Here is a 288,358-nt window from a genome sequence, read left to right on the forward strand (position 1 = left end):
CCTCCGTGTGCACTACAGATCTAACAGATGTTTTATCACAGTATATGTGTCACACTATGCAATTCCTTTCCAAATGAGGTGGCGATGTCCTATTCCTTATATAGATGCACTTCCAGTATATCCAGTTATAATTGGCATATATTGAGGTGTTTGACCCAGGGCATTATTGTGCTAGTTATGGGGGCAAGAACTTCTTGCCCAGAAGGAATTGCTTTTTCCCCACAATAATGATAAATTGGCAACTGTCTTACTGGGGTTAGGCTACTTCTTATGGATCAACACAGATTAATATAAGAATACCTTGCTAATTATGTAGCCCTATCTTTGTCAGGAGAAGATGAAGTGTGAGACGGGTTTCATGACAAGAGCCTGGGAGCCACCTAGGTATGCTTTACACCCACCTTGTGCTCTTATATGTAACATGTAGTGGAAACACTGAGTCACACTGCGCCATTGTATAACATGAGCGTGATCCATATCTCCTCCAGGAATCACTGTATGCCAATGTCTTTATTTAGAAGGCCCAGTATTGGTAGAGAGAAATGCATATGATGCAGGGGAGTGAGTATTAGGTAGACCATTGGTATGATTACAGCAAAAAAGACATTAATCTCAATTTGAATTGTTGTTTCTAGGAAAAGGAAGCTACGTGTAAGGGAACATTAAATGTACATATACAATGTATCTCCTGTTGTGGGATCTCTCAGCCATGTGCTCATAAAAACACACTATTTTGTTAATTAACAGGTGAATAAAATGAAGACCACATTGTACATGCTCTCAAAGCAAATTACAACACTTCTACATATTATGTCACCTTGAAGCCTGTAAAACATGCTGCGACGTGAGGCTTAGTTGGATGTGTGAATTGCCCAAGGTCACTCGCAATTTTGTCCCGACCTTCTTGGCCGCAGCATATGGCAGCAACATATTGGGCTTTATTTTATTTTTTGTTTTACAGCTGTTAAAGGTGTTTTTCTTTTTTAGGTTCATGTTGCCCTGTTCCAGAGGGTGGAAATGGACTCACCTGTAGACGTAATGGTTCTTTATAGTCTGGGGTAAATGGCTGCCACTCCCCTTTCGGGTGGACAAGACAGCTTCTGACGCCCATAGCAGCACTAACCCACGCAGCAGGTAGCAGCTCCCAGCAGCTTGTTCCTGGGACTGGAGAAGGTGGGAGAACTCTTTTGTAGGAGACCCCACTCTAGCTATTTGTGGCAATTCTTCCTGGGACTGTGACTAGCACTTTCTGGGCCTAGGGCATTTGCGGATCCGTCTCACCTGGTCCCGGGCAGGTTTCAGTGCATATGCTGTAGCCCAGAAGCAGACACAGCAACTCGTGCTCTTTTCTCTCCTGTATACTCTCATCTGCAGATAAATATTTTTTTTTAGCTGGTGTGTGATTGCTTAAGGGTTTGTCTGCAGTTTCATACACTCTGCTAGCTGACCTGGCCTGTTTGCCATACACTGTTCACTTTCTCTATACTATGTACTTCCGCCTGTTTTTCCACTTTATTCAAAATCTATCATATCATCTTCCGTCATCTTTTATATTTGCCTAAAATGTCTGGCAAATCCCCAAGTGGGTGATTGTAGCCATACTTACTGCTTTTTAGCTGAACTCACAGCATCTTATCCCATTCATCTAAATGTGCTTAAGCAAAGTTTATTAGGTAAAGCAACAATGGCCCCAGAAGCTCCAGTCTGGACACAGTGCCTTGCTAAGCCGTTGCGGGGCATGATTTCCAGCAAGCATCATAGTTCGATCTTTGTTCCATTCTGGGAATGATCTGATTCCAAGAGCTCTGCAAGAGGAAGTGGAGGTAGCGGAGGATTTATCATGTGTTAATGATGATTCGGTTAGGTCAGGGAACTTTTTTACCTTTTACCCCAAAATACATTTAGATACGCCGACGTTACCCACTTGATTTAAAAGGAAGGAAATCCCATAGTAGTGCCCCCATATAATGCCCCTGTAGCAGTGCCCCCATAGTTATGCCCCTGTAGTGCCGCTTGTACAAAAAAATAAAAATACTTACCTTAATCCCCGCTCCTGCATCTGCCGCCTTCCTAACCGCCCGGCTGCTCTTCAGAACTATGGGAGAGACGTCATGACGTCTCTCTCATAGTGCGCATGAAGAGAGCCGGAAGCTGGAGTTCAGAAGAGAACTCCGGCTAACGCGGCGCTGCAGGGAAGGAGCCGGGCGCCCGCTAGTAATAACATCTCAGTGGGCGTCCGGCTTAGAGCCTCCCTGCGGCACCGGGCTGGAGGTCACTGACGCCGAGTGCGCCGCTGCACCCGGCGTCAGTGACCTCCATTCCTGGGGGTAATGAACGGACAGCCGGGCATGCAATGATTCATATGCATGCCCAGCTATCCGTCCATTACCCCCAGGAATTAGGTCATCCAGGACAACGAGGAGGCAATGAAGTATTCGCTAAGAGGAAATACAAGTTATACTTTAATTTCTTTCTTCTCTCTTGTTGGCCTGTACTGCGGGTCCTGGATAAAACCAGGAGGATGTTTCCGGTGTCTTGCAGGTTACAGATTTTTAAAGGGGGACATTGAAAAATGGCAGAATCTGCCTTAGGTGAATGCCCTGATTTCTCAGTTCTCTAAGCCACCACCATTCTAGTCCCTAAAGCAGAAGCCCTTATGGATTATATGTACAGGAATATAGAAACCATCCAAAATAAATGTATGTAGTGACTGGTGCATCTCTGAGACCCAACATTATCCAGGAGGAGTCTAAGGCGCATATGTATCAAAGCTTGATGTGAGATAAAATTGGGAAATATATATCACCAACCAATCAGCTCCAAACTATCATTTCTTACAGATTGCAAAATGTAAGTTAGAAGCTGATTGGTTGGTGATATATCTCACAATTTTATCTCACATCAAGCTTTGATACATCTCCCCCTTAATACTTAGATGCTGTGCTAATGGGAGCCAGAACTTTGGCTTCAGTGGTCTTAGCTCACCATATCCTCTGGTCTGAATGGAGGAAGTAAATCCTAAGAGGACTTTAGAGTCCTTGCCTTTTTTTGTGTGATGTAGTATTCGGCCTGGAACTGGACAAAATCATAAGCCAACTTATGGGTCAGAAGAGTTCTTTCTTGCAGTTGTTGTTGCTTTTATGGATCATGAAAAGGTAAAACTTAGGTCCCAGGATGCAAATTCTCAGCTCGTCATGAAGGGCACGCCAGCAGAAAGCAGACTTTGGTCTGCAAGAAACTTGTGGACTAACAGTCTGCATGATGGCCAATCTACCCACCAGGACTCCCCTGTGGTAGGAGCCCATCTGCTTGGTTCATTTCTACTTTGTACTCCTTGGTCTCATTGTTGATTGAGATATTTAATCGACTACCTCAAATCTCCACCCAGAAATTTCTTTCACAACCAGTTTTCCTGTAGGTCTAAAAAAGCGCCAGGCATTGAAAGACACCAGCTACAAATTGCTGCACACTATCAATGGGGATGTGGTGTATTATGACTACTTTAAGAACATAGACAGTCATTATATAGACAGGTACAGTACTTTATGTAAACAACCAAAATGTCAACAGGGACATAATGCAGACATCTAGACAGGTGTTGTGTGTATATATACAAGGTTATGGATTAAATTATGAAAGATAACAATAGCATTTTAGATATGGTATAAGTCCCATACTATTTACTGATTATATTTTAGTCATGGAACACTAACTTTTTTGGAACCCAAACAAAAAAAACACCATATAGTGATTTCATTATTATCGAAAATGTGTGTAAATCAGAGGTTCCCAAACTTGGTCCTCAAGGCACCCTAACAGGTTTTAAGGATATCCATGCTTGACCACAGGTGACGTAATTAGTACGTCAGTCAATTTGATTTAACCACCTGTGCTCAACCATGGATATCTCTAAAACCTGAACAGTTGGGGTGCCTTGAGGACTGCATTTGGGAACCTCTGGTGTAAACACAAAGAATGCAATTGATAGACATAGAATAGCCATATCGACAAACAGTCTCTGGTGGCCCACTGGTCACTTACCAGGTCCCATGCGATCATGTTATGAGCAATTCTGCTCCAGCGTTCCGGGAAGTAGGGTTCTCCTAACCCTCACCCTAGTGACTAAGTCTAAGGTTTGGTACACACTAGTCCAGTGGTCGCCAACCTTAATTGAGGTGTGAGCTACTTTAGTAAAATGAAACCTCCTGAAGAGCTACTAAAATTGTAAAAAAATAATCTGGCTAATTTCCGAACAATTGAAGGTCATTTAGTGAAAATTATAAAAAAAATGTTTCATAGAAAACAACAATGCATTTAATTATTACAGTGATATTGTTGTAGTTTGTAAATAAAATTTAAGCACAGGCACATTTCACTGTTAATTACCGGCTCCAAGGAGGTACATGCAGTAGAGGAGCAAAAGATACTGTATAGGCAGGGCTGGGCAGGAGTCACACGCTCCGCCGTAGCGTAGACACCGTGGGTGGAACCACAGGGAAGCACATCAAGTGAGGAGGTCACTTCCCCCTAGTTTACTTGGCAGTACTGCAGCTAGGTGAGCTACCAAAATTAAGCCCGCGAGCTACATGTTAGAGACCACTGCACTAGTCGATGTGCACCCAGCCCGACCTTGGTAGTGACAGAACTCGGGGCAGCGACTGTGGCAGCCATGCTGCATTCGGCAGCATGGCCCACGCTAACGATATCCCCCATCAGCCCTGCATGTAGGACCGACGCCACTGACTATGCACAGGAGATCTAGTGGGTACACACTAGATGATGTGCCCGATATGCGCCATCCGATCCGGTGGATTGGAGCGACATATCATCTACTGCAGAGGATATCCATGCTTGACCACAGGTAACTTAATTAGTACCTCAGTCAATTTGATATAACCAACTCTGCTCAACTATGGATATCTCTAAAACCTGAACTGTTGGGGTGCCTTGAGGACTGTGTTTGGGAACCTTTGGTCTAGAGTGTACCCAGCATAACAGCCCCCACGTAGCCTAACCTTCACATCCTGCAGTTCCGAGGTTGACATTGTTCACATGTCGACATTCTGAGGATAGATTGAACATAGATTGTAAGATCACTGTGGGAGGGATTAATGCGAATGGCCAAATATTCCCTGTAAAGCGCTACAAAATATGTGTGCGTTACTGTATATAAATAAGTGGTAATAATAATAAAATAAATAAATAAGCATTCTATGTAATAAAGGTTACAGGAGTGCAATCTCCACACAACTGAGTCAAAAATGAAAGCCGATAAATACAAAAAATGAACCATCACATCCTAATTAGAAATAAACTGGTGGGTTAATGGAAATGTCACAGCTGTCATGTTGTAATAATTGTACAGAATTTACATTACAGATAATTCCATCATGTAGTAACGGACATCTACTTCTAATGCCAACTGTTCTCTCTTTTCTTCAAAACAAGAAGACGATGGATTACACATCAATTGCCGTGGGCCAGACATTTATTCAATGTTTACAGTTAGAACCACTCATTTTGAATTGCATGGTCACATACAATACTACATGTAAATAATGTTATTAAATGTACAGATCTGTGCCGCAATACTGATCACAGAGAACATGTAACGTGAGCGACAATTATTCAGCGCTAAAGTGGGTAGTCACAGTGTGGGAAATAGATTTGCTCCTGTGTACATCGTGGTAGTTTTATTACCACAGAATGAGCAGAGGGCTCAAATGAATTAATTCTTCAAAAAGACACAAACTGGACCAGTCCATGGAGTTTATTTATTAAGTCACTTTTGTTTGTGTTCATGCCCGATAATTAAAAGGGCCGTGTCTTGCTAGTATAAGCACTGGCCTTTCAAATATTAGGTTTTACAACCCCCATTACATCTCCAGAAACGCAGATTAAATGCAGGTATCTTCCTATATGTTTGTGTTCCGTCATTATCTGCGCTGTTGCAGCTCTGACCCCAATCCTAAGACTTAACCTATGAGCTGGGAGTGTAGACTAAGGGGTATATTTACCAAAGGTTGATTTTAATCGATCTTGTTGATAATTTTTCATTGATTTTAAATCAAACATAGACGTTGTGTTTCTGAGGATACATTTACTAATACTTAAAAATCAAATATTGTCTATTCGTAAATATGTGATTTAGCCCCCAGAAACACAACAACTATGTTGATTGATTTTCATCCAATTAAAATTGACCTTTAGTAAATATACCTTGACTAGAGAGAGAGTGGCTGGATGTATGTATACACGTGTGTGTGTAGTTATCATGACTGTTTACTTTATCCACCTTTAAATAACCTGTAGTCATTAAAAATCTGATTGGTTTTAACACTAAAGGGGCATATACACTAGACCAGAGGTTCCCAAACGCGGTCCTCAAGGCTCCCCAACAGTTCAGTGTTTAGAGATAGCCATGGTTGCGCACAGGTGGTTAAATCAAATTGACTGTTGTACTAATTACATCACCTTTGGTCAAGCATGAATATCCTTAAGACTTGGACTGTTAGGGTGCCTTGATGACCGCGTTTGGGAACCTCTGCACTAGACGATAAAACTGAACAATAACGATATAATGTTCATATCGTCTAGTGTGTGTGTGTGTGTGTGTGGTTCGAACGACCAACGATGTGCGCCCCCGCTGGTCATTACCACTATCCCCAGTCGGCTGTACATTGCAGCCTAATTTAGGGATATCGTGAGCGATGCCATGCTGCTGAATGCAACATGACTCCGCAACTTAGTCGCTGGTCGGCATCGGCAAGTGTGCATACACTCGCCGGGCCCGCCGCTGATGATGTTGCTGCATACACACCGTCTAGTGCAGTGGTCAGGGAACAGGGGTAAATTACCCCACGTGGGGTAAAAATTTAATTCCTGGGAGTAATGGACGGACAGCCAGGCATGCATATGAATCCTTCTATAATCTACAATGATTCATATGCATGCCCGGCTGTGCCGCAGGGAGGCTCTAAGCCGGACGCCCACTGAGATGTCATTACCAGCGGGCGCCCGGCTCCTTCCCTGCAGCGCCGCGTTAGCCGGAGCCTGGAGTTCTCTTCTGAACTCCAGCTTCCGGCTCTCTCCATGCGCACTATGGGAGAGACATCATGATGTCTCTCCCATAGTTCCGAGGAGTAGCCGGGCGGACAGTACGGCGGCGGATGCAGGAGCGGGGATTAAGGTGGTTTTTTTTGTACAAGCGGCACTACAGGGGCATTATATGGGGGCACTACTATATGATTTCCTTCCTTTCAAATCAAGGGGGTAACGTCAGCGTATCTAAATATATTTTGGGGCAAAAGGTAAAAAAGTTCCCTGACCCCTGGCCTAGTGTGAAATGCGGCTTTAGCCTGTGGAGCAGTGTGGTTCCCAAACTCTGTTCTCAAGGCACCCTAACAGTCCAGGTTTTCATACTTAAGCACAGGTGACTTAATTGGTACCACAAGCATAGATATCCCTAAAACCTGGACTGTTAGGGTGCTTTGAGGATTGAGATTGCGAATCCCTGTTGTAGAGGAGCCATCCTATTATCATACATAACTGATTAATTAATGCAGTGTTTCCCCAATCCAGTCCTTACACCACCCCAACAGTTTATGGTTTCATGATTAGTTTAGTCAAGGTGATTAAGTCTGCTTGGTTGGGTCAGTAATTATCCTACTTGTTTTCAGGTAGGTGGTGTGAAGGCTATTTAGCAAACCCTGAACTAGAACCAACATCTGTAAAGGAACTGAACCTTTTTGGTCTTCTAATAAGGATGAATATCCTGGGTAGTTCCAGTCTTGTCTGGTCGCTGACTGTTGCGGTTTTGTGATAGTTGTTTTTTTGTGTTTGCAATAAGGGCTGAAACTCTGGCGTGTGCAAATACAGCCTCATCTGCTCTCAGCCTCCTGGAGGCTATATAATCTGTGTAACATTGCCTGAAAATGTAATATATATATATATATATATATTTTATTTATTTTTTTTACTAAAATATGATGCATTCGAATACTGACTAATAGACATCCTGGGAACTGGAGGACAATGTGTATTACTACTAACTTTGAGAGTGTAAAACAGAGCCAGATGAGCTATAAATTACATTACAACACATTTCCAGTGGGGAATTTATTTGTACTACTACACATTAGGCAGGGATGAGACACTGCAAGTTGCTATGAGGCCTGGCAACGCCATCCATCCTCCTGTAGCCTCCACTCTGGTCTTGTGAATAACAGGCAGGGGCCTACGTTCTGGCTTCACTGGGTTAAGACTAGCACCATTGCATGATGTGCGGCATGCTCAGATCCCATAGCCACTGCACCATCTGCAATGGTGGTAGTACCCCCAATCACTTTAGGTAGCATCTCTTCAGGGTCAGCCTATGTGACTATTATGTGCCTATAAATGAACACAGATGGACTATATTTATGAGTCCTAAAAAGCAGGGCAAACACTCTTAACAAGCCACATTCCTCGCCAAATATGGTTGCATTAGACTGAGCTCTTAGCTATTTTCCTACACATGATTGTGGGGACGTCGTGCCAGTGTCCATATCCTGAAAGCAGCACTTGAGAACATTAGAAGAAGGATGTGTCGGAGGAGAAAGCTCCTGCAAGCCTGAAATCATCCTTTGTGAGCACGCTGTACATCCGATGAGGCAGTGCCTTGGAATATGGAGCCGGTCTGGGAACAGTGGTGCGCAGGATAACTTCACGGCCTGCCGGGGGAGGGAAATCTGTTCCCGATGTCAGCTTCCGGTCATCCAAAGAACTAGACCTCTTGGATTCCTCCTCCATGGGAGCCAATGCTGCAATCTAAACATAACACCACGCTCAGAACCATTTAACTAAAAGAAGGATCTGCAACACAATGTTTAGCTTCACACATTAATTACAAACCATAAAATGTATCAATATTATGATTAGTGGGAAAACAATTATTTGTATAATAGATACATCAGGAGCAGTCAGCGCTCACTGCAAAGGTAGACACAGGGTTTAGGGTATTACTGACTAACTTACAGAAACAAACCAGTGACCATTTGCTAAGATAAAGTATAATGCCTTCAAACATGTATTTATCGCACATTACGGCAACGGAGAGAAGCTATAATAAAACTAAGTGAAACAGATTACAGATAGTATTAAACGAATCCTTTTCCTAATTGACTTTATAAAGATTCTCAGGAGGTTAGAAGAAATACCCATTTCTCTTCATAATCCGCCCCCACCCAGTCTCTTACATCTGATCTCCTCAGGCTGTTTGTTTTTAGAAATTGCAGTCATCACAAATATGCTGCACGGAGGATTTTCTGTTATAGAGACAGGCTAGAAATGCTGCTTTATCGTCTCTTCAATCCACCATCTATAATGTTATACTGACACTTTCCCTCTGCATTTTACGTTAACGAGTAAAACATGGGTGTTGGTTAAAGTCACATTAAATTGTCACGTGTGGACCATACATGAAGTGGGCTTGACATGTTTTTTTCCCAACTGTACATTAAAAAGTCATAATTCTGTCTGAAAATAAGTAAGATCAGATTTTCTTAAACAGCTGAGGGCCCACTGCTATACTGGAGCTGGAGTCAGTGTACACAATGGGGAGACCAATGTACCAAACCAGTGTCCCCAAAGTAAAATCATTTCAAATGCAAAATAAAATGTTCTACAAAAAAAATCCTTTATTTATCGCTGTCACGCATTGAAATGTAAAATCCTCACATAGTTAGTGTTGTAGTACTTGGCTGGCTCATGTTACAAAGGGATGTAGGCAGCATGCCGACTGTCATGATGCCAACGGTCACATTACTGACAGCGGCATCCCGACTCTCAGATTCCCGACACATTGTGAAGGTAAGTATTAAGGTTAGGGGGAGGCTTGGGGTTATGCTGCGGGATAGGTGGGTTAAGGGTTATATTACTTACAAAAATCTAGAAATCACACACACTGTATGTATGTATGTATGTATATATATATATTTATTTATTTATTTTTTTTTCAAATATGATGTCAAAAGAAAACTTTGGTAGGCTACAAAAATAATCCGGACTCTCCCAGAAAATCAGCTTGGTTATTTATGAAAGAGGAACCAGGGACATCATTAAGTGGCAGAGACATCATGGGAACAAATACTGGCAAGCAAAGTAAATGACATTTTTGCATCCAGAATAAAAGAATAGAATGTGGTATAAAATTGTAGACCTCTTCCAGCAATGAAATGACTAAGAACACATCCAGGATCCTTCATTTTATAGAACTGCTCCCATTGTATGACACATCGCTAGACACCAAGTGCAGCCTGATGCTTGGGGACTTCATGAAGAAGCTAAAGTTTAGGGAAGGGAGCACTAGAGCACAAATGTTCATTTCTTTTAAGCCCCTCTGAATGTTTAACATATAAACAAAAAGTACAGAAAAAGGTGAGGCTAATGGTGCACACAACATTTTGCATTTTACATTATACAAAGCTTCCCTGTAGTAATAGTCTTTTTCCCTAACAATGTGTTGGGCCCCTGTAACAGATCAGTATCTGCAACCGCTAGGAAACATGTTAGTAAGTGTTAGTGACAGCAAGAGGTGCTATTTCAGTGTTCATATGTGTCCTCCGCCTCTCCTACACACAAGTCATTGGGTGAGCAAATGAGGTAGGAATTCTAGATGTTACCTCATCAGAAGATTCAGTCAGCTTGAGAAAGGAAACGGTGGTAAAAGACAGAGACAGTCAAGCCTAGGTGGCTACGAGAGGTTAGACAAACAGTTTAGTACATGCAAAATGACATTACATACACACATGGACATGGACACATGTAAGGCTGAGACAAAGAGAATGCCACAGGGACCCTGAGCATTGCATTAAAGTCACTTTGTAATAAAGCTACTGCAGTTACTAGAGCAGGGAGTCTCATATACCCATATTGGGCCTCGTTTACAGTGAGCAGCAAATCCAACTGAAGGGTGGAACTTTACGCCTGGGTATGTTTGTATGCAGGGAAAATACTGCCGATATTAAGCGTGTTACTTTAAGCCAGAAGTGGGCAAAATGTGACTCACCAGGACCTGTGGGGCTCCAAGAAACAGACAGCCCTGCCAACCTAACAGCTGGAGAGTCACATATTTCCTGACACTGATCTATGGATAATCAGAGGTACAGGTTTCCTGACACTGATCTATGGATAATCAGAGGTACAGGTTTCCTGACACTGATCTATGGATAATCAGAGGTACAGGTTTCCTGACACTGATCTATGGATAATCAGAGGTACAGGTTTCCTGACACTGAATGATGTGAGCTCTGCTCTCCTCTGGGTGTTGGTGACACTAGCTGAATGCCAGATAGCAGTACAAAAGAAACAATTTAATAAGTAATACATTGGTGCTAAAATTGTATGTATGTACTGTCACTTTTTAATCTGTTCTCATTAAATATATTAATTGTATGGAATGGAAGGGTGGCACTACAAATATGGCTTCCACAGTTCACCCATCCCAACGTCTGACTATTCTGGGAAGGCATTAACCCCCACCCCCAACATTATAGTCAAACGTTTGGCTCCCTGTCCTAGGTTATCAAAACAGTATGTTCAACAGATTATACAATAGCAGTAACATAGTGGGTCCTATCCCCAGACTAGCAGATTGGCGACAGGCACAGGACATACAATCCTCCAACATGTAGAGAAGCCGGCACGTCCTCCTCAGCAAGGAAGTCACACCGCATGCAGACAGTAGGTTTCTAAAATGTGTTGTATGGAGAAGATGAAGTAATGTAACCATGCCTGCAAAGGGCGACTCCCAGCTATGGAGATTGACTCAGAACTTTGTGGATTATCTCGGGTTGTTTGGTGTCCAAGTCTGTTTCTGCTAATCAGGACTTCCCCATAATTCATCTCCCACTAAATAATACGACCTTTAATGCACAGATAATATTAAATGAAAGCCATATTTGTAGAGGTGCTGTCTGGAAACGATCCTGTGTGTGCGTGGGAGTAACACAAATGACGCTGCATATTTATTGTGTCTCAACAATTACAACAAGAGCCAGTGTGTCTGTGGATGGCCCCACAGTGCAAGATAATGAGAGAACATTAATCACGCACAGAATAGGTGTCCGTATCTGCCTTCATGTTTGAGGGAAGTACAATTTAAGACGGGGAGACATTTAATTTCTGCAAGGAATGTAACTGGCTTCTCACACATGTTCTTCATTATTAACAATGCTGCAGATCAACTATCAACAATAAGGCAGAGCATGAACTTACCCGCTGAGTGTTAACAAACATCTTGTGGATGATCATCCCAGCAGCCCCCCTGCCCGCACCGATGATTGGCACTTCAGGTTGTTCAAGAAGACAACTCACAAACCTGTCAGTGCAAAGAGATCATCGGTTATGGGTGATGACAGGAGGGATCGATCCAGGGAGAATACAATGTATGGAAATTGATAATCTAACTGAACGCCTCGGCTTGGAAATAGAACCTGACAGGACAGAACATTTATGCTATAAATATATACGCTGCATTTTAATGATCAGCCACTTAGGAAATGCTGGTTAAAGAATGGATACATCATGCCATTGTGGTTGTATGTCAGCCTAAATCCTCCATAGGCAGCATGATATTTATTATACCGGTAAAACGCTTAGAGAGGGGAAATGAAGTATAGAAATGGATGTCTGTATTAGGCTGTCCAAACATGACCAGATCCTATAGTTTGGCCTGAACCATTTTGTGCGCCAGCCTAACAACCTGCATATACGGACGTATCAGTGCAGTTGGATGATGGACTGACACACAGACAATTTACAAACATCGGCCGGCGAGTATTACAGCATGCCCAGAGAAGTACGGACAAACTACCTTCTGAAAGAATTTCATGTACTTTGGGGGCCAAATGCAGTAATTTCAGTAATTTGATCTATATGAGACAATTTTTATCATGCGTTTGGATAACTTTATCTGATGTACTCTTGTCATAATAAACATGAGTGTTTAACGTTTATTTGCAAGGTATACACCAGAGTGTATCTAATAAAGTGAGGATGTACCACTTAGATGCATTTCTCCACGCTCATGGTACACTAATGAATGCATCTAACACCGGAAGTCAGAACAAATTGTGCTCTATGACATAATACATAGAGGTGTGACATATTTTGCATTTTCTTGTGGTCATCACCAGTTTTCTGACTGTACTTCTTAATTTCCCTTTCACTGTAAGCGGTGTTCAGTCATTGGCTGAAAGCTAACTTGTCGTGGATGGGGAGATATGTCGCGTGCATGCAGCCTTACGTTTCTGGCTGCTGGCTGGATACTTTTTTCAGATGTTTGAGTATTTGTTCTCTGACCCAAACATTGAAGGTTTATAAGCTAAAGATAATCTTACAAATTTTATCTTAAATGCAATGTCCCGATCTTCTAAAAAATAAATGTATATTTTGGACAAAACCCTTTCATTGACCATTAGCTTTCCTAACATACAATTACCATTACCGAGAGTTAATAAGAAGCAGCATACAAGTGGAAGGGTCGTGGGGTATTTAAGTACACGGTTCCGTCAATCAGAATGTTCAAATAGTAAAATTAGAGAATCCACTGCAATGTGCAGCCTAAACCACTCTCCCTGGCATTACAATGTCTCCTATACATTATGTGCACAAATCACCAGCATTTAATAGTATCATCATTTTGGATCTATGAAAGTTATAAAAGTACAACTTCGAAGCGGCTTCCTGTTGTTTTTCCTTCCTACCCTGCACTAACTCCACCACACAGGCCACAGCTGGAACCACATTGTGCAACCTTTCCCAATCTACCTATATTTTCCGCTCTTTAAAATATCCAAACACTTTTTGTTAACATATATCTGCCCTTCATCTACTAAATGATCTCTCTACTTCTATTTCTGCTGCAAATAGTGTATAAACAGGCAGTAGTCCAATGGACAGAGACGAATTGGAGACAAACTAGGAAATCTTTTTAGCAATACAACTAAGGAGACATCAGACATAAGCCACATTGGGTACATAAAATGAAGACTGACAGAGGTAAGATATAAGACAGGTATGGTATACAATATGTATATCATATCATTTAGAAGTCACACTGTAACACAGAGCGGGGCGGGTCACAATACTCAAGCATTACACACAAACAAAAGTGGGCAATGAGCCTCGTACAGGAAAGACAATGGCCCCCAATGAAGCAATGCACCAGTGGTTATTTTGGATGAGGGTATGAATAATTGGCAAGGTGGCAGCCTATAGTGTTTGGAAGTGTTACAGTAAAGCAAAATATTCTAATATTCCATCTGCCAAAAGTAGGTTTGAATACTACTCACTGAAACACCTTCAATACATGTGGACCGTAACATGATACTCGTGTTTGAGCCAAAACACTAGCAGACTGACTTGTGCCATAACTTTCAATGGACCTATCCGTTGAAGAAGATACTTTGATTTGTACACCATAAACAGTAAAGTCCTAGCGCTTCCTTCTTGATTTGTACATTTCCTAGTAGAAAGTCACACTTTATTTCATATGGTCTCAGCATTTCCAGCTATGGGGCATCCAATTAGGTGCCTGTTTTACAGCGCGGGAAAATTCTAAATGAGAAGTCAGTTTCCTACTCTGTGTGTCCATTCCTAGTTGGACAATCAGATCCATAGTACTGGAAAAAGTTCAACTTTAAAAACGGTGAAATCCTAAAAATCTTCACATCTCTGACAGTCTTTGTTCTTGGCCAACCCATTGGTTGTTACAGGCAACTTCTTCACTTGTCCTCTTTAGAAGGTTTGATGCATCTGTCCTATAATTACCAAAAAACATACATATATTTTTTTTCTTCTGGGAGTATAACCTTTTGGACAATGGGCGGTATATTTACTAAAGTGCGGGTTTTTAGAAGTGGTTGCCCATAGCAACCAATAAGATTCTACTTATTTATCTAGCACCTTCTAGAAGATAATAGCTAGAATCTGATTGGTTGCTATGGGCAACAACTCCACTTCTAAAAACCCACACTTTAGTATATATATCCCTGGGTCTCTGGATAAGAGGTACTGAACAAAGTTGGACCTTTTTAGCATTAAAATTAGTTTAATTTTACATTGTTGACAGCTCCTACAGGTCTTCACATGCCATTCATGTCAGCATGGGCACTGGTATTCCTACTGTTCTGATCTGTATGGCCCTACACAAGACACTACACGAGTGGCCAGCCCCTGACCCTCACGGTAAGTATATTATGTACAATCATTCCCATCAGCAGAGTCTGGCTAATCACACTATGAATACAAATTTAAGTACAACTGTAAAATAAATACTTTTCTAGATCCTCCTTCTCGTCTGGGTTCTCACATCGCTCTGTACCAAACTTTGCCTTCAGCGACCGAGCTCTTGCAATGGTGGCCTCCACATTTATAGTCTGATTAATGATGTCCTGAGGAAAGAGGAGGAGAACAGTAAACAATACTAAATATTCCTATGAAATGTTTCCCTCAGACCAATCGATTGCTTACCTCCAACTTCTTGTCCTCGGGATTTGGAAATCGGAGAACTTTGCTGGCATGGGAGATGATTTGTTTTATTGACTTCTTCACAGATGGAATATCTTCCAATATTTCTGCAAGAAACCCAGATAACATGAGTAATACAATAACAGTTTTATTGTTACTATTGTTCTATGAGACACAGGTATACGGTTATTTACCTTCTTCTTTCACCTTGAGGAGAGCGGCATGGATGACACAAGGCAGGAGATGGCGGGTCAGGTCTGATGGCTTCTGGATTGCCAAGTAACGAAGGACCTACAGCATAAAAGAAACATATCTGAGTAACTAGCAACTGTGTCATTCTCAATACTAGCTATTTATACATACTGTACAATTTACACTGGACCTTGTCCTATGAGCAGCGTTACTGCTTTAATCCTCATCACATCTACTGGGAAAATCTTCTGTGAAAATGACTTTGGTAGACATTGTGATACATTATTCTATGGGCCTGACTCGAGAGTCGCATGCAGATGAGGCCGCAGCCGAGTCTTTATGCTAATGCCGCATCTTCAAAACTGAGACGCCCACTTGCAGCATGCCGCAGTGGTGCAAATCTGTATTGGTGGTGCACACCATCAAAACTTGAACCAGCATTATGGCAGATGCAATTTCTCCAACCACATATGGCTTCCTGTGTAAGCGCTTCTGCGTATTTAGACGCAGACGCTGTGAGCATGCGCAGTGCGTCTCTAATGCATATGCAGTACTTTTACGAGCGCAGGCCAACTGCGCTCGTAACGGCATTGCCTGCAGTTAGCATGCTACTCAGAACCAGGCCCTGTGTGTCTGTGGCCCACATCCCAAGCCGTATAACAGTATTCAGAACAGAGAAAACCAAGCGACTGATTGTACAAACACGGCATGAATGCTGGAGAAGAGGTGCAGCTTCTGTAAGATAAAACACGCTCATGTCCTAAACAATGAGACTTTATTCCCTTTAAATCGCTGTCATGGAAACGAAGAGACCGGCTGCAATTTCTGTAGCACTTTTTTATTTATTGCTGAAGAAAAACAATCTATAAATAGAGGTAATTGAGAGGGGCATTACAAGCACATGCGGAGGAATGTTATCGCATTGATACACGTAGTATTTCTGACTTGTAAAATGTCACTTTTGGGAGGCAATCTTCCCGTTCTTTGTCTGTCTGTGACCATGGGTGAATTTTGTGTTGATTTTATTTTAGATTTAGGTGCATTTAGTTAATAATGGACTAGACAGTGAATTATCCCAGCTGCCAGCAGTGACTTAGAACTGATAAGTCACCAGGTTACCTTGGGTCTGCCATTACTGATAGCAGCAGAATCAAGGGTAATGACTTTAGTGTGTAAGTGGGATTCATCAAGATAATTATTTTTCTTACCAATGGGAATGTAGGGAGAACAGATAGGGATAAAAGAATACATGTAGCAGGAGAAAATAATGGCGGTAAATAAAATTAATAGCGCCTATACATGGTCACTCTGGCTGCAGGGCTCAAATGTCCAGTGGTCGGATTGCCAACCGACTTGACCATACACCTACATATACAGGCCAGACGGGCTACATGGCCGGGTCACAGACAGAACAGTTAGGGGTATATTTACTGAAGTACAGATTTTTAGAAGAGGAGATGTTGCCCATAGCAACCAATCAGATGCTAGCTATTATCTTCTAGAAAGTGCTAGATAAATGATAAGTAGAATCTGATTGGGTGCTATGGGCAACATCTCCACTTCTTAAAAACCCACACTTTAGTAAATATACCCCTTATAGAGGCTGGTCACGGACAACATACATGGCCATCAGCCAACCAGAGCTACCATTTGTTCTGATGAGAAATCTGAATGAGCTGCTTCAGGTGTACGTCGGGTTTGGGCTCATACAAGCTGCAGTTTTTGGCATCACAGAGGATTAGGACACTTCATTTTAAATGTCACTTCAGTCATGGTTCTTGTAAGCAATGTCAGAGCATGAAAGTAAACTTGGAATTTATATTTAATTAGCATTTTGTAGACAATTAAAAGACCCAACTGATTTTATTGATTCATACTTGATATTTAAATTAATTCCAGTAACAAATTTAACTGCAAACCATAATTATTCATGTATATTCTTACACATTACTGCAGATTCTATATATTTTCTTTTCACCATTAATTGTTCTTTTAGTTAATAGTTTTCTATTACTTTGATGGTTTGTCAGCCACTGATTGGTAGGTCAGTCTTTCTTATAGTGCCCTCTATTTCTATGCTACAGTGCTTGGCAGGCACACACCAGGGACAGGCCATGGATGCAACAGAATAGAACATGGGGTAGTTTCAAAAATGTCAGATAACTTTTTGATACATGTAACTTTCAAAGATATACCAGACTTCGTTTATTTAACAAGAAGCATTATAAAATTAATTATTATTTTTTTCTGATACATAATGTTCCTAGACAGACAGGAGAGAGACATACCAACATGTGTCCAGACCAACATTCATCTTCCTACCTTTTCTGCCTCTTTAGTATCGTCAAACAGCCTCCTCTGCCTACGAGCAGGTGTCGGCTTAGCCGTTTCCCAGGCTTCTACCCACATGTTGTTGGGGATTTTCATTCTTGCACTCAGTTCCCCTTTAATGACTTTGTTGCCGCTTTCATCCATCACTTCTTCCTCGACGTAATCCCTTGGAGAGTACCACCTGACAAAGTCCTCTAGACAGCAGCCAGGGTTTGCAGCCTAAAAGACAAGAGCGCTGGCAGCAATCAGGGGAGGGGCCACCAGAGACTGGGGTTCACTATCTACAGGAATGCTGGAAAGGTAACGTCTGCAGGGGGCTTTTAGCAGATATCAACAGTCACTGAGCGTTTATTTCATGAAAATGCCACACAGAAAAATAAAGATGTCTCTTTCCAGAAATAAGAAAATGCCTGTTGTCGTTGTTACAAGTTTATATTTTTCTCTATTGCTTTGATTTGTAATCACTGGTTGCAGACACACTATAATGTTTGGGGACTCATACACGTCGGCAAACGTTGAGATGTCCATTTTGGGTTCCCCTGGAAGGGCCATGCTGCTGTCATTACTCACATCAAACAGTGCAAACCTTGAACACGACACATACAGATGCGCCCAGCTACATTGTGGCTGATCACGTCACAAACGTGTGCACGTATCGTGCAATGCGATTCTCCGCGCCTGCATATGCTACGCTATGGTGCGAACTCCGATTGCACCATGTATTCCTATGGAGGCGCATCTGCGTATATTCGCCGTGCCAGCGGTAACAACATAGCTGGGCACATCTGTAACATTTTTAGCCCGCGTTATGTTAACGATTTTAAGGATCACTCACCACACGTCTCATCCTAGGTAACACAGGACATGAGCTTCTACAGCGACCTACATGACCAGTGAGGCCTCATTTATCTAAACAGGCTGCCTATACTATAAACACCACTTCAGAATAATAAGAGGTAATAACAAGTACTTACCGGTATTTGTATAAAGCACAGTAAAAGTAACATGAGGGAGACATAGCAGCAAAGGTATAAAACAGCTTAAGCTTCAGCAATAATGGACAAATTGTCTCACACTTTAGATGTGCACATGAGATGACAGACAGTGCAATGATACCAGGACAGGAACAGTCACAGGCTCAATGCCCTCTGTCCACATCAGAGATTACAGGGGACGGGCTCACATGGTGCTTTGCCAGGTTTATGATAGAGCACTGTCTTTCTAGTGATGGGTAAATGGGCTACAGAGAACATTGCATCTGTTTACAGGCAGAAGTCATTCATTTGCATTTATTAAAATGAGTGGCAGCTGCAATGCTGTTCTCCCATCGGGGTTAATAGCAAACAACGCCCACTTGCCTTGTTGGAATGTCAGAAGATTTGACTTAGTAGAATAAAAAGTTAAATCCACATTTTACTTCAATCCAGCACTTTCATACATTACAGGTCCATAGTCTGCCTGGCAGAAGGGGTTAGAGGATTGTGTTCCTATGGATAAAACGTATATGTTTCCCTCATCACCTATACCGTGCAGTTAAAGAGAGTAATCACGTCTCCAATACCTTAAAAGATTCCATGTCAGACAGCAAACAAGCGCTCTGCATCCGAGCCCGCAGGTGAGCCCCTTCTGCGGAGGTGCCCAATTTAGCCAAAACCTCAGATTGTTCCTCCAGCAGATCTTCTGTCATAGGCGCCGGCTCCTGAAATAGCCGAAATAAGCAGAATGTTAACATTGCTGAGGCAGCAGCTTCCAACCTATATTCCCTGAAGATTGTACGCCTGGTTCCTGAAGCATCTCATGCCTCAAATTAGGCAGCTCAGAAGCCCGGGCCATTGTCTGCTGTTAACAAAGGTTTGCTATAGTGACTAATGGATGTATGCTAGCAGCTACTTTTCAGCCTGGGCTACATACAAAATCTAAGACTGGAGCATGGTGTCATCAGAAACAATTGGTAATGTAGCAAAGGTCATCCCACTGCTAACAGTGTCTGTGGGAAGTGGAGATGAAACCCTAAGGCCTCATTCCCACTGATGTCTTATTACTGTTTTAGGGCTCCCTGTGTGCCACCAGATGTAGCTACATTCAATAAAAAACAAATATAACATTACCACAGCAAAGCATAAATAAACCCTAATGGATGACAACACTAGAAACAATGATTTTTGAGCCAAACCCCTTTAAAATGGGTTAAGAAGGCATTTTAAAATGGCAGTGGCTATGAGGCCTAACCATCCACAGGTCGTGGTCACTGTTACAAAGATCCGACGAGAACGACTTGTCATGGGACCTCCCTGTCCTCTCTTATGGTTGTGGATCTGATCCTGCTCATATACCTCCTATTTAAAGTGAACCCATCAGACATAAGAAAGCTGCTTATTTCAAAAGGAACCAGTGACATCACTTAGAATGGAAATAGTAACCAGTGACATGACGGAGACATAATATGTTGTTAACCTGTTGCTAGTGAATAAATAGGATGTATTCGTCTCCACTTTGTGTATGAGACGGGTGCATTGTAAATGGTTTCTTTAGGCCTTCACACAGAATAAGCCTATTTAGTGTGTTTTAATTGACCTCTGTTACGTGTTTTGCCACATTACCAGGGGAGACCACCAGGCGCTCACATTGCGGAGCAAAGTGAATACACAGAAGAGTTGGGGAAAACTAGAGCATGTCCTAAATTCCCTGTCCATGTTCCGTCAGCAGCTTTGGCTGCGTGCTTCTGTGCACTGCACCAGTGACTCTCCGCATAGATCAGTTACTGCTATGGGGGCATCTGTCTGTCCTACATTCACCTGCTAGGAAAACCAGAGGAGAGATTGATTAAACAACACTTGTGTTCTCAAGCACTAGGCTACAAAGTAATATGCATCCTCCCCAAAGCACATAATCCAAAGTGTTTTTTATTTATACGGAATTCCTGAAACGTATTCATATGTTCCCAGCAGCCATTATATGTAATGTAACTTGTATATTAGGTTTATATGTTCATTAAGTAGATTACACAGGCAGAAAATACCAGTAAATAAGTGACCTGGCACAGCAGCTAACGAACGATGAAGGACAGATAATCTAGTTACTCTGGATGGAGGTTGCGGAGAACTATGCACTATATTAAGCACAGTTAAAAAAAAAAAAAACTAAGAGAACACTAATGAGTACATGTCTCCAGGAAATCTGAGTTTACCATAGAAACGGATAATTTCTTGTGCCTTAGCAGCAGGAGACGGTTTGGGAAAAGAGATGCAAATCAGCATCGTACAGTATAAAGCACCAACATACACAGCAACGATGTCTGAGCACTGCTGATAGAATATAGTGGCTCTATTTATATACTAATTTGCTGCATAAATAAGACAACTGTGTATACAATTCTGTCATTTTATAATAAAATCAGTACCAGAGTCATTTCCTATTTTCTGCTCATCCTATAAGCCGACACTTCATAATGGTGAAGGACTCTCTTAGGTTATTATAGGCTTTTTTATGAAAACCTAAACTTTGTCGCAGTCTCAGCAGGCGGAGAGCCTGCTGAGGATGTACTGGTCTGTCTTACATCTGCATGTTATATTAGAGAGAAAGGTAAATACAGTATGCGCACTACTTCCCTATATGCACAATGAGCTGGTGCTCTGTAGGGAAAGAAAAAGGAGAGTTATGGAAAAACTTACCTTGGTTAAATCTCTTTTTTCGAAGTCCATAGGGTTCACAGGGAACATTGGGGTGTAGGTGGGACCTGGAGAACTGGACACCAACAGCAAAGCTTTTAAATCCCAGGATGCTCCGGTCCTTCCCCCTATACCCTGCCCACAGCCTGAGGGCACTTCAGTTTTGTTAACAAGCCCAAGGCAGGAGCAGGATAGGAGAGAAGGAGGACTGGTACACTGAGGAATCACACAGAGAAGGAAACAAGTGACCAGGAGAAGAAACCCATAGGAGCGTCAGGGCGAGGGCCCTGTGGACCCTATGGACTTCGAAGAAAGAGAGTAAACCAAGGTAAGTTTTACCATAACTCTCCTTTTTTTCTTCAGGGTTCATAGGGCTCACAGGGAGACAATTGGGATGTCCCAAAGCAGTTGTTCAAGGGCGGGAACACCCCTGAGCTGATAGGAGAACCCTACGCCCGAAGGAAGCATCCCGAGAGGCATATGTATCAAAGGCATAAAACCTAAGAAAGGTTTGGACAGAAGACCTGGTGGCCACCTTGTATAGCTGTTAAGCTGAGGTGCCACACCGGGCTGCCCACGAGGGACTCACAGAGCGAGTAGAATGGGCAGATACTGAAGTCGGCACAGAAAGGCCAGTCTGCGTGTAAGCCTGTGAGATAGTCATGCAAATCCATCTGGCCAGAGTCTGTTTGTTAGCTGGCCATCCCTTCTTGTGGAATCCACATAGGACAAAGTGGGAGTCCGATTTCCTGATGGAAGTCGTGCGGTCCACGTAGATCTTCAGAGCATGGACCACATCCAATGAGGCCTCACCTGCCGAGAGGTTTGGTGAATGAAATGTCGGAATCACAATTTCCTCATTCAGGTAGACGAGAGAAACCACCTTGGGAAGGTAACCTGGGTGTATACGTAGAACAGCCCTGTCCTGATGAAATATTAAAAAGGAGGGAGTGACATAAAAGTGCCCCTAAACTCAATACCTGACAGGCGGATGCTATAGCCAGAAGAAACAGAGTCTTTGCAGTGAGCCACTTGACATCCACAAATTCCAGGGGTTCGAATAGGAGGTTCCTGAAGTGCTTGGAGCACCACTGACAAATCCCATGGAGCCATAGGAGGGATAAAGGGAGGTTGTATACGTAGAACACCTTGCATGAAGATGGTGAACATCCGGTATAGTAACAATTCTGCGCTGAAACCAGATAGACAAAGCAGAGATCTGCACTTTCAGAGATGCTAGGGGGATCCAGTCCAGCCTGAAGAAAGGCAAGAATTCAAGAAACCTTAAAGACTTACGGGTCATAGTTTCTTAAAAGATATGATTGGAAATATGTATGCCATATTCTGTGGTAAATCCTGGCTGAGGCCAGTTTACGTGCTCTGAGCATGGTTTGGACCACAGAGCTGGAGAAACTCTTAGCCATTAGGAGGGATGTCTCAAGAGCCAAGCCATTAAAGACAGACGATGTAGACATGGACCCTTAGACAACAGGTCTACTCGTAGAGGAAGTTGAAGAGGAGCATCTATGGAGAGCCTTTGAAGGACGGAGTACCAAAGACGTTTGGGCCAAGCCAGAGCTATGAACAGGAATGTGCCCCCCTCCTGTCTGAACTCTCGAAGCACTCAAGGAAGAAGGGATATTGGAGGGAACAGATATGCCAAATGGAAGTTCCATTTCACCGACAATGCGTCTATGAGGCCATGAGATCCACTTCGGGAAGACCCCATTTGTCCACTAGAAGCTGCAAGTCTTCTGGATGTAGGGACCATTCTCCTGCATGCACAGCGCGGCGGCTGAGGAAATCCGCTTCCCAATTGAGAATCCCCGGAATGAATAATGCGGAGATGGCTGGGACATTGCGTTTGGCCCATGTGAGAATGCGGGACACTTCTATCATTGATGACTGACTTCGAGTGCCCCCTTGGTGATTGAGGTAGGCCACAGCCGTTGCGTTGTCGGACTGTACTTGTACTGGCCTGTTTTTCAAAATATTCTGAGCCAGAGTGAGAGCTCTGTAGATGGCTCGAAGTTCTAGGACAGTGGTTCTCAAACTTGGTCCTCAGGACCCCACACAGTTCACGTTTTGCAGGTCATCCAGCAGGTGCACAGGTGTATTCATTACTCACCGACACATTTTAAAAGATCCACAGGAGCTAATTATTTCACTTGTGATTCTGTGAGAACTGGAAAACATGCACTGTTTGGGGTCCTGAGGACCGAGTTTGAGAACCTGTGTTCTAGGACGTTGATTGGCAACACTGCCTCGACTGCGGATCATCAGCCCTGGAAGGAGTGCTGGCTGGTTACTTCGCCCAACCCTCGGAGGTTTGCGTTCATGGTGAGGAGAGCCCAGTCCAGAATCCAAAAGGGAAGACCCTTGTTCAAATGGGAAGTCTGTAGCCACCAGGCTAAAGACAGGCGAACCTCTGGGGGGAGGCTCATCATATGGGATTTGAGCAGATGGGGTAGCCCGTTCCACCTGGAGTGGATCAGCTGTTGTAGGGGCCTGGAGTGAAACTGGGCAAACTCCACCATGTCGAAGGTGGACACCATTGATCCCAAGGCCTGCATTGCAGAGTGAATTGACACTCGGCGATTGTGGAGCAGTCTGCGTAGTCTGTGCTGGATTGCTGAAATTTTGTCCGCCGTTAGGAAGATGCTCTGAATTCAAGAGTCCAGGATGTTTCCTAAGTGTACCATTCTTTGAGAGGGTGTTAGGGAAAATTTTGTCTAGTTGATCAGCCAACCGTGCATTTGAAGAAAAGCAATGGTTACCTGTAGATGGCAGTGAAGAGTCTCTGGGGAGCTGGCCAACAGCAAGATATCGTGAAAGTATGGGAGCAGTCTGATCCCTTGACGACGAATAGAGGCGGCCATAACTGCCATGATCTTGGTAAAGACCCGGGGGGGGGGCGTTGAAAGAGTGAACGGCAGAATGTGAAATTGGTAATATTGCTATAGTATAGCAAACCAGATATATTGTTGATGAGAAGGCGCTATAGGTACATGTAGGTAAACGTCCTGAATGTCTAGTGATACCATAAAATCCCCAGGCTCTGTAGTTAGGATAATGGAACGGAGGGTTTCCATATGAAACCTGGGCACCATGATAAACTTGTTCAGAGATTTGAGGTTCATGATAGGCCAATGAGACCTATTGGGCCTCTGAACTAAGAAAAGGGTAGAATAATAGCCCTTGCTCCGTTGTGAGGAGGAGACACGAATTATTACTCCTGAATGTAGTAAAGAATGAATGGCTTTTTTGGAGCAGCAGGGCCTTGGTTGGGTCCGTTGGAGGTCCTGTGCAAAAGAACTGCTGGGAGGGGGGGTCGCCTCAGGAATGAGAGGGCGTATCTGTGGGAGACCACTTCCGTCACCCACGCATCTGATGTGGTTTGATGCCAAACCTGGGCAAATTGAAGAAGTCAGCCTCCCACCCTTGTCCTCAGACTTGGCAGGTGGTCGTCTAGCAGCCCAGGCCTGTTTGGCCTTAGGCTAGGAGGCCTTGGCTGATGTCTGCTGCCATGCAAAAGACTGACCCGGCTTTTCTTTGAGGGCGAAAGGATGAAGCCCGAGGCTTTGTATTATATGCAGAGGGTAGGAACGCTGTCTTGTTAACCGCCAAGGTAGTCACAATTTTATACAATTCTGGACCAAATAGGATGTCTCCTGCTTCTGGCAGAGACTCTAGAGCCCGTTTTGATTCTTAATCTGCTTTCCAGGAATGTAGCCAAAGAATACGGCGGGCAGATATCCTGGTGGCCAGGAGAGCCGTATCCATAGCTACTTCACCTAACGTGAGATATGTAGGACAGCTGTTCCCTCGAAGCATCAGGGGGAAAAGTCTCTTTTAGGGCCTCTGCCCAACTCTCAAAGGCTATTGCCACCCAGGCCATAGCCCTAGCAAGGTGAGTAATAGCTCCTGTAAGAGAGTATATAGATTTATGACAAGGTTCTATATGTCTACCTGTAGTTTCCGTCAAGGAGGTTGCAGTATGAATGGGTAAGGTGGCATTTTTAATCAGACGTGTTACATGAGAATCCACTGCTGCGGGAACTTCCCATTTAGTACAATCAGTAGCTAGAAGAGGGGTAAAAGGAACTGAACCATTTTGGAATTTGAAACCTTTTACCGGGCAAGTTCCAAGCTTCAATCATGTGATCAGATAGCTGGTCAGAGTGAAGAAACTCTGGTAAAATAACATTTTGTCGCTTAAAAAGTGTGTTTTCTTTCTTAGGAGCGGTTTCATCCACTCTATTTGTAGAATAGTTTTAACAGCTCTCACAAGAGCAGGTATATTTAGTTTGGAGGGTGGCTCCTCTTCTGAGATGGAGTTAGAGTGAGAGAGATCTACATCTTCTGCCTCCCCAGATGATATTATTAATGGGAACGCGGGAATGGGGAAAAAAACAATAGCACAGGAGAAACCCAACAAAGGTCTGGGTATAGGATTAATAGCAAATCAGAGGTGCTCCCTCAGAGTATGAGAAGTAGATCAAAACAAGAAAAAGAAAAAAGGGACTCCTTTTATGGGGCACTCACTGATTATTTATGAAAATCTGATGAAATTAAAATATAAATCTTTATTCAATATATTTAAAATCAAGTTGCCAAAGAAACATACAAATAATGAACTTCGAATGCCAGACAGACAAACAAACAAAAAAAAAGTGATCGTAAGTGATCCTGTATGTGTTATATGCACCCTTAAATTCAGTTAAATCTCAGAATACATATATTCTCCACATGAGTTAGAAATATTTGAGAAGAAATAATGATAGAACAATAATGATCCAGTTAGTAGTTCTAAATATAGACTCTAAGGTATCACATTTAGGGGTATCAGTATAAATTGCACATATAGGTGTGGCGAAATATTGGTGAAAGAAACATATACAAAACATATAAAGCAGAAACAGATTACATATATTGTTAAAAGGCTGAAAACCACGAGATAAGTAATACAGTACACAATGGTTTATATATTGGAGGCGTCCCTCCCTTCTAACTGGGAGAATCTAGAAAGGATTTAACCTAAATAGATTAGGAATAATAAGAGATAAGTGCTCTTATAAACCAGATGCTGCTTTCCCGTGTCATATAAATATCAGACACGGGATGAGTGTCACTGATATATGGCACAAAAGAAACAGTGCAGCTTGCCTCTGCTGTTAGCGTCCACAATGACCAGACCCCCTGTTGCCTAAGCAGCGCAGGGAATCACAGTAACGGTTAGCTAATGAGAGAGCAAGGAGGGAGAGTAAAGATAAAGTACCTGTCCCTGAAATCTCCCAGGTAGGATCGTGGTGTGGAGGTTCCAAGTGCGCACTAGGTCCCCCCCAGCTGTGAGGCCGACGCGCGTTTCGCCGGAGGCTTTCTCAAGGAAGCTGTCATGGCTGTATGTGCAAGCCGGATTTACATAGTGCTGGCTGTTCATTGATTGGTTGGCAGTGTACGTTAGTAGCGCCAGCATCAGGGGATGACGTCACCTTCAGGAGATGCACATAGTCACAGCTGTAACTAAAGCAAAGGTCAGCTGATTGAGGGATGGCTAGCCCTCTTCATCTCTGCGCATTCAAGAATTCAGAGGGATCAATGTACAGACAAAATTATCTGATTATACTAAAACAATACACAATCGGCATATCATAGAAAGGCCCTAGATATCAGTCTGATATAAGTGCATAATATCATATACTAGTAATTATAAGCTATTTAGCCAGATTAATAAAAATAATAATAATAATTAATTTAATTTGTAAACTGACAGTTAACTCTGTCAATACATAACGAGAGAAAAAAGGATATAAAAATATAAATAAATATTATAAAAATATATCTGTGACAAATATGCACAATTCACCACTATGATTTTGTGGTGTAACCACAACCCTCAAAGATAAATAACCAAGGAATAAAATAATTTATAATTTGTATAAATACTCAATATAAAGTACACACGTGCATTAAAAATAATATATAATTTAATAATATAAATGGTGTAAGATATTCCGAAATTTAATTCACCCATAAATATGCTAATAAGATGCTGAATAATCACACTCATGATAAAGATAAAAAACTTGATAAGGATAAGGATAAAAAACATATATATGTGTATAAATGATGCAAATAGTGTTATAAAAGTGAAAAATAAATTAAATAAGGTGAGTATATATCATGAAAATTGAATAAGAAAAAAAAATATATGTATGAATATAAAAAGTGACCCCGAAGGGTTAAAAGAGGTGAGACAAAAAATATAAAAAACATTTATAAACCTATGGTCATATAACATTAGTATACAAAGAAACAGATGTGTAGTGAAAAGAATAAAATAGTATGAAAGAATATAAAGGAAAAAATAATAAATGAAAAAAGTCAATATAGATGTAAATATCAAAAATTAATATTGACAGAATAAATTGATCATCTGATTACTATATTGAAAACGACAAATACCAGAAATCAAAGTGAGTATACCACTAGATTGTACATCAGGTATCAAGGAAAGGACTATAATTAATCATCTCATTCATCCCATTTGGACTGACTGTACCTAATTTAAAAGTCCATTCACACTCCTTTTTAAGGAGTTCCTTGGTTACATCGCCTTTTCTGAGGTCCAGAGATATCTTATCAAGACCAAAAGCCTTCAGGTCTTTCGAAGATCCTTGATGATATATTAGGAAGTGTTTGGCGACCGATGTTATTTTCTTCATTCTCTGAATGTCCGTCGCTGCATGTCTGATACTCCCAATGTGTTCCAGTATTCGTTGTTTGAGGGGTCTGGTAGTCATACCTATATATCTCTTTACACATGTGCACTCAAGGCAGTAAATCACTGCCGAGGTGTCACAGTTTATAAAATGCCGAACAGTGTATTTTTTACCAAAACGGTCTGTTACCTCCTTCTTTCGGACCATATTCGGACATGCTTTACATCGTCCACACGGAAAGGAACCCTGTACACTGAGTTTTTTCTTTTTTTCCATCACAAAGTGACTGTGGACACACATATCTTTAATGTTTTGTGCTCTGCGCCAGCTGATCTGCACTCTAGGGTCCAGATGTTGCTCAAGATCTGAGTCTAACCTCAGTATCCCCCAGTGTTTTTGTAGGATGTCACGAATGGTTTGCCACTCATGGCAAAAATTACCTATGAACCTCAATTTATCCTTCTGTTTTTTACTTCTTTCATTTGATGGAAAAATAAGCGTATCCCTATTGATTTTGGATACAGTGTGATATGCTCTTTTTATACATTTGTTACTGTATCCTCTATTCTTGAGTCTAAGAGACAGATCTGCACATTGTGTCCGGAAGATATCATCATCTGAACAATTTCTTCTTAGCCTCAGAAATTCCCCTTTAGGGATATTTTTTATCGTGGAGGGAAAGTGACAGCTCTCATGATGCAACAAACTATTGGTTGCAGTAGGTTTTCTATACAGCTCAGTTTTCAAGAGGCCCTGTTCATCCACAGTTATTCTTAGGTCCAAGAAGGTAATTGATTTCATACTGGTCTCATAAGTCAGTTTAAGGTTGAGGTTATTTTCATTAAGCTTCATCATGAAGTCATGGAATCTTTCCACTGGTCCATTCCATATTATCAAAATATCGTCGATATATCGAACCCAAAGGGATATCAATGTATTAAAATCCTCGTTCTCCTCATTAAAGACATGCGTGCGCTCCCACCACCCCAAGAAGAGGTTAGCATATGTGGGAGCGCACGCCGATCCCATCGCCGTCCCCCTGGTTTGGAGATAGAATTTATTGTTGAATACAAAGTAGTTCCTATGTAGTATAAATTCAAGCAGTTCCAACAGTAGATCTTGAAATTCAGATGCGTCATCTGTGCTGAGAAATGACTTAACTGCTTCCATTCCCTGATGGTGGCGAATGCTAGTATAGAGGGATTCGACGTCAATACTAGCGAGTATTTGTCCCTCGTCTAAGCTGATATTGTTAATCTTCCTTAAGACATCAAGGGTATCCTGTGCATAGGAGGGCAGCGTTGTTACAAACTGTCTTAGATGTATATCTATAAATTTGCTTGCCTGTTCAGACAATCCTCCTATGCCGGAGACAATAGGTCTACCTGGTGGTTCTGTCCGTCCCTTATGAACTTTGGGTAGTAAATAAAAAGTTGGTGTTTTAGGATGTACCACTTTTAGAAAGTCAAATTCCGATTTAGTAATGATTCCCCCTGTTTTGGCCTTATCAATTATCCTGTTATACAGGATGCTGAAATTATCAGTGGGGTTAAATAGAAGTTGTTCATAGCAACTCCTATCATTCAGCTGGCGATATGCCTCCTTCAAGTACATCTCAATGGGCCATATTACCACATTACCCCCCTTGTCAGATGGCTTGATAACAACATTGCACCATGTTCTAATTTCCCTTAGTGCTCGTGTCTCTTCATTAGTCAGATTATGAATTTTAGATGAATGTAGATCTAGTTGTCTTTGGAATAATGTATCAAGATCTTTTGATACAAGGTCCTGAAAAACTTTAATTTCAGGACAGTTGTTATTCATGGGGTAAAATAAGGACTTTCTCTTACATATAGGTCTGCTAGTTCCTTCTGGTATCCCTATATCCTGATTGTCATTAGAGTCCAGTAGATCTACCAAATTTTCAAGGGCTTCTATTTCTTCAGGAGAGGTAAGAGGGAATGGCTCATCCTCAGATCTAGAAATGATCCATTTTTCCAGAGTAGATTTATCCATAGATGGAGTTGGGTCATCCCCCATATCTCGATCATCCATTATTGTGGTATGTTCATCCTTTCTTTTGCCGGCGAAAAATTTAGTTAACAGAAGTTTTCTACAGAAGAGATTGAGATCCTTTTCCCACTTGAATCGATCAAAAACACCAGTGGGTGAGAAAGAAAGACCCTTTTGGAAAACAGCTATATGTTCTTCCCCCAAAATTATATCAGACAAATTGATAACTTCCAAATTGTCGGCTTTTATCATCGTCTTTTGTTGATTCGTTGTGATTGCCGTTGGGGTAGTGGGGTATCCCATTGTCTTTCCTCCCTTTCTCTTCTGCCCCCTCCTTGTCTGCTTCCTCTTGTAGTTCGGAACCTCAGTCTGGATCCCAGGGTGTTCTCTAAAAAATTAATAGAAGAAGTGGAAGGAGATCTAATCATACCCACATTCAATCCTGTGGTTTCTTCAGTACCAGAAGATTCCGCTTCTGAGGATGTATATTGCGGATTATATGGTTTAATATATTCCTTGCCGGTTTTCAGATTCCATCTGAAAATCATTCCTTTCTGGAAGTCATTTCTATCCCTTGCAAATTTATGTTTTTTCCTCTCAATTATCCCTTGTTCATATTCCTCTAAGTCCTTTTTTACTTTTTCAAAGGATTTTTGGAATTGTTGATCCTCCCATGTTTCCAATTTTTTACCCAAAGATTCAATTTCTTTATCACACTCCTCCAAAATTAAGATGATATCTCAGAATCAAATAACTGTGTGGATTGGGAAGATATTATAGTACGTTTAGTAGGCTTAGATAGTAAAGTGTTTTCCTTTGCAGCATTTGCTTAAAAACGGTAGAGGTGTTAGCCAAACTCTGTACTGAGGTAGAGAGTACATCTATCCATGGGGGAGGCAAAGGATTTGCAGGGAGTACCTGCTATGGCCATCCCATAGGGGGAGCTACCACGGGGACTGCTACTTGGTCCACAAGTTTTGCCAGCATTTGTGAAAAGGCAGCCCAGGGTGAGTCCAGAGAGAGAGAGACCGGGGCTGATGGGCCTGGGGCTGTGTAACAATTAATACAGAGCCCATCCTGAATTAGTTCCTCTGTGGCTAAGCCCACAGAGCAGGACTTACAAGACACCAGAGTAGGATGAGCAGCATCAGGCTGCTGGTTATTCTTTCCTCTGCCAGCCATAGCCACAAGAATACAAAATGCACAGTATGATACAGTGCAGTGAACACCCTGGATAATATGGCACAGTGTAGCGTGCAGCCGCGTTATAAAGTATGTTATAACCCTCACAAGTATCTGCGAAATGTGAGGTACCATGAACCCCCTACACCTTAGTATGTCAGGGTATAGTAGAATAAAAGGGAAAGGTATAAGCTGTACAGTATAGAAAATAGAGATTAGCGCTAGCACAAGTCACATGCAAACGCAGAAAAACATATGTTTACAATGGGCACTAAAATCAATTACACAGACCACAGTGACTGGTATGGTATAGCGCTGTATGACCTGGCCCGTGGGAGAGATATACAGGGAGACTGGACCCAGCGTTCCCGGAGACCTGCTTGCAGAAAATGGCTGCTGCGCGTCTCTGGGGGGGGATCGGAGGGTGAGGGAGGAGCAGCTCAGGGAACACAAGACCAGACCGCAGTGGAATGGAGCCCTGGACTGGGGGAGGGGCTGCAGGGAGAGAGCGCCTTTCCCCCCTAGCCGACATTAACCACCGGGTCCCCTGACCTCCTTACATATGCCTTGCGCCAGTATGTTATATGCCCTGGTGGTATAGTAGAGTCGTGGGCGCACCAGTGTCCACATCAGCGCCTCCGATCTGTCTCCTGAGACCAGACGCAAGACTGCGAACGGGATTTCGCCTTACCTGTCCACTGAATTCCGGGCTGCAGTCTGGGGTCAGATGATCCTGCTAGCTAGTCCTCCTCGGAGCTCCGCCAGGAGTATCTAGCACAGGCTTGGAGTCACGGCGCCTCAGAAGGGTGATGGGGCAGCAGCACAGACGTCTGGAGGACAGTCTGGTGCTGCTCGTCCGTTATAGTAAAATAAATAGAAATAAATGAAGTCATAAAATAAAAGCTTGGGCTGCTTAATGCAGCCCTCTGTTATAGTGGTGATCCAGCTCCTGCCGGACACCACCGAAACTGAAGTGCCCTCAGGCTATGGGCGGGCTATAGGGAGAAGGACGGGAGCCTCCTGGTATTGAAAAGCTTTGCTGTTGGTGTCCGGTTCTCCAGCTCCCACCTACACCCCACTGTCTGCCTGTGGAGCTCTATGGACCCTAAAGAAGAAAGCCTATTTACTAACTCACAATATGCGTGCATTCCTAGGTGCAGCACACACTGCGCATCAGGGAATTGCCTCATTGTAAATCCGCTGCAGGACCATTTGTGGAATACGAGATCAGGCGGAAATGCACAAGAAGTAGAAGTATCACTTAGTCTGATCTGTTATCATCTTAGGAATACCTACGTTATGATCTACTGCAGTTACATGTTTCTCCTAAAATATGGCATCATTCATGTCTTCAATAAGTCAGTGCAACAGGAATCCCAATGTAAGTACAGGGCAATGCCCGAAAAGCCTACACCTCGTAGGACATTAAAAAAATGATCATACATTGCTAAGAAGGGAATCAGGCCACAAGGTAAACTAGGAATGTCCCCAGTAACCGCACTAACCCCCTGATACAGAGCCACACACTATGCCGATATTCACGCAGTTGGCTGCATGCTCCCCGATTGTTACCGAACCAAGACACAGAACGAATTTAGTGCAGAGAGTTTGGTTTTTAATGGGCATCCATGGGAGGTAATGGGTGTGGCTAGGAAGACGTGGGCATGTCGCTGGCACACAGGAGACGCAAAGCTGCTCACACAGGAGGCCGTGTACAGACGGAGATATTGCATCTGCCACAGGGCAAGTTTCAATGGTGCGTCTAAAGACGTATCGATGCGGTCATAAACAGTCGCAAGACTCTGCCAGTGGGCATCTCAGTATTTGGACAATCGGCCACAGAATTAGCATAAGATGCGGCTGCTGCAAAAGAAGCAGCCGCCTCTGCGTCCCTAAATCAGGCCCCTAAAGCTCATTTCAAATTCTTCACTCTAATCAATATCTAGTTTCCACGCGGCATTTCTGTGTCTAGCCTGCACTCAGCAAGGAATGACACCACCAAGGAGCATGTCACTCTCCCATATAAAAGGCCATCTTGGCATGATAACCTATGTGCATGCCTATATAAATGTGCGCTATTCCGCAAAATAGTAGCATGATATCAAGAAACAGAGCTCAATAAAAGCCCAGCAGGACTAAGCACAACTTTGATGAATAAAGCAGGAGAATTTCAGCTCATAGACATTGTGGGTATATAGCTAACAGGAAAGCAACCTTTATTGTGGTGATGGGCTTAATAAGAAATGGGCATTTTATATACCTAATGCTTACTATCCAGACAGTAATTACTTCTGCTGCTCAATAATAATGGCACACACAAACAGGAGCACTGGCACTGTGAGGAGCAGTGCTAGACAATGTAATGAGGAGAACAGCAGCAGTCATATCTAAAGTGTATTAAAAGTTTTTAGGCATGGCACCGAAATTAATGAAAACCTCCATGCCCAGAAAACCTTTCAGGTAACAGGTCCTACACGTAAAATCCTACTTTGAGCTGTCTGCTAATATTTTTACAGATTGCTTTTAGATTCTTTTGGTCATATTAGCTGTACTTTGTGTATTAAGGATGTTCCCGTCTGTCTTAAAGTGCAATCTTAATACAATAGGACCAATCCTTCATTCAACTGAACATACAATTCACTGAGATAAAATCAGTAACAAGAGATGGAGCGACGAATGAATCAATATTAGAAGTGACAGAGAACTGCCAAGTATGCAACATCGAGAGAAGAATTCCCACTGGAATTGCGGAAAAAGGCAATAAAAATATAATCTAGCACAACAGGAAAAATCCAGTTATTGATCCATAATTGTACATCTAACCTCTTAGAACAAGGGTCACAATAAACGCTGGAGTTGAGGGAGCAGGTAAAGAGGAACTGCAGAAAGACTAAAGTGGGAGGTGAGGTGCAGAGGAAGCTTCTCTGATTAAATGAGCGCCACGGCTAAATGTATGGGAAAAAATCCATAGGCTGTGAATAGCCACACAGAGAACACCTGGAGAAGAGGGAGGCCCAGCTGCTTCATTAATTCCAGATCATTCCACGATAAAAGGACAGTTCTCGGGGGTTGGGGGACGTTATTGACAAGAATCTGGAGGTGAAAGGGCATCATATAAGTCTTGTGATACCAATACCAAGAAATCCTCAGCCATAATTAAATTCTCATATAGATAGCAGAGTCCAAATGTACAGTAATCAGAACCATTACCAGGGGAAGTATCTTCGTAACCTGGTTCTTTACAAAATGTTGTTGAAGGTAAACAATGTATTTTTCTAGTACAATAAATCGTACTGTTAAATTATTCATCGATTAAATCTAAGTTTCATCCAATGTCCTCTGGTTTTAGCAAGTGCCATATGTAGGGTGACACCTGCGGTCACAGTAACATCAGTAGCTAATATAAAACAAACCAAAATAATATAGACATTAAATAGTACAACAAAACACTGTGCTAAAAGACAATGGGCGATTTCTAAAATCTCATAGCAACCAATAGGATATTTGCTTTGCTTTTCAAAACGCTCCTAGAAAGAGGACGGTTATGATGTGATTGGTTACTATGGATTATGTTAGGTTTTTTCTGTACCGGGAACTGTGCAACAACTTTTAGATGTCTCCTAATATTATAATGCAGCTTATTGGATATTTTTATAGTTGCACAACATGTTACGTTATGGTTTTAAATAGATACTGATAACGGTCTTTGAAGTTGTACCTACAATTTATCTTCTCTTGGAAGTTGCAATGCGCCAATGACCAGTTTGCACCCCCATCATATGCTGTCCAGTAGCTGCCATGACTCTGTCTCACTTAGGGCAAGGTGAGAGAAGAAGCTTCTATCATTAGTAACATGACTAATGACTCCAGAAACAATACGGCAACTATGCTTTTGTGATGCATCCACACTGATGTTAATGTCAGTCTGACCACCAGAAGAGCATTCATTCTCTCTATTGCATTCCAGGCTTTCCTATCATTATTTTGCTTCTACAGCTGATTCATTCTAGTTTCCTAACTTGGTAGTCATCCTGTGACTAGGTTTCCTGCACACACATAATTTGCGTGTTTTACGTTGCTGACTACGGCTCTTGTGTTATAATGCAGATCCTATTCTGGGCATATTGTCACTGCCTGAGCTCTCTGTTTTTAATCTACATTCATCTACAATGTTTCCTCTGACACATTTTAATGTGAGCTTCTCTTCTGGTATAGCAGCAAGTGTGGTCACAAGCTTCTACTGCAAGTAACATTGCCATTACATGGACGTCTCACCTCTTCTCCAACACTGCATTGATGCTCTGCTATTCCTAACTGTATTCCATATGCAGTCCTGGCCCCTAATCAGCTGAGATTTGCTTTCATGCATCGCCTGTAGCTCCCCCCCACATTTCTTTTTCAGCTTCTCATTTGAATATATGCACAATGATCGTCAGCAATGTAAAAGAAAGGGTAGTTTGGGCAATCTGTTAGTTATTAATCTCATTAACGATCTGTGTGTGGGACAGACCTGTATATGGAAGTTTAGTTTGGCCACTGTGAACTTCATTGAATTGCTATTAACAATCATTTTCATTAAGCTTCTCACTTCCACTGCTGATCTGGGCCAGTAAGCTGTTAGTAGTAGATCATTCAGAATATTGGCCAGGTGTGTTGAAGTTAAAGAAGATGCTATGAAGAAAGTAAACTTATTGTGCTATGCACAATAAGACTTTCCGCTAGTCTCCAAACATTCAAGCGTTCCCTGAAAACTCACCTCTTCAGACAAGCTTATCAGATTCCAGAATCTCCCACATAACCTTCATAGCTTCCATATCTAATTACATCACCTCTCACAGTCCACACATAACCTCACACATAGTCTTTTGTTCACATCCTCCTGAACCTAGGCCAACTTTTCAGTGTGACTGGATCATACAGCTCACCAAGAACCTCTGCAATCTGGATGGACCAAAATGCAATATATAGCACCTATCCTTGTGTATTAACACGTATTTCCCTATAGATTGTTAGCTTGTGAGCAGGGCCCTCTTACCTTTAGGTCTGTCTCTTACAACCCAGTCTTGTTCTATTAATGCTGTTTCAAATTGTAAAGCGCAACGGAATATGCTGCGCTATATAAGAAACGGTTAATAAATAAATAAATACTTACACTGCAGCAACAAACATCACTGCCAGCAAAACATAACAATCAAAGCAAAAAACATTATTGTAACAAAGATGCTCTAACCCAAAACAGCCAATAAGATAATAGGTTTTGGTAACCAGTTGGTCTCTATGGGTTGCAGCACATTATTTGGTCTTTGCGTCACATTTTTTAACATCGCTGTATTTTGTATTTCACAAAAGAAAGTATGATTATCTAAAAGGATCAGGATAATATTACATTCCAAGTACAGTATATGAGGGGAAAAAAACATCCCACTGCAACCCAGTAGTAGACATCAGGACGGATAGCAGTCAGATTTAGTTTGTTGATGAAGGTGATTTTAACCCCTGAGATGCAAGTGTACTGTATTGTAAGGCGCTCCAGCTGTGACAGCGATGTATGGAATACAAAAGGGTCAGGCCTTTGAATGGAACTATTGATCGGCCCTAAGAAGGAAAACAGACATGGGCCAACTATTACTGCAGATTAATAGGATGAAAGACAAACACAATGCACGTGGATTTCAAGGGAGATCTCCAGCAGGAATTATTAGTGTCTGGAAACACATTGACATTTACAGCGTTTGAGGAGCTGGAGGGACGAAGCGAGGGGGGTTCACTAGGCATTAACACTATGTCCCACTCTGGGACATAGAGAGGGAAACGGTATTGACTCCTGCTATTACCTGAAGCTTATTACTCTCACCATAGTAAAATCCTGATGGGCTGTAACAATAATTTCTCTGTGACTTCGGCAAGGACCTTGAAGCATTTTCCATGATTTGAGGTTTCACAAATTGGAAGTATTTAGGCATAAGGCTTTTGAAAAGCACCACAAGGGTACAAAGCATTTGATAATAATAACTACATGTGATACAGCTTCAATTTAATTTTCTGTACTAGGTACTGAGAATTCACAACATAGCAAAGTCTCTGACCCAAAAGAAGCTATGATGTAGAAAAGACATATAGAAACAAGTGCCATGGGGTTAGACAATGGAGCAGGTGGATAACGTTTATTGCGAGATATACCATAAAGCTTCCTGGACAGTGCAGACAGAAGGAGAGTGTAAAATCATTGATGGGAGATAAATGGGCCACCCCAGTGCCAGAGCTGGTATTGCTAGTCCTAGCGCTATAGATATATTGGATGGCTCAAGCACTACGGACTATAATAAGGGGAAAAACAATACATTCACTCATATAGGAAAAGGACAGTGTTTTCCAACAAATTGAAGGTTTTCTCCATCCAGACTTTAATTTGCCCACTGTATTAATATCAAATGGTTTCAATTATTTACTCTTTGTCTGAAGGCGCAATCCAGCCACCTAAGAGATGCTCGGACAGTAGATGTCTGGTCCCTCCCTAAAACTACAAGTCCCATCATGCTTTAATGCTACGGCTGATGAGAAGTGTGCTGTGAACTGGCACAAGTTTAGTGTTCAGCGCTCTCTGCCCATCACACCTATGACATGGAGAGCTTCATATCTCTGTCACAAAGAAAGAACAGGGTTTATAGCAGGAACTATAAGGATGTGACACGACCATCACAAAAAGGATCATCCTGGAAAGAGCTCCCCTCTGGTAATGGCATATTAAACATTATTACATATATTTATTTTTTACTGGAATACCAATAAGGTTTCTGACGCCACTGATAAGATACTGCTCAGTTACCAATACAGAACATCAGTTCTTACATTCGTAGAGAGAATCTACAAAGAACATGCTAATGTGCACTAAACCATAGCAAGCAATTAGCCATGAGATTTCCTCATGAAATCACCCGTAAAGAGATTAAGAATACTAGGATTTTTGGCAACATGTAATTTCATAATATAATGAGATGAAATCAGATTATGACCCAATTCTTCTCTCCTCCTCAACAGAGAAATCTAACACAGAGTTCTTATAGACTGGAACAAAATGATTTGTATTAAGGGTAATAAGTGGAGATAAAGTGACCTCAGCCTTCTGTGTAGCATGAACGTTGAGTATTCTGTTGTTGAGATGCCTGTGGCTAATTTACTAACATGCATTAATTCATTAAAGGAAATATACCCATCCCATCTCCACTCGTGCTGTCAATCACCACGCTTCTAACATAGTGATCACAGAAGGGAGAGCAAGTTATGGGTCTATCCTCACTCCTGCAATCAATTTCTGCAGACTGCAGTGCCAGAGTTATTGTAGGGGCTGGATGCAGGCTGGGAGCTAGAAGACAAGGGGGAAGGGTGGGGGGGGGAGGGAGTATAAGAATTGGTGAGAGATAATGTGAAGACGTTGCCCAAAGAAACCAATCAGCCTCTAATGCTGGGTACACACCACATGTGATGCGCTGTAACGATTCATTGCACACACCGTACACACTGCACAATGCAGTGTACAATGGCACGATGTGTCATTACATGCTGCATGTAACAGCAACGCGTCGTTCATTGCATTCTTAGAATGTAAGCTCTCACGAGCAGGGCTATCTACCCTCTTCTGCTTCTCCTTACTTTAGTGTCATCTACTTCTTACTCACCAGAAGGGCACCTAACACTTGGTTGCTTATGCTCTGTTGCTTATCTGGGTGATAAGGTCGCTAATGTAGCAATATATATTATCCATGTCCTGTATTGTATTGTTCTGTAAGTCGCTTGTCTACAATTTGTTTATGTACTATGTAAGGCGCTGCGGAACACTTGTGGCGCCATATAAATAAATGATAATAATAATTGTCCCATCCGCTGTGCAGAACAGCAGATTGGACAATGCTATGAACGACAGATCGGCCATGCACATTATACGATGTGTACAATAGATCAGTCCGATGCGTATCGTACAGTGTGTATCCAACTTGACCGCCATTTATCTTTCAAAGTGACAAAAGCTGATTGGTTGCTTTGGGCAACTTTTTCACATTATCATACTCCAAGGCTTGAGAAATCTCCCCCAAGGCGAAAACCTTGTCCTTCTACCCCTAGGGTGATGCACTGGGAGACAAGGTTATAGTCACTCCTGATAGGAGCAACATTTCTGCCAACTGATAATAAAATGATATACAAACATTTTGCTGTTGCCTTACTTGCAGGTTTTAACTGTATCAGTAATGCATGTTCTTAAAATCTATACAACGTGCTTTAATATTGACAGTACAACAAAAAAAATCTGGCTATGTGCATAACAATGTAAAATACATAGGAACGCACATTAAAGATCAAGTAGAGAAACTATTTGACTTAAATATATATCAGAACTAAACATCTGGACGATTTATATAGAACCAAGTGTGTCCATCAAGCTTTGTTTCCTGCTCTGCAATAGGCTGAATGTCAGGTGAGAGGGCCTTTAAGTAAACAAACAGACAGTGACTGACAGCTAGGTACAGTGTGGACTGGTCAGGGGTGCGGCCAATGACGTCACAGCAACTCAGGCTTTCTGACCTCTATCAGATCATAACAATTTTATTTAATCATCTGAATAAGGTAACTACATTACTGTCTACATATGAGAATGGGCACTATGAGAGGTAAGTCCTGGATAAATTTACATAATATGTTGGTATTAGGGATGTTAGGGACCTATCTTATGGGGTTCATCTTAACGCTGTCGATGGACCAACAATTTTGGCCAAACTTGTACTAACAACCTCACTTATACTCCATTTTAATTGTAGGGCTTATCAGGATTAGTTTGACTATCATTGTTCTTTGATTCTCAGAACACAGAGTGTGCACCTATGTTCTTTGTCCCCTGCATTGTACTACAAGTCTCAGCATGGTGGCATATCTGGGGGATACCTACATGTAGCTACATCAGCAGTGATGGGGGCACTGTGGCAAATGTGAACTGGGGTTTCTGTGTGGGAAAATGTGAACTGGGGCCACTACAGTGTGTTTAACACATTTGTGGTGCTGGAAGTATTTACACATGATACCTTTTGATAAAATAGCAAGCATATCTTATTGACAATCATATTGATAGGGGTCTGATGAGAGAACCATTGATGGCCATCCCTGCTGTGGGGGCAGCCAATCAGGTCAGGGGGCGGGGCTAAGATTTGTTTCTCTGCCACAGAAATAAAAAGAATGAATGTATAATGGGACCATCAGATGCCCATCATCGGTGGCAAACTATTGATGGTCGATGGGCATCTCTAATATAAAAGCACTTTCCTATAGATGTAGTTGGAGGTTCAGCTGTCTGTCATAGGGGCATATTCAACCCCACGGCTAATTGGTGGGGATTCCTCGCACGCGAGTCCCCGCAGTCGGACTTTACCTCGCACCTCATGGAGGTGCGAGGTAAAATCCACGTAAAAACCACCAAATCGGGCTCGCGCGGGGAAAAAAAAAACATCGATTCTGCAGTTTACGCGGAAACAGTGTGTTTCAGCGAGCGAGGCCTGATTTTTCGGCGCGGGAAAAGGCTATTTTATTGAATAGCATTTCCCCGCACCGCGGGGATTTTGGTCGGCGATTAGTCGCGGGGTGAACCCCGCGGCTAATTGAATACATACCATGGAGGGGAATACACATTTCAAAGAAATCAGAATGAACATTTTGTTAGCTTCAGAGTCCAAAAATGAACAAGCCATTTAAATATTTGTCAGCACATAACAACATTGTTTCAACAAAGTAAAAGAACGAAGAGCTTGTCCTGGCAGGTAAAGCGGGCCATACATGGTGCAATGGCACAGTGTGAGGAAACAGGGGATCCGACGTCCAACAAATCGGCCTGTCCCCACCAGGGCCGGATTAAGGCTTGTGGGGGCCCCCTTCAAGCCACACAGAGCCGAGCCTAAACTATCCCCCCCTCCCACCTCCTGAAGGCCCCACACGAAGCCACCCCCCGCCCAGGCTACTAGAAGACGGGCAAACACTCACACATACACACACTAACACATATATACACATTAACACATACATACACAGTATGCACACTAACACATACATACATAGTATGCACACTAACATATACATACACAAACACTAAAACAGTACACATACATACTTACACTTGATGCAGCAGTAGCTGCTGCTGGCATGGTACAGGTTGCAAAAGGATCCGGGGCCTGGGCACCTCCTCAATTCCATAGGCTCCACCCCCCGTGATGTAATGACGCAATTCGTGGGGATATGGTGCGGGCCGTATTGGCTCCGCCCCCAATGCGGCCAGTGGAGGGGAGCCATTGGTGGGGGAGGGAGGGTTAGGCACTAGTGTAAAGCTGGCCCCTCTCCCCCTTGACAGCACTCACTGTGCTGCTGCATGCAGTCTGTCGAACAGCCGCGGCTCCAGAGCCTCTACCCAGGAACAGGTGTCGCTCGCTGGACACCTGTTCTTGGGAGGATCATATCGACCCTGTGTGGGGGCCCCTCTGTGTGTGGGGGCGCCGGGACGACTGCTCCTGTCGCGCCCCCCCTTTAATCCAGCCCTGGTCCCTACACACGGTGGCCAACCGCCCGATATGCCGGCTCCCCCCTCCTCCTCTCGCATAGCGCTGCATGGGATCGCACATCGCATGTCCTGATCACTGATGCAGCAGTAAGATCAGGGGCTGCAATGTACGACCCCACGGGAGAACACTTTGGGCTCAATTCAGAACCGCACGCTAAATGCGTATGCAAATTCCGGCAAGGCAGGTGATCGCACGGTAAGGCATTAGCACGCCCACTATGTCTTGGCGTGCGATCACTTTGTGTATGCAGACGCCCACCCGCCAGTCTAAAGACGCCCACTTGCGCACGTCATCTCCAGGAAGTGTATGCAACCGTAAGATGCATAAGTAGCGCTTGTGGTTGACCATACCCTACTGCAAGCACTTCAGTGTAAAATACAACCAAGTGACGTGTACTATGAAGCTGCCTCTTAATTATGTACGCCTCTGAAATGACGTTAAGACGCACAGGCACGACTGCGTTCGCACCTCCACTCCCCCGTTTCTAGCGGCCAGCCTGTCACCTCCCACAAACGGCTCCTCCTGTCACTCATTCAGCTGGGCAGTCTATGCGCAGCGAGCATACACTTCCCGATCTCTCGCACTGGTTCGCGCACACGCGCTGCGATGCGTACGCATGCACAGAATGGAAAAATCGTCTGGCTGCGTGCGAACGCTTCCTAGCGAGCGGGTCTGAATCGGGCCCTTTGTCCGAAATCATGGCTATACACGGTGTGATATAGCAGCCGAATTGTACCAATCCATCATATCGGCTGCTTTATCGCACCGTGTGTGGCCCGCATAAGGCTGTTAAAGTTACTTTGTACTCTACTAGTATTATATTTATAAATATATTTATAAAACCTTGTTAGCACTTAAGAAAAACAAATCTTTGGAAGTGGATATAGAGGACACATTATTATTTTAATTATTTAATAATAATAAACTCACTTGTTAAATTGAAGTCTATAGCTCCCAAATAAAGTGAGGAGCAGCTTCAAAACACATTATGCTTATTTTTCCAGAAGAAGCAATAAACAATTGGAAATAATCTCATTAACTACTGAGGAAAATTAATAAAAAATGGTACAAAATACATTGTAAGACAACACCTGAGCATCAGATCCCATGTAATAACCAGTTATTACTTGGTGCAGGGCTTTCTTTAAAATTGTACAGAACATTGCAGGATAAAAACATAGTTGTATTATCCAGTGATTCTCAAACTGAGGGCCTGATTCAGAGCCGCTCGTTCGCTCCGAGCGATGTTCGCACATCTGCGCATGCATATGGGTCGTAATGCGCATGTGCCAACCAGTCAGTGCGGTCGGAAATCGTGTGTTCGCAAAATAGCGAGTGCCTGCTAATTTGAGTAACAGGATGAGGCGTTTGTGGGTGGTAACAGGGGAAGGTGCTTGAAAACGGGGAGTGGAGATCCGAACGCAGGCGTGCCAAACGGTCAAAACGGGCGTTTTAAGGGTGTGCATAATTAACAAAGCAGCGTAATCGGCCACGTCACTTGGTTGTCTCTTAGCCTGAACTGTTCGCATGATTGCGGTAGGAAAATCCAACCACAAGCACTGCGAGCAGTTCAGACGCCTTTCGATGTACTCGATTAATCTAATAAATAGCGGAGATGACGTATGATGCGAACGGCCAGGGGGCGTCTTTACAAAATAGTGAGCGCATGTTTCGTTCGCTCGCTCGCTCAGACATAGAGGCGTCAACAGACCGCAAAGAGCGAGCGCTCAATTTAAATAGCCGGCCCCTTTTTCTGAACGACCGTTCGCAAATAGCGTCCGGCTCTGAATCAGGCCCTGAGTCCACCAGGACCCCACACAGGTCACATTTTCCAGGTCACCCAGCAGGTGCACAGGTGTATTCATTACTCACTGACACAGGTGGAGCTAATTATTTCACTTGTGAGTCTGTGAGGAGACCTGGAAAACATCTACTGTTTGGGGTCCCGAGGGCTGAGTTTGAGAACCTGTTGTATAATCCTTCTAGCATCCCCACAACAACCATAGAAGTCAGTAAACCGGTAAAATAGAGGTGCAAGACCTGCAATCCATGTCATTCTGGAACTTGTAGTTCCACAAGAGCTGGAGAGATGCAGGCTGACAACCACTTATGGAGACGTTATCGGCAGACAATGCACTCATTAGTACATTCTTACCCACAATTCCTTGTTGCAGTGATTTCCAGGTTTGGAGGGGAGAAAAATGTACTTGGGAAATTTATCCTCCTGTGGAAATGTGAATGTTCTTTTTCTTTCTAAATAACATTATTACTGTAGACTAATCACTGCATGATGAGGCCTTTCGGTTCTTTTTGCCAAATTAGAACAAGGTCGGATTTATCACATTGGCTATCCAAATAATGTGAGAGCCGGATAGCCAATAAGATTCGGTTTTCAGATCCAAACTTAAGCGAGCCAAAACTGAATAGCTCATCCCTAGTTTTCCATAGTGTCCAAAATGTAGGTTGTGTTTTCCTGAGTGTTGTGTCAGTTTCCAATATAGCTACACATTTTATATCTACATATCTGTACACGTAGCCTATCCACTTTCTATATTATATTACATATATAAATATATATACACACACATATACACACGCACGTTATAAGACTTACACCACAAACATTAAATCCATGATTTTCTAAAACTTGACAGAGTAAGATGATTGCTCCTATACACTACGCTCATATACAAGGATTGGCTGTAGAGTTCTGTAATTTTCTGCAAGACTAAAAGACTTCAATGTACACATCATGAACTGCAGCTCAGTGGCAGAAGACGCATGGTACCTTTAATTACAGAGCTGGATATAATCTAGAGGGGCGATTGATCGGTGTGCTCACATTGCAGTCACACAAAGCATCAACCAGGGTGACTGTGAGCGGCTGGCTGAGGGCTGTCACCTAAAATAAAAATCACCAAGATTATTCACTCCTGTGAGTCTCATGGAAGAGAAACTTGTGTGACGAGCTATAATTGCTGTAGTCTGAGTGAGAAATTAGCCGTGGAAGTGACAATGAGGGGGTTCCTCTTTCTAAAAAACAGCATGGATGTTAACGCCGCCAAGCGTAGGAAACATCCATATATTGCTACAACCACAGAGCCCACTGCAAACATCCACAGCAGATTAATATTCATTGCTGGGGTTGTGCGAATACATTAATGCTCCAGCAACACATTTTTATTCTAAGAAAAGCAAAATCTATGAGGCAAGAACAGAAAGAAAAGAAAGCCAGCTTGTAATAAACATATTTCTGTTCTAAAAGTGCCGTCATGCTCACACAAAGCACCAGCCGTCTTTTAAAAGCCCATTTACTGTATGCATGCTCCAGGCCAGCGTTTCTCAACTGGGTGGGGGAGGGGATTTAAAATATTTCCAAAAATTATTTTAATAAAATATTTCCTGAATTAATTCCCTTTCTTAAATTATGCTGGGTGGGTACACACTGATAGATATATTGACCGATCAATTGATCGGCCAATATATCTGGTGTATCGGCCTATGTGTACCAGCGATATGTCTGTGAACTATATCGTCCACAGACCTATCACGTCAGCTGTGCTGCACAGCCGATGCCCAATAAATCTGCAGATATATTGGGTTATCGTGCTGTGTGTACACTTGGGGCAAGGGCCGCAGGGAGGGGAGCGTGACATGCCCCCTGGCCAGCGGGACCCGCGGCCAGATGATTGTTGTTCAGTGTGTATGTGCAGTTATATCGGTTAGGTGTGTACCCAGCTTTAGAGTTTGTCGCGTAGGGCAGACAAAAGTTCAAATAATGTCTTAGGGGATATATTTCCTAAATTGAGGTTTTTAGAAGTGGAGATGTTGACCATAGCAACCACTCAGATTCTACTTAACATTTATTTAGCACCTACTAGAAGATAATAGCTAGAATCTATGGCCCTCATTCAGAGGCGGTCGCTAGAAGCGATCGCTCTCTCTGAATGTGGGCGACAGCTTCTTTTTATTAGTGCGGCCTCCTGGTCACTAGCTAAGCTGTGGGTTACCACCCACAGCTTAGCGACTGACCAGGCTGATGGTCGCGATGGTCAAGACCATAGCGACCATCGGGGCTTGCGACAAGACCCTAAGGTTGGGTCTCGGCAACCGCAAGCCCCAGAGAGCTTCCTGCTCTGATCGAGCAGGAAACTCCCCACTGACATCACTGCTGATGTCAGTGTGGCCGCCCACAAAATGGCAAGCGTTCCGCCAGGAACGCCTCTGTTAGTGTAGCCACCCCCTCGCCCCGCCTACAAAACGGGCCGAGCTGTCGAACAACATCAACAGCTGGCCCTTTTGTAGTGAGCTCCGGAGCGAGAGAGTTTCTCTCTTGCTCAGGGGCTTGCGCACGCGCAGTGCGGCCGCAGGACCAAAACATCGACCTGGTTGCGAACGCACAGCGCTTGCGACCAGGTCTGAATGAGGTCCAATATCTCCATTGATGGCTTAGTATATAGACCCCTCAGTTACTATAGATTTGTCACCTACACATTCATGCTGCAGATTTCCTGTTCCACCACATCCCAAAGTACTGTACTAGACTGAGATCTGGTGACTGTGGAGGCCATTGGAACACACTGAACGTATTGCCATGATCATAAGCAGCTTTCTGCTGCTAATCACACTGACACTGTGTAATGTCTACTTACAACGCTGTAGCCAGATTAGACTAATTTATGAAGCTAATCTGTAGTGTAGGGAGAGTTTCTGGGCAACAAGAAATCCACCATAACCCCCTCATCCTGCATTCGTAGGTATTTATGTATGATTGGGCTGTGGTCAATATCCCGACCGCGGGGATTCCGGCGCTCAGAATGCTGGTGCCGGAATACCGATACTTGTCAGCATCCCGACCGCCGGAATCCCAAAGGTAAGTAGCAGGGTTGAAGGGGGAGTTAGCGTTAGAGGTCAACGTTAGGCAATAGGGGGAGTGTTAGGCACTAAGAGGGGAGGGTACGTTTAGGGTGTGGAGAGGGGGCTGTTAGGTTTAGGAACTAGGGTGGAGGAGGGAGAGGGGGAGGGTACATTTAGTGTGTGGAAAGGGGACTGTTAGGTTTAGGCACTAGGGGGAGGTTATGGTCAGACATCTGGGAAGGAGGGATAGGGAAAGGGGGAGGGTTAGAATACTGACCGACAAGTGTCGGTATTCTAAACCTGTCGGGATGCCGGTGTCGAGATTCTGACCGCTAGGATGCCGAGCGCCAGCATCCCGTATGATTAAGGCCCAAGTACCTATTGTATTAATTCTTTCAAATAAGGGTCACAAGAATGTAGATGTTGATAACATGGGAAGTGCTACAACAATTTCAGCCCATCTAACCAATGTCCATATATAAGCAGGTTTGAGGGCTTGGCCAACCTGTAGCCAATTCGGGCATCTAAACGTCAGAGACAAGAACAGATTAGGCATATGATGATGGGTGAATGGGGTGTTAAATTCACCTATATACAGTAAGTAACCATGTTCATATATCCAATTTGTTTTTATGGTATCTCAGTTGAGTCTGGCTTCAGCCTTCAATGACCAAAGAGTTATTTTATGTCACTGGTAAGAGGAATGTATATTTGTAGGCGCCGTTGGACGTTATCCTGCCCTTGCAGTGTGAGATAGGAGAGAACTACAATCATTGTACTATTACGTAATGCCCACTTTAAGGATAAAAGGTCTAACATGTATGGATTTGTATCATTTATTATTTTTAAAAGTCTAGAAAGTTTTCTCTTGTGTTTTCATTGCCATTGTTTAGTTCTACCAATTTTTTAGGACACTTAATGATCACTTAACTTCTGTCCCAATAATCAGACCAGGGCTCTAACCTGATGCAAAGAAGTCTGAGGGGCACTGCTGGCACAGAAGCTGAGATAATCAGATGAGAATTGTTTGCAGACTATCAGGGCAGAGCAGCATGCAGGTAAGGGAAAAAATGTAATGCCGAGAATGTGCTGCGGTGACCACAAATCAAGAATTACACTCAGCGGGGCCTCAGCAATGGCAAGAGAAAAGTTTTTGGTTCTGAGCGAGTTGTAAATAGGGACTGATTACACCTTGCTGTGGTGCTCTGTGGGGTCTAGGAATCCCATGCTCTACAAGGCAGAGGAAAACATTTTCGGCCCTGCTCGACAACACAACCGCATACAGCGGAGCGCAGTCTGTGTGAAGCTGTTTCAAGGGTTGCTTCAAATACATGTTTTCTGAGCTTCACAAACTCCTGAATGTGCCAAGCAAGGCTCAAACCATGCACAAAACACCACAGAATTAAATTAAAGACAAAGGGACTTATATATAGAGTTGGTCGCAAAGAGACATAAATTACATTAAAAAAATAGCACAAATCTGGAGATGCATCCAGCGTGGTGTAGTAGGTGCAAAAGATGTGTGTTTCTGTAGGTCTGTCGGAGCCGCATTTGCATGAAAATGTCCTTACAGTACTCGGTTGCGATTCCCTCCATCGTTGTGAGGAGGAGCATGTCATGTGCCATATACTTGCAAGTCCGCAGTGGCACATATGCGCTTCTTTATCTGTGAGCATGTGCAGTGCACGTTTGTGTTATGTATGCTAGATAAACAGGCGTAGCTTCAGCTGAGAACCAGTCTCACAGTTCTGTAACCCACAGACAGGAGTAATCGATTGGCTTAACTCCACACTATTGGATGAAATAATATAGCGATGGCCAGACATAACAATCCTCTAGCAGAACATACAGCAAACCTAATATGGGTAGACAATGTTCAGTCCAGTCTGTGTACTTTTAATCTTCTGCTATCTTTATCTATGGACAAGGAACCATGACTAACATAAACAGGCGGTTGGGGTGGCAGAGAGCTAAGGGCCTGAGTCAGGTTGGATCGCAATGCTGCGTTCGCACGCAGCTGGCCGATGTTTGCAATCTGCGCATGCGCATAAGTGCGCGTGCGCAAACCAGGCGCTGCAATCGGGAATGCAATCGCATGCAGTATGCAGACCCACCACTCAGTGATTGACAGGAAGTGGCGTTTGTGGGTGGTGAAGGAGGGGGTGGATGTGCGAATGCAGGCGTATCAGTGCGATCGAATGCCGGTGCAGAGGCGTGCATAAATTATTCACAGCTAACCCATACGCAGCCTGAGTACTCACTGCGTGCAGGAAGTTTAGCAACTTCTGCGGCAGGGTCATGTCCACCACAAGTATGTGTGCAGCGCCGATGTTACTTGATGTTACCGATGATTTTGCATACTTGCGCAATTAGTACGGATGTGAGAAGAGGTAAGGGGGCGGCATTATGTAGTGCTGGACGTCTGCATCTTGTGCTGCGACGGCAGTGCCAATGCATTCATTAACATATTTTTGCAGTGGCCGGTTGCGTGCGAACGTAGCATTGTGATCCAACCTAAATCAGGGGCTTCATTCTGCTGGTTGTAGGCCTGGGGGGAGGATTTATTCTCTATAGACATAAATAGCACCACCAGGCTATGCGAGCTCTATAAAGGTATGTATATTACATATAAGTCCTGATTCCCACAGATCTGCAAATGAAATAGGACTAAGTATGCATGTTGTACATTCGTAGGCTCCCTTCTATAGGAGAAAGATGTATAATACAGCTATAATTTTCTCCTAAATCACTGTTTTCTAATGCATTTCAGCGATCTCTAAAAGCTGTAATTTTTATTTTACTTGTTTGTGAATCTTTACATTAAACAATTCCGAGACAGCGTAATAATAAATTGAAATGATCACCCTTTAATTCTACCACTTAAACGAGATTCTGCTGTCAAATTAGAACGCAGCGATCAAGTAAATTATTTTGGACAATGGCTGAAACCAATTACACGCAGCAGACTTAAAATGTTTGAGATTATTGAACGACTTTGTACAAACACAAATCAACAAGTTTGACATCAAGTGCTCACAGATACTCATTTGTTCCCCCGCTGCTAATTTCAGCAGCATTATATATAAAAGCAGATACGGAACGTAATACTTTGGTGACAGTTAAATGTTCACAAAAATGTTTTTATTTTTTTTTTAAACAGGAAACAGGGTTTTCTATACATTTTCAGGGGCTGATGAAAACTTCAAGAAAGTTGTCAGAATTAGAGAGGACATTTCAGTTCTAGACATGGAAAAGAATCACCAAATGTTTATATTTATTAGTTTAAATGCCCCTGCCACGTAGACTGGATATTGGTTCGGACACTCCAGGGTATGTGTAATAGTCTGCGAGTTGCAGTCAACTGAGAGATTTCGGAGCTTTAACATCTACATTTAAAGCTGCAATTCTATAAGTGTAAAAAATAGGTTGTTTTTGCCTATTTAAAAAAGAGTGGCATTTTAAATCTAGAGGCTAGATCGCCGACATCTTGTGACTGTCTCCAACTCGCTGGCTGGCCCCTTTACATCCTGACACTTGAGGATATGTCGGAGGAACAACTTTATGTTTAAAGAATCGCGTTTCCTAGCAACCTGAGTAGCGTGAGATTATGCAGAAATCTTGCACATGTGCAGTAGGATGCAGAAGACACCGCACATGTTAATTAAATATATCTTATATAAATGAGAATTTATGGCTACTCACACTTGATACCCTGAGGAAATCCAAAGCAGATAAAGGGGACTCATACTTCCCAATTACCTCTCATTCAGAAAAGCATTTTACTTTCTGAATGTACAGAGATATTGTGTTGTTTTTATGTGTAATAGAAAGTTATTTTTGAACATAATACACTATTGGAAACCCCTACTTTTTACGTTGAGATTATTAGTGGTGGATCCAGGAATATAGAAGTACCCGGCTGCCTTTTAATGTGAATGACTTTCTAAAGTACATCTGGTAGGCAGATTACATGACGCACATTAAACTTATAATATACTGTATATCTATATTTTTTTTGCACATCTTACTATATAAAAACAAATGTTCTGACTCAACGCCCAGCCCAAACCCCTGGACCTAGAAACATGAAATACGGGGAGTATATTCCTTCCATGACCTAAGCACCCAGTAAAGAGGGATTTTATTTAAATTCGACTCCTACTTCTTTTATTATGGAAAATAAAATTATATCCATGAATGAAGTTTCCTGCTACTAAGGATTAAAGATACCCTTATAGGATTATCTACACGTTTACCCACGTGAGTACTGGTACACACTTCACTGGCAATTATAAAAGAAACCTCTACATGTGTTTTATGTGACCTTTTGATGGTACAGTAAGTGGGGTACGCTATTACCTCCTTAAAAATACCATCACCTGTTACTATATCACCCTGGTGTGATACCAATGCCGCTGGAATAGATAAAACTGCACTAAAAAGATACATTTATAGGAGTTTTCCCCCCCACTCTGAAAAGTGAGTAGGGGTACACTCCATTATCTTCTTTATGGCATTTGTTTAAATGTTATAATATAATAATAATTTATATTTTAAATTGTTAATATCCTTCTTTTATATATTTAGTGTTCCCGCTAGGCTGTTTTAGCATGGAGCGGCGCCCTGCCCTCCTTCTGGAGGGCAAAAAGCGCCCTGCCCTCACAGCCTGCAGGTGCCGTCTTCACCCGCGGGATGCAGTGTCCCGCGGGTGGAGAAATGGGCGGTGACCTGATCACCGCTGGAGAATAGACGCCGGGCGCATGCGCCCGGCATCTATTCTCCCTGTCTGCAGCGCTTGGGGCTGCCCGGCGTGTCCGTAAGTGCCGGGCACGCCCCAAGTATGATGAAACGGGGACGCGTCTTACAGACATGCCCCCTTTTTATGGCCACGCCCCCTTTTCGGAAGCGCGTGCACAAAGTTGCCCTCTCTAGCTCCGGCGCCCTGCCTGCCGCCGGAGCTAGAGTGAATACTATGGGCCAAATGTAATAGGGTGTCTGTTTTGGTAAATTGCGAGTTTGGTGCTAAACTCGCAATTTTTTACACAACTCTCCAATGTAATAGGGTGTCTGTTCACTAAAACTCGCATTTTTCAGAGTTACTAAAACTCCCCATTCTCAAACTCGCATCCAGATGTTTTCACATTGAAAACAATCAACTCGCCCAATGTAATAGGGTGTCTGTTTCAGACTCGCAAAAAAAAAGATTACCAAAAGTCCCCAAATAATAGACCTGCTTCAGGCTAGCGAGTACATCCTGAGCAGGTCAGATTAACACAGAAACATGCACATATCCATGAGATATGTACATGTTTCTGTGTGTACTTATGTAAAATGTTTTTAAAAAAAAAAAAAAATTACGTGCACCCCATCCCCGAAAGCATAACCAGCCATGGGCTTTATAAAGCCTGTTCTGGTTCTAAAAATACAGGGGCCAAAATGCGTAGGGGGCCCCTGTATATTAAGAACCAGCACAGGGCTTTGTTGAGCTGGTCCTGGTTCTGGAAAATCAGGGGACAAAATGAGTAGGGGGTCCCCTGAAAATTCCAGAACCAGCACCGAACTCTTTCTAGCGGGGGGATAATGCCACAGCCAGGGAAAACCTTTCACCGGTTTCCCCGGCCAAAGCATTATCCCTGACCGCTAGTCAGTCCAGGCTGGGGATCCCTGGGGAGTTGGGTACCCCCCCAATAAAGGGGTACCCCTCTCCAGAGCACCCCAGGCCTAGACTGATAGCCCGAGGCTATCCCCGGCACCCTATGGCCGTGGATGCCGGGTTGATAGTGTTAGTGTAAAAATTAAATTTCCATATTGTCTTTAGTTGAAGAACCACAAGTACCAGCAAGCCTCCCCTGCATGCTGGTATTTGGAGAACCACAAATAACACCAGCATGCGGGGCATTACGGGCCCGCTGGCACTTGTAGTTCCACAACTAAAGAAATACGTAAATAAACAAACATACACAGTGAAAGTAAAATTTTAATTAAACATACATGCACACTCACACATACTCACCTAGTATCCGAAGTAATCCATAGGGGTGTACCTGAAAAAAAAAAATCCATACTCACCTCTCCTATGCGTCGATCACGTCCACTTGTCCAAGTAGGCAATCCAGGGGTTAAAATAAAAAAACGCAAAAAAACGATCCATGCGGACTGAGCAAAGGTATGTGTGTACACATACCTTTGCTCCGCGTAAATGACTGGGGCACATGTGTGCCCAGTCAGTGAAGGGGCCGCCAGCCAATCAGGGAGCATCTCCGTCGGAGCAGCTCCCTGATTAGCTGAATGCGGCCAGCCTGTGTCTCCCATAGACTTCTATGGTGTGAAATCCCCATTGACGTCTATGGTGGGAACCGCTACATCGTAGCCGCAAGGTTACCTCAGGTTAATCTTGTGGTTACATCACTGATACAATGTCGCGACATTGTATCATTGATGTAACCACAAGATTAACCTCTATTAATCTTGCGGCTACGATGTAGCGGTTTCCACCATAGACTTCAATGCGGATTTCACACGTGTGCCCCGGTCATTTACGCGGAGCAAAGGTATGTGTACACACATACCTTTGCTCAGTCCGCATGGATCGGGTTTTTTTTGCAGTTTTTTTATTTTAACCCCTGGATTGCCTACTTGGACAAGTGGACATGATCGAAGCATTAGGAGAGGTGAGTATGGATTTTTTTTTTCAGGTACCCCTATGGATTACTTCGGATACTAGGTGATTATGTGTGAGTGTGCATGTATGTTTCATTAAAATTTTACTTTCACTGTGTATGTTTGTTTATTTACGTATTTCTTTAGTTGTGGAACTACAAGTGCCAGCGGGCCCGTAATGCCCCGCATGCTGGTATTTGTGGTTCTCCAAATACCAGCATGCAGGGGAGGCTTGCTGGTACTTGTGGTTCTACAACTAAAGACAATATGGAAATTTCATTTTTACACTTTACACTATCAACCCGGCACCCACGGCCATAGGGTGCCGGGGATAGCCCCGGGCTATCAGTCTAGGCCTGGGGTGCCCTGGAGAGGGGTACCCCTTTATTGGGGGGGTATCCAACTCCCCAGGGATCCCCGGCCTGGACTGACTAGCGGTCAGGGATAATGCTTTGGCCGGGGAAACCGGTGAAAGGTTTTCCCTGGCTGTGGCATTATCCCCCCGCTAGAAAGAGTTCGGTGCTGGTTCTGGAATTTTCAGGGGACCCCTACTCGTTTTGTCCCCTGATTTTCCAGAACCAGCTCAACAAAGCCCTGTGCTGGTTCTTAATATACAGGGGCCCCCTACGCATTTTGGCCCCTGTATTTTTAGACCCAGTTTTATAAAGCCCGGGGCTGGTTATGCTTTTGGGGAGGGGGTGCACATTTTTTTCTTTTTAAAACAGACACAGAAGCCATCACGGATCTCACTGATCTGTGATGGCTTCTCTAAAACTCGCACCTTTTAATGCTACTCGCATTAAAAGGTGTCAGTTTACATAGTCCTAAACTCGCCTAAACTCGCAAATGCAGTAGCCTCGAGCTGAAAGGTTCGCAGGCCATTGAATTTTCGAGTTTCAGTACAAACTCGCACTTTTTAAAAGTGCGAGAAAGTGCGAGTTTGTACTGTTACTAAAACTGACACCCTATTACATTTGGCCCTATATATTTATTCGTATATTCCATACATCCAATTTCATCATCTCTGAGAACATCAACCATACCTAAGAAACGTGAAAATTCACTGACCACTTTTAAGTTAAGTATTCAGGTCCCCTTTTATGCATTTATCTTATACCTCTAGCACACTTATGGTAATAGCACAACCTTTTTTGACACTACACTTTTTTCTTTTTTTACAATATTTTTTTAAAAAGAACAAAGCTTATAAGTTAAGTTAAAATGGGATAAAGGAAATGGAAATAGTAAATATCTAAGGTCTACCCAGGTGAAAGTGGGCACATCAGCTAGTAGTGTATATACTAATGCACTAAAGGTTACTTTCTACCATGTATTATTTTTTTGTTGTTGTTGAGCGCGTTTATATTTTTGAAGTGAGACGTGGGCACTTTCTTACATTTGTGGCACTATTGTACTTTATTGGATTGTTATGCAATATTACGCTATGCACTTTACCTCTTTTGGTGAGACCTGCTGACATTGAAATACAGGAGGACGAGACCAAAAGATAATGCATATAAGCCCATATAAATGATATTCTGATACACACATGGGTCATCCCATGTCAAGTGGACCCTTTTGAAGATCGTCCCCACCTGCTGATCATGCACTGCAGACTCGGTGACAGTTGCACACCTCCTCACTTGGAGGGCCATAGTGTTGCTACTATTGCATATTCTGAACAAAAATGTTCCCAAAGTTAGTCTGACATATATGTAAAATGTTATCAAAATTGGACATAGTAAGGTGGGGACCACCATCCACTTGACATGGAATGACACATATTAATTTGTATTGAGGATTAGTCAACACTAAGGCTGGGTACACACGTAAAGATTTTCTGTCCAATCATCCAACTAGTTGATTGGTTGGAATGAAAATCTGGTAACGTATGGGAGTAACTGATGATCAGCAATTTGCTCCTAAATGCCAGAAAACAGATGAAAATGGTTGTTAGATAAGTTTGTTAAATGTTTGATCTAAACAATTTGTTCAAACAAGTTTTTGTCCATTTTCCAGCGTTTGGGAGCAAATTGCTGATTGTCATTTGCTTTCATACGTTACCAGATTTTCATTCCAACCAATCAACTAGTTGGATTGTTGGACAGAAAATCTTTACGTGTGTACCCAGCTTAAAGGTACTTTTTCTTTCATACTTTACCAAATGTTACGTATACCACTCTATATTGCTTCCAGGGGATAATACTCTGGCAGGTTGAGATATGTCATAATGAGGGCATGAAACCCAGAATTGCAGAATCCATTTACCCATGTGGTAGTACCAATGCTGTGATCGCGAGCAATTAGTGTAACATTATTCTTTGTACCTTGCTTCAAGGACACTCAAACGCGACCTCCCGCTGATGCGTCTTTAAATAGATACAGTATTGAAAAAAGAAAATCAGAGGAATTCAGAAGTTCAAAGAAAATATCTACCACTCTCATAACACATACATAGTTAGGTGTCTAACAATTTCTCGGTGAACGTCAATTCCCAAAAACAACAAATGAGCAAGCAACCCTTCCAAATAGCATCTTTCAGTAATGTAACAAATGCAAATTTACAAAGAAGATAAATTAAGATCAAATCACCATCAGCAGCATCAATGCAGAAAACATGCTGTAAAAAATGGTTGCTGACAAAACTAATGTCACAATAGATGAAGATGAGAAAGTTATATTCACAGCATAGTATGTTATTTAAAAGGTTTCTCCGACGCCTATTTGCTCCAGTCACAGCTACAATGGTGGGCTGCGATGTGCACAGAATCCTGGAACCCCCTGGAGTGTGAACGGCATTTGATAGAATGCTCTCTGTATAAAAGTTCAGGGGTGGAAAACACAGAGGATGTTCTGTCAAAAGCCACCTAAGAGTTACTAAGTAAGACTGTGAACACACAATTGTTCAGTAAGAGTAGGTAGTCATGACTAGGGCTGGGCAATCTAGTAATACAGCCGTTTTAAAAAAAAGGAATATATTTAGTACCACTATGAAATCCTTTATGGTTTAGTTCCATGATATTCCTGTGATGCAGTGACCATGCTTTATATAGGAGATTGTGGTATTTAGGAAAGAGAACCCACTGGGGAGAGAAAAAAGATGGGGGGGAATGTAGCACAGAGGAGACGGAGGACAGACTGGGCAAGGCTATGGGGGGGGGGAGCTACAAGCAACAGAAAAGCAGGGGTCTCAGAGTCTTGTATATGTGTATAATATAAAATGGTAATGAGGATGGGAGTAAACTCTACTGAATGCTTTATGTTGCACTGATATTTACTGTATATGCATATGAAGTGTTATCGTGGGGGTATATTTGACATCATCCAAGACTGGCTGGGACTTGCTGAGATAAGGTCGTGAGACCATCAGGGGCAGAGGATTAGTCATTTATATTCTAAGCCAGCTGCTCACACAATTGAATAAATATAATCAGTTTAAACCTTGTTGTTGTTTCAAGAAAAATCTAAATAAAGTATCCCTAGTGAGTGTCGCCAATACAAGCTGGATTCAAACTTATGGTGACACATTACAGGCATGCAGTATTTATATGCATTCAGACACAGTAACCACTCATTCTGAAATTACAAAAACCACAAAAAAATATGAATAATGAAAAATGCACCATCCTATAAGAAAATCCACAAAACCAAGTAGTTTTATATAACAAAAGTATGTAATGAGAAGAAAAATAAAAAATCACTAATCTACATATATAGTAGTGAATTTGCTCCTGAACTGACCAGTGAATGTTCATTCTTTAAAAACATCCCCAATGTATGTTCCTTTAATTTTGGCTAATGTATTAGAGACTAGAGATTTGCGCGGATCCCTGTGATTTGGTTCTAATTCATCGTAGTGTTTTGGTTTTGCCAAAATCACCCACAAGTGTTTTGGATCAGGATTTAAAAAAAAAAAATTGATAGAAACAGGTAAAATCATGAAATTTGGCCCTGTTTTTGTTCCTACAGTACTATTAACTTCCAGTAATTTCCAGTCAATTTTGAGCACCTCACAGCTTACAATATTGTTTTCACCCATATTGGCCAAAGGCTGCAGCGAGCCGAATGGCTAAACTAAGCGACAAAGCACAACAATATTTTAGAAAGAAATAAACCCTTCTAATGAGATAGCGCTGCTTAGTCCATATTTAATCACATAAAAAAGGGGCACATAATTAATTGTAATGTCGCAATAACATATAGAAATTAGCACATATAATAAAAATAAAAACCTTGTAATATTAATGTGGATCCACAATATTAAAACATTCAATGAAAATAATTAGATGAAAAAAAAAGGAAAGTCGTCTGTCCAATTCCTTGATGATAGTCAGAAAAAAATATATATTCAATGGCTTAATTCCTGAGATATATTTATATTAAAAAGTATAGCCCATATATCCAACATATATTGTATTCAGATTAGAAATGTCCAGTGATGGTTAGTAGTGATGATATTAGTAGTCTGTGTTAAGATCTAAAAAACCTTTTCAATCCGGAACAAATATAGGGCCTGATTCAGACCCGGTTGCAAGTGCTGTGCGCTCGCAACCGGGTCGATTGTGGCCCAGAGCGCATGCGCACGATGGAGCCGGCTCCGTCATGCGCATGTGCGAGACCCGGATAGCGACGGACAATCTGTCGCTCCGGGTCTCACACCAAAGGGGGCGTGCTGACGATGTTGAGTGACAGCACGCCCCCTTTGGTGGGCGGGCCGGGGGGTGGCTGCCCAGACGGAGGCGTTCCCATGAGAACGCCTACCGTCTGGGGGCGGCCCCACTGACATCACAAGTGATGTCAGTGGGAGAGCTTTCGGCTCTGTTTGAGCCGAAAGCTCTCTGGGGCTTGCGGCTACGAGACCTTACCACAAGGGTCTCGTCGCAAGCCCGATGGTCGCGATGGTCTTGACCATCATCATGGCCGCTCACTATAGCTGTGGGTGGTCACCCACAGCTATGCGAGCGGCCAGGAAGCCGTTCTTTAAAAAAGAAAGACCGGCCCTGATTCAGAGCAAGCGCTCCGTCAGAGCGACCGGCTCTGAATTAGGCCCATAGTCAGTATTTAGATCCATTTAGTATTGTTAGTAATAAAAAACTTCATCCTATGCGCTTGGTTAGTACATGCTTATATCACATGCAAGGCTCGTTTAAAGGGTCACCCTTCACATTCGCTTAGTATTTATAATAAGCAGCTATGTATTTAAATTCAATTGCTGCATATAAGGCACATAGTCCTATCCGTGGCAGACTTGCATTTGCAGGTACCGGTACCTTATTATAAATTTCTCCTTATGCAGTCAGTTCCCCACGGTGGTCAGCGTGTCAGCGTATGTAGCGTTTAAATCCTGAAGCGGGGATCACAAGTAGATTGATAACGCGTTTCTCCGCCTTCAATAGTACTCAGCGGCTTCTGAATGGACCTAAATACTAACTATATTTGTTCCGGATTGAAGAGGTTTTTAGATCTTAACACAGACTATTAATATCATCACTACTAACCATCAATGGACATTTCTAATCTGAATACAATATATGTTGGATATATGGGCTATACTTTTTAATATAAATATATATCAGGAATTAAGCCATTGAACATATATTTTTTTCTGACTATCATCAAGGAATTGGACAGACGACTTTCCTTTTTTTTCATCTAATAATTATTTTCATTGAATGTTTTAATATTGTGGATCCACATTAATATTACAAGATTTTTATTTTTATTATATGTGCTAATTTCTATAGGTTATTGCGACATTACAATTAATTATGTGCCCCTTTTTTATGTTATTAAATATGGACTAAGCAGCGCTATCTCATTGGAAGGGTTTATTTCTTTCTAAAATATTGTTGTGATTTTCTATTGGAGGTTGGCAACCCTCCCAGAGAGAGCAGCAGCTTGATCCAGTAAGATCTGTGCTAAGCAGACCAGCTCTCATATTTCTTTGTGTGTTTCTTAAGCGACAAAGCAGCGGCACAAACACATTGCAGTTTAATAAAGAATATAGCACATCTGGGAAACAAAGTAGCACTGCAGTGGCAGACAGGACATGAGTTTAATATAAACTATACAATGCTATAGAATGTTTTCATTAATCAAGAATGAGAGCAGAAGCCCGAAGCCAGCACAGGTAAATTCCATAACCAGCCTTGTTAGCCAGGTTTGGTCATGGAAAATCGATGGAAAAACCGGTGTGGGGTTCCCCCTATTTTCAATTTACTAGCACATGGCTGAACCAGCCGGGTGGTAATGCCACAGCAGGAGGACACAGAGTGGGGTCCTCCTGCTAAAGCATTAAACCGGCCCAGGGCTGGCAATCTTCAGAAAGTAGGGACCCCCCACAAACCAAAAACAAAAAGGGGTCATCCCTTCCTGTATCCCTGGCCAATAGATGCAGGGGTAATGGGTTAATTTAAGTAATGATATTGTTCTTCACAGCGGAACTGCAAGTAACAGCCAGTCTGCCCTTTGGTACTTGTAGAACTACAAGTGTCAGTAGGCCAGTGGCACCTGTATCCCCCCACTGTGAAAATATATTAAACAAAATATAGTACACACTCACTCGCACTACAAAGAGTATGTACCTACTCCCTGAAGGAGGTTGGTCCTCTCAGGAGGAGGGAAACCCCAAAAGTGATTTTGAAATGGGACTCTATTACGACTCTGAACCACCAAGTTCGGTGGGAAAACCGAACACCACACCTCTATTGGAGACCTTCTCTAGAAATCAGAATAATAGCAAAAACCTATATCCATGTATTTTTCCTATGTGGGCCAATCAACTGCCATAGTCTAAAAGTATTGTTTCTTTTTTGAAAAACCCAGGACACTGAACCCCAAGCCAATTTTTATATATAGGGATGTCCATGAGCACGTCACATGCGAGTAGGGATCTCCACCTAACTGTGTGGACAGCGCTTTAGTCGGCAAACCAGCAATGCAACTGGATCAGGCGTCAAATGCATTAAAGGGAAGTGGCTTAATTTATTATGCTTGCAAAAAAGTGGACGACTACTTTAGAACAGCATCTAAAGTTAATAAACATGTTTCTCCTTCATCCACTAGGGGACACTTAAGCCTAGATAATTGGGTATAGACGGTGGTAGAGTAGAGCCTGGCACTTTAAATAATTTTGAAGTGTGACTGGCTCCTCCCCCTCTATGCCCCATCAGCCCCAGTTTTAGAAATGTGCACGAGGGAGCCGGTAGAACATCAGACTGTCTCCAGCCTTTGCATATATTTTTTATCTTTAAATTTATTTTTTATTAAACAAGCATTGAGGACAGGCAGACTGCTTGCTGTGGCAGTCTGCCTGCTATGGAGGAGCCACAGGGGAAGGGCACCGCCACGGCCTGTGTCCGGTGAACCTGAGGAGGGGGCTCACAGATGGAGTCATCAGACCAAGCGAGAACCTGCCACAGCTGACACCGGCTCGTGTCCTGGTCCTTTGCCGCCTCCTCAGCCCAACCACAGCAGCCTGTAAGCATAACCACTGCACCTAATTAGCAGGAGCAGTGGATGCTATAGCTGTGCTCAGTGATATGTCACGGCTGTCATGTTAGGAGAGGCCCGACCGCATCCCCCTACCCCCCATCCCCCGCACCACCTTTCCCCGAGTCCCTCCTCGTTGTTTCAATGAACACAGTAAGCGGTGCTAATGGGGGCAGACACCTAGCAGGGGTGGTGCTAATTAAGTGGTGCATCCTGCACACCAGCGGCGACATTAGTATTCGGGCTCTCCCTCACATCTGCAAGCACTCTCAGTAGTTGCACTGCCGTGCCGAGTGCATACAGCCACTAGCAAGCGCGGCTGTCAGTATTTACACCTTCTTCTCAGGTCCCTATTAAATGAGCATTGATCATCCTTGGAAGACAAGTTCTCTATCAGGGATTGTATTATAATTCGACTTCTCTGCTAGAGGGTAGAGCGGTAGCTCTCTCTTCTGAGCACAAGGCAAGCTCGATGTGCGTTCAGGATGCTGATGTTCAATAGAAGGAAGGTTCAAAAATATATAAATATACGCTGGGGTTCTGCGGTAATCTGGGCCGCCATGCAAGAGGTCTTGCTTAGTTCTCTGTGCTGTATCTGTCGATACTCTTCATAACTCTAAGTGGGTTCTCAATCCACTCTTTATCTTCCCGTGGGAAATAAGGCAGTTTTCCCCAGCTTGTATCCACTGTTCCAGGCTGGTATAGTCCAGTCTTGGCTTAGATTACAGTAAACTGTTTTTATTACTAATCTATATCTGTCAAATGTACTTAAGTATTTTGTTATATGTTACAGTTATACAATATGTATGTCACTATAGAACCGTTGTGTTACTATATAAATAAAAGAGAATTATAATCAATTGTTTTTATGACAAACAGATGCGGGTAGGGGGGCACAAACCAATTATGTTGCCTTGGCCCCATGGGGTATTAATCAGTCTCTGCTATGGACTCTAAAATGGTTGATGACAGACAACTGTACAATCCATGTATATAGTGATATACCTTACTTTCTGACATGGAATCATATATTTATGAATGTGGAAAAGGGCACAATCATAACTGATGAAATTGTAGCTGTGATTAGAGGTTAATCATTTAAAATTGGAAGTAATGTTCTGAATCAGAGGACTTGTAATATTTTTTTCTGATTTATATAGAAAAGATCAGTTCCAGAGTGGCAGCCTATAGAAAATGTGACAGACAACAGAAACATATAAAGCAGATTACTCAATGACCATTTATTGAATTATCTCTTAGTCAACGACAGTCTCTTCAAGAGAGTCCTTCATTGTCTGGTAACTGTTAGATGATTGTATTTAATACACAATACAACAGTCACAAAAGATTCTGTAAAGTCACATCGGTAAAAAAAAAAAATATATATATATATATATACGTATATATTCATCATTTCTGTCTTTCCAAAGACATAATGGAATGTCTGTAACAGAATAGATGTTTTATGTTGTGATCAAATACTGTCTGTGTAGATGTTCACCTTCCATAAGTACATTAATCAAAAAGCCACTTAATTAATACTCAGAAACAAGGTCTTTGTCACTTAGAAGAATCATGGATTTTTATATTACTAATTTCACCTGGAGGAAAGAATGAGCTACATGTGTAAAGAGATTGGGAACTGTCATAGAAATTCATTCTTTGTTAACTAATAAAATTGAAATTTAAAAAAAATGAGGGTGATTCAATAAATAAGGTAACAAGACCTCTCATTGCGTAAATTTATTAAACTCGTACATTATACGTATAATCAATAGTATGGCCTTGGTACAGATTATTTTCCATGTAGTCCCCATATTTATCTAAGCATTTTTTCCAAGGATATACCAAGGCATCTATTCTGGCATAGAATAAATCAGTGTCAAGCACCTGAAGCCAGGACATAACGACTTGCTGACTTTCACCACCGGTTGCGAATCGCCTTTCACCCAGGTGCTTCTTCTAAGACATAGAAATCACTCGGTGAAAGGTCATGGCTTAGGGGGGATAGTCCAGTACCTCCCAATGGTAGTGCCGTAACAACTCACGTGTGCGGTTGGCTGAGTGTGGCCTGGAGTTATCTTGCAGCAATACAACGCCTGTTCGCAGCAACACAGGTCATTTTCGACTAATTGCCTTCCACAACCGCTCAATGTGTCACAATAGCAGACAGCAGTCACAGTATCTTCTTTGGTGAGGAAATCAACAAGAAGCATGTCCTTGTGGTCCCAAAACACGGTCGCCATGACCTTCTTTGAGAGTTGTTTTGAAGGTGAGGACAATGTGTATTTCCATGTCATGGGTGCTTGCTTCTTCCTCGGTGTCACATGATGCACAGTTTCAGCGCCTGTAACAATACACTGCAGGAACTGCACTCCCTCCTCATGGTACTGTGTCAAGTGCACGAGAGATAATTCCATCCTACTGGTTTTGTGAACTTCTGCGAGTCGCTTTGGTACCCGGCGTGAACACTTTTTCCTCTACCCCAGTAGCCCATGAACGATGATGTGCACAGTACCCACTGAGATGTTCAGCTCGTCAGATTATCACTAACTGGAATTCATCTGTCTACTGAATCAGACCTTAAATGCGGCACAAATTGTCATCTATGGTTGACGTGCTTGGCCAGCCGGATCGCTGCTCATCTTGAACGTCTGTCCTGCCATTATCAAAGGCAGTACACCAAACCCAAACCTTTCCGTGACATTACATTATCACCGTACACCTCGAGAAGTTGGCGGTGAATTTTAGTTAGTGATGTGCTTTTTAGATGCAGAAATTTGATCACACAGCGCACCGCAATGTTTGACCATGTTTCTGCCAGCCCCGCCATCTTACAACTGGTGTTGGGACAGTATGACTGATATGAGGCGCAGTCTAATGGCCTAATCCTCACGCCTGGTAGGAAATAAGAGTGAAATAGAGAACGTTACACACATGAGAAGTCATTACTTATTGAAACACCTTTGTGTAACAATTTACATCTATTACATCAATTTACAGCTAGTTAAGATTAGGTAAACTGTGGGTATCTTGCTGTTATGGAACTACAAACTGGCAAGGCATGTTAGGACTTGTAGTTCCACAAGTCTTTATCCATGCAAAATGTATGTCCAAAGCTGTATCTATGCGTTAAGGAGGAACAGTCTCGTCCTGGAGACTGAGCTGGAGATTCGGCTTTAGAGTGGTTCCGCACATTGCTTAATCCTCATTCCCCGGTAACTTCCTTCATTTGGTCTTCATGCTGCAGTAGGCAGCAGCCCTACTCTGAAGCAGAGTCAGGAACATGCAAACAACCCAAGCTCCCTCCCTAGGCAGAAGAAACATTGAAAACCTGTTTTGTACATTTTACACTTAAATAGCTGCCTATGCACTATGTAAATAACTATTTTTGCAAACCCGACAGGTTCTCTCTAAATACTGTGTAATCATAAAAATAACGGTCACTACCCACAATTCCTAGGAGCAAGATTTAATCAGTGTTTTTTGCTATGGAATAAGAACACTTTGTGCTCTATTGTGCTGGCGAGACCATTATGTTTCTTAAAGAATAGTTCCACACAAAACAGAAAAATCACTTTTGGGTGGAATTTATACAATACTAGCGACCCGGCTTCACACTGAAGCAATTTTGATGTTACGATGATAGTCTTTTTTTTTAACTTAGGTCCTATAAGATTGCTTTGTAGATCACATTTATCGTTTCTCCTCCTGACGTCAACGTGAAAATATTTAGTTTTGATGTGACACGCAAAAGGGCCACGTAATATTGTCCATGAGCAAATCAGTCTCCACTTAGGTAAACTCCAGCCACGTTAAGTGTAAAGCTGGCCACACACTAGACCAACTTACATCCACCCGGCCAACTAGTTGATTGGTTGGAATGTAAATCTGGTAAGGGATGAAAGCAAATGAAAATCTGGTAAGGGATGAAAGCAAATGAAAATCTGGTAAGGGATGAAAGCAAATGAAAATCTGGTAAGGGATGAAAGCAAATGAAAATCTGGTAAGGGATGAAAGCAAATGACAATCAGCAATTTGCTCCAAAACGCCGGAAAATGGATTAAAAACTGTTGTTTGAACAAATTGTTTTGATTAAACATTTAACAAACTTGTCTGAACGACCATTTTCATCTGTTTTCTGGCATTTAGGAGCAAATTGCTGATCATCATTTACTCCCATATGTTACCAGATTTTCATTCCAACCAATTAACTAGTTGGCTGGTTGGATGAAAGTTGGTCTAGTGTGTGGCCAGCTTAAGTCCCTGAGCTTTATTTATTGTCATGCCAGAGCAGACTCTTACCGGGAATTGGACTTGTTGGAAAGTAAAGAATCGTTTTTCACATAAATTATTAGGAATGGTATAAAAAAGGGAAAAACTTAAATTTGTATCAGTAAACAGGTCTTACATCAACTTTTCTGTAAAAGCCAAATAATACTTATCAATCTCTACATGGCATAAAATAAAATCCATTGTTGTGATATATCTTTAACGGTTTAGGCAGCGTAAGCTAAGAAAGGGCTCGGACAAACCTTTTATCATTGTCTTGCTTCGTCACTGCTCGGCTCAATCTTGTCATACATTAAAAGTTTCATACACCTAAACCTTCCTCGACAAATGCTCTATAGCAGGGGCGTATTTATATTGGGTGCAGGGTGTGCGGTGCACACGGAGCTCTGGGTCCAAGGGGGCCCGCACTGCACACCCTGCACCCATAAAACTTACCTCTCCGGTGTCTGCTCCTGTAAATAACAGCTGGAAAATGGCGCCTGCCACCATATTCCCGTCGTTTACGCATTCCCGGTGACCTGTGCATGCGCTATAGACTCTGGGCACACTCTAGTGTCCAGAGTCTATAAGTGTGGCGCTGGCCGCGCACCGCTCAGTGTGCGCAGCCGGACGGAGAGGAGGGGGCCAGTGACTGAGACTGCACACGGGCCCCCTCCTCTCTAGAAACACCCCTGCTCTGTAGAATAGTGAAAACTGCATCAAATTCCGTCTAGTGGTTCTCGAGATTAGCCCGAAGAAACAGACAGATAGATATATTTGTTTTTAGCACACAGCTGTGACAGCGTATATAACAGTAAGGAGGACAAAAAGATTTGGGGAAAGGGTTTTTTTTATATATCTGCATACACACAAATTATTCCTAGATATAATTAAAGGAAAATTGAATAATAAGATTTGCCAGAATGTGCACACCAGTCAGCTTCTTTTGACATACTACCTACAGACACAATCACACTCAGCATTATCCAGGCACTGTGTTATAATGCACATGATGGCTTCATTACAGTTCAAATTGATGCTAATATCAAACAAATGTTTCAAGCAATGTGAACTTCCCCGAATGGTTAAATATGGTCGGAACCCAATAACATGATCCAACATGTCCAGGACTATATATGACTGTATGTGAGACAAGCCATTCAAACCAGCATTGATATTGGGCAATTGTCCTAATACGCAGAATTACATTGCATTTGTTCCAAAGGGTGCCGGATAATCATCTGATTAAAATCAACCTATTATCAGGCAGGTTGGTAAATGCTCCTGGCCTGTGCCCCCCCCAAAACCCCCACAAACAATGGTCTCATCAAATCAAGGACCACACTACAAAACCTCTCTTATCTTGACCTTAGAAATAAAACACAACACACAAGTCCACTATAACAATATGTGGGGCAATATACACAATTAAATGCAATATACAGCATTCTACATGGAGGATAAAATGAGACCTACTGGCACGTTAGGAGAAAATTCACAAACATATTTACTGCAGAATAATACTAGTAGCTATTCATACAGCATAAAACAGTCTTATACATTTAGTAGAATTTTTAATAATATGATTAAATTATGTGTTAAATAGGTTGAATGTTTCATTTATTTTAGTTTATATTTATTACTGATATATGGGATTCAGTAAATGATTTACTAAGTATCAAAACGCAAAGCCATAATCTCTGCCTATGTCTGTCACTATTTCTGGAGGAAAGTATAATAATATAAAGGTTGCAGTGTGACACGGATATGCAGAATAGTAAAAGGAGGCTGCATAGCACTGACATCAGGAGCTTCTAGCTTGAATCCCAGAGTAATCAATGTCTCCCTGTACCCCAGGGCACTAGAGCAGGGGTGGGGAACCTTTTTTCTGCCGAGGTCCATTTTCATATTTATAATATTATTTGTGGACGTAGCGCCCCTCAGTGTGATATCACATGGGGGCGGGGCCACAATCACCAGTGATTACAGCAATGCCCATAGCATCCTGAGGATGCTCTGGGGAGCTGTAAGGACAGCGGTGTGACTGTCTGAAGCGTCCTAAGGACGCTCCAGGCGGCACTACTGCATAGATTCTGGCTGCAGGGTACCGTTTTAGGTACCCTGCTAGCCAGATGAGGCTAGCATAAAAAAGCTCAGAGGGCCAGACCAAATAATTCCGGGGGCCGTATAAGGCCCCTGGGCCTGAGGTTCCCCATCCCTGCACTAGAGTATAGGATAGAATATGGAGGTATATGAAGATCAATAAGTAAAAATAACGGCTTTACCTGTGTGACTGGAATGTACAGAGGTTCTCCGGTGTTTAACAAGGTCAGGTTTCCAGACTGGTGTAAGCGACCATCGGGCTTTAACACAGGGGTCTCTTTTGCATCCTCTTTGGAAGACAATTTCCTTGTAACTTCCTGTCCGTTGTCTTTCAGTTCCTCTGTGTCACTGTGACACTCAAAGAACTCCTCTTCACTATCACTCCAAGAGTCCCAGGACTTCCCCACATCGTACTTGTTCTTCTCCGATTCTACAGACTCATTCGCTGCACTGTTTAGGGGTGAAAATGAGGCACAGTTGGGAATATTCCCCTTCTTGCTACCATCTCTCGCCTTCTTCCTCTCAATACAGCAGTTCAACATCTGAGGGGCAGAAAGACGCACTTACATTTGCGGTAGCATGATAGGTCACAAACAGAATACAGCAAATATAAGACACATACCTGGAGCTTCTGGTGAAGTAAGCAGCACTTTAGATCTGGTGGTCCATTACTTAATCTAGAAAGCAAGAAATAGGCAATAAAGACCCACTAAATATGCAAAAGAACATTGAGACCTGATTAAAGCTCTGCACAGACAGAAGAGATGAAGTGTGTAAGTTCTCCCACCAATCCAGTAGTTACAATAGATGTTATATGAGGATTAACATTACACAAATATCTACTTTCAAGCATTTTTATGCACCCCAAATTTATCTAGAGCATTTAGTTTGCAGTAAAACTCTTGCTTACTATTATTTTGTCACTGTTTTTGAAAAATAACAGCCATTTCACACATTTTAAGAACCCCATATAATTAGCTTTTTTCCACCACCAGATCTCTATACAGTTATCCAACATTAATTTTTTGGGTGTACAGGCTAATTTCCCCATTTTTACCCACACTTAACACTGGTACTACCAGCAAGAATTGCAGAGCAAACCCCAGTAAAATTATAAAAATTGAATTGCGCGTTAAGCGGGAGTGTGCATACAGGGTCGGCTGGAGGAGGAGCTTCACCCTGTGCAGAGAGGTACTCAGACGCCCCCTTACGTGTCCGAAAAGGGGTATGGTCTAATTACCATAGGCCACATCCCCTAAATTATGCTAATTGGGGGCGTGCCCATATGGCATGCCTCCCATTTAACATCAGGCTGGGGGCGAGCCCTGCACTCCTTCAGTAGCTGGGCTGCCCCCAGCCCTCGCTCTGCACTGAATGGATGCCGCGTGCGTGCCCATCCCCATGACCACAGGAGGGACACTTCGGCCCGCAGGTGGAACAGCGGGCCAGTGCCCGAAAAATGGTTGGGAGGGGTGCACCCTCTATGGGGTGGTGCTCCTGTTCGTCTGAACGTTCCTCGAGCCGGCCCTGTGTGTATGCATGCGTTAGGTGAAATTACTGGGCGATATGCGCGTTAACTTAATACGCAGTAACAAAATTTTTTATCAGGGCTAATTAAATTCTGCCCTAAGGCTATTTTACTTTACAGCTATGGATACAAAATATCAGCTACTCCCATAGAGTGAGATGGTAGCATTCATTAAAATCAGAGGATTGCACTAATGGTTTCCATGATTTCAGAGGTTGTTAAAATTGGCATCAACAGTGTGTTTCTGCATTTTAAGCAGGCAATTTCAGGCAGAATTCTTCTTTCAAGTATATGGAACTAGTAGATTGCCATACCCAGTATAATTATTTTAATAAGGTACCAGCATTTTTACTGGAGTTAGCCTTCAAGTACTGTAACTTGAGGGAAAGAAGTCAGAGCTCTAACTATCAGCCCAGGCCGGGGATCCCTAGGAAAGTGGGGATTCCCCCAATAAAGGTGGGAATGCACATTACTAATCTCGTAGTACCAACCATTGAAGTCAATGGGGGGAACCACTCATTGGCTGGGAGGCGGAGGCTATTCTATCTCCGCCAATGAATGTTCAGCCAAAGAATTTCTATGTGAAATGCAGTGGCTGGAGCAGCATTTGGGAAGTACTGTCCACAGAGGACAGTACTCTGTTCGGTGGGTCTGTGCTCCTCGTTTATTTATTTTAAGAAGAACATGGATGCCTACAGGGAACAAAGAAGCCAGGAACCAAGGAGCGGGCGAGTATGTTTTTGTTTTGTTTTTTACAGGTACCAATCGTGGATTCTACTGGACAAGGTAAGTATGTAGTGTGAGTACAGGAGAGTGTGAGTGAGTGTATGTATGTGTAATAAAAAATATGAGATATGGTAAGAACTTACCCTTGTTATCTCTATTTCTACGAAGTCCATAGGGTTCCACAGGATACCTTGGGGTATAGGTGTGACGTCAGTCGCAGGGCACCAAAGAGTTAAGCTTTCAGCCTCCCAGGATGCACTAGGTCCCCCTCCTATACCCCGCCCCCGGGCCAAGGCACCTCAGTTAGTTACCAAGCCATAGGCCGGAGGAGGAGAAGGAAGAGAGAGAACAAAGATCTGGACACATACAAGAATCACATTCTCACCAGAGGGAGACGGAAAACCGGTGACCAGAGCAAAGCCCATCTGCAGCACAGGTGCGACAGGGCGGGAGTCCTGTGGAACCCTATGGACTTCGTAGAAATAGAGATAACAAGGGTAAGTTCTTACCATATCTCATATTTTCTACTTCCATAGGGTATCCACAGGATACCTTGGGGATGTCCCAAAGCAGTATCCTTTAAGGGTGGGGACGCTCCTGTGCAGAAAGGAGAATCCGCCGCCCGAAGGAAGCATCCAGAGAGGCGAAGGTGTCAAACCTGTAATACCTCACGAAGGTATGGACAGAAGACCACGTAGCAGCCTTGCAGATCTGAACTGCCGAGGCACCACGTCGAGCTGCCCACGAAGGACCCACAGACCTAGTGGAATGAGCCTTCAGAGAAGGAGGGACCGGTAGGCCTTCATGAAGATAAGCTTCAGAAATAGCCATACGGATCCAGGCTGCCAAAGTTTGCTTTGAAGCAGGCCAACCCTTTTTACGGAAGCCATAGAGGACAAACAAAGCGTCCGACTTCCTAAACGAAGAAGTGCGGTCAACATAAGTCCTTAAGGCCCGCACAACATCCAAAGAGGCCTCACCCACGGAAAGACCCGGTGAGTTAAAGGCCGGAACAACTATTTCCTCGTTAACATGAAACTGGGAAACAACTTTGGGAAGAAACTCGGGCCGAGTGCGGAGCACTGCCCTGTTCCCATGAAAAACCAAGAAAGGGGGTCTACAAGAAAGAGCCCCTAACTCAGAAACACGTCTGGCCGAAGCAATGGCCAGAAGGAAAACAGTCTTAGCTGTTAGCCATTTAATATCCACTGAGCCCAGTGTTTCAAACGGCGGTCCTTGGAGAGCCCTCAGGACCACAGCCAAATCCCAAGGCGCCACAGGTGGAACAAAGGGCGGCTGAATACGGAGAACACCTTGCATAAAGGTGCGCACATCCGGGATTGTAGCAATCCTACGGTGAAACCAGACAGATAGGGCCGAAACCTGTACCTTGAAAGAAGCAAGGCGAAGCCCATGATCTAGTCCCGCTTGCAGGAAGGCGAGAATCCGAGACAGACGAAACTCCCGCGGTGCATAACCTCTCGGTCGACACCACTGGAAGAACGTATGCCACACGCGATGGTATATCCTCACGGAAGACGGTTTCCGAGCTCGAACATGGTACGCACCACAGAGCTGGAAAACCCCCGGGACCTCAGCATGGCCGTCTCAACAGCCACGCTGTCAAAGACAGCCGAGTCAGGTCCGGGAGAAGACAAGGACCCTGAGACAGAAGGTCCGGTCGTAGCGGCAACCGCAGAGGACTGTCCACGGACAGACCCTGAAGGTCTGAGAACCAGTGCCGTCTGGGCCACGCGGGAGCTATCAACAGGAGCGTCCCTCCTTCCTGTTTGAATTTCCGGATTACCCGTGGAAGAAGGGAGACCGGAGGGAACAGGTATGCGAACCTGAACGTCCACCGGACGGACAGAGCATCCACCAGAGACGCCCCTTCGTCTCTTGTGCGAGACCCGTACACCGGCAACTTGTTGTTGTGCCGGGACGCCATGAGGTCGATTTCTGGAAGACCCCACCTGTCCACCAGTAGTTGAAAAACGTCCGGGTGCAGGGACCATTCCCCTGGATGAACGTCCTGGCGACTTAGAAAGTCCGCCTCCCAATTTAGCACTCCCGGGATGAAGACCGCTGATATGGGCGGAAGATTGCGCTCCGCCCAAACCAGGATCCGAGAGACCTCTACGAGAGCCGCCCGACTGCGAGTTCCTCCTTGCCTGTTTATGTAGGCCACGGTGGTAGCGTTGTCCGACTGGACCTGCACCGGGTGACCCTGGAGAAACCGCTGTGCCTGCAGGAGAGCATTGAAGACCGCACGGAGTCCCAAGATATTTATTGGAAGCTCCGCTTCTGTCGGCGTCCACCTGCCCTGGAACAAGTGTGGACCCGAAACTGCTCCCCAGCCCCAAAGACTGGCGTCCGTTGTCAACAGGACCCAATTTGGAACCCAGAACGGACGTCCCTTGTTGAGGTGGGTCATCTTTAACCACCACGCAAGGGACAGGCGAACCTCCGGGGTGAGCACTATCGTCTGGAACTTCAGAGACTGAGGCAGCCCGTTCCACTTGGACAGGTGCTGCAGAGGTCTGGAGTGAAACTGGGCGTATTCCACCATGTCGAACACCGACACCATGGAGCCCAGTAACCTCATCGCCGAGTGTAAGGACACCCGGCGGCTGTGCAGACAACTGCGCACCCTTGACTGTAAAGCAGAGATCTTGTCCTCCGTCACGAAGATCCTTTGCTGTCCCGAGTCCAATAAGGCTCCAAGATGCAGAATCCTCCGAGACGGGATTAGAGTGGACTTCTGCCAGTTGATTAGCCAGCCGTGCCGTTGCAGCAGTGCAATGGTCAGGTCCAAGTGGTGTAACAGGAGCTCTGGAGATCCTGCCACCAATAACAGGTCGTCCAAGTACGGCAACATGCGGACTCCCTGCAGCCGCAGAGAAGCCGCCGTGACCGCCATCACCTTGGTGAAAACACGTGGTGCTGTCGCCAGGCCAAAAGGTAACGCCCGAAACTGGAAGTGGTCGCTGCGGATTGCAAACCGAAGGAACTCTTGATGGCGCAAAAGAATAGGGACATGCAGGTAAGCGTCCTGTATGTCCAATGACACCATGTAGTCCCCAGGTTCCAGCGCCAGAATGATGGACCGTAGGGTCTCCATCCGAAACTTCGGGACCCGCAAAGACTTGTTGAGTGCTTTGAGGTTGAGAATCGGACGATATGACCCATTGGGTTTCTGTACCAAAAATAGATTTGAATAGAAACCCTGGCCCCTCTGGGAGAATGGAACAGACACTATAACTCCAGCCTGGAGCATAGTGTCCAATACCTTCCGCAGCTCCGTAGCCTTGTTCCGGTCTGATGGTAGACCCGTGGTGAAGAATCGAGCCGGGGGTCTGTGCCGGAAGGAGAGGGCGTACCCGTGGGAGACCACCTCCAGAACCCAAGTGTCTGTCGTAGTGAACGACCAACACCGGGAGAACTGCAGCAGGCGGCCTCCCACCCTGGGATCCCCCAAGGGGAGACTCGGACCGTCAGGCCGCAGGCTTGTCATCTGGCTTGGGGGCCGGACGTCTGGTACTCCATGCCTGTTTCCGGGGCTTGACCGATTTCTTAGGGCCAGCCTGTCGAGGAAACGACTGTGGTTTGGGCCTGCCCTGGGCCCTAGATGACCGAAAGGACGATGGTCCAGAACCAGAAGGAGCAGCGGCCGACGGAAGACAAGCAGATTTGGCTGCCGCCAGCGTGGCCACAATCTTATCCAGATCCGGACCGAAGAGAACTTCTCCGGTAAACGGCAACGCTTCCAGACCTTTCTTGGAATCTGCGTCCGCCTTCCAGGATCGCAGCCACAAGGTGCGACGAGCAGCTACCGCTGCTGAAGAAATTCTAGACACCAGAGTACTAATGTCTAGAGCCGCCTCGTTGATGTAGGTGGCCGAATCACGGAGATTGCCAATCAACTCCGCCTGTTCGGCCGGACAGTCGGACTCAAAAGAAGCCTCTAATGAATCCGCCCAGCGCTCCATCGCTCTGGCAACCCAGCAAATGGCCATAGCCGGCCGTGCTGCCCCCCCTGCAAGGGAATAAGCGGACTTCAGGCAGATTTCTACCTTGCGGTCCGTAGCATCCTTAAGGGAGGACATGGATGGCATCGGCAATGTGGCACTACGGACAAGACGGGTCACGTGAGAATCCACCTGTGGAGGGGATTCCCACTTTGCTAAATAATTATCCGCGAACGGATAAGCCACCGCCAGGCGTCTCTGCGGCTGGTATCTTTTGCCAGGTTGTTTCCACGCCTCCTCTAAATGGTCCACCAACTGACCCGAAAGAGGAAAGACTGTGGCATCGCCCTTCACATCTTTGAAAAAGGCATACTTAGATTTAGCCGCTGGGGGAACTTCGTCCTCAATCACCAAGGCTGTGCGGACCGCCCGAATAAGTCCAGGAATATATACTTTGGACTTAGCATCAGCGTCCTTAGTATGGAGAGGTTCCTGATCGTAAGGATCCAGAATCTCCCCATCATCAGACGTCCCTTCGTCATCCTCATAAGGAGCGGACAGAGACGCCACCGGCCTTTTATGAGGCCGCATCACAGACTCCCCTTGCAACACATCCGATAAGTGCTGTACAGAACTCGTCAGGGAGTTAACCCACGCTGGCTCCTGAGAACCCGGGAGCGGGGAAATAGGGAGACTGTGGGGTACCACCAATTGTCGTGGGAACCCCTGCATGGGTGACGACACCACAGACTGCTGGGACAAACCCATCGGAGTAAACGCGGGCTGCGGAGCCAACTGGCCCACTAAAGCTGTTAACGCCTGAGCGAAACAAGCCCAGGGCGGCTCCTGTACCGGTGCTGTAACAGTAATAGGCCGCGCCATGGACAAACACTGCCGGCAAAGGCCCTCCGCGCTACCCTCCCCCTCCGCTAACGGTACTTTGCACGTGGTACACTGTAGCCGGAGGGGAAAATCACTTTCAGACATGATGGCACCACGTATGTGACCTCTCTCACCAATTAAGTATTAAATAGGCGAGAGACCACCCTGCAGCACCGCACCGCAAGGGCTTTAGCAGAAAGAACAGGGACAGTAATAAAGCTGACAGTTTAGAGAAGAAAAGTTACAGGCAGCGCTAGCACAGTCACATACAATGCAGAGAAATAACAATTCCTGCACTAACAGCGCTGATCACTCAACTACACAGACACAGGGCCTGGTAGGACACAGCGCTGCATACACAGACCTGAGCCACAGCGGAGGAGAGGTATGCGGGGGGACCCAGACCACGATGCTTCCTTCCAGACTTCCAGCAGCGTTCACCATGCGTTGCAGAGAAGATGGCCGCCGAGGAGCAGAGAGAAGCTGGCCTGGGGGAGGAGCGCTGACACAGGGCCAGTCAGCACAGTGCAGAGAGGGCTGTGTGCAGCGGGGGAGGCGCCGGCTGTGAGACAGGGAAGGCGCGCTCCCCTGGCATGCATTTAACCCCTGGGACGCTGCAGCGCTACCGCTCTGCTGCGGTCCGCTGTCCCAGGGGGTAGTGGAAAGCGCAGGTTCAGTACCTGGCTCCACGCTGCAGCCAGTCCCCAGGGAGCCCCCTGCCTGGGGACTTAGGACCATGTGACCAGCGGGGACCCACCGCGGGACCCCGCTGCTTACCTTTGTCCCCCTTGGATCCGGCCATGGTCCGGAACATCTGGGGTCACCGCTAGCTGTGACCCCAGATGCTCACCAGCATCCCCGGATCGGTACCGGCGTTCTGGTACCGGCGGGGGTGTAGGGAAGACAGCATGGACGTCAGGACTGACTGTCCATGCTGTACATCCAGATGTGCAGCCACAGCTGCACTGAAGAAAGCTTCAGGGGCTCTTCTAGCCCCCACTCCGACAGGTGCACCCGACGCCGGCCGGGCACCAAACTAAACTGAGGTGCCTTGGCCCGGGGGCGGGGTATAGGAGGGGGACCTAGTGCATCCTGGGAGGCTGAAAGCTTAACTCTTTGGTGCCCTGCGACTGACGTCACACCTATACCCCAAGGTATCCTGTGGATACCCTATGGACCCTGAAGTAGAAATATACAACATTGTGTGCGTCTTTCCTTTTTTTATATTTATTTTGCAGGTACTTGTGGTTCTCCAAGTACCAGCATGCAGGGAAGGCTTGCTGGAGCCTCTAGTTCTCCTCTAAAGGACTATATTATCTTTACTATTTTTTACACAATGAACCCAGCACCCACAGCCCAGAAGTGCCTGTGATAGCCCTGGGCTTCAGCCCAGACTAGTTACGGGAGATGAATGTTACAGCCGGGGGAACCCAGTCAAGCGTGTCCCATGGCTGTAGAATTATCTGCTAGTGGAGCCCGGTGCTGGTTCTAAAAATATGGGGGACCACTACTCGTTTTGTATCCCGGATTTTTAGAACCAGGACCAGTCCTAGAGCCCGGTGCTGGTTCATTAAATACAGGGAACCCTACACATTTTTCCCCTGTATTTCTTTTTTTAACCAAAAGGACCCCACACCGATTTTTTTCTGATTTTATTTTTTTTTACTTTTACACACAGAAGCATTCATGGTTCTCACTGATCTATGCAGGCTTCTGTCAAACTCGCACCTTGTAATGAAACTCACATTACAAGGTGCGAGTTTACCTGCAGTTTAACTCGCATAAGCTGGCATGCCAGTCAAACTAAGCACCCGCAAACTGGCACCCTATTACATTTGCGAGTTTCAGGACAAACTCACACCTACAAACTGTGCAAGTAACTGTGAATGTGATCTTGCAAAAGAACTTGCACCCTATTACATCTAGCCCCATATGACTTTGCTGACATGAAGGTTGGAAGCTTATTAAGTTTCTTGGTTCTGAATATTACACTGAATATTTATAGAGAAATAGAGTGAAAATAAACTCTATATAAGTGGGATTTCAGATACATTTTTTAATGTAAAGTAGAAGAAAAAGACATTATGTTTTATGGTACTGAAAATACCCACCCTGGTATAAGATAATTGTTCTCCCACCGAAAGCGCATCTCCAGCACGAACTCCTGCCACAAGTGGGCAAGCCCTCGCACCCCTCCATGGTAGAAGTTGACCATACATAGGCACAGCGCCAGCTTATAGGTCAGGCTGTCCGATGGTGCTGACTTGAGCTGGCTGTACAGGTTCTGCGCAGAGGGAAACAATTATATCCAGCATACATAATTCAAGCACTTTACAATAATTTGAGCATTGTTGCATTACAAATGAGTTAGTCTAATAGCCAGGGACAGATGGCTTAGAATATGCATAATTTCTGAATCAGGCTCCTGCAAAATAAAATCACTCACATTTAAAGCAACAGTAGTTCCCTATATGACTTTACCTTACAAATAAGTGGTAGTAATGTCTGAAAATCATCTACTTCAGATGATCATTGGATTTCATAAAAATCCTTCAGTTGTCACAGTGAAGGAATGTTAGTATATTACATATATATTTTATACACACATACACACACACACACTATATGGACAAAAGTATTTGGCCACGCCTGTTAATTATTGAATTGAGGTGTTTTAATCAGACCCGTTGCCACAGGTGTATAAAATCAAGCCCCTATCCATGCAGTCTCCATTTGCAAACATTTGTAATACTCAGTGACTTCAAGCGTGGAACACAATAGGATGCCACCTTTGCAATAAGACGGGTTGTGAAACTTCATCCCTGCTGGGAATTCCAATGTCAGCCGTAAGTGATATTATTATAAAGCAGAAGACCACGTAAAATCACAGAGCGGGGTCAACGACTGCTAATGCGCATGGTGCGTTAAAGTCACCAACGTTCTTAGCAGAAGAGTTCCAAAGTTCCACTGGCATTAATGTAAGCACGAAAACTGTGCGGCGGGAGCTTAATGGAATGGGTTTCCATGGCCCAGCAGCTGCAAGCAAGCCTCACATCACCAAGTCCAATGCCAAGCCTCAGATGTAGTGGTGTAAAGCACACCGACACTGGACTGTGGAGAAGTTGAAATGTGTTCTGTGGAGTGATGAATCATGCTTCTCTGTTTGGCAGTCAGATGGGCGAGTCTGGGTTTGGCGGATGGCGGGAGAACGTTACCTGCCTGACTGCATTGTGCCAACTGTGAAGTTTGGTGGTGGAGGAATAATGGTATGGGGCTGTTTTTCAAGGTTTGGGTTAGGTCCCTTATCTCCAGTGAAGGCAAGCTTAATGCTTCAGCATAGCAAGACATTTTGGACAATGCTATGCGTCCAACTTTGTGGCAACATTATTGGGAAGCCCCGTTTCTATTCCAACATGACTGTGTCCCAGTGCACAAAGCAAGGACTATAAAGACATGGGGCCTGATTCAGACCCGCTCGCTCCGGGTCTCGCTACAAAGGGGGCGTGCTGCCGATGGTGAGTGACAGCACGCCCCCTTTGGTGGGCGTGCCAGGGGCGTGGCTGCCCAGACGGAGGCGTTCCCATGGAGCGCCTACCGTCTGGAGCTGGCCCCACTGACATCACAAGTGATGTCAGTGGGAGTGCTCTCGGCTCTGACAGAGCCGAAAGCACTCCAGGGCTTGCGGCAACGAGACCCTACCACAAGGGTCTCGTCGCAAGCCCTATGGTCGCGATGGTGGAAGAACTTGACTGGTCTGCACAGAGCCCTGACCTCAACCACATCGAGCACCTTTGGGATGAACTTGAACGGAGATTGCGAGCCAGGCCTTCTTGTCCAGCATCAGTGCCTGACCTCATAAATGCTCTACAGAATGAATGGGCACAAATTCCCACAGAAACAGTCCAAAATCTTATGGAAAGCCTTCCAAGAAGAATGGAAGCTGTTATAACTGCAAAAGGGGGATCAACTCTATATTAAAGTATATGCATTTGAAAACAATTTCATTACAGACCCTGTTGTTGGTCAGGCACCCGGATACTTTTGTCCATATAGTATACATACATATATATATACACATACATACACACACACATTATATACAAATATATATAGATGTGCTCCAAGTTCTAGGCACTGAAATGGCCTTCAGAGTTTGGAAACTGCACATTTTGGTTGGTGTTCCCCAGCAAATTGAAGTATTGCTTTCCCCAAAGATAACCTGATTTTATCTAGCACACCTAACAGGGGAGGGCACGGGAGAACACATTTATAGGTGCAATTCAACAATGTAAATAAATACATTAAAAAGCACTAATGGAATCAGACATCGCCATGTTTCAATTACTACAGCGTAATGGAAACATTGTCAGTAATTGTGTCAAACTGCATCAGCAAGGTCCTCCCTCAACTATGGTCTAGTAAACAGAAGCAGACAGGGAGAGCTCCACACTATACTGCTAAACTACACACATCAAGGCCCTACCACTTACATGAGAGTATGGGAAGCTAATATGGAAGACTCCGTCAAGATCAGACTAATGCAGGGTGCACACTGGGCGATATATCGCTAGCGCTTCGGCGGGTGTGTACCCTTGGGTATGTCTGTAAAACGACATCGTTCACAGACATATCACGTCAGCTATGCAGCACAGCCAAAGGCCAATATATCTGCAGAAATATCAGAGTATCTGGCTGTGTGTACGGACAGTCCACCCAGCACTCGTATTTCTGCAGGGACTGACGTCACAGCTGGACAGGCAATTGAAATGCCCACCCAGCTGTGATGTCAGGATGACATGTCGAGCAGCCGATCGGTAAGTGTGTATACTTACCTGAATCGTCCGCTCGGTCAGCGCATCGCCCTCAAGTCAACCTAGGATGTACCCAGCTATCTAACGTATGGCAAGTGCATACATATTTACCAATCATTCTGCCGATGAGTCTGCGCTGTCATCTCAACTGGGCGGGCATTTCATTTTGCCCGCCCAGTTGAGAGGTCAATCACCACAGGGTCCCTGCAGCAAGTCTACAGGGGGTCGGCGGCTCGCCCGTACACACAGCCAGACATGTCGATACATTATATCAACGTTGTTTGTGGATATCGTCTGTACACACCCGCCGATGCACTACAGATATATTGCCCGTTCAATTAAGCTTGCGAGCAGGGCCTTCCTACCAATATATCTGTCCGTTATTACCCAGTTTTGTTTTATTAATGCTTACAATTGTAAAGCGCAACAGAATATGCTGCGCTATATAAGAAACTGTTAATAAATAAAATAAATAAATAATTGAACGGGTGATATATCTGTCAGAGTGTACCCAGCTTAAGGTATTTCAGATCAATATAAAAAAGGTATCCAGGTATGTATATGAACTTCATATAAGATCTTAACGCGTTGGTACCTTACCCTGTCAGAAGTGCACAAGCTCCACTAGACCTCTTCATCACTATGTTTATGGGAAGATTAAAGATAAAAATAGATCTGGCAAGGTTGGCTTGTGCGCAGGAATATACGAAACTGGGCATTTTCTCCCTGGTATATGTGAGTATATCAAACGAATCTGCCATATTCTGTCAGCAGCAAAATGGACAACTGCAGTGACTTGGACGCCAGTAAAATTACCTACTGCACAGACGGTAGCGAAAATGATTGACATTATATTTAATAAGAAAATATTAAGCGTAGCTGAACACAACCTGCTGCAGTTCCAATCACTTGCAGACTCATGGAGGTCTAATTTTTCTACTGCGAAACATGAAGCCAAACAAGAACTTTCAGAAACAAATGATTAGGGTGAAGTTACCCGAGGGAGGAGACTAGGATGAATTGACGCAGAATGCCCTTATCCTTTCTTACAGTCATATTCTTATTTTTTTAGCAATTGGTTTTGTATAGTTACTTTTTGGGCGTTAATAACACCCAATTGTCTTGTATATGTAAGAAGAAATGTGACGCATGCAATAAGGACAGTCCCGATTGCCCCCTTAGGTCAGGTACACATCAAACCATGTGGTTCCTGGCCAACGGGACGACAGATGTAAAGATATGGCGGTCGTCCTTACAGAATGAACAATATACCGCGCAACCGCACGTTATATCATTCACGTCCACATTTAGAATGCATGCCGGGTCCTCACATCTGATGTGCAGAACAACAGATATGGCCGGCAGAAACGCGTAATTGCAGGTACACATTAGATGATGTGCCCTATACATAGTGTTCTGATCTGCGTCATGTGTACCCAGTCTAACGCTCATCATATATTTAACCACCGGACTAGCGTGGTTGCATCAGATGCCACCACACGAGGCTGGGCTTTCCCCGACATGGTCGCATCTGATGCGACCAGTCAGAAACACTAGTGGGCGGCTGCCGGAAGATAGTCCTCAGAGTCCACGCTTAACGCGTCAGGCGAAGGACTTAAGGTTTGAAACGCGTTAAGCATGGGCTGAGGACTACATTTGTCTGTAGGTGGTGGAGCACCCACTGTATTTAGCTATTCTTGTGGTTGATCACAGCATCCGGAGCTAGCTGACTGCCATCCCCGCACCATCGAGGTTAAACAAGGATAAAGCCTTTACAAGTGCTGCTGCTGTGCCACTTTTGGATGACTTTTTATGCTTGATTTTATTCTACACTTTGTAAGTGCAACTTATTATTAAAACCTTTTGTTTCAAGTTTGATCTACACTGTTTTTTCTCCCTGTATTTTCCCACATCTATGTTGCTTTGATTAGCACATGAAATAGGGAAGATACATAATCTCATTGTAGATCACAAAGGTTCACTGAATGGATGTATTCGTATGACATATTATTCAATAATTCCTATAGGTGATTACAAATTTATATTTACCTCACACCTATGTGTATGTGTTAATTGGGAGAGCGCTAGAAGGTGACTTACATTTAATCCATTTGCATGCTATTTTGAGTATTGGGTGTTTTGTAATATCACCACTTGCTGCACTTCTGATTGTAGTGCGCACCATTTGTCAAACTTTTTTCACTCTATTTTGTTAAAAAAAAATATATATTTTTTTTTTTCATAAAATCGTGTTAGATAAGCATTAAATAGGTGTTCTTGACCTAATTCAATCATTAAAAAAAACAAACAAACAAACAATTTCTGAGCGGTTTTTGGAACAAATATTAGCCAGTTAAGTGGCTAAGACATGGATGAGGCTTAAAGCGTATGTATGGGGAAAAGGTGTAATTAATAAAGGGGAATGATCCTATAGAGATGCTATACACTGAACTGCTGAAGTGGAAACCAAAACCAAAAACCATTTCGATAGCAATCAGAGAATGTGCATAAAAACATTTTGTTGAAAAACATTTGTTTCAGAGGTGTTTTATTCGTGAGCAGATGTTTGATATTACATAAAAAAGAAACCTGGTGGCCCTCTACTGGTCAGCGGTGGTATGGTAACATAAATACTGTACTTAGTCTGCAAAAAAGACGACTTCACGCACTGGGCCTGATTCAGATTTGTACGTAATGCTACTGTTTGCACAGTTTATCAAAAAAATTTTATATTGCGCATTTGCGAAACAAGGTCCTGATCAGACCACTGATGCGGAGTCAGGGAGTTGGTCGAAAGTGTTCACAAAAAGAGCCAAGTCAGTAAGCATGTTCCCATTAGCAGAACCAAAGTCTCAGAAGCCAGTTTCAGAGAAACAGTTGACCCAGAATCTGCACAGCTCAGGAATTACTGTAGGAGTTGATATGCGTCCGATGTTGCATCGATGGTGGTGTGTTCTCAACCCCCAGAGGATCTGCACACAGCACAGATAGGGGAAGTAGGGGTAGCAACATTTGCTCAGTCCGTCACACACTATTTCAGGTGGGGAATTAGCATATTTTCACAAATACATTGCGACGCAGTTCAGAATGCAATAGCGTAATCAGGCCCATAGTTCTGGTGGCTAACGTTAGAGAGAAGATCTACTTAGGTGCACAGCCATCATATATCAGACATGGTTATAGGTTATGTAAATTTCCTAAGCAGGAAGGGAAAAAAAATTAAAGCCAAACATGAGTAATCTCATATGGACCCCACACTGTCTGGCGGATTCTAAATGATTAATGTTAAAAGTCCACTAACCCTAAAATATAAGCTGAGTTTTGTGCTAAGAGAAGATGGAACCCTAATCAAAGAATTACAAATGCATGCTTGGGGACACCAGACCAGTGGGGTATAGCATGTGGTGTGAGGATTATGGGCACAATTAAAATTGATGGTTGCAAAACAGATGTGTGATAGGTCAGTCCAGGGTACCCTTTGTGCAGAGTGAGTGGCCTAGAACAGACTATGTCTCACAGTTGGTGCCTCACAGATACAGCAAAGCTAGCCTGGCTAGATCCATCTCCCAGGTAATGATGAAGCTCTAAAAGCAACTAATTTCATGCAAGGAACAGAGCAGTGATTCACCCTCCTCTGTCCATCTCTCTGGAGTCATGAGTAGAGACCCTGCCCCTGCTAGGTCAGGAGCAGAGACCCCTACTCTACTGCTACTCTTAAAGATATCATTGATAGGAAGATTAAAGCCAGTTGACTTGGTGACGGCAGGATCTTTGCTCAGGCCAATTCTAGCTTCAGCCCAAGTCAACAAGGAAGTAGAGAGGTGGTCAAATCACCTGACTGATGACCTCAAGTCCAGCAGTACCAGATTGGAATTGTTTACATTGGTTGAGCACATCTGTGAGCCTTGAAAGTACATTGGAAAAGCTGCCATTGACACGCATATGGGTAGGGCAAGAAGCTCTGCCTCAGCTGTTGCAGAACGAAGTGTTCTCTTGTTGAGGTGAACAGAGAATCCATAAAGTCTATAGAGTCAATTACCTTTGCAGGGGATACTGCCGCAGGTCCTGGACAAAAATATCTCTATGGCTAAGAGTTAATTTATTCCCAACATCTGCCCATAGAACCTAGTTCTTGGATTCCCACGAAAGGTAAGCAGACAAGCAGTCGGCATGACAGGCAGGACGCTGAGGTGGGAATCCATCTGCTTTGCTTCAGGGACAGGTGGTTCAACTCCATTTGAGATGCTTGAGTGAAAGGAATCGTGACAAGGGGATTGGTGATAGAGATCTCCATTAAAACGGTTTTCAACCAACAGTTTATCCACAGAACAAAAAGTGTTAGGCTCTAAAAGGGACTAGTCATTCTTTTCACTCCTAATGAGTCATAATCCCTGTCCCAGAAGACCAGCGACGGTTGGGGTTTTATTCCAACCTCTCTTTGGTAAAGAAGCAAAATGGGTCCTTCAAACCCATACTCAACTTAAAATTCCACCTAAGGGTGGACAAGATCAAATTGGAAGAGTTGAGGTCTGTAATCAATCAAGGGGAGTTAATGGAATCCATTAAAGACACCTACCCTCACGACCCCATCTGGTTGGGACACTAATACTGTCAGGTTTGCTGAGGTAGAATCTACTGAGGGGTTGTGGTCTTGATTTCGGAAGAACTCGAAGTGAGAGGCCTGGATACCAGGACTCCTCGTCCACAGATCATGGACGTTGGTGAGACCTGATCAATGGTGCGGAATCTAACCTGCAGGGAGGTGTTCGCCAGTGACCCCTCCAAGCGGGATATGGGCTTAGCTGCACCCTGCAGGCAGGTCGCGGTCCTTTGACCAGGTATCCAAGATCCGTGGGAATAGAGACTCTGGGTATCAATGGCCCAGGGGAAGTGCCTAACCAAGGCACTGTCACACAAGGAGCTATACTTAGAAGATGGTACTTAGAACTAGCAAATGCACAGGAGATAGCGCGCTGATGCACCTTTGCGCCATGGAGCGGCACTCAAGGAAAACACTGGTAATGGTGTGTGGACGAACTTCCGCACCACAGGGTGGCACTAGAGAGAGACACTGGTATTGGCGTGTGGATGCACTTCTGCACCACGGGGTGCGACTCGAGAGAGACACTGGTATAAGATGTGCAGACGCACTTTTGCACCATGGGGTGCACTCGAGGGAGACACTGGTATTAATGTGCAGACGCACTTTTGCACACGGGGTGCGACGCGAGAGAGACACTGGTATACGATGTGCAGGCAGGGATGTTGGACGCACTGCAGCTCACAGGAAAACACAGGAGACTTGGAACACTGACAGAGATGGAGGTCGCACTGCGGCTCACAGGAATAACTATGGAGACTTAGGCACACAGGCAGAGATGGAGGTCGCACTGCTGCTCACAGGAATAATACTGGGAACTAGACGTGGAAGCCAAGGGAACCTGAAACAGACTCAACTAGCATACTAGGAGTGACAACTGTTGATCTGGCAACTTTCTGGAATTCTGGAGGCGGATTTATACCCAGGAGTAGCAGACAATTGGAGCACAGCGTCAGCTGACTGAGATCATGCTACCATTGGTTAAGAGGACTGTCACATGAGAAGAATTGTCATGGTGGCGCCCATGATGAGAACTCAAGACAAACAGCCGACCATGGAAGTCTGCAGAAAGCACCTAAGGCTGAATACTCAGCAACTCGCCCCTCACTGCACCAGACGTCTGACCACAAGGAAGTCAGGGGAAGCTGGCACGGAGGTAAGAGATAGCCGATGCTAGGCTGAACCCTGACAAATACCTACTCAGATTTGCTGAATAGTCTTAACAATTTCAGTTAAGGCCCATCCCTTCAGCCTGATTACAGTGCCAACAGTTTTCACAAAAGTTATTGTATTCATGGACGCCGCACTCAGAACTCCACTTCTAAAAACCCGCATTTTAGTAAATATACCCCTTAACTTGTAATTGGAACTAAACTGATTTTCTAAAGAACTGAATCGAGAAGGGGCTGGTGGGGATGACTAATACACCACCAAAATTCCAGGTCTGACCTTAGTTGGAACAGGGTTCCTATCCGAATCAGACCCGGAATTTAGCCGGCGCCGACTCAGGATATTCCCGAGTCGGCGCCGCTCACGCCGTAGTCTGGTCTGCATAGACCCGGCTTTTCTGGCATGAAAATGGACGCTTGGAGATGACGTCATCTCCAAGCGCCACTGAAGCCGGACCAATCGGCCGACTTGCAGCGTACTGCAGGTCATCAAGACCCGGAGTGCGCCGTACACACAGCAGGGTTTCACAGGCTACGCCCGTGCTAAACCCTGCTATTTACCTGGGTTGGATTGCCGGGTCACTCAACCCGGCGATCCAACCCTCTCCCCTTTTACACGAAGGAGCTGCCCGGGTTAACCCTGCAAAAACCCGGGTTTTAGCTCCGGTGTAAAAGGGGTATTATTTTAATGTGCAAAGTAATTTCTAAATCGTGTTTTCATTAATGAAAATAGGGAGAAAATAGAAATGTGAAAAACACAAAATGGCGTGAAACCCTTTTATAACCACTATAAATAAACTGCTGCTTTACAACATTTGCTGTAAACTTAACTGACTTAATGTTAACTAATCCCCTGAAGAAACTGTTGTACCGTCGAATCTAAGAAAGTTATCAAATTCCATCACATTCCTAAAATAAACTGAAACTTAATGACTTCAGACCACAATTATTGTAACTTGTAGTACTTTTAATAAATGCTGTACAACCAGAAACTGAAGTTACTGCTAAAAGGATAACATCAACCACAATTAAATATATGACATGGGGAGGAGATCAATTAATTTTAAGTATAATTTAACCCTTAAATTGTATACTGCTGCCTTGACACCATTTTCTAATTTATACAACATTTGACAATATCATCATCACTAAGCCCAGCGCTGCTGAGGGTTCTCTCAGCTCCTGTGCAGAGCCCATTTTTCCACATTTGCTCTAATCACCTTTCAATAACAACATCACTAATATTATGCAATACCCACACAAAGACACTATCAGATAATGGGGCAGATGTATGAAGGTCTGTGAAGTGATAAAGTGGAGAGCGATAAACGACCAGCCAATCAGCTCCCGACTGACATTTTTCAAACACAGCCTTTAACATGACAGTAGGGAGCGGAGTGGCTGGACGGTTATCACTCTGCACTTTATCACTTTCCAGAGCTTCATACATCTGCACCAATGTAACTAAAATGCAAGAAAGTGATTTGTGGAAAAGCAAATGTGGAATTTATATACATACAATCCACAAGCAGATACCTTATTTATTGAACCACCCTTGTATAAAGTAACAGGACCTCTCATTACGTAAATTTATTCAACTCATATATATGTATAATCAATAGCAGGGTTTGCAAAATACGCGCTATAGCGCGTTTTTATGCGCTACAGGAAACTTGGGGCCCAGTTTTTAAAACTGATCGGGTCCCGGAGGACGCGCTGGCGCTGTGTGTACCTCAATAGCCAATGAGTGTGCAGCAGTGTCCTCTCAGCCATTCACCACAGGGAGCCATGCCCCCCAGCCATTCTCCACACGGCGCTGTCCTCCCAGCCAATTACAGTGCAGCAGCTCCCCCCAGCCAATCACCAAGCGGCGCCTTCCCCCCAGCAAATCGCCATGCATTGGCGTCCCCTCAACCATTCACGAGGCACCGCCGCCCCAGCCAATCGCTGTACAGGGGCTCCCACCAGCCAATCATCATGCGGCACTGTCCCCCCAGCCAATCACCATTCAGCGGCATCCCCCAGCCAATCACGAGGTGCCGCCCTCCCAGCCAATCGCTGTGCAGCTGCTCCTCCCAGCCAATTACTACGCGGCACTGTCTCCCCAGCCAATAGCGGTGCAGCAGCGTCCCCCAGCCATTCACCACGTGGCGCTGTCACCCCCAGCCAATCACTGTGCAGCGGGTCCCCCGCCAGAAGTCCGTGGGCGATTTGGCTGCAGCAGCGATGTCGTCGGTGCCGGGACACTCTAGCAGCCGTCACTCCTTCAGCCAGCTGCGGTCTCTGTACGCAGGAGGTGGACAACGCTTGGGGCAGAAGGGACCTGCAGGCGGACAACAGTAACCTGGCCAAGGGTTTCCACAGAAGCAAAAGAGGTAACCACTGCCCCAAGTTTTAGCTACCCTAACCCTCTCTCTATCCCCAGCACTGCCCCAAGTATTGACTGCCCCTAACCCCCTCTTTGCCCCCTCAGTACTTCCCTAGCTGCTATCTACCCTACCCCTTCCCCACCCCAAGTACTGCCTACCCCTAACCTCTTTCTTGGCCCCCGTGCTGCCCCCGCTGCCATCTACACTTGCCCCCTCCCTACTACCAGTGCTACCCCTGCTCCTACACTGACCCCCACCTACCCCCAGCACTGCCCCTAACACCCTCCTTGCCCCCCAGTACTGCCCTAGTTATCTACCCTTACCACTCTCTACACGCAGTATTGCTTACCCCTAACCTCTTCCTTGCCCCCAGTATTGCCCTAGCTGCTAACAACTCCTTTTCCCCTATATGCCTCCCATACTGCCCCTGCTGCTATCTACACTTGCCCCCTCTCTACCCCCAGTGCTGCCCCAGCTGCTATCCTGACCCAGCTCTGCCCCTAACCCCCTCCTTGCCCCCCCAGTACTGCCTTAGCTGTTATCTACCCTGGCCCCCTCCCTACACCCAGCACTGCCTGTCCCTAACCTCCTCCTTGCCCGCAGTACTGCCCCAGCTGCTATCTACCCTCGCCCCCTCCTTACCCCAAGTACTGCTTGCTGCTAACCCCCACCGTACCCCCCCCAAGTACTGCGCCAGCTGCTATCTACCATTGCCCCTCACACAACCTGCCCCTAGTACACTCCATGCCCCCCAGCACTGTCACATCAACTGTCTGCACTTACCCCTCGCTACCCCCAGCCGTGCCTGCCCTTACTCCCCTATAGCTGCAGCTCTACACCAATATCTCCCTGCCTTTACCCTCAGCTCTACCCCAACTGCTATATATCCCCAAACACAGTCCCAACTGGTGCCTGCCCTCAACTCCCATAATATGTAACGGGACTCAGAAAAAGTGGTGTAGGACCCCAAATTTTTAAAGTGAGGGGTCCCTGGGACCCACAATTTTTTCCGCTCACCGCGATCACTGAATAGTATGGCCTTGGTACAGATTATTTTTCCACATAGTCCTCATACTTGTAAGCATTTGTTTCAATGTTACACCAAGACATCTATCCTGGCATAGAAGAAATCAGTGTCAAACGCCTGAAGCTCAGGACATGACGGCTTGCTTAACTTCCTTGTCAGTTTTCCATGAACTGCCCTCCGCAACCGGCTCAATGTGTCACAATAGCGGACAGCGTTCACAAAGTTTCCTTTGGTGAGGAAATCAACATGAAGCACGTCCTTGTGATCCTAAAACATGGTCGCCAACACCTTCTTTGCAGATGGAGTTGTTTTGAATTTCTTTGAAGGTGGGGACATGCGTGTTTCCATGTCATGGATGCTTGCTTTGTCTAAAGTGTCACATGATGCACCCACATTTCATTGCCTGTAACAATACGCTGAGGAACTGCACTCCCTCCTTATGGTACTGCATCAAGTGCACGAGAGACAATCCCATCCTATTGATTTGTGAACTTCTGTGAGTAGTTTCGGTACCCAGCGTGAACCCCAATTGCTCATGAACGATGTTGTGCACAGTACCCACTGAGATGTTCAGTTCATCAGCAACTTCACTAAATCGAATGCGTCTTTCCTCCTGAATCAGACCTTAAATGCGGCAAATTGTCATCTATGGTGGACATGCTTGGCCAGCAGGATCGCTGCTCATCTTGAAGGTCTGTTCTGCCATTATCAAGGGCAGTGCACCAAACCCAAACCGGTTTCTATGACATGACGTTATCACCATACACCTTGACAAGTTAGCAATGAATTTCAGCTGCTGACGTGCCCTTTAGACGCAGAAATCTGATCACACAACGCACCTCAAAGTTTGACCATATTTCTGACCAGCCCCGCCATTTTACAACTGATGTTGGGACAGCATGACTGATATGAGGCGCAGTCCCATGGCCGTGAGGTGAAGCAGTGGTCTACCTGCTTTGGCCTGGTGGGAAATTAGAATGAAATAGAGAATTTTTTATTTAAATTGAGTTTTTTTTTTTTTAAATCAATAAAAAATTAAAGTATAAACATACAAAACAATACAACACAAACAAAAAAAATTATGGTAGACAGGGAATAAAATAAGTGTGGCATTGACAATGTCATGTAACATAACAGTATGTTGAAGGTCAGAAATAAGCAAACAGGATAAGGTTAAGATCCCAAACAAACAAATGGATAGGACAAAGTACCCGAAGGCGCCATTTGGATACCCGTATCATAAACCCATAAATAAAGAAAAAAAAAAAGGAGGGACATTGAGAGTAACCGCATACCATAAATTTAAAAAAAATATACTATAAATAAATATATCCCCCAAAATAAAACCAAAAACCCCACGACAAACCTTCCAAATATCCCCCACCCTGGCACTCTTGGATCCTCAAAACATTCCTCCCCCCTATTTACACTAGTCTAATGCTAACGAACAACCCCGCCCGGTACACAGGATAATAGAATATATAAATGGCAAGGGGCAGCTATATACGTGGCCATAAACTAAATAGAGTAGGTTACTCATGTAAAAATTGTAAATGTCATTCAAAATTAGATAAAATTAGTTTACAAAAATAAAGAATTAAGTACAAATATGTAGATGAAACGAGCTTGAAAGCTGACATAACGTAATTATGGATAACAGGAGCAATAAATAAATGGTCATAAACTAAATTGAGCATAGTTCTTTTCTCCCGTAAAACAATAATATATCTACAAAAATTTAGACAAATTGAGCTTGAGAATAAATAGAATAACAAAACCATAGTAAAAAAAGTGGATATACAAACAGTATGAAATCACACAGAAGCTAAAAAAAAACAGGATTTATAGAAAAACATTTAAAGGTGTCAGCGACCAGTGGAGCGGTACCCAGTCCCAGAGCGAGCAGAATCAGTCCGGAGGATGAGGTCACCCTGCAACAGAATAATCCAGCCAGACGACCCTCTCCAGAGAGGTGGCATCTTTTTTTTTTTTTTTTGATAAAACATGAAAGTGTAGGGGCAATTGAAGGAAGCCGGGCCATGGACAAGGACCTCCACCCACAGATCACAGAAAAACACTGTTCCAAGGAATGTTTAGATAAGATGGAGGCCGTTGTTGGGACCACAAGCACCATCACCAGCCTCACTAAAGGGTTCGATGGGACGAATTAGGATGAAAGAACATATGAGCAAATCTATCCAGCTCATCAGCTACCGAGGTGTGGTAATATTCTTCCATCATGGCAGAGCAGGAGCTGCAGACAGAGTAAATGCCAGAGGAGTAGGCAAAACTGCAGAGCCTCAGGCCACCAGAGCTGCGATCCCAAATTGGCCATCACACCCAGGGAGCCAAGCAGGAGAAAATTAGCAGCAGGCAGAGGGACCAGCATACAGAGACCACATCAAAAGGAAAACTTTAGTCATAAAGCTGGCAGCCGCAGCAGCAGAGCACCAACGTTTCTTGGGAACAGTTGCCGAGGAAAGAGAGGACAAGACAAGATGATGGCGGTCAGCAACGCAGCTGCGGGTCACCAGCATCAGCCTCCAAGGCAAGCAGGAAACAATACGTCGCCAGCAGCAACACCGGGGAGACCGCCAGGAGTGGAGGAGAGCCCCAGGGACCCAGCAGGAACCACCACCAAAACCGGGATCTGAAGCTCAGACAACAGCAAGCCCAGGCAGCAAGAGGACACCGCCCCAGGAAACTCAAGCAGGAAAGCAACGGGCACCAAGTGGAGAAACACACAACGGCCACCAAGGGTTCAGCAAAGGACACACCACCCCTGTAGCAAATAGCAGGGAATATCCTCTGCTAACAGGATAAAACACAGGATATATGTAGGAGCTCAGGCAAAGTGCTGCCTACTCCATGCTTTTGCAAGCCACGACCCGAAATAGAAAACATTACACATGTGAGAGGTCTTGTTACCTTACTTCGTGAACCAACCTTGTAAAGCAACATTTTCAAATATGAAAAACCAATGTTTATCACATATAGATGGACACAACATGCTCTGTCACCCCCATAAAGACACCTGCGTATATGAGGGCATCCACATTTCAAAGAGGGAAGCTACCTGGATCACCAGACAATATCACCCTGCCCTATGAAATTTACATTTTCCATAGGTAGGGCACATTCAGATCTCTCCCATTCTCCCCCATAATGTCTAATGCAGATATATCCTCTATCTGGGATCAAATAAAACCAGGGTCCCTTCATTTAATATTGGTATGCCTTGTTGGGATAACATTATTCCTACACATTATAATTTCATTGTTTAATATAAGACTGCAAAAACTATATAAAAAAAAGTGCAGATTTTTTAATGAAAACTTCTCTTAAAATCTTGCTTTTTCTGTAGTGCATAGTATTGTTGTTTGATCACAGGGGATCGCCATGCAATAACTTCCTTTACACCTACCTTTGAAGAGATGATGCCACTCTTTCAAGCAAGAATGACCCCATCTTTTCGAGGTGCCATGATAAGGGAGACATGTGAACTGGATAATAGGTGGAGGGACTTTAGTTTGTTTTTGTTTCTAAAAGTGCAGTTGTCACTTCCTGATCCTCCTCCCCAGCTGCCCGCATTCCTCACCTCGTCAGGACTAGTGGAGCAAAGGTCATTTTCTTTTCTATGTCCCCAGTCACTACAGATGAGTGTGAATCAACGTCCGCAGTCTTAAGGTATTTGCAGATAATTTGTCCCACTCATCATAAGACACTAAAGGTGAATATAACAAAAGAATAAGCTCCTGGAAAGTAATTCCAGAACAATCACTTTCAGGATCTTTAATGTTTCTTATCATCTTTCTTTTTACATAATAGTTGGTCTCCTTGAGTGGAGCATGTAGAACAGCGATAGGCAACCTGTTACGGGGACCTCATTGCCTGGCCCTCTAACCTTTAAAAGGGCCGTACATTACTCTTACTCTCAGTGATAAGTTAAATCAATATCTTTAAATAATGATAGAGACACCTATCTGTAAAAACATATCATCGAGCATTGTAAACAAGCAGAACCAGCTATAACAAACATATATGGCAACAAAGCAGGAAGGAGCCTATGGCTGTAAGTGACGGCTCAGAGGCCGCCTGATGACAATCGCTTATGTAGATGCATCTCACTGTACAAACCCCAACGCCCTACTGCAAGACTTACATAATCCTCGCTCTCTGCCTGTGCTGCAATATCTCCGCTAGAGCCACTGGTCCTCGTCTCTGCTCCGTTCAGGGACTTGGCATCTGGAAATAGGAACTGCAAGCAAATCCAAAATAAGGAATATCAATATACTGTGGATGAATGTATAGATGAGATTGCTCTATTTTTACATCACATGCAGTTATAGCGCAAGTCAAATTATGGCCTTTTACTGCTTTTAAAGTTGCCTAGCTAAAGTGATTTGCAAGTTCTGTATTACATACAATGTATGTATGCAGCAGCCCTGCAGCTCAGGCTAGGTGGAGGGGAATCTTAGTGAAATTCATTATCTAGATTATAGGGTAGCTCTAGTAGTTACACCATCATCGGTCCAATGGATGATAAACTCACTGTTACCTTGCTATGGCTGTGGACTGGAGCCTCCAAATTCTGGAGCTTTCCTGACTGTAGAGGATTAAGAGTGAATGCCACAAGTCATCTATACTTCCCACTTTATGATCCCTCCTGGGTAAAAAATTGTGGCAGATACAGGCTTTTTAAAAAAAATAAGAATTATGGTAGACTTACCTTTGTTAACTCTTTTTCTTCGAAGTCCATAGGGATCCACAGGGATACCATGGGGGAAAATGTGGTTGGAGTGATCCAGGCACAAAACCGTTAAGCTTTCAGCTCCCAGGATGCTTCTGGTCCTCCTCCGCATATACCCCTGGCCACAGGCATTCAGTTTTGTAAATAAGCCCAAGGCAGGAGAAGGAAAGAGGATAAGGAAGAACAATGTACTCCAGAAACACTCTCACACAAGATGAGGGAATCCGTGACCGAAAGAAAAATGACCCAATGCAGCCAGGTGCGTCAGGATGGGTGCCCTGTGGACCCTATGGACTTCGAAGAAAAGAGTTAACAAAGGTAAGTCTACCATAGCTCTTATTTTTTTCTTCAGGGTCTATAGGAATCCACAGGGATACCATGAGGATGTCCTAAAGCAGTTCCCCTAAGGGTGGGGACGCTCCTGAGCAGAAAGGAGAACCTGCCGCCCAAAGGAAGCATCCTAAGAGGCAAAAGTGTCAAAGACGTAGAATCTAAGAAAAGTGTGGACAGAAGACCACGTGGCAGCCTTGCACAATTGTTCAGCAGAGGTACCACAATTAAATGCCCATGATGGTCCTACAGACTGGGCAGAATGTGCTGTAGCCGTGTTTGGAACAGGGAGATCAGCCTGCGTGAAAACCTGATAGATAGTCATACGCAACCATCGAGCCAGAGTTTGTTTATTAGCTGGCCAGCCTCGTTTGTGAAAACCACATAACAAAAAGAGCATCTGATTTTCTAAAAGAGTTTGTACGATCCACAAAGATACGAAAAGCAAGAACCACATCCAGGGAGGCTTCACCTACAGAAAGGTCTGAAGACTGAAAAGTTGGAACCACAATCTCTTCATTGACATGAAAACGGGACATTACCTTAGGAAGGTAACCCGTCCCGTGTACGGAGAACAACTCTATCAAGGTGAAAAATCGAAAAGGGGGAGCGACAAGAGAGCGCTGAGAAATCAGAGACTGTGTAGAGAAGAGATAGCGAGGAGAAAAAGTGTCTTCGCTGTCAACCACTTCAAATCCACTGAGTCCAGAGGTTCAAATGGGAGAGCTTGTAACCCCTTGAGAACTAAGACAAAACCCACGGTGCTACCGGTGGGACAAAGGGTGGCTGCACTCGGAGAACACCCTGAAAAATTCTAACATCCGGCAGAGAAGCAATCTTTCGCTGGAACCAACCTGACAGTGCAGAAACCTGTACTCTCAGAGTGGCCAGGCGGAGACCGAGGTCTAACCTAGCCTGGAGAAAAGCAAGTACCCGGGAAACCTTAAAAACCTTAGGGTTATACTTTCTATGGGAACACCATTAACCAAAAGAACGCCAAACTCTAATAGATGCGGGCATAGGAAGGCTTTCGTGCCCCAAGCATTATTTGAATCACAGAGCTGGAGAAACCTTTGGCTCGTAAGATGGAAGATTCAAGAGCCACGCCGTCAAAGACAGACGAGGTAGGTACGGATGCAGCAAGGTACCCTGCGCTAACAGATCCGGCAATAGAGGAAGAGGAAACGGAGTGTCTATGGATATATTCCGTATGTCGGTGAACCAATGGCACTTGGGCCAAGCAGGAGCTACCAGTGTTACGGTGCAGCCTTCCTGCTTGAATTTCCTGAGGACCCTTGGGTGGAGGGAAATCGGAGGAGAGAGATACGGGAACTTGAAGTCCCACTTCACTGCCAGCGCATCCATGAAGGCTGCTGAATATTGCAGAGATAGCTGGAAGATGACGTTCTGCCCAGATCTGAATGTTTGTCACTTCTTTCATAGCTGCATGACTTTGCGTGCCTTCTTGATGATGGAGTTAGGCTACTGGGGTCACATTGCCGGACTGGATCTGGACCGGCGTGCCTTGAAGTAGGTCTTTGCCAGGTTGAGCGCTTTGTATACTGCACGCAGCTCTAGGATGTTTATGGGCAGGTGACTTTCCTGATTTGTCTATCTTCCCTGAAAGATATGATGACCTGTCACCGCCCCCCATTCGGGAAGACTGGCGTCCGTGGTGAGGAGCACCCAATTTGGAATCCAAAATGGGCGACCCTTGTCCAGATGAGTCTTTTATAGCCACAAGAGAGACAGACAAACCTCTGGAGTGAGAAGGTTCCTTTCGGACCGTATTAGAGGATACTGCCCGTTCCACTGGGAGATAATCAATTGTTGCAGAGGCCTGGAATAGAATAGAGCATATTCCACCATATCGAAGGTGGACACCAGTGACCCCAGGACCTGCATTGCTGATAGAATGGATACCCTTCGCTTGCGTACTCATAATATTAGGGCCGAAATCTTGTCCTCTGGCAGAAATACCCTTTGTGCCTGAGAATCCAGAAGTGCCCCCAGATGTACCATCTGCTGTATTGTATTTCTTACTATGGTGGTGCCCTGGGGCGGCTTGGCTGGGCCAGTTTTGGGGGGTCCTGCGCTCTGGATTTGAACCCTAGTATGTTAGGGACCTACCCAAAAGAGGTTACCTGGATATGGTGGGTAGGCCCATAACCTTGGCCATGATTATGCTAAAAACCTCTATTGATTGCAAAATTTTATTGCATTTATATATATTATTAATAATTGTGCACCTGAGATTTGTCTGTTTCTGTGCCTGCAATTAGTCTCATCAGGTAGCACCTCCCATCATATATATAGTCAGGTTGTGCAGTCCAGAAATCTTTCCCATATGCTCCATTTAATGTGCTTTATTGCACTTCTGAGGGAAAAGAGACGCCCTCATTCTGGACTAGCACCCTTCCTTATTGGTTTAAAAGCATGGAGTATGGTAATGTATATGCACACTGTATTAGGCACAATTCTAGATAAGTCCTACAAGTTATATACTGTAGTGCAACTTTGGCTCATTTTTGGGGTGTGGGTCCCCCTGGATTGCGCTGGTTAATCTGTCTCAGGGCACCGCATTATAACACATTTTCCTTTATAACATATTTTAACCTTTCACTGTGTGTGTTTAATATATATGTACTACACTTTTTTATTTTCATTCTTTATATGCAGCTGGTCCTAACTATCTCTTTACACTGCACTTTTCTTACTATGGTGGTGCCCTGGGGCGGCTTGGCTGGGCCAGTTTTGGGGGGTCCTGTGCTCTGGATTTGAATCCTAGTATGTTAGGGACCTACCCAAAAAAGGTTACCTGGATATGGTGGGTAGGCCCATAACCTTGGCCATGATTATGCTAAAAACCTCTATTGATTGCAAAATTTTATTGCATTTATATATATTATTAATAATTTGGAGTTGTGCACCAGAGACTTGTCTGTTTCCATACCCGACAGACCACTTCTCGGACACAGGCATCTGTTGTTATTTGATGCCAGTGGTCCGCAAATTGAAGAAATCGGCCTCCCACCCTGGGATCTCCCAGGAGGAGGCCCGTCCCATCAGGCCGAGGGTTTGTCGTCCAGCTTAGAGGCTGGACGTCTGAACGGCCAGGACCTCTTAGCTTGCTGCTTGGTGGTCTTGCGAGAATTAGACGGTCTGGAGGAACTGTCCTTTTGCTCTTCCCTGAGGGCGAAAGGACCGAAAAGAAGACTGCCTAGACTTTGATGTAGCTGTTATTGGCAGACCTGCAGATTTTGAAGCTGCCAGAGTAGCCACTATCTTATCTAATTCTGCTCCAAAAAGTATGTTTCCATAAAAAGGTAAGGGCTCCAGAGTCTTCTTGGGTACCGTATCTGCTTTCTAGGACCTTAACCAAAGGGCCCTACGAGCCACAACCGAAGCTGCCGATGCTTTGGAAGCCAGGAGCCCAGCATCTATTGCAGCTTCTCCCAAATAGGAGGCTGCTTCCCGTATTTGGGAGATATAGGACAGCTGTTCTCTGGTAGCATTTGGTAGAGTATCCTCCAATGCCCCCGTCCATTCTTCAACAGCTTTGGATACCCAAGCCGCAGCCATAGATGGCCGAGTAACAGCTCCAGACAATGAAAACACTGATTTAAGACATGTTTCAAGTTTTCTATCTGTAGGATCTTTAAGAGAGGATGCTGACGGTATAGGCAACGTAGCACTGTTGACTAAATGTGTCACAAGAGCATCCACAGTAGGAGGAACTTCCCACTTAGTACATCCAATAGGTGGAAAAGGACACAAATATGCTAATCTTGTTGTAACATGGAACCATTTACCATGCTTCTTCCATATATTCAGTGAGCTGCTCAGACTTCGTAAATTCAGCTTTTACCACCTTTTGGTGTTTAAACACTGGAGCCCTAGGTCTAGGAGCTGGCTCATCATCATGTATATTTAGGACTGATTTGTCCTCCCTAACCAAAGAATGGACATCCACTGTAGAAGAATGGTCCTCCCCTCCTGAGATAGACCCTGAAGAAGAACCTGGCACATCATCGGATTCCTCCAATGATGCATCTACATGCTGAGCAGACTGATAAAATTATATTGTTCGCTTAAGTGCTTTAGTGACTACATGTCTGTTCGCTTGCAACATTTGTTGAAATGCTGCAGCTGACTGAGCCGTACTGTGACTTGAGTGGGCATAAACATCTATCCAAGAAGGATGTACAGAGGGAACAAACATAGCAGGCTGGAACTGCTGTGGGTATCCCATTAAGGGAGGCAGCGTGGGAGTATCCAAACAGTCCACTAGCTGCGTCATAACCTGAGACAAGGAGGACACCCAAGATGGCTCCTGTACAGGGGCTGGTAGATTGGACAAGTGAGGTGGCTCTTTATAACACACAGCACACAAACCATCCTGTATAAAGTCCTGAGGGGAGAAGCCCGCCAAACAACTTTTACATGAAACTAGCCCGGGGCTTTAGTTTCCTTTTCTTAGACATAATAAAGTAACTGCAAATGTGACTACCTTCACAAATAAAAAACACACACAAAAAAAAAATATTCTCCACACACCTGTTGCAAAGGGTTGAGGAGAAATAGTAGTTGTAGTTATATCTGACAGTACAGAAAATAAAGGCAGTAACAACACAGCACAGCTAGCAAAAGTCACATACAATGCATATACAAATATACTTGCAATGGGCCCTGAATCAACTACTCAAAAACACAAGGCTTGGTAGGATTTTGAGCACTGTATAACCTGGCCTCTGGGGTGAGGTATACAGGGAGACTAGACCCAAACCTCCTGAGACCAGCAGCTTCTGCACAACAATGATAGTGGTCGCTGTGCGTCTCAAATACGGAGGAGCAACCCAGACATGGGAAAACCTCAGCTGGATCGGTGTCTGGGCTGGGAGAGGGGCTGCCGGGGAGAGCCTACCTCTCCTATGCTTTAACAACCCCCGGGAGCGCTGGCCTTATACATGGCTGCCACCACTGGCCCTGGTGGTCTAAGTGGGGGAGCGGACGCAGCGGTCGCCCCACTACAGCGACCTCCGGCAGGTCTCCAATCGCCTGAGGTACGGACTACCACGTGGTTCCCCGCGTAGTGGGGAACCACCTTACCTGCGTCCTTGTGCTTCCGGCTGCAGTCCCGAGTCCCAACATCGCCGCTAGCCAAGCTCCGCTGGTGCCCACCGAAATCACCAGTCCGGTTACAGGTGTTGCAGCGCCGGCAGGTGGAGCAGCAACACAGGCGTCCTTTAGGATGCCTAGAGCTGCTTGCTCTAAAGTAAAATAAAACAGAACATATAAAGCTTAGGACTGCCTGAGCAGTAACCCTGTTATAAAAGGTTCGTCTGAATCCTGCCGCACCAAACTCAAAACTGAATGCCTGTGGCCCAGAGGCATCCTGGGAGCTGAACGCTTAACTGTTTGGTGCCTGGATCACTCCAACCACATTTTCCCCCATGGTTTCCCTGTGGATCCCTATGGACCCTGAATAAGAAATTTTTCTTTCATATTTGGCCTTAATAAAGCTCTCTTTAATCAGACATGTGTTCTCACTCCATGGGTCCGATAACACTTACTGGTGCTCAGGGCAAACATACACACTATAAACTGTCCATCATTCTTTAACAGAAATCTGCAAACTGTGGTCTCCTTGAGGGCCACAAAGATACCACAGTACCCAATATAGAATTAAAAGGTGGTATTATGTAATAGGGATACGTTCAGAATCCCAACAGCGGAGATTCCGTAGTTCAGAATGCAGATACCGTAATCCCAACATCAGAATACCGGCGCCGGCATCCCGACCACCGGGAACCCGAAGATAACTAACAGGGTTAGGGGGAGGGTAAGGGCTAGGCACTAAGGGGGGGGGGGTTTGGTTTAGGGTGCGGGGAGGTTAGGTTTAGGCACTAGGGGGAGGTTAGGTTTAGGCACCGGGGAGGGAGGGTTAAGGTTAGGGGTTACGTTAGGGCTACTTACCTAGATCCATTGGGATTGTAACCTGGGCGACATCCCTTATCCATCCCATGTAATAAGGAGGTTTTAATAAGGAGTATGTAGTCTAAAATAGACCCTTTTATGGGTTGGAGGCAAAGGGGTGGAGACTTATATACTTTTGACTGAAGTGCACTTTTATGTGAGGACATAAAATAATAATTCTGGTTTCTTGAAAGCAAAACAGAGATAGCCTCTAATTCAAAGTACATGACTGATATGTCTTGTTGAGTCATGTGATCGAAACTACCTTAAGGTTTACATATGGGAAATTAGATGGATATCTGAAGTCACTATGGCGTTTTGTGATCTTATAAAAACAGAAGGTTGCAAGCAGAAAGCTTTTACACAGGTCACAGAAATGCAATCCAAAATCTGTACAAAATTACAATATAAAGTGCATTATCACACACTGAAGTGACTTCTTATATTCACAATAATTAACAGTATAGAGTACATTATACAATACACAGATTTTCTCAATGAACTCGGAACTGACGATACCAGAACTTAATCAGCTATAAGTGATCACTGTCTTGTAAGCTTATATATTCATACCACTAGTGTATATATACTTGTGTATATGTATGTGTATATATATATATATATATATATACATACATATACCATATTAGATTGAATGCTACTTGCTTCGGTCAAAAGATATGGGTACATTTTGTTGCAGGAATGCAGACTGTGAGCACTGGCAAACATATTACTTATTATGTTACATACTGCAATGAACTTGTGGTCTGTTATTGGCAAACAAGACCTGCATTTGCTAAGCTCTAGAAAAAATGCTGCCAAGGTGAACGGGCGGGCAACTGCCCCCGGAGGACATGCTTGTTTATGGGTCAGAAGTGCTATGGGAAAAGCTGTAGGATAGTAAATTCCACAACGATCCCTTCCAGGTTTTATTGTTTTTATAGTCTATTGATACTCATCTTTCTGTTTACATAAAAGCAATGTCCAGCTGATCACCATGAGTTAGCCGTGAGAAGCAATTGGTGTTAGGCTTTGGGATAAGACCAATGGCTGCAATATATAGGCACATATCTATATGCTCCTTTATTTTCTGTAATTAGCTCAGTAAGTTATAAATGAATATGCTAGCATATATGGAAAGGTAAAAATATCCCTATTACGCACTTATCAGATTTCAGGAGCAGAGAGAAATGTTTCTAACGCTGTAACACACACGATATATTCAGAAGGTTGAACCGTTAACAAGGTAAACAACAGATATGATTAATTCACACTCAAGCAACACTACAGCACCTCCTAATTAACACATGTATTAGCTGCTAGGATGAATTTGTTAAATTAAGGTCATGTTGAGAATATACTAGAAATAAATAAATAAAGATGAAAAAAAAAGTTCAGTTTGGAACCTACAAAGAGAATAGCGTTTAGGACGTCATTGTTTAACGGGGACTCGTCTGCCCCTCTGTGTTTGCGGATCTTCTTCCTGGCGCTACTGACCATGCCAGTGACGGACAATTTGTGTATGGGGACCGGCGTGGGCTCAGTCAGCTTCGATAGAGCCTGGCTGATATCAGCTGCGTCTATAAAAAGGCAATACAAAGGACATTGAATGCGGAGCCTGACTGCATAGAAGTATTAATTTAGAGAGATCTGCGAGATGCTGCTTAGCAACCAGTTCATTCTGCCTCACTGCAAATCCTTACATCTTATAATAAAAAAAAAAAAACATAGAGATTCTTTTATTATCATATTAGAGAGAACTGCACTATGGGTACAAATATGCAAATTAACTAATTAACTGTGCTTATATACCATGCCCTTTGACATGGGTTCTTTGCATTATTCTGTGAGAGAATAGGTCACCCCAGAAAACATCTTTTGTTCTCCCCGAGTTTTTAAGTGAACCCGTCACCCCACAGAAAAACCAAAGCAGTATCTTTAAAACATCAAATAAGAATTTGCCTACTTGACTTTTTCAATTACCCTTCATTCCTGTTCAAAAATCTGCAACAGCGAGAACCATTTTCCTTTTCAAATTTCTATAATGCCCGATAAACCTGTCTTATTTGCATACAATCCCACTGATGTTAAACAAAAAGCACTAACAGGAAATGGAGGAGGCCATTTTAAAGCAGGAATAAAAAAGTATACATTTGTGCAATACAAAGAAAAAAAAAGACAAAGGCTTATTTTGGGTAGTTTTTTTAGATCTGTAATGCAAAAATACGACATAAAACCCACAAACCCCTCACCCTTTTGGCTAAGATTAGGTGTAATATTGTCCTAGAAGGGAACTGCGACCCATAAAATCATAGGTAGTCTATCTTGGGCCTCTGTGTGAGGAGACGATGGGGAAGCATAAACAACAATGATCAGCACAGTACCATACATCACAACATGTATATATCTTCTAACACTTGTGTGTACCCCTATTATTTATAACTGATATAGGGGTACAATTCCCTGCCACTATTAGAGACTCCCCTTTTAAAGGGTACTGAAAATGTAGTCCCCTTGGTGAAGTTCCATCAGACTGCAGTGAAAAGGGACCGTCCTAATACAGCGGCAAATGGGGATCTAAAAATCCTACCCCTGCAGAGACTTTCTGGCCCTGGGGTTTAGGGATAAAAGGCCCATCCTCGCTTTTTGAGAGCACGACCTTTGTGTATTTTTGTTTTGTTTTTGCCGCTCATTTATTGTACCTGTGTTGAGAAAGCACATGGTCCAGGCTTTCTATAAAAAAAAAAATGTGTCTAATTTCAAATAGTCCGATTTGATGAGTTGGTGTACACATGAGTTTGATCTGCTGGGCTGTCAGTGGTGCTATAGAAGCCTGTATGGAGTCTAGTATTAGAGGCAGGAACCACGGCATTGTGCCCCTTCCCCTGAGCTGTTTAATTGGACATCACTGGTATAAATATCCTTATAGCTGGCAATATCACCAGACTGAGCAGCTCTGGACAGGAGAGGATATCAACAGCGTTGGAGATCTGAAGCAGTGGGGCCACCGAGGAACACCCTGGTTGGCCAACCTGACTTTGGCCTAGCCCTCTGAGGCCAGGGCCCAATAGGGGTTCCGCCTATTTCAGTTACAGCTTTTCTATTAGAAGAAGTGTGCTGCTACAGGGCAGCTCATCCGCTGTTACGGGCCCGGCCTGTTCTGCCTCGGTCTCTTCTCACTAGGAGGAGGCTTGGCTATGTGTGGTTACAAGTTTTTTACCCATTCACCCATGTCTCATGTCTGCAAGGAGACTACCTGACTGATTTATTAGTGAATTATAGCCTTCTTAAATATCACTTGATATAATACAAAATTAGGATTAGGGAGTCTGTATTTTTTTATATATATTTTTTCTTTCATATTTCTTACAATATGCTAATCAATATTAATTTGATCCTGTATATTAACTAAGCAAGCAGAAAATGCAAACATTATATCATTTAGAATCATAATGGACAAACTGCTAAATCATTTGTATATATGCAAATTTATTTTGCAGCTTATCCATTATGATTTTACATGATCTAATGTTTGCACATGGGCCTCAGGAAAGTGAGCACTCACCCTGCTCTGAGCAGTGGTTGGGGGGTGCCTGTGCATTTTTTTTTGCTGTGGGTTTCATATATGTCTTGCTACATCCCTGCCAGGGCCCTTAGAGGCTGCCTATACCTTGAGCCACCTCTCTCTAGAACCATACAGAATTCATGTCACTGTAATAAAAAAAAACACAAATGATTACCTTTTCCATTCTCCTCAAATGCAGATTTTCCCAGGAGTTCATCGGTGGACTCTTTACGGCGACAAAGTCTAAAAAATTCAGTAACAAAATCCCCTAGAAAATATAATAAAAAATACAGATATTTCAGTCTCACTGTGAACCAGAACAGCTGTAATTATAGGCAATTATTTAAGAGCAAAATAAATTGGCATGTTAAATAGGTCTATTTCTTAAGGACAAGCAGAGTTTATAGATATGTAATGTACTATACTTACCCAACATACACTGAGGATTATCTGCTTTCCTGACTCGGACAGACCACTGGGGAGCTTGTAGAGGGTCCAGATCACTTTGAATAAAAGGAAACACAAACTATGTCAGCAAAAAAGGGAAACTAGCATTTGGACAGACTGTACAATTATGACAATAAACTTAATTAATAAAACATCATGAGATACTGATTTATACATATCACAATACCTTGTAAAATAAAAATATTCCCATGTATGAGAGATGATGCATTTCAAAATTAACGCTTAGTTCTGAAAAAGAATTCGAGATTTTTCTATAATTTGGCTCAATCCGTTTGACTGCTATATTTAAATCTGTTACTGATACTGTACTTTGTTCAATGTGTCAGCAGTAATTCTTTACACCAGAGGTTCCCAAACTCCGCCATTACAGTCCAGGTTTTAAGGATATACATGCTTGAGCACAGGTGCCTTAATTAGTACCTCAGTCAATTTGATTTAACAATCTGGACTCAAGCATGGATATCTTTAAAACCTGGACTGTAATGGCAGAGTTTGGGAACCTCTGACTTACACAATGTACCTGACAATCACAGCTAGTGCCTCAGTGATGTCACTAGTTGCATATGAAAGGAAACACGTCTTGAATAGTGGTTAAGCTCATAAAACCTGATTCCACTGTGCGTGTCTGCGATGTCACCAGTTCCTAGTGAATTAAGAGGCTGTATTATGAGGAATATTAGTCAAGCTTCCAAGATAACTGTCTCCATTTTATGCATCAGTGATGTCACTACTTCCTAGCAAATGGATATGATGTACAATAATAAATGCAACTACATACAGAAAGATAAGGACCCCTTTGTAGAATTATAGCCATACAAGATGCTATTGAACATTTACAAAATAAAAATTAACCCGCCTTACAAATAGTATATACAGTTCTTTATATAAGAATTACATTTACTTACGAATACACATCATTGTCCACTATAATGCCTTCAGTCAAAGAGGGCCAGGTTGTTGCTAAGTGAAGTTCACTACAAGACAAAGCCAGATAAAAAGTGTTAGAATACGCAGACAATGAATCCTAGACGTTTACATAATCCAGTCCCTAACAAGTGTAATAAAGGATTTACATCAGATTGGAGACAATATAACCATCTACAGCCATGGCCAAAAGTTTTGAGAATGACACAAGTACTGGTTTTCACAAAGTTTGCCGCTTCAGTGTTTTTAGACCTTTTTGTCAGATGTTACTATGGTATACTGAAGTAAAATTACAAGCATTTCATAAGTGTCAAAGGCTATTATTGACAATGACATTAAGTTTATGCAAAAAATCAATATTTGCAGTGTTGACCCTTTTTTTTCAAGGCATCTGCAATTGGGTCTGGCATGCTGTCAATCAAATTCTGGGCCACATACTGACTGATGGCCGCCCATTCTTGCCTAATCAATGCTTGCAGTTAGAATTTGTGGGGTTTTTCTGTTCACCCGCCTCCCCACCACAAGTTCTCAATGGGATTAAGGTCTGGGGAGTTTCCTGGCCATGGACCCAAAATTTTGATGTTTTGTTCCCCGAGCTACTTAGTTATCACTTTTGCCTTATGGCAAGGTGCTCCATCATGCTGGAAAAGGCATTGTTCATCAACAAACTGTACTTGGATGGTTGGGAGAAGTTGCTCTTGGAGGATCTTTTGGTACCATTCTTTATTCATGGCTGTGTTCTTAGGCAAAATTGTGAGTGATCCCACTCCATTGGCTGAGAATGAATGGTCTCGGGATGCATTACTGTTGGCATGACACAGGACTGATGGTAGCGCTCACCTTTCCTTCTCTGGATAAGCGTTTTTCCAGATGCCCCAAACAATTTGAAAGGGGATACATCAGAAAATAACTTTACCCCAGTCCTCAGTAGTCCAATCCCTTACCTTTTGCAGAATATCAGTCTGTCTCTGATGTTTTTCCTGGAGAGTAGTGGCTTCTTTGCTGCCCTTCTTGACACCAGGCCATCCTCCAAAAGTCTTCGATTTACTGTGCGTGCAGAAGCACTCACACCTGCCTGCTGCCATTCCTGAGCAAGCTCTGCACTGGTGGTGCCCCGATCCCGCAGCTGAATCAACTTTAGGAGATGGTCCTGGCACTTGCTGGACATTCTTGGGAACCCTGAAGCCTTCCTCACAACTATTGAACCTCTCTCCTTGAAGTTCTTGATGATCCGACAAATGGTTGATTTAGGTGCAATCTTACTAGCAGCAATGCCCTTGCCTGTGAAGCCCTCTTTGTGCAAAGCAATGATGACTGCACGTGTTTCCTTGCAGGTAACCATGACATTAACAGAAGAAGAATAATGATTTCAAGCACCACCCTGATTTTATAGCTTCCAGTCTGTTATTCGAACTCAATCAGCACGACAGAGTGATCTCCAGCCTTGTCCTCGTCAACACTCTTACCTGTGTTAACGAGAGAATCACTGACATGATGTCAGCTGGTCCTTTTGTGGCAGGGCAGAAATGCAGTGGAAATGTTGTTTTTGGGATTAAGGGCCTGATTCAGACCCGCTCACAAGCCTGTCGAAGGCCGGGCAGTGCACACGAGCAGCGTGCGCGAGCCCCGGAGCGAGCAAGATATCACTCGCTCCGGCGCTCGCATCCAAAGGGGGCGGCTGTTGATGTTGATCGACAGCTTGCCCCGTTTGGTAGGTGGACCGGGGGGGGGGAGTGGCTGGCCAAACGGAGGAGTTCCCGAAGGAATTACGAGTGATGCCAGTGGTGAGCTTCCGGCTCTATTAGAGCCGGAAGCTCACTGGGGCTTGCAAAGGACGTGACCCTACCACAAGAGTCTCGTCGCAAGCCCAATGGTCACGACCATCATCTGGCCTCTCGTTAAAGCTGTGGGTGGTTACCCACAGCTTAGCGTGCGGCCAGGAGGCCGAACAAAAAAACATGCGGCCGCCCTGATTCAGAGCTTTTTGCAAGCGCCTCTGAATCAGGCCCTAAGTTCATTGTCATGGCAAAGAGGGGCTTTGCAATTAATTGCAATTCATCTGATCACTCTTCATGACATTCTGGAGTATATGCAAATTGCCATCATAAAAACTGAAGCAGCAGACTTTGTGAAAACCAATACTTGCGTCATTCTCAAAACTTTTGGCCATGGCTGTACATCTCCGTCTTCTCTCCTCTTTAAGGCGAGTGCTGGAGATACAGGGACCGGCCGCACAAAGGACCACATTCAGAGTCAGTCATAAGCGGCCGTTCGGTCGTACGCATCTGATGTTTCCAAACCGCGCAAGTGTACGGTTAGTTGTGCGCATGTGCGTACGAGACCTTGCAATCCAAAATGCTGTCGATCGTACGGCTTACGAGCAGGAAGTGGCTTCCGAGAGTTGATTGACATGAAAGGCCGTTTGTGGGTGTTGACGGGGGTGGTGGTCTAAAAATGCAGGCGTTCCTCCCCATTTTCAGGGCGTTTTAGAGGCGTACATAAATTACCTGCTACGACCGACATAGAAGGCCGGAAGTAGTAAAACGTCACTCTGCGAGCAGGTTAGAGGCATGGCTGATCGTACAGCTTGAGGTTGGGTATGTGTTCTCTCAAGCCCCAGAGTACAATCGATACTATCGAATGTTACTGATGTTAGGAGTGATGTTTCTATTTTGAGCCACACAATGCAAGCAGCTAATAATCGTTTGTTGTAGCTAATAACACTGCTAATTGGCATGTAATTGATTCAGCTGCGTTTGCATTAGCGAATAATAAGAATAAATATATTTCATGGGGATGGCTTATGCTATGCGTTTTTTTGTTAATTTTTGGTGTAATTTGCACACAACACAAGCGGCCGAAACCATCAGAAGAAAATTAACATACAGCGACTGACAACGATCGACTCGATCGCTAGCTGCTATAACTCGTTAGCTAGAGGAGGTGCTTTGTTCATGTATGGGCGTCACTTTGGTTGCGATCGCCCGGCCGTGTGATTGTTTTTTTTTTCTGATTCTCGATCGTTAGGCGTACGACCGAGCGGCCGCTTACGACCGACTCTGAATGAGGTCCAAAGTCCAACCAAGTAGCAGATCAAATAAGAACAGTCCTCTGACCGGTTTTGCTCCCTCTAATGGAAGCTTTATCAAAGAGAACCCTTTGATAAACTTTTGATATACCCTTTGAGAACTTGTGGTCAATCCTCAACAGGCGGGTGGACAAACAAAAACCCACAAATCTGACAAACTCCAATCATTGATTAGGCAAGAATGGGCGGCCATCAGTCAGTATGTGGCCCAGAAGTTGATTGACAGCATGCCAGGGCGAATTGCAGACGTCTTGAAAAAGAAGGGTCAACACTGCAAATATTGACTCTTTGCATAAACTTAATGTAATTGTCAATAAAAGCCTTTGACACTTATGGAATACCTATAATTTTACTTCAGTATACCATAGTAACATCTGACAAAAAGGTCTAAAAACACTGAAGCAGCAAACTTTGTGAAAACCAGTACTTGTGTCATTCTCAAAACTTTTGGCCATGGTTGTACACTTATTCACAGGGATGGGCTATAGAGGTGGAAAAAAAATTTAGCTGTATGAAGCATTTGTGTCTATAACAATGTTTCTCAGAAAAGTGTTTATTCAACTTTTAAACCATTTATAATAAAAATGCACCACACACTGTTCTTCCTTCTAAAACTCTCCTCCACGTCTGGACAGCTAAACAGAAATGCTGTTAAGTGTGTCAAACCTGCTGAAATGCACATACACGGGATATTTGTAACATTAAATACAGTCAGGTGCATAAATATTGGGACATTGACAGAATTTTCATATTTTGGCCTCTATTCACCACCACAATCACTTTGAAATGAAACAAACAAGATGTGCTTTAACTGCAGACTTTCAGATTTAATTTGAGGGTAATTACATCCAAATCAGGTGAACGGTGTAGGAATTACAACGGTTTCTATATGTGCCTCCCACTTTTTAAGGAGCCAAAAGTAATGGGACTATCAAATACAGATAGCAAAAACATTAGGTGTGGCCAAATCAACTGTTTGGAACATTCTTAAAAAGAAAGAACGCACCGGAGGCCCCTCTGTCAGTTTTGATCATTAGATCTAGACATGTTTTAGATGGTGGCATTTGGGTTGCGTGCTCCCTCCCCCCTCTTGCAAGGGACTTTAGTCTCACTCTCCGGACTAGCTTAGTTTCACTTCCCACTTCTCTACATGTTGCCCGAACCCTTCGGTCCCCTACAGCTTTTCCATTCTCCTCCTCCCCCTGCTTCCCCAGCTAGGCTAGATAGAGGCGCTCAAAAGTTCTTCAACTGTTCCGCTGCATCTACCCTCCCCATGTGTGCCTTTGCCCCTCCCCCCACCAATGTGTGCCTCTGCTACCTTTATCAGCTATGCCTCTGCCCTCCCCCTTCTATGACTTATTCCTTTTTCCCATCTATATCTTTGCCACATTCTCCATCTCTCCACCTCTATCTGTGCCTCTGATACTTTCCATGCTGTGCCTCTGCCCCCTTTGCCACCTGTACCTCTGCCACCATCTCTATTTGTCCCTCTGCTTCTTTCCCTAACTAGTACCTCTGCTACCCCCCATGGCTGTTGACTGCCATCAAAAGCGGCGCAGACCACCACAGAAGCAATGCCGTGTACAGCACCTCATAATTCATCTAAAGGATGGCAGGTAAGCACACATTTTCTGATCATAATAATTTTGTTTATATTTTATGTATAGATTTATATTTTGTGTACGTATTTTATATGTGCAAATAAACTACTACACTATCACCATGCTGATAAGATGTTTTTTCTGAAAATATTTTGTGATATGTGATAGGTGATATGATATGTGATATGGTTTATTTCCTGTATTTGATATATATATATATCCACATGGGATTTATGCTACTTTTTTCAGAGTGGAACAGCCAGTATTAATTGAATATAGTAATTGTAATTTTCTTCTTCAGGGTCCATAGTGATCCACAGAGATACCAGGAGGATATTATGGTTGGAGAGATCCAGGCACCAAACAGTTAAAGCTTCTGCTCCAAGGATGCCTCGGGTCCTTCTCCATACAGTGCATCCGGAAAGTATTCACAGCGCATCACCTTTTCCACATTTTGTTATCTTCCAGCCTTATTCCAAAATGGAATAAATTAATTTGTCTCCTCAAAATTCTACACACAATATCCCATAATGACAACGTGTAAAAAGTTTTATTCATAGCCTTTGCCATGAAGCTCAAAATTGAGCTCAGGTGCATCCTGTTTCCACTGATAATCCTTGAGAAGTTCCTACAGCTTAATTGGAGTCCACCTGTGGTAAATTCAGTTGATTGGACATGATTTTGAAAGGCACACACCTGTCTATATAAGGTCCTACACTTGACAGTGCATGTCAGAGCACAAACCAAGCATGAAATCCAAGGAATTGTCTGTAGACCTCCGAGAGAGGATTGTCTCGAGGCACAAATATGTGGAAGGGTTCAGAAAAATATCTGCTGCTTTGAAGGTCCCAATGAGTACAGTGGCCTCCATCATCCGTAAATGGAAGAAATTCGGAACCACCAGGACTCTTCCTAGAGTTAGCCGGCCGTCTAAACTGAGCGATCGAGGGAGAAGGGCCCTAGTCAGGGAGATGACCAAGAACCCGATGGTCACTCTGTCAGAGCTACAGCATTCCTCTGTGGAGAGAGGAGAACCTTCCAGAAGGACAACCATCTCTGCAGAAATCCACCAATCAGGCCTGTATGGTAGAGTGGCAAGATGGAAGCCACTCCTTAGTAAAAAGCACATGGCAGCCCGCCTGGAGTTTGCCAAAATGCACCTGAAGGACTCTCAGACCATGAGAAACAAAATTCTCTGGTCTGATGAGACAAATATTGAACTCTTTGGTGTTAATGCCAGGCGTTATGTTTAGAGGAAACCAAGCACTACTCATCACCAGGCCAATACCATCCCTATAGTGAAGCATGGTGGCGGCAGCATCATGCTGTGGGGAAGTTTTTCAGCGGCAGGAACTGGGAGACTAGTCAGGATAGAGGGAAAGATGAATGCAGCAATGTACAGAGACATCCTGGATGAAAACCTGCTCCAGAGCGCTCTTAACTTCAGACTGGGGTGACGGGTCATCTTTCAGCAGGACAACGACCCTAAGCACACAGCCAAGATATCAAAGCAGTGGCTTCAGGATAACTCTGTGAATGGCCTTGAGTGGCCCAGCCAGTGCCCAGACTTGAATCTGATTGAACATCTCTGGAGAGATCTGAAAATGGCTGTGCACCGATGCGTCCCATCCAACCTGATGGAGCTTGAGAGATGCTGCAAAGAGGAATGTGTGAAACTGCCCAAAGATAGGTGTGCCAAGCTTGTGGCATCATATTCAAAAAGATTTGAGGCTGTAGTGCTGCCAAAGGTGCATCAACAAAGTGTTGAGCAAAGGTTGTGAATACTTATGTACATGTGATTTCTTTTTCGTTTTTTTTTTTTGTTTGTTTATTATTAAATTTGCAAAAATCTCAAAAAATTTTTTTACATGTTTTGAGGAGAAAAATTAATTTATTCCATTTTGGAATAAGGCTGTAACATAACAAAATATGGAAAAAGTGACGTGCTGTGAATACTTTCCGGATGCAGTGTATGTACCCCGCCCCTAGCCACAGGCCTTCAGTTGTTCGTTTGGTGCGGCACATTCAGGACGCACCTTTGTAGCAGGGAACTGCTCAGACAGTCCTAAGCTTTTATTATAGGTTTTATTTTATTTCTATGTTTTTGGGTTGGCAGTACTAAGCGTCTGAATTAACACACGTGTACTTTGACTCCATCTACCTCCACCGGGCCCCAACACCAGTAACTGGGCTGGTGATTCCTGCGGGTCGCGGCTGAGCTTGCTAGCAGCAATGCTGCGACCCGGACTGCAACCGGACGCACAGAGATGTCAGGTAAGGCTGTTCCTCGCTTACAGGGAATTGCGCGCAGCAGTCCTTGCTTCTGGTGTTAGAGACGCACCAGAATCCGCTGTAGTCAGGGCCCAGGATTGTCCGCGTCCTCACTAGACAGCCGGGGCCTTATCGTCTGATGCCGGGGATCTGCTGCCATGAGGCCAGCGTACCCGGCTGGTTGACGCAGCTTAGGGGAGGTAGGCTCTCCCCCGGCAGCTCCTCCCCTGACCCACACGCAGTCCCTAAGAAGGGTTTTCCATGTGTGGGTTGCTCCGCCTATCCTCCACGTATATATGAGACGAACATGGTCCACTATCAGTGCGGTGCTGTAACTATTGATCTCAGGAGGGTTTGGATCAGTCTCCTTGTATACCTCTCCCGTGGTTAAGGTATATAGGGCTCTAAATGCTACCATTCCTGGTGTTTGTGTAGTTGATTTAGAGTCCATTGTAATTATATTACATATGCATTGTATGTGACTGTTTGCTAGCTGCTATTGACACTGTATTTTATTTCTGTCTGTCAATTATAACTATTTTTTCTCTCCATCCTTTGGGGTGGAGGTTTTTCTTTGAGTATTTCTCATTCATTTAGATTTTGTGAAGGCTGTCACATAGCATTGCATTTATTACCTTTATGAACATGTCAAAAGATTAAAAGGAAACAGGAGGGGGGGGGCAGTCCCCTGCGCTGGTTTCATGTAAATCATGTATGACCTATGTGTCCTCTCAGGACATAAAAGGTTGGTTTGTGTGTTGTTTGTTATAAAGAGACACCTCACCAGTCCAGTTTACCTGTCTCTGGACAAGAGCCATCTTGGGTATCCTCTTTGTCCCAGGTAATGAAGCAGTTTGTGGATTGTATGGCTGCTCCCACTATGCCTCCTTGGATGGGGTGTCCACAGCATGCTATGTTTGCACCTCCTATGCATCCTTCCTGGAAGGATGTTTATGGCTATTCTAGTCACAGTATGGCACCATCTAATGTTGAAAGCAGACCGGTAGTTACTAAAGGCACCTAAGTGCAAGTTATCTTTTTATCAGTCTGCTCAACATGTGGATTCAGACACATCATAAGAGGAATCAGATGATGCGCAGGGTTCCTCTCCAGGGTCTAGCTCTGTATAGAAGGACCATCCGTCCACTGTGGATGTTCCTTCTTTGGTGGGGGCGGTTAAATCAGTCCTAGATATTCAGGATGATGAACCAGCTCATTGTAAGAAAGCTCCGATGTTTAATCACCACCGGAAGTTGGCCAAAATGGAGTTTCCTGTATCTGAACAGCTCACTGAGCTTATGGATGAGGCATGGGGTAACCCAGATAAACGATTTTATGTGAATAAAAGAATAACATCATCGTATCCTTTCCCAGCTTCTGTATGTACAAAGCGGGAGGTACCTCCTACTGTGTATGTTCATGTAACGCATTTAATCAGAAATGCTACATTGCCTATTCCGTCAGCATCTTCTCTGAAGGATTCCACAGCTAAAAAAATTGAAGCATGTCTTAAGGCAATATTTTCATCATCTGGAGCTGTTACTCGTTCAGCTATGACTGGAGCCTGGGTAGCCAAAGCAGTTGAAGAATGGATGGGGCATTGGAAGACTCTCTACCAGATGCTACCAGAGAACAGAGGTTGTATATATCCCACATACGGGAAGCGGCTTCCTATCTATGAGAAGCTGTAGTAGATGCTGGAATTTTAGCTTCTAAAGCATCAGCAGCTTCAATAGTGGCACGCAGGGCCCTTTGGTTAAGAGGGCACTGGAAGTCTTTTTGAAGCAGAGTTGGATGAAATAATAGCTACTCTGGCAGCTTCAAAATCATCAGGTCTGCCATCTACAGCGACTATATACAGTCGGGTGCATAAATATTGGGACATTGACAGAATTTTCATATTTTGGCCTCTATTCACCACCACAATGGCTTTGAAATGAAGCAAACATGATGTGGTTTAACTGCAGACTTTCAGATTTAATTTGAGGGTAATTACATCCAACAGCCACGCTGTCAAAGACAGCCGAGTCAGGTCCGGGTGAAGACAAGGGCCCTGAGACAGAAGGTCCGGTCGTAGCGGCAACCGCAGTGGACTGTCCACGGGCAGACCCTGAAGGTCTGAGAACCAGTGCCGTCTGGGCCACGCGGGAGCTATCAACAGGAGCGTCCCTCCTTCCTGTTTGAATTTCCGGAAGAAGGGAAACCGGAGGGAACAGGTATGCGAACCGGAACGTCCACCGGACGGACAGAGCATCCACCAGAGACGCCCCTTCGTCTCTTGTGCGAGACCCGTACACCGGCAACTTGTTGTTGTGCCGGGACGCCATGAGGTCGATCTCTGGAAGACCCCACCTGTCCACCAGCAGTTGAAAAACGTCCGGGTGCAGGGACCATTCCCCCGGATGAACGTCCTGGCGACTTAGAAAGTCCGCCTCCCAATTTAGCACTCCCGGGATGAAGACCGCTGATATGGCCGGAAGATTGCGCTCCGCCCAAACCAGGATCCGAGAGGCCTCTACGAGAGCCGCCCGACTGCGGGTTCCTCCTTGCCTGTTTATGTAGGCCACGGTGGTAGCGTTGTCCGACTGGACCTGTACCGGGTGACCCTGGAGAAACCGATGTGCCTGCTGGAGTGCATTGAAAACCGCACAGATTTCCAAGATATTTATGGGAAGCTCCGCTTCTGTCGGCGTCCACCTGCCCTGGAACAAGTGTGGACCCGAAACTGCTCCCCAGCCCCGAAGACTGGCGTCCGTTGTCAACAGGACCCAATTTGGAACCCAGAACGGACGTCCCTTGTTGAGGTGGGTCGTCTGTAACCACCAAGCAAGGGACAGGCGAACCTCCGGGGTGAGCACAATCGTCTGGGACTTCAGAGACTGAGGCAGCCCGTTCCACTTGGACAGGATCAGGTGCTGCAGAGGTCTGGAGTGAAACTGGGCGTATTCCACCATGTCGAACACCGACACCATGGAGCCCAGTAACCTCATCGCCGAGTGTAGGGACACCCGGCGGCTGTGCAGACAACTGCGCACCCTTGACTGTAAAGCAGAGATCTTGTCCTCCGTCACGAAGATCCTTTGCTGTCCCGAGTCCAATAAGGCTCCAAGATGCAGAATCCTCCGAGACGGGATTAGAGTGGACTTCTGCCAGTTGATTAGCCAGCCGTGCCGTTGCAGCAGTGCAATGGTCAGGTCCAAGTGGCGTAACAGGAGCTCTGGAGATCCTGCCACCAATAACAGGTCGTCCAAGTACGGCAACATGCGGACTCCCTGCAGCCGCAGAGAAGCCGCCATGACAGCCATCACCTTGGTGAAAACGCGTGGTGCTGTCGCCACGCCAAAAAGTAACGCCCGAAACTGGAAGTGGTCGCTGCGGATTGCAAACCTGAGGAACTGTTGATGGCGCAAAAGAATAGGGACATGCAGGTAAGCGTCCTGTATGTCCAATGACACCATGTAGTCCCCAGGTTCCAGCGCCAGAATGATGGACCGTAGGGTCTCCATCCGAAACTTCGGTACCCGCAAAGACCTGTTGAGTGCTTTGAGGTTGAGAATCGGACGATACGACCCATTGGGTTTCTGTACCAAAAAAAGATTTGAATAGAAACCCTGGCCCCTCTGGGAGAATGGAACAGGCACTATAACGCCAGCCTGGAGCATAGTGTCCAATACCTTCCGCAGCTCCGTAGCCTTGTTCCGGTCTGATGGTAGACCCGTGGTGAAGAATCGAGCCGGGGGTCTGTGCCGGAAGGAGAGGGCGTACCCGCGGGAGACCACCTCCAGAACCCAAATGTCTGTCGTAGTGGTCGACCAACACTGGGCGAACTGCAGCAGACGGCCTCTCACCCTGGGATCCCCCAAAGGGAGGCCCGGACCGTCAGGCCGCAGGCTTGTCATCTGGCTTGGGGGCCGGACGTCTGGAACTCCATGTCTGCTTCCGGGGCTTGACCGATTTCTTAGGGCCAGCCTATCGAGGAAACGACTGTGGTTTGGGCCTGCCCTGGGCAATAGATGACCGAAAGGACGATGGTCCAGAACCAGAAGGAGCAGCGGCCGACGGGAGACAAGCCGATTTGGCTGCCGCCAGTGTGGCCACATTCTTATCCAGATCCGGACCGAAGAGAACTTCTCCGGTAAACGGCAACGCCTCCAGACCCTTTTTGGAATCTGCATCCACCTTCCAGGATCGCAGCCACAAGGTCCGACGAGCAGCTACCGCTGCTGAAGAAATCCTAGACACCAGAGTACTAATGTCTAGGGCCGCCTCGTTGATGTAGGTGGCCGAATCACGGAGATTGCCAATCAACTCCGCCTGTTCGGCCGGACAGTCGGAATCAAAAGAAGCCTCTAATGAATCCGCCCAGCGCTCCATCGCTCTGGCAACCCAGCAAATGGCCATAGCCGGACGTGCTGCCCCCCCCCGCAAGGGAATAAGTGGACTTCAGGCAGATCTCCACCTTGCGGTCCGTAGCATCCTTAAGGGAGGACATGGATGGCATCGGCAATGTGGCACTACGGACAAGACGGGTCACGTGAGAATCCACCTGTGGAGGGGATTCCCACTTTGCAAAATAATTATCCGCGAACGGATAAGCCACCGCCAGGCGTCTCTGCGGCTGGTATCTTTTGCCAGGCTGTTTCCACGCCTCCTCTAAATGGTCCACCAACTGACCCGAAAGAAAAAAGACTGTGGCATCGCCCTTCACATCTTTGAAAAAGGCATACTTAGATTTAGCCGCTGGGGGAACTTCGTCCTCAATCACCAAGGCTGTGCGGACCGCCCGAATAAGTCCAGGAATATATACTTTGGACTTAGCATCAGCGTCCTTAGCATGGAGAGGTTCCTGATCGTAAGGATCCAGAATCTCCCCATCATCAGACGTCCCCTCGTCATCCTCATAAGGAGCCGACAGAGACGCCACCGGCCGTTTATGCGGCCGCATCACAGACGCCCCTTGCAACACATCCGAAAAGTGCTGTACAGAACTCGTCAGGGAGTTAACCCACGCTGGCTCCTGAGAAACCGGGAGCGGGGAAATAGGGAGACTGTGGGGTACCACCAATTGTCGTGGGAAACCCTGCGTGGGTGACGACACCACTGACTGCTGGGACAAACCCATCGGTGTAAACGCGGGCTGCGGAGCTAACTGGCCCACTAAGGCTGTAAGCGTTTGAGCGAAACAAGCCCAGGGCGGCTCCTGTACCGGTGCAGTAACCGTAAGAGGCCGCGCCATAGACAAACACTGCCGGCAGAGGCCCTCCGCGCTACCCTCCCCCTCCGCTAACGGTACTTTACACGTAGTACACTGTAGCCGGAGGGGAAAATCACTTTCAGACATGATGGCACCACGTATGTGACCCCTCTCACCAATTATATATTTAAGAGGCGAGAGACCACCCTGCAGCACCGCACCGCAAGGGCTTAGCAGAAAAAACAGGGACAGTATAAAGCTGACAGTTTAGAAAAAAAGTTACAGGCAGCAGCGCTAGCACAGTCACATACAATGTAGAGAAATAACAATTCCTGCACTAACAGCGCTGATCACTCAACTACACAGACACAGGGCCTGGTAGGACACAGCGCTGCATACACAGACCTGACCACAGCGGAGGAGAGGTATGCGGGGGGACCCAGACCACGATGCTTCCAATGCAGGCTTCCAGCAGCGTTCACCATGCTTCAGAAAAGATGGCCGCCGAGGAGCAGAGAGAAGGCTGACCTGGGGGAGAAGCGCTGACACAGGGCCAATCAGCACAGCGCAGAGAGGGCTGTGTGCAGCGGGGGAGGCGCCGGCTGTGAGACAGGGAAGGCGCGCTCCCCTGGCATGCATTTAACCCCTGGGACGCCGCAGCGCTACCGCTCTGCTGCGGTCCGCTGTCCCAGGGGGTAGTGGAAAGCGCAGGTTGGTCGCCTGGCTCCACGCTGCAACCAGTCCCCAGGGAGCCCCCTGCCTGGGGACTTAGGACCATGTGACCAGCGGGGACCCACCGCGGGACCCCGCTGCTTACCTTTGTCCCCCTTGGATCCGGCCATGGTCCGGAACATCTGGGGTCACCGCTAGCTGTGACCCCAGATGCTCACCAGCATCCCCGGATCTGTAGCGGGGTTCTGGTACCGGCGGGGGTGTAGGGAAGACAGCATGGACGTCAGGACTGACTGTCCATGCTGTACAACCAGATGTGCAGCCACAGCTGCACTGAAGAAAGCTTCAGGGGCTCTTCTAGCCCCCACTCCGACAGGTGCACCCGACTCCGGCCGGGCACCAAACTAAACTGAGGTGCCTTGGCTCGGGGGCGGGGTATAGGAGGGGGACCCTAGTGCATCCTGGGAGGCTGAAAAGCTTAACTCTATGGTGCCCAGCGACTGACGTCACACCTATACCCAAGGTATCCTGTGGATACCCTATGGACCCTGAAGTAAAAAAAATTGTTTTTATTTATTTGTATTTCCGTTTATGGTGTTCATGTGTATTAGAGGACACAGTCACCCAGGAAAGAACAGGGCCTCTTTAGAGAATGAAGGACAAGGGTTTGTCAGGACTTCCCACTTTGATTGACATGAGGGTTAATCTTGGTGTACTTTCCATGTGAAAAAAACAAGAACCCTAGTTTATTCATGGTCCTGCTCCACTAAGTTACTAACCAGCTAGTAGAGTAAAAATGTATTATTTGAGGACACGGTCTAGAACCTAGAGGAGAGGGTGGGGTCGTCAAGCAGTTGTGCCCATCAGGGAGTTCCCCTGTGGGTCAGTCCAACACTGTGTAATAATAAAAAACATAATGGGGTTGGACACATTTGTGCGCTGATTATACAAAGGATAAGAGGGAAAAAAGCATATGCACAATGCACATGTATATGTGGAGTCGGACATATCTCACAATTAGCAGTAAAGTCCATAGGCCAGGCATACAGGTGTGTATACTCACTTCCCACGATAGCGTAGAGGCAGCTTGACAGGGTTATACGACTTGTCAGTTAATTCTAGCACTATTTTTACACCATATAATAATGTAATGCAATGTCATATACACAAAAGAGAACAGCACCTAAACAGTTATTATTAAATGCAAACACCAACAGATGCAAGGGGGTACTTGGTAAACATTTAGACATAAGAAAACACTTCACAAAGAGAGAAAAAAAAGAAAAGAAAGAAAGAACCCAATTTTGGCCAGCAGGAGTGTCAGCCAGCTGTACAATACTACAGACAGCGTGACGGCATTGTACAAGGAGTTTAGTTCATGGATGAACAAATAAGTATTGCGGCAAGTTGTAAAATCCCACATATCCAAAGTTACTGCATTTAGATTTTATCCAAGCTATTTATTCTGAACTCAAAACCTGTCATCCTGGGCGGGAAACCCACCTGTAGATTGCACCATTTACTGAGTCTAGCATGTCATTTAATATTGTGACTTAAATGTGTAAATTAGCCTTTAAAAGGTCAGTGTTCTATGGAAATGGCCAAATGGTGCACTTATATTGCATGACTACACTGGATGAGTGTAAATGAGCCATTTCCTCAACAACATTTAATAGTTTTAGAATAGCAGTCATTAAATTGCTGAATTCAGCTACCAGAATAGGCACACTCAGAAGCACAGGTGATATACATGTTGTCTCTAGACGTTGAAACTCAATGACCCTACAGGAATTAATGCAAATCACTTACAGTTATTATACAATTATACCACTGGCATGAAATTTCGGTCTCCTCCATAACGTCACCTCAACTGTATATACACTGAATTGCGCAGCAATTTTAGAGTGTGGACTTTTTTTTTTTTTTTTTATAATATTTTATAGAGTTTTGACGCACTAAAGAAAGGCAATGGTGCAGCATATACAATGTGGTGGGGAGGAATCAGAAACACATATAAACATTGCAGTATTTGGTTCACAGGGTAGGGTAGGTTATGCAGCATGCACATGGTTTACCACCTAACCCTATTCATTTTGAAAAGAATTGTGGTATGCTCTTAAGCATCTTGACAGAGACTTGAACTAGCAAAGTCTGGTAAAGACACCGGATCCTCTGCAAAACCATATTTTTGATCTCCATTATTCAGCTGATCCAAGATCTAAACAGTCTGTCCCAGTTAGCCAGGTCTGTGTTCATGCTCTCTATCAAGGAGGGAAAGTTTGCTGATTGTAATTGGAAAATGTTTCCCAGTCAGACAGATGGCCAGGTACTCTATTTTGTGAGGATGCCAATGAAATTATCCCTTAGAAGGACTAATACTTTGAAGCATATTCAGAAGAAGGCTGGGGAGGGAAGTAAGGGGTTTAGAAACAATGAATATATCATCCCCATAAATGACTTTTATATGCTCTCAGTTTCCAATTTGTATTCCAAAAATGTTTGAAATATTTTTTATTCATTAAGTTTAATATCCATGAGTCGAGCAAATATCAAGAAAGACAAATAAAATCTGGAGAGTGGATGTGGTGACGCTATTAAGCAATACCAAGGCACAGGGTTTGCAGTAAAACACCCAGTATATTTTTGAGGAAGTTGCCTGTAACTCCCATGGAAATGACCTGGATGGTTGGATGCATTAAAAGGCCAGGCTGCTCTATCAAAGGCATCTAGGTTCACTTCCACGGCAGTTTCAGCTTGTTTACTGGTGGTGCACAATAAGTGTTATCTAAATCTTGGTGTTCAGGTACAAAGCCCATTCACTCAGGCTCCACCACGGAAGAAATTATATTTGCACATTATACAGTAATATGGGTCCATAGTAGCTGTAAGCATTAGTGTCTCTAATCGGTTTACACTGCAATTTCTGCCTGTGTGGTGGCTAACCTTGAGCCCTGTAAGAACAACATGACTGATATGGGAGGAAGTGCCACAATATTTTTTTATATAACTGGGAGATCTTAAATTCTTTTATTGTTAGAGAGATTTCTTCAGTATATACAGTATATCTTTATTGAGGCACCTTTTTTGAGACAGTATGCTATGAATTATTTGCTTTGCTTCAGTTAATCATAAGGTCTTAAAAATATAAAGCAGTGGAACATTCCTGAAAAATGGTTAGATATGGAGTGTGGAGATATATACGCACATACAATACTACAATACAAGACTACACAAATAGCTGGAGGTCTGGAAATTGTGAGTCTGTCTTCAGATGCATTTGAGTGCTGTCCTAGTTCTTAGGGAATTAATGGGCTGCATTACTAAAATTGTCCCAGTACACAAATGGCTGCTCATTTGTGTGCTGACAGTTTTAAGAAGAAAAATATACACACAGTTGGAAGACATTGAGAACCCTGCACAGGTAAGACCCCACCACACAGGTTACACAAAGGTATAAGCACAAGGGTCATTCCATGAAATATAGGACACAATATATGAAAATTGTATTACAGCAGATGCCAAGACATTTTCAAGTGCATTTCTTTCTGCTGATGAACTTAATGTAACTGTCACAGTGACTTCAGATAATGTAGTTTACATTGGTGACTGGTTCTATGTTGAATATGATGGAAAGAGTTACCCAGGTGAGATCAAGGACATCAGAGATGGTGAATAAGTAAGGAGCCTATCCACTCGGCGACCTGAAAGACTGAACGTCTAGCATTCAGACCTTCAGGTCGCCGAGGTGCGGTGCTCGCACTGAACGGCGTTCACTGAATGTCGTTCAGTGCAGGAGCCCGAACCTCCTATCTCTGAACATGCCAAACCTAACGAACTTGTTCTGTAGATAGCCGGGGTCGGCAAGGACCCAGCGTGCACGCGCATCGCTGGTCCTTGCCGCTATTCATTACAAGACTTTTGTTCACAAAGTAGTGCAATGGATAGGCCCCTTTAGTGAGCACAATGGAGCAAGCTGGCAGCACCTGGAAATGGCCATCATCACCAGATTAAATATTTTATACATCTTCATAGTTAATCAAGACAAACAGGCTTACATTGATTAATTCACATGGATTCTACAAGTTTGAGAAATTTGTATCAATGCCCTTAACTGGGAACTGCAATGTAACCTGAGTCACATTCGTATGTAACATGAGTCACATGTCAAAATAGATTTTAAGGGGTATATTTACTAAACTGCAAGTTTTTCGAAGTGGAGCTGTTGCACATAGCAACCAATCAGATTCTACTTAACATTTATCTAGCACCTTTTAAAGATAATAGCTAGAATCTGATTGGTTGCTATGGGCAACATCTCCACTTCTAAAAACCCACATTTAGTAAATATACCCCTAAGTATAGATAGGTTAACAGTCAGTTTTTGTATGTGTGTCACTCATAAGTTTAGGGTCTTATAAATGTATAATGTAACAATCATATTGTAAAAATTATCAGGATAGCAGATTTCAATAATTATATAAGTCCTCTCAGATCCTATGTCCATTCTGTTGTAAGATGAGTCACGTATATAAACAATGAAATTTAACTAGTAGGCATGTACATTTTTTTTCTGCTTCCAAGCATTAATTATGACTACGTTCCCCATATATTATTGTCATATATTTAAAATGTTGAATTTCTGCTTCATATTTGTTTGTGGTACATTTAAACTTGTAAAAATGAACATGAAATGTTAAGTTAGTCACATGGAATGATGCAAAACACAAAATTGCACAAACAGCAGATGAAATGGAACGTTACACACACAGGGTGTGAAGCAGGGAAAACACTGCACACGCTAATCAGTGAAGACAAGTAATGAGATTCTACTATCAAACAAACAAAGAATTAATTATGGAACGAAACTCAATTCCGATTCTGCCAACCTTATAGGATCCTCACAGGCACCAAAAGGAAGTTTTCCAAATTCCAGTCCCCCAACTTCTCCTCCAACAACAGCATCAATGTCTATTCAAAGACAATGTACAGAATATGTGTTATCATACACAAATAACAGATCAATGGGAATTTTAAATACTAAATCTATATGTGCAACAATAGTTAGGCAGTGTCTAAGCAAGCGGGCCATAGGTAGAACAAAAACACCCTTGGTTGTACTGCACAACGGTTTAATTTGTCCTCACGTTTAGAAGAATCTTGATATATATATATATATATATATATATATATATATACACACACACACGCACACACACACACACGCACATTAAATACACACACAGTATATATATATTTTTTTATTTTAGGGGTGAGCGGGTTCGGATTTCTGAAATCCGAACCCCCCCGATCCGAGGCCGATCCGAGTCAGGCACGACTTTTCCCGCCTGACTTGGATCTGAAATCAAGGCAAAACGTCATCATCCCGCCTTCCGGGTCTCGCAGGTTTTGGATTCTATATAAGGTACCCGCGTCGGTGCCATTTTCTCGCTCAGCTGTGGACAGTGAAGAGGGAGGGTGGGAGTTAGGGCTGGCTGGGCTGTGTAGTGTAGTGTTGTGCTGCTGTTGTCCATAGGGGCTGTGTCCACTCCTCCCAAGTCCATAGGGGCTGGCTGTGTTGTGCTGTGCTGCTGTTGTCCATAGGGGCTGTGTCCACTCCTCCAAAGTCCATAGGGGCTGGCTGGACTGTGTTGTGCAGTCAGGTGTCCATAGGGGCTGTGTCCACTCCAAAGTCCTGTGCAGTGTCCCAGTCCTAAAGGGGTGCTGTAGTGTTGTCCAGGGGGTGCTCTGTCCATCAGGGGTGCTCCCACCAAATGCAAAAAAAATAAATCTTTTTTCTGTGTTTGTGAATTGTGTGCGCAGTAGCCACACGTGCATCAACACAGTAGTGCCAAACGTGCGCCTGTGTCATAAGTAAAGGGCCGGCTGGCTTGACCATTAAAGGGTGCTGTAACCCCCAAAGGGCACTCCAAACAAAATAAAAAAATATTTTCTGTGTTTGTGAATTGTGTGCACTTTGGCTGCACGTGCATCAACAAAGGAACAGCGCCAAGCGTGCGCCTGTGTCCCATAAGTAAAGGGCCAGCTGGCTTGTCTGTTAAAGGGTGCTGTAACCCCCAAAGGGCACTCCAAACAAAATAAAAAATATATTTTTTTGTGTTTGTGAATTGTGTGCGCAGTAGCCGCACGTGCATCAACAAAGTAGCGCCAAGCGTGCGCCTGTGTCATAGGTAAAGGGCCGGCTGGCTTGACCGTTAAAGGGTGCTGTAACCCCCAAAGTGCGCTCCAAAAAAAATAAATATATATTTTTTTGTGTTTGTGAATTGTGTGCGCAGTAGCCGCACGTGCATCAACAAAGTAGTGCCAAGCGTGCACTTGTGTCCCATAAGTAAAGGGCCGGCTGGCTTGACCGTTAAAGGGTGCTGTAACCCCCAAAGGGCACTCCAAACAAAATAAAAAAATATTTTCTGTGATTGTGAATTGTGTGCACTTTGGCTGCACGTGCATCCTCAAAGCAGCAGCGCCAAGCGTGCGTCTGTCTGTTAAAGGGTGGTGTAACCCCCAAAGTGCGCTCCACAAAGAATACAAAATTCTTCTTTTTTTTTCTGTCTTTGTGAATTGTGTGGGCTGTAGCTGCACGTGCATCTACAAAGGAGCAGCGCCAAGCGTGCGCCTGTGTCCCATAAGTAAAGAGCCGGCTGGCTCATTTCTTAAAGGGTGGTGTAACCCACAAAGTGCACTAGTCTCCAACAAAAATAAAAAATTATTTTCTGTGTTTGTGTGCGCCTTAGCCGCACGTATATATCAATATAACATAAATGGAGAACCAAACTTTTCCGATAAAAATAAAGTAGGGATAGATCAAGAACCACTTCCTCCTAGTGCTGAAGCTGCTGCCACTAGTCATGACATAGACGATAACATGCCATCAACGTCGTCTGCCAAGGCCGATGCCCAATGTCATAGTAGAGGGCACATACAATCCCAAATGACAAAGTTCAGGAAAATGACCTTGAAAAAAACATTTAAATCATCTGAAGAGAAACGTAAACTTGCCGATATGCCATTTACGACACGGAGTGGCAAGGAACGGCTAAGGTCTCTCCCTATGTTCATGACTAGTGGTTCAGCTTCACATGACGATGGAAGCCCTCCTCCCGCTAAAAAAATCAAACGAGTTAAGCTGGCAAAAGCACAGCGAAGAACTGTGCATTCTAAGAATATATCACAAATCCCCAAGGAGAGTCCAAGTGTGGTGGCGGTTGCGATGCCTGACCTTCCCAGCACTGGACAGGAAGAGGTGGCTCTTTCCACCATTTGCATGCCCCCTGCAAGTGCTGAAAGGAGCACCCACAGTCCACTTGCTGAAATGCAAATTGAAGATGTCACTGTTGAAGTACAACAGGATGAGGATACTGGTGTAGCTGGCGCTGAGGAGGAAGTTGGCGAGGAGGATTCTGATGGTGATGTGGTTTGTTTAAATCAGGCTCCGGGGGAGACAGTTGTTGTCCGTGGGATGAAAAAGCCCATCACGGTCATGCCTGGGCAGAAGACCACACATTCCACCTCTTTGGTCTGGCAATATTTCTATCCAAATCCGGACAACAACTGTCTTGCCATATGTACCATATGTAAAGGTGAAATAAGTAGGGGTAGGGACGTTAACCACCTAGGAACATCTTCCCTTATACGGCACCTGCAGCGCGTTCATAAAAAGTTACTGTCAAGTTCAGAAACTTTGGCTAAGACCGTAAGCAGTCCAGGGACACCTAAATCCCGTTGTCCTGATGTATCCAAGCGCCTGCAAACCACACCGTCAACTCCCTCCTTGTCAATTTCCTCCTTAGTCAGGATCGGAAGTAGTCCTGCAGGCCATGTCACTGACATGACTGACTCTCCTATCCGCGGATTCCTCCGGAGGATCCTGCATTGCTACGCCTCCTGCTGCCGCTGCTGCTGTTGCTGCTGCTGGGAGTCGTTCATCATCCCAGAGAGGAAGTAGGAACACCACTACTTTTACTAAACAATTGACCCTCCAACAGTCCTTAGTGAGGAGGATGAAGTACGACAGCAGTCATCCTGAAGCAAAAAGTATAACTGAGGCCTTGACTGCTATGTTGGTGTTAGACGTGCGTCCGGTATCCGCCATTAGTGCAGTGGGATTTCGACAATTGATGGAGGTAGTGTGTCCCCGGTTCCTAATCCCTTCTAGATTCCACTTCACTAGGCAGGCGATACCGAGACTGTACAGAAACGTCAGAAAAAGTGACCTCAGTGTCCCGAAAAATGTAGTTGTGTCCAATGTCCACTTAACCACGGACATGTGGAACAGGGCAGACTAAGGACTATATGACTGTGACAGCCCACTCGGTAGATGTATCACCTTACGCAGCAACAACAGCAGTTTCACCAGTAGCAGCATCTCAGAAACGCCAGCTCCACCCAAGGCAGGCTACGCTGTGTATAACCGGTTTCAGCAAGAGGCACACCGCCGACAACCTCTTAGAGAAACTGAGGGAAATCATCGCCCAGTGGCTTACCCCACTTAGACTCTTCTGGGGATTTGTGATATCTGACAACGCCACCAATATTGTGCGGGCATTACATCTGGGCAAATTCCAGCACGTCCCATGTTTTGCTCACACAATAAACTTGGTGGTGCAGAACTTTCTGAAAAGCGACAGGAGCGTGCAGGAGACGCTTTGGGTGGCCCGAAAAATTTCTGGCCACTTTCGCCATTCAGCGACTGCGTGCCGAAGACTGGAGCGCCAGCAAACACTCTTGAACCTGCCCCGCCATCACCTGAAGCAAGAGGTTGTGACGTGGTGGAACTCAACCCTCTATATGCTTCAGAGGATGGAGGAGCAGCAAAAGGCCATTCGAGCCTATACATCCACCTATGACATAGGCAAAGGAGGGGGTATGCACCTGACTCAAGCGCAGTGGAGAATGATTTCCGTGTTGTGCAAGGTTCTCCAGCCTTTCGAACTTGCCACACGTGAAGTCAGTTCAGACACTGCCAGCTTGAGTCAGGTCATTCCCCTCATCTGGCTTTTGCAGAAGCAGCTGGAGAAAGTGAAGGAGGAGCTAAGACAGAGCGATTCCGCTCGGCATGTGGGACTTGTGGATGAAGCCCTTCATTCACTTTGCCAGGATTCCAGGGTGGTCAATCTGTTGAAATCAGACCACTACATTTTGGCCACCGTGCTCGATCCTAGGTTTAAAGCCTATGTGGTGTCTCTCTTTCCGGCCGACACAAGCCTGCAGAGGTGCAAAGACCTGCTGGTGAAAACACTGTTAGCTGAAGCGGAACGTGACACGTCAACAGCTCCTTCTTCATTTTCTCCCGCAACTGGGGCTGCCAGGGAAAAATGGGATTTTCGTACCTACCGGTAAATCCTTTTCTCTGATTCCACAGGGGACACTGGAGGTGCTTACGCTGGGTATAGAGGCGTGGATAACTGGAGCTGGCACTTTAAAATAATCTAGAAGTGTGAAGCTCCTCCCCCTCTATGCCCCATCAGCCCTCAGTTTAGAAAATGAAGACCAAGAGGAGATGGAGAACAAGCGGAGTAAAAGGGAGAGAAGAACACACAATAATCAAAACATACAACATACGGAACAAAACCGAACAGGCAGGCGAAGAGCGCTGAGGTGGGCATCCAGTGTCCCCTGTGGAATCAGAGAAAAGGATTTACCGGTAGGTACCAAAATCCCATTTTCTCTTTCATCCACTAGGGGACACTGGAGGTGCTTACGCTGGGGACGTCCCAAAGTTTTCCCCACGGGCAGGAGCGCTCTGCGCCACCTGCAGAACTAGGCGGCCAAAACAGCGAACGTATCAAATTTGTAAAACTTGACAAACGTGTGAACTGAAGACCAAGTGACCGCACGGCACAACTGTGACGTGGAGGCTCCCCTACCGGCCGCCCATGACGCACCCACAGAAAGTGTGGGATGAGCCGAAATGGAGGAAGGAGGCCGGCGGTCGGCATTAACCTAAGCCTGATGAATGTCAGCCGGATCCAACGTGCCAAAGTCTGCTTAGACGCTAGCCAACCCCTCCGAACCGCATCATAGAGGACAAAAAACAACTCAGACTTACGGAGGGAAGCAGTCCTGTCAACATAGATGCGGAGAGCTTCAACCACATCCAAGGTAGAAGAACCACCAGAGTCCTTCACCCAAGATGGTACCACAATAGGCTGATTAATATGAAAAGCCGACACTACCTTGGGAAGGAAGGCGGCTACCGTCCGGAGTTCCATCCTATCAGCATGAAACAGAAGGTAAGGTGGCTTATAGGACAGAGCACTCAATTCAGAAACTCTACAAGCCGATGCTACAGCCAGGAAGAGGACCGTCTTCCAAGACAAGTACTGAATATCAACCTCTTCCAAAGGTTCAAACATGGAAAGACTGAAGAAACAGAAGCACCAAGTTCAAGACCCAGGGAGCTATTGGAGGTACAAAAAAGGGGCTGCAAACACAAGACTCCCTGAAGAAATGTCTGCACCTCAGGAATGAGGGCCAATTGCCGTTGAAACAAAATGGAAAGGGCAGAAACCTGCACCTTTAAAGTTCCAAGACGAAGGCCAGAATCCAGACCAGTCTGAAGAAAAAAAAAAAAATAGAAACCGGGACACCGAAAGGTCCTAGAGGGAAGATCCCGACTGGAACACCACGAGATATAAGAACGCCAGAGGCGATGATAATGCGCAGCCGAAACTGGTTTCCTGGCACGTAGCATGGTGGGAATAACGGAGTCTGGGATTCCTCTTTATCTTAGGACAATGGTTTCAAGAGCCACCCCGTTAAACGCAGTTTCGCTAGGTTGGAGTGTATGAAAGGACCCTGCTGCAGCAGATCCGGGCGCAGAGGAAGGGGCCACGGATCGTCTGCCAATAGGGACCGAAGGTCCGAGAACCAACTTCTCCAAGGCCAGTGCGGAGCCACGAGAATGACAGAGGCTGACTCGTATTTTATCCTTTTTTTAGCAGTCGAGGAAGAAGTGGAATCGGAGGAAAAAGGTCAACAAAGTCCTAGATCCACGGAACTGTCAGAGCGTCTACTGCCACTGCCTGCGGATCTCAAATTCTTGACACGTATACCGGGAGCTGACGATTCAATCGTGACGCCATGAGGTCCACCTGGGGACATCAACGTATCAGCGCGTTGAACACGTCTGGATGAAGCTTCCATTCCCCGGGATGGCTATCCTGGCGGCTTAGGTAATCTGCTTCCCAGTTGTCCACACCCGGGATGAATACCGCCGACAGGATTACAGACTGGCTCTCGGCCCACCTGAGAACCTGAGTTACTTCTCACGTGGCCCTGCGACTCCGAGTCCCTCCTTGGCGGTTGATGTACGCGTTGTCGGACTGAACTCTTAGTTCTTAGAAACTCTGTTGCTTCTATCAGAACACTGTAAATCGCTCTGAGTTCCAACACATTTATGGGCCACTTTTGTTCTAGAGGGGACCATCGACCCTGAAAGTGATAATCGAGGACTACTGCTCCCCATCCTCGAAGGCTGTCCGTTGTTACGATGATCCAGTCCCGCACTCTGAATCTCCGGCCCGCTAAAAGATTGTTGGATTGTGTCCACCAGAGAAGGGTCACTCTGGTAGCTGGGCTCAGACGGATCTGTCGATGTAGAAGCAGATGAGACCCTGACCCCTGTGTTAGTAAGTCCAGCTGAAACACCCTGGAGTGGAATCGCCCGAACTGTAGTGCCTCGAAGGCCGCTACCATCTTCCCCAGGAGACGCAGACAAAGGAGGAGGGACACCTTCTTTGGTCTGAGGAGCAGCTGAACCAACCACCGGATATCCCGGGCTTTGTCTATTGGAAGGAAGATCCTCTGTGATGCCGTATCTAAGATCATGCCCAGAAACAGGAGCTTCTGGGACGGATAGAGATTTGATTTCTTGAAGTTTATTATCCAACCGTGTTGGAATGTGGTTCCCAGATGGGAACGTGGAGATAGGCATCCGTGATATCCAGGGATAATAGGAACTCTACTGGTTCCAAGCTCGCAATAACTGACTGCAGAGACTCCATTTGGAACCGATACATCTTCAGATGCAGGTTCAATGACTTGATGTTCAAGATGGGCCTGACCGATCCATCCGGTTTGGGTACTACAAACAGGTTAGAGTAAAACCCCCTACCTCGTTGATGTTCTGGAACCGGAACTAGCACAGATGATACTACTAGAGACTGGATAGCCTCCTGTAGAACTCTGGCATTGTCTGCAGCTATTGGCAGACTTGTAGTGAAGAACCGAGGTGGAGGGGGGACCTCGAAGTCTATTCGGTACCCCAGGGAAATTAGTCTGCGGATCCACGGTTCTGGAGAAGTCTGGTTCCAAACTTGTTGAAATCTTTGCAGGCGGGCTCCCACTGTAGGTGGTCCCAGGTGGGACGGAAGACCGTTATGCCACCTGTTTCTCAGCTGGCTTAGGCTCCTGTCTACGTGCAACTGTGTGTGGGCGGCCTCTACTCTGTCGCCTCTTGCTTGGGAGGGAGCCCTTCTGGCTCTCCCATGAAAGGAAAGTAGCGCACGAAAGGAATGAAACGAAGGTCCAGCGTAAGCTCTTCTGGGAGCCGGTGCAGTTGACGAGAGGAAGGAAGACTTACCCCCCCGTGGCCTGGGATATCCATTTGTCTAATTCTGGGCCAAACAGCATGTCGCCATTGAATGGTAAACCCTCCACCGCACGCTTGGATTCTGTGTCCGCATGCCAGGCGCGCAACCAGAGGGCTCTGCGGCCCGAAATAGCAGAAGCAGATATGCGAGCACTAATCTGACTAATATCTTTTGACGCTTCTCCCAGGAAAACTGCAGACTCACGGATGTGTTCTGCTAGTATGCGTAACCTGCTCTGGAAGTCCAAACCTGTAATCAACTGGTCAGTCTAGCAAACCACAGCCTTGTTAACCCAAGCAGTAAAAAGGGTGGGCCTAAGCTGAGCACCCGCTGCAGTATAAATAGATCTTAGCGTTGTCTCCAATTTACGATCCGAAGGATCTTTTAGTACTGTGGCTCCCGGTACTGGGAGTGCCTTAGAGAGACGGGAGACGGACACATCAACTTAAGGGAGCGTTTCCCACTTCTCCATCATGGAAGGAAAACCGGCACAGAATTTGGAACCGTTTATCCGGTTGTTTCCAGGCCACTGAGAGCTGCTGTTGAAGATGCAGTGAGAATGGAAAAAACGCCGATTTGGTTGTTTATGAAATAATTCACACTCCTGGGATGCAGGAATAACAAAATTAGAGATTCCACACCCGGGAGAGGTGGACTCTAACTCTAGAGGGGTATCGTCCTGTAGCGCTTCCTCCAATTCCCCTTCCGTAGCGAGGAATTCCTCGTCAGACTCTTCTGACTGGAGAACAGTCGATAAAGGACGCTTTTGTGTCGGTCCTTGTAAGGAAGTGGAGGGAGCGTACACAGCTGTACCCATAACCTGTACCAGGGTGTCAAGAGACTTGGTTAGCCGAGCAACCCAGGGAGGCTGAGACTTACATGCCTCAGCTACTCAGACATTAAATCCACATTACTCCTACCATGTCAGCGGCCCATGTAGGCGCAGATGAGGCAATAATAGCCATAGGTGGATCAATTGCTATACAAGCATCACATAACGTGGACCCAGCAGCATGCGGCTTGGTTAGTTTATTGTTACACCTAGAATAAACAAACAACCTTTGAGATGCCTTTGTTCTGTTTGACATGGATACACACAGTCACCACACACAGAGGGACAGAGTATATACAGAAGTAAAGAAAAACAGAAGGCTGGCTTGGGACACAGAGGAGGAGATACGCCCCACTCCCTTCCCACAGATCAGATTCCCTGCACCCCCAGTGTATTATGCACAGCCTCTGTACCAGAGCCATCTGTCCTTAACTTGTAGCTTTTTAGCCAGGAATGGGGAGCAAAAGAATCCAGCCTTCAGTTCTGCTGCACTCTTCCTGGATAAGGGAGAAATACAGGCATGAAACAGTTAACAAACGGCAGCCACGCTGTTATCTACAGGCGCTTGCCGCGTATAGAGACAGCCCGCGCTGCTAAGGCTCCGCCCCCTTCTTCATGCCCTAAGGGCTCCATTATGGCTGCTATGTGGTCCATTCCCTCCTCCCCTCCGCGCTACCCGCATGTATCAGCGGGGAGAGGGGAGAAGCAGGGAGCAGCGTGTATCAGCGGGGAGAGGGGAGAAGCAGGGAGCCGCGTGTATCAGCGGGGAGAGGGGAGAAGCAGGGAGCCGCGCGTGTAGCGCTGTGTACACACAGCTTCCCTTAGACAGCGCAGGGCAGCGCCGACAGCGGGCTTCTTTTACACAGCGCACAGGTGTAGCGCTGTTTAACTGTGCTATGCACACACTAACACAGCGCAGCATGCTGTATTAGCGCTGGGCAGCGGGGTAGGAGCCGGGGGATGCGCAGCTTGTTACTCACTGCGTGTCCCCTGTAGTCTCTCTCTGGCAGGTCAGCAGTCTTCTCTTCTTGTGTGAAGACTTAGCTGTGGCGATAAGGAGCTGTCAGAAGCTCTTGTAATGAGCCCAGTGCACTCCTTCCTGGTGTTTGCTAAAACACCAGGGCGCCAGGTACCCGGACCCCACCTTTTAGATAGGTGGCGAAGGGTACCTATAGGAGTGTAAAAGATGCTTTTAAATAAAAAAAAATTAAATAAAATAAATGTATTTGCTGGAGCACAGCATAATGTGACCAGCTCCATGAGGCACATTTTCTAAACTGTGGGCTGATGGGGCATAGAGGGGGAGGAGCTTCACACTTCTAGATTATTTTAAAGTGCCACCTCCAGTTATCCACGCCTCTATACCCAGCGTAAGCACCTCCAGCGTCCCCTAGTGGATGAAAGAGAAAACTTAGGTATCCTAAGCAACCCGCTGGTGGTGATGCAGGGCAGGCAGGACCAAGTTTGGACATCTGGTCCAGACTGAAGGACCTGGCAACAATTTCTGACATGTCTACTGTCACTGCATATGATACTGTCACCATTGACAGAATGGTGGAGGATTACATCGGTGACAGCATCCAAGTAGGCATGTCAGACAGTCCGTACCTGTACTGTCAGGAAAAAGAGGCAATTTGGAGGCCCCTGTACAAACTGGCTCTATTTTACCTGAGTTGCCCCCCCTCCAGTGTGTACTCCGAAAGAGTGTTTAGTGCAGCCGGGAACCTTGTCAGCGAAAGGCGTAGGAGGTTGCTTCCACAAAATGTGGAGAAGATGATGTTCATAAAAATGAATTATCAACTCTTCCAGGGAGACCATCCTCCAGAACGTACAGAGGGACCTGAGGTGGTGGATTCCAGCGACTACAAGTTAATACTCTGTGAGGATGAGGATGTACACAACACTGAAGAGGGTGAGGAATCAGTGGATGAGGAGGATGAGGACGACATCTTGCCTCCGTAGAGCCAGTTTGTGCAAGGACAGATTAATTGCCAGCTTGTTTTGTGGAGGCCCAAACGAACCAATCATTTCAGCCACAGTCGTGTGGCAGACCCTGGCGCGGAAATGATTGGTTTGTTAAAGTGTGCATGTCCTGTTTATACAACATAAGGGTGGGTGGGAGGGCCAAAGGACTATTCCATCTTGCACCTTTTTTTTTTCTTTGCATTATGCACTGTTTGGGGCCTAGTTTTTCAAACTGCCATCCTGTCTGCCACTGCAGTGTCACTCCTAGATGGGCCACGTGTTTGTGCCGCCCACTCGTATCTCTTAGCATAGTCATCCAGCTACCTCGGTGCAACCTGTTGGACATAAAAACACTATTGTGAGGTGTGAGGTGTTCAGAATAGACTGGAAATGAGTGGAAATTAAGGTTATTGAGGTTAATAATAGCATAGGAGCAGAAAAACCCACAAATTATGTGATTTTAGCTGTTTTTATGCTTTTTTTAAAAAAAATACAGATCCAAAACACTAAACCCAGAACCCAAAACACAGAAGGGTGGTTTTGGCAAAACCAATCCAGATCCAAAACACGAAGAAAGATACAGATCCAAAACACGAAAAGTGGCCAATGCACACCCCTAATATATTATATATATATCAAAATGGTAACAAAAATGCTGCCATGGATTTAAGACTAACTTGTTTCAGTCAATCAGATTTAGGAGTCAATCCAATTACACGCAATGTACTCAGGGGTGCGAGTCATCGTGACAACGGCGCACTATGACAGCCTGAATTTGCATAAAAATGTTGCAGTCCTATAGGGCTCCATGCAAAATATGCAAATTCGGACTCGGAGTGTGCTGTGAGGGGTGCAAGATACTTTGCCGTTGCCTGCGTTTTAACGCCATGCCAACGGCAACTCTCACCCTTGGCAAGCAATTGGACTGACATGCCTTTGATCTAATAAAAAAATAAAAATAGAGAAAAATAATAGATGAAAATTATGTTTCTGTTTCAGCCATTCTATCACAGTCAGCCATTGAGTAAAGAACATAAACTAGATAACTCTGAACTCAAGAGAACTACACAAATACAAATCTAATGGCTCTAGAATTTCTACATAAAATACTTGCATAGGTGTAATGGATTTAGGGGCTCATCAGTAGCCAAATGTGATGGAGAGAAAAAAAAAAAAAGATTTTTGGTACTCACTGTAAAATCTATGTGTTCGAGTCCATCTGAAGGACACTGCCAACCATGTATTTTGTTGAGGTTATAGCAGTTGTCACTTAAGCGGTTAAGTTTCTATGGTATAAAGTTCCTCCACTCCCAATACTCAGTTTCAAGTTATAAATGACAAAAGAATAACATGTAAACAGGAAAATACAACATTCAAACTATAATAATAATTAGCATAAGGGAGGAAACGCAGTGTCCCCCAGATGAACTCTTAGAAATATCAAAATATTATCTGGTGGAATGAGTTGAAATCCGAGACGGAATTGGCTGACCGGCTCCCATATATATTGCCAGCTGAAAGGTGGACCTGATCAACCTGGCTACTCTCTGCTAGTTCCTGGACAACCTCTTTTCCTAGCATCATAAATTATAAACAAACTGTCAGACTTACAAATACTGGCAAGCCCTATCAACCTTTATCCTCAATGATCTCACAACATCTAAAAGTGCAAGCTGGCTCTGATCATCTGTAGAACCAGACTCACCTAAAGTAGGAATTAGAATTTCCTAACTAAGGTGAAAACCAGAAACCACTTTTGGCTGAAAAGATGGATTAGTGCATGACACTGCCGTTCCATTGTGGGAAAAAATTGTAAAGGAAACTTGAAAGACAGAGACCCCAAGTCTGAAACTCTTGTAGCTGATGAAATAGCAAGGGGAAAAAAAAAAAAAAAAGAGACTTTCCAGGTCAAAAACTTAATTTCCACAGATTCCAGAGGTTCAAACTGAGCTATCTAAAGAGCTGTCAAGACTAAGGGCCTGATTCAGACCCGCTCGCGAGCGCTATGCGGGTCGATGGTGGCCCAGTGCGCACTCAGTCGCTCCGGGTCTCGTACCAAAGGGGGCGTGCTGTCGATGTTGAGTGACAGCACGCCCCCTTTGGTGGGGGGGCCGGAGGCGTTGCTGCCAAGTGATGTCAGTGGGAGTGCTTTCGGCTCTGTTAGAGCTGAAAGCAGTCTGGGACTTGCGGCAACGAGACCCTATCACAAGGGTCTCGTCACAAGCCCATCTTCCTGGCCGCTCGCTATAGCTGTGGGTGGTCAACCACAGCTATGCGAGCAGGCAGGAGGCCGCTCTGAAAAACAAGAAGGACGGCTCTGATTCAGAGCGAGCGCTCTGTCAGAGCGTCCGGCTCTGAATCAGGGCCTATGTTTAGATCCCAGGGTTCTATGGGATGAACATGTAGAGGCTGAATACGTAAAACTCCCTGTAAGCATTACTTAACCTTTAGAAGTAAAGTAATTGTCTTTGAAAATACGATAAGGCCGACACCTGTACCTCAAGAGAACTCAGGTGAAGGCCAACTCTTAACCAGACTGAAAAAAACAAAAGAACACGTGATAATAGAAGAAATAATGAGTGGAAACCTGAGCTTTCAAACAAATTAACAAAATTTTTCCAGACCCTATAATTAGATTGCAAAATCTGTTTTCTTTTTCAATCATAAGGGTAAATTCAATTAGCCTCGAGCCCCACAAAGTGCCTCTGCAACGGAATGGAAACGCCATCAATGTCACATCAACTTGCCCCATTACACACCGAAATTGCATATTTTTACATAAATCTACAAATGTGGTATTATTGCACACATACTCACAGGGCGAGCCAACTCCATAATCTGTGTGAATTTGAATCTTAATATCCTGACTTCAATAGCCAAGCCGTCAAACTCAGCCAATGAAGATCCTGATGGAGGGAATGAACCTGACACAGTAGGTCTTTTTGGAGAGGAAGCTGCCAATCCAGACCTACCAAGCTCTTTTTAGCCTATTCAGAAAAACAAGGCTTACTGGGACAACTTTTCTTTTGTATTTTGTTTAGAACTCAAGAGAGCATTGGAAGTGGGGGAACATGGATATCTATTAGAGATGCCAAAAGATCTCCAGAACTTGAGCACAACCAGGGAACCAGCCAGAGATGTACCTGATGGTCTCCCATTACAACAACAGTTCTTATTTAATATACAATTAGCACTGCATAAAAACTCACTTAACTACTTAAGGCATATGTCCACCTACAGACATCACCCCCCAAGCTGTGTACTCGGTAAAAGAGGTTAGTGCTCTGTAAGTGAACATCTAATTCATTGGATATGCTGTTGCAAAACAGCTGAGATGTTCAATTTTAGGATTACAAAAGCCTGAAAAATAAGAAAAAGCCTGTTGCAAGTGTAATATTTAGTAAGTCAGCGATAACGGCAGCCTAATGGTCCAAAACTACAAACAGACACACAATGCGATTCTGACTCTGGGCCAGGACCACTGTCCAATTTATATGGGCGATAGATTGAATGAAATCCAATTACTCAGTGCTGGATCTCTTCCTGGTGGAATGACACTGCAGCCTAAACATGACCGAACACAATGGTGATTAGCGGTCTCCTTGCAGATGCAATTACATGGCATGCCCAATAATGATCCTATCAGTTTCAATAGCATCCTATTTGTACATCACAGTAATTTTGGTAACAACTGACCAATAACTCCAGTATCTATCTCTACTCTAGTGGTCAAAAGTTTTACAGCACCCCCATTTTTCCAGTTTTTATTGAAATGTACACATTTTAATGTCTCAATGTAAATTAAAGCATATAACAAATAATTGGGAGATAAAAATAAAAATAAATCATAGAATCATTGTGTTTAACAAAATGTAATCTAAATATGTGACTCCCCAAAGTAACCACCTGTTGCAAATATAACCACCTAACATACTCGTGGAACTCTTTCTACAATGGCAATTTTTCAGGACGCTCTTCCCAACACTCTTGCAGAAGTTCCCACAAATATGTTGCACTTGTGGGTTCCTTTTCTTTCACCCTTTATCCAGTTCATCCCAAACAAGCTAAGTGTGCTGGCTATTCCATGATTTGAAGCCTACTTGTTCTTTTCTCTGCAGTTAATTCTGACATAGCCTAGACTACGTTTTGGGTCAATACCTTGCTGTAGGATGTACCACTGACCAACTAGGTTTTGACCAGAGGGTATTGTATGTAATTTCATAATGCTGCGGTAGCACTATTGATTCAGGGTGCCAGTCACTCTGTGCAAGTTACTGATCCAACAAAAGAGCCCCAAAACCATCATGATTCCTGCTTCATGTGTGACAGTCGGTGTGTTACACGATTTTAGCAAGCGATTGAACGATAACAACGTCGTTATCGTTCAATCGTTTAAAAATCGTTTATAAATCGTGCAGTGTTTGGTCGTTAACGATCAACGATGCGCGCTCCCGCTGGTCATTTGATCGTCTCGTCAGTCGACTGAACATGCAGGTCAATTTCACTTGATCTATTAAAAATAGTTTGCAAATCGTTCAGACTGAAAGATAAAATTTCAAGGGAAAAAATCAAGGGAAAATCGTTTAGAGATTGGACAGGGAGGAGATCGTCTACTGGATGTGCCCCTTTAGAATCCAGAAGCAGCACAGTTCAGCAGCTCAAGGTGAGGTTCACTCTAGTGGCTTTAATCAGTCAGGTGTGCTGACTAGGAGTCATCGGATTGGGCTGTGGGCCTGATTCAGACGCTATTTGCGCTCGCTCGTTCAGAAAAAGGGGCCGGATATTTGCAGTCTGTTGACGCCTCTATGTCTGAACGTGCGAACGAAACATGCGCTCGCTAGTTTTTAAAAAAACGCCCCCTGGCCGCTCGCATCCTACGTCATCTCCGCTATTTATTAGATTAATCGAGTACATCGAAAGGCGTATGAACTGCTCGCAGTGCTTGTGGTAGCACTTTCCTACCGCAATCATGCGAGCAGTTCAGGCTAAAAGACAACCAAGTGACGTGGTCGATGACGCTGCTTTGTTAATTATGAACACCCTTAAAACGCCCGTTTTGACCGCCTGCGTTCGGATCTCCACTCCCCGTTTTCAAGCACCTTCCCCTGTTACCACCCACAAACGCCTCATTCTGTCACTCAAATTAGCAGGCATTCGCTATTTTGCGAGCACACAATTTCCAACCGCAGTGACTGGTTCGCGCATGCGTATTACAACCCATACGCATGCACAGTTGTGCGAACATCGCTCGGAGCGAACGAGTGGCCGCTTACGAGCGGCTCTGAATCAGGCCCTGTGTTCTAAATCTTGATTGCTGCAGTTAAGCAGTGCCTTGCTGGTTTCTGGATTTGTGATGAGTGGCTGTTAAGTCCTTTTAGGGATTTCCTTTTGACACTCCTTTGTGGGTTGTAATCAGTCTGATCCTCTCCGTTCTGGTGTTTATTTGGATATGCTGCTTTGTTGAGTTTCTTAATTTGTGATATTTGAAAGATCTACCTAATCTGGGTTATTTAGAATATCTGCCCTGTGTTCTTTACTGTGTAAATCTTCTGTACTATTTGGATGATCTATCAGCATTTCTCCACAGTGCAATCAATTTCAGTTATTCCGAACATCTGCCCAGCATCTCTTTACTGTGTAAATCATCTGTGCTATTTGGAAGATCTGGCCAATAATTCTTTACAGTGCAATTATCTGTGCTATACAGAAAACCTACTACCTGCCAGCACCTCTCTACCTTGTAAATTACTTTTGCTACTTGGAAGATCTGTGCAGCATTTCTCTACTGTGTAAATTTCCTGTTCTGTCTCAAAGAGCTGGCCAGCATTTCTCTACAGTGAAATTATCTGTGCTATGCAGAAAACCGCACTGTGCAAATTACTTGTGCTATTTGGAAAAATGTGCCCAGCATTTTCTAGAAGTGCAATTATCTGTACTATTCAGAAAATCTGCTTCCATTTATTCAGTGTAATAACCAGAGCTATTCTGAAGACTTGGTTAGTGGTTTTCTACATATAGTTTTAGTATTATCTAGTTATTCCTATTTAGTTGACATATTTAGCTAGTGCATTAAGTTCCTAGTGCCATCTAGTTGAATGGTACATTTAGCTAGTGCTTTCAGTTTCCTATGTCATTTAACCATGTTTGAAGTGTCCTGATCTCTTAAAATTATTGTGTCTGTGTGTCAGGTTGCGGCCTAGGATCGGCCGTTACTTACCTCAGCACCGGCTTCCCCTGACTTCTCGAGCGGTCAGACGCCAGGTGCAGCAGCGAGTGACGCGCTGAGGATTATTCCTAGGGTCTGCTAGGACATCCATGCGTTGCTCAGTCATCTTTTTCCTGCAGTTACCGTCATGGGCGCAGCCATGACAGTCTTCATCACCTGACTAGCCTTTACACAATGGTAGCATTGGTTGACACTATACTCCAATGGACCGCTACCTTAGGGTATTTAGCCGGGCTCTGGACAACAGGAAGTTGCCTGTACAACGTTGTTACTTCAAGTGTATACTTGCTGTTACAGTGTTCCAGGTTCCATGGGGTGGGTGCAGCTTAAACCCAAATCCCAATTGGAGGGGTCACTGGTGAACACCTTTCAGCAAGTTAGACTCCGCCAACATCCAGTACCTGTGGATGAGGAGGACATATATCCAGGCCCCTCGCCTCCGGTCCTTTCCCCAACCCGGGACCCTGACTTCCCACTCCTCAGTAGAAGATGTCCCTAGCTCAAACATGACACTGTGATCTTGAGCCTGCACTAGAGTTTAAGCCCTGGCTGGAGCCGAGTACCAGGTAATGATAGCAGTTCCAAGAACCCTTTGGTCAGGTATCCAGCACAAGTGGGAAATGGAGGAATGCAATCACTGGTGAGGCACCGGAGGACGACAGAGAGAGTTAGTACTCCGGTGATGTACAGAGTATACCCACTGTGGATCCAAACGCAGAACTGGCACAGGAGAATGTTACTTTGGGGGTAGCACTACTACTCTCGGAACTCTGAAAAGTACATTATTTTTCTGTTTTTGGCAACCAAAACTTTTTTAACCTCTAGCAATTTACTGATTACTTCTATATCATTTCAGGTTATTCACTGTACTTGATTTGCTTAATACAAACAGGAAAGATAGGGGTGTTCTAAAAACTTTTGATTAGTAATGCAAGTGACTTGTGTATTACGTCACTAATTATGACTAAAACAGCCAGGATATTATTTAGCAGATAAGTGAGAATAATATACAATGAATGTGTTAATACAAAATAAACTGAACTACTAAGGACCATTAGGGAAGAATCTATCACAGTGTGTTACATACCTGGTGGCTGCTGGGGCCAGAAGTACTGCTGGCAGTCCTGCAGGATGTACGTGAAGCGGATGGCAATATTGATCGGTGGCAGCGCAGTCAGAGGACAACCCTACAAACAGCAAAGACGCCATTACTAAGATATCTATAACAAATCTTTACTATACCTGAAGCCAGAAACCAATTATTTTGTGAGATAGATATTCCCACATTAACATGAATATATGGATGAATATATGGATATATTAAATACAATGCATTAAATTACTAATTGTTTCAGAAATACTGACACTTTAAGTGAATGGGGAGACAGATTCAGCAGTTTCTAGCAGTGTAAAAAATGAAGATCCCTGATCACTGTAGCCTTGGACAAAGTGTGGAAACAGAACTACACAAATCCTTATGTGTCATGATCTCATGTAGGTAATATAGTATGAAGATAGTTTAAGATATTCTTTCAGTAAATGAACTAGACTTCCTGGACTTGTTTTAATCAATTTAACTTTCATATTGACCAGGAATTACAGATGATCCCCAGATTGCATATTTGTCATCGTCTATCTTGACTTAAATAGGGTTGTATGCTTTGGACAGCTCCTGCTTAATAAATCATGTGATAGCAAAGAGGCAGAACCCCACCCCCATGGAGACCATGCCTATTATTTGAATCAAATCAGTCAGCTCTAACTGCGTAATCAGCCATTAGTAGTGCTCTACTTCAAGCCTGGTCAAGACGTGCCTCTCCAGCTGTTGGGGAACTACAAGTCCCAGCATGCTTTATCAGCTGATCTGTAGGAGGGTATGTTGGAACTTGTTGTTTCACAACAGCTGGAGAGTCACAGGTTGGCCTGGCCTGCTCTACTATTGTGGATGGGTTGCAGTCAGGGCAGCACAGACTGTGTAATGGTTAGCATTACTGCCTCACAGCACTGAGGTTGTCGGTTCAATTCCCACCACGGCCCTAACTGAGTGGCGTTTGTATACTCTCCCTGTGTTTGCGTCGGTTTCCTCTGGGTTCTCCAGTTTCCTCCCGCACTCCAAAAATATACAGGTAGGCTAATTGGCTCTCAACAAAATTAACCCTCGTGTGTATGTGTGTCAGCATGTGGTAGGGAATATAGATTGTAAGCTTCACTGGGGCAGGGACTGATGTGAATGGCCAAGTACTCTCTGTAAAGTGCTGCGGAATATGTGTGTGCTATATAAATAACTGGTAATAAATAAAATAAATCAAATATTTGTTAGCTCTGTAGCAAACATCTCTAATTCAGGTAATATTGCCAGGGGGATAAAATGGAAAATCTACAAACAGTCTTTCTTCTTCAGGATCCACAGGGATACCATGGGGATATTATGCTTGGAGACCAGGCACCAAACAGTTAAAGCTTCAGCTCCCAGGATGCCTCGGGGTCCTCCTCCATATATACCCCGCCCCTATCCATAGGCCTTCAGTTGTTCGTTTGGTGCGGCAGGATCAAGACCTTTGTAACAGGGGACTGTTCTGGAAGTCCTAAGCTTTTATTTTATGTTTTTTGGGCTGGCAGTACTAAGCGTCTGAATTAAGACGCATATACTGCGACTCCATCTACCTCCGCCAGGCCGCAACACCAGTAACTGGGCTGGTGATTTCGGCGGGTCGCGACTAAGCTAGCAACCGGACGCATGGAGAGGTCAGGTATGACGATTCCTCACTTACAGGGAATCGCGCGCGGCAGTCCTTGCTTCTGGTGTCAGAGATGCACCAGAAACTGCTGCTGTCAGGGCTCGGGATTGTCCGCGTTCTCACTACACCACCGGGGCCTTATCGTCTGACGCGGGGATCTTCAGCAGACGCCTCTGCTGCCACGAGGCCAGCCTACCCGGCTGGTTAACGCTGCTTAGTGGAGGTAGGCGCTCCCCCAACAGCTCCTCCCCCGACCCAGTCCCTACGAAGGGTTTTGCGCTTCTGGGTTGCTCCGCCTACCCTCCACGTGTATATAAGACGCTCACAGTCTACCCTCAGTGCGTTCTCTAGCTGTTCTCAGGAGGGTTTGGGTCAGTCTCCCTGTATACCTGTCCCTTGTTTAAGGGATATAGTGCTTTATAATCCAACCCATTCCTTTGTGTTTGTGTAGTTGATTTAGAGCTATTGTAATGTTGTTACATATGCATTGTATGTGACTGTTTGCTAGCTGCTGTATTGACACTGTCTTTTATTTCTGTCTGTCAATTATACCCATCACTGTTTTTTCTCTCCATCCTCTTGGGGTGGAGGTTTATCTCGGAGTACTTTACATTCATTTAGATCAGTGTTGGCTAACCTTGACACTCCAGCTGTTGTGGAACTATATATCCCAGCATGCCCTGCCACAGTTTTAGCATGCCCTAATAGCAAAACTGTAGCAGTGCATGCTGGGTTATGTAGTTCCATAACAGCTGGAGTGTCAAGGTTAGCCAACACTGATTTAGATTGTGAAGGCCATCATATAACATTGCAAGTATTGCCTTTATTGTACATGTCAAAAGATAAAGGGATACAGGAGGGGGAGGCCTCTGGGCTGGTTTCATGTAATGCATGTATGACTTATTTGTTACCCTCAGGACATTAAGGATGGTTTGTGTGTTGTTTGTCAAAAAATGCCACCTAACCAGTAGAGTGTACATGTTCCTGGACAAGAGTCTTCATGGGTAGCCTCTTTTTCGCAGGTAATAAAGCAGTTTGTGGATTGTATGGTTGCTCCCACTATGCCTCCTTGGATGGGGTGTCCACAGCATGCTATGTTTGCACCTCCTATGCATTTTTCCTGGAAGGATGTTGATGGCCAATCTAGTCAGTGTATGGCACCATCTAATGCTGATAGCAGACCGGTAGTTACTAAGGCACCTAAGCGCAATTTAGCTTTTTATCAGTCTGCTCAACATATGGATTCAGAAGCATCATCTTCTCTCCAGGGTCTCGTTCGGGGGAGGAGGACCATACGTCTACAGTGGATATTCCTTCTTTAGTGAAGGCGGTTAAATCAATCCTAGACATTCAGGATGATGAACCAGCTTACAGTAAGAAGGCTCCAGTGTTTATTCACCACCGGAAGGTGGTCAAAACGGAGTTCCCTGTATCTGAACAGCTCACTGAGCTTATGGATGAGGCATGGGGTAACCCTGACAAATGATTTTATGTGAATAAGAGAATAACATTGTTGTATCCTTTCCCGGCTTCTGTATGTACTAAGCGGGAGGTACCTCCTACTGTAGAAGCTCACGTGATGCATTTGATTAGAAATGCTACATTGCCTATTCAGTCGGCATCTTCCCTGAAGGATTCCACGGATAAAAAGATTGAAGCATGACTTAAGAAGATGTTTTCATCATCTGGAGCTGTTACTCATCCATCTATGGCTGGGTAGCCAAAGCTGTTGAAGAATGAATGGGAGCATGGGAAAATTCTCTACCAAATGCTATCAGAGAGCAAATGATGTACATCTCCCATATGCGGGAACCGACTTCCTATCTGGGAAGTGCTGCTGCAGATGCTGGAATTTCAGCTTCTAAAGCATAAGCAGATTCAATAGAGGCATGCAGGGCCTGGAAGTGCTGGAAGTTTTACCTTTCTATAGAAAAGTACTTTTTGGAGCAGAGTTTGATAAAATAATAACTACTCTGGCAGCTTCAAAGTCAGCAGGTCTGCCATATACGGCAACTAAAAAATCTAGGCAAGTTTTTTTCGGTCCTTCTGTTCTCAGGGATGAGCAAGGGACCAGCCTTCCTCTAAGACGTCTAGTTTTCACAAAATATCAAGGCGACAAACTAAGAGGTCTGGCACGGCAAGACATCCAGCTTCTGAACCGGACGACAAACCCTCTGCCTGATGGGGCAGGCCACCTCCTAGGGGTTACCTCCTAGGGGTTACCTAGGCCGACTTCTTCAGTTTGCGGATTCTTGGCGTCAAACAACAACAGATGCCTGGCTCCGAGAAGTGATCTCTCAGGGGTATGCCCTCACTTCCAGGAGGCATACTCCCCAGAAGTTTTTTTGCACAGATCCTCCAGCAGATGTGGGAAAGGCTTTGGCCCTTCGGGTAGCCATTCACTCCCTGCTGAAGGTGCGGGTAGTAGTCCCGGTTTCTGTGTCTCAATAGGCAAGGTGTTATCATTCCAATCTTTTCCTGGTTCAGAAACCAAATGGGGCCTATCGTCCTATACAAAATCTAAAAACCCTCAACAGGTTTATCTATGTACCCAATAACGTATGGAAACACTCCGGTCAAAAATTTTGGCAATGGAGTCGGGGGATTACATGGTCTCCTTGGACATTCAGGATGCATATCTGCATGTTCGTATTATACCATCCCACCAGCAATTTTTACGGTTTGCTGTCCTTCAGCAACATTGCCAACTTCAGGCTTTACCCTTTGGCCTATCTACGGCTCCCCGGGTATTCACCAAAATAATGGCAGTCATGACGGCCTATCTCAGGCGTCAGGGAGTGAGAATTTTGTCATATCTGGATGACCTTCTGATAATGGCACAGACTATGGGTGTATTACAAAACCATCTTCATCTAACCAAAGCCTGCTTACAAAAGCATGGCTGGATCATCCAATTTCAAGAAATCATCACTTTCTCCAACACAGCAGATGGTACATCTGGGAGCTCTTCTGGATTCTCGGGCACAGATGGTGTTTCTGTCAGAGGACAAGATTGTGGCCCTATCATTGCGAATACGCAAGCAAAGGGTATCCATTCTGTTAGCGATGCAGGTCTGGGATCAATGGTATCCATTTTCAACATGGTGGGGTATGCCCAGTTCTATTTCAGGCCTCAGCAAAGATTGATTCTCTCTAAGTGGAACGGACAGTATCATTGAATAAAGTCCCAGAGGATCCCTCTTACTCCAGAGGTTCGTCACTCCCTCCTGTGGTGGCTAAGAAAGGATCATCTAAACAAAGGAAGTCCATTCTGAGTCTGGGTCCAAATTGGACGCTTTTCACCACAGACGCCAGTCTTCGCGGATGGTAGGGAAGTGACAGGTCATCACACCTTTCAGGGAATATGAACTAATCAGGAAAGTCATCTGTCAAACATTCTGGAGCTGCAAGCAGTGTACAAAGCACTTTACATGGCACAGGATCTGCTCCAGGGCAAGCCGGTCCAGAACCAGTCCAACAATGCGACAACAGTGGCCTACCTCAATCATCAGTGAGGCACAAGAAGTTACGAAGCCATGAAAGAAGTGACAAGGGTTCCAATTTGGGCAGAACGTCATCTTCCGGCCAGCTCGGCAATATTCATATCGGGAGTACTCAATTGGGAAGCAGACTTCCTAAGTCACCAGGACATACATGCCAGAGAGTGGGCTCTCCATCCGGGAGTGTTTCAACTCCTGGTAAATAAATGGGGTCCACCAGAGATAGATCTCATGGCATCACATCACAATCCCAGGTACGGGTCCAGGTCCAGAGACCCATCAGCAGCCTCCGTGGACACACTGGCAGTAAGATGGGACTTCAAGTTGGCGTATCTCTTTCCTCCGATCTCCCTCCTCCCAAGGGTTGCCAGGAAATTCAAGCAGGAAGGCGGAACAGTAATACTGGTGGCTCCGGCTTGGCCCAGACATCATTGGTTCACCAACATATAGTATCTGTCAACAGACAGTCCATATCCTCATCTTCTATGGCAGGATCTACTAACGCTGGGCCCCTGCCGGCATCCGGACTTACCTCGTCTAGCTTTGACAGCATGGTTCTTGAATCTTCCTTCCTAAGAGCAAAAGGTTTTTCCAATGCTGTAATTCACACGATGCTTAGGGCACGGAAGCCTGCCTCTGCCCGCATCTATTACAGAGTTTGGAATTCTTTTGGTAAGTGGTGTTCCCACAGAAAGTATGATCTAAGGTGTTTAGGATTTCAAGGATACCAACGTTCCTCCAGGCAGGTTTAGACCGTGGTCTCTGCCTGGCTACTTTGAGAGTTCAGGTTTCTGCATGGTCAGTCTGGTTCCAGAGGAAGATTGTCTCATTACCAGATGTTAAAAAATGTTTCCAAGGAGTTCTGCGAGTCCTCCTTTTGTTCCACCGGTAGAACCGTGGGATTTGTCTTTGGTTCTTAAGGGCTACAAGCTCCCCCATTTGAACCTCTAGACTCTGTAGATTTGAGGTGGTCTATCTCTTCTGCACACAGAGTCTCTGATTTGGAAGCCTTTTTTTGTCGCTCTCCATTTTTTATTTTTCACCAGGATAGAGCTGTTCTTCGTACATAGGAGGGTTATCTTCCTAAGGTAGTGTCCCGTTTCATGTGAATTAAGAAATTGTTGTTCCAGCTTTCCAGGCTCCAGATCTATGTGGAGCGCACAAACTGTCAGAAAATTAGATGCTCTTTTTGTATTATATGGTTTTCACAAACGAGGATGGCCAGCTAATAAGCAGACTCTGGCGAGATGGCTACGCATGACTATCTCTCAGGTGCACATACAGGCTGATCTCCCTGTCCAAAGCACATTGACAGCACATTCTACTCGGTTTGTAGAGCCATCATGGGCATTTAGTAGTGGTGCCTCTGCTAAACAATTGTGGAAGGCAGCCACGTGGTCTTCTGTCCACACTTTTCTGAGGTTTTATGACTTTGATACTTTTGCCTCTCAGGATGCTTCCTTTGGGCGACGAGATCTCCTTTCTGCTCAGGAGCCTCTCCCACCCTAGGGGAACTGCTTTAGGACATCCCCATGGTATCCCTGTGGATCCCTATGGACCCTGAAGAAGAAAATTAGAGTTATGGTAGACTTACCTAGATAACTCCTTTTCTTCAAGGTCTATAGGGTCCACACCCTGATGCACCTGGCTGCATGGGGTATTTTTTATTTCGGTCACAGATTCCCCCATTTTGTGTAAGAGTGTTTCTGGTGTAAGATTGCTCTTCTTTCTCCTGCCTTGAGGCTTGTTAACTAAACTGAAGTCCTATGGCTAGGGGCGGGGTATATATGGAGGAGAACCCCGAGGCATCCTGGGAGCTGAAGCTTTAACTGTTTGTCGCCTGGTCTCCAACCATAATATCCCGATGGTATACCTGTGGACTTCGAAGAAAAGGAGTTATCTAGGTAAGTTTACCATAACTCTATTTTTTGTGGTATTGACCATTGTTCCATATAGAATAAACTTGTATTTCATTAATGGTATTCTAACCACTCCTTACCAAATGCACATATTTCAAGATATATATAATATTCCAAACATTAGGTTTCAGCAAATAATAAAACTATAATGCCATTTGAAACACCTGAAATAGACAAATATACATATATATAATATATATATATATATATATATATATATATATATATACATACATACATACACACTATTCAGCAAAGGGATTAAAATGGTTTTATACTTTAATATAGTATATATTGGTGTAGGTCTCTCCTGTGGGACCCGCACCATTCTCATATGATCGCTTCCACTGAAGCAGGGAAGATCTGTCACTGTGGATCTAAAGGTGTTTACACACTAGACGACTCACAAAAGATGCAATGTTGTCAATGATTTCCCTTGAACTTCCGCGGCACTCCCGGACAAATGATTTCTTGCATAAACTGTGCAATCTGACAAACGATCTGACCAACGACCTTAATCGTTAACGTGATTGCCAAATCTTACTGCATGTAGGTAAGAGGATATGAAAAACGACCCGTGGGACAGAGCTTTGGGATCTTTATCGTTAGTGGACACTGCACGATTTGACGTTCAGATACGTTGGAATCAGCCTGTCAGGGCTCAGCCGGGGAACGGCTCCCGCTTACCGCGCCGCCGGCTTCCCCTGTCATCCTGGGTGGTCGGGCAGCTTGCGCGACGGCGGGGGAGAAGCTGAGTATTCTCCCCGCATGCAGTGGCTTCCTGGTGGGCTGGTGTCCGGCATCGCAAGTCCGGACATGGGCGCCGCCATGACAGTCGGCCCATGTGACTGTATCCTTCTCCCTGATAGGTCCGTGATCAGCTGATGCTGTGCACCTGTCTAAGGGTTCCCTTGGGTATAAAACTGTTCCACAGGTTCCAGGAAATTACCTGAACATCGGTTGTCTCCTAGCGTGCTATAGTGAGTTCCCGGTCCAGGTTCCTAACCTTCCTTGTAGCAGCAGTGTTATCATCTCTACCTGTGTGCCTTCCGTCTCTGTAACATCCGTGCAGCAGTGTATACCATCTCTACCTGTGTGCCTCCCGCCTCTGGTGAACATCCGTGCAGCAGTGTATACCATCTCTACCTGTGTGCTTCCCGTCTCTGGTGAACATCCGTGCAGCAGAGTATACCATCTCTACCTGGGTGCCTCCCGTCTCTGGTGAATATCCGTGCAGCAGTGTATACCATCTCTACCTGTGTGCCTCCCGTCCCTGGTGAATATCCGTGCAGCAGTGTATACCATCTCTACCTGTGTGCTTTATTTCTCTGGTGATTTCTCAAGTAACCGTGAGTCTCCATCTGTACCTCTTATTGTTATTTGATCTACGTGTCAAGATATACTTATTATACATATAGGGTATTGTCAGTGCCTAAATTAGGCATTACCTCTCAGGGCCACGGGTATTTGTGTCTCTATTCCTGCAGGGCTTGGGTACCTGGTCAAAGGACAGCGACCTGCTCACGGGGTGCAGCTAAGCCCAAATCCCAATTGGGGGGGTCACTGGCAAACACCATCCTGTGGGTTAGAATCCGCACCTTTGCCCAGGTCTCGCCAACACTCAAGACCTGTGGATGAGGAGAACTTATATCCAAGCCCCTCGTCTCCGCTTCCTCCCACAACTTAGGCCTTCTACGTCTCCTATCCCAGTCTCAGGCGTGACAGTTTGTTCAGGCCCAATGGAGGCTGCAGGATCCCAAGGTACTGGGTCTCTATAAGAGTTGACCTCTCGGATGGACAACCAAGAGGCGGCTCAACAACAAGTGGCTCAGTATTTACAGGAGCTCTCGAGGCAACTGGTTTCTATACAAACCACATTGGCCTCTATTTTTCCGGCTCCTCCGGCTGCAGCTCCCGCACCTCCTCCATCAGTTCCTCGACTGGTGGCTCCTACCCCCAAACCCCGACTCCAGTTAGCTACTCCAGAAAGGTTTGATGGTGATCCCAGGCGGTGCCGCGGATTCATTAACCAATGTGAGATCCAATTTGAGTGTCTTCCCCAGAATTTCCCCACGTCTCGGGCAAAAGTGGCATATGTTATATCCCTGTTAACAGGAGCAGCGCTAGACTGGGTCTCCCCTCTATGGGAACGGGCTGACCCCATCGTATCTACTTACGAGGAATTCGTTTTAGCATTTAAGAGAATTTTTGATGAGCCAGGCCGTTCTGCATCTTCTGATCTTCTCCGTGTGCGTCAGGGCGCACGATCCGTAGGGCAGTATGTAGTCCAGTTTCAGACCCTGGCATCAGAATTAAAATGGAACGAGGAAGCTCTTAAGGCGTCCTTCCTTCATGGACTCTCTGAGAGGATGAAGGATGAACTTGCCTCCAGGGATTTGCCAGAATCCTTCGCTGACGTGATCTCTCTTTGTATCAAAATTGATCTTCGTCACCGGGAAAGGTGGGCTAGTAGGGGAAGAGGTGAACGTCTACCTGTCCGTCCTTCTGCTGCCAGTCCGCCTATGCCCACCTCAGCTATGGAAGAGGAACCGATGCAGGTCAATAGAACTAAACTCACCCCGGCAGAGCGCAATAGACTCTTCCAAAATAAGCTGTGTATTTATTGCACTGCACCTAACCACATTTTGAAGAATTGTCCTCTACTTGCGGGAAATGCGAGACCCTGACTGAAGTAGGGAGCATTCAGTTAGGGGTCATTCTCAAGCCATCCCAATTATCAGAAAGTCTTCTAGTAGTGTCGCTTTCCCATAAGTCCAGGACAAGAAAGGTCCATGCTTTAATTGATTCTGGAGCCGCTGGTAATTTTATTGCGGAGAAATTGATTCACACTTTGGGTGTTCCAGTTGTTCCCCTACCTAATAAATTGTTACTGTCCGGGCTAGATGGTAAAACGCTGGTGGGGCTACCCATTTCTTCGCTTTCTTATCCTGTGACTGTCCGAGTTGGATGCTTACATCAGGAAATGTTAGAATTTTTTGTATTACCCGAATCCTCCTATGAGCTGGTATTAGGATTGCCGTGGTTGAAAAAACACAATCCTGTCTTCGACTGGGATGCTATGCAAATCTTGTCCTGGGGCTCACATTGTTTTCAAAACTGTTTGGCCAAGGTCATTCCAGTATGTAACCAAGCAACGGTCCCCAACCCAGCTAAGAAGTTCCTCCGTCCTGAGTCTCCTAGACACCCCTCCCAGACGGGGTTGCCCGAGGCTTATCAAGAGCTTGCCGACGTATTCTGTGAACAAGCCGCAGATGTACTTCCTCCGCATCGACCATGGGACTGCGCTATCGATTTACTTCCCGGGAAGAGTCCTCCACGTGGCCATGTTTACCCCTTGTCCGTGCCAGAGACCGCGGCCATGGAAGAATACATTAAGGAAAACCTTGGTAAAGGGTTCATTCGGCCCTCTTCTTCTCCTGCAGGGGCAGGTTTCTTTTTTGTAGGGAAAAAGGATGGAGGACTCCGTCCGTGCATAGACTACCGAGGCTTAAATCAGATCACCATATAAAATCGGTACCCCTTACCTTTAATTTCTGAACTTTTTGACAAAGTCCAAGGGGCTCAAGTTTTCACCAAGCTGGATCTACGTGGCGCATATAACTTGATTCGAATTAAAGCGGGGGACGAGTATAAGACCGCGTTCAATACCAGAGACGGGCACTTCGAGTACCTTGTAATGCCCTTCGGTCTTTGCAATGCACCAGCTATTTTTCAAGGCTATGTCAACGAGGTCTTCCGGGATATTCTTCATAAATTTGTTGTGATTTATCTCGATGACATCTTAATTTTTTCCAGAGATTTACAGAACCATCATCTTCATGTACGGGAGGTATTGTCCCGCCTTCGTGCTCATCACCTCTTTGGGAAACTATCCAAATGTGTGTTTAATCAAACGTCGGTACCTTTTCTGGGTCATATAATCTCCGGGAGGAGTCTCCAGATGGATCCTGATAAACTAAAAGCAATCTCGGAGTGGCCCCTACCTACTTCTTTAAAAGGTACTCAGCGTTTCTTAGGATTCGCGAACTATTATAGGAGATTTATTCCACATTTTTCTACACTGGTAGCACCCATTACCTCCCTCACAAGGAAAGGAGCCAATCCTTCTAAATGGTCTGTTCCAGCAGTACAAGCCTTTCAAAACCTAAAAAAAGCCTTTTCTGGAGCTCCAATTCTCTGCCATCCGCGAATTGACAAACCGTTCATTGTGGAGGTGGACGCATCCTCTGTTGGAGTAGGGGCGGTATTATCTCAGACTGCTGAAGACTCATCCCTGTGGATTTTTCTCCCGTAAATTTTCTCCTGCAGAAAGGAATTATATTATTGGCGACCAAGAACTGTTAGCTATGCGTTTAGCCTTGGAGGAATGGCGGTATCTTCTTGAAGGGGCTAAATTTCCTGTTACGATTATTACAGACCATAAGAATCTAATCTATCTGCAAACTGCACACCGGTTGAATGCCAGGCAGGCACGATGGTCACTTTTCTTTTCTAGGTTTGATTTAAAACTTCAGTTTCGTCCAAGTGTGTTGAACAAAAAAGCTGATGCATTATCTCGCTCCTTTATGACCAAGTTGGAGGAGGAGGAGTGTTCTCAAGTTCGTCCCATTTTAGACCCAATGGTGTTTGCTCCTACTCAAGTAGTATCTCTACCACCTGGGAAAATTTTTGTACCTCCTAATTTACGTAAAAAATTGCTGGTTTGGGCTCATGCATCCTTGTTCGCAGGTCACACTGGAATCACCAAAACCTACCAGTTCTTACTTACTGGTGGCCTACCATGAAGAAGGATGTCAAGGAGTTTGTCCGCTCCTGTATCAAATGCGCCCAACATAAAACTCCGCGTAGACAGATGGTTGGTCCTCTTCGTCCCTTGTCTATCCCAGCTGCTCCATGGACCCACATCTCAATGGATTTTATTTCTGAATTACCTCGGTGCAAGGGGCATAACACGGTATGGGTGGTCGTGGATCGCTTTTCTAAAATGGCACACTTTATCCCGCTCGTTGGCCTTCCTTCTGCTCCTCAATTAGCAAACATTTTTATTCGAGACATCTTCAGATTACACGGTCTCCCCAAGGAGATAGTCTCTGATCGAGGTGTTCAATTTACAGCCAAATTCTGGAGAGCCCTGTGTAACACCTGTGGAATTAAACTGAACTTTTCCTCAGCCTACCACCCACAGTCGAATGGTCAAACGGAAAGGGTCAATCAAGAGCTGGAGACCTTCATTAGGCTCTTTGTGTCATCTTCCCAGGATGATTGGGTGGACCTCCTACCATGGGCAGAGTTCTCTCATAATTTTAAATTCCATTCTTCCTCTAAATCCACTCCTTTTTTTACGGTTTTTGGTAGACACCCACGAGTTCCAGATTTCCAGAAGCTTCCATCTATAGATGTCCCGGCTGTGAATCAAGAGATCCAATCCTTTTCAGTTTTCTGGAATAAAATTCACCTATCCCTAAAGCAATCTTCAAGGAATTACAAGAAATATGCGGACAGAAGACGTTTGGCTGTTCCACTGTTGAGAGTTGGGGACAGGGTTTGATTATCTTCCAAGAATATTCGCTTAAGAGTCCCGTCCATGAAACTTGCTCCACGTTTTGTTGGGCCATATCGTATCCTTAAGATAATCAGTCCAGTAACTTATAAATTGGAACTTCCTCCTCAAATGAAGATTTCAAATACTTTTCACGTTTCTCTCTTACGACCCCTGGTGCTCAATCGTTTTCAGAATTGTTCTCCTAAATTGCCTCAAGTCAAGACATCACAAGGCACTGAATTTGAAGTAGAGAAGATCCTGGATTCCCGGCACAGATTCAACACCCTTCAATATCTCATCGATTGGAAGGGCTATGGCCCCGAGGAAAGGGCCTGGATCAGAGCCTCTGATGTACACGCTCCGCGACTAATCCAGAGTTTTCATAGGAGATTTCCAGATAAGCCTGATGGGTGTTCAGTGCCCACCCTTAAAGGAGGGGGTACTGTCAGGGCTCAGCCGGGGATCGGCTCCCGCTTACCGCGCTGCCGGCTTCCCCTGGGTGGTCGGGCAGCTTGCGCGACGGCGGGGGAGAAGCTGAGTATTCTCCCCGCATGCAATGGCTTCCTGGTGGGCTGGTGTCCGGCATCGCAAGTCCGGACATGGGCGCCGCCATGACAGTCGGCCCATGTGACTGTATCCTTCTCCCTGATAGGTCCGTGATCAGCTGATGCTGTGCACCTGTCTAAGGGTTCCCCTGGGTATAAAACTGTTCCACAGGTTCCAGGAAATTGCCTGAACATCGGTTGTCTCCTAGCGTGCTATAGTGAGTTCCCGGTCCAGGTTCCTAACCTTCCTTGTAGCAGCAGTGTTATCATCTCTACCTGTGTGCCTTCCGTCTCTGTAACATCCATGCAGCAGTGTATACCATCTCTACCTGTGTGCCTCCCGTCTCTGGTGAATATCCGTGCAGCAGAGTATACCATCTCTACCTGGGTGCCTCCCGTCTCTGGTGAATATCCGTGCAGCAGTGTATACAATCTCTACCTGTGTGCCTCCCATCCCTGGTGAATATCCGTGCAGCAGTGTATACCATCTCTACCTGTGTGCTTTATTTCTCTGGTGATTTCTCAAGTAACCGTGAGTCTCCATCTGTACCTCTTATTGTTATTTGATTATACATATAGGGTATTGTCAGTGCCTAAATTAGGCATTACCTCTCAGGGCCACGGGTATTTGTGTCTCTATTCCTGCAGGGCTTGGGTACCTGGTCAAAGGACAGCGACCTGCTCACAGGGTGCAGCTAAGCCCAAATCCCAATTGGGGGGGTCACTGGCGAACACCATCCTGTGGGTTAGAATCCGCACCTTTGCCCAGGTCTCGCCAACACTCAAGACCTGTGGATGAGGAGAACTTATATCCAAGCCCCTCGTCTCCGCTTCCTCCCACAACTTAGGCCTTCTACGTCTCCTACCCCAGTCTCAGGCGTGAAATATCGTCTAGTGTGTACGCACCTTGAGGCTTTCAATTAGAGATTCCCATAAAATGCTATTGTTAATAAAATTCAAAGAAAACCCTAATATTTATTGTAACTTAATACAACTTTATTTAATAAGTGATACATAGCTATTAGTAGATTTATAGTATTGGGGATATATGGCTATTATAATAACTATAGTATTTGATATATAATTCTGTAGTGATGGCCATGAATGTAGTCCCAAACTAAGATGGATCTATCTCTCAATAAGTAATAAAAATTGTACATACAAGTTTTGATTTAAAGATGTCTAGAAGTCCTGATAAATGTGTGTACTGATTTGGCACTTTCCGCAGATGGACCATCTCGAAATCTGTCCGCACTCCCAATCCTTGGCACTCGCCCACGTAAAGTTTCCTCCATTTTTGATGAACTTGCACAAAGACTGGAACTTGGCTGTAAAAGAGTGTTACCATTACTGCACGACCCAATCACTACGTATCACACAGATTTGTGTAGCAGGAGTGGAAAGCACAGGGAGCTCCCCAGGAACATTAGTACTATTTACAGCAGGTGGGTCACACGCAGCTCCTCTAACCTCACAGTTCCTAAAATACCATAGCATCTCCTGGGCATGAAACGCCTGTCACATCTCTTTCTACCAGCAATAATCCCTTGGTTGTCTTTACAGCTATTTTGATTTTTCAATATAAAGCGGAAGCCCCTGGTACTACAATCACAAATGTCTTGGGACTGAAGGCGAATATAGCTCCAGAGGAGCCCAGCGGGCTTAAAAAAAATGTAATAAACAACAGAGAACAAGTAGCTTATTCTGCACATTTAATAATAGGTCAGTGCAGCAATTGGGAGGTAAATCTGTTTTCGGTTTTAAGAACAGGTAGTTACTGTGAACAAAGCAGTAATGTTGCAGTTTATATAACTTTAACAGCAAAAAGTTTCCAAGATTATATGAAAATAAAGTTATAGCTTCCACTAAAACTAAAAATTATAATACTGCTGCTTACTAACAGATTACCCTCACTGCTCCTTTCCCTACACTGAGTGGCCCTAGCTTGTAAAATACAGCTTCCCTATGATTCTTCTGTCTCTACAACCATGCAAGCCACCCCCTGTCACTGCAAGCAACCCCGTCACCCCAGGTTACACACAAGAGTAGGGAGGGTGGAGATTGGGGACTGCTGAAATGCCCTGGTTTAGGACCCAAAAAGTGGATGGAGCTACTGTGGGGAAGCTATGATTCACTGCACGGTTTCTCATAGAAGCAAATGCTAGACGGGCCCGAAAGCCTGACAGAGCAGCTCTGAGTCTTAAACGCTCTGTTCAGCCAGCATGCACAGAGACTAAGGACTGCGGCAGAGGGTCCGGATCAAGCACAGCATCTCTGACAGCAAGTGGCGGCGAGTGTATGGTGACGATCTCCAAGGTTCTCCTGTCTTCTGTAGATGTTTGAATGTCAAAGGAAAACCATCTACAGGAGAACCTTGGAGATCGTCACCATACTCTCACCACCACTTGCTGTCAGAGACGCTGCGCTTGTTCCGGACAATCCGCCGCATATTGATACTGCTATCCAGCCAGTGAGTGAATATTCTACTCCGTGTAACACAGCTGCGCTATGCCTCCGGAGTTTTTCCTGTACACTGTAAGCCATGGAGGCACCCACTCTGTACCATCAGTGATATAGGAGCACACCGCAGGAGGCACACATAGGGCCAGTGTCCTGGTGAAGTCTGACAGTACACCAGTTGGTTATCCCAATATACTGCTGTCACTGGAGCACAGCAACTCCCAGGAACCGGCACCTGTCTGGATTAGCATTCACACTGCCTGTAGGGTCTTATCAGCGGCATCATAAAATAGTAGTGAAGCTGGCACTGTACGGACCGCGGCTACTGCGGAGCCGCAGCTTACTACAAAGTCGTTTTCATAAGGACACAGACAAATTTACTATCATTAACCCTCACCATGCCTCCCTTGATTGTTGTAAAGAGTTTTGAGGACTGGAGACCACAGAATAAAAACACTGGAGCATACCAGCACTGAATTTATCTTTTTTATGTTTATCTTTACTTTTGAATTTTTATGCATTATGTGTTTTGAATGGTCAATTTTATTTTCATACATATAGATTTTTTATAACGTATTTTTTCTCTTACAAATTTATAGATTTTTAATCTTTTTTATACCCTTACCCGCACATTCCCACTTCCTACCCTCAAGTGACCCAGTCCTGTTTCTTTTGTTCATCACTCAAACATAAATGAACTAGGATTAATGTTTTTATATTTAACTTATACTACCTTTATTTTAATGTTTTAAGATTGCTATTTTAACACTAGGAGATATATAATTTAAATTACAATAAATGTTTACATGACTTATGATCTCTTATACTGGGTTTAACAATACTACCTCAGTTATTTTACAACTATCAAGACAGTTGATACATTCATTTATGTACATGAATTATACACACACACACACACACACACATATATATATATTAGGGGTGTCCACCGGCCACTTTTCATGTTTTGTGTTTTAGTTTTGGATCTGGATCTTTCTTCGTGTTTTGGATCTGGATTGGTTTTGCCAAAACCACCCTTCCGTGTTTTGGGTTCTGGGTTTTGTGTTTTGGATCTGTATTTTTTTTTTAAAAAAGCATAAAAACAGCTAAAATCACAGAATTTGTGGGTTTTTCTGCTCCTATGCTATTATTAACCTCAATAACCTAAATTTCCACTCATTTCCAGTCTATTCTGAACACCTCACACCTCACAATAGTGTTTTTATGTCCAAAAGGTTGCACCGAGGTAGCTGGATGACTATGCTAAGAGATACGAGTGGGCGGCACAAACACGTGGCCCATCTAGGAGTGACACTGCAGTGGCAGACAGGATGGCAGTCTGAAAAACTAGGCCCCAAACAGTACATAATGCAAAGAAAAAAAAGAGGTGCAAGATGGAATTGTCCTTGGGCCCTCCCACCCACCCTTATGTTGTATAAACAGGACATGCACACAAACCAATTATTTCAGCGCCAGGGTCTGCCACACGACTGTGGCTGAAATGATTGGTTCGTTTGGGCCCCCACAAAACAAGCTGGCAATTAATCTGGCCCTGCACAAACTGGCTCTACCGAGGCAAGATGTCGTCCTCATCCTCCTCATCCACCGATTCCTCACCTCTTCAGTGTTGTGTACATCCTCATCCTCACAGAGTATTAACTCGTCCCGCTGGAATCCACCACCACAGGTCCCTCTGTACGTTCTGGAGGCTGGTCTCCCTGGAAGAGTTGATCATTCATTTTTATGAACATCATCTTCTCCACATTTTGTGGAAGCAACCTCCTACGCCTTTCGCTGACAAGGTTCCCGGCTGCACTAAACACTAATGGCGGATACCGGATGCACATCTAACACCAACATAGCAGTCAAGGCCTCAGTTATACGTTTTGCTTCAGGATGAATGCTGTCATACTTCATCCTCCTCGCTAAGGACTGTTGGAGGGTCAATTGTTTAGTAAAAGTAGTGGTGTTCCTACTTCCTCTCTGGGATGATGAACGACTCCCAGCAGCAGCAACGGCAGCAGGAGGCGTAGCAATGCAGGATCCTCCGGAGGAATCCCGGATAGGAGAGTCAGTCATGCCAGTGACATGGCCTGCAGGACTACTTCCGATACTGACTAAGGAGGAAATTGACGAGGAGGGAGTTGACGGTGTGGTTTGCAGGCGCTTGGATACAACAGGACAACAGGATTTAGGTGTCCCTGGACTGCTTACGGTCTTAGCCAAAGTTTCTGAACTTGACAGTAACTTTTTATGAACGCGCTGCAGGTGCCATATAAGGGAGGATGTTCCTAGGTGGTTAACGTCCCTACCCCTACTTAATTCACCTTTACATATGGTACATATGGCAAGACAGTTATTGTCCGGATTTGGATAGAAATATTGCCAGACCAAAGAGGTGGAATGTTTGGTCTTCTGCCCAGGCATGACCGTGATGGGCTTTTTCATCCCACGGACAACAACTGTCTCCCCCGGAGCCTGATTTAAACAAACCACATCACCATCAGAATCCTCCTCGCCAACTTCCTCCTCAGCGCCAGCTACACCAGTATCGTCATCCTGTTGTACTTCAACAGTGACATCTTCAATTTGCATATCAGCAAGTGGACTGTGGGTGCTCCTTTCAGCACTTGCAGGGGGCGTGCAAATGGTGGAAAGAGCCACCTCTTCCCGTTCAGTGCTGGGAAGGTCAGGCATCGCAACCACCACCACACTTGGACTCTCCTTGGGGATTTGTGATATCTTCTTAGAATGCACAGTTCTTCGCTGTGCTTTTGCCAGCTTAACTCATTTGATTTTTTTAGCGGGAGGAGGGCTTCCATCGTCATGTGAAGCTGAACCACTAGTCATGCACATAGGGAAAGACCTTAGCCGTTCCTTGCCACTCCGTGTCGTAAATGGCATATTGGCAAGTTTACGTTTCTCTTCAGATGATTTAAATGTTTTTTTCAAGGTCATTTTCCTGAACTTTGTCATTTGGGATTGTACTATGACATTGGGCATCGGCCTTGGCAGACGACGTTGATGGCATGTTATCGTCTATGTCATGACTAGTGGCAGCAGCTTCAGCACTAGGAGGAAGTGGTTTTTGATCTTTCCCTATTTTATTTTTATCGGAGAAAGTTTGGTCCTCCATTTATGTTATATTGATATATACGTGCGGCTAAGGCGCACACAAACACAGAAAATAATTTTTTATTTTTGTTGGAGACTAGTGCACTTTGTGGGTTACACCACCCTTTAAGAAATGAGCCAGCCGGCTCTTTACTTATGGGACACAGGCGCACGCTTGGCGCTGCTCCTTTGTTGATGCACGTGCAGCTACAGCCCACACAATTCACAAAGACGGGAAAAAAAATAAGAATTTTTTATTCTTTGTGGAGCGCACTTTGGGGGTTACACCACCCTTTAACAGACAGACGCACGCTTGGCACTGCTGCTTTGAGGATGCACGTGCAGCCACAGTGCACACAATTCACAAACACAGAAAATATTTTTTTATTTTGTTTGGAGTGCCCTTTGGGGGTTACAGCACCCTTTAACAGACAAGACAGCTGACCCTTTACTTATGGGACACAGGCGCACGCTTGGCGCTACTTTGTTGATGCACGTGCGGCTACTGCGCACACAATTCACAAACACAGAAAAAATATTTATTTTTTTTGCACTTGGGGGGAGCACCCCCTGGACAACACTACAGCACCCCTTTAGGACTGGGACACTGCACAGGACTTTGGAGTGGACACAGCCCCTATGGACAACTGACTGCACAACACAGTCCATCCAGCCCCTATGGACTTTGGAGGAGTGGACACAGCATCTATGGACAACAGCAGCACAGCACAACACAGCCAGCCCCTATGGACTGGAGGAGTGGACACAGCCCCTATGGACAACAGCAGCACAGCACAACACAGCCAGCCCCTATGGACTTTGGAGGAGTGGACACAGCCCCTATGGACAACAGCAGCACAGCACAACACTACACTACACAGCCCAGCCAGCCCTAACTCCCACCCTCCCTCTTCACTGTCCACAGCCGAGTGAGAAAATGGCGCCGATGCGGGTACCTTATATAGAATGGAAAACCCGCGAGACCCGGAAGGCGGGATGATGACGTTTTGCCTCGATTTCAGATCCGAGTCAGGCGGGAAAAGTCGAGCCTGACTCGGATCGGGGGGCTCGGATTTCTGAAATCCGAACCCCGCTCACCCCTAATATAAAAATTAATTAGTGAGCGCACAAGTGACAAACAATAATCCTACAATCAGACAATATATGTGTGTTTTTATAAAGTGCATCTAGCTCGTATATGAGTGGCTGCTAGGATTGCTTTTCCATTCATAATCACATATTTCTCACTATATCTTTTTAATCAGTCCACCTTCTGGCGCTTGGGATTTTTCACTATTTTTTATATATATATATATATATATATATATATATACACACACACACACACACTGTATATATATATATATATATATATATATATATATATATATACACGCACTCACACTGTATCATCACCCATTGCTTGAGCACTCGCTGGATCAACACGTATAAGTGCTTATTGTACTGTAAATTTGTAGAGATTATTGGTGACCTTACAAGCTGCTCCCGTTTTCTTCACTAGACTGTTGGATTGTGCGCACCTATCCCCTAATCTTTTGATTGATGTAGTGCAATATGCCTGGCGTGAGTGAGTCGTCAGGTCTTATGAAACTATGTGCTATGACTAGGACGCACCATGAGACTGAAGTGATTAATTTGATTTGCTGAGACTGTAAACAAAACTTGGTGTGGAGAAAAATCTGTGGCCATGGTATCGTAGCACTTTGCATGCGGATTGAGACTCAGTCGCACAAAAATATACAAGTGTCACATATCAAATTAACCAGCACAGTCTCCTGGTGCATCCTAGTCGCATCACATTGCGACTTAGATACATTTTCGGCAAAAAAACATGCATAAAAGTAATCTCATGGTACCAGGTGCGCCAAGAGGGGCTATTTGACACAACTTCAGCAAAGACGAGTGAGGACACATCTATAATTGTACAATCCCTGGATTCTGCAATTTAGCATTGTTCAATCAGATTTACCAATGTAGTTTTGTTATGTAGCCTCTGCTTTTCCTATTCTTTACCTAGTGTTAATATTGAATACAAAGTTGTTAAACCTGTTACTTAGTTTTCTATCATTATATTAATGATTAAAGCAGTCCATTACATTTCACTAAATACCTTCTTACCACCTTCCACGTAAGCCCCACTATTCCCTGTATTTAGCTGGGCCTTGAATACACAAATATTCCGGACCTCTGCCAATCATTTTGAGTGCTGCTGGGGTCCCTAAATTGCAGGGGGGATCTGAGACTGAGCTCTCATGCTGTAAGTAGGCCTCCTCAAAGAAGAATCATTAGTAAAGGAATTTACTGTCAAATGTCACCTTTAGACACACAAAATAATTCTGTCAGCCAATTGTGTTTAGACGCAATCCAAATTTACTGGTCAGTTAAAAGGTTAAAGAAGGTGGCATGAGGACGCTGCAATTTAAGAAGCAGGTGAAACTCAAATTAGGAAATGAAAGTGATGCATCTGACAATGTATTGTGACAACACTATACTGGAACTTTTCATACAATGAAATATGTGCATATTTAACTGGGACATGGAGCAGCCCTCAGGCGAAAGCCATCCACACAGCTCCCTGGGGACTTCATGTGGCTGCCATAATAAAGAATAATGTATCCAGGTTATTTATAGAACCTAAGACCTGCTGTAAAATATTTAGTTAATCCACAAATCACGATCAGACTCTGCGCTATGTAGTGTGAGCTCGTGGACAGCCAGCTGGGCAGGTGAAACATGTACTGAGCTAAATATGGCAAGAGCTCAGGTGCCCACGATGGGTACAGCTGCAGCATTTTGTCCTAGATTTATCTAAATTACAAGGACTAGAGCAGAACTAACAGGCATGTGGCTCCGCAGCTGTTGTGGAATCACAAGTCCCAGCATGTCAGGATTTGATACTTCTACAATAGTTGAAGATCGCCAGCTTTCCTGCCTGGACTACAGTGAGATAACAAGGTTACACATGGCTGGTATGCTCATTATCACAGTCATTCTTAGGGCCGTATTCAATTAGCAGTGAAAACGGATACTTTTTTTTGCCATTCGCCAAAGAAAACGGGAACATTTTCACAAAAAAAACGCCGAAAAAACGCCAACAGGCGAAAAAAAACTGGAGAAAAGTTTCTCCATCCCAGACCAGGACAAAAAAAAAATGCAAAATCCCTATTTTCGGCTAAAAATGTGGGGATATCTTCCAGAACCCTTTGGACCCCCCTTAATGATAACTTACAGAGAAAAAAAAATTGTAAGTTGCGTACTTTGGCGACAAAGAAACTGCGCAAATTTTGGGCGGGGGAAAAAAAAACATTGAAAAAAATCTAGAAAGCAATATTTTTTTCCAGGAAATTACTGTTCCACGTAAATTGGGGGTATGATAAAATGGGTGCAAGTATATTTTCATGTCATAAAAACGCAATTTTAAAAACCGTTAAAAAAACGCCTGCTGCGACCGCGTGCGATGTTTAAAACACTTGACGCATCCATACCACCCATCGAAAAATCAAACCAACAAGTTAAAACCATTTTCAATGATTTTTCCTTTGCCCAAAATTTGCACGGCCATTTTTCGCCAAAGTATGCAACTTACAAATGTTATTTACGGTCATTTATCATTAGGGGGGCGGGTGTCCAAAGGGTGCTGAAAGAAATTCCCACATTTTTAGCCATAAATAGGGATTTTGTTTTTTTTTTTCTCCTGGTCTGGGATGGAGAAAACTTTTCTCCAGTTTTTTTTTTGCCTGTTGCCGTTTCCGCCTGTCTTTTTGCAGAAAATGTTGCCGTTATTTTGGCTAATTGAAAATGGCCCTTAGACTGCAAGCATGTTTGAGCAGTGTCACCAATACCTTATTTCATGTAATTGAAAGTAGTTTGTTTCTAACATGAAGGGGCTGTCAAATTTTGAACAGCTCTTGCAATTCATTGCCACCCCAACCCCATACCATTACATTGGGGAGCAGTTGTGCTCAGCCAGCAGTCAGAGAAAACTAGGGGGGAAGATTCAGATGTCCACTCTGTGGGCTGATGTAGAATTGGTAGCAAAGTGAGTGTAACTCACTCAAAATAAAAGTGCACAGAAAAAACAAGAGATATGGTAAGAACTTACCTTTGTTATCTCTGTTTCTACGAAGTCCATAGGGTCCACAGGGTTGACCTTGGGGTATAGCTGGATCTGGATCCATGGGCACCACGCAGTTAAAGCTTTGCTGCTCCCAGGATGCACTTGGGTCCGTCCTCCTCTATACCCCGCCCCGGCCACAGGCACCTCAGTTGGTAAGCAGCTAAGGCCGGAGGAGGAGACTAAACAGAGAGAAGGAAGACTGGAACACACAAGAAACCATACTCACAGAAATGGGAGACGGAAAACCGGTGACCAGCCACACAGCCCATTTGAAGCCAGGTGCGTCAGGGCGGGCGCCCTGTGGAATCTATGGACTTCGTAGAAACAGAGATAACAAAGGTAAATTCTTACCATATCTCTTGTTTTCTACTTCAGGGTCCATAGGGGGTCCACAGGGTTGACCTTGGGGATGTCCCAAAGCAGTTCAACTAAGGGCGGGGACGCTCCTGTGCTGAAAGGAGTACCCGGCGCCCAAAGGATGCATCCTGAGAGGCGAAGGTGTCAAACGCATAAAACCTCAAAAACGTCTGAATTGAAGACCAAGTAGCCGCCTTACACAGCTGAACGGCGGAGGCGCCATGTCTAGCAGCCCAAGAGGGACCCACAGAACGAGTGGAATGAGCCTTAACAGAGGCTGGCACAGGTAAACCCTCCTGTGCATAAGCCTCACAAATAACTGAACGAAGCCAACGGGCTAACGTTTGCTTGTTGGCAGGCCAACCCCTCTTATGAAAACCGAAGAGGACAAACAAAGAATCCGACTTCCTAACCGAAGCAGTCCGGTCCACGTAGATTCTAAGTGCCCGGACTACATCTAAGGAAGCCTCACCAGCGGAAAGATCAGGTGACTGAAAAGCTGGCACAACAAGTTCCTGATTAATGTGGAACTTTGAGACCACTTTGGGCAAAAACTCAGGACGAGTGCGGAGCACCGCCCTGTCCTGGTGAAAAATCAGAAAAGGGGAGCGACAGGAAAGCGCCCCCAATTCTGAAACCCTCCTGGCAGAAGCAATTGCCAGGAGAAAAATGGTCTTAAACGTCAGCCACTTGAGCTCCACCGACTCAAGCGGCTCAAAAGGAGGACCCTGCAAGACCCGCAGCACCACCGCCAAGTCCCACGGAGCCACCGGAGGCACGAAGGGAGGCTGGATCCTGAGAACACCTTGGAAAAAGGTGTGAACGTCTGGCAGTGTAGCAATCCGTCGCTGAAACCACACGGACAAAGCAGACACATGAACCTTCAGAGAGGCCAGGCGTAAGCCGAGGTCCAAACCCGATTGAAGAAACTCCAAGATTCTGGAAACCCGGAACACCTGCGGATCATAGTTTCTGGATTCACACCACTGAAAATAAGTGCGCCACACCCTGTGGTAAATCCGCGCGGAAGCAGGCTTGCGTGCCCTAAGCATGGTACCAATGACCGAACTGGAGAAACCCCTAGACCTCAAGACGGCTGTCTCAAGAGCCACGCCGTCAAAGACAGCCGACCCAGATCCGGGTAAAGGCAGGGCCCTTGAGACAACAGGTCCCGACGCTGAGGAAGAAGGTACGGGGCGTCGATGGAGAGGCACCTCAGATCGGAGTACCAAGGACGTCTGGGCCACGCCGCAGCCACCAGCACGAGCGTGCCGCCGTCCTGCTTGAATTTCCGCAGAACCCGAGGAAGTAAGGATATCGGAGGAAACAGATACGCCAGGTGAAACGTCCATTTCACCGACAGAGCGTCTACCAGACAGGCGCCTGCGTCTCTTGTCCTTGACCCGTAAACGGGCAACTTGTGATTGTGACGGGAGGCCATCAAGTCCAGCTCCGGCAGCCCCCACCTGTCCACGAGTAGCTGAAACACCTCTGGGTGAAGCGGCCATTCCCCGGGATGCACGTCGTGACGGCTGAGGAAGTCCGCCTCCCAATTGAGGACTCCGGGAATGAAGACTGCCGAGATCGCTGGAACGTGACACTCCGCCCAAGCAAGAATGCGAGACACCTCCGACATTGCTGCCTGACTGCGAGTTCCCCCTTGGTGGTTGATGTACGCCACCGTGGTGGCGTTGTCGGACTGCACCTGAACCGCCCTTCCGTGAAGAGCGGGGCCGGACGACTGCAGGGCCCTGTACACAGCCCGCAGTTCCAGGATGTTGATGGGGAGAAGTGCTTCTTCCGCGGACCAACGACCCTGAAGCGATAATGAGCCGGTCACTGCCCCCCAACCCCGAAGACTGGCATCCGTCGTGAGCAGGACCCAGTCCGGGATCCAAAAGGGGCGCCCCTCGACCAGATGCGCCGTCTGAAGCCACCAAGCCAAAGACTGCCGAACCTCCGGGGACAACACCAGCATCTGAGAGCGGATCCGGTGAGGTAACCCGTTCCATTCCGATAGAATCAGCCCCTGCAGGGGCCGGGAATGGAACTGGGCAAATTCCACCATGTCGAATGTCGACACCATGGACCCCAGAACTCTCATAGCTGAATGGACCGACAGGCGGCAACTGCTCAGGCAACTGTGTATCCGCAGCTGCAGGGAGGAGACCTTCTCTGGAGTCAGGAAAATCCGTTGCTGACGAGAATCCAGCAGGGCTCCTAAATGAACCATCCGCTGTGATGGAATCAGGGAGGACTTCTTCCAGTTTATCAACCACCCGTGTGCTTGAAGACAAGCAATGGTCAGGTGGAGATGTCGAAGAAGCACCTCCGGGGAGCTCGCCAGCAGCAGAAGATCGTCCAGGTACGGCAACAGACGTAGACCCTGACCCCGAAGGTGGGCAGCCATAACTGCCATCACCTTGGTGAACACCCTCTGAGCCGTGGAAAGGCCAAAAGGCAACGCCCGAAATTGGTAGTGATGGTTCAGGATAGCAAACCTCAGATACCGCTGATGTGCCGGTGCTATGGGCACATGGAGATAGGCGTCCTGGATATCGAGGGAGACCATATAATCCCCAGGTTCCATCGCCAGAATGATGGAACGTAACGTTTCCATCCTGAACCTGGGAACTCTGAGGTATCTGTTCAGAAACTTCAAATTCAGGATAGGGCGATGAGAACCATTGGGTTTCTGTACCAGAAACAGAGTAGAATAATACCCCGTCCCGCGCTGAGACTGCGGAACGGGAACAATGACCCCTGCTTGTAGCAAGGATACCTGAATCTGACCAGCTTTGGTCTTGTCCAGAGAAGGACTCGTACAGAAAAACTGGTGGGGCGGCCTGAACCGAAAAGACAGGGCGTACCCCTGAGAGACTACTTCTCGAACCCAGGCATCCGTGGTGGTATTGTGCCCACACTGGGCGAATTGGAGAAGTCGGCCTCCCACTCTGGGGTCCCCCAGAGAGAGGCCCGTCCCATCAGGCAGCAGGCTTATCCTCCGGCTTGGAAGAAGGGCGCCGAGCACTCCATGCCTGCTTCTTGGGCTTGGGTGCGGCCTTGGTCGCCGAATGTCTCGGGAAGGACTGGCCCTTGGCCTTACCCTGAACCCGAAAGGACCGAAAGGCAGAGCTCCTCACTTTAGCCGGCGCAGAGGCCGAAGGGAGAAAAGCCGACTTGGACTTAGCCAAAGTATCCACTATTTTGTCCAAATCCGGACCAAATAGTAAATCACCATTAAAAGGCAAGGCCTCCAGACCCTTTTTAGAATCTGCATCAGCCCTCCAGGACCTCAGCCACAGGGAGCGCCGAGCAGACACCGCTGCAGCCGACACCCTAGAAGTGAGCAGGCTGGCATCCAAAGACGCCTCCCCAATATAGGAAGCTGCATCCCGCATCTGTCCCACTAACGCTCTCTGGATATCCGGAGCCTCATCAGGAAAGGTATCCTCCAAGGCATTGGCCCATGCCTCAATGGCTTTAGCCACCCAGGAGATAGCCATGGACGGGCGAGCCACCGCCCCGGAAAGAGAATAAATGGACTTTAAACAAGTCTCCACCTTCCTGTCCGTGGGATCCTTCAAAGAGGAGATAGACGGCAATGGCAGCGTCGCGCTTTTGATCAAGCGGGTAACGTGGGAATCCACCGCCGGCGGAGTTTCTCATTTCCTGTAATGAGCTTCAGGAAAAGGATAGTTCGCCGCCAACCTCTTCTGTGGATGGAACCTCTTACTAGGTAATTGCCAGGCCGCCGCCGCCATATGATCCGATAATTGATCAGACAGGGGGAACACAGTTGAAGTCACCTTGGCCTTTTTAAAATTAGGAAACTTCGACCTAGGAGCCGGCGCATCATCCTCAACATGTAGGATAGCCCGCACCGCCCTAACTAAGGCTGGAACATTAATGGAGGACTTAGCTTCCACCTCCTGCCCCATGACATCAGAGTCAGAGTCCTCATGGATTTCTCCATCATCTGAGGACACTTCCGAGTCCGACAACTGCGCGTAAGGACCCACAGCCTGGGCCCCGGGGGGAGACCGCAACATTTGTGGAACCCCCGGGGAATGGGGGATGGTGGGCTGCGGCAACGCCCTAGAAGGGACCGCTGATGGGACAGATAACCGGTCCGCAATAGACGCCAGCACCTGTGAAAACATCGCCCAAGGAGGGTCCTGTGATACAGGGGGGTTGGAGGGGCCCGGTACCAGCTGGCACCGCCCGCACAGACCATCCTGAGATAAGTCCTCCCCATCAACTCCAGCAGCACAGCGTCTGCAGGAAAATAACACAGGAGCCACAGAGCGCTCAGTCTCCTCATCAGACATGATACCTTAAATCACAAGAAATAGGTATCACCAGAGGAATTACGGTTTTAACACCCGCGCACTCACCAGTATGCGACACAACAGCCCAGATATGGTACCGTGTAGCACACAACAGTATGTGACTGACCCCACAAATACGTGTTTTATATAAGTGAGGGTCTCAGAAAAACGCCCTTCCCCCACACACCTGCCGGGCCGTAGGAGAAGGAAAGGGATAGTTATAAGCTGACAGCAAGGAGAATAAGTCACAGACATTCAGCACTAGCAATAGTCACATACAATGCAGAAAAGTTAGTACTCACTGCACCTTCCGCTACAATCAACCGCCCAGATTCAGTGTCTGGGAGGGCTATAGCGGTGTGTACACTGTCCTTTAGCAGGGGAGAGGTACACAGGGGGACCGGTCCACTTGATACCGCCTGGGAGTCTGCGATGTGCCAGTAAAGATGGCCGCCGGAGACCTCAGAGGAGGAGTGGCCGAGAGATAAGAGCAGCTCAGCGACGCCAGACTCCTAGTTGAAAGGCGCGCTGAGCTGAGGGGAGGAGCCGCTAGACAGGGAAGGCTGCCTCCCCTGGCTAGCAATTAACCCCCGGGTTGCCAGTCCCGCTACCAGCCTGATACCCTGGTGGTCTAGCGGACACGCGGGGTATTCCTCAATTGAGGGGGAGCCCGCCGCCGCCGCTAGCGCCTCCGGGCTGTCCCCAGAGACCGGAGGCTTCTGACTGCATGTAAAGTATCCGCGGGCCGCCGCACGTGGCGACCCGCGGCTTACCTGATCCCCGTCGCGTCCGGCAGCAGTCAAGGGAGTCCCCAGAGCCCGGCTAGTACAGGCTCTGGGGTCCCGCCGCGATCCCCAGAGCTGTACTGGCGTCGCGGCGCCAGCGGGGAGAAGGAGCGGCAGCGTGGACGTCCTAAAGGACAGTCTGATGCTGCCGCTCTAAAACTGTAAAAAAAGTAGAAAAAAATAAAAAATTTCTCTTTTAAAATAAAGCTATGGGGCTGCTCCTGCAGCCCCACTGCGACAGGGTGACCCGACTTCGGCCGGGCACCAACTAAAACTGAGGTGCCTGTGGCCGGGGCGGGGTATAGAGGAGGACGGACCCAAGTGCATCCTGGGAGCAGCAAAGCTTTAACTGCGTGGTGCCCATGGATCCAGATCCAGCTATACCCCAAGGTAAACCCTGTGGACCCCCTATGGACCCTGAAGTAGAAATAGCATATATCTGAACATCTGCAGAGCTGTACGTACCTGGAGGTGCTCGAATCTCTACGCTGGCTGCGTGTAAACCTAGTTTGCTACAAGTCATCATTGTCAGTGTGTACTAGAACCTACTCTGCAGAGATAAAAGCTGTGTCACCCAGCAGGCGTATATGGACTTACTTGCTGGTCTGCATGGGCCACATTTTCATTAACACACATTTACTGAACTCTGCTATTATGAGAGCTAATTGTAACTATGACCCATGTATTGTGCAAGTAGCATATCTATTGCCATGGTCTAGGTCAGGTGCCAAACCCTACATTTATCTACGTTTCATCTGTCATTTCACAGCTCACTTTGCAATTCTGTGTAAATCTTTCTGTGCAGCCCGCTCATTAATATATGCAGTTATAGGCACCAGTTCAGCTACAGTTAATGGCCTGAGTTGACACAATGGATGCAAATAGCCCTACTTACACAAGCATGTTTTGTATGTTTCACTGTCTTGTGTACAAAATGTTTAATAACTTTATAAAGAAAACTATAATGATATAACATAATGGATTCTAAGAGATTTCCACAGATAACTCAATGCTACTTTACTTCCCATCCCCTACTCCTGCTTTACTCACTATACCCCCTCTCCCCCCATCCAAGACACGGGGTACACACTGGAGCGATGATGTCAGTCTGATTTTGACAAATCGGACTGACAAATCGTGCAGTGTCTATTCTATACAAGATAATCGCCATCCTGCGGTCGCATGCAACGTCGTCAGGTTTACTGTGCTGCACATCAAACCTGATGATATCGCTTACGGCGCAATGCATGTTAATTGAAGGATGGAATAAGTGAACGTCCCGTCCTTCATTAATCGCTGCAGTGTGTACCGGCAATCATGAGATGTCCAGGGAGTCCCTGGACATCAGCATGATTGCTGGTCGCACAAGTGTGTACACAGCTTTAGCCAAGACTCTCTTCCTTCCAATACATGCTATTTTTGTTTTTGAAACAGGTTTTATTAAGTTTTTCAAAAATTTGTAAAAGAGATACAGCAAACAGGAAAAAAAATTCCTATCGTCATTTAAAAAGGCAGAATAATGAGTGAGCATGAAAGTAAATGAATATATTTAACATTAATGGATAATGGAAGGAAGAGTCTTGACTAAGTTGGGAGAAAAAGAGGAGGGGGCAAGAAGGGGGAGAAAAGATAACAGGATGGGTAATGTTAGTATAGGAAGGGAAGGAAGAATGGGGAAGAAGCTGATGGCATGAAGTACAGCAAAATGGAAGCCTACAGAGTGTCAAGTGTGGGTCTTATTGTAAGAGATCCAAGGAGGCCATATTCCTGACAATTTGTGATGGCGTTCATGAGACAGCTGGTGACACACTCTAAGTGATAAGTGTTCCAAATAGAATTATGTAGCGCAGTGGAGGAAGAGGGGTCTGCTTTCTGCCAGTTAGCTGCTAAGGCACAGTTGGCTGCATCGAGAATGTGCCTAATTAGTGCCTGAGTGAGGTTATCCACTTTGGGAACAGGCCTTGGTGATAGGGAAAACAAGAACAAAGCAGAAGCTAGATGCCTGTAAGGGAGCAGATAAATTGATGAATTATATCCCAAAAGCAATACCACCATATATATGGGCAAAGGTACCCTCTTCCCCACAGCCACTCCAACATCTATCGACTGCGGCATTGGGGACCTGAGGAAATGTGGCTTAAAGGCGAGTCCATTATATTCTATTATACAAATGTAAGACTACATTTCTGCTATTTGTCCTAATACTTTATTGTTTACTGTTTTTCATAAAAGGTTTAGACTGGTTTTTAGATTTCTGTGTGGAAATTCTATGTGTATGGGATGCAGGCAGTCGGCCTTTCAGCAGCCCAATACCGGCATCCCGACAGGGCTAGCATACCGACATTTGTTGTTCGGTATGCTAACCCTCCCGCTCACCCTACTCTAACCCTCCCTCTTTGGTGCCTAACCCTAACCTCCCCCCTTAGTGCCTGAACCTAACCTACCCCTCCCACCTTAGTGCCTAACCCCCCCCCACCTTAGTGCCTGAACCTAAACTCCCCGTACCCTAAACCTATCCCTCCCACCTTAGTGCCTAAACCTAACCCTCCCCATAGTTCCTACCCCTAACCTCTAAACCTAACCCTCCCCCCACCCTGCTTACCTTCGGTATCCCAGCGGTGGGGATGCCGGCGTCGTTATTGTGAGAGGCATAAAGATTCCGGCGCCGGTAATATCAGCACTGGCATCGTGGCTGCCGGGATATAGACTGTATCCCTTTGAGACATTAGCTCCTTAACTCCATTTTTGTAGCCGTTCCCCAAATTTTTATTTATTTGTGGAATTCCATAAAAACAATTTTTAAAATAATAATAAAACATTTAAAATGTTTACTGTTATCATAGACGCGAGAAAGGGCAAAAAAACTTTAGATTAGAAGCTCTTGGACCCATGGGTAGTTAATGCATTCTTTGGGTCAGTGTCATTGGGAATCTCTTTCCAGACTTCATCTGAGAATGTCCCTTTTTTTAATATCCTGGGCACCATTCGGTTCTGCTGGTTTCTTGCAAGATAATTCGATTTACGAACTAAACCTTTAATGAAATAATTTCCTCACAATGGGACTGATTCTGAGTCACAAGCAAAGTATCTGTAGTTGCGGGCAGTAACCAGATCGTAGCCGAGATCAGTCTAGTACAAGTCAAATTACTGAAAGTCAATGTCTAAGTGGCTTCTATGCATCGCAGCTCATTAATGTTATCTGCACCATACTATAAAACTATCCACTGTTACTCACCAGCCAGTATTTCCTAGAGCAATGGACACCGAGCTCAGGAGAAGATTGCACTTGGATTCACTGATAACAGCGTCATTAGCAGCTGGAGAAATGACTACAAACTCCCGCAGTCCATACCTGGAAAAGATGCATTATACTAATTAACAATAGACTCAGTATCATTCTTACGATTCCAAGGCAGCTCTCCAGTCTGTGACTCATTAATCATACTGGCCCAGTTTCCAAATGGAACACGTGAGCAGCACTGAGAGGCCTTTTACCTCTCATGCTTATGCCATTACAGCAGCAGATTTCATGAATAGTGATAAGCAGTGATTTTCTGCAGTAGCTGTGACCTAAGGTGGACAGTTGCATGGTACATTCTTACAATGAAAACAGGAACCACCACCATACACATTTCATTCAAATGTATTTATGAAACACCAAAGGGTGCTTATTTACAGAGTGCAGTGTAGTTCCATAGTCATCATGTGGTATTATAGCAATAAAAAAACAACAATAAACAAAGTAGAACTGTGCAGTAACCCAAAGTAATGTCTAGCAGAGACTAAGGACCTCATTCAGAGTCGGTCGAAGCAGCCGCACGGTCGTACGGGAAAAGGGGCCGGATATGCAAATGATTCCCTCGCACGTTGCGTCCCTAAGTTCGGATCGGTAGCTGGCCGACCAAGGGGAGGAAGAGGCCATAATTAAAAAAAATACGCCCCCTTCTCGTACGCATTGCACGTAATCTCCGGGCATAAAAGGATTAATCGAGACCATCGGAACTGGTCGTAGAGCTTAAGGTTGACCATACCCTCTCTTAAGCTCTACGATCATGTCAGTGTAAAAACCTCCCATATCACATGTGCCATGACGCTACTTTGTTAATTATGCACTCCCATAAACCGTATGCACTCCCATAAAACACCGTTCGCATAATTAGGCACTCCTGCGTTCGGATCTCCACTCCCCCGTTTTCAAGCACCTTCCTCTGTTACCACCCACAAACGCCTCAATCTGTCACTCAAACTACCGACCTGGCTGTGTTCAAGGAGAGAGAAATTTCTGATCGTAGCGGCTAGTTTGCGCACGCGCATTACAAACTTTACGCATGCGCAGTATAGCGAACATCGGTAGCGTACGACGTGCGGCCGCTTCGACCGACTCTGAATAAGGTCCTAAATCCCTAAAGGCCCCCCCACACGGTACGATTTGCAAAAGATCTTTTGCGATTTCCCTTGAACTCCTGAACACTCCCGGACAAACAATATTGTGCCTACATATGGAACGATTGTACAAACGACCAAACGATATAGGGCGATTCTCCAGAAAGTGAACATAAACTACAAAATATTAAATTTCATTAACCAGCAATTTGTTTATATTTATTAAATGTACACATTAAAAAGTATAAGAAACTACTTCGATTTACCTCTAAGTTACATTTTAGTTTTTCATTACACCAATGTAAAAGTTACAAATCATAAAAAACAATAGTCAATTATATAACAGAGTTTTCACAGCACACTTTTCTGTAAATTGTAATTGTTTGGAAGTACCTTATCTTTGTTCATTCTACCCAATATGCGGTATTTTCAAATTAAATATGAAATCTGCCATATAGCTTAAATATGCACAGAAATATTAACATTTAAATATGCTAAGCAGTTCCGTCCCGTGCATCACTGTGAAAGGCAACATTTTCATACTGTACTAATAATAATCATCACAAAACAAAACCACCACAGCTCATCTTTGTAATCTGAATACGTAACTAAAATCCATGAACAAATTAAGAGAATTGTTTATATTTGCTCTAAAACAAGAGAAAAACAAAAGTGTCCCGTGCATCACACAAATGAAACTAAATCTAGGAAGTAGTAATACCCTCTTGCATTTGCAACTTCTGGAGGCTGTATCTTTCTTACAATGTCCTGTGTTGGCCATTTCCACTGTTTAGTTCTACCGTGCTGAATCATTACTGAAACTTCAAACTTCAGACCCAATAACCTGAAGGGGTTAAGGGGTTACAGGAGGTGGTGCTACAGCTAGAGGATAGAGATATAAAGAACATGGAGGTTTCAAGGGGAAGGAGGCGGTGTCGGACTGGGGCATTAAGGGCCCACAGGGGGAATGCAGTGATGGGGCCCATGTGCAAGGGGTGTGGCCATCCACCAGAAGGGGTGTGGTCATCCACCACAGTAGCTTGATTAACCATTAGGCAAATTTTGGTGTGGTTTCTATAGAAGCAAATCAAGATCCAATGTTTATCAGTAGTCAAGCTTGACCAGGTAACTGACTCTTTAATAAAGTAACAATGTACTGTACAATTCACAGTGCACAGTCTGGAACATGACACATAGGGAAGAGGGTGGGGCCCTCAGGCAGTGGGGCCCACCAGAGATTTCCCCTGTACCCCTGTGGGCCAGTCCAACCCTGCAGGGAGGGGTGTCACACTTCTAAAAGTGATTTATTCCCTGTACAGTCCTATATGTGACACACTGACATTAGACTTACAATTTTTCTTGTGTTCATGTTGAACTTCTGCCTGAAATTGAATCCAGCAGTCTCCTGTCCGGACAGTCACTGATTGGCTGAGTGACTGTGTGTGATGTGTCACTCAGCCAATAGGAGCACAGCAGACACTGCTGAGGAGTTGCTGCACTAATCAGGAATCTCCTCAGCGTTACAGCAGGGCAACCCACTGGGCGCAGCTCACCAGCTGTCAGTGGGCGGAGTCACAGAGCAGAGGCCATTAGAAATTGATCCGACAGGTCAGTCGTCTGACTGAGGTGAACAATAACTAGTCTGGACGGGCCAGGGGGCGGAGCTGGCAGACCGTTTTATTACATACAAAAGGTAGGGTGGACGGAACTTCGGCCAGCCAGTTTGAGAACCTGTGGGCCTATTTACAATGGAGGGCCTGGAGCTACAGGTCCATCCGCCCCATTGTTAATCCGGCCATGGTAGAAACAAGTAATTTAACTATTATGTTTTGAACGAAGCATAAAATTGCCCAAATCATTGTTCCAAATGCTAAACACAGCCTTCAAGACTGGAAAACACATAATAATTCACACTAGTCCCGTGCATCACAAGGTTTAAAAAAAAATATATATCACAAAATTTCACATTTGTTTAATTATTTAATTTATACCAAAGCAATCTCTGAAGTATATTTAAATAGCAAATGCATTTAACAAGCATGTACACTTTCACACTTCATTACATTCTGTTAAGGTAGAAAATATTATTTTCTCTGAGTCCTGTGCATCACATGCTTTTAAAATTGTTTTCCTTTTCAACTGGTCTGTTAAGAAATCGTTTTTATATGAAAACTTAATTGCTTAGTTGCAATGCCTTACCCTATAACTTAAGAGGCAATAAAATCTTAGTATTTTGGCGAAGTTTGACGTTTGAAATTGTTTAGCTGTCCCGTGCATCACCAGGAGAATCGCCCTATAGATGGATCGTTGACAACGGCAAATCGTTAACGATATTTCGTTTGGCAGCAAACAACCTCACGATGCATCAGCTGGAACATTTAAAAATAGTGGAGGGGAGTGGCCAGGATCAAATCGCCCATGGCATCGTGCACACACAAGAAACGATGTGTGCCAAATCGTGAAAGAAAGGTCTATATCTTTCTCCAGGTTCAATTGATCAGCGACCGCGATCAACAACAGCGGGAGTGTGCATCAGCATCGTTATCATGGCTACTTACGGCACTCTCTAAACGATTTGGCGTTATGGTAGACTTGCCTTTGCTAACTCTTTTGCTTCGAAGTTCATAGGATCCACAAGGATATCATGGAGAAAATGTGGTTGAAGTGATCCAGGCACCAAACAGTTAAGTTTTCAGCTCCCGCCCCCTGGCCACATGCACTCAGTTCTGTAAATAAAGCCCAAGGCAGGAGAAGGAAAAAAGAGAAAGAAGAACAATGTAGACCAGAAACACTCTCACACAAGATGAGGGAATCCGTGACCGAAATTAAAAATTACCCAATGCAGCCAGGTGCGTCAGGGTGGGTGGCCTGTGGACCTCGAAGAAAAAGAGTTAACAAAAGGTAAGTCTACCATAACTCTTATTTTCTTCTTCAGGGTATATAGGGATCCACAGGGATACTATGGGGATGTCCTAAAGCAGTTCCCCTACAGGTGGGGATGCTCCTGAGCAGAAAGGAGAACCCGCCGCTCACAGACCGGATAGAATGTGCTGTCGCCCTGTTTGGAACAAGGAGATCAGCCTGCGTGTAAACCAGAGAGATAGTCATACATAACCATCGAGCCAGAGTTTGTTTATTAGCTGGCCAGCCTCGTTTGTGAAAACCATAGAAGACAAAAAGGAGCGTCTGATTTTCTAAAAGAGTTTCTACGATACACATAGATACTGACAGCACGAACCACATCCAGGGAGGCTTCACCTACAGAAAGGTATCTCTTAATTTTCATGAAAACAGGACACTACCTTAGGAAGGTAACACGCCCATGTACAGAGAACGGATCTATACTGGTGAAAAATCACAAAAGGGGTGTCACAACCCTGGCTAGTTTTTACCTTTTGCATTGAGGCTTGTCTCTGCCAGCTGCTCTGTGGATCTGTGTGTGCAATTCGCCTGGGAGATCTGCTCTGAATCATGCTGGCTGTAACACTTCTGTGATTGCATATGGACTGAGATCTCCTTTCCACATTGATTATTCACCTGGGCTCTCCTCTGTCTGTGAACACTGCTAGGCTTGATTGGAATTGCAGGTGTAGTTCTGACTCTCAGTGCTGCAGATATGTTTGCTCTCTCTGCATGATGTGCCCTCCACCACTCAGAATGCTACTGCCAGACCACCTGACTGTATCCACCAATTCCTGCTAGACCCAGAGTATAAAGATCCTCCTCTGATAGCATTCAGTACCTAAACATCTCGTTACTTCCCGTGGTGTACAGATTGTGCTACAGTCAGGTGCATAAATATTGGGACATTGAGAATTTTCATATTTTGGCCTCTATTCACCACCACAATGGCTTTGAAATGAAACAAACAAGATGTGATTTAACTACAGACTTTCAGATTTAATTTGAGGGTAATTGCATCCAAATCAGGTGAACGGTGTAGGAATTACAATGGTTTCTATATGTGCCTCCCACTTTTTAAGGGGCCAAAAGTAATGGGTTCTATCAACTCAAAAGCTATTTCATGGACAGGTGTGAGCTATTCCCTCGTTATTTCATTATCAGTTAAGCACGTAAAAGATCTGGAGTTGATTCTAGGTGTGAGATTTGCATTTGGAATCAGTTGCTGGCGACTCTCAATATGAGATCCAAAGAGCTGTCACTATCAGTGAAGCAAGCCATCATTAGGCTGAAAAATCAAAACAAACCCATCAGAGAGATAGCAAAAACATTAGGTGTGGCCAAATCAACTGTTTGGAACATTCTTAAAAAGAAAGAATGCACCGGAGAGCTAAGCAACATCAAAAGACCCGGAAGACCACGGAAAACAACTGTGGTGGATGACAGAAGATTTATTTCCCAGGTGAAGAAAAACCCCTTCACAACAGTTGGCCGAATCAAGAACACTCTCCAGGAGGTAGGTGTATATGTGTCAAAGTCAACAATCAAGAGAAGACTTCACAAGAATGAATATAGAGGGTTCACCACAAGAAGTAAACCATTGGTGAGCCACAAAAACAGATAGACCAGATAAGAGTTTGCCAAACAACATCTAAAAAAGCCATTACAGTTCTGGAACAACATCCTATGGACAGATGAGACAAAGATCAACTTGTACCAGAGTGATGGGAAGAGAAGAGTATGGAGAAGGAAAGGAACTGCTCATGATCCAAAACATACCACCTCATCAGTGAAGCATGGTGGTGGTAGTGTCATGGCGTGGGCATGTGTGGCTGCCAATGGAACTGGTTCCCTTGTATTTATTGATGATGTGACTGCTGACAAAAGCAGCAGAATGAATTCTGAAGTGTTTTGTGCAATATTATATGCTCATATTCAGTCAAATGCTTCAGAACTCATTGGACGGCGCTTCACAGTGCAGATGGACAATGACCCGAAGCATACTGCAAAAGCAACCAAAGAGTTTTTTAAGGCTAAAAAGTGGAATGTTATGCAATGGCCAAGTCAATCCCCTGACCTGAATCTGATTGAGCATGCATTTCACTTGATGAAGACAAATCTGAAGGGAAAATGCCCCAATAACAAGCAGGAACTGAAGACATTTGAAGTAGAGGCCTGGCAGAGCATCACCAGGGATGAAACCCAGCGTCTGGTGATGTCTATGCGTTCCAGACTTCAGGCTGTAATTGCCTGCAAAGGATTTGCAACAAAGTATTAAAAAGTGAAAGTTAGATTTAGGATTGTTTAGTTTGTCCCATTACTTTTGACCCCTTAAAAAGTGGGAGCTACATATAGAAACCGTTGTAATTCCTACACCATTCACCTGATTTGGATGTAATTACCCTCAAATTAAATCTGAAAGTCTGCAGTTAAATCACATCTTGTTTGTTTCATTTCAAAGCCATTGTGGTGGTGAATAGAGGCCAAAATATGAAAATTCTGTCAATGTCCCAATATTTATGCACCTGACTATGTATCTGTTTCTCTGTGTACTTGTGTATCCCAGGCTCCTGCTGGCAGCAACCCCTGGTGCATCTGGAAAACCTGCTGGTTCTCAGACCAGTCATCCTGCTAACAGCAATACCTGTCAAATCCAGAAATCCTGCTTACAGCAATACCTGGCAAATCCAGAAATCCTGCTTACAGCAATACCTGGTAAACCCAGAAATCCTGCTTACAGCAATACCTGGCATACCCAGAAGTTGTCCTCCATTATACCTGGAGTCCAGTAACCCTCCGGTCCTAACCGGAGTTACAGCCGTCCTCCATTATACCTGGAGTCCAGTTACCCTACGGTCCATACCGGAGTTACAGTCGTCCTCCATTATACCTGGAATCCAGTTATCTAGCCATTCTCCATACGGCTTCCCAGCCGCATCAAGTACCTGCCGTGCAACCATCAATCACCTTACGGCTCCCTAGCCGCACCAAGTAGCTTCCGTGCTACCACCACTCATCTTACGGCTATCCAGCTGCTCCAAGTAGCTACCGTGCTACCATCAATCACCTTACGGCTTCCTAAGCCGCTCCAAGCAGTCCGTACTGCCACCATTCATTATACGGCTATCCAGCCACTCCAAGTAGCGTCCATGCTACCACCGCTCATCATATGGCTACCCAGCCGCTCCAAGTAGCGTCCGTGCTACCACCGCTCATCATAGGGCTACCCAGCCGCTCCAAGTAGCTTCAGTGCTACCACCGCTCATCTTACGGCTACCCAGCCGCTCCAAGTAGCTTCTGTGCTACCACCAATCATCATATGGCTACCCAGCCACACCAAGTCTACCTACTGGTACCCCGTCTAGCTCACCAAGCTTTCCTGCCAGTCCCAGTCCGGTTCTTTCAAGTTTCCTACTGGTCCCACTCCAATGTTTCAAGTTTCTAGTTCCTGTCATTTATCACCAAAGGCAGTTCTCACTGCTACACATTCTTATGCAATAGAGCTATTAACGTCATCCATGATTCCAGTCAAGCCGGGCTCCGCTGAATCCAGTTCATCACCTGAGTCAAGTAACTCCCAGACACCAATTGTGACAGGGGGAGCGACAAGAGAGCATTGCCAAATCAGAGACTCTGCGTGCAGAAGAGATAGAGAGGAGAAAAAGTGACTTCGCTGTCAACCCCTTCAAATCCGAGTCCAGAGGTTCAAATGGGGGAGCTTGTAACCCCTTGAGAACTAAAGACAGAGTACACCCTGAAAAAAATTCTAACATCCGGCAGAGGAGCAATCTTTCGCTGGAACCAAACTGACAGCGCAGAAATCTGTACTCTCAGAGTGGCCAGGCGGAGACAGAGGTCTAACCCAGTCTGGAGAAAAGCAAGTACCCAGAAAACCCTAAAAACCTTAGGGTCATACTTTCTGTGAGAACGCCATTGACCAAAAGAATGCCAAACTCTGTAATAGATGCAGGCAGATGAAGGCTTTCGTGCACTAAGCATCATTTGAATCACAGAGCTGGAGAAAACTTTTGGCTCTTCAGATGGAAGACTCCAGAGCCACGCCGTCAAAGAGACGAAATAGGTCCAGATACAGATCCTGCACTAACAGATCCGGCCATAGAGGAAGAGGAAACAGAGTATCTATGGATAGATTCCGTATGTCGGTGAACCAATGGCACCTGGGCCAAGCAGGAGCTACCAGTATCACTGTGCCGCCTTCCTGCTTGAATTTCTTGAGGACCCTCGGGAGGGAAATTGGAAGAAAGAGATAAGCCCACTTCACTGCCAGTGCGTCCACGAAGGCTGCTGAGGGGTCACTGGTCCTGGACCCATACCTTGGAACCTTGGGGTTGTGACGTGAGGCTATGAGATCCACGTCTGGTAGGCCCCATTGTTTTCCGGCGTGTATGTCCTGATGACTTAGGAAGTCCGCTTCCCAGTTGAGGACTCCAGGGATGAATATTGCCGAGAAAACTGGAAGATGACGTTCTGCCCAAATCAGAATGTTTGTCACTTCTTTCATAGCTGCATGACTTTGCGTGCCTTCTTGATGATGGAGTTAGGCTACTGTTGTCGCGTTGTCTGACTGAATCTGGACCAGCCTGCCTTGGAATAGGTCCTGTGCCAGGATGAGCGCTTTGTATACTGCGTGCACCTCCAGGATGTTTATGGGCAGGTGACTTCCTGATTTGTCCATCTTCCCTGAAAGGTATGATGACCTGCCACCGCCCCTCATCTGCGAAAACTGGCATCCGTGGTGAGAAGCACCCGATTTGGAATGCAAAATGGGCGACCCTTGTCCAGATGAGCCTTCTGTAGACACCACAAGGGAGAGAGCCGAACCTCCAGAGTGAGTAGGATCCTTTGGGACCATATAAGATGATATTGCCTGTTCCACCGGGAGAGAAGCGATTTGTTGCACAGGCCTGGAATTGAATTGAGCATATTCCACCATGTCGAAGGTGGACAACATTGACCCCAGTAGCTGCATCGTTGATAAAAAGGATACCCTTTGCAGCAATTTGTGCATTCGCAACATTAGGGTCAAAATCTTGTCCTATGGCAGAAATACCCTTTGTGTCTGAGAATCCATAAGTGACCCCAGATAGACCATCCGCTGTATAGGAGAAAGTGAGGATTTCTTCCAATTGATGGTCCAGCCGTGTGTCTGTAGGCAGGCAAACGTCCGTTGGAGATGGTGTTGTAGAACAGATGGAGACTGTGCCAATATCAGAAGGTCACACCTTCTGAGGAAACCGGGGTTGTTATTCCCGGAGAAACGCATCAAGGATAGAGAATCTGATCAGCTCATGTTCTTTTGATCACCCCGCTTACCGGTCCATTTCCTTTCCACACTTCATTTTACCAGGAAGGAGGCAGTCCAGCACTGATCATTACTCACTGCCAGACCACTAGAGATGGCAGTGGTCTTATTGCTCTCCTCCCACTCACTGTGTCCACAGCGATCTTATCCGGACCACACAGAGGATCCAGCAGTTGCTTGCACCCCCACTTATTGTGCCCATCAGCGGCTTTACCAGACTGCACAGCAGACTCAGAAACCCACTTGCATGAGTGGTTGAGAGCACACCTGCGTGGGACCTCTACCAGTGAGTACACATCAATTACTCATTCCATATTGCATATCTATGTCCTAAATACGGCACTATGAGTGGATAAGTCTAATATTCTGAAGTGTACTAAGGATTTTGACTTTCATTTGGGGACCTTCATATATGTGTGCAAATATTAATAACCAATATTGAGTCAAAGGAAGATCACTCATCAATTCATGTACATCACCATTTAGCACCTTTTTTGAAGTTAACCTTTAAGAAAAGGAATCTGGGGAATTATCAATTAAAAGAGCTTGAACAGACTACAACACTGGATTGTACCATCTTTTATTATACTTTATTTTTATATACTGCTTGATATATGCTAGTACAATTTTAAAATTAATTTTTAAAAAATAAATACACTGTTATTACAATTTGTGTGGTTATTCATACCAGCGCTCCACATCTACTTGTGTTACATTGACCTTTTTTAGCAGGGATCAGATCCTGCTGTGTGAGCTGCTAGTGTATAACCGATATAAGAACTGACTGGGGAGTGCACCCATACACATTTTTCTAAATATGATAATCTTTTTGTAACATGGAACCGTTTATCCGGGTTACTTCCATAAGTTCGGTGAGCTGCTCAGACTTCGGAAACTCAGCTTTTACCACCTTTTGGTGTTGAAACAGTGGAGCCCTAGGTCTAGGTGCTGGCTCATTATGCTGTATATTTAGGATTGATATAATTGCCCTCACCAAAGAAGGAACATCCACTGTAGAAGGATGGTCCTCCTCTCTTGAGATAGACCCTGGAGAATAACCCGGTGTATCACTTGATTCCTCCGATGATGCATCTGAATCTACATGCTGAGCAGACTGATAAAATGATATCATCCGCTTAGGCGCTTTAGTGACTACCGGTCTGTTCGCCTGCAACATTTGTTGAAATGCAGCAGCTGACTGAGCCATACTGTGACTTGAGTGGGCATAAACATCTATCCAAGAAGGATGTACAGGGGGAACAAACATAGCAGGCTGGAACTGCTGTGGGTATCCCATTAAGGGAGTAGCCAAACGGTCCACTAGCTGCATCATAACCTGAGACAAGGAGGACACCCAAGATGGCTCCTATACAGGGGTTGGTAAACTGGACTGGTGAGGTGGTTCTTCAACAAACAGCACATTGTCCTGAGGGGACAAGCCTGCCAAACAACTTTTACATGAAACCAGCACCGGGGCCTCAGTTTTCTGTTTACCCTTACTCTAAGACATAATAAGTAAGTGCAAATGTGACTGCCTTCACATATAACAAAATAAATATGAAGTACAATTTGAAAAAAAATAAATAAAAATTTCCCACACACCTGTAGCAAAGGGTTGAGGAGAAATAGTAGTGATAGTTATACCGGAACGAAAAAAAAGGCAGTAACAACACAGCAGAGCTAGCAAAAGTCACATACATTGCATATACAACATACTTGCAATGAGCCCTGATCAACTACTCAAATCGCAAGGTTTGGTAGGATTTTGAGAACTGTATAACCTGGCCTCTGGGGAGAGGTATACAGGGAGACCAGACCCAAACCTCCCGAGACCAGCAGCCAGTACAACAATGATAGTGGTCTCTGTGCATCTCATAACAGAGGAGGTGTCTGAATCCTGCCACACCAAACTCAAAACTGAGTGCCTGTGGCCAGGGGCAGAGTATATGTGGAGGAGGACCCGAGGCATCCTGGGAGCTGAAAGCTTAACTGTTTGGTGCCTGAACCACTCCAACCACATTTTCCCTATGGAGGAAAATATATATATATATATATATATATATATACACACATATATATACACCACTGCACTCACCACTCCTATATCTGGGGTGCATGTGGTATGTGACCACATTGCTTCTGTGATATTTTTATATGAGGTATCTACCCCCTTTTTAAGGCTGTGTTAAACATTGTATGGTCTGCAGGATCTGGATTTATGCTGCAACGTGCAGAGTTGGTTGGGATAGGCTTTACATAAACTACATGAATCCATGAAACATCCTGCCTTGTTCAGAGTGGGTGCTTGTCGTGGCGGTAGTGTAATGGTGTGGGAAAAGTTCTCTTTTCACACATTATGCCCCTTAAGACTAATTGAGCATTGTTTAAATGACACAGGCTATATGAATATTCTTTTCTTTTTTAAATCTTCAACTGTCCAGTTTTGATGAACCTGTGCCCACTGCAGCCTCACTATACTGGTTTTAGCTTACAGGGGTAGAACCCGGTGTGGACTTCTGCTGCTGTGACCCATTCACTTCAAAGTTCAATGTGCTGTGTATTCAGCAATACTCTTCTGCATACCATTGTTTTAACACATGGTTATTAGAGTTACTGCCACCTTCCTGTCAGCCTGACTTAGTTTGTCCATTTTCCTCTGTCCTCCCTCATCAATGAGGAATTTTTGCCCACGGAACTGACGTTCACTGAATACTTTTCGCTCTGTTCATCATTCTCTGTAAACTCTAAAGACTGTTGTGTGTGAAAATTCCTGATCATAAGCAGTTTTTACCACTCCGTTTTGCAGCAAGAATCATACGATGCTCAAAATCACTTAGATCATGTTTCAACCCCATTCTGGTAATACTGGCAGCGAGTTCAATATACATTTTCATAGGATATTTGCTCAACGTGTTTCCGTGCATATGGACACCTTCGTCAGGAGCATAATCTTTTTTTAAGACGTCATTGTCTTTACAAATATTTTGCCTCTACCAATAAGGCAATACTAACTTAACATCATGAGGTCTCTACACTACGACAATTGAGACCACTCCTGATTGTGGAGGCTACTATCTATTAGCAACATCAAGAAACTAATTTTAAAGAAACCCTGTGATATATATATATATTATATATATATATATATATATATATAATATATATATATATATATATATATATATATATATATACATACATACACACATATACATATACATACACCTAAACCCCTCCTCCACTCCTCCATTTTGGATGTATATACCCTCAAATTATAGCTGATAGTCTGCACTTTAAAACCATATTTAACTAAATTGACTGCATGGTCACCATCACATGGGTTCCCACTAAATTGAGAGTCAACAAATGTATTATTAAAAATGCAAAAAAAATAATATATATCGCTATATATATTATTTTTTTTGCATTTTTAATAATACATTTGTTGATTCTCAATTTAGTGGGACCCCATGTGATGGTGACCATGCAGTCAATTTACTTTTAGAATATAATAAATATGGTTTTAAAGTGCAGACTATCAGCTATAATTTGAGAGTATTTACATCCAAAATGGAGGAAGGGTTTAAGAATTACAACTGTTTAATATGTATCCTCCTCTTTTCAAGGGACCAAAAGTAATTGTACAAGTGACTGAAAAGCTGTCTCATGGACAGATGTAGGCTATTCCTTAGGTTTAGCAGGCAAAAGGTCTTGAGTTGATTCCAAGTGTGGCATTTGCATTTGGAAGCTGCAAGTGAAATGCAAGTGAAACAGACCATCCTTAGGCTGCAAACACAAAACAAATCCATCAGAGAGATGGTGGGAACCTTAGGAGTGGCCAAATTAACAGTTTTGTACATGAGAAAAAAAAAAGAACGCACTGGTGAGCTAGGCAACATAAAAAAAACCTGGACGTCCACAGAAGACAACAGTGGTAAAAAAAAAACTTCTTCAAAACATCCAGTCATGTGAAGAACACTCTCCAGTTTGTAGGCATATCATTATCCAAGTCTACCATAAAGGAGTATATCGAGAGAGCACATACAGAGGGTGCAACCTATTTATAAGCCTAATGAATAGAAAGTCCAAATAAGATTTTGCCAAAAACATCTAAAAAAGTCAGCCATGTCTTGGAGCAGAACGTTCAACATTCTACCAATGCCAATCGGTTCTCAGTCTGAGAAAAGACAAAAATCAACATGTAAAAAATCCCTGACTAGCCGATTACGACCATTTTCGAGTCGGAATCGGGGAAATCGAGATTGTCCACCATGTTGGATTTCTCCAGTTCCCCAACACTGGCATCAGCAGAAAGGGGAATTGCCCTGATAGCGGCTAGATATATGGGCCCCATAAGATCAACATGGACCAGAGTGATGGGAAGAAACAGGTATAGAGAAGGCTTAGAATGGCTCATGATCCAAAGCATACCACATCATCTGTAAAACACAATGAAGGCAGTGTGCAGGCATGGGCATGCATAGCTTCCAATGGCACTGGGGCATTAGTGTTTATTGAAGATGTGACAGAAGACAGAAGTAGCCGTATGAATTGTAAAATTATATTCTGCAATGATTGAATCAATCACCTGATCTCAACCCGAAAGACCCACAAACAAACAACTGAAGAAAGCTACCATAAAGACCTGGAAAAGCATAACAAAGGTGGAAACCCAGCATTTGATGATGTCCATGGGTTCCACATTTCAGGCAGTCACAATATATTGTTACAGGTGTAATGTTACCACATCGTACGGTGCATCCTCCCATCTGACGTGCAGCACATCAGATAGGAATTAATCAAACGAAGAATTGTGAATGCACACTGTGCCTGATTCAGACCCGTTCGCAAGCGGGTCGATGGTGGGGCACTGCGTGCGCAAGCCCCGGAGCGATTGAGAAATTCACTCGCTCCGGGGCTCTCTACAAACGGGGTGGCTGTCGAAGTTGATCGACAGCTCGCCCCATTTTGTAGGCGGGGAGGCTGGCCAAACGGAGGCGTTCCCAAAGGAACGCCTGCTGTTTGAGGGCGGCCCTACTGACATTACTAGTGATGTCAGTAGTGAGCTTCCGGCTCTATTAGAGCCGGAAGCTCACTGGGGCTTGCGGCAGACGAGACCTTACCACAAGGGTCTCATCGCAAGCCCGATGGTCGCGACCATCACCTGGCCGCTCGCAAAAGCCAGGAGGCCGGTTTAAAGAAAAAAAAAAAAAGCAGCCGCCCTGATTCAGAGTGAGCACCTCTGAATCAGGTCCACTGTACAATGGTCACTGCAATTCATCAGAGATAGCAAGATTAGCCAATATATAACGTATAGTGTGTACCCAGCTTTAGGAAGGGTATACTCACAAACTGTACAGCACCATAGACTCCGAAACTGGCATCTTTGGATGCAAAAGCATTAATTCTGTAGAATATGTGAAGGTGCCCCCAAAGACCAGGTAGCCGCATGCCAAAGATTCCCAACCAAGGCTCCGTGCAGCATCGTCCAAGAGACTGCCACTAAGCTGATAAATCACATTTTCAGGGACAGGTTGCCCGGCCCAATGGAAGCATGGCGAATTACAGAAGTAATCAATGCGGCAATGGACTACTTAACTTTATCAGGGATCCAATATGACCTCCTAATATTCAAAAGACTTCAAAAAGTAAAAGTTTTCTGAGCTTGCCTGCGGGAACCTACGCATTTGGTTTCCTGGAGCCCCCACTCGTTCCTACGGGAAGGAGTGCCGATTTGCAAAGACAGATCCGATCGGATCCCTACACTTGAGCCGGACCACAGTTACTGTACTTGGCTTCCAGAGATACACAGCTTGCACGTCATAGTGACTGTTTATGAGAGGGCTTGGGAATTGATGTCTACTGCTAAAGCCAGTTCACCTCTATGCAGTGCTCCATGAGGATTGGGGAGCTGAACCCTGGAGGTCTGACCACAAGGACAAAAGAACAGCCCTTCATTCTAGGGGGTATTAACAGAGAGAAGATAACTCTTTGACCCTGCTGGCTGAGATACAATCTTTTTTTTCATACTCGTTTATTGAACACATTAGAGAAAACATGAGAATAGAACTCTTGTACATCATTAAATGTTGATACACATGAAAACTCAGGAATCATGTAGATAAAACCATTAAAAAAAGGGTTTTACAACAATTGGAAAATGTAAACCAGTAGAAGATGGTGAAAACATTTGAATTCAAAATAACCATAGCGGGTCAAAAATAGTAGCCCAAATCAATGTAGGTTAGGATGAAGGGTCATGGGGGGGGAAGCGAGTCGGGGGGAAAGAAATAAAGAGAGACAGATATGAGTATAGTAGGAGCGTTCTGAGAGGTATTAACTGAGGCCTGGGAGGGGTACATTATGGTGGGAATACCAAGGGTTCCAGACAGAGTGGAATCTCCATTTAGTGTTAACCTGTACACTAGTGATATATTCCATTTTGGAAATTAACCATATCCTGTTTAGGAGTTCCTGACGGCTGGGAGTGTTTGGCATTTTCCAGTTAAGGGGTATTTGGTATTTAGTTGCGCAAGATATATGGAGAACCAATTTATTAGAAGCATTAGAAACATGATCAATTGGAGCGCAGAGTAATACGTTGATGGGAGAGAGAGGAGTTGGGGTATCAATGATTTGGGAGAGTAGATTGCGGACCATGTTCCAATATGGGAGAATTAGAGGGCATGTCCACCATATATGAAAAGACGGTCCGGTTTGGTCACAGCATCTCCAGCATAAATGAGAGGCATTTGGATAAATATGATGGAGGCGCTCTGGCACAGGTACCATCTGGTATATACTTTGTAAGAATTCTCTTGAATAGCCACGCTGATAGAGCATTTTGAGATGGCTGTTCGTATGGTGTCCCAAGTTACGTCACCAACGGAAAGGACTAGATCTGATTCCCAAGCCTGTTCATGTGCCTCAAGTGGGGGAGACTCCAAAGCAAGAACCGAATGGTATAGGTGTGAAATGGCCCCTTTATCATTAGGTCTATAAATACAAAACCTTTCTAGAGGGGAGGATGAGTTAGTAAAGTGGCGAATCTGTAAGTATTAATTATGGAGTGAATTGAAGATCCTGTATTTTTCTTGAATGTCGGAGAATGACATAGGGGCAAAGTTCCCTATGATGTGATGAAATCTGGTAATGCCGACCGAGAACCAGGGACGAGCCATTGTAGAGGATAGGCCCGGTGGAAATGCAGGATTATTCCAAATGGTTGTTAGGGGGGATGGATGCGAAGAAAGATAAAATTTTTTGTTGAGTAAGGGCCTGATTCAGAGCCGCTCGTAAGCGGCCGCTCGTTCGTTCCGAGCGATGTTTGCCCAACTGCGCATGTGTAAGGATCGTAATACGCATGCGCGAACCAGTCAGTGCGGTCGAAAATCGTTTGTTCGCTAAATAGCGAATGCCTGCTATTTTGAGTGACAGGAGGAGGCGTATGTGGGTGGTAACAGGGGAAGGTGCTTGAAAACGGGGAGAGGAGATCCGAACGCAGGCGTGCTTAAAGGTCAAAACGGGCATTTTATGGGTGTGCATAATTAATACAGCAGCGTCATTGACCACGTCACTGGGTTATTTTATAGTCAGAACCGCTCGCATGATTGCGGTAGGAAAAACCAACCACAAGAATAGCGAGCAGTTCATACGCTGGTCGATGTACTCGATTAATCTAATAAATAGCGGACATGACGTAGGATGCGAGCTGCCAGGGGGGCGTAATTATCCAAAAAACAACCGCAAGTTTTGTTCGCTCATTCAGACCTAGAGGCGTGAACAGACCGCAAAGAGCGAACGGTTCATTTGAATAGCCACCCCTTTTTTCTGAACAAACGACCGCAAATAGCGTCCGGCTCTGAATGAGGTCCTAAGTCCCAATTGTTAAGTGTCAGCGAGATAGTATGTGCCAAAGTAGCAGGTCTGGGTCTATGTTTATGGTTTAACCATGGCAGGTGGGAGATCGAGTGTGCGTTACTTTCCAAGTCGACCCAGAGTTTAACATGGCGGAGAGAGTGTCAAGTAATCAATTGGCTTAGCCGGGAAGCATTATAATATCGGTGAAGGATGGGTAACGCTAGCTCTCCATTCCATGTGCATTTGGCAAGGACATCTCATCGAATTTGGGGTTTTCTATTATTCCAGATGAATTTACAGAGTGTGGATTGAAGAGTATTGAGAGTGTGTAAAGAAACAGGCACTGGGAGTGTCTGGAATAGATATTGTAGTTTGGAGAGGATGCTCATTTTCACGGCATTGATGCGGCCTACACATGAGAGAAAGCATGAACGCCTTCTTTGAGATATCTTATGACAACCATCTTACCGTTGAAGTCGACCAGCAGTTTGACGGGAAAACCCCAGCGATAACGAGTTCAACGGTCGCTTAGTTCACTCGTCAGGTCACGGAGTTCGGGACGCTTAAGGATCGTGGCAGGAGCTAGGTCCTGAAAGAACTGAAGCTTAGCATTATCATAGAGAAGGTGTGGTTTGCCACGTGTTGGAGCTAGAATTTATTCTTTATCCTTGAAGCTAAGGAAGTGTATGATTACATCCCTTGGAGGATCGTTGTCCCGTGGTTTGAGTCTAAGGGCCCGATGAGCTCTCTCTAAGGGAAGTTGATGAGAGCCTAAACCCGGAAGGATGTGAGAGAACATCTTATGAAGGTAAGTCTCTAGGTAATCCGGAGATACTGATTCGGGAATATTGAAGATATGGAGATTATTTCTCCTCTCAGGTTTTTCTAAATCTTCATTTTTACTGCTGAGATCAGCTAGATCTTGAATGATGTGGTCTAGGTCTCATTTTGGGATTTCTGGAGAGTATCTTGACGGGACTCTACTTTAGAGGTTCTAGCAGATAATGAGGAGAGATCAGATCGGATAGATGAAACTGCTTTATCTAGCTTAGTTTCCAAGGACTTTTTAAGATCCGTGATGAGGACCGTAGCGCCATGATGTCCTCATTAGTGGACCGGGCAGGGGGAGATGAGTGGTCTCCGTCCATCTGGGAGAGGCGGGGGTAGGAGGGTTCGGTGATTGTGGGCGGTTTGTCGCAATCTCTCCACCCACCCTTTTTCTGGTGTTCACATTGGACCTATTCATGGTTAGAATGGGCAGCATGGGCAGAGGAACAGTGAGCAGAGAAGTAGTGTACTGGACTAGTAATGCGGTTGCAGGAGGTTTGGGATAGTGACGGACTGGAATGGTGTGCAGAGTTAAAGCCAGGAAAAGCACTACAGGAGGGTATGACCTCAGCGCATTCAGGGAACCATCAGTTCAGCAAAGACAAAATGGAGGACAGCTGAAGGAGGGTCAGGAGGGGGGGTCAAGTAAGCCATTTACACATGGTCAGCAGGGACAGCCATATAGGTAAAATCAGCAGGAAGCAGATCAACTAGTAGTTAAGTAATTAAGTAGTTGCTTGAAAAGGTGAATGTGCAGCCTGGTCAGCTGAGAGGCAACAATTTGTCTGGTAGGGTAGTTGTGTAAAGATCAAGATGGTGCCCCACTGTAATCTACACTGCAGGTCCAGAGCTGTGTAAAACAACACTGAAGTATCCAGAAATATCCCCCCTGCCTCACCTCAAGTCCAGCAGCATGTAATGGCAGGCCAGGGAGTCAGGAGACGGCAGGGTCCCTGGGAGGATCACCAATAGATGTCCCATGCCAGACATTCCTTCTCCATTCTAAGTATTTACCAACACTCACTCTATACCAAACACTCAGGAAACTATTTAGAGGTTTATTATGTGTATAGAATCTTCATTTAAAGGCACAGTGATTAATGATAATACCAAGACCAGAAAACCTGGCACTGCTTAAACTGCAAAAATGTGAGATACAAAATTGTTACCAAAGATAGACACTTTTAGGAGTGTTGATAGTATGTACAAAATTTGCATCTAAAGTGTTGTTAATAAGTACAAAATTTGCATTTAAAGGCACAGTGATTATTTACCTAGACCAGAAAACCTGGTACTGCCAAAAACTGCAGACTTATTAAACCTGAGATACAGTGTGCTATCATAGACAAATGTTTAGTTGACCATCAAGTATGTAGCTAATGTGTTTGGATTCTGCAGTTAAAGGTATTGCAACGATTGGAATTTTGAGCTATTAATCAGGCATGTGCAGCCTGCGATTGGTTGTACATGAGAATATAGCCTAGGACCTAGGCAATGCACAGGAGGCTGTATGTGATAATATCAAGAACAGAAAAAACCTGGCACTGCTTAAACTGCAAAATCTGAAACACAAGCTTGTTACCAAAGATAGATAATTTCAGGAGTGTTGTCAGTATGTACAAAATTTGCATTTGAAGTGTTGCTAATGTGTACAATATTTGCATTTAAAGGCACAGCGATTACTTATCTAGACCAGAAAACCTGGTACTGCCAAAAACTGCAGACTTATTAAACCTGAGATATAGTGTGCTATCATTGACAAATGTTTAGATGACCATCAAGAATGTTTGGAATCTGCATTTAAAGGTATTGCGACCATTGAAATTGATGAAACCAGAAAACCTGGTATTACAACTATACATGTTTAAAGCACATATCTGGCAACTACATGTCAAATGCCTTGGGTCTGTCTCTGATATTCTAGCTACAGTATTTTGATATATACATACAGGCAAGTCTATATTGTCTTTTGAACCTGCAATTTTTATATATCTGTGGAACTGCATATGAAAATGTGACTGCCTTTTCAGACTAAGGTCATCTGTGTTTTCTTAGGTGTCTGGGTATACATCTTTTTTCTTTTGGTTACCTGTGAATACTATGTTATATATTATACAATAATTTAACTATTCGTGCCTATTAATATTACATCAACACCTGCATCTGAGCAGCGTGGTTAATAAATATTTTCGCCCAACCATTAAGGATCGCTTCTCTGGGATATCTTCCCATTATCACTTGATAAGAAGCAATTGTACCCTATTGTCCCTTTATAAGGACAATTTTTTCTGTGTGTTTTTTCTATGTGTGTCTTTTATATGTTTAAGTACAATTTTTAATGCATTATCTATTAAATATAACTATTTTAAAATTTAAACTGAATAAGAGTGCCCCCAAAAAGAGGTTTTTTCTTTTTTGTTTTGCTCGCTTGCCAAAACCTATCCATACAACCAGGACAGACTTCGTCAGGCCCCAAGTCCAAGCCAGCTTGTCTAGCATTGCAGGAGGACAATAGGCTCCCTGAGACTTCCATGGTAGGGGCACGGGAGGGATGGACTAAAGCATGCAGAGATCTTTCAGGAAATCAGGTCATCCACCACGGTTGAGCACAATGCAATTTGTGGGCAACATCTGAAGGAGGCTAAACCTTTTGTTACTGTCCTTATTACCTGCTTGGCACTGGATGTACTCCCTAACCAGGCCTAGAAATAAATAATTAAAAAAGAGAAGACAGCAACAATTGCACACCACAGGAGTATATGGAGCTGCTAAAGACACAGTCCAGAATAAAAGAAAAGCCCACAGAAAACCCTACACACCTCCCCACTACTTTAATGCGGCAAGAGAGCAGTCGGAGAAAAGGAGGATCTGCTGCTGCTGCTGCTGTCTGCTCCCGTGTCTAATTTGGAACCCTTGCCTAATTTGGAAACCCCACCAGTAAGGAGGTGCTTTGCGGGGATGCTACTTCCCCCAAAGACCCAGCACTGATGGATGGCTGCCATCCAAAAGACAGCACTTTAGCCTCCCTCTGGCTGGTGCCAGGATGTTAGAATAGGAAGCTATTGGCTGAGCTCTGTGTCGGTCACATAACTGCAGCGTTGGTTACGCTACGACAATCGCCAATTCAGGGGGTAGCTATCTGATGGGGATCTATGACTGTGCCTCAGATCAGAGTCACGCTCCACTGATGTTACTATAACAGGCACAATCACAGATCTCCCTTACATCAGAGATTCCACCTCCATCTTAATGAGACAGGCCGCGGTTTGGATGGCAGGAACATTGCAGAGAAGGTAGATGAAGAGTGCAGATGTACAGTGTCTCAAAGTGCAGCACTGTGTCTCAGAGTGCATTGCTGGACACAGCAATTCCGACTTACTTAAAAAAAAAAAAAAAGTGTTTATTGTGAGATATTACCCTGCCTCCACCCGGCTACATCTTAATGCCATCAAGCTGCCAACATTTGCTGGGGGGAACACTGCACATATTCCATGCAGGACTTGATGCTGGGAGCTCACCATGATTTCTATGTGGCTTATCTTGTTATTGCACCTCTAGTGCACGATATGGTGTGGGGAAAATCCCAATGTCACATGAATCAGTGTGTCCAGGTCTCACTGGAGGCGATGCAACAGTGGAAGCAGGTTGCTGGCAGGAAGAGGCACCTATCGCAATACCTCTGCAGCTATCTTGTAAAAAGCAAGAATGGTTTCTATGAGCAGCTTCTAAACAAGTGGCCAGCACCGGCAGGCACTGTAAAAAAGGAGACTTATGTTGCTTACCTGTTAAGTGTCTTTCATCGACTCCATAGGGAGCACAGGGGTGACACTGGGTATAGACTGGAGAGTAGAGTCTGGGCACCAAATAGTTAAAATTACCCACAAGCCCTGGCTCCTTTTCTCTATACCCCGCCCCCAGCCACTGGACCTCAGTTTAGTTTGCAAGCCCACGGCAGGAGCAAGGCAGAGGAGAAGGAAGTCCATACAAACCATGGAAAAGTACAGCCAGGCAGGTCAGCAAGGAAACAGACACACGCAGATGGGTGCGTCAGGTTGGGCGCCCTGTGCCCACTATGGAGTCAAAGGAAGAGAATTAGCAGGTAAGCAACATATGTGTCCTTTTATTCTTCCTCCACTAGGGTGCACATGGATAACACTGGGATGTGCCAAAGCTGTTCCCTATGGACGGGGATGCTCCTGAGCTGCAGTGAGCACAGAATGCCCGAAGTCAGCATCCGAGGATGCAAAAGTATCAAAGGCGTAAAAGCGGATCAAAGTATGAGCAGATGACTACGTGGCAGCTTTACATAGCTGTTCCACGGAAGCCACAGCGTGCTGCCCAAGAAGTCGATACTGACCGGGTGGAAGGGGCCGTCACCACAGCAGGAGTAGGAAGGTTCACCAAGGAGTAAGATTGGTGAATGGTGAAGCGGAGACAGCGGGCCAAGGTCTGTTTAGTAGCCGGGCCAGCCCTTCTTATGAACGTCATACAAGACAAACAGAGAATCCGACTTGCAAATATCTCTGGTCCTTTTCACATAAAGCCGGAGAGGCCTTACCACATCCAAGGAAGCTTCTGGCTGAGAAGAATCCGAAGTCTAGAAAGCAGGTACTCAACTGTCTGTAACGGTTCAAAGCTAGCTGACTGGAGAGCTCGGAGAACCAGGGACAAGTCCCAGGGAGCCACAGCAGACACAAATGGTAGCTGAACATGGAGAACTCCCTGGATAAAGGTACGCACGTTCGGGAGCAGTGCTACCTGCCCCTGGAAGAGAACGGACAAGGCCGAAACCTGGACCTTTAAGGATGAGAGCCGGAGGCCTAAATCCAGACCTGTCTGCAGAAAGGAAAGGATGTGGGATTAAAACCACTAGTCGCACAACAAGAAAAATAGGTACGCCAAACCCGGTGATCGATATGTGCTGAAAAAGGCTTCCTACCCTGCAGCATGGTCCAAATGACTCTCATGGAGAATCCCTTCGCCCTTAGGACGGATGTCTCAAGAGCCACCCCGTCAAAGCGAGACGGGTCAGATCCGGATGGAAACATGAACCTTGAGACAAAAGATCCGGCCGCAGAGAAAGACGTGAGTCTAAAGAGAGGCCTAGCAGATTTGCGTACCACACGCACTGAGGCCAATACGGCGCCACCAGGATCAACGTGCCTCCCTCCAGCTTGAACTTGCGGAGAACCCGAGGAATCATTGAGATCAAAGGTAAAATGTAAATTGGAGGGAAGTTCCAAGGAACCGCCAGGGCATCCATCAGGAGAGCTTCTGGATCCCTAATGTGGCAACAGTATCCCGGTAGCTGATGATTGTGACTCCCAGGTAAGCTGGCTCTCAATTTGGATGCATTTATGTACGTGCCTTTATCAGGAGGCCTTACATTTGACAAAATTTATATGTGCCTTTATCATGATGCCTTATAATTGGTATATATTGCATTTGGGGTGAGCGTTTGGGCATAGGGCCCCGGAGGCTGCTCTGGCTGGGCCTCCTCAGGGCATCACCACTTAATACACATAGTTACTTTTCACATCACCTTTTAGGTTTGTTTTCTACTAATGTAATTTTTTCACATATATTTTAACCCCTTTTTTAACACATATTAACTACTTGCACACATCTATACTTTACATTGCACTGTCACTCTTTTTCCATTTTTCGTGTGATGCCCTGGGCTGGACGTTTTTTTGGGGTGCTCTGCCCCGGACGTGAACCCCTTAGTGTCAGGGACTGCTAGTGACAGAGAAGCTGTAAAGTGGCCTAGCAGCCTCCCATGTATTTGCAAATCCATGCAACTAATATCTCTGAATTTCTATTACCATATAGTCTTCATATATTGTTGCAAGTATAATTCAGTGTGCTGAGGAACAATAGGGGTTAAACCCCCCATTTTTGTACTTGGTATGACCCCTCCCTTTCATGCACCTGAAAAGTACTGCTAGATTGATTGAGCAGCTGCCATTTTTTGTTTAATGGCTAGATTGTACTGCATACCTGAGGAAACATAGGTAACTGGCTCGTAAAGTAATATGCAAATAGGCATCCAGGATATCCAACGACGCCATAAAGTCCCCCGGCTCCAAGGCAAGAATGATGGACTGCAGGACCATGCGGAATTTGAGAATCCGGAGGACTTTGTTCAGGTGTTTTTAATTGAGAATGGGTCGAAATGACTCATCCGGCTTCTGTACCAGAAACAGATTTTCGTAAAATCCTAATGACTCTCGAGGCCAGGAGGGAGCAAATAGACTCCCCCGAGAGCTTCTGCTTTTCCTGGCTGTGTGGGAAGGCCAGTGGAAAAGAACCTGGAAGGCGGACGCTGACGAAATGTTAGAGCATAGCCCTGAGACACGACATCTCTGACCCAAGCATCTGTCGTAGTCTGCATTCACACTGTCGAAAAGCGGAGAAGCCGGCTTCCCACCCCGAGGTCCCCCAGGAGGAGGACCGCTCCATCATGTGGCAAGCTTGTCTGCTGACTTGGCAGCTAAATGTCTAGTGGACAAGGGTGGCTTATCTCTGGGTTTGGTGCCTTTGGGGACCAAACCCTGGCTTCTGGGAAATGGCTGACCTCTGGCCTTGCCCTATGGACATAAGCAACGAGAGACTGAAGACCTAGGTCTGGGAGTGGCAACTGATGGTAAGAAAGGGGACTTGGACGCTGCAAGAGTGGCCACTATCTTGTCCAATTCCGGATCGAACAGAACATCCCCAGAATAGGGAAGGGCTATTAGAGCCTTCTTGGATTCTGTGTCAGCCCTCCAGGTGCGCAACCAGAGTGCATTTCTGGCTGCAATTGCAGAAGCCGATACCTTAGAAGTCAAAATTCCCGAATCTATGGCCGCTTTGGAAAGACAAGAAGCTGCCTCTCTAACATGCCCAACCAAAGACAACAGGTCTCCTCTGTGAGTGCATGAGGTGAGCCCATCCTCTAAAGCGTCTGCCTAGCGGCCAACAGCTTTAGCCACCCAAGCCCCACATTAACATAAATGGACTATAGGAATTTTTCTAGCTTCCTATCCGTAGGATCTTTAAGAGATGCAGTGTATAGCATAGGAAGGAGGGACGACCTAATAAGTCGAGCATTATGGGCATCCACATAGCCCTATCCACTGCAGTGAGAGGGTAAAAGGTAGCAATGCGCTTGGAAACTTGGAAGTGCTTATTAGAGTCCACACCGCCACTAGGAGATCTTCTAGTTGTGCTGAAGACGGAAATTCTGTTGTAGTCTCCTTCAGCCTCTTAAATACAGGTGCCTTGGATCTGGGGGGCTGCTCTGAGTCCTCCACGAGAAGAATGGACTTCACTGCACTGATAAGAACCTCGACATCTACTGGGCACAGAGGGCCTGATTCAGAGCCACTCGCTAGATGCGATCACTAGCACGATGTGCATGCCAATTGCGTAGGCAGTGCTATCGTACAGCAATGCATTAGCACGCCCTGTATTTCTTAGAGAGCGATCACATAGTATATGCAGACACCCACCAGCCCGTTTTAAGACGCCCCCTTATGCACACCTCTAAAACGCCGTTGAGATGCTCAGGCACGCCTGCGTTTGCACCTCCACTCTCCCGTTTTTAATGGCCAGCCCCTGTTACCACCTACAGACAGCTTCCCTGTCACTCACTCTGCTGGGCTGTCTATGCGCAGCGAGCGAATGCATTGTGAACTTTCGCTACGGTATGCGAACGTGCAATGTAATGCATACGCACAATGCATACACACTGCATACCATCGGCAGCAGCGAGTGTATGCATCTTAACGAGCGGGTCTGGATGAGCTCCAGAGCCTACTCTGGGACCGAAGACGTCTCAACTTAGAGCTAATGGAAGCACTCGCTTTGCCATCAGAAGACACTTCTGAGTCTGAACCTCCCCCCAGATAAAGGTGTAGAACTCTCACGTGCAGCTGGCCTGCGTCTGGCAGCCCTAACTTTGTCTAGCATCTGCTGAAAAGATGTGGACACCTTGTCACAACCCGGGTCGCTTACCGATTCTGCCAGCGTTCTCGGTCACGTCCCAGACACACAGGCTTCAGTGTTTCTCGGCCTGCTAGGCCTCAAGCAAGATCTAAGCCTGCTACAGAGTACTGTAGTGACAAGTCCCGACCACATGTTTGCAACAGCCAATCAAGTGATAGCCTGAGCCTCACCGTACCACCTGTCTCTGCTCAGCCTATCCCAGTGGTATATATCCCAGCTGCTGACTCTATCTAATTGCCAGTACAATGTTTAACCTCAGTTACTACTGAGTGAGCAATACTGAGCTCCTGTTGGTTACTTGTATCCAGTTTGTACAGTGTTGCTTCCTTCTGCTGTACGAATTCCTGCAAGTGATCTACACCTGGGGCAGCTATCCCACTGGCTGCACCGAGAATCTCAACCTGTTCCTGATATCCGAACCTGCAACTCGCCTGTGTATACCATTCTCACTGCATAGTGAGTGTTCCTGGTTCCTGCTCCATTGGTGCCGTTCCTGGTATCATCACCCACTATCCATTCCGGTCTCTGGTCTGCATTCGGTTCTGTCTATGCCAGCTATGCCACTAGCTGCTCAGAGAACCTTCATGTGTTCCTGTTATCCGAACCTACAACTCACCTGTGTATACCATTCGCCCTGCATGGTGAGTGTTCCTGGTTCCTGCTCCATTTGATGCCGTTCCTGGTATCATCGCCTATTATCCATTCCGGTGTTTGGTTTGCATCCGGTCCTGCTACCATCTGAGTGCTCCTGGATCCTGGACTACAGCGACAACCCAGTTCCAGCTTGGTGATACGTTGCCAAGATCTACCACTCCAGCATTCCGGTTTACAGTAAGAAGTGTGTTATTGTATCTTACCTGATCCCCCGCTGAGCGCCGGCTGTGGATTGTCTGAAGTCAGCAGCTGAAGTCGCTGACCCAGTCACCAGTGCTGTAGCCACCGGCGCTGGGGTAGTGGAGCGGCAGTGAGGGCCCCGCAATGCCCACTCAATGTAAAAAAAAAAAGTCAGCTATAAATTAACTGCAGGGTCCACCTGAAGCAGCCCCCCTAAAAAATGGTGTCCAGCTCCTGCCGGCACCAAACACAAACTGAGGTCCAGTGGCTGGGGGCGGGGTATAGAGGAAAGGAGCCTTGGCTTGTGGGTAATTTTAACTACCCAGTTAACTAACTATTTGGTGCCCAGACTCTCCTTTCTAGGCTATACCCAGTGTCATCCCTGTGCCCCCTAGTGGAGGAAGAAGAAAAAAGAACTCCTAGGGTGTCAAATAGAGGTATAGTGGTGGAGGAAATTGAGCTTTTCTAGGTAACATCAAAGTATCCAAGCTCCTGTCATTTGACTCTGTAACTTAGTTCAGTGATACCCAACCTCGGTCCTCAAGGCACACTAACAGTCCTGGTTTTACATTCTTGAGCAAGGATCAAAAGAACTACGGTACTAATTAAGACACCTGTGCTCAAGTATGGCTATCCTTAAAACCTGGACTGTTAGTGTGCCTTGAGGACTGTGGTTGGGAACCCCTGCCCTAGTGTATGGCTTTTATTTGGTAACATTCGATTAACTAAAGTCTTATTTTTTTGAGCATTAAATATGGAAAACAATGACAATAACAAAATTCTTGTTAAAATTATCTTCAAATACAATAGGTGAAAATCAAGTAACTTACAGTACACTTTCAATACATATAAAAGATTTGATAGACTGAGTACGTACCATCGGACAAGGCAGTGAGCGATCGCAGGGAAGTCATTGTTCATGCACAGTAAGTCTTGCATGCAGACAGGAAGAGTGTCTAGGAGAAAAACACAGGAGTGATACCCAGTATAATAATAAAGTCTGAGTTCAGCTGTAGTTGGCCACAATCAAACTTACTATTTCTTTAGAATCAGTAGGGTCAGCTGGATTTGTAAATTACGAAGTGTGATTTGCATAACAGGCAATCAAACAGTTGAACAGACATTGAAATACATTTGAGACCAGGTAATATCTACTAAATCATTGTTTTATGTGATGGATGAACATGGTTAGGACTGAGAGATGCACTAATAAACTTTTAGAGCTATGTGTGCAAATGCTAGGAGCTTAGGAGATAACATTTCAGAACTGCAATAGTGACAAGGGATTATCTGGATATTGTGGCTATTACGGATTCAAAGCCTGGATACTGTCTCCAGCTGGACCTTGAGTATCTATCTACGTACCCTTACCCCATCCTTACTCTAACGCCCAAACATCCTTAACCCCCGACCCTAAGAAATCTTTAACACCATTACCTTAACACTAACGTCTAACTCGAATACCCTAGCACTAATACCCAAAGAACCTTAACCACTGACTCTAACAAACCCTTAACTCCCTAGCACTAACCCCTAACCACTAACAACCTACTTTAACCCATGCCTAACACAAAAAGGGCAGAATAGATGGGCCATATGGTTCTTATCTGCCGTTAAATTCTCTGTTTCTAATAATAATTTTATTTATATAGGACTTTTCTCCTAATAGGACTCAAAGTGCTTTACATTTGCCTTTACAGCACAAAATACAAAACAAGCATTACAAGGGACATTAGTAAAATGCTTGGGTGAACAGGAAAGTCTTGAGTCTACTTTTAAAGAATTCTAGAATGGAGGCTTCTCGAACTGTTAGGGGAAGCCAGTTTCATAGAGTCAGAGCCACAAAGCTGAAAGCTGGACCCCCAAATGAATTCCGGGAGATTCTATGTACTGTTAATAGTCCTTCGTCAACAGATCACAGTAATCGAGTGGGACAGTAGGGGATCAGAAGCTGCTTCAAGTATCTCGGGCCCTGGCCATGTAGGGCTTTAAAAGTCAGTAAGCCAATCTTGAAATCGACCAGCCATCTTACAGGCAGTATACTGGAAACAATGTGCTCTCTTCCAGTAACATTTTATTAGGGTTTTCAGGAAATATTACTAAAATCTACAAAAGAAAATCATACAGACAAAATATAATAGCAAAAATAACATCTATTGCTAATAAAGGGGAGACACTTCTTTTTTTTTTTTCTTTATTCCAGATAATGTACTATTGTAAGGATATAATACATAACTGTTTTATGTATAAATAGTGAGATGTGATGTCATCACTTATAATTAAGGTTTAGTAATATGACAAAATATTACACCTTTTTATAATTCACAAATGAAGCAATACATTTTGAAAAAATAATCCAGATGTCTCACCCATCAAACAGCCCCTCGTAGGGTGACTGGTTGGGTGTCTTTTTTGCGTCTTTTTGTGTCGCATATCAAATTAATCAGCACAGTCTCCTGGTGCATCCTAGTTGCATCGCGACTTAGACGCATTTTCGGCACAAAAAGACCCAACAATATCAGAGCTGCATGGGACCTGACGGCTCACTCACGCCAGGCATATCACACTGCATGGCGTATTGAGGCAAGATGAGCAAGGACACATCTGTATATCTGCATTAATGAGTTTCAATATATAATTGTTAATAAATGTATATTATAAGAAAGCAGGTGCTTCCACTCAGGATACATCTCTGACCCAGTAGGGACCCTGCTGACCGCACCACTGCTCCCCCCTGTGCCTGCAGCCCACACTCCTCTCTGATGCCCAGTGTTTTTCTTTCCCTCTCTGCTGGGGGCTGCACACAGGTCTGTCTTGTTACTTTACGAACTTCAGTGAAGGGGCATGTGTTGTGGTGTTATGGCCTGTGGGGAGGACTGAGAAACACAGAAGGGGCATGTGATGTGACCTGATGACATGAGGGGAGGACTGAGGTTCACTGATGGGGCATAGAGCATAGTTTGATGGGCATTGCAGGGGCATATGATATGGTCTGATGGGTATTGTAGGGGCAAGTGGGATGGTGTGAGGGGCATGTGAGAGTTTAATGGGAAATATAGCGTTATGGTAGACTTACCTAGATAACTCCTCGTCTTTGAGGTCCATAGGGTCCACAGGGATACCATGGGGATATTATGGTTGGAAGACCAGGCACCAAACCGTTAAAGCTTTGGCTCCCAGAATGCCCTGGGTCCTCCTCCATAGATACCCCGCCCCTAGCCGTGGGACTTCAGTTTAGTTAACAAGCCTCAAGGCAGGAGAAGGAAAGAGGAGAAGGAAGAACAATCGTACACTAGAAACACTCTTACACAAGATGAGGGAATCTGTGATCAAAAGAAAATCACCCAATGAAGCCAGGTGCGTCAGGGTGGGTGCCCTGTGAACCTCAAAGAAAAGGAGTTCTCTAGGTAAGTCTACCATAACTCTAGATTTCTTCTTTGGGGTCCATAGGGATCCACTGTGATACCATGGGGTGTCCTAAAGCAGTTCCCCTAGGGTGGGGGATGCTCCTAAGCAGAAAGGAGAACTTATCGCCCAAAGGAAGCATCCTGTGAGGAAAAAGTATCAAAGACATAAAAACTAAGAAAAGTATGGACAGAAGACCACGTGGCAGCCTTGCACAATTGTTCAGCAGATGCACCATGACTGAATGCCCACGATGGCCTTACAGACAGAGTAGAATGTGCTGTCAACGTGCTTGGGACAGGAAGATCAGCCTGTGTGTACACCTGAGAGATAGTCATGCGTAGCCATCTCGCCAGTGTGTTTATTAGCTGGCCATGCTCGTTTGTGAAAACCATATAATACATAAAGAGCATCTGATTGTCTAACAGAATGTGTACGCTCCACATAAATACGGAGAACACAAACTACCTCCAGGAAGGTTTCACCTACAGAAAGGTCTGGAGCCTGAAAAGCTAGAAGAACAATTTCTTCATTCACATGAAAAATGGACACTACCTTAGGAAGGTAACCCTCCCTTGTACGAAGAACATCTTTATCAAAAATATGAAAAATCAAAAATGGGGAGCGACAAGAGAGCGATGCCAAATCAGAGTCTCTGCGAGCAGAAGAGATAGCAAGAATAAAAAGTGTCGTTGCTGTCAACCACTTCAAATCTACAGAGTCTATAGCGCAGGTTCTCAAACTCGGTCCTCAGGACCCCAAATAGTGCATGTTTTCCAGGTCTCCTCACAGAGCCGCAAGTGAAATAATTAGCTCCACCTGTGGATCTTTTAAAATGTGTCAGTGAGTAATGAATACACCTGTGCACCTGCTGGGTGAACTGGAAAACGTGAACTGTGTGGGGTCCTGAGGACCGAGTTTGAGAACCACTGGTCTAAAGCTTCAAATGGGGAAACCTGTAGCACCTTAAGAACCAAAGACAAATCCCACGGTGCTACCGGTGGAACAAAAGGAGGCTGAACTCACAGAACTCCTTGGAAAAAAACATCTGGTAATGAAGCAATCTTCTACTGGAACCAGACTGACAGTGCAGAAACTTTCAAAGTGGCCAGGTGGCGACCACTGTCTAACCCTGTCTGCAGAAAAATAAGAGTAAAGGTGCATACACACGTAACGATTTTGTAACCAACGATTATCTGTCAGATTTTCCCTTGAAAAGTGAACGATTTTTTGAAGTGTAATGAACGATTTTTACAACGATGGACGAAAAATGTTCCTTCCCTAAATGAAAATCGTTATGTTGGACAGTCTGAAATGAACTACAAACTACAAACGGGAGCGCACTTGAACGATTTTCGTTCATTGTTTTAACTCAGAAACTGAACAATTTTTTGAACGATAACGACGCGTTATAGTTAAATCGTTCAAAAAAACGTTACATGTGTACGCACCTTTATGGTATTACATACCTTTGTTAACTCTTTTTCTTCGATATCCATAGGATCCACAGGAATTACCTTGGGGTATGTGGTTGGAGTGATCCAGGCACCAACAGTTAGAAGCTTTAGCTCCCAGGATGCACTGTGTCCTCCTCCATATATACCACAGCCCTGGCAACAGGCACTTAGGGGGTGATTCAAAGTCAGTCGCAAGCGCTGAGCGCTCGCAACCGAATCGATGTTGCCCCACTGGGCATGCGCACGACGCAGCCGGCTCCGTCGTGCGCATGCGCAAGACCCGGCTAGCGACTGGCGCTCCGTCGCTAGGGGTCTCGCAGCAGACGGGGCGAGCTGTCGATGGTGAGTGACAGCTCGCCCCATTTGGGAGGTGGGCAGGGGGCGTGCCTGCCCAAACGGAGGCGTTCCCGCCGGAACGCTTGCCGTTTGGGGGAGGCCCCACTGACATCATTGCTGATGTCAGTGGGGATCTTCCTGCTCGATGCACAATTGTTCAGCAGAGGCACCACGATGAAACGCCCACGATGGTGCTACACATCGAGTAGACTGTGCTGTCACTGTGTTTGGAACAGAGAGATCAGCTTGTGTGTAAACTTGAGAAATAGTCATGCAAAGCCATCTAGCCAGAGTCTGTTTGTTAGCTGGCCAGCCCCGTTTATGACAGCCATACAACACAAAAAGAGAATCCGATTTCCTAATGGCGTTGGTGCGATATACGTAGGGCACGTACAACATCCAGTGAAGCTTAACCTACAGAGAGGTCTGAAGGCTGGAACCACAATTTCTTCATTTACATGAAAGCGGGATATTACCTTAGGAAGGTAACCCGCCCGTGTACAAAGAACAGCTCTATCCTGATGAAAAATCAAAAAGTGGGAGCGACAAATGGCTGCCAAATCAGAGACCCTGCCGGCAGAGAAGATAGCAAGAAGAAAAAGAACTGTCTTCGCTGTCAACCACTTAAGGTCTACTGATTTCAGGGGTTCAAATGGGGGAGCCTGTAGAGCCCTGAGAACCAAAGACAAATCCCACGGAGCTACCGGAGGGACAAGGGAGGCTTAACCCTCAGAAAACCCAGAAAAAATGTCCTAACATCAGGCAGCGGGGCGATCCTTCGCTGAAACCAAACAGAGTGCAGATGCCTGAACCCTCGGGGTAGCCAGACAGAGACACCGGTCTAACCCAGCCTGGAGAAAAGCAAGCACTCGCGAGACCCTAAAAACTTCAGGATCATATTTTCGATGTTTACACCATTGAAAATACGAGTGCCAAATCCTGTAATAGATGCGGGCAGAGGAATGCCTCTGTGTCCCGAGCATCGTCTGAATTACAGAAGTAGTAAAACCCTTGGCTCTTAAGATGGAAGATTCAAGAGCCATGCCATCAAAGACAAACGGAGAAGGTCCCAATGCAGGCAGGGACGTTGTGTTAACAGGTCCGTCCTTAGAGGAAGAAGCCATGGAGTGTCTACGGAGAGACTCTGAAGGTCGGTGAACCAATGGCGTCTGGGCCAAGCAGGGGCTATCAGTAAAACTGTTCCGCTCTCCTGCTTGAATTTCCTGATGACCTTTGGAAGGAGGGAGAACAGAGGAAAAAGATACACTAGCTTGAAGTCCACTTCACTGCTAGAGCATCCACAAACTCGGCTGAGGGATCCCTTGTTCTGAACACATACCTCGGGACCCTGTGGTTGTGGCCTGAGGCCATGAGGTCTACCTCTGGTAGTCCCCATTTGTTCACTTGGATCTGAAAGACATCTGGATGAAGAGCCCATTCCCCGGCATGTATATCCTGCCGACTTAGGAAGTGCACTTACCAGTTGAGGACTCCTGGTATGAATACTGCCGAGATTGCTGGAAGATGACATTCTGCCCAGACCAGAATGTTGGTCACTTCCGCCATGGCTGCCCGACTCCATAATGGTTGAGGTAGGCTACTGCAGTCGTGTTGTCGAACTGTACCTGGACAGGCCTGCCCTTCAATATATCCTGTGCTTGAACAAGTGCTCTGAATACTGCACGCAGTTCCAGGATGTTTATGGATAGGAGACCCTCCTTGGTCGTCCATCTTCCCTGAAAGGTGTGATGACCCGTCACTGCGCCCCATCCGCGGAGGCTGGCATTGGTAGTGAGGAGCACCCAATCTGGAATCCAGAAGGGACGACACCTGTTCAGATGAAACATCTGCAACCACCATGAGAGGGACAGCCGAACCTCTGGGGAAAGACGGATCGTCTGTGACATTATTAACTGGTACTCCCCATTCCACCAGGAAAGGATCAGCTGTTGCAGTGGTCTGGAGTGAACTAAGCATAGTCCACCGTGTCAAAGGATATATCAGGAATTGCTGTAAATGTTTATTGCTTGCATGAATATACAGACAATGAATTGCAATTGAAACAGAGGAGTTGCAAATTGGAGATAGTGCACATAGCACTGAATAGCAGTACAGACAGCTGGGTGTTTATTTAGCGGATTGTCCACACAGCCACAGAGAAGCTGCTGAGAGTGCTGGAATGAATAAACAAGAGTTCACAGAACTGAAGTGCAGCAGACACTGCTAATGTACTTGCTGGGAATCCACACAGACACTGAAATGTGGCAAACTCTGCTCTGTTGTCACTTGCAGGTAGATCACACACATGCTAGGAAGCGGCAGCCACTGCTTAGATGTAACTTGCAGGGAGATCACAGACACTGGACACGAGAAGCCGGAACACACAGGAGGATAACCTCTCACTAGAACTGGAAGCCACAGCAAACGCTATAGTCGGCATGGAGTGAAGGGCTGGCTGTAACCTATGGGATGTAGGATCCAATCAAAGGCATTTCCTGTAGAGAGACTTGCCTAATGACTGCTAATGTGCACATGAGCTGTGCACACAGGCAATACATTATTAATTAGTGTGCAGCTGAATCCAGCACACAGACAAACAGCTAGAGCTGTATACAGACAAGACAGGAATCCGGCTGCCTGCAACAACCGGAACATGGATCAGAACAAGATGCAGTATCCCAGTGACAACTATAGCTGGGACCTGCCACCAAGATGATCCGCTGTCGTGGATTCTAACACAGACGGGACAAGTCCGGATGTCGACAGGGACCCTGCATTAACAGATCCTGCCATACGGACTGTCTACTGACAGATGCTGTATGTCGGTAAGCCAATGACATCTGGGCCAAGCCCGAGCCACCAGTATTACTGTTCCACCTTTCTTCTTGAATTTTCTGGGAACTCTTGGAAGCAGGGAAATCTGAGGAAAAGGATACGCCAACTTGAAGTCCCATCTTATTGCCAGTGCATCCACGAATACTGTTGATGGGTTTCTGGAACTGGCCCCGTACCTAGGGACCTTGTGGTTGTGGCGTGACGCCATGAGATCTATCTGTGGTAGACCCCATTTGTTACCAGGAGCTGAAACACTCCCGGATGGAGAGACCACTCTCCGGCATGTATGTCCTGGCGACTTAGGAAGTCTGCTTCCCAATTGAGTACTCCTGTAATGAATTTTGCCGAGATGGCCGGAAGATGTCGTTCTGCCCAGGAGAACCTTTGTCACTTCCTTCATGGCCGCATAACTTCTTGTGCCTCCTTGATGATTGAGTTAGGCCACTGTAGTCGCGTTGTCTGACTGGAATTGGACAGGCCTGCCCTGAAGCAGGCCACATGCTCTGACAAGTGCTTTGTATACTGCTCGCAGTTCCAGAATGTTTATTGGCAGACGACTTTCTTGATTTGTCCATCTACCCTGGAAGGTGTGATGACCTGTCACTGCCCCCCATCCGAAGACTGGCGTCTGTGGTGAGAAGCATCCAATTTAATCCAGAACGGGCGGGCGCCCCTTGTTTAGATGCTCCTTCTTTAACCACCACAGAAAAGAGTGACGAACCTCTGGAGTGAGAAAGATCATCTGGGACCTTATTAATTGATGTTGTCCGTTCCATCTTGAGAGGATCAACCTCTGCAGAGGCCTGGAATGGAACGGAGCATACCCCACCACGTCGAAGGTGGATACCACTGATCCCAGCACCTGCATTTCAGACAGAATGGATACTCTTCGCTTGCGTAGCAGCTTGTGTATCCGCATTGACAATGCCACAATCTTGTCTTCTGGCAGAAATACCCTGTGTGCCTGAGAATCTAGAAACGCTCCCAGAAGTACCATCTGCTGTGTTGGAGAAAGTGATAATTTCTTCCAATTGATGATCCAGCCGTGCCTTTGTAGGCAGGCTATGGTCACTTGAAAATGGAGTCGTAAAACCACCGGAGTCTGTGCCAATATCAGAAGGTCGTCCAGATATGGCAGTATTCTGACTCCCTGACGCCTGAGATAAGCCGTCATGACTGACATTATTTTCGTAAATACCTGGGGGGGCCGTAAACAGGCCAAAGGGTATAGCCGGAAATTAGTAATGTACAGATAAAAAATAAAATTAAATAGCCGCTATTCCTATAAAATCAGCGCAGACATGTTAAAAATAGTGGTCAAATAATGGGTATAAACGAGCGCAATGTATTTATATTACAAAGTCACAATGCATGCACTAAAAAAATTATTAGAATAAAGCACAAAACTTATAACGTATAAATACTTAAAAGCTAAAAAATTGCACAGGTGTTAGAAGGAGAATCCCGGTAAAACTTTTGAGAATGATGGCAATAGCCCTCGGAGCACAATCACTGGAGGATCTAGCTGTCCCTAGTAAGCTGACCCTATCTTACTTCCTGGCATCCGGCGGTGTATAGTAGGTTTTCTCAATAGCGCTGCCGCTGAGATCTTTCTGACGTGAGCCTGGCTGAGGTAGTTACTTGCAGCTATGTATGAATTCACTCGGTGGTTTCTCAGAGGCACGGGGAAGCACTCCTGTCTCAGGAGGTAAGATAGGGTCAGCTTACTAGGGACAGCTAGATCCTCCAGTGATTGTGCTCCGAGGGCTATTGCCATTATTCTAAAAAGTTTTACCGGGACTCTCCTTCTAACCTTACAAAAGGGCTATAAACACACACCTGTGCAATTTCTTAGCTTTTAAGTATTTATAAGTTTTAAGTTTTGTGCTTTATGCTTTATTGTAATCATTTTTTGGTGTATGCATTGTGACTTTTTTTTAATATAAATACATATTATACAGCGCTCGTTTACACACATTATTTGAAATTGGTAATGTTGCTGAAGGACAGCAAACATTAAAAATTGCTGGTGGGATGGGATAATTGGAATAATCAGATATGCATCCTGAATATCCAGGGAAACCATGTAATCTCCCGGCTCAATAGCCAAAATAATTAAACGGAGAGTTTCCATGAGGAATTTGGGAACATGGATAAACCTGTTGAGGGTTTTTAGATTCAGTATAGGGCGATATGTCCCATTCGGTTTCTGGACCAGAAATAGATTTGAGTAATAACCCCTTCCTTGTTGGGACACAGGGACTGGGACTATTACCCCAGCCTGTAGCAGGGAGTGAATGTCTTCCTGAAAAGCCAAGGCCTTGTCCACATCCGATGGAGGCCTTGTGGAAAAACACTTCTGATGGGGATTAAAGTGAGGGCATACCCCTGAGAGACCACTTCTTGGACCCAGGCATCTGTAGTTGTTTGAAGCCAATAATCCACAAACTGAAGAAGTCGGCCCCCCACCCTGGGATCCCCCAGGAGGAGGCCCGCTCCATCAGGCAGAGGACTTGTTGTCCTGCTTAGATGCCTGGCAAGACCTCTTAGTTTGTCGCTTTGACTTACGAAAACTAGTCGGCCTCGAGGAGGTCTGTCCCTTAACTCATCCGTGAGGATGGAAGAAACCTGCCTAGATTTACTATTCGTAGATGGCAGACCTGCTGACTTTGAAGCCGCCAGAGTAGTAATTATGTTATCCAACTCTGCTCCAAAGAGAACATTTCCATGGAAAGATAAGACTTCCAGCGCCCTCTTTGATCCTGTATCAGCTTTCCAGGATCTTACCAAAGGGCCCTGCGTGCCACTATGGCAGCTGCTGATGCCCTAGAAGCTAACATTCCAGCATCTACTGCAGCTCCTCCCAGGAAGGAGGCTACTTCCTGTTTGTGGGAGATATTCATTAGCTGTTAGTTTGGTTGGATCTTATTGGGCACACATATTAAGAGTGTGTTGAAAACTGTGTGAATAACAGAGGTTAGATATTTAGATGTCAATTTCAACGTATATAAGTACGTTGAGAAAGAGAAAATGCATATATATTGATTGAATGAAAAAAGATATTTAATGTGTATTTCTTTCTAATGACAAATTAATGCAATTCATATACAATTGGGAAGTATGACTTGATAATATTAATAAAATCACAGATAATAAAAAAGAAAAGAAAAAAGAAGTCAAAAAAGTAGTTTGATATATTGATGTATAAAAATACAGTGATGAGAGAAGATTCATAACTCTTAAAATTCATATAGTGTTATCCAATTTATAAAAACTTTTTGAATTCCAGCTGCACATCCTGTGCTTGTATGAGTATATATATATATATATATATATATATATACACACACATATACATACATATATATATATATATATATATATATACATACATACATATATACACACACACACAGTCAGGTGCATAAATATTGGGACATTGACAGAATTTTCATATTTTGGCCTCTATTCACCACCACAATGGCTTTGAAATGAAACAAACAGGATGTGCTTTAACTGCAGACTTTCAGATTTAATTTGAGGGTAATTACATCCAAATCGGGTGAACGGTGTAGGAATTACAATGGTTTCTATATGTGCCTCCCACTTTTTAAGGGACCAAAAGTAATGGGACAAACTAAACAATCCTAAATCTAACTTTCACTTTTTAATACTTTGTTGCTAATCCTTTGCAGGCAATTACAGCCTGAAGTCTGGAACACATAGACATCACCAGACGCTGGGTTTCATCCCTGGTGATGCTCTGCCAGGCCTCTACTGCAAATGTCTTCAGTTACTGCTTGTTTTTGGGGCATTTTCCCTTCAGTTTTGTCTTCATCAAGTGAAATGCATGCTCAGTCGGATTCAGGTCAGGGGATTGACTTGGCCATTGCATAACATTCCACTTTTTAGTCTTAAAAAACTGTTTGCAGTATGCTTCGGGTCATTGTCCATCTGCACTGTGAAGCGCCGTCCAATGAGTTCTGAAGCATTTGACTGAATATAAGCATATAATATTGCCCAAAACACTTCAGAATTCATTCTGCTCCTTTTGTCAGCAGTCACATCATCAATAAATACAAGGGAACCAGTTCCATTGGCAGCCATACATGCCCACGCTATGACACTACCACCACCATGCTTCACTGATGAGGTGGTATGTTTTGGATCATGAGCAGTTCCTTTCCTTCTCCATAGTCTTCTCTTCCCATCACTCTGGTACAAGTTGATCTTTGTCTCATCTGTCCATAGGATGTTGTTCCAGAACTGTAATGGCTTTTTTAGATGTTGTTTGGCAAACTCTAATCTGGTCTTCCTGTTTTTGAGGCTCACCAATGGTTTACATCTTGTGGTGAACCTCTATATTCATTCTTGTGAAGTCTTCTCTTGATTGTTGACTTTGACACATATACACCTACCTCCTGGAGAGTGTTTTCTTAATTTGGCCAACTGTTGTGAAAGGGTTTTACTTCACCAGGGAAATAATTCGTGCTGAGCTCTCCGGTGTGTTCTTTCTTTTTAAGAATGTTCCAAACAGTTGATTTGGCCACACCTAATGTTTTTGCTATCTCTCTGATGGGTTTGTTTTGATTTTTCAGCCTAATGATGGCTTGCTTCACTGATAGTGACAGCTCTTTGGGTCTCATATTGAGAGTCGACAGCAACTGATTCCAAATGCAAATGTCACACCTATAATCAACTCCAGAGCTTTTACCTGCTTAATTGATAATGAAATAACGAGGGAATAGCCCACACCTGTCCATGAAATAGCTTTTGAGTTGATAATCCCATTACTTTTGGCCCCTGAAAAAGTGGGAAGCACATATAGAAACCATTGTAATTCCTACACCGTTCACCTGATTTGGTTGTAATTACCCTCAAATTAAATCTGAAAGTCTGCAGTTAAAGGACATCTTGTTTGTTTCACTTCAAAGCCATTGTGGTGGTGAATAGAGGCCAAAATATAAAAATTCTATCAATGTCCCAATATTTATGCACCTGACTGTGTGTGTGTGTGTGTATATATATATATATATATATATATATATATATATATAGCGTTCCCGCTAGGCTGTTTTAGCGGGGCACGGCGTCCTGCCCTCCAGGAGGAGGGCAAAAAGCGCCCTGCCCTCACAGCCTGCGGGAGCCGTTCTCACCCGCGGGACGCAGCGTCCCGCGGGTGGAGAAACATGCGGTGACAAGGTCACCGCCAGAGAATAGACACGCCCCCTTTTCCGATGACCACGCCCCCTTCTCGGCCGCGTGCCCTCTCTAGCTCCAGCGCCCTGCCTCCCGCCAGAGCTAGAGGGAACACTATATATATATATATATATATATATATATATATATACACACATATATATATATATATATATATATATACACATTGTAGCAGAATAGTCCTTTGTATTAAACAAGGTGCAGTCAGAAATTAGTAATAGTATAAAAAGTCTCTTGTGTTCGTAGAATCCAATTAATCTTTGAAAGTCCCTGACGAAGCCCAACTAGGAGAAACGCGTAGTACACACCTACTAAATGTCTTCACTGATCACAAAATTCGGAAGCAACACTGAACACAGCAGCAGCAAGGAGGACAGCTCTGTAGGTAAGAGCTCAGCCAGACGGAGCTGACCTTGCTGCACACGCTGCCCGGACCTCCGGCACACACCTCTCTACAAAAACAAAGACCCTGCCAGCACGAAACACGGAGCGCTGGGGAGCACATCAGAAAAAGTCACACAAGGTCGCGACACCCACAAGCCCGGAACAAGCCCGCAAAACCATTGGTATATGAATTGCATTAGTCATTAGAAAGATATACACATTAAATATAACTTTTTTATTCAATTAATATATATGCATTTTCTCTTTCTCAAATCTGTACTTATATACAGTACGTTGAAGTTGACAGCTAAATATCTAACCTCTGTTATTCACACAGTTTTCAACACACTCTTAATATGTGTGCCCAATAAAACCCAACCAAACTAACCTTGCTATCCCAGTGATCTAGAAAGGGATCTCATTGGTCTGTGGCAGCCTAAAATTCATTAGCTGTTGTCTGGTAGCATTTGGTAAAGAATTTTCCAATGCCCCAATCCATTCTTCACCAGCCTTGGCTACCCAGGCTCCAGCTATAGTTGGATGGGTAACAGATCCAGATGATGAAAATATTACCTTATGACATGCTTCAATATTTTTATCTGTGGAATCCCTCAAAGAAGACGCTGATGGAATAGGCAATGTAGCATTTCTGATTAAATGTGTTACATGAGCATCCACAGTAGGAAGTACCTCCCACTTAGTACATATAGAAAGTGGGAATGGATACAATGATATGATTCTCTTATTTACATAAAATCGTTTATCAGGATTACCCCATGCCTCCTCAATAAGTTCACTGAACTGTGCAGACACAGGAAACTCCGATTTGACCACCTTCCGGTGGTGATTAAACACTGGAGCCTTCTTACTATGAGCTGGTTCATCGTCCTGAATATCTGGGATGGATTTAACCGCCCTCACCAAAGAAGTAAGATCCTCATCCCCAGAAGTAGATCCTGGAGAGGTATCCTGTATATCATCAGAGTCCTCTGATGATGCGTCTGAATCCATATGTTGGGCAGACTGCTATAAAGAAAATTTGTATTTAGGTGCTTTTGTCACTACCGGTCTGTTATCAACATTGGAAGGTGCCATACTCGGACTAGAATGGCCATCAACATCCTTAATTGAGGAATGCATGTCAGGTGTAAACATAGCATGTGGACACCCCATCCAAGGAGACATCATCGGAGTAGCCAAATGATCCACAACCTGCATCATAACCTGGGACAAAGAGGCAACCCAAGATGGCTCTTGTCCAGTAACAGGAAACCTGGACTGGGTGACTCTTTATAACAGACAACACACAAACCATCCTTAATGTGCTGGAAGGACACACAAGCCATACATGATTTACATGAAACCAGCACAGGTGGCTCCCCTTCCTGTTTCCCTTTATCTTTTGACATGTTCAAAGTAAAGGCAATAATTGCAAAGTTATGTGACAGTCTTCACAAAATCTCAATGAATGTATAGAACTCAGATAGAGATAACAGTGATCGTTATAATTGACAGATGGAAATTAAAGACAGTGTCAATCAGCAGCTACCAAACTATTATACAATGCATTTGTAATATAATTGCAATTGGCTCTAAATCAACTACATCAATGCAAAGGAATGGTAGGACAGAGCACCGTATACCTTAACCAAGGGAGAGGTATACAAGGAGACTGACCCAGACCCTCCCGAGACCAACAGCTACAGGGCGCACTGAGCGTGGACCATGAGTGTCTCATACACATGGAGGGTAGGCGGAGTAACCCAGATGCGCGAAACCCTTCGTAGGGACTGCGTTTTGGTCAGGGGTGGAGCTGCCGGAGGAGTGCCTAGCTCCCCTAAGCTGCATTAACCAGCAGGGTACGCTGGCCTCATGGCAGCAGATATGCATCTACTGCCGATCCCCGGCATCAGACGATAAGCCCCGGCTGGTGTAGTGAGGACGAGGACAATCCCTGGTCCTGACAACAGCGGCTTCTGGTGAGTCTCTGACACCAGAAGTAAGAACTGCAGCACGCGCGATTCCCCGTAAGCGAATAATCGCCTTACCTGACATCTCCAAGCATCCGCTGCAGTCCAGGTCGCAGTATTGCTGCTAGCTAAGCTCAGCCGCGACCTGCCGAAATCACCAGCACAATTACTGATATTGCGGCACGGCGGAGGTAGATGGAGTCGCAGTACGTGTGTCTTAATACAGACGCTTGGTACTGCCAACTCAAAAAACTTGAAATAAAATAAAACATAAAAATAAAAGCTAAGGACTGTCTGAGCAGTCCCCTACTACAAAAGTGCCACTGAATCCTGCCGCACCAAACAAAAGAACTGAAGTCCTATGGCTAGGGGCAGGGTATATATGGAGGAGGACCCAGGGCATTCTGGGAGCCAAAGCTTTAACTGTTTGGTGCCTGGTCTTCCAACCATAATATCCCCATTGTATCCCTGTAGACCCCGAAGAAGAAAGATGTAATATTACATAGTATACTATGCCTCACATTAGTGCCTACAATTTATAATATAACACACAGTTGTAGCAACACATATTTTGCCCATCAAATTAAAATCGTCCATGCATAGTTATCAGCACACTGCCCAAAAAAAATCTTGGACTGAACACCACAATTGCCATACATATAATGACTACCAATGACCTGCATAAAAGTAAATGCCCTTATTAACTTTGAAAATACTTATATATTTCAGTAGGGAGAGCACTATGCCATATATAAGCTACAGTTAGTAAGATCACATGAACAATTAACAAAAAGTGTCATGCATGCAGCTATATATCAGTCTACAATACAACTTATTTTACCACATTTCCAAATACCAAATATTACTATTTCACCTATACTAAGTAATATAAAGGAATTATGTCAATGTTTTTTTAACCCCTTCATTCATTGGTCATATTTTAAAAATGCACCCATTTCCAAGGTATAATTTATCTTAAGTTTGAATTTCAAATTTGACAAATAGGGCTTTCATTTGATAGCAAATTCGTAAAAAAAATAAAAGAAATATTTTTGTCTATTATTCTTCAACTTTCAAGTGCACCAGCCTGGCAAGATGAAGATAGCCAGAAACTGCATTCATCTCAGCTGTCGGTGAGAGTGTAGCCACTGCAGGGAGCACAGAGTACATCAACCACTGCTGGTCAGGCCGGAGTGCTTCAGGCCATATTGGAAATTTATAAATTGACTGGTCGCTAGCTACTCTTGCACCCCATGAATGCTCAGCAGTATTTCTCAACCCAAGGCTCAAGTTTCAGACGTTGTCTACTCTTTATATGCCAGCAGGGGGAGCACTTGGCCAAGTAATTTTTTTCATGCTACCTTCGAATAACTACTGCAATTTATGGACAGATATGCAACTTCGGTGAGACCCAGACTCACAACCTTACCAGAATGCAGATGCAAGACTGGCAGTACTGAAAGATGGAAGCAGAGAGAGAAGTGGTGGATAAAGCCTATCCTAGCAGATTAAACTGCTATAACAAAAGATGGATATTAAAATATTAAAAGCAACTCCTTACTGGGTTAGCTGCAACTACCATCCTATCAGGACACACATTAACAATCTACATACTCAATAAAGTTTTGAATCTAGTTGGCACACCAAGCACTGGCAATCTCTCCTCTCTGGCCGGTCAGCTCTTACAGTGTGTGACTGCAGTGCAGTACTGGTGGGAGTGCAAAGGTGCTAGCTAGTAATATGGCATGTACTATCAAATACTGTATTCTACATTCTATCATGCAATAGTAATTTACAAAATGGTTTCTGTACCTTCTCCTTCATCTTCCTTCTCCTCTTTCTCGCCAGACTCTTGCACAAAATAATGGTGCTTGATGAAGAATTTGAAGTCCGCAAACAAGACTTCACATCCCTTCTCTTCCCATACACCAGAAGTAAACTCTCCCTAGAACAGAGATGATGGTCAGAACGCAGCAGCTTGGGTTAGTGGGAATTGTACAACACTGCAGAAATGGTTGGTGCTTTATATATAATAAAATGCAGATTTACCTTTTCAGGGGTCTTTTTTGAAGACACTCCAATCAGTTTCCAGTCATTCAAGACCTCTTCGACTTTTGAAATAAATCTACAATAAAGGTTAGATAATTGTCACAGTTATGGTGGCAGTGGCATCATGAGACGTAAAATGTTATGTCAGAGATTAGTAGTAACGATAAATACTAATACATACTAGTGAAGGTTTATATAAGATGGTTACTACATTGATGAGAACGGTGATGGCACTGACTTACCTCTCCCACTCAGAAGCTGTGGTGAAGTCAGTGATTTCAAACACCTCGGACTCAGGCTACAGAAGAAGAGGGATAACATTTACTGGTAGAGAATGAGCACATACGATAACGTGAGTGGGGGACAAGTCACACACACAAGTTGGTGGCAAAGCAGCTAGCAAAAAGAACATGTTACAATACGGTACCTGCAGGTGTGAGAGCTAAAGGAACTCACAGGCAAGTGTACATGTGAGCGATAGGGGGACACCTACACAAGCAGATGTGAGAAGGGACACACACCTACACAAGCAGATGTGAGAAGGGACACACACCTACACAAGCAGATGTGAGAAGGGACACACACCTACACAAGCAGATGTGAGAGGGGACACACACCTACACAAGCAGATGTGAGAAGGGACACACACCTACACAAGCAGATGTGAGAGGGGACACACACCTACACAAGCAGATGTGAGAGGGGACACACCTACACAAGCAGATGAGAGAGGGGACACACACCTACACACGCAGATGAGAGAGGGGACACACACCTACACAAGCAGATGAGAGAGGGGACACACACCTACACAAGCAGATGAGAGAGGGGACACAAACGTGCAGATGTGGGAACAGACACACACCTACACAAGCAGATGTGAGAGATAGGGGGACACACCTACACAAAGAGATGTGAGAGAGAGGGGACACAAATGTGCAGATGTGGGAACAGACACACACCTACAAATGCAGATATGAGAGGGGGACACATACAAATACAGATGTGAGATAGAGGGTGACACACATACAAATACAGATGTGAGAGGGGGGGACACATTCAAGTGCAGCCGTGAGATAGAGGGGGACACATACAGTGCAGCTGTGAGAGAGAGAGAGAGGAGGACACACATAGTGCTGATGTAAGAAGGGACACACACATACAAGTGCAGATGTGAGAAAGAGGGTGACACACATACAGTGCCGCTGTGAAAGAGAGAGAGGGGGACACACACACAGTGCCGCTGTGAGATAGAGGGACACACACATAGTGCTGATGTAAGAAGGGACACACACATACAAGTGCAGATGTGAGATAGAGGGTGACACATACAAGTGCAGATGTGAGATAGAGGGTGACACACATACAAGTGCAGATGTGAGATAGAGGGGGGGACACATACAAGTGCATATGTGAGAGAGAGGGACACACACAGTACAGATGTGAGAGAGAGAAGGACACACATAGTGCTGATGTAAGAAGGGACACACACATACAAGTGCAGATGTGAGATAGAGGGTGACACACATACAAGTGCAGATGTGAGATAGAGGGTGACACATACAAGTGCATATGTGAGAGAGAGGGACACATACAGTGCAGATGTGAGATAGAGGGACACACATACAAGTGCATATGTGAGAGAGAGGGACACACACAGTGCAGATGTGAGAGAGAGGGGGACACACACAGTGCAGATGTGAGAGAGAGGAGGAGGACATACATACAAGTGCAGATGTGAGATAGGTGGGGAAACACATACAGTGTTCCCGCTAGGCTGTTTTAGCGAGGTGCCCTGCCCTAATAGCAGCGCCCCACTAAAACAACTGTCCCCACATCTGTAAGGGAACACACATGCAAGTGTACAGTATATGTGAGAGATAGGGACACACACATACACGTGCAGATACGAGAGAGATGTATACAAATGTGAGGGAGGCACACACACACACAAGTACAGATATGAGGGAGGCACACACACACACAAGTACAGATGTGAGGGAGGCACACACACACACAAGTACAGATGTGAGGGAGGCACACACACACACAAGTACAGATGTGAGGGAGGCACACACACACACAAGTACAGATGTGAGGGAGGCACACACACACACAAGTACAGATGTGAGGGAGGCACACACACACACAAGTACAGATGTGAGGGAGGCACACACACACAAGTACAGATGTGAGGGAGGCACACACAAGTACAGATGTGAGGGAGGCACACACAAGTACAGATGTGAGGGAGGCACACACAAGTACAGATGTGAGGGAGGCACACACAAGTACAGATGTGAGGGAGGCACACACACACAAGTACAGATGTGAGGGAGGCACACACACACAAGTACAGATGTGAGGGAGGCACACACACACAAGTACAGATGTGAAGGAGGCACACACACACAAGTACAGATGTGAGGGAGGCACACACACACACAAGTACAGATGTGAGGGAGGCACACACACACACAAGTACAGATGTGAGGGAGGCACACACACACAAGTACAGATGTGAGGGAGGCACACACACACAAGTACAGATGTGAGGGAGGCACACACACACACAAGTACAGACGTGAGGGAGGCACACACACACACAAGTACAGATGTGAGGGAGGCACACACACACACAAGTACAGATGTGAGGGAGGCACACACAAGTACAGATGTGAGGGAGGCACACACAAGTACAGATGTGAGGGAGGCACACACAAGTACAGATGTGAGGGAGGCACACACAAGTACAGATGTGAGGGAGGCACACACAAGTACAAATGTGAGGGAGGCACACACACACACAAGTACAGATATGAGGGAGGCACACACACACACAAGTACAGATGTGAGGGAGGCACACACACACACAAGTACAGATGTGAGGGAGGCACACACACACACAAGTACAGATGTGAGGGAGGCACACACACACACAAGTACAGATGTGAGGGAGGCACACACACACACAAGTACAGATGTGAGGGAGGCACACACACACAAGTACAGATGTGAGGGAGGCACACACACACACAAGTACAGATGTGAGGGAGGCACACACACACACAAGTACAGATGTGAGGGAGGCACACACACACACAAGTACAGATGTGAGGGAGGCACACACACACAAGTACAGATGTGAGGGAGGCACACACAAGTACAGATGTGAGGGAGGCACACACAAGTACAGATGTGAGGGAGGCACACACACACAAGTACAGATGTGAGGGAGGCACACACACACAAGTACAGATGTGAGGGAGGCACACACACACAAGTACAGATGTGAAGGAGGCACACACACACAAGTACAGATGTGAGGGAGGCACACACACACACAAGTACAGATGTGAGGGAGGCACACACACACACAAGTACAGATGTGAGGGAGGCACACACACAAGTACAGATGTGAGGGAGGCACACACACACAAGTACAGATGTGAGGGAGGCACACACACACACAAGTACAGACGTGAGGGAGGCACACACACACACAAGTACAGATGTGAGGGAGGCACACACACAAGTACAGATGTGAGGGAGGCACACACACACACAAGTACAGATGTGAGGGAGGCACACACAAGTACAGATGTGAGGGAGGCACACACAAGTACAGATGTGAGGGAGGCACACACAAGTACAGATGTGAGGGAGGCACACACAAGTACAGATGTGAGGGAGGCACACACAAGTACAGATGTGAGGGAGGCACACACAAGTACAGATGTGAGGGAGGCACACACAAGTACAGATGTGAGGGAGGCGCACACACGTACAGATGTGAGGGAGGCGCACACACGTACAGATGTGAGGGAGGCGCACACACGTACAGATGTGAGGGAGGCGCACACACGTACAGATGTGAGGGAGGCGCACACACGTACAGATGTGAGGGAGGCGCACACACGTACAGATGTGAGGGAGGCGCACACACGTACAGATGTGAGGGAGGCGCACACACGTACAGATGTGAGGGAGGCACACACGCACAAGTACAGATGTGAGGGAGGGAGGCACATACGCACAAGTACAGATGTGAGGGAGGCACACACACAAGTACAGATGTGAGGGAGACACACACACAAGTACAGATGTGAGGGAGACACACACACACGTACAGATGTGAGGGAGGCACACACACAAGTACAGATGTGAGGGAGGCACACACACACACAAGTACAGATGTGAGGGAGGCACACACAAGTACAGATGTGAGGGAGGCACACACAAGTACAGATGTGAGGGAGGCACACACAAGTACAGATGTGAGGGAGGCACACACAAGTACAGATGTGAGGGAGGCACACACAAGTACAAATGTGAGGGAGGCACACACACACACAAGTACAGATATGAGGGAGGCACACACACACACAAGTACAGATGTGAGGGAGGCACACACACACACAAGTACAGATGTGAGGGAGGCACACACACACACAAGTACAGATGTGAGGGAGGCACACACACACACAAGTACAGATGTGAGGGAGGCACACACACACACAAGTACAGATGTGAGGGAGGCACACACACACACAAGTACAGATGTGAGGGAGGCACACACACACACAAGTACAGATGTGAGGGAGGCACACACACACACAAGTACAGATGTGAGGGAGGCACACACACACAAGTACAGATGTGAGGGAGGCACACACAAGTACAGATGTGAGGGAGGCACACACAAGTACAGATGTGAGGGAGGCACACACACACAAGTACAGATGTGAGGGAGGCACACACACACAAGTACAGATGTGAGGGAGGCACACACACACAAGTACAGATGTGAAGGAGGCACACACACACAAGTACAGATGTGAGGGAGGCACACACACACACAAGTACAGATGTGAGGGAGGCACACACACACACAAGTACAGATGTGAGGGAGGCACACACACAAGTACAGATGTGAGGGAGGCACACACACACAAGTACAGATGTGAGGGAGGCACACACACACACAAGTACAGACGTGAGGGAGGCACACACACACACAAGTACAGATGTGAGGGAGGCACACACACAAGTACAGATGTGAGGGAGGCACACACACACACAAGTACAGATGTGAGGGAGGCACACACAAGTACAGATGTGAGGGAGGCACACACAAGTACAGATGTGAGGGAGGCACACACAAGTACAGATGTGAGGGAGGCACACACAAGTACAGATGTGAGGGAGGCACACACAAGTACAGATGTGAGGGAGGCACACACAAGTACAGATGTGAGGGAGGCACACACAAGTACAGATGTGAGGGAGGCGCACACACGTACAGATGTGAGGGAGGCGCACACACGTACAGATGTGAGGGAGGCGCACACACGTACAGATGTGAGGGAGGCGCACACACGTACAGATGTGAGGGAGGCGCACACACGTACAGATGTGAGGGAGGCGCACACACGTACAGATGTGAGGGAGGCGCACACACGTACAGATGTGAGGGAGGCGCACACACGTACAGATGTGAGGGAGGCACACACGCACAAGTACAGATGTGAGGGAGGGAGGCACATACGCACAAGTACAGATGTGAGGGAGGCACACACACAAGTACAGATGTGAGGGAGACACACACACAAGTACAGATGTGAGGGAGACACACACACACGTACAGATGTGAGGGAGGCACACACACGTACAGATGTGAGGGAGGCACACACACGTACAGATGTGAGGGAGGCACACACACACGTACAGATGTGAGGGAGGCACACACACACGTACAGATGTGAGGGAGGCACACACACACGTACAGATGTGAGGGAGGCACACACACACGTACAGATGTGAGGGAGGCACACACACACGTACAGATGTGAGGGAGGCACACACACACGTACAGATGTGAGGGAGGCACACACACACGTACAGATGTGAGGGAGGCACACACACACGTACAGATGTGAGGGAGGCACACACACACGTACAGATGTGAGGGAGGCACACACACACGTACAGATGTGAGGGAGGCACACACACACGTACAGATGTGAGGGAGGCACACACACACGTACAGATGTGAGGGAGGCACACACACACGTACAGATGTGAGGGAGGCACACACACACGTACAGATGTGAGGGAGGCACACACACACGTACAGATGTGAGGGAGGCACACACACACGTACAGATGTGAGGGAGGCACACACACACGTACAGATGTGAGGGAGGCACACACACACGTACAGATGTGAGGGAGACACACAAGTACAGATGTGAGGGAGGCACACACACACACAAGTACAGATGTGAGGGAGGGAGGCACACACACACAAGTACAGATGTGAGGGAGGGAGGCACACACACAAGTACAGATGTGAGGGAGGGAGGCACACACACACAAGTACAGATGTGAGGGAGGGAGGTACACACACACAAGTACAGATGTGAGGGAGGCACACACGCACAAGTACAGATGTGAGGGAGGGAGGCACACACGCACAAGTACAGATGTGAGGGAGGCACACACACACAAGTACAGATGTGAGGGAGACACACACGTACAGATGTGAGTGAGGCACACACACAAGTACAGATGTGAGGGAGGTACACGCACAAATATGAGGGATGCATACACTCAAGTACAGATTGGAAGGAGGGAGGCACACACAAAGGTCCAGTATGAGAGAGAGAGAGGCGCAAGTGTAGATGTGAGAGAGAGACAGACAGATGACAGTATACATAGGGACAGACGGATAGCAGAGTATACAGAGCGGGATAGGCTATACAATAAGTACCTATATACAGAGTAGTGACAGAAAGGGGACACTGACAGAATATACAGAGGGACAGGATGTATGTACTGTCTATGCAGGCTACAGGGGCAGAGCTGTCACTGGGATCAGCCAGTCACTCACATCACTGTCCGCCGCCATCTTGGGAGAATGGTGACGTCAGCACGGCCACGCGGCATGCTGGGAATCCGGAACAGGAGAAAAACAATCGCCAGGATGCCGGGGAGGGAGGCGGAGAGAAAGAGACCGGCGATCTAGGGGATGATGAGGCACACCAACCCACCTGCACCGTCCCAAATTCGCATATGCCTCTCAGTTGTCCCTCCCGTACTCAAATCCCTGTGTCTCAAACCACTCTCTCTTTCCCGCACCCCGTAACCATATATCCCAGAGCCACCAGCACCCCACCCCTACATCTCTTGTACACCCTGTGCTTACATCCATCCGTCTATCCTTTCATCATAAATCCTCCTGTCCTTCAAGCTGTTCCAAATTCTCCTGTGCCTTCTCTCTACCTATCCGTCCGCTGTACCCAAATGCACATATACCCCACCCCTCACTTCCTAGTACATAAACCTCTCATATGCCTCCACCCTATCGTCTTCTGTACCCAAATCCCCCGTCTCAACCCGTCCACTCTACCTTCTTCTGTACCCATACCCTCCCATCTCATTCCTGTGCCTTCTCTACTCACCTGAGCCTCCACACATCCCTTCCCAGTTTATAAATCCCCCTAAGCCTTCACTTATCCCTCATCAGTATCCAAATCCCAGTGAGCCTCCACCCATCTCTCCCCTGTACCCAAATACTCTTGCACCTCTACCCATCCCTCCCCTGTGCCTAAACCCCCAGACCCTCTACCCATCTCTCCTCTGTGTCCAAATCCCTGTCCGTCCCCTGTACCCAAAACCACCTGTCTCACCCCTCCCTCCTGTACCCAAATTTCCAGGTCCTTCCAATTTCATAACAGTCTGCCTCTGTACCAAATCCCCGTGCCTCCATCTGTCCTTCAACTGTGCTCAAATCACCCTCCTTTACCCATACCTCCATATGCTTCAACCTTGCACCCATATTTTCATTTTTATTGAGTTCACTGTAAAGTATTTTAGTATTATTTATTGGTTATTATGTTTTAAGACTATACAGGGTTTCTATTTAATAGTACCATATTGACCTAAATATAATATAATGATATGTTTCATAAAATAATTTTTCAAAATCCAGCAATGTACACTATTAAATGTGCAGATAGTGTTTTCCAAAGCACAGGTCATTTTGCGAAAAGTATGAAATGTGAAGTCAAAATTGTAATATCCCTCCCCATCCCTCTTTCTAGCATGGTCCAACTGACTACCAGTACTTTAACCATCCTGTTATCCGTATGCCTATAGTACATCTTCACATTCAAGAATACATCCAACACACGTTTTATACTATTGTAAATTGGTACAAAATTGATTTAAAAAAAAAAAGTACAATATTAAAGTATTTCATTTGATTCTGTCACCCATTTGTTAACATTAAAGCGTGAACACCTCTCGCATTTAATAGGAAAGGCTGATACCAGTAATAACCACACGGTACTATCAAAGTGTGAAAGTTGGCAGAAGATTGTCATGCTCTACACGCTAACAAATGGAAATGGTTTCACAAAAATGTTTGAAACCTTTGTTTAATGTCATTTTATTTGCCCAGCAACACTTCTTTGAAACATAGAGTTGTACACTTAAGTGCCTAATGTCATGGGATAGAAGTATGTAAAGGTAATGGTAGGTTGTGTCACTGTACTGTGACATCTTGGAGATGCCCAGACATGCATCGGTTGTAATCTGGCATCTCGTGAGTCAGTTTGAACACTGGCTAGGCTGCTTATGTCAAGGCGACGTTAACTATGGGCGTTCGAACGGGCATGATAGTGGGTGCCCAACGGATAGGACATTCAATTTCCAAAGTTGTGCGGACATTCAACATTCCTCGATCTATGGTGTCACTTGTATACCGGGAATACCTCATGGAAGGCATTCCACCGTGGACAGCGTAGTGGCCGACCACAGGTGCTTAATGATCATGACCAGCGGCATCTGGCCAAAACCCAAGGTCCTGTACCTACAAATACTGAGCTGTGGGAAGCTGTCCAGATGGCATGGATGAAGATCTCTCCAGAGGTCTTTCATCCACTTGTGTAATCGATGCCACGTCGAGTTGCTGCACGTTGCCAGGCTAGAGGGGGTCCTACACAACACTAGGCATCTATCCCATTAATTTTGGCACCTCAGTGTATTATATTTAAGGCTGTTCTATATTAGGGCCAATTCAGTATATTGTTATAGAGGGATTATGTGCAATCTGGTAAATTGCTAATCACTGTCCTCATTCAGGTAAACACACAAAATTTGTCAATATTGAACATCACTTCTAAACAAGATAATCTAATAACATATTTTCTACTTTCAGAAGTCACAAATTTAAAATAATCACAGGGTTCAGTAAAATAATACAATCCCTAATGCCTACTAAAGTGTCTGAAAGCTAACAGCACGGACAAATCCCAAATATGATGATTTCTGCACTCACCAGAATATGTCTTTGTCGACCAATATATCTGTCAGTGTACCCAGCTTTAGGATTGTGCAATGCTTTCATTTAGGTAGTACATATAGGGTCTGATTCAGCAAGGATGGCAGTTGCTAATACGCACACAATCGGCCGATTATTGTTTTCTGCGCATGCATCACAATGCACGGACTAGCTATTGTGATAAGGACTACGAAAGCAGAGGATATGCAGACCCATCGCAGAGTGATTAACAGGAAGTGCCGTTTGTGGGTGTTGATGGGGGATGTGGTCGGACAAACCCAGGCATGCTAGTGCTATTATCCACTGCTGCAGTCTTCGCAGCCTGAGGTCTCATAGCATGCGTGGCTGTTAGCAATTTCTGAGTGAGGTCAGGGCTTGTGCAAGTGTGCATATGGGTTCGTTGTTATTCCAATGTACCGATGATCTCGCTATTTTGCTAAGGTATACAGATGTAAGGGCAAGTGGGCGTTCTTATGTTAGGCTGCAATCGCAATGTGAATGCTAACATTTGCATATCACCGCTGATATTAGCAACTGCTTTGCGTGCATATTAGCAGAATAGCGATCCAAGCTGAATCAGGCCCGTAGATAGTACATTGTACATGAAGCCATTACTTCCACAATCCATCTTCCAACTCTGGGCCTGGTTCAGAGATGTACATTCATCTGAGGATGAACGCACATCTCCGATGTTCTGCAGACCTCCCAAGCAGCAGCATGATTGACCGAGTGAGCAAGTGGTCGCGATGGTGATTCCAGCCTGTCACGTCGATCACAGTACTGGGATCGCAAATGCAGCAAGGAGGTGTCGGATACCTCCTTCTGCATTTGCATGTAAGATGGACGGATTTACACAGCTGCATGTGTGCGTCTGTGTAAATCCGTCCACCCTGTTCCTCCAGTAAAGTTATACTGACCCACCAAGATCTGCTCAACCTCAGCACAACAATACAGTACAATGCGATACACTACCCAATGGACTGCATTGTGACACATGTTTCTGAACTTTGTGCATTCTCATCCACAGTTGTTCCTGGAATATGTAGTATGGAATGGGGCAGATGTATGAAGCTCTGGAAAGTGATAAACGACTGTCATGTTACAGGCTGTGTTTGAAGCTGATTGGTTGGTCGTTTATCACTCTCCACTTTATCACTTCACAGAGCTTCATACATCTGCCCCATTGACTAATTAGGCCATCAGTGGCATATTTGCCTTCAGAATCAGAGCCTATATTGACAGCTGATATTTCTCTTTCAGCTCCTGGGGGACACTGGAAACCATGGGGTGTAGCTGGTGCTGTAGAAGTCTGGGCACTAGAGAGTTTCAAGGTAGCTCAGGCTCTTTCTCCCGTATACCTCACCCCCTGCCCAAGGCAGTCAGTTTCTTATAGTGCCCTTAAGTGCTGGGCATGTTTTTTCTGCTGCTCTGCAGCTGTTTGTATACAGTATGAGCGGGAGCCAATAGTTAGCGGCGTTGCCTCCTACGGTGTGAGGACTCCAGCGGGGGATGGGCAGTGAGGTCCCAGGGCGCCACTACCTTCGTTTGGCAACAGGGCACTGTTAACTAAACAGTGGAACAGTCCCTGGCTGGTTGCCCACAGGGGAGGGGCTTTTTCACTGTTGTCCCCTCCCCGCACTATTGACGCACTCCCTCGTTAGGCGCAAGCTTTCAGTTCTATCTCCACTCTCCTCCTCTGTGAATGTTGAGCGGCCATCTTCAGCAGCCTGCGGTGCCAGTGTCCAAGCCTCCTACGGAGAGTGCCGGATTTCCCCAACTGCCATCTGGCCTGGTGTTGGTGTTATTCTGTTACTGGATATTTTCTACTGTCTGTATGTTTTCTGTTAGTGCGTTTGCAGCCTTTTTAGTACAGCCTTATATTGCAGGTTTACTTACCCAGACCGTTTGTTTTTCTGTATACATAATATATATTAACAGTTAACCCAGTTTAACAGTTACTACAGTGCCCTGGGTGGTGACTTATTTTCTGTATCTGCAGCTATACAGTTTATTGTAATTGACATGGCTCACAAGAAAAGTTCCAGGACTGTCAGGGTGTTTCTACTAAGTTCCTTTCTTGTAGGAAGTGACAAGATATTTTTGTACCATTTTGTACAGGACCATTGTGCAGGACCATTGTGGCCTATGTGTCTCTTGCTCCGCCGCTGCGCTACAGCCTGGGTCACAGGTTTCTAGTCCTCAACTAGAACTGGCGTGGGCTTCTAATCTCTCGCAGGCTATGTCAGAACTGGCTAAGCAGTTGGCCATGTCCACGCAACTACCACAGGACCCGCGGCTGTAACCTATGGCTCCCTCTCCAAAGTCTTAGAGCCTCCTTGGGCACACAGTCCAAGTCCGTTCAGTGTCTGGCTTAGGATTCAACATACTTACAACAGATGCTGCACCCTGCTACAGGTTCTCGCCCTTCTAAAAGAGATGTTCCTTTTTCATCCATCTGGGGGATGCCATTACTTCTGGGTTATGCGTAGAGAGGTGTGGAGTCGGGCACTAACTAATTGAAACTGGCTCCCACCTCCTATATAACCCTACCCCTTCCACCATAAGCTCAGTAGTGTTTTTAGTGCCATGGAGTAAGGCACTTTGTCAGGTTATTGTCCTTCCAGCTTTTCACCAGGATTCAGTGACTAGTGAAGCATCTGTCGTAGCACTGTTGGATGTGGCATATGCGTTATGCATTTACTTGTATTGTACTGTCTCTTTTGAGGTGTACCGATTCCCTGTTGGTGTTGATTGATGCACCAAAAAGAGGCTGGCCTGCCACGAAAGGATCCATTGCTAGATGGGTCACGCGCCATTCGGCAGGCATATTTGTCCTCAAATGTGACGGTTCTGAGTCAATTCGGGCCCACTCAACTTGTGCTGTTGGGGCTTCTTGGGCAGTATGGCATGGTGCCTCGGTCGAGCAGCTGTGTAAAGCAGCTACAGTACCTGGTCATCCGTACACACTTTTACGAAATTTTACCACTTCCATATATTTGGCGCAAGGGATGCCAGTGTTGGGAGGAAAATTCTTGGAGCGTTCGGTTCCGATTACCCCCCCCCCTTAATTGGCTTGCTTTGGTATATACCAGATTTAATGGCATCACTAAGATGGATGAAATAGTAAATTCGGCTTTTACTCACCGTAAAATCTCTTCCTTGGAGTCCAGCTGGGGGTTGCTGGGATCCCTTCCTTGTTTGGTTTTAATACTAGATACCTGTTGGTTTCTCAGTTCTTCCGTGGGTCTTTCTCCAGCTTTGTTAAGCATAGCCTGAGCTTATGGTGGAAGGGGTGTGGTTATATTAGAGGTGGGAGACAATTTCAATTAGTTAGTGCCCGACTCCACACCTCTCTACACATAACCCAGAAGTAGTGGCATCCCCCAGATGGACTCCAAGGAAGAGATTTTACGGTGAATAAAAATCGAATTTCCCACGTCTTTAAGGTTATGGTTCTTATTCTGAAGTCTCCTCCCTGCCTGAGGATGATTTTCAACAGCATTCTGTGGTGAACTTATCCTCCGTTCAGGAACTCTCTAGTTCTGTCAATGTGGAGGTGTTAATTGCTGCGTTTAGTTCCGTTTTGCATATTAAGGACACGGGACGCATCCTTTCCAGGTACATCTTTAAGCGTACAAAAAAGAGGCAGCAACATCTCCATCCTCTGCTCAATTAGGATCTTCTCACTGAGACTTGAGGCCAAATGTATTAGGGTCCGAGTTTGACAAATGTGCTGTACTCGCACATTTTTAGAACTCACCCTATGTAATAAGGTGTGAGAACATGCAAACCCGCATGTTTCTCACAACCCCGCAATTCGCAATGGGAAAACGCATCCAGATGTTTTGCCATTGTGAAGATACAACTCAGCCAATGTAATAGAGTGCGAGTTTTTAACTCGCACACTATTACCTACAATTCGCTAAATAGTACTGTAGACCTCCTTCAGGCTAGCAAGTATAGCCTGAACAGGTGTGAGTTACTCAGAAACATGCACAGATCAGTGAGATCCGTGCCTTCTTCTGTGTGCAAAAACCCTGAAGAGTAAAAATAAAGACGTTTGGTTCCCCACTAAAAGAACAACCTGCACCGGGCTTTTCTGAGCCGATCTTGGTTGTGAAAATACAGTGGAAAAAAGACATAGGATTCCCCTGTATTTTCATCAACCAGCACCGGACTCTGAGCCAGTCCTGGTTGTGGAAATACAGGGAACAAAATAAGTATGACTTGTCTATTTTCTACAAGCAGCACTGGACTCTTTCTGGCGAGGGTGTAGTGCCGCAGCCATGGGACCCTTTCACCAGGTTCCCCGACCAAAGCATTTATCACTCCTCGCTGGTAAGCCCAGTCCGGGGAGGTGGGGACTCCCCAAGAAAGGGGTTCCCCTCTCCAGGGCACCAAAGGCCTGGGCTGATAGCCCGGGGCTATTCCTGGCACCCCTGAGCGATGGGTGCCACGTTGATTATGTAAAAAAATAGATAAAATAATATTGTCTGTTACAGGAGAACTAAAGGTCCCAGCAAGCCTCCCCCCCGCATGCTGGTACTTGGAGAACCACCAATGCCAGCATGCGTGGCATTAAGGGCCCGCTGGTACCTCTAGTTCACCTGCAAAAGAAATATATTAAAAAAAAATGTAGGACATGGACACCGAAGGTTTTAATATTTACTCACACATACTCTACTACTGTAGCCATTCACGCCCTTTTCTCCATGTAGCATCCATGTAACCTGTAAGCCACCGCCGTCGCTTACATAAATCATCAAGGTGGCACGTGGAGTTGGCAGGTCATGATAAAAGTGAGCAGAATCTTCAGGTGGGCAGAAAGTTTTCTCCAGACTGTCGGCAGTTTACATCCCATGAGTGGAAAATTGGGAGGCTGACTATCTCAGCCGTCAGGATGTACACACAAGGGAGTGGTCTCTACATCCAGAGATATTCCAACTACTAGTGGACCGTTGGAGTCGCCCGTCATTAGACCTGATGGCTCCCCGTCTAAACCACAAGTTTCCCTGCTACTGGTTTTTCAGAGGCCTTCCTGGTAGATCCTCTATCAGTTCCTTGGACGTTCCCACTGATGTATGTCTTTCCTCCATTGTCCTTTCTTCCTCGGGTAATTCGCAAAATAAAGCAAGAGGAAGGGACCTTAATTCTGTCACTCCGAATTGGCCTCGCCGGACTTGGTATGCAAATCTCGCGTTTGTCAATAGCAGCCCATTGGATGCTTACACACAGACTGGATCTTTTGTCTTAGGTGCCTTGCCCCCACTGGGATCCTCAGCGTCTGGCTCTGATGGGGTTGCTGTTGAGACAGCCCTCCTGAGGGCCAAGGGGTCTTCAGAATCCGGTAATATATATTATGCTTTGTGCTAGAAAACTGGTATTGGCCGCTAAGGCTTACCACAGGGTCTGGAAGACTTATTTCACCTGGTGTGTTCGAAAGAAGAGGTTTTCCGTGTTGCTAAGATTTTGTCTTTTTTGCAATCCGGTTTGGATTTAGGTTTTACCTGTTGTCCCTGAAAGTTCAAGTCTCTGCTCTTTTAGTTTATTTCCAGAGATGCTTAGCAGTTATCCCTGCTATACAAACTTTTCTGCAGTGAGTTCTCCATGTTCAGTCCCCCTTTGAACAACCGAGGGAGCCCTGAGATTTCGTCTTGGTACTCCAGGCTCTACAACATTCCCCATTTGAGCCTTTAGTCGGTGGATTTTAAGTAGATTACATGGAAGGCTGTTTTCCTTTTGGCAAATCCTGTTTTTTCACCCAGATCGTGCGGTTTTGCGAACTGTTCAGTCTTTCCTACCGAAGGTGGTTTCCGGATTTCATATTAATCAGGAAATTGTGGTTCCCTCCTTCCCCGGTGAAGGAGACTCCCAGGTGTCTCTCGGTTCTTTGGATGTTGTATGGGCTCTCCGCGTTTATGTGGATAGATCTCATGATTTTCGATGCTCAGACCCCCTCTTTGTCCTCTATTCTGTAGTTAAGAGGGGTTGGCCTGCTACCAAGAAAACAATTGCAAGATGGATTCGGGAGATCATCCATCACACTTACACTTTGGTTAACCTTCCGGTACCTCTTTCAGTTGCTGTCCATTCTACCCGGTCAGTCGGGATGTCCTCGGTGTGAGGCTTCAGCGGAGCAGCTTTGCAGAGCCGCCAGATACGTTTTTATCGTTTCGACTACTTCGTCTACCGGGATTCTAGTTTTTGGCAGCTCAGGAGCGTTTGGACATTTTTCAGACGTCCCCGTGGTTTCCAGTGTCCCCCAGGAGCTGAAAGAAAAAACAAGATTTTGGTTCTTACCTGATAAATCTGTTTCTTTGAAGTCTTGGGGATCACTGGATGCCCTCCCATGTGCTCCTGTTTTTTTCTGGTTGTGTTACGGTTTTGCATTTTGTTACTAGGTCTCCTGTTACTGTGTTCACATGTTGTGTGCCTAGTCTTTTTTTCTCCTCCTCCTCTTTTCTCCACTCTGTCCTTCCGGCCTTTGCAAGAAGAAAACTGACTGTCCTGATCAGGGGTTGGGGTATTGGGTAGGAGGAGCCAGAGCTGCTTTGAAAGTCAACTCTCTAGTGCCCAGACTCCTTAAGCACCACCAGTTATTCCCCATGGTTTCCAGTGTCCCCCAGGACTTCAGAGAAACTGATTTATCAGGTAAGAACCAAAATCTTGTTATTACTTCTATTGCAATATTAGCAACTTTGGACTTTTGTTTTGTATGGGTATTTTAGAGGATATATCAAGTTATTTCATTGAAGTTTGTTTTGTTAAAGTACAGTGAATATAATTTCATGTTCATCTACAGTTACAATAAAAGGTACTTACAGAACAAAGCCTATGTACAGAGTCACGGAAGTTACATTACTGTGGTGACCTATACATTGTGAGGCTGATTCTGTCATACGCAATTCGCTTACAATCCATGCTTGAAAATAGGTGCAGAACTCTGTATGCAGTGGACACAACTATGCGGCCATACTGCCCCTATATCTGCTTGTGAGAGCAACCACCATCATTATCAGCAAGTACTTGCAGCAGCCCTATCCTTGGTACAAAAGATATGTCTGAAATCAGCTGGATTTCTATGTAAGTTCACCTCTGAATAAGCCACAATTCAGTCCCCACGCTCACAGCATACTTGGCCAACATGTGAACCCCCAGCTGCTTACTTGTTACATACATTTAGCTACTAGTATAGATGCAGCTCAGATGCATTCAACTCTGAATAGTTTACAGAGATGAGTCTGTTCATCTTGGGCACATGCGCAGTGCGAAAACTGCAGATGCGGCGGCTAAGTTGGTAACTCTGAATATGACCCTGTGGAAGCAGAAGAAATACTGTACATGCATATGTATTCTATATACTCTATAAATATGCGAGTAAACAATTGCATGTATAGGTGTAGCAATGTAATAAAGGCACGCTGATGACACTGAAGAGCATAGGCTAAATAGATTTGTACTTGGAAATATTTCCATTTTGCTGTAGAGAAGAGCGGGATGTAGTTATGTTGCGGCCGCCGGTCACAATCCCGACTGCAGAATGCCAGCAAAGGATTTATGATAGGCGTCGAAATACCGACACCGGAATCCAGGACGACGCGTACCCGAACAATGTTAGTCCGGGACGCCCATCCTGTTAGCCGTGGGGGGGGGAGGGTTAGGTTTAGGGCAGCTAGTGGGGTTAGCATTAGGTTTTTGGGGGGAGGTTAGGGTTAGGCACCCCTAGGGGAGAGGATTAGGGTTAGACACCCCGACAGAGAGGTTAGGGTTAGGCACCCCCCCCCCCGGAGGGTTAGGCTTAGGGAGCGGTAAGGGGGGGTTAGGGTTAGGCACCACCCTGGGAGTTTAAGGTTAGGGGGTAGAGGGGAGGGTTAGATCACTTACCTGCCGCTGTCGGGATTTCCTGCTGTCGGGATTTGAACCGGCGGCTATACAGTCGCTGGCATTTCAATCCCATTCCAGAAGAGCAAAGTAAAACTAGTAGTTCTGCATGTATCTCACTGAGATTCCAACTTAAAATTTGGTATGGACAATCTTAAAAAAAATAAAGAAATAAGGGCCTTATTCAAGTTGGTACGCAAAGCTGCATTCGCACACAGCCTGTCGATCTTTGCGCTCTGCATATGCATCACTGTGCACGTGGTGAACAGGCCGCTGCGATCGGGAAGCTATCGCAGCTAGCACGCAGTCCCATCTGAAAGTGATTGACATGAAGTGACCATTTGGGGGTGTAGAGGGTAGTGGTTGTTTTGAAGTATTTTTTGTTTTAAATATCTTAATCCTGGCATGAGAAAATAAGGTCATTGTATGCTTAGAAGTGTTTACAAATGTTTGCAGGTTTTTGACATCTTCAAACCTTTATAACTCGAAAACTTCATACGATAAAAAAATTCAAGATTTGTATTTAGCATTGATGTCCTATTTAGTATTGGAAATCAAGGGTAAAAAGTTATTAAATATTGCATGAGTTGATGTGGAATGGCCTGTTTGTATAGATAATTGCACAGTGCTATCTCTCTGTGTATGGGTATTTGCGCAGTGCCACTTTTCTAGTTCTAGTGTTCCCTATAGACTGTTTTAGCGAGGCGCTGTGCCCTGCCTGATTTTAAAACGCTAAAATGCGCCCGCTATTTGGGCTCGCTCGTTCAGAAAAAGGGATCGGCTATTTAAATTGAGCGCTCGCTCTTTGCGGTCTGTTGACGCCTCTATGTCTGAGCGACCGAACTAAACATGCACTCGCTATTTTGTAAGGACGCCCCCTGGTCGCTCGCATCCTACGTCATCTCCGCTATTTATTAGATTAATTGAGTATATCGAAAGGCGTCTGAACTGCTCGCAGTGCTTGTGGTTGGATTTTCCTACCGCAATCATGTGAACAGTTCAGGCTGAGAGACAACCAAGTGACGTGGCCGATGACGCTGCTTTGTTAATTATGCACACCCTTAAAACGCCCGTTTTGACCGTTTGGCACGCCTGCGTTCGGATCTCCACTACCCGTTTTCAAGCACCTTCCCCTGTTACCACCCACAAACGCCTCATCCTGTCACTCAAATTAGCAGGCACTCGCTATTTTGCGAGCACTCGATTTCTGACCACACTGACTGGTCGGCGCATGCGCATTACGACCCATATGCATGCGCAGATGTGCGAACATCGCTCGGAGCGAACGAGCAGCCGCTTACGAGCGTCTCTGAATCAGGCCCTAAGTTCTGTATGGATGGATGCACAGTGCCACTTTAGTTCTGTATGTATGGATGCACAGTTCCACTTCTCTAGTGTTGTATGTATGGGTGCACAGTGCCACTTCTTTAGTTCTGTATGTATGGGTGCAGAGTGCTACTTCTCTAGTTCTGTATGTATGGATGCAAGGTGTCGCCTCTCTAGTTCTGTATGTATGGGTGCACAGTGCCGCTTCTCTAGTTCTGTTCGTATGGATGCACAGTGCCGCTTCTATAATGTGAATGTGTGGGTGCACAGTGCCTCTTCTCTAGTGTTGTATATATGGGTGCACAGTGCCACTTCTCTAGTTCTGTATGTATGGGTGCACAGTACCACTTCTCTAGTTCTGTATGTATGGATGCATGCTGTCGCTCCTCTAGTTCTGTATGTATGGGTGCACGCTGTCGCTCCTCTAGTTCTGTATGTGTGGGTGCACAGTGCCGCTTCTCTAATCTGAATGTGTGGGTGTACAGTGCCGCTTCTCTAGTTCTGTATGTGTGGGTGCACAGTACCACTTCTCCAGTTCTGTGTGTATGGATGCACGCTGTCGCTCCTCTAGTTCTGTATGTATGGGTGCACAGTGCCGCTTCTCTAATCTGAATGTGTGGGTGTACAGTGCCGCTTCTCTAGTTCTGTATGTGTGGGTGCACAGTACCACTTCTCTAGTTCTGTATGTATGGGTGCACAGTACCACTTCTCTAGTTCTGTATGTATGGGTGCACAGTACCACTTCTCTAGTTCTGTATGTATGGTTGCACGCTGTCGCTCCTCTAGTTCTGTATGTATGGGTGCACAGTGCCGCTTCTCTAATCTGAATGTGTGGGTGCACAGTGCCGCTTCTCTAGTTCTGTATGTGTGGGTGCACAGTGCCGCTTCTCTAGTTCTGTATGTGTGGGTGCACAGTGCCGCTTCTCTAGTTCTGTATGTATGGGTGTACAGTACCACTTCTCTAGTTCTGTATGTATGGATGCACGCTGTCGCTCCTCTAGTTCTGTATGTGTGGGTGCAGAGTGCCACTTCTCTAGTTCTGTATGTATGGATGCACGCTGTCGCTCCTCTAGTTCTGTATGTGTGGGTGCAGAGTGCCACTTCTCTAGTTCTGTATGTATGGGTGCACAGTACCACTTCTCTAGTTCTGTATGTATGGATGCACGCTGTCGCTCCTCTAGTTCTGTATGTGTGGGTGCAGAGTGCCACTTCTCTAGTTCTGTATGTAAGGGTGCACAGTGCCACTTCTCTAGTTCTGTATGTGTGGGTGCACAGTACCGCTTCTATAGTTCTGTATGTATGGATGCACAGTGCCGCTTCTATAATGTGAATGTGTGGGTGCACAGTGCCTCTTCTCTAGTGTTGTATATATGGGTGCACAGTGCCACTTCTTTAGTTCTGTATGTATGGGTGCACAGTACCACTTCTCTTGTTCTGTATGTATGGATGCATGCTGTCGCTCCTCTAGTTCTGTATGTATGGGTGCACAGTGCCGCTTCTCTAATCTGAATGTGTGGGTGTACAGTGCCGCTTCTCTAGTTCTGTATGTAAGGGTGCACAGTGCCACTTCTCTAGTTCTGTATGTGTGGGTGCACAGTACCGCTTCTATAGTTCTGTATGTATGGATGCACAGTGCCGCTTCTATAATGTGAATGTGTGGGTGCACAGTGCCTCTTCTCTAGTGTTGTATATATGGGTGCACAGTGCCACTTCTTTAGTTCTGTATGTATGGGTGCACAGTACCACTTCTCTTGTTCTGTATGTATGGATGCATGCTGTCGCTCCTCTAGTTCTGTATGTATGGGTGCACAGTGCCGCTTCTCTAATCTGAATGTGTGGGTGTACAGTGCCGCTTCTCTAGTTCTGTATGTATGGGTGCACAGTACCACTTCTCTAGTTCTGTATGTATGGATGCACGCTGTCGCTCCTCTAGTTCTGTATGTATGGATGCATGCTGTCGCTCCTCTAGTTCTGTATGTATGGGTGCACAGTGCCGCTTCTCTAATCTGAATGTGTGGGTGCACAGTGCCGCTTCTCTAGTTCTGTATGTATGGGTGCACAGTACCACTTCTCTAGTTCTGTATGTATGGGTACACAGTACCACTTCTCTAGTTCTGTATGTATGGATGCACGCCGTCGCTCCTCTAGTTCTGTATGTGTGGGTGCACAGTGCCACGTCTCTAGTTCTGTATGTATGGGTGCACAGTGCTGCTTCTCTAGTTCTGTATGTGTGGGTGCACAGTGCCGCTTCTCTAGTTCTGTATGTATGGGTGCACAGTACCACTTCTCTAGTTCTGTATGTATGGATGCACGCTGTCGCTCCTCTAGTTCTGTATGTGTGTGTGCACAGTGCCACTTCTCTAGTTCTGTATGTGTGGGTGCACAGTGCCGCTTCTCTAGTTCTGTATGGATGGGTGCACAATGCCACTTCTCTAGGTCTGTATGTATAGATAATGGCACAGGGCCTGATTCAGATGTGGATGCAATGCCGATATTTACGCAGTGGAGTGAGTATCAGTCGCACTGCGCACATACCAAGATTTCTTTGCAAAGTGGTTGACATTCAGGGACCATTTGGGGGTGGTTATGGGGAGTGGCGGCAAAATGCAGGTGTGTCGTGACCGTTTTTGGGGCGTGTATCTGCCTACGTCTGCGATCCCGTATGGAGAAAGTTTGACACCTGCGTCTTAGTTCCGTCGGCCATTATGTACGACCACAGGGTTACTTATATGGTTGATTATCGAAGTATCTGCGATCACCGCTGCGTATTTGTATGTACTTGCTTGGATATGCGAAGCCGCCGTTGGGCGTCTCAATACATTTCCAGGCAGCTACAGCATTAGCATATACGTACGGGATCACAGCTGCGATTGCATTAGCGTACATCTCTGAATCAGGCCCACAGTGCCATTTCTATAGTTCTGTATGTATGGATAACTACTCAATGCTGCTTTGCTAGTTCTGTATCTATGGACAATGGTATGGTGCCACTTCTCTAGTGATGAGATGAGGACTAAAGCTGGCCACACATCTAAAGATTATCTGTCCAACCAGCCAACTAGTTGATTGGTTGGAATGAAAATCTGGTAAGGTATGAAAGCAAATGACAATCAGCAATTTGCTCCCAAACGCCGGAAAATGAACAAAAACTGTTGTTTGAACAAATTGTTTAGATCAGACATTTAACAAACTTGTCTGAACGACCATTTTCATCTGTTTTCTGGCATTCAAATTGCTGATCATCAGTTACTCCCATACGTTTCCAGATTTTCATTCCAACCAGCCAACTAGTTGGCTGATTGGACAGATAATCTTTAGATGTGTGGCCAGCTTTAAGGTGCATATCCACTACATGAGTGTAGAACGACTGTACGATTAGAACATCATAATCGTTTAATCGTTCATCCTACTGTGCAGTGGATAATGTGCCAGATACCGGCAACGACAAGTGGGAGCGCGCATCGCTGGTCGTTGCCGGTATAATTACTGCACGATTATTGAACGGTAACGATGTCGTTATCGTTCAACCGTTCATTTTAATCCATACATGCCTACCCTCCCGCTTTTCGCGGAAGGCTCACGATTTTTCGGGTAACCCGCCGCTCCCCCGGAAGGGTAGGCATTTATCCCACATTTTGCCCACTTCCTAGTTAAGTGGGCAGAAAAGGGAGAATTTCCGCGGCGATCGATTTTAGTCATTTAGCCCTGCCTCCTATTTAAATTTAAGCCAATCGCATCAATTTACCGAAACGGGGCAGGGCTTAATGATGTGGCCCATCAGGCCCCGCCCCCGTCACCACCCACCTGCTTCTCCTCCCCAGGCTTCGCCCGGGGAGGAGAAGCAAAAGGTAGGCAAGTTTGGTTTAATCGTGTAGTGGATACCTAAGCAGAGGCAAGCATATCTGAAGGTGCATACAACTCCAGATTTGCCACCTTTGGCATGATGTGTTCAGGGCGTGGGCACAGAGCCACAAATTGTATTATTGTGCATCTGTGTGATAGGTATAAGGAAACTTACACAGTAACAACGTGGTCATGGAAACTGTAGCAGAACTTTAGTGGTAAAATATAAAAAAAATCACCACTGCAATAGATAGGATTGTCCAGTAAAGAGAATAATTAAATTCTACGGGGTATATTTACTAAAATGGAGATTCAGATTCTAGGTATTACCTTCTAAAAGGTGCTAGATAAATGTTAAGTAGAATCTGATTGGTTGCTATGGGCAACATCTCCACTTCTAAAAAACTGCACTCTAATAAATATACCCCTAAGGGGTCTATTTATCAAGCAGTGAAAAGTGTGGAGAAGTGGACCAGTGGAGAAGTTGCCCATAGCAACCAATCAGCTTTCAAGTAACATTTATCAAGTACAGTCTATAAAACAATAGGTAGGAGCTGATTGGCTGCTATGGGCAACTTCTCCACTGGTCCACTTCTCACTGCTTTATAAATAGACCCATAAGTCTTGTATTTACAAGATTTGCAACATTCTATATGAAGCCGATGTTTTAGCTCTGAGCATGCGTGTGCATCGTAGTGCGCGTGTGCGAACTAGCTATTGCGATGGGTACTGCGTTTTCAGAGGCTACACAGACCCAGAGCACAGTAATTGACAGGAAGTGCCGTTTGTGGGTGGTGACGGGGCGGTGGTCAGGCGAGCGCAGGCGTGGCAGTGCGTTGGGACGGCGTTGCAGGGGCGTGCATAAATTATCCACTGCAATACAATACATAGCCTGAGGCCTCATGGCGTGTGCTGAAGTTAGCAATTCCTGAGTGAGGTCTGACCTGCCTTAACTGTGCGTATAGGTTCGATGTTACTTGATATTGCCGATTATCTTGCTATATTGCCCAAGTATACGGATGTGTGTAAGGGGAAGTGGGCATCCTTATGTAAGCTGTGTTCGCAATGCGATTGCAAACATTTACATTTCACCGCTAATATTAGCAAATGCGGTGCGTGCGTTCTAGCAGAATAGCGATCCATGCTGAATCAGGCCCTCTGTACATATTAGCAGTATGCTTGTTGTGTTTAACTGAGCATTGCCACTGAGCCGGGAGACAATAGAGAGCTCAACCACTGACGTAATTCTAGTCCTGACAAGCATTGAGAAAAACAGAGGGTTTTTTTTCCTAATGTTCAGTTCCTCATAAACTCCATCAACAATCCATCAAAAGAGTTACACATTAACATGTACACATTTTATTTTGTGAGATCTAAGGATTAATGTGTTTATTTTTCTTCACATAATACTGTTACCTTAGGAGAAAAGTCAACATTTTTCTATACACATCCTTCCTGTGTGGTTATTTACTAAGAACCTATAAATGTACAATAACCAATCAGCAACCAGCTGTCATTGATCTAGTGCAGAGGTTGGCAAAGTATGGCAATCCAGCTACTTCGGAACTACACATTCCAGCATGCCCTGATACAGTCTTGCAGTTAGGGCATGCTGAAAATGTGGCAAGCTAGACAATGAAAGGGCATGTCTGATTGGATGTTATGAGTTACAGCACTTAGTTATGAGTTACAGCATTTAGTAAATGACCCCTGCATTTACTGAAAGCCATAAGTTTCCTGAATATGAAAGGGGTACTTCAGATGATCATAGAAATGTGCATTTTAATCACCAAATAGATTTGCGACTTGAGATTATGCCACAAAACCCATTTAGTAGCACACAAAAACGATTTTAAAGTACAAAAATAAAAATACTAATAACATAAAAATCCGTATTTTGATTATTTGGACCCAGTTCTGTGTTCAAAAATTGCTGTGTACTGCCATTTTGTTCTGGGCACAGCAAGCAATAACATGCAGGTTATGGGGATACGGTCAATATCCTGACAAAGGGGATGCCGGCGCTTAGAATATACTTACTTGCTATGTATAAAAATGCTAATAATTGACCAACGGGACCAGCTGCATACAGATGCGATGTTCCACAAAACAGCTTAATGTGATTTTTTTTTTTTTTACATAATTTTTCATTTTAATGGTTCTCATCTTAGTAACAATGCCATTTACCAGCTGTTGTTGAACTACTGGTCCCAGCATGCACTGCAAGTCTGTAATAAGTAATAGCAAGAAGTATTTTCATATTTATTATTCAAACTGTGGTGCCTCTTTGAATCAGAAGTATACAATCTGTGACTCCAGCTTTGTGGAACTACAAGTCCCAGTAAGCCATAGAGAATCATAGCTTTGTTTAGAACAGCTCACTGGGACGTGTAATTTCACAACAGCTGGAGAGACATTGGTTACCTACTGTAAGGTTGCTTTAAATGAATTCATTGTTTTGAGTAACTGACCATTAAAAGCAGCATTTACGATCCATGAATTGAGGTGAATCCATCGTTTGCCCCTCCCCTCCCTTGGGGACAGTCCCTAGCACTCAGCTGACTGCTGGTTGTCTTAGCAGCAATATGTAAACTAAACGATTCTTTTAACTGGCCAGAGCTGCCTATAGGAGACTTTCATCAGACTGAAGAAAGTTGTTTCCATTGGGACTGCAAGGCCAGAAATACAGACTGAGAACAGACACAGGACGGCTGACATGGTTGCTGAACCTCTGAGCTACTGCATGTACCTGTCGCTTAGCAAACAGGTGTAATCTCTGGCTGACATTACCTAACTCCAGACAGGTAATTGGTGTCACTTTACCCTCCGCTTAAACCTGTCTCATGTGTTGCATCTGTTGTGTCTTGTAAGGTGCTGGACAAAGTTTGTGTAGCCACGGGTTGATAGTCAATTAAGATTTGTATGTATTAATAATGAATATTAACGGGAGGGGTATCAGTCTTTGGTTATGGGCAAGTAAAAGTGAGTGAGATATATTAAAGCAGTATCACAGATTTACATGCTGTTAGAGGGAAGAGAGCTGAGGTAGAAATCATTGAACCAGAGGTACATAAAGTAAAGCGCTGCAAAATATGTTTGCGCTATATAAATAACTGGTAATAAATAAAATATAGCATGCATGTAGCTACTGTAAATGCCTCATTTAGCCTCCCATACAATGTGTATGCACTCAAGAACATGATCCTCCACAAAGTTAGTAGGCATTCCCTTTAAAATCGGGACAGGCCTGTGCTCAGGAAATAGCCAGCTGCTTAGAAGATCTTATTTTTTCCGTATAAATTTGTTAAGCTTAAACATACACTCTGGGTAAGTTTAGGATCATGGTTTAGTATAATATAGCCTCCAAGGGGTTCGGGTCAGATCTAGGTTTTGGCCCTGATTCAGAGCCGGACGCTCTGTCCAGAGCGCTCGCTCTGAATCAGGGCCCACCTCCATAATTATGTAGCGTCCTCCTGGACGCTCGTATAGCTGTGGGTCACCACCCACAGCCAGCCTATACGAGCGTGCAGGTTGATGGCCGCGATGGTCTTGACCATCGCCACTGCGAGCCGGAGCCTGCGGTTGAGTTTCTCAACCGCAAGGCCCGGAGTGATTTTGGCTCTATCAGAGCCAAAATCACTCCCACTGACATCACTAGTGATGTCAGTGGGCCGGCTTCTGACGGTAGGCGTTCCCTTGGGAACGCCCCCGTCTGGGAGGCATGCACCCGGCACGCCCACCAAAGGGGGCGTGCTGTCAATCAACATCGACAGCACGCCCCCTTTGATCAGACACAACGAGCGAAGGAAAGTCCTTCGCTCGTCGCGTCTGGCGCATGCGCACGACGGAGCTCCCTCCGTCGTGCGCATGCGCAGTGCACACCATCGACCCATTTGTGAGCGGACAGCCGCTTGCGAGTGGGTCTGAATGAGGCCCTTAGTTTCCTAATCAAAAGTGCAACCCAAACAACTTTATTTATAAACTGTAAACACGCACTCGCTGATCTAATTACATGCAGCTGACCGCCACATGTAAAAGAATTGGTGCAGAACACAAGGGCCATTGTCTCCTGAGGAAGCCACCGATACTGCTAAAGGTGGAGAAATGCATAGAGACGTCTGGGTGAAAGTACTGACCGGTCAACACTGACATTTTTATTTATTTATTATCAGTTATTTATATAGCGCACACATATTCCGTAGTGCTTTACAGAGAATATTTGGCCATTCACATCAGTCCCTGCCCCAGTGGAGCTTACAATCTATGTTCCCTATCACATGCGCACACACATACACACTAGGGATAATTATTTTTGCTGGGAGCCAATTAACCTACCAGTATATTTTTGGAGTGTGGGAGGAAACTGGAGTACCCGAAGGAAACCCACGCAAGCACAGGGAGAATATACAAACTCTGCACAGTTAGGGCCCATTCCCTGTGGCTGTACATAACGTAAGATGCTAATTTGGAGCAGCTGTGGCGGTGAGGTATAAACCTTTAATTGACTGTGCCACTGCCGATCAGCCTTACACAGCAAGAGCAGCACTTTGTGTGAGAGGCCGCACAAAAAGAGCAGGCAGATTGTTTCAATACATTGTTTGTGCTGGGACATAAACACCTACAGTTAAGGGGCCTATTCATTAGCAGATAAATTTTAACGATGAAGGGTCTCGCCCTGATTCAGAGCCGGACACTCTGACAGAGCGCTCGCTCTGAATCAGGGCGTCTTTTTTTTTTTTAATGGAGCGGCCTCCAGGCTGATGGTCGCGATGGTCAAGACCATCGTGACCATCAGGCTTGCAACGAGACCCTTGTGGTAGGGTCTCGTGGCCGCAAGCCCCAGAGAGCTTTCAGCTCAAACAGAGCTGAAAGCTCTCCCACTGGCATCACTTGTGATTTCAGTGGGGCTGCCCCCAGACGGTAGGCGTTCTCATGAGAACGCCTCCGTCTGGGCAGCCACCCCCTGGCCCACCCACCAAAGGGGGCGTGCTGTCACTCAACATCGACAGTACGTCCCCTTTGGTGCGAGACCTGGAGCGACGGATTGCCCGTCACTATCCGGGTCTCGCACATGCGCACGACGGAGCCGGCTCCGTTGTGCGCATGCGCTCTGGGCCACCATCGACCGGGTTGCGAGCGCTCAGCGCTTGCGACCGGGTCTGAATCAGGCCCTAAGTTCGATGGTCTGCATATTGTCGGTTTGTTTTTTTGCCAAGGCCCTGGATGCCTAAATGGACAAAAGAGGACATGATCCACACATAGGAGGAGGTGAGTATGGATTTTTTTATTACATGTACCTATGGATTCCTACTGGACAAGGGGACATGATGGCTTCAAGGATACATATGTGAGTATGTGAGATTGTGAGTGTGCATGTGTGTTTTTTTAAACTTTTACTATCATGATGTGTGTTCTGTGGAACTACAGATACCAGCGGGCCCCATAATGCCCCACATGCTGTTTCTTGGGGTTCTCCGAGTACCAGCATGCGGGGCAGACCTGCTGGGACCTGTTGTTCCACAGCAAAAGACAATATTCTGACTACTATCAATCGCACAACACTACTTAATCAACCCGGCACCTACCGGGATAGCCCCGGGCTAACAGCCTAGGCCTGGGATGCCCTGGAGAGGGGGACCCCTTTATGAGGGTGGTCCCCAGGGAGCCCCGGTCAGGGGTAATGCTTTGGCTGGGTGACCGGTGAAAGGGTTCCCCTGGTTGTGGCATTACCCCCCGCCCCACCCCACTAGAAAATGTTCGGTGCTGGTTATGGAATTTACAGGGGAACCATACGCATGTTTTTCTCCTGTATTTCCAGAACCAGGACCGGCTCAGAGACCAGTGCTGATTGAGCTAAATACAGGAGACCACCTACGTCTTTTATACCTTGTATTTTGGCAACCAGGGCTGGTTCTGAATAGCCTGCTGCTGGTTGTGCTTAATACAGGAGACTCCTACGTCGTTTGTCCCCTGTATTTAGCACAACCAGTACTGAATCTCCAAAGCACGGGGCTGGTTATTCTTTTTTGGGGGAAGGCCACAACGTTTTTTTTTCTATTTTACACAGGTTTTCATTTTTAAAACACAAATGGATGTCACTGATCCCGTCCGTGCTTCTGTGTTTATTTTTTTCACACACAGAAGCATGTATCACCGATCTCCCTGATCCTTGCATGCATCTGTTTAGGTTGAGATGTGAAACTCGAATGGAAAAAGGTGTTCTATTTGGGTTCTTTTTTGTGTCTTTTGCAGGCGATTTTCACTATATTTCGGACATTAAAACAAATACGAATCCTTAGTAAATTTCAAGGTCCTATTGATGTCTAGGGCAAAAGGCTGCCGAGTTGTACCAATGCTGTATGTGTCCGAAAACATGTTACCGTCCGGTATTGTCGTTAGAGTTTTAGACATCGAATGGAGCAAAGTCGGCAGAGTTTGGCCTTTAGTAAATTCCGAATATGCATTAATGACCGAATTTGCCTCATTCGATGTCATTCGCCCTTAGTAAATTTACCCCATAGTCTCCATTTACTTCAATACACTTCTCCCATCAATGCTCCAAACTCTTTATTCCGTTACAGCAGTCATAACATCGCCATCAGACGCAAAAGTCTTCCCATGAATGTGTTCCTTGAGCTTGAGTGTGAATTTTAGTAGGCGCCATCTTCTTCATTTGCAGATATTTAATGACGGCTCGAATTTCAATTTTCTCCATTTTTCACAATGCTCCATTTTTCAACTTTTTGCAATGTTGTTCCATTTATTTTTTTAATATCTGCAGAAATGAAAGAAGAATTGTGCTGTCATTCTCCACAGTGTTCTACTAAGACCTCTAGTACATACTGTGATATCTTTAGGTAAGTAGATCGGTAGATTGGTGTCAGTGGTGCAGTGACTAGGTGCAGAATTAGAATCCACACCTGGCCTTCCAGTAAAATAAATGAGATGGTGCTTTACTTCCAGAAGGGAAAAACAGGTACAACACAAAGGAACAGAAAATAATAAACAACCTAGCCCCTGTTTAGGGCGTCTAACTCACTTCTTGAGCCCTCTCTATCGTGGTGTAGCTAGTCTGCCAACAAAGTCTCTGCCTGCTTCTTGCAGGTCAATCACAGGCTCCAGCCTGGCTTGGGCTTGGCTGCCAGAGCTACACAAATACAGTCTGGGTGGCCTTCCCTGTATCCTACAGATTTAGGCCCTGGCTTCCTTAGCCTGCAGCTTCACTGCTTTCTTGTCACACAGTCTGAGAGTTTGTGGTCCCCCCTTGCCTCCTGCAGGTACAGACCCAGGCCTCCTGGCCCCCAATGGCTCGCTCAGCTTCACTGGGCTCTCTGGCTGCCACAGTCTCACATCGACTGTCTCCCACAGCAGCCTGACTGGTCTGCCTCCTCATCAGCCCACACCTGAGCTCTCCACAATGCAGCAATTACACATCTTCCCAGAATCCTATTCTCTGTGTGGGCGGATCTCACCTGCCCCACACAGAATCTGCTGCTCACCAGTGCCACCTCTGGTGATACTGCCACAATAAATACAGAAAATCAATATGGTGCGACATCTACTACTGCGTCAGGACACAGACTTTTGGATCCTCCCTCGTACAGAGGACTAGCCGTTCATATATTAGGATAGCAGTGCAGCAGTGACATGCGGTCAGGTGAAACTGAGCCTTTCCTGTCATACTTAGGTATACTCCAGATTTTTTACTATAAAAATTATTAGAATAATACAAAGAAGATATTTATATTTTATTAAAATTTATTAAAATTTTTATATAGTCAAAGCTCTGGAGTAAAAACTGTATGACAGGTGAGGCAGTGCCTCACCTGCCTACCTTTTCCGCACATCCCTGATCAAAACACACCAAATTTGCAGCACTATATACTGCTGCACTTTTGTATAATGCCCACATTAACCCTCGGCTTCTTATATGTATGTGTTCTGCGGGCATGCCTATAGGGTGTAAATATGAAATCTTTAGGCGCTGGTTGGCCGATTAAGATATTATCCGATTTTGAAAAACTAAACAGCAATCATCTTCTCGAGTGGTCCCACAAATAATTTTTTTGACCCTAGCAATCGATGCAGATTTTTTTTTTTTTCAACCCACCCTACTGTATATACTTACTTTGGGCCCCACTTATACCGCCGGCGGCATATTTTGTTTAGTATTACAGTGATACTAATGACTCCCCTGTCCGGTGGTGTCCTCTGCTGTGTTGCCGACAGCCAAAAGCTGCTGGCAATGGGTTGATGTGCACACTTGGTGGTTGTCTGTCCATGCACATTGTGCTTCAACCCAGATTCAGCAATAGGGATGGCCATCGAAGTGGTCACCATTGATGGTGCCATCAATGCTTTGTATTTATTGCATGAAATCATCGACTGGACTGAAAGGCGTGGGGATAACCAATAAGTCAATCAGAACGAGGTGTTGGGAGCAGAGCTGAGCTAGATACCTCTGCACTGGAAAGAAATAGAAAAAAAACATTGCCGCGTGTTGGCAGCTAACCATCGATGGTTGATGGCCATCCCTACTCAGCAAAGCTTGGAAGCTGGAAATGCCTTTGCTTGGTACCCAATGCCGGCAATCAGGGAATGTACCGCTAACGCCAGGTGTGAAGTTGTGAACTTGTTTGTATCATACTTGCCTACTCACCCGTTACATCTGCGAGAATCCCGAATTTTGGGGAAATTCCCGGACTACCGGGAGAACAGGTCACCCTCCCGCATTCCCAGTTCCTAGTGAAATGGACAGGACGGGGACAAGATGATGCGATTCCCACTCGTGTCCATGGGTGTAACTACCATAGGTGAAAGGGGTGCGGGTGCTATGGGGCCCAGAGCTGAGGGGGGCCATCTTCCTTGTCAAAGTTACATATGTTGTATACATTTTTCTCTATTGGGTGGTGCATAGGGGCCCTTACAAACTGTTGCTATGGGGCCTTCAACTACCTAGTTATGACACTGCTTGTGTCATTGTGCAATTTGCGGCATTGCCCTAGAGGGAGCAGAGCCATAATGATGCCATACGCCCCCACCCTCCTACAGTGCTCACCTGCACCTCCCTTCTGGGAACTCTCCACAGTTGAGAGAAGAAAAGTAGGTTAAGTATGGCTTGTATCAGCCTATACTAATGTGCGTTGTTTGTTGTATTCCCTGTGGGCCTGATTCAAAGCCGGACGCAATTTGCGGACGGTCGTTCAGGAAAAGGGGGTGGCTATTCAAATGAACCGTTCGCTCTTTGCGGTCTGTTCACGACTCTATGTCTGAACAAGCGAACAAAACTTACGGTCGTTTTTTGGATAACTACGCCCCCTGGCTGCTCGCATCCTACGTCATGTCCGCTATTTATTAGATTAATCGAGTACATCGACCAGCGTATGAACTGCTCGCTATTCTTGTGGTTGGTTTTTGCTACCACAATCTTGTGAGCAGTTCTGATTATAAAATAACCCAGTGACGTGGTCAATGACGCTGCTGTATTAATTATGCACACCCATAAAACGCCCGTTTTGACCTTTAAGCACACCTGCGTTCGGCTCTCCACTCCCCGTTTTCAAGCACCTTCCCCTGTTACCACCCACATACGCCTCCTCCTGTCACTCATATTAGCAGGCATTCGCTATTTAGCGAACAAACGATTTTCGGCCGCACTGACTGGTTCGCGCATGCGTATTACGATCCGTACGCATGCGCAGTTGGGCAAACATCGCTCGGAGCGAACGAGCGGCCGCTTACGAGCGGCTCTGAATCAGGCCCTGTGTACGGTGATTCAGAAACCTGGTGTGATAATAATACCAAGGTAAACATATACAGTCAGGTCCATAAATATTGGGACATTGACAGAATTTTCAGATTTTTGCCTCTATTCACCACCACAATGGTTTTGAAATGAAACAAACAAGATGTGCTTTAAATGCAGACTATCAGATTTAATTTGAGGGTAATTGCATCCAAATTGGGTGAACGGTGTAGGATTTACAACAGTTTCAATATGTGCCTCCCACTTTTTAAGGGACCAAAAGTAATGGGACTATCAACTCAAAAGCTATTTCATGGACAGGTGTGAGCTATTCCCTCGTTATTTCATTATCAATTAAGCAGGTAAAAGGTCTGGAGTTGATTCTAGGTGTGACATTTGCATTTGGAATCAGTTGCTATCAACTCTCAATATGAGATCCAAAGAGCTGTCACTATCAGTGAAGCAAGCCATCATTAGGCTGAAAAATCAAAACAAACCCATCAGAGAGATAGCAAAAACATTAGGTGTGGCCAAATCAACTGTTTGGAACATTCTTAAAAAGAAAGAATGCACCGGAGAGCTCAGCAACACCAAAAGACCCGGAAGATGACGGAAAACAACTGTGGTGGATGACAAAAGAATTATTTCCCTGGTGAAGAAAAACCCCTTCACAACAGTTGGCCAAATCAAGAACACTCTCCAGGAGGTAGATGTATATGTGTCAAAGTCAACAATCAAGAGAAGACTTCACAAGAGTGAATATAGAGGGTTCACCACAAGATGCAAACCATTGGTGAGCCACAAAAACAGGAAGACCAGATTAGAGTTTGCCAAACAACATCTAAAAAAGCCATTACAGTTCTGGAACAACATCCTATGGACAGATGAGACAAAGATCAACTTGTACCAGAGTGATGGGAAGAGAAGAGAAGGAAAGGAACTGCTCATGATCCAAAACACACCACCTCATCAGTGAAGCATGGTGGTGGTAGTGTCATGGCGTGGGCATGTATGGCTGCCAATGGAACTGGTTCCCTTGTATTTATTGATGATGTGACTGCTGACAAAAGCAGCAGAATGAATTGTGAAGTGTTTCAGGCAATATTATATGCTCATATTCAGTCAAATACTTCAGAACTCATTGGACGGTGCTTCACAGTGCAGATGGACAATGACCCGAAGCATACTGCATAAGCAACCAAGGAGTTTTTTAAGGCTAAAAAGTGGAATGTTATGCAATGGCCAAGTCAATCCCCTGACCTGAATCCGATTGAGCATGCATTTCACTTGATGAAGACAAAACTGAAGGGAAAATGCCCCAAGAATAAGCAGGAACTGAAGACATTTGCAGTAGAGGCCTGGCAGAGCATCACCAGGGATGAAACCCAGCGTCTGGTGATGTCTATGCGTTCCAGACTTCAGGCTGTAATTGCCTGCAAAGGATTTGCAACAAAGAATTAAAAAGTGAAAGTTAGATTTAGGATTGTTTAGTTTGTCCCATTACTTTTGGCCCCTTAAAAAGTGGGAGGCACATATAGAAACCGTTGTAATTCCTACACCGTTCACCTGATTTGGATGTAATTACCCTCAAATTAAATCTGAAAGTCTGCAGTTAAATCACATCTTGTTTGTTTAATTTCAAAGCCATTGTGGTGGTGAATAGAGGCCAAAATATGAAAATTCTGTCAATGTCCCAATATTTATGGACCTGACTGTATACTGTATTTAGATGGAAATATTTAGCAACCCTCCAAGAATATGTTGTTGTGCAATATACCATGAAACATATCTTTGTGAAGCCTCTGTTCCTGCACGGAAATAGTTTAATTTTCTTTGTGCTTTTTAAATGGCCTAATATAACTATATGTAAATGATTGATATAACACAAGTAGGTAGGGTGTGTTCATCCAGTACAAGCTTGTAGACATACAGCTACAGAAGGGCAGAATGTGTTTAATTCAGCAGTTGAAACTGAATATTTCCTAGGTCATGGAGAAGACCACAAAGGATGGGGAATCGCTTTTGCTGTTTTTGGAGGCTGTTGCCAGAGGAAACTTGGAAGAAATCAATGGGCGCCTAAATACTGACCCCAGGCTTATAAACACTCAGCATCCAGAGTCTGGGGACACAGCTCTTATAGTGGCTGCTGGGAAAAGTAACTTGGAGGTAAAACATGATTAAAAAATAAAACCTGTACAGTAAAACGCCAGTTATCCGAAACTCAAATATCCTAGCACGATCTATGGGTACCAAAATAATAATTAGCCCATAATAAAAAAAAATTATGTTGCATCCTGTAGTACACAGGTTCTCAAACTTGATCCTCAGGACCCCAAACAGTGCATATTTTCCAGGTCTCCTGTCAGTGAGTAATGAATACACCTGTGCACCTACCAGGTAACCTGGAAAACATGCCCTCTGTGGGGTCCTGAGGAACCAAGTTTGAGAACCACTGCTGTAGTAGTTTAATGAAGCAATTAGTATTGGACTTTTTTTGTCCCTGATTTGCAGAACAGTCCCAGTTATTACAAATATTTCCTGGGCATATTATCACTGTATAGTAATTGAGTTGTTCTTTACACTTGATGCACTTCTTAGTATCTATTGCATGTTAATGTTTATTCATTTTTTTTTATACTGTATAACGCCAACATATTTTGTAATGCTTTACAGAGAACTTTCCCAGGCTCCTGATTCTCTATCCCAATAGAGATTATAATCTAATTATCCTAACAGAGACTTGAAATCACTGAAACCAGGGCCAATTATGTCAGAAGCCAACTAACCCACCAGTGTGTGTTTCAGAAAACCCACCTGAACATGGAAAAACTATATACTAAATATGGATAGCTCCTGGGGTCACAAAGAAATCGCTATACCCAAAATGTAAAAAAATTATGATAGTGTCCAGTGTGTATAGTGTGTCTGAATAGAGCCCACCATTCTTAGTGCAATGATATTAATACCTTGTAACAAAGTATCTCTGGAAATGTTTTGCAAGCATATGTAGTGTGCAATATTTATATATTTGGATAATGTCACCATTCTTGCAATCACTTCCCTCAGGTCATCATGCTTCTTCTGGAACATGGCGCAGATGTCACCTTGCACAATTCTAGCAATCTGACCGCTGTACATTTCGCTAATGATGTTATACGAACACAGCTGCTAACCGCTGTTACCAGAACCAAATTTCCACAGCTAGGCCTGGCACAGGCAGCTTGGCAAGGAGACCTGGAGAACATTCAGCAGCTGCTGGTCAGTGGACAGGGCTGATTCTACAAAGCATCCAAAGAGACCTACAACAGAGGTTATGTCAGATTCCGGGATTATGGAACCATTGGGATTTCAGCAAGTTCACCACCAAATTTAAAGTAGCAATCAGTTGTCATGCAAAACAAGGGAATCGGTATGAAATACCGCCGGCCGCATGGCCGGCAGTTCGATTCCCAGAAGCGTCATGCCGACAGTGGAACAGATCCCGGCAGCGGCAGCCCGACGGCGCTGGAAATTCTGATCGTCCCCTGGTAAGTATAAATTAACCTAACATACCCCCCTAACCCTCCCTTAAGGGTGCCTAACCCTAACCTCCCCCCCAAGTGCCTAACCCTAATCCCCCCCCCCAGGGGTGCCTAACCCTATCCCTCCCTCCCCCTAGCCTAACCCTAACCTCCCGGGGGTGTGCCTAACCCTAAGTCCCCCCCGGGAGCCCTAAACATAACCCTCCCCACCCCCCGCGCGGCTGTCCGCACGCTGCGCCCGGCATCCCTTCGAACGGGATGCGGGGCGCTGGTCTCCCGGCGTCGGTGAAATGAGCGGCGTCTATATCTAGACGCCGGTCATTTCACTCTCGCCGGGATATGACAGTTGGGAAGCCGGCTGTCGGTATAATGTTAGCCAGCTTCCCGATTGCATTCCCAAAACCAGAAAACCAGTCTTAGAACTGATTGCCGATTTAAACTTAGTGGTGAATATGCTGAAATCCTACTGGTTCCAAAATCTCGGATCCTATTACATAACACCCATAAAGTTAGTGTATTGGGCACAGACATTTTGTGGGATGGATGAATATTTAGGAGAATAAAGTTCAACCATTGATTTGTTTTATTTATTTTTTTAATTGAAGTCTGCAGAACATTGCCATTATGTAAACTCTAGGAATGAACAAGGCCTAACACCGGTGATGTTGGTGGTACAGGATGTAGACCTTTTTGTTGGCTTGGCCATGAAGACGGAGTACAGACCTCTGGCTGTGCTAGGGGAACTACTGAAACATTACGCGTGAGTTTCTGAACTATAAATAAACCATATAGGAAAATATTATGTTGTCTTTGTAGAATGCATAAAAGCCCCGAGGGACATAGTAGGAATTCAGTCTTGTGCTGTAATATTATATCTACATTTCAACACGTTACAACAAGAAAATTAAACTGTCATACTGTATTAGATCTTTGGCAACCACAACCCTACTGGTTTTTTCTCCCACCTTGGACTGTAAGCCACCGAGGGGCCTATGTATCAAAGCTGGGAGAGAGAGAAAATTGTAACAAATAAATCGCCAACCAATCAGCTCCTAACTATTAATTTTTAAACACAGCCTGCAAAATGTAAATTGGAAGCTGATTGGTTAGTACTTTACCTCTCACAATTTTCTCTCTCTCCCAGCTTTGATACATAGGCCCCCAAGTATGTTGCAGTTCAGATTTATAGCAAGGGTGTAGGAAAAGTTTCAGGCTCCTCTTATATAACATAGTATGGATGTGAAGCAAAAAAAAAACATAAGGCAAATTGGGGTGGTAAATAGGTCTACAATAAACCAAGAGTATTTCTTTTAGAAAGAACTTTGCTTCCAACACTTCAAAAAGTGAACTTGAGAATGAACGTGGTCATGAAGATATTATGTTTTTGAGCAAGAGATGAGACTGCTTCAATTAATCCAGTGTGATGGACATGGGTGTAGTAGGTATTAGGTTTAGGCGGCGGGGAAGGGGGCGTTAGGTTTAGGCACTTAGAGGGGGGATTAGGATTAGGCACTTGGGGGGGAGGTTAGGGTTAGGGGGTAAAATTAGGTTAGAACATACTTACCTTTTGACGATCAGGATTTTCACCCTTGCCGGGCTGCCACTGTCGGGATTTGATGCGTCCAGCGGTAATACCTACTGCACCCCTGTAACTAGCTGACCACATCATGCTTGTATTTGGAACATTTTGCTAGTTCAGTTTAATCTTCAAGCACAGTTCAAGCTATATAATAGTAATCAGAAAGTGGGTGTGGCAGATACAGTGAAAGCTATAATTTATTCCTGGCTGGACAAAACCCATATGAAATACAATGAACAATATAATATGTTGAAAATAGATCATAGCTTACAACGGGTTCTCTGTAGTGTAACCTTCATTTTAAATTACAGAGACACTCAGCTCCTGGATCCAAATGGAAATTCTCTAGTAAACTACATATCAGAGACGAAAAGTCCCCTGAGAGAGCAGCTGACAGCCGTTTTGGAGAAGTCCCCACCTCCAACAGGTAAAGGGCTGCATTGTAGTGGACAGACATAAGGCACACAATGAGTGTTTGACTGTTATACAGCAAAACTTCCTATACTTATAAACTATTCATCATGACAGGTCTGTATAGTGTACATTTGCTCTCACAGAAACACAAGATGAAGCCTTCTGTGACTTTTGTCCTGACACAATGCCTCCATTATCCGACACACCTCTCCCTAGCCTGAACAGTCCGAACATTCACAGCAGAGTCCCCGGGAAGGAGGTAAGAAGTTCTTATGCAGAGCTAATCTCGGGCTTACTGTACTTTTTGTAACATTCAACATGATATATTCCCCTTAAGTTAAATAACACTTGCCCATTTCCCACCTTTACTGTTCTAGTTATAGGTGCTGATAGGTAGAGCTATGCTGGAATAGTGAAGAGGTAGGTGGTATAAGAACACCAGGAACGGAAACTGCCAGTGCGAAAATCTATCCATGCTGGCAGTCTGAATGGCAAAGTACTGGTGGCTCAAACTGTGGAAATAATAGCAATTTCTTACAGTATCTGTCTGGGTGGTGGCACCTAAAATGACCTATTAGCACCTGTGAAGGAGGCAAAGGGGCAGGTTCTGTTAGAACATGCTGTCCAATTAGCAAGCCTGCTATCATCGTATTGTATCACTCATTATCCGACCAATTTATAACATTTTGCACACAGGATCATACATGTCAATACTGTAGTTGGACAGCGCTGAACTAGGTTGTAGAGAATATTAAACTGAAGGTGAATAAATAGTGGAGATAGCCTTCGTGCAGAATTTGACTGCTATATTACATACAGTAGCAGATATCACAGTTATTTACATGGATGGTTTCTCCTAAGTTTATCATATATGAGGAAATGAAAGCAAATGGTCTTATAACGTAATGATAATATTGTACAGTACACTCACTGGATAATTCCAGGTTATGTTAAAATGGAGATTTTGTTACACAAATTATATTGTTTTGCTAAGTGCTGGTAACTGCCCCATTAGCTTAAATTTCTGTTTATTGCAGCATGTTCAGTAAATGAGTTGGGTGCATGAATATTACCTGGCTAAGGAGTCTCAGCTGATTCCTTTGTACAAAATGATAAACACAGGATTCTGTGAAAGCCTCTTTCACCTGCTCAGGTATAATGTGAATGAGGTTTCAAAAGAGGTTTGTTCTTTTGAAACATATCAGATCCATTTTGATAAATACCTGAATGACGTTTGTTACTTTCTAGTGACTTTTGAAAGAGTTGCTGCCAGTGCACTATTATTTGTTCCCTTTTCCCCATCCTACACTATCCCACACCCCATTGTGTCATGTCACTTCCCTGTATGTCCTACACCCACTAGGTGCCATTAATTACATACTGCTGTAAATTAAATTTAAATTAAAATAAATATTGTAAAGCTATACATTGTATTATGTTTTAGCGTTTAATTATCTGTAAACTAACAGAACCCACTTATTTCATAAGGGGAGGTAATACCAATAGTGCATAGTAAGTAATACATCTTAACCACAGCACAACAGGTAAAGCATAGGTATTCGATACATTAAGGAAATGTTAAAAGGTGAGTGCTATATAATGAAGTTTTTATTGCACTACTATGGTTGTCGTGTTGGAAAGAAGTGGGGTACAGGATGCCGGCAGTCAGAATCTCGACACGGCATCCCGACCAGTTTACAATGCTGACGCCTACAGGTAAGTACTCCTGACCTACCCCGCCTATTGCCTAAACTCAGGGCTGCCATCAGAAATCATGGAGCTAGATACTGACAAAATAGGCAGGGCGCCCTGGGGGATGGTGCAGAGGTGGGCGGAGCTGTGTATAATGTGGGTGGAGTTACACTGGGGGGTGGGACATCAATTGGTGACTAAACCAGTTTAAAAATTCTCAAAGTTTGGGGTAGGGAAGGAAGGATGGACATGGGGACACACGGCTGGGAAGCCTGGACTGGGAGGGCACAGAAAAGGCTGAACTGGGGGTGCACAGGGCAGGGAAGGCTGGACCTTAATTGGGGCAGGGAAACATGGCTGGATTAGAGGGGGCAGGGCAGGGCAGGTTAGGTGTACTAGGGGGGAAGCACAGGGCAGAGAAGGCCGGACTGGGAAGGGGGGACAGGGCAGAAAAGACTGGCTGGATTAGAGGGCACAGGGCAGGGAAGGCTGGCTTGATTAGGGGGAGCACAGGGAAGGGAAGGCTGGCTTGATATGGGGGAGCACAGGGCAGGAAAGGCTGCTGGACTGGGGGTGGGCACAGAGCAGAGAAGGCTGTCTGGACAAGGGGAGCACAGGGCAGGCGAAGGCTGGCTGGAGTAGGAGGTTAGGGTAGGGAAGGCCAGCTGCACTAGGTGGAGGGGCATATGGCAGGGCATAGTCCTACCTTGTTTCGGCAGCCTGGGAGAAACAGTGCAGCGCTGCCGGCGGTATTTCAAATATGGCATTGGCCGCGAGCCAATCACAGCTCGTGTACCAGCAGCCAATCAGGGGCGGCCATCGCGGCCACTCCTTATTGGCTGCCAGTCCGCGAGCTGTAATGGCTCGCGGATGGTGCAATGTTTCAAATACCATTGGCGGTGTGTTTTTTCCCAGGCTGCTGAAGCCCACTTATTCAGTCATAACTTCTGATCTTCTGCCCTGCTGTCACCGGGCAGACCCCCCCTGATAGCGGCCCTGCCTAAACTTACCCTCCCCCTAATACTTAACCCTTTACCCTAACCCTCCCCCTAACCCCAGTACTTACCTTCGGGATCCAGCATCGGCATTCTGATCGCCAGAATCCCTGTGGTCAGGATTCTGACTGTATCCTGTTACAAAGAAGTTTACTCACATCCTAGACTGAGCACATAACCTCACAATTTGTAATGTCATTTTCATATAATGTAAACCGTGTATGCCAATATAATAATTGTGTTTAGTAAATTGAAGTGTTTAATTTTTTTATTTTCAGGGTGACTGTTGGTGGTCTCTTTATTTCTATCATTAGCCTTCTGTATTAGTAATATTACATATTTTGAAAAAATTACCTGTAGATATGCTGGGTACTATTGTTTAATAGTTAGCATGTCTACATGGATGATATGTCGACTTGATGAACTGTTGAAAAATGGTCCCTGCTGGTCTAGCAGCCGGTGGCAGCAGCGTCTTATTCCAGGTCATGTGAGGATTAGTTATGGCGCCAATGTCTCAGCAGCGGCATTCCAGTGAGTATTTTCACCACCATCACTAATCCCTTCAGTGGCAAATGCAGGCTTGCTAGAGGGGGGTTTCCAAATGCTTGATTTTAGAGTGAGTGTGGCCAGTCCATGAAGAGGACATAATTAGTAATTATCCAGCTTTAATATGCATCATATAAAGTGTATTGTGTATCATAATTCCAGCATATACAGGACCAGAGATCACAGTAAATGTGGCAGTAGGGCCACCCTGCCTGAGCTGAATGTTTTTATTTTAGATGTGAGCACCATTCCAGGGCATGGGAGCAAGTTTGGAAGTCTGGGGGTGCAACAGAAGAACCTAGCACTGCCCTGGACATATATGTAAATATTGGACTCTATAGCAGTGCATCCCTAACGGTGCATGTTTTCCAAATCCCCTAATTGGTGCACAGGTGTATTTATTACTGGCTGATACATGATAAAAGATCCACAGGTGGTGCTATTTATTTCATTTATGATACTGAGAAGAACATGCAGCGCTAGTAAAATTCCAATATATTATATTTCTATTGCGGTCATGGTGGTGGGCTGAGGAGCGGGGTTTCCAGGCAGACGGAAACCCCCCTGCTTTTGCCTATGCCCTTCCCTTAACCCTAGCCCACGGCCAGTGCCAGATTAATGTCCACATGGGCCTGGAGCTGAAATTTATGAAGGGCCTAATGCGTGTCGCTGCAGGGGGTGTGACAGTCGCTGCAGTGGTGTAACTAGTGATGTGGGGAAATGACCTGTGTGGTGTGGGTGTGGTCTGCACAGGGGGTGTTGCCTGTGTCATGTGTGTGGCTACAGTGGCGCAATTACAAGAAAAAGTTGCTTTCTGTGTGAAATGGTATGAACTCTGGGCCTGATTCAGAGCCGCTTGTAAGCGGCCGCTCGTTCGCTATGAGCGATGTTCCCACAACTGCGCATGCGTATGGGTCGTAATGCGCATACCAGTCATTGCGGTCGGAAATCGTGCGCTCGCAAAACAGCGAGGAGCTGCTAATTTGATTGACAGAATGAACCGTTTGTGCGGGTGGTACCAGGGGAAGGTGCTTGAAAACGGGGGAGTGGAGATCCGAACGCAGGCGTGCCTAACGGTGAAAAGGGCGTTTAATGGGAGTGCGTAATTAGTAAAGGAGCGTCATCGACCACATCACTTGGTTGTCTTTTAGCCTGAACTGCTCGCAGTGATAGCGGTAGGATAAACCTACCACAAGCACTGCGAGCAGTTCAGATGCCTTTCGATGTACCCGATTAATCTAAGAAATACCGGAGATGACGTGTGATGTGAATGGCAAAGGGGCGTCTTTACGAAATAGCGAGCGCATTTTCCGTTCGCTCGCTCAGACATAGAGGCGTCAACAAACCGCAAAGAGCGAGCGCTCAATTTAAATAGCCGGCCCCTTTTTTGGAACGACCATCCGCAAATAGCGTCCGGCTCTGAATCAGGGCCTCTATTCTCTGTCTTTCATTAAGTGTTAAGGTGCGTAAACACAGGTCGATTTTTTGGATGGCTGAACTAAAACGATTTAGTTATCGTTCAGTCGTCCAAAAAAATCGACCAGTTTCAGCCCCAAAACGATGAACAGCAACTACCAATGCGAGCTCCCGTTTGTAGTTGGTAGTTGCCGTTCATCGCCCGAACCTCCTGTCCAAGCTGACGATATTGTCAGGTTGAACATATACAGGGATGAGGGAGGGAGCCCGGCACTGAACAAAATCGTTCTTGATTTCGTTTAGTGTTTGTGCTCAGTGTCGATAACGACACTGAGCACACCTCTGCTGGGGACACACAGGACGATTTCGTTCGGGGTGAAAATCATCCCGTGTGTACGCACCTTTAGAATTTTTGCATTTGAAAAAAAACAAAAAACAAATTGTTCACTGACCATTGTCATATTTCTAGAAGTAGTCATCCCACATCCTTAGTCACTACCGTAAATTAATACATGAAATGCCTTCTTTAGCTGTTCCTTTTAAAGAAAATAAACATCTGCAATGATAATACTGTACTATGGCAGTAAGGGCTACCTTACTGCTCTGCAGCTGTGCAAGCATGAGTTGGGTTGGGCTTTGCATTTTGTTAATTGAAAAAAAATAAAGTTTAAAATAAAAAAATATTTAAAATGTAAAAAAAAAAAACACAAAAAAATATATATTTTTTTATTTTTTATTTAAATGTAATCTGTTATTGCCATCCTGAGATAGTGCTAATAGAACAGGTATGGCGGGATGTACTAATGGGGAAAATGCGGTAAAACCCTGAAAATTCAGTTTTTTGGGGTTTTACCGCATTCCCTATATGTACAAAGCTCGATGGGTAATGCCATCTTTAGGTAGCATTACCCAATAGAAGCCTGTGGGCTTCTTATCGGTATGTTCGCCCTTGGGAAGGATCCAGTCGGATGCACACACATACAGCACGACCATGCAGTACAGCTGGGACTCGGAGGAGCAGCATGTGATGGAGAACTGCACAGCACAGTGCAAACTGGACAGACAGCAGAAGGGATGGGATGGTGAGCATAATAGAGGGGGTTAATCTTAGGGGTCCTTCATAAACCAACTTTCTGGGGCCCCTATACACCTTAATCCGGTGGGATGTAGTTATAATCCTGACGTGCAGCATCCCAGCTGAAGATGTCCCGGGACACCGGAATGCCACTACCTGGCTACAAGACCGGCTCCGGAATACCGACAGGAGGTGATATCCCGACGCCGGAATCTCATCAGCCAGGAAGCTGAATGTGAGTATAGCGGGGCTGGTTAGCACTTAGCTGTGGGGGGGAGGGGAAAGGTTAGGTTTAAGCGTCACAGGGAGGGTTACGGTTTGGCACCACTGGGGGTAGGTTAGGGTTATGCACCACCGGGGGAAGAGTTAGCGGGGGAGAGGGGGAGGGTTAGGGTACTTACTGGTACCTGTTGGGATTTTGAAGATCGGGATGCCGATGTCGGTCTTCTGACCAGCGGCATCCCGTACGGTGGTATATCATAATGATTCCTGTGTATGTATATGTATATATATATATATATATATATATATATATATATATATATATATATATATATATACACATACACACAGTCAGGTCCATAAATATTGGGACATTGACAGAATTTTCATATTTTGGCCTCTATTCACCACAACAATGACTTTGAAATGAAACAGACAAGATGTGCTTTAACTGCAGACTTTCAGATTTAATTTGAGGGTAATTACATCCAAATCAGGTGAACGGTGTAGGAATTACAACGGTTTCTATATGTGCCTGCCACTTTTTAAGGGGTCAAAAGTAATGGGACAAACTAAACAATCCTAAATCTAACTTTCACTTTTTAATACTTTGTTGCAAATCCTTTGCAGGCAATTACAGCCTGAAGTCTGGAACGCATTGACATCACCAGACGCTGGGTTTCATCCCTGGTGATGCTCTGCCAGGCCTCTACTGCAAATGTCTTCAGTTCCTGCTTGTTCTTGGGGCATTTTCCCTTCAGTTTTGTCTTCATCAAGTGAAATGCATGCTCAGTCGGATTCAGGCCAGGGGATTGACTTGGCCATTGCATAACATTCCACTTTTTAGCCTTAAAAAACTCCTTGGTTGCTTATGCAGTATGCTTCGGGTCATTGTCCATCTGCACTGTGAAGCACCGTCCAATGAGTTCTGAAGTATTTGACTGAATATGAGCATATAATATTGCCCGAAACACTTCAGAATTTTCTGCTGCTTTTGTCAGCAGTCACATCATCAATAAATACAAGGGATCCAGTTCCATTGGCAGCCATACATGCCCACGTCATGACACTACCACCACCATGCTTCACTGATGAGGTGGTATGTTTTGGATAATGAGCAGTTCCTTTCCTTCTCTTCTCTTCCCATCACTCTGGTACAAGTTGATCTTTGTCTCATCTGTCCATAGGATGTTGTTCCAGAACTGTAATGGTTTTTTAGATGTTGTTTGGCAAACTCTAATCTGGTCTTCCTGTTTTTGTGGCTCACCAATGGTTTGCATCTTGTGGTGAACCCTCTATATTCACTCTTGTGAAGTCTTCTCTTGATTGTTGACTTTGACACATATACATCTACCTCCTGGAGAGTGTTCTTGATTTGGCCAACTGTTGTGAAGGGGTTTTTCTTCACCAGGGAAATAATTCTTTTGTCATCCACCACAGTTGTTTTCTGTGGTCTTCCGGGTCTTTTGGTGTTGCTGAGCTCTTCGGTGCGTTCTTTCTTTTTAAGAATGTTCCAAACAGTTGATTTGGCCACACCTAATGTTTTTGCTATCTCTCTGATGGGTTTGTTTTGATTTTTCAGCCTAATGATGGCTTGCTTCACTGATAGTGACAGCTCTTTGGATCTCATATTGAGAGTTGATAGCAACTGATTCCAAATGCAAATGTCACACCTATAATCAACTCCAGAACTTTTACCTTGTTAATTGATAATGAAATAACGAGGGAATAGCTCACACCTGTCCACGAAATAGCTTTTGAGTTGATAGTCCCATTACTTTTGGTCCCTTAAAAAGTGGGAGGCACATATTGAAACTGTTGTAATTCCTACACCGTTCACCCGATTTGGATGTAATTACCCTCAAATTAAATCTGAAAGTCTGCAGTTAAAGCACATCTTGTTTGTTTCATTTCAAAACCATTGTGGTGGTGAATAGAGGCCAAAATCTGAAAATTCTGTCAATGTCCCAATATTTATGGACCTGACTGTATATATATATATATATATACACACATATTTACATACATACACATATATATTATATCCACACATACATATTTACATACATATATGTTAAAAACACATAATATATAGATAGACAGATATGAGATAGATAGATAGATAGATAGATAGATAGATAGATAGATAGATAGATAGATATAGATAGACACACACAGACATTACACCCATCTCTGGTTATGTATCCTTTCATGAGTTTTCTGACTACTAGTGTCTGCCTGCAGTGTTCCAGCTCATTTGCCAAGGAGGGGTAAGGGGTCAATGGACGTGGCTTTATAAGACACAGGAGCAGGCACAACTTGGGCATCCCGGAGTATGCAGCATAAGGAGGCGGGGCTTAACGAGATTCGTGGGCGGAGCTTAGTGCACCTCAGAATAGACTGCCAGCCAGCCTGGGGGTGGAGTTTCAGACTATCCAGGGGCGGAGCTACGAGCAGACCCGATGGTAATGCGGGACTTCAGGGGTGGAATGGGAGATGATGATTCTGACAGCAGAATGGACGGGGAGTCGGAACGCTGTGGTGGTGACAGGAAAAACTTTTCTTTTACCTGTCAGCCGCAGCCTGTACTGCAGTAGGTCCTCTGGGCCTATTTTCATGGGGTGGCCTGGAGCTGTAGCTCCACCCGCCCCATTGTTAATCCGGCCCTGCCCACGGCATCCTCAGACTGTCAACATTTCGCATGGCGACAGTTCAGATGTTGACATTGTCAACCTTCTGACAGATAATATACACTTCTGATGGCTACATCTTTTAACCGTGACAGCCATTTTCATGGACTATGGCAGACTTTGGGTAATGCGCTGGACTGGGTGACAATATATAATTGATGGAGTTTATGTAATGCACCAAAATAATTATAAAAATAAATTCTAGATAGAATCAAAAGGATATGTATCAAACCTTATACAGAGGAGAAGTGGAGACGTTTCCATTGCAACCAATCAGTGTCTAGCTATCCTTTATCCAGTAATTTCTATAAAATGATTGGTAAAAGCTGATTGTTTGCTATGGGCAACTTTTTTGTGTTTCACCAGACTTATTTGTCCTCAAAGCAGAGTCTTCTCATGGGCCCTTACCAGCATTAACTTGTCCAGAATATTAAATTTTGGAGGCAGATTTGTTTCATTGTCTGGGGGACTGCCTCCTAGTTCGTATATTTAGGTTAAACTTATTAGTTAAGAGACATACTGAAACCCATTTGATGAACTATGTGAGGCTGCAAGAATCTCCTGATCGCTATTAATGCTGCAGGAAAAAAGCTGATACTCCACACTGGATTCACTTAACACCGTCAGTATACCAACTTGCTAAGAAAAAATAGTTCCAAGTTATTCATATGGACTGGGTTGAAATCTTAATTTAAAAAAAGAAAACAGTCAGGCCCTTTTTGAGAGCTGGAAAAATACTTTCACATTCTTCCTCCTCTTCAGGCCCAGATTCAAAATAGGGATGACTATCGATAGTTATCATTGATGGTTTACTACCGATGGTTTTTGAGATACAGTGGTTCTTTGCCATCGATGGCAGGTTAGGACCCAATGGTCCCCCCTCCCCCTCATGGCACAGAGCTTAGCCCCGTCCCCGGCAGCACATTAAGCCCCATCCCAGATTCTGACTGGCCTGCTGGCCATCATGCCCCCCAGCAGCGGTGACCATCGAGGTGTGCAACCACTGATGAATCACCATAGATGGTTTTGTGCCATCAATGGTAAATCACTGATGGAACCATCGATGGTGACCATTAATGGACTGATCAAAGTCACAATTTACTTAGACATATCACATGGTTTGAACTCTGAATGCTAGGTAACGACCATCCAATTCACATTTAATGGCATAACTCCCAGACACAAAAGTGTCTGCCTCTGGCTGCCAGGGCCCCAAGAGGGCACCTACATAGTAGTAGAAGTAATGTTATTATTATTAATAATAATAAAATCTAATCACAATCCAAATCTTCAAGAATTTACCTGATCAATCCTTCAATTTCTTATCAACAAATTATTAATTTGTTGAGACCAAATATAAAAATGCCTCCAATTTCTATACATTTTAAAAGCTAAGCTATAGTTTGTCGGTTTCTGCAAATAGCTTTTTACATTAAGCTTGTTGCATATCATTTGTACCACTACACCATCTAAAAGCCATTAATAGCCAGATCATAACCCCCGTTATTTCAACAGGAACATTTGTATAGTGTGCAATTTGTGCACAAAACAAGAGGGTAAGTTACTATACAAAATATGCCCCAAAACACCATCATATAAAATAAACATACAAAATGGATTGCATTGAATTTAGGAACAAAGCACTATGCATAGTAAGTGAGAGACAAGAGAATTTAGGTCCAGGAGAAGTAAATTTAGAAGCATTGTACCTCTACGTTTTGGATACAGTGCTCTCTAGCCAGGCAGATGGGAGTCCATGATTGTAGCCACTTTGTTTTCCAGTGCTCAGAATTAAGCTGTCAGCAGCACACACTACACCACCTGCACCTTGGGTAAAAATCACTCAGCCATATCATGTTTAAACAGATGACTGGCACAAGGCTTTCAGCCACCTCTCAATACAATAACTAATTGCGTAACAAGATGGGACTATTTCAACAGGTTGTGAAATGGGAGTTCATGCTATTTAATTTCACAGGGTAAAGACAGATGTAGCTTCCTCTATTTCAATATACTTTCCAGAGACAACTTGCTGAGGCATCTAACAAATGATGTCGGGACCTTCTAGGAGCCATTAAAATTCTTAACATGACCACTGAACATGGTCATAGAGAATGTTATGTTTAAAAATATCTAATAACGATTAACATAAGCACCATGGAGCATTAGAGCAGATGCCTAGAACTTGATGTAGTTTGTAGAAATAGGGAAGTGGAACTGAGCATAAGGTCAGTATGTACAAATACAATAAATATATTATCAGGACGAGGGCTGAGATTAGAACCAAAATGCCAGGGGAGAGAATGTAAACTGAGGCTCCCAGGATTTAGCCTCACAGTAGTAAAATAAATACAATTACAAGCTAGAACAGTTTATGGCCTGTCCACATCTATATCTCCATATATATTAAAAAGAGAAAAATCAAACTGAAAGAAACGGTAATATGGTCCACTAAATAGTCAAAACATGGACTATAGGGGGGAATGTGGTCGGGATCCCAGTGGTCGGGATGCTGGTGGACAGAATCCCGCCAGTAGTCAGAATCCCGGCCGCTGGCATCCTGACAGTATTAGGCTTAGGGTATGGATTAGTGTTAGGCGCTAGGGGGACGGTTAGGCTGTGGGAAAGGTGAGTTAGGGGCATGGTTAGGGCTAGGGTACTGCATGCGTCGGGATGCAGTTGTCGGTATTCTGACCACCGGCATCCGGTACCCAACCCCTATTGGGAGGTGCTGTAATTGTCTAAATAGGCCAGATAGGGCCTTCAAAGTGTTCTTTTTTCTTATTTCGTTTTTTAATCCTTGTAATGCATAACCTAAATCTTCATGTACTTCGATCCCCAGTTCTAAGAATATATTTCCATTTATTGTTATGCAAATACAGAGCTGCTGTTCTGTTTTCTTTTCCAGCTAAGCAGTGACGGGTTTCACACTGGTTTTGTAAGCGAGCATCTTCTAGATTTTGACGCAGGTACAGTCAGTGTTATTAAATATTAGTGTTGGGTTTAGGGGAGTGCTGGAAGTGTCCCAAAGGTCTCCTTGCTTTTAAAGGCTGAGACATGCACCACAGAACAATTTGACATGCCTGTATAAGAGGTGTATTAACGTTGAGTTCTCCTGTCATTACTTTAGTGTTCATTAAGAAATGGGTGCAATATAAAAATAAAAACACACTCGACTGTACATTTTACATATTACAAGTCACCTCAGTGTGCCTGTGTGCGTAGGGAATTTACATGGCAATGGTTCTCGGAGGAGGTGACTTCTACTATCCACAGAATTTACAGGAGGGGACAGAGAATTTATAGTATTTACCAGTAATTGGCCACCGGAACTAATTTATACACTAACAGACCCCTAAAGTATGCTATATGAGTGTGCTTGAAACCATAGAAAGCAAAAAGAAACCACAAATAACACTAGTTAGCAATGTGATTATATATAATATATTATATATGATATATTCACACTCATATAGCATACTTTAGGGTCTGTGCTAGTGTATAAATTAGTGCAGGTGGCCAATTACTGTATATTATACACACACACTTATTGCTAAAAAAAATGGTAATCTCAGCCGTGAATCCAATACATATACATTTCCTCATATATTACAGGTATGAGTTGTGCACAGTTATATATGGAACTAGAGACTTTACCTGGACTGTATGTAATGCGTAATAATATGACTATATATTTATATCTAACAGAATGTTTGTATCTTGTTAAAGAGCTTACAACTGTTCCAGACATTGAAGAAACAAACACATCTATGCGCACAATAGAAACCACAGACCAAATGTAAGGAAAGTATTGAAATGAGATTTACTTCCAATTTATTCTAAATAAAATGGTAAATAGGGGAAGGCCAGATATACAGAGACAGGTTGGTTGTGTGATAATAGCAAGCAGGGACACTGCTATATTAACAACAGGGCTACTTGGGTCCCAAGGGCCCCTGCACATGGCTACGTCACCAGAGTTAGGGGGCACTATGGCATGTAATCTGGAGTTTCTGTGTGGCATAATGTGAACTGAGGGTACTAACTAGAGTGTGCTTAACATTTTTAGCGCTAGGAATATTATACTTTTAATGCCATTGCCAGTCTATCCTATTGAAATTGTAATGGTACAGGCACCCAATAGTTAGTTGCCCAGACCGCAAGCTGATTACTGTAAAAAAAAAAAAAAAAAATTGTAAAAACAAAATAAATAAAAAAATAACTTACCTGACTCCAGGGACCGGTCAGCTGGTCTCCCATAGTGCACTGCGGCCCGGTCATCAGGTGATCGAGTCCCAGTGCAGTATGGGATATCACCTGATTGGAGGCATGGAGGACATTACCGGAGGCCAGGATCATGCAGGTAAGTGTAATTAAGGGATAATGGGGGGCGGGGCTTAGCTCCGGGGGAGGTAGCAGCGGCTGCCAGTCGGCGCAGTCGCAGGCACTTTGTCTCTGTATTTTTTCCGAAAATACCATAACTAGTGTGCAGAGGGGATTCGCAGGGATAGAGCTTTATCACAAGCTTTATCCCTGCAAGGGATTTGTAGTAAATACCTGTGATATTGCCTGAATTCGCAATGCGAATTCAGTCGTTAATATCACACTACAATCTGCATTCAATATGCGGATTGTAGTAAATAGAGCCCAATGTCATCTGCCCTCCCAATTATCCATGTTCTTAAGAAACAAAAATACTTACAGGCATTTGAGCATGTTTGTTTGATTCCATATAAGGGGAATATTGACATTTAAAAGTGTGTCTGAAGCACCATACTGCAGGTCACAGTGATGCACCATCCAGTGAAGGACTGTTCTTCTGAATATGGAGGGGTGTTCCTTAGTGGGGAAATGTCTCTTCTATAAAGGTCTTCACAGAGGTTTGTAAGGCATCTAATCATATATGCAGCAGAAAAAATAATATTTAGCATGCAAAGAAGTTTATTATTATAATAATGTATAAGTATTAAGTAGTGATAGTAATGATGCAGGTTGACTAATACATAAACCTCTAAATCACCCTCTTTCTGTTTTAGGAAGAAAAATTCCATCCCCCAACACATGTGCACTGACCCTGTCCTAGAGCACTTGACCCTGCGGTCAGCCCCTAAGAGATACCTATCACCTCTTCACGTGAATAAAGCGCATGTTTCCCAGCTGGAAAGGCTGGGGCTTGGTTACCTGACCCAGTGCTCTCGCTCCGATCCTAACATTCCAGAATCACACTTCAGACCAGACTCGCTCAAGGACATAAAATACATAAAGGGCAACATTAGGCAAAGTAAAGTAATTTTTATATATAATCTACAAAAAAAAAGTTGTAGATATCAGTCCCATGTATAGAGGTGTACTGTACAGCTGTTCATTATAGATTAAAAAGTGTTACAGTACAGTACAGAAGTGGAGGCAGCCCCCTGTGGGCATACACACGCAGGGTAGGCAGCCACTTTATCGACTGTACCAACATCTGGACACAGCCCACTAGTGGCCCTACACACACACACACACACACACACACACACACAAACAGAGGCAGCCCCCTCAAGGACTGCACCAACATTCAGGCTATCAAATAACTAGGTACTATTAACCTTACTGACTGCATTCTTATGAATATTGCCTCATCCTGTAAAATGGCTGCTTCCACTGTATAGACAACATATACTGTATACTAAATGAGTAATCACTCTACCCAATACTATTTGCTACAGTAATAATCTTACCTAAAATGACAAACAAATTCCCCATTGCAGTCTTTAGAGGGCTAAACAGGCTGTATTTTGACATTGCATCCATGCAGTATTTGTATAGCTGCTACTCCCTGACCTGCACAGAGGTGAGATTTTAGGTGAATGTGTGGGAGTATAACAGGTACTCAGGCAACACTGGCTCTACTGCTTGCTTATCTTCTCACAAATAGCTGGTAGAGGGATGTAGCAGCACTTGTGTTACAAGACCATGCTTCTCTGAGCTTCATAGGTAAAAGTGCTTACTTTGTATTATGATCTACTTTTGTGTGTGAAGTATTTAATACTAGGAATTGCAATAGTCTACTGTCAGCCTCACATATACAAATTTCAGACCCCATTTGTAAACAATTATAAAATATTAAGGGTTTTTTCATCATGTGTTTTTCAGGACTTGGCTCAGCTGACTCTCCAAGTGACAGCCAGGTAAGTTACGTAATGGACTGTGAATAACACAAGTCCATGCTTTGCTTATTCGTAGTCTGTGTGCATGTCAAACATACAATACATTGCATTCTTACATTGGGCAGCTCCTTCGGCTTAGTTCCAAACCAGATGTTCAACGTTTACCTTAAGAAAGCTCAATAGCAAAATGCTCATCGGTGTGTTCACTGCAGAAAAGTCTGTGTGTAAATGACTATACAGGTTGAGTCTCCCATATCCAAAAATATTCCGAAATACGGAATATTTTTAGCATGACCGAGATAGTGAAACTTATGATGGTTCAATGTACACAAACTTTATTAAGGCACACAATTATTAAAAATAAAGTATAAAATGACCTATAGGCTGTGTGTATAAGGTATATATGAAACATAAATGAATTTCATGTATATACACACAAACTTTGAGCCACAAAATTACTGAAAATATTGTATAAAATTACCTTCAGGCTGTGTGTATAAAGGTGTATATGATTCATAAATGCATTCTGTGTTTAGATTTGGGCCCTATTCCTAAGACATTTCAATATGGTATACAAATATTCCAAAATACGGAATATTCCGATATCCAAAATACCCTTGGTCCCAAGCATTTTAGATATGGGAGACTGAACCTGTAGTATAATTTAATACTATAGTGTAGTAATTCCCAACCTCAGTCCTCAAGGCACACTAACAGTCCTGGTTTTAGTAATATCTAGGCTTGAGCACAGATGGTTAAATCAAAATAACTGAGGTACTAATTAAGTCACATTTGCTCAAATATGGCTATCCTTAAAACCTGGACTGTTAGAAGTGTGGAGGTGGCGTACTAAATGTTCCAAAGCCGCCACTGTCACATAAAGAAACACTCCCTCCAAAAAAAATACATAATGCGCAACATTTGCAGGTACATCCAGGCAGTCTCTAGTGTAATCAGGGGACACAGACAGGATAGAGAGGGGACGATTCAGAGGTAGACGCATTTAAAACACTGGGCATCTGCGCATATGTTATAATGGTTACCACCAGGGAACACATTAGAATTGCATGGCAATCCATCCAACTTCGATAGGCGTTCCTGGGCGGTGACTGGAGGAGTGACTGTCAGCAGTGAGTGTGTTGGTATTAGGACACTGTTGGCCATATACAGTCAGACATTCAGCGCAACCATAGGGTCACTAATGTACACGTACTCACGGATCCTCAATAAATATAAATGACCTGGGTGCTTGCACATTCAATGGCATAAAGTATCTAGTTGCAAGGCCACCAACCAGGGCTGCCCCCAGAAATTGTGGGGCCCGGTACTAATAAAATATTCAGGGCCCCCCTGGGGAAGAGCATAGGACAGGGGAGGCTGAACCTTATTGGGGGGGGGAGGCAGGTTAGGAAAGGCTGGAGAAGAGGGAGGCACATGGGAGGGAGGGCTGTTAGGAGTAGGGGAGAGGCACAGGGCAGGGGAGGCTGTCTGGAGTTGGGGGGGGGGGGGCGGACGCGCAGTGAGAGGCTGGCTATGTACTTACTTCAGCTGGTCCGGAGAGAGCGGGGGCCCAGGTTGCAGGGCCGCAGCAGTGCAGTTATGCACCTGCAGCCACCAAGAAAGCGTCGGTGTCATTTCAAATAAGGCACTGGCCACGAGCCAATCACAGCTCGCGGACCGACAGCCAATCAGGAGCGGCCACTGCTGATTGGCTGCTCGCGGACCGACAGCCAATCAGGAGCGGCCGCTGCCGATTGGCTGCTCGCGGGACAACCAATCAGGAGCGGCCGCTCCTGATTGGGTGTTGTTCTGCAAGCAGCCAATCAGGAGCGGCCGCTCCTGATTGGTTGTCCCGCGAGCAGCCAATCGGCAGCGGCCGCTCCTGATTGGCTGCTTGCAGAACAGCACCCAATCAGGAGCGGCCGCTCCTGATTGGCTGCCGTTCCGCTCGCGGCTGGAAAGTGGAAACTTATTTAGATGCTGCAAGTGCCTGCACGCCGCGTCTTCTCCATTAATGCTGACCACCGGGCCCCCTCTCTCTCCGGGCCCGGGACACCAGGCCCGGCAGTCCCCCCCTGATGGCGGCCCTGCCACCAACCGTGACAGAACACATGGCGTCACTCCAGGGTTTAATATAGCGATATTTATTGTAGCATCAACGTTTCAAGGCCCTCCGGACCCCTTCGTCAGGAATACAGTACGCCATGTGTTCTGCCACAGTTGTTGGCCTTCATCTTGAGAGAATATATATATATATATATATATACATACATATACACACACACACACACACACACACACGAAAGTTAAAGTCTGGACTCAAAGCAAAAACCGTGCATAAATTGCAGTGGTGCTCCTCCTGAATACCAAAAGGTAATCTAAAAATACAAAACAATAGAAAAAAATTGCACTCACCAGGTAGTTGAAAGATAAAATCACATCTTTATTGAAAACTCACTAAAAAAGTCATAGTAGTCGACGTTTCGGTTCTCTCAGGAACCTTCATCAGGACAGCAGCATAGATGCAAACAGGACAATGTTTGCATCTATGCTGCTGTCCTGATGACGGTTCCTGAGAGAACCGAAACGTTGACTACTATGACGATTTTTTAGTGAGTATTCAATAAAGATGTGATTTTATCTTTCAACTACCTGGTGAGTGCAATAATTTTATATAGTATTATATACACATACATACACATTGCATCCGGAAAGTATTCACAGCGCTTCACTTTTTCCACATTTTATGTTATGTTACAGCCTTATTCCAAAATGGAGTAAATTAATTTTTGCCCTCAAAAGTCTACACACAATACCCAATAATGACAATGTGTAAAAAGTTTCAGATTTTTGCAAATTTAATAAAAAAAAAAAACATCAACTAAGAAATCACAAGTATTCACAGCCTTTGCCATGAAGCTCAAAATTGAGCTCAGGTGCATTCTGTTGCCACTGATCATCCTTGAGATGTTCGTACAGCTTAATTGGAGTCCACCTGTGGTAAAATCAATTTATTGGACATAATTTTGAAAGGCAATTTTGAGGGCCATCTCTTCTATTGGGCTTGTTGGGCAGTTGCCCAAAGGCCCGAAGCTTGTAGGGGCCCGCCAATCCGTCCCCCTGCAGCCGCGGCCAGTTGGTAAATTTGTGATATTTTTATAAGCTGGCCGCCAGTGCACTGTATTCTGATCTAACCTCCCCCCCCCCCCAACCCCCCCCCCAATGATGAGTACTCACCTCAGTCCCAGTTTCACTTCATCCATCGGCTTCAGACCAGTCAGACAGTCTCTCTGCATGTGTGGGAGATCTGATGGGCTTGCAGGAGGGTTTAATTTTATTGACTATATATATTTTTTCCCGTGAATGGGTGGGTGTGGGGCCCAGTGCATTGCTGTGCCCAGGGCCCACACTGCTGTTAAGACAACCCTGCATACACCTGTGTATATAAGGTCCCACATGTGACTGTGCATGTCAGAGATCTACAGACAATTCCTTGGACTTCATGCTTGGTTTGTGCTCCGAGACAGGAATCTCTCAAGGCACAAATCTGGGGAAGGGTACAGAAAAATATCTGCTGCTTTGAAGGTCTCAATGAGCAGAGTGGCCTCCATCATCCGTAAATGGAAGCAGTTCGGAATCACTAGGACTCTTCCTAGAGTTGGCCGGCCATCTAAACTGAGCAATTGGGGGAGAAGGGCCCTAGTCAGGGAAGTGACCAAGAACCCGATGGTCACTATCAGAGCTACAGCATTCCTCTGTGGAGAGAGGAGAACCTTCCAGAAGGACAACCATCTCTGCAGAAATCCACCAATCAGGCCTGTATGGTAGAGTTTAAAATAAACAAATAAAAGTAGTCACACCTGAGCACCCCCTATTGCTAAGATAATGTAAAAGAAAAAATTACTTATCTTCAATAATCAAATACACAGATATTCTTCTGAGATATCTTCCATATATGTTGTGAATAATTCGAACATATAACATGTAAGGGAGAAAAGAAATGGAAAATCTAGTGCAGACAGTTTCTACAGTACAATAATATAGGAAAAAAATAAAGAAAAACTTTATGATTGGAAAATTCCCTATCTCATGGTATATATAGTATGATGCAATAATCCACCAAAAAATACTTTGAATAGTGATTTTTCAAATAAGACGACAGATTTTATTTCATATATACAATACACAGCCCCCACATATAATTTGGGGCTTAAATAGTAAAATACATAAAAACACCAACATTCAGTGAAGCTGGCATTGTACCAGAATCAGGTCACAACTGAGCCTGTAATAAGCTGAATAGATGTAATACCCGGGATCCACTTGAGCCTCCTTCCAGGAACGTTCTCCACACTGATTCGGGCAGGACGCCAAACAAAATCCCCCTCTTTCCAGCCAACGCATTTCTACCTCTCCGGAGGTCTTTCTCAGGGCGCATACTACAGACCACCACTTGTATTTATTTTGTCTTGCACTGTATGGTAGAGTGACCAGACAGAAGCCACTCCTTAGTAAAAAGCACATGGCAGCCCACCTAGAGTTTGCCAAAATGCATCTGAAGGACTCTCAAACCATGAGAAACAAAATTCTCTGGTCTGACGAGACAAAGATTTAACTCTTTGGTGTGAATGCCAGGCATTATGTTTGGAGGAAACCAGGCACCGCTCATCACCAGGCCAATACCATCCCTACAGTGAAGCATGGTGGTGGCAGCATCATGCTGTGGGGATGTTTTGCAGCAGCAGGAACTGGGAGACTAGTCAGGATAGAGGGAAAGATGAATGCAGCAATGTACAGAGACATCCTGGATGAAAACCTGCTCCAGAGCGCTTTTGTCCTCAGACTGGGGCGAAGGGTCATCTTTCAGCAGGACAACGACCCTAAGCACACAGCCAAGATATCAAAGAAATGGCTTCAGGACAACTCTGTGAATGTCATCGAGTGGCCCAGCCAGTGCCCAGACTTGAATCCGATTGAACATCTCTGGAGAGATCTGAAAATGGTTGTGCACCGAAGCTTCCCATCCAACCTGATGGAGCTTGAGAGGTGCAGCAAACTATGGAAAAAGTGAAGCGCTGTGAATACTTTCCGGATGCACTGTGTATATACACACACACACACATATATATATACATATACATATACACACACACACACACACAGTCAGGTGCATAAATATTGGGACATTTACAGAATTTTCATATTTTTGGCCTCTATTCACCACCACAATGGCTTTGAAATGAAACAAACAAGATGTGGTTTAACTGCAGACTTTCAGATTTAATTTGAGGGTAATTACATCCAAATCAGGTAAACGGTGTAGGAATTACAACGGTTTCTATATGTGCCTCCCACTTTTTAAGGGGCCAAAAGTAATGGGACAAACTAAACAATCCTAAATCTAACTTTCACTTTTTAATACTTTGTTGCAAATCCTTTGCAGGCAATTACAGCCTGAAGTCTGGAACGCATAGACATCACCAGACGCTGGGTTTCATCCCTGGTGATGCTCTGCCAGGCCTCTACTGCAAATGTCTTCAATTACTGCTTGTTCTTGGGGCATTTTCCCTTCAGATTTGTCTTCCTTCAAGTGAAATGCATGCTCAATCGGATTCAGGTCAGGGGATTGACTTGGCCATTGCATAACATTCCACTTTTTAGCCTTAAAAAACTCTTCGGTTGCTTTTGCAGTATGCTTCGGGTCATTGTCCATCTGCACTGTGAAGCGCCGTCCAATGAGTTCTGAAGCATTTGACTGAATATGAGCATATAATATTGCCCGAAACACTTCAGAATTCATTCTGCTGCTTTTGTCAGCAGTCACATCATCAATAAATACAAGGGAACCAGTTCCATTGGCAGCCATACATGCCCACGCCATGACACTACCACCACCATGCTTCACTGATGAGGTGGTATGTTTTGGATCATGAGCAGTTCCTTTCCTTCTCCATACTCTTCTCTTCCCATCACTCTGGTACAAGTTGATCTTTGTCTCATCTGTCCATAGGATGTTGTTCCAGAACTGTAATGGCTTTTTTTAGATGTTGTTTGGCAAACTCTAATCTGGTCTTCCTGTTTTTGTGGCTCACCAATGGTTTACATCTAGTGGTGAACCCTCTATATTCACTCTTGTGAAGTCTTCTCTTGATTGTTGACTTTGACACATATACACCTACCTCCTGGAGAGTGTTCTTGATTTGTCCAACTGTTGTGAAGGGGTTTTTCTTCACCAGGGAAATAATTCTTCTGTCATCCACCACAGTTGTTTTCCGTGGTCTTCCGGGTCTTTTGGTGTTGCTGAGCTCTCTGGTGCGTTCTTTCTTTTTAAGAATGTTCCAAACAGTTGATTTGGCCACACCTAATGTTTTTGCTCACTTTGTGATGGGTTTGTTTTGATTTTTCGGCCTAATGATGGCTTGCTTCACTGATAGTGACAGCTCTTTGGATCTCATATTGAGAGTCGACGGCAACTGATTCCAAATGCAAATGTCACACCTAGAATCAACTCCAAACCTTTTACCTACTTAATTGATAATGAAATAACGAGGGAATAGCCCACACCCGTCCATGAAATAGCTTTTGAGTTGATAGTCCCATTACTTTTGGAGCCTTAAAAAGTGGGAGGCACATATAGAAACCGTTGTAATGCCTACACCGTTCACCTGATTTGGATGTAATTACCCTCAAATTAAATCTGAAAGTCTGCAGTTAAAGCACATAATGTTTGTTTCATTTCAAAGCCATTGTGGTGGTGAATAGAGGCCAAAATATGAAAATTCTGTAAATGTCCCAATATTTATGCACCTGACATATATACACACACACACACACACACACACGTACACATAAATACACACATATACATATGTACACACACACACACACATTCCCCCAGCCTGCTTACCTTCTCCTACTGTATTCAAGGAACAGCCTTTGTCCCATAAAGCTCCCCAGTGAAGAGAGAGGCCATCAGGCCTGTGTGCTCCCTGGTGGCTCAGGGGTCAGCACAGGATGGGAGGAGGGGCGCAGCCACACAAGAGCCAGCAGCCATAGAGCAGGCAGACAAGTAGGGGATCTATCCATAGGCGGACTGTGGAAACGAAGCGGCAGAATGGGCCAGCTGTTGACGTCACAAGAGCTGCGGGCAGCAGCTTGTCTCTCGGGTCTAGCTGCATTGGGGGGGGTACTTTGTCACGGGGGGCGGGTCTAGATGTGCGCCCGCCACTGGGGTAAGCAGCATTCACCGGGTGTTCTAAGTAAGTGGCTTCCGTGAGAGGCAAGACTATGCCCCCTCTAGAAGGCAGCCTCAGCAGGCCGCCCATCACCCTTAGGCGGCTGCCTAATGGAAGCGCCGTCCCTGGTGTACTAGCCACTGCAGGACGAGCAAGTGGGATTACACACAAGGTTCACTACATAGACTTCCAGCATTACTGTAAATCGGATCCTCACCTAATAACTACATATTGAGAAAAGCATTTTGAAATTATTTCTAAAGGTGGCATATATGAAATTAATGAATTATGACCAACCTTTAACCCTTTAAAGATACACTATAAGGAATACAATACAATGTTAAACATTTATGTAACAGATGCATCAATACAAGACCCAAAAATGAGGAGAATCTAGCTAGTACATCACAGTAGCAACTATATACAACACTGATCAATAGCACACACAGTTATATATTGATGAATTAAACGCTAAATATGTGTCTGAATTTGGCAGCTGATTAAAGACTATTCAGTGAAAAACACACGTTACATTAAAGGAGGTTTAATCTAACCAGTGTTGTCTACTTTCTCTGCATGCACAACTGTCACATATCATGGGGAGAATTATGCCAACTCATAATGGACTATAATAATCAACACCTCTCCATATATATATTCGTGTGTTTAAAGGAGAACATTACGGACTTTTTATTTTTACCAAGAATCAGATCCCCCCCATTATCAGGGTAAACATACCTCCTTAGGGAGACATCACATACTGTACCTTTCAAGCTGGAATATACAATATAGCCCCTACTGACAAATATCTCAGTCCTTAATAAAACAATCATAAGTTGAACACAGACTTTTATATATTGAATCACTTTTATTTCACATAATTTCTTTACTTTTTATCTTAGTATAACCATTTTAATTTATATATCAATGTTATGTTTTAAAATTATAAGGCATATCTTTAACTTCTGACATTATCTAGAAAAAAAGGTAAATTAGTGTGTCCTCTTCTAGTGCACGTCATATACAATTTATGAGTGAAGCTGCACCCCAAAATACTGGGGAAGTATATTTAAATATTGTAAGAATCTATTGAAAATAAATGTATGAATTGTATCTCGTCAATCCTATAAAAAAAAGTTCCTCCTACAAGTTGTATTTATTGTAACTAATCCCCCCCCCCCCAAAAAAAAGAAATTTGAAATAGTGCTTGAGATAAAGAAAGAAAAAATTATCAGATTGCCCTTCTATGCGGGACAATCCAAATTTCTCCTATAATGAAAATTAATTTTCACCGTGAGATCCATTAAACAGGCAATTTTTTTATGAGAAAATATCTCTGATAAAAAGGGAGAGAGCGAAAAGACTCCTATCAGGGCACACTCCTGTACTATGTTGATAGCTACAAATATATTGATGGTCGATTAGACAAACAGATGACACCTACGAGGAGGTCATTATCACATAAGAAAATTACAATAAGATCTCAGCAGACAATCCACCATATATTACTGATGTTAGTGAATCTGGAATTATTGATGATAATATTAAAACTCAAGTTTATTGATATCTTTAAAATCAAACATGAACACTCAGAATCCACCTATATAGACATGAACAGCATGAAAAGATATATATAACCATTGATTGTGTATAATACACTGTATCTTATAACAGTGATCCACTGTATCTGAGCTTGTTATGCAATGCTGGAGGTATAGCTATAGATATTCCTGATAATATACGCAATTAGCATAGACAATTCATCAAAGTACTGCCCTGGACAGTGCACGTATCAAAATGCAATATTTCAATAGTCACAGAAACCAAACATATGGTATGTGTAGTATAAGTAGTCCCTCAATGATCTACCAGGACCAGTAGATTAGTTCATAAGATAGAACTACCTCAACCTTGTAACATAACATATGTTAATGATGGTACAATTAGCTGCTATCTAGAATAAGATGTTCTGATATATAGTGGATCCACCTGTACTGTAGATATACAAACAACGTAGGAATAAGACAGATATCACAATTAACATATAAATACACAAAAGAAAACAAAAGGCGAAATAATAAAAAACGAATACATAGAACATGAAAGAGGTATAGTAATACCACAATATTAAAATGCTGAACACCACGGGTACCATCTATATATATAATATGGTGGTTTTAAGAGGCGTCCCTCTATTTCAATCTGGGAGAGTATATATGGTACTAAACAATTTTCCTGATATAGGTGTAGATATAGAGTGGTGTACTTATATGCCCAGGATCTGCTGTTGCCTGTCTTAAATATTAGAGGACAGGGAATGAGAGTCCCAGGAACTGGCACCAGAAATTAGAAAGCTGCTTCTGCTGTTACAGCCCAGTCTAACCTGTATCCCTGTTGCCAATCAGCAGCGCAGGGAATCCAGGCAGCTTGCTATAATGAGAGAGCAAGAAAAAATGGAAGGAAGTACCTATCATCAGTGTCTCCCTTCTATATGATCGTCCGTGGTGCAGGGGTCCAGAGTGCGCACTAAGGAGCCCACCAGCAGGCTGTCCGACGCGCATTTCGCCGGGCTTTATCAAAGGAAGCACAATGCTGTCATGTGCATGCCGGGTATACATAGCGCCGGCTGTAAGATGATAGGTTGCTATTTAATATTGGCAGCTTAATCCACCAATGCGCATATGGTTTTGAATAAAGGGGAGGAAGCAATATATATTGTCTGGCTGGTATCGTCTGTCTCTTAATCAAGGAACTGGCCTGAATTGTCAGTTGTTTGAACTGCGCTGCTAATCTATGGCAAGCTTTCCTTCTGTCACCCAAACTTATATATAGAACAATTGTTATGACAAACAGATATAACCCACTATATATGACATTACAAACTGAAAAAACGATGTTACATAAACACATAGTATTAAAAGCTGTATACAATTATACAAAACTATCCAATTTTTAGAATCCTAATAATCAATAAAGATAATGATCCACAGCTGAATAGTGTCAGCTAGATCCATATTATTCTATAACAATAGAAATCTTTATTCAAAATCCACTGTTACTAATACAGACCCTTGTAATGGAATCATTGCCCCATAAACTATCTTTAGGTGTGCAGTATGCTACATTTTATATTGTTTACTGATGTTTGAGATATATAAAAGGCTATTATACATATTCCTGCAGATCCGTATATTTAAATATTAATAATAGAACATTTGTGGGAATACAGCTCCCTGTATTGCCATCATGCGTTAAGTTGCTCAATGATTATAAGGTGATTCTAGCAATAGTGAAAATGGTGCTAATAAGTGAATATGGTGGTCAAAAATAATTAAATATTCCTAATAAGTATAATTATTATACTGTTAGTGAAATTGCGATATGATATAATGACTATCAAAAATATAAATTATTAAATAGTGTTAAGAGCATTCTATAAACAGAATCAAAATTGTGAAAATAAATTGGTAAAAGTTTTTTTTTTTTAAATAAAATAATTTTAAAATTGTGATGTGACTGTGTGATGTAGTGATATATTTGATGACATATATAAAATAACAATAAATTGTGGTACCTAGGTGTGATTGACTGACTATTACTTAGGTAATTACTGAGAATAATATAACGATGAAATGAAAATAAAAAAATAAGGTTAAAAATAAAATAGGGAAGTGTGATTATATTTAAAACAAAATTCAATACCAAACTATCTATATCAAAGTCAGAAATTTAGATCTCAGGTAAAATTAGCCTAAATATCAAGAAACGGGCTATAGTTTATGGTTTCATTCATCCCAAAGGGATTAACTGAGCCCATACGAAAAGTCCATTCGCATTCCCTTTTTAAGAGTTCTCGAGTGAGATCTCCTTTTCTGATATTCATTGATACCTTATCAAGACCAAATGCTTTCAGGTCTTTATATGATCCTTGATGTTGTAAGTGGAAATGCCGGGCTACCGTAGTGATTTTCTTGAATTTTTGTAAATCACTAGAAGCATGTTTGATATTTCCTATATGTTCTAGTATTCTTTGTTTGAGTGGCCTTGTTGTCATTCCTATATAATGTTTTTTACAGGTGCATTCAAGACAGTATATTACTGCGTTGGTATTGCAGTTTATATATTGTCTGATCTTGTGTTTCTTGCCAAATCGATCAAAAACCTCAATCCTCTTTGTCATATTGGGACAGGCTTTACACTGACCACATGGGAAAAACCCTGTAGTACCTGGTTTCCTTTTGTTCTCTGTAGTAAAATGGCTATGTACAAGCATATCTTTCAAGTTTTGTGCCCTACGCCAACTTATTTGGACTGTTGGGTCCAGATGTTTGTTAAGATCTGGATCATTCATTAGTATGTCCCAGTGTCTTTGTAAAATTGTTCTCAAAAGTCGCCATTCCTCGCAATAGTTTCCAATAAAGCGTATTTTATTCGTTGCTTTTTCCGGATCTTCTTGCCTATTGGATGGAAAAATCAAAGTGTCTCTATTAATTCTAGAGGCAGTATGTCGTGCTGTTTTGATTGATTTTTTGCTATATCCTCTACATATTAATCTTTGTGCCAAAAGATCACTTTGCATGTTGAATTGTTGATCATTGGAACAGTTTCTCCTCAGCCTCATAAATTCACCCTTCGGAATGTTTGAGATAGTGGGTGGAAAGTGGCAACTATTGTGATGTAGAAGGCTGTTAGTTGAGGTTGGTTTTCTATAGAGGTCAGACATTAAATTTCCCTTAGAATCAATCCGTAATCTGAGATCCAGAAACGTAATGCTTTCTTGGCTGATTTCATACGTAAATTTCATGTTAAGCTTATTATCATTCAGCTTTACCATGAACTCATGAAATTTGTCTACTGTACCATCCCAAATAATGAGAATATCGTCAATATATCTAGTCCACAAAGGTACACACGACGTGTACTCCTCGTTCTCTTCACAGAAGACATGCGTGTGCTCCCACCACCCCAAAAAAAGGTTAGCATATGTGGGAGCACACATATGCTAACCTTGCAGAAATAACTTGTTGTTAAACACGAAATAGTTGTTATATAATATAAATTCAAGAAGTTCTATCAGTAATTTGTGAAATTCTGAGGGGCCTTCCATATCTAGATAGAATTTGATTGCTTCTATACCCTGAAGATGATGGATGCTGGTATACAAGGATTCTACATCGATGCTGGCTAGCACCTGTCCTTTTTCCAGTCTTACTCCATCAATCTTCCTCAGTACATCTCGTGTGTCTTGAGCATAAGAGGGCAGTGAGGTCACATGATGTCGTAAATGTGTGTCAACAAAAATGCTGGCTTGCTCAGGCAGCCCTCCTATGCCTGACACTATGGGTCTTCCTGGGGGTTCCTGTTGGTTCTTATGTACCTTTGGAATTAAATAAAACGTCGGTACTTTCGGATGGGAGACTTGTAGGAATTCATATTCATGTTTAGAGATAATGTCCATGGTCTTGGCCTTATCAATTTTTTTGTACAGAATATGAAAATTCTCAGTAGGATTAAACAATAGATGTTTATAACATCCTTTATCTCCTAATTGCCTGTATGCCTCTTTGAGATAAAGATCAGTGGGCCAAATCACGACATTCCCACCCTTAGATGGTTTTATAAGGACATTAGGCCAATTTTTAATTTCTTTTAATGCTTGTGATTCTTCAGCATTGAGATTTTTTTCTTCTCTATGCCAAAGTTCTTTGTTTTTATTAATAACAAGGTCATCCAAATCTCGTGATACCAGATCTAAGAATACTTTTACCTCTGGGCAATTTGTATTCTGGGGGTAAAAAGATGATTTTCTTTTACAGATCGGTCTCTTCCTTGTGGAAAACTGAGGTACTTCTGGAGTGTATATAGGGATTTCAAGTTCCTCCAAAATTGCCAAGGCTGCAATTTCTTCTTGAGTGTTAAATGAGAGTATGTTAGTGTTGGCAGAGTTTTGAATTAGCCATTCGTCAGTTCCAATTGGCTCTTCATTGTCATTAGAATGCATTTGAGAGAGGGCACTATTAGCATTAGTCACTTCCTGACTTACTTCTTTATTATTGGAGAATAATTTTGTTAAGCGGAGTTTCCTACAGAACAGATGTAAATCCTTTTCCCATTTGAAACGATCGAAGGAGCTAGTTGGTGAAAATGATAACCCTTTCTGTAATACAGAAATGTGATCTCTAGTAAGTTGTATATTAGATAGATTAATTATTTGCGATTTGTTAAATCCCTCTATTGTCTCCTGTTGATCTTCTGGGATTGCCTTTGTGGCATTGGAGTGTTACATGTTTTTTCTTCCCTTACTCTTCTTCCCCCTCTTAATCGGTTTTCTCTTGGTTGTCTGAATCTTGGCTTTGGTCCTCGGGGATTGTCTAAAAAAGAAGTAGAAGGATGAAGATTCACATGATTGATGGCGTTAGGTTCTTCTGTTTCTTCAATGGAAGTATCAGCCTCTGAAGAGGTATAATAGGAATTGAAAGATGTTGTTGGATTTTTCCTCGTTACTTTCTGATTCCACTTAAAAATAGTTCCATTAGTGAAATCACGCTTATCTCTCATAAATTTGTATTTTTTTCGATCAATAATATTCTGCTCATATTCCTCCAAATCCGCCTTAGTCTTTTCAAAGCATTTTTGGAAGTGTTGGTCCTTTTCCCATATCTCTAATTTTTTGCTTATTGTCTCAATTTGTTTGTCACACTCCTCAAGAATCAATAAATCATGTTTCACCAAGATTGTCATTAATTCTTGAGAACATTTGTGAAGACTAGCTTCCCATTCATTCTGAAGGCCAGGTGTTATTAATTGAAAGGCCGGAAAAATCTTAGGTCTAAGTCCCCTTGGTGACATTTTTTGTTTAATGTAATTTTCTAGTGTAGTGGCATCCCAGTGTGTTCTGCTTCTTTTTTGTAACAATTGTTTATGAGATTTAAAGTCTTGTTCCCAAGTATCATTAGGGACAGTGTCCTGTACCCTATCAGGGAATAGATCCTCTAATTCCTCTGCTGTATGTCGTTTGCTAATCAATTCATTCCTCAGATTAAAGTTAGCCATTTAGTTCCTAAAATAATATGTGTATGTTGTTATCCACCAGTATTCAGAGATTATTAATAATATTTTGATTATTTATTTATTATTATTTATTGTTTTTATATTAATCTATTATTTATTACACTGTTATTCCGTGCTAACCAGTCATAGAAAATGGAATTACCCAAATAGTATTGTCATACAGGAAAAAGGGGAGTTGGAAGAACTATGATTGCACAGGAAATAAACAGTTTATAAGATGATTTAATTATAACTATGTTGTAATTAGATACACATATCTAGGTGTGTTTCAAAACTGGAGGTGCTTGTATACCAGCATCCATCATCTTCAGGGTATAGAAGCAATCAAATTCTATCTAGATATGGAAGGCCCCTCAGAATTTCACAAATTACTGATAAAACTTCTTGAATTTATATTATATAACTATTTCGTGTTTAACAACAAGTTCTTTCTGCAAATACGGGGCACGGCGATGGGAGCAGCGTGTGCTCCCACATATGCTAACCTTTTTTGGGGGTGGTGGGAGCACACGCATGTCTTCTGTGAAAAGAACGAGGAGTACACGTCGTGTGTACCTTTGTGGACTAGATATATTGACGATATTCTCGTTATTTGGGATGGTACAGTAGACAAATTTCATGAGTTCATGGTAAAGCTGAATGATAAGCTTAACATGAAATTTACGTATGAAATCAGCCAAGAAAGCATTACGTTTCTGGATCTCAGATTACGGATTGATTCTAAGGGAAATTTAATGTCTGACCTCTATAGAAAACCAACCTCAACCAACAGCCTTCTACATCACAATAGTTGCCACTTTCCACCCACTATCTCAAACATTCCGAAGGGTGAATTTATGAGGCTGAGGAGAAACTGTTCCAATGATCAACAATTCAACATGCAAAGTGATCTTTTGGCACAAAGATTAATATGTAGAGGATATAGCAAAAAATCAATCAAAACAGCACGACATACTGCCTCTAGAATTAATAGAGACACTTTGATTTTTCCATCCAATAGGCAAGAAGATCCGGAAAAAGCAACGAATAAAATACGCTTTATTGGAAACTATTGCGAGGAATGGCGACTTTTGAGAACAATTTTACAAAGACACTGGGACATACTAATGAATGATCCAGATCTTAACAAACATCTGGACCCAACAGTCCAAATAAGTTGGCGTAGGGCACAAAACTTGAAAGATATGCTTGTACATAGCCATTTTACTACAGAGAACAAAAGGAAACCAGGTATTACAGGGTTTTTCCCATGTGGTCAGTGTAAAGCCTGTCCCAATATGACAAAGAGGATTGAGGTTTTTGATCGATTTGGCAAGAAACACAAGATCAGACAATATATAAACTGCAATACCAACGCAGTAATATACTGTCTTGAATGCACCTGTAAAAAACATTATATAGGAATGACAACAAGGCCACTCAAACAAAGAATACTAGAACATATAGGAAATATCAAACATGCTTCTAGTGATTTACAAAAATTCAAGAAAATCACTACGGTAGCCCGGCATTTCCACTTACAACATCAAGGATCATATAAAGACCTGAAAGCATTTGGTCTTGATAAGGTATCAATGAATATCAGAAAAGGAGATCTCACTCGAGAACTCTTAAAAAGGGAATGCGAATGGACTTTTCGTATGGGCTCAGTTAATCCCTTTGGGATGAATGAAACCATAAACTATAGCCCGTTTCTTGATATTTAGGCTAATTTTACCTGAGATCTAAATTTCTGACTTTGATATAGATAGTTTGGTATTGAATTTTGTTTTAAATATAATCACTCTTCCCTATTTTATTTTTAACCTTATTTTTTTATTTTCATTTCATCGTTATATTATTCTCAGTAATTACCTAAGTAATAGTCAGTCAATCACACCTAGGTACCACAATTTATTGTTATTTTATATATGTCATCAAATATATCACTACATCACACAGTCACATCACAATTTTAAAATTATTTTATTTAAAAAAAAAAACTTTTACCAATTTATTTTCACAATTTTGCATTCTGTTTATAGAATGCTCTTAACACTATTTCATAATTTATATTTTTGATAGTCATTATATCATATCGCAATTTCACTAACAGTATAATAATTATACTTATTAGGAATATTTAATTATTTTTGACCACCATATTCACTTATTAGCACCATTTTCACTATTGCTAGAATCACCTTATAATCATTGAGCAACTTAACGCATGATGGCAATACAGGGAGCTGTATTCCCACAAATGTTCTATTATTAATATTTAAATATACGGATCTGCAGGAATATGTATAATAGCCTTTTATATATCTCAAACATCAGTAAACAATATAAAATGTAGCATACTGCACACCTAAAGATAGTTTATGGGGCAATGATTCCATTACAAGGGTCTGTATTAGTAACAGTGGATTTTGAATAAAGATTTCTATTGTTATAGAATAATATGGATCTAGCTGACACTATTCAGCTGTGGATCATTATCTTTATTGATTATTAGGATTCTAAAAATTGGATAGTTTTGTATAATTGTATACAGCTTTTAATACTATGTGTTTATGTAACATCGTTTTTTCAGTTTGTAATGTCATATATAGTGGGTTATATCTGTTTGTCATAACAATTGTTCTATATATAAGTTTGGGCGACAGAAGGAAAGCTTGCCATAGATTAGCAGCGCAGTTCAAACAACTGACAATTCAGGCCAGTTCCTTGATTAAGAGACAGACGATACCAGCCGGACAATATATATTGCTTCCTCCCCTTTATTCAAAACCATATGCGCATTGGTGGATTAAGCTGCCAATATTAAATAGCAACCTATCATCTTACAGCCGGCGCTATGTATACCCGGCATGCACATGACAGCAATGTGCTTCCTTTGATAAAGCCCGGCGAAATGCGCGTCGGACAGCCTGCTGGTGGGCTCCTTAGTGCGCACTCTGGACCCCTGCACCACGGACGATCATATAGAAGGGAGACACTGATGATAGGTACTTCCTTCCATTTTTTCTTGCTCTCTCATTATAGCAAGCTGCCTGGATTCCCTGCGCTGCTGATTGGCAACAGGGATACAGGTTAGACTGGGCTGTAACAGCAGAAGCAGCTTTCTAATTTCTGGTGCCAGTTCCTGGGACTCTCATTCCCTGTCCTCTAATATTTAAGACAGGCAACAGCAGATCCTGGGCATATAAGTACACCACTCTATATCTACACCTATGTCAGGAAAATTGTTTAGTACCATATGTACTCTCCCAGATTGAAATAGAGGGACGCCTCTTAAAACCACCATATTATATATATAGGTGGTACCCGTGGTGTTCAGCATTTTAATATTGTGGTATTACTATACCAATTTCATGTTCTATGTATTAGTTTTTATTATTTCGCCTTTTGTTTTCTTTTGTGTATTTATATGTTAATTGTGATATCTGTCTTATTCCTACGTTATTTGTATATCTACAGTACAGGTGGATCCACTATATATCAGAACATCTTATTCTAGATAGCAGCTAATTGTACCATCATTAACATATGTTATGTTACAAGGTTGAGGTAGTTCTATCTTATGAACTAATCTACTGGTCCTGGTAGATCATTGAGGGACTACTTATACTACACATACCATATGTTTGGTTTCTGTGACTATTGAAATATTGCATTTTGATACGTGCACTGTCCAGGGCAGTACTTTGATGAATTGTCTATGCTAATTGCGTATATTATCAGGAATATCTATAGCTATACCTCCAGCATTGCATAACAAGCTCAGATACAGTGGATCACTGTTATAAGATAGTGTATTATACACAATCAATGGTTATATATATCTTTTCATGCTGTTCATGTCTATATAGGTGGATTCTGAGTGTTCATGTTTGATTTTAAAGATATCAATAAACTTGAGTTTTAATATTATCATCAATAATTCCAGATTCACTAACATCAGTAATATATGGTGGATTGTCTGCTGAGATCTTATTGTAATTTTCTTATGTGATAATGACCTCCTCGTAGGTGTCATCTGTTTGTCTAATCGACCATCAATATATTTGTAGCTATCAACATAGTACAGGAGTGTGCCCTGATAGGAGTCTTTTCTCTCTCTCCCTTTTTACCATGACTATTTATACTCCTGGGATGCACCTCCAGTTTTGAAACACACCTAGATATGTGTATCTAATTACAACATAGTTATAATTAAATCATCTTATAAACTGTTTATTTCCTGTGCAATCATAGTTCTTCCAACTCCCCTTTTTCCTGTATGAAAATATCTCTGATGAAAGGTTGCCTAATTTTAGTACTGAGATAGCAGGAAAACATAATTGAGCCAACATTGAGGGCAACTGAATTGGTCATGTTTTATATAGCCTGTATCTAGATATTCAGTAACAGATTAAATAAAAAAAATGCCCCAAAACACCACCATATAAAAAGAAATATACAAAATGGATTGCATTGAATTTAGGAATAAAAAAAACTCTGTAAAGGGTCCTGTATCTCATTCACTGCAGAGTCAATGAGACACAGGAGCCTGTAAGGTTTATGAATAGATTATGAATGATCCAACATGGAATCTAGTAAAACATCATAAAAGAATCTTCCCACATAGGCATGTGATAAGTAATGGCTCCAATTCATAATATGACATACACTATTTCCCCCAATGAATGATATACTGCATATCCATGCCCCAAATCCTGCTATACAGCGTAATGCCCCAATTAACTATATCACACCTGTGCCCCAGTGGCAAAACTGAGTAGTGCAAAATTATGCTTTCCCCCCCACTTACCTTGTTGCAATGAGTGCCTGTGCGCGGTGTCCCCTCCAATGCAGCTTTTCCCCCACATGCACCCATGTGCCTCAAATGCCCTCAGCATTTTCTGTCACATGCCCCCCCCAGCAGTATGTTCCCCACATGCCCCATATATCCCAGTTTCTCTCTTACAGCAGCATTTTCCCCACATGTCCTCTAGGGGGCAGCCAGGTCGGCTCGAGATAGGGAAGGTGCATGCCACAGAAAGTGGGAGGGCAGGTGGGTGTAATTAAAACGATTGCATAATTGTCACAATGCCATTGTGAATGGGGGGGCCTGGATCATGCAGCTCAGTACGAATCATGTCTTCGGCAGGCCACTTCCCTTTGGTAGCAGTCGGCTCTGAGAGACTTACCCACTCTTCCAGGTGGCTGGGAGTTCCACACGATTTTTGGGTGCCTCCCAGACAGTCTGGGAGGG

The 288,358-nt window shown here is 44.6% G+C and overlaps 2 protein-coding genes across 2 annotated transcripts in view; one reads left to right on the forward strand and one right to left on the reverse strand.

Annotated features, from left to right (window-relative positions):
• Positions 1-5,470: 5,470 nt before the first annotated feature.
• Positions 5,471-223,503, reverse strand: RAB3GAP1 (RAB3 GTPase activating protein catalytic subunit 1). The gene is made up of 24 exons (XM_088472270.1): positions 223,263-223,503; positions 216,613-216,668; positions 216,371-216,446; positions 216,134-216,266; positions 199,592-199,670; positions 171,832-171,948; positions 154,574-154,739; positions 140,234-140,333; positions 122,402-122,483; positions 104,671-104,739; positions 103,727-103,800; positions 103,473-103,565; positions 101,143-101,312; positions 92,839-92,934; positions 76,812-76,984; positions 68,219-68,273; positions 67,779-68,138; positions 19,595-19,732; positions 18,025-18,252; positions 15,705-15,801; positions 15,514-15,617; positions 15,319-15,434; positions 12,256-12,358; positions 5,471-8,808 (listed from the first exon to the last, which is right to left on the reverse strand). Exons 1-24 carry the CDS (start codon positions 223,278-223,280, stop codon positions 8,572-8,574), a joined length of 2,940 nt encoding a protein of 979 aa, XP_088328396.1. The 5' UTR covers positions 223,281-223,503; the 3' UTR covers positions 5,471-8,571.
• Positions 223,504-241,424: 17,921 nt separating this feature from the next.
• Positions 241,425-288,358, forward strand: part of MAP3K19 (mitogen-activated protein kinase kinase kinase 19) — a 66,305-nt gene continuing 19,371 nt past the window's right edge. Inside the window, exons 1-10 of the mRNA XM_088472271.1 lie at positions 241,425-241,570; positions 250,498-250,677; positions 251,578-251,769; positions 252,638-252,792; positions 253,923-254,038; positions 254,169-254,284; positions 265,570-265,630; positions 266,391-266,460; positions 267,698-267,942; positions 268,800-268,834. Coding sequence (XP_088328397.1) covers positions 250,501-250,677; positions 251,578-251,769; positions 252,638-252,792; positions 253,923-254,038; positions 254,169-254,284; positions 265,570-265,630; positions 266,391-266,460; positions 267,698-267,942; positions 268,800-268,834 — 1,167 coding nt within the window. The 5' untranslated portion in view covers positions 241,425-241,570; positions 250,498-250,500. The remainder of the gene's footprint in view (positions 241,571-250,497; positions 250,678-251,577; positions 251,770-252,637; positions 252,793-253,922; positions 254,039-254,168; positions 254,285-265,569; positions 265,631-266,390; positions 266,461-267,697; positions 267,943-268,799; positions 268,835-288,358) is intronic.

This window comes from Taudactylus pleione, unplaced genomic scaffold, assembly GCF_031769625.1.
Source record: "Taudactylus pleione unplaced genomic scaffold, aTauple2 ptg000122l, whole genome shotgun sequence".
Taxonomy (NCBI): Eukaryota; Metazoa; Chordata; class Amphibia; order Anura; family Myobatrachidae; genus Taudactylus; species Taudactylus pleione.

What these genes read in the sequence shown, in the direction of transcription:
- RAB3GAP1 (XM_088472270.1), bottom strand. An exon ending in GCTCACTGCCTTGTCCGATG is followed by an intron (nt 171,949 to 199,591) that starts GTACGTACTCAG and finishes CATCTTTTCCAG; the next exon opens with GTATGGACTGCGGGAGTTTG. An exon ending in CCTCAAGGTGAAAGAAGAAG is followed by an intron (nt 15,618 to 15,704) that starts GTAAATAACCGT and finishes GGTTTCTTGCAG; the next exon opens with AAATATTGGAAGATATTCCA.